The sequence below is a fragment of the Atractosteus spatula genome, chromosome 17 (genome assembly GCF_055471065.1).
Source record: "Atractosteus spatula isolate fAtrSpa1 chromosome 17, fAtrSpa1.hap1, whole genome shotgun sequence".
Classification (NCBI taxonomy): domain Eukaryota; kingdom Metazoa; phylum Chordata; class Actinopteri; order Semionotiformes; family Lepisosteidae; genus Atractosteus; species Atractosteus spatula.
Window position 1 is genome coordinate 18,221,133 of NC_142722.1, and position 245,604 is coordinate 18,466,736.

Below are 245,604 nucleotides of genomic sequence, written 5' to 3' on the forward strand. Positions count from 1 at the left end.
GTCTAATTGCAATGACACTCCCTCATCAATACAGAAATACTACAGCGGGCTGTTTTTTTTTTCTTCCGTAGCTACATGTTATGTTTAGAAAATGACAAATCGCAGTCAGGGCGAGGATTAAACGCTTCTCCACGGGTTTTTTTTGTCTCTCTATGGGAAGCCCCGGCGCTTGGATACTCGTCTCTATAGCCGCCGGCGGCGCTAACTGCGCTCGAAAGACCCGCGGCGGGCGGTGAGGTTTCGGGACTCCGGCTGCATCACATGACGGTGGTTTTTCGGTCGCATCGCTTTTCGTCCACCCAACGTCATGTGAAGGGGGGAGTGTATCTTTTTTCTCTCTCTCTCTCCCGGCTCGTCGGCGGTAGGTCTATGGGGAAAGCAGCCGCTCCCTGCAGCGGGTCCGGCGGCTTCGTCTCCATCCTCACCGCGGTGCCCTGTCTGTCCTGCAAGCCGCAGCCTCCGGCCGAGCGCAGGATGAGCGAGCAGGGCAGGAGCAGCTCGTCTTCGGCGTCCGCTCCGGCCCCAGCGCCGGGGTCCGACACCTACAAGGGGTGGCTGTTTAAATGGACTAACTATTTGAAAGGGTACCAGCGCCGATGGTTCGTCCTCAGCAATGGCCTGCTGTCGTATTACAGGTAAATCGGGCAAGGGGGGGGGTCAGGTTTGTGTTTGCATGTCCAAATGTTTCGGTGACGGCCGTTCAGCCACATCTGCGTTATTGTGGTACCGCGTCTCGCAGAGGTACACGGGAAAGTGCAAAGAAAGTTGCAGGGTGTTGAGCCTCGGGGGGGGGGCACGCAACTTCTGTGGGGGGCTCCTGTTCACACTGGGCACGTTTCGTGCATTTGAAGGCGATGCTGGCCGCCTGTCAGAGCAGGGCCTGTTGCACCCCCGCGGGAGAAAAACGTGGAAGTGTTGACATGGTCCGGTGTTAAATGTGCAGCGTAGCGTCCGGGCGAGCCCACGAAGGGACACGGCTTTTTTGTGTGTGTGTGTGTCGCCTCTCCCAGTCGAGGGTTTCGCAGGGCGAGATTGCGGGTCGTGCTGGTCGCCACATTCAGCCTCTGTCAGGTCGAAACGGGCTGAGCGTGAGTGAACTTCTCGCTGCTGCTGAAAGCAAGATGACAGCGCACTTTGTATAGCTCGCAGCGCCAGCAGTGACAAGCACCAACTTCTGTCAGCCTGCCGCGTCACTGTTGCCCAAACTGGACTGCCAGGGTGGCCGTGGAAACGGTTTTATTTTGTGTGCTCAAGTGCACGAACTCCAGACCCTCCTGTGGTTGCAACGGGAGTAGTGTTGATGTACAGTAAGAGGCGCAGAATCCACCAGACGCCTTGCCTCGGATAGATCCAATAAATTAATCTAAATGCCACTAAAGAGACATGCGTCGCATATGATCCGTGTATCCTGCTGAAACAGCTAAATCCGGGCTGACTCGAGCTGCAATTTAATCTGAGCGTTCAAGTATATTCGAGCTGCTAAATCCTTGAAAGGATTTTGCGCGTCCTGTCGTGCATGCCGTGTCCCTGTGTCAGGAGAGTCCCTTTCATCTGAATGAGGGTTAATAGAGGTTCCACGTTTTTTTTTTTGTCTCGGAATCAAATTGAATTATTGCTTAACACATGTTCTCACAAGTATTTTCTCTATATCCATTGGGTAACTTTCTTTTTGACAGTCCCCTCTCGCTTTCTAAGAGTGTTTACTGCTTACACTTTCAGTCTAAAGCTTCAAGGATCGTAAATCATCATTTTCTTTTCTTGTTCAGAAATGGATTAAGAAGTATAAGGACAACCACTGTTTGGGCACAGCTAGTACTGTATCTAACTAAATGTGTTGGTAGCTCACAGGTTAGTTACAGAGGTCATGTTCAAGTCCAGTTAAAGGGCCTCATAATTCAGGTATCTCAAGGTTTGCAGGACTCGCATTACGGTAATAGGAGCGTCATTTAGTTGAAACATGAGAGGAAACTATATACACTGGAAACAGTAACTGACTAGGAGGCTAGTGGTGTTCAGCTCAGCTCGTTCAGCGACCTGTGTCGTCTGGCTTTTGTTTCAGTCTCTTATAGTGTAGTTGTTGATGTGACTTTCTTCAGGAAAATAAAAGTATGACGACTGCTAAAGTATTTTTTTCTGTCTTGGCTTGACAGCTGGGTAAACATGTTGAGCGTGTACCAGCTGAGGAAATTTAGGTCAAAGTGAGATTTTTGGGATTTTGTAATTCCAGAGGGGGTTGCTACTCTCTTAGAATGGCCGTAAACACTTCTGGTTTTAGGGAATAGGGCATCCTTTTACTTTATGAAGGCCAGTGTTGTAGTATGAACATCTGAGCAAGGAGAGAGAAGAGCAGTCCTGTCACGACCAGTGTTTGTGGTGCCAGTGAGTTTGCACTTGTCCACAATTGTCCTACGGGTAATATGGAAAACCAAGGTCCTGACTCTCTGTGGTCATTAAAAATCCCAGGGTGTTTCTCGAAAAGAGTAGGGGTGTTACCCCGCTGGCCTGGCCAAATTTCCCCCTGGCCTTTATCAATCATGGCCTCCTAATAATCCCCATCTCTGAACTGGCTTCATCACTCTGCTCTCCTCCCCACTGAGAGCTGGTGTGTGGGGAGCGTTCTGGTGCACTCTGGCTGCCATCACATCATCCAGGTGGGGCTGCACACTGGTGGTGGTGGAGGGGATCCCCATTACCTGTAAAGCATTTTGAGTTGAGTGTCCAGAGAAGTGCTATATAAACGTTTAAGGAAGTATTATTTGTTTTGGTGCACACCAGTGACCTAAAGTACTTTGAGTGGAGTGTCCAGAAAAGCACTATATGATTGTAAGGAATACTACTACTACTCCTACTAATTAATTATAGATAAGGAGACCCATACGCTGTATATTAGCCATTTGGGGAAGTTCAGTCTGTTTCTCGTCATAACTTTGTGAACCTCTGGCAGTTGAGGCGGATGGGTGTCAACTGAAGCCACAGCACAGAAACTCTTGCTGGTGTCTTGAATCTTAGTGATCTGAGTTCGGTCCAGGTGGTCTTCACCTGTTGCTGTGATCCAGCCTCTACAGACAGAACATTCCGGAGAAGTGCCTTTTCAGAGCCGGACCGTTTGGAAGCCGAAAGTCGCAGATGAGAAGCAGTTGGAGTCATTGTGTAAGCAGCAGGCAAGGGACATTACCGAGCTCTATTCTTTCCCTGGTCTATTATTAGACTGGCGCTGTGTAAGAAGGTGGCTGCTGTCCTCTGAAGTATGGGTGGCTTGACATCTGAAAGTGAAAGGCCAGGGAGCCTTTCACAGAGCCTGCTGATGGCCGGTGACTGAGGGGGAGCGGTGGTGACAGCTAGCAGCAGGGTCATTGTTTATACTCTGAAGTGCTGTGCTTGTCTCCTCCCGAGTGACGGAGTTGGTAAAGGTGTTCAGGTGAGTGCAGGGTAAGCTTTGTGATCCCAGGTTCAAGCCTGGGTCATGTCACAGGTGGGGAGTGGGATTAACCAGCCAGGCCACTCACAGCGCCCCCTGTGGCCTCCTGGGAGCTTGCAGCCATCCAGTGCTGTTGGTAATAGTCACGCATCACCTCCGGTCAGTGCTGGATCTCAGGCAGGGTGCTGTGCTGCCTGTGGTGTGTTAAAATGTAGACAAGTCTGAGGAGGACAGGAGAAGTCTGCCTGCTGTTCTCTACACATTGTTCCCTGTGTGAGAATGACAGTGTGTCTCCAGCTTTGTAGCTGGTTATCTATTCATTTCCTAACTGCTTCCAGACTCAGGGTCCCAGGGGTTGCTGACTCCCAGAGCTGGTTGCTGACTTCTGTTTCAGTTTCACCGGCCCATCAAAAACAGTTTCTCCAAGAGCTTGTGAGAAGGAATTATTATTTTATAGGCATTTTAATAAATTGCATGGTGCAATAATAAGCACAAGGATTTGCATACAGTAGAGTGTAGTACAGTACAGCAAATTGTGTGTCGATACAGTACTTTCTGTGCCTGCAGTGAAACTGGATGGTGTAGAAGTGCAGAGCAGTGCCGTGCTCACTGGTGCACTTTGTTCATTTCGCTTGTGAAACAGAATGCAGGAGATTAGGAGTGAACAAAAGCAGTCTGAACAGCCTAGCACAGCAGCAGGTGACCTGTTACACAGTGCTGAGGATAATAGCTCTTTAGAGCTTGGCAGTGTGTTAACATCTGAGGTATACAAGCCTGAAACAGCTGGGTTTGTAAAAGTGAGGAGTATTGATAAGCGCTGGGGCAATGGTAATGTTGGCCAGGGAGTCTGGTGGAGGAGGAAAATAAAAGTTGCACATTCAGGCCTGTGCTACACCAATAAACCTCCCTGACGTTTGTTTTCCTACAGTATGTGGAGAGGAGCTATCTTTTCTGAGTACAGTATTACTGGAATCCTGTTCCTCTGCCCGTGACTGCGTGAAGTTTAGTGTAGCAATCGTATAATCAGTCCCAAGGATGCTTTGCCCTGGATGTGAAGGCTTGTGGCAACACAACAGTGTTTTTAAGCAGCCATCTAACAGAAGGTCTTCTGCTAACTTGTGAGCCAGTTGCAGTCCCTGTTTTTAACTGTATGTTTAGGAACTTGTTAAAGATTTGTCTTTTCATTGGTAGCTTGTGTTTTTGTGAGCCCTATAATGATCGCTTACAAGACTCAGGAGAAAAGCACCTGTACAGCAAGTCCCCAAAGAGCCCTGCTCCAGTCCTCAAGGACTGCTGCTCAGCAGGTGTACAGTACAGTGGGTCTCTCTAAATCTGCTGCTACGCTAGAAAAAGGAAATACTTCACCTTCTCTGCAAGTAATAAGCTCAACTGGGTAATAAGAGCTGAGGTGGGAGGAATGCCACAGACCTTCTGTCCCTTCGGGACTGGAGTTGTACTCGACTCCACTCACTGGGACCTGTTAACATTGTTGAAACACACCTGGGCTAGACAGCTCTCCAGCATCATTGCAGAGGTTTAACATGGGAGCAACAATTTATATACACCAGCGATTATTTTTGTCACGATGGTCATGACAAAATTGCTGCTTTAATGCAGGTGATGCATTACCTGCTTAAGAGGTAGGGAAATGGGCTAGTCCAGGTAGAAAAAAGTTCTAATTTTAAGTGAAAACATGACATTGAAGAAACTCTTTATTCCTTTTCTGTAAAAGGAGAATATTTTGTTTGTTGGATAAAAGTTCATGGCTCCTTATTGAACTTGCTGTAAACATGTAATGAAATGATGGATCAGTGGGTCAGATCTCCCAGGTACACGGAAGATGTAAGTGCACCTGGCTTGTTGTGTACTGTATGAGCTTAGTTTCCAAACCCTGACACAGCCACATTTGAGGCTGTGCCAGATGTTGTAATGCCATAAAGATCATAATTTCCCCCCTTATATATTCTTTATATGTTCTTTTTGCTTTTTGTGTAGAGCCAACTGTATGTGAAATGAAGGCTAAGCTCTTTTTTTTTGTGTGTTATTTGATCCACTATTTTAAAGAAAAACCTATATCTTCAAATTATATTTCACATTGTTTTTCCACATCTTAATAACAGATGGAGTACCAGTGCTGATCAGTTAATTTTGCAAATATGGGCTCACATAAATGCCAGAATCTTGCAACTGAACCAATGCAGTTTCTGGGATTTATGTTTTTCCTATGTATTCATTTTACACTCTTTAATGAAATGGCATGGTTGTGAATGTGCTGGGTGTTTTAAACAGTGTTTTGTCTTTACACGCACCAGATCTGTGGACATGTGTTTTATGGACATATGTGCCCAAGGGACAGACAGGTAAAGCTTCATCCTGGCTAACTGTGGACTGGACTCTTTAAGCTTTTGCTCTTGCTAAAATGTTCTGCATTTAATCCCGTAATGGTTGAAGCTTTCACATGGTTTTTACCCTCTTAGGAGTTAGGAAGTATACCAAGCCGTTTCTAACAGTTGTACTATTATTGTGCTGTCATCAGTCATCTGGGATAGCACTTCTAGAATTCATACCATCTATTATGTACCGGAGTTCACTTGATCACTATTTTATTCGCCTAAAATCGAAGATGAGCTGTTAAGAGGGCAGGTAACAAGACTGGTAAACTAATTATGAAAGTTAGTCCCAGAGATGGACTTAATCGCTATGGTCATTTTAGACATGGGCTTTCCAGGGAGAAATGGGAAGTTGGATGTTCACTGTGCAGTCAAAAAGCTTCTATCATTGAGCAAAAGCTTATTGAATGTGAAGTATGTCTTCTGAGGTATTGAGGCTTGTTGTCATAACTCAGCATGGGCACGGATCCCTAATCCCTAGTTTCTGCAAAATCCCCAGGAAATGGATTGGCTTCAGGCACAGAGCTGGCATGGGGGCTGGACTCAGACTACCTTGGCCGATCAGCACTTTGAAAAGCACCATCATTCAACCTCGCGTGTCTAAATTCTATGTGTAAAAATGGTGTGTTTTTGAGAAAGTGGAGGAATTGTGCAAGGATGATTTGTGCACAGTCAGGTACAGTTTGTGGTTGGGTGAAATGTACACACACCCTTCCATACATTCGCATTGTACTCACAGCAGCCCGACGGTAAACCCCAAAGGTGTCACTCGTCGATGTGCTTGAAGTGCATTGTCAAGACCGAGCTGAGTTAATCTGAGGTCTGGGTCTTTGGGAATGCAAGTGCATGCTGTTGAGGGAGGGATCAACCTGCTTTTTGCAGCATTTGGACAGTTCTGGGACCAGAGCCCTCACCTGGAATATCACATCTGCCAGCTCTTGACTCTTAAGGAGACTCTGCTTGCTTGGGACAATGACAGACTGTCAGCAGTGTGAGCGGTGTGGACACACTGTGTAAATAAAAGGAAGATAATTATTCCTTTTATTTGTTAATGACAAAAACTCAGGTTGTCGGTATCCAGAATCCGGCAGTTTTTACCTCTCCTTAGTTTGGAAGCAGCTCTTTCCCCTTGGGGAAGTGATTAAGGTTTAGTTGGGGAGAGATGATCTCTTCTCTACATCCTCCAGCTGTTGGGAATTTCAAGGCGCATGGGAAAACCCGCTGGATTCCAGAGCCAGAGTCTGGAGTTGGGGGGGCTCTGTGATATGTGGGTCCATCCTTCTTAGACTTTGTTTAACCCTTTGAGTGATCCTTGCAGCAGAAGCAGTGCAGGCAGAAGAAAGTTTTAAATCCACTTTTACAATTCCTAAACCCAGTCATTTCCATCCATTTTCGAACTGCTTTGTCCAGTACAGGGTCTCAGGGGACCCATTGCTGTCTTGGTAGAAGGTAGGACTCCACCAGTCAATAACATACAGACACACACACACACACTCACACCAGGGCCAGTTTTCCCAGAAGCCACCTAACCTACCAGCATGTCTTTGGACTGTGGGAGGAAACCGGAGCACCTGGAGGAAACCCACGAGAACACGGCGAGAACATGCAAACTCCCTTCAGACAGCAACCCAGGTCTGGCATTGAACCCAGAACCCCATCACTCCGAGGCAGCTGTGCTAACCACTGCACTACTGTGCTGCCCTACTGGCCAGCTGATGGACTGAAAAGCTGTTAAGTGTTTTTTTTTATATCCCTGATGTGTCTCAAATCTGCATGGGAGTTGAAGAACCTGGTTGCGTTTGGGTTTTCTCCCCTGCCTCGTGTGTCCTGGCAGGGAGTGCGTCTGTCTCCTCTCGGCTGTTCCGCACAGGCAGCTGCCTGTCCCTGGTCCCGTGCCAGAGGGCAGTGTAGCCCCGTGTAGCTTGTCCACAGCCAGCCAGGCCAGCCAGGCCATCGGCCCTCCTTCCCAGCTGGCTGATGCGTCCGTTTGCTCTCTGACCAGGTTTCCAGGCCGATGGAGTATTTCACAGATGATGTGGTGGGTGGCAGGAATAGTGTCTGTGCTGCTCCGCTTGTCCATGATAAAAACAAGGTAATGCTTCTATTAAGTGTCATCGTGCTTTTGAGCCTCTTAGAAAGGCCCTCCTCTCTCACTTTGTGGGAAGCCTTTGTTTTCAAATTATTCCAGACAAATATTTACAAATATTCACTCAATCATTTAGCTTTTCATCCCCCACGATTTCAGGTTTTAACCAGTCCCACTTTCCCCTAAGGACACTGACTTTCTCTGAGACAGGCGCTGTGAGAGCTGCCCACTTCATATTTACGCAGCAGAGAGGACTTCAGCTGCAGCAGCAAACAGACATCTAGCAAGATGCTGTTGAATTCCCAGACCCGTCTTTGGTAGCACATGGCCATTTGAGTTTCTACACTTGCTAAAGCAGCTGGCTAGTTAGTTAGCACATGATGTCTTGGCAAGGTGGAGAGGGTGATTAAATACTGCCATTTTACTTGTAGTGGCTGTCTTTACCATTCTTGTTTCTGATGTCTATTGTATTTGATCCTTGTTTTTCTTGGAGGGTAGATTAAGACTGCAAGATAACCCTTTCCCTATTTAGTTTGTCCAAATTATTCCTGTTATGGGAGCGGCGTGTTCAAAACGGCTTGGGCTTTGTCCAAGAAACAAAGGAATGTGTGAGCGTTTTGTAAGGAGAGACGCTGCCGGTCAGTGTACACCTCTTGGCCTCTTCACAACCGTCCAGCTTCCAGCCTCACCGAAGCTCTGCAGCGCAGCCCAGGGCTGATCAGCAGCCACCTGTGTTTTTCTCCTGCTTTCCTTTGCTTGCTCCGTGAGGTCATTGACCTGACTGAACTGCTGCAGGGAGGTGAAAGCTGGAAGCAGCCTCGTATCCAAATTGTGCCTGTTTGGACGAGAATGTGGCTCAGTGTTGTGTCGACACCCTGAACCTGCAGAACTGGTCAGGTCATTTTATCTGTCATTTGACTGTACTGTTCATTTCTGACTCGTTTTCTATCTGCTTGCACATCTTTTTCATATGCTCCCAGCGGGGAGAGTATATCTGGGAGTGGGCCCAGTAATATTCATCTGTTTGTCATCATGCTGATCTTATTTGAACATGGTAACTTTCATCCTTCATTTAGCTCTTTTCAAATCTGTTAGGGTTATTCGTATTTTTCTTTCATTGTTGCTTGTCTTTGGTGATGAGTTAAAGTACTAATGGAAAGAGTCTTCAGAAGTCATTCCTATGAGGTTTGTGAGGGAAGGGAATTGTAGCTGTGCTGTGATTAAAATCCATTAAGGGTCTGCCTTTGGTGTAGCACTGAAGGGGGTCCCCCTTACAGTTTCCTCCCAATCAGGAGGGACATTTTTCAGGAGAGCTCTGTCATGACAAAAATTATTTTTGCAGAAACTACAGAGAATTGGAAAGATGCGGGCAGGTCAAGTGGGGAATGGAGAGGTCTCACAATCTGTTGTTTTCTTCTTCAAGGCAGATCTTGATGGAGATTGCTGCAGTTAACCAAATGGAATGAAAGGTTGAAATAAATGAGCTGTAATTTGTGATGCCGTGGCTTCTGGGGAAAAGCTTGGAACGTTTCAATCGCTGTTCCTCTAAGTCATGTGGCCCAGTTAATGCACCTGTATAGATCAATGCAGTGTGTTGCCTGGCACTTGAACCCCTCCAGCTCCTCATTAATTCATTCCTCAAGTACCAGATATATCTTTCTGCTTGTGGGCACAATGTGTGTTAAGTCTTGCTTGCATGTACTGTATCAAGCCGGATTTCATGCCGTGAATCTTTGAATTTTCCAAACGTAAGCAGAGCTTCAGATGCAGGGAAGTGTTCCACGTGGCTAATCGGTTACAGTCAGATCCATTTCCCTTTGAATTACCTTTGAATTCCCCCAGCTCATGCCCAGTCTGGTGTCATCTGAAAATATACGAGGCTTGCAATTTTATCCTCCAGGAGAGTGCCCGCGCGCTTGTTATTTTGCGCAGTGGAGCTCTGCACAGTATTGCAGACGTGTCGACAACATTTACCCGAGTAACTCAGTGCTCCGAGACAGATATTTTCAGGGACGTTGATGCTGAAATGTGTGTGTGGGACCCATTCTGTTCTTCTGAAAAGATAGGAGATAAGTGACTTTGATGGTTTCATAATCTCTAATAAAGCAGGTATCTGGTGCAGACGTCTTGTGCTCTTGCAAGTTCCTGATGTGTTTGACTTCGGGGTAGCCACCATGATCAACACATAGCAGTTAACAGAAATGTTTGTCCTTAAAGTGAGAAAATACAAGGCTCCTGATTGTGTTATTGTAAAAAGGCCCTGTCAGTGTTGTTCCCAAAACAGCGATGATCCTTATAAATCATAACAACTGGCTGTTTTTCCTTAATCTGCAGTAGAGCTCATGTTTCCTGTTTGCGTTCTGCACATTTCACAGAAGCATTCTGGGTCTGTATGCCCACACTGCCTTGTTTGTTTGTTCCCTCTGTATGCTGTACAATGAGCTGCTTGTCTTCCCTTCTGTGGTCAACAGTGCCATGTTAATAAATGTGCTGTCCATGGATGCTGCTGCATCTCAGAAATGAAGCCTGCGCTTCAGTTGAGGAATGACTGTTGTTCAAAGTGCTAAGAGAGTTCTGTTTTGGTGGGTTACAGCTGTCCACATCTGGTCTTAGAGGTTGGCATCGGACAGATTTTTTTTGTTATTACAGGTCTTGTTTCTGTTCCTCAAATGTATTGTTAAACCTTAACAAAGAAGCCAGTCTTTTCGGTATCCCCAGTGGGCGATGATCAGAAGAGGACCAGGGCTCTGGCCACTGAAGAAATGCCTGGCCAACGTTTGTTTCTGGTGGTGACCAAGATTTTGGTCAAAACCTCTGGATTCTTGCATTAGCTCTCATGCATGATCTTAGAAATTGCCTGCGATTGAAATGTCCCTTTTTGTTAATGAGTCGTTATTAGTTTGTTCTAATACTATAGGCCACGGATGCTCACATCTGCACTGGCTCATCAGTGTAACAAGCACACCGAGAGCTGCTTCACTGTAAAACGGATCAAATTTTATAGTCGTTGTCAATCAAAAAAGAAAGTGGCTTCAGGCTTTCATCTTGCTGTAAATATCCTTTGACTAAGACTGTTGTAGTGTATTTCCGTTGCGTCTCCGGGAGATCTCACAGGAGAGCTTTGGGTGTTTCCTTACTGGAGCTGTGTGTGCTGTAAGGCGCTGTGCATCGCTGTGCTGGCAGGACCAGGGGAGGTGAGACAGCGTCACACGAGTCAAGCCCTCAGTCCAGTAATCCTGTAATGGCTCCTGATGGGCTCTCCTGCTGATCTCATTAAAACAAGTCTGTTGCCTCTCACTCCATCATCCTGCACTGGATTTCTTCCCATATCTTGTCTGGGAAAATATCTCTCTACCCCTCCCGCTGCTTCCAGATACTCATGGGCATACATTACGCAACTGTATGAAGTTTATCATGTATGTCTTGTAGTCTTAGTCCTCTCTGTCTTTCCTCTCCTCTCTCTGCCAGTAGTTGAAACTGCGCTGTCTGCACTTTAGACATTGCTGAAACAAGCAGCACCCAGGGCAGCCGACAAGGACAGCGAGTTCCCCTGGGAAATTGCAAAATAGCCAACTGACACCTACAGGGGCAGTTTGGAGTATGTCATCTGCTCCTTTCTGTTGTTTTGTTCTCTCTGGAGCTCCTTATTCTGTGTTGTTGCAGCTTTCGGCAGCCGAAACAATTATTGCCAAATAAAAGCTCATAAAACCACCCACAAAATGAGCAAGCCAGAGACTGTTGCCAATTTCACATATTGTGAAAAGGCACAAAATGAATGTGCCTTGAAATATTATTAATAAAATTCCTGTGCCGCACATAAAGAAAATTTGTAAACATTTGTTGCCATGAGAAATATATCTTGAAGGCCATTAGGAAAATTAAGCATCTGTGGAGAGGTTTCTGGGACCAAGGAGGAGGAAATACGAGATTGTGCTTCAGCAGCTGGCCTTTTTGCAGCCCATCGTTCAGAGAATGCAAACAAATGCCAGTGTAAAATCAAATAGTACTTTGACAAGGATCCTGTATAAAACTGGAAATGTTCACTATAAGCTATGTTAAGTAGTGCTGTTCTTGATGTTGTAGTTGAATCCTATACCACAGGGAGGTGTTGGCACATTTACTTTGAACTGGAGTAATTCTATTTCAGTAGTGTGACATAAAAGAGCAGGATTAAAGTTTTTCATATATAGCTGCATTATAATCTCAAGTGTATAATGTCCCATTGTGTGTTCATTTACAGTGCAATGCAAAACATTTTTTTTTGCCTCACAATGTTGCATAATCCTTCTGAAAAGTCCTCTCAAGTTCACACTCAAAAATGAAATGTGAAAATCACTTTCATTATCCCCAGTGTGGTGTGGTGGTGTGGTATGATAGAGGCCCTTTTAGAGGTTATTTAAACTGAGCTGCACTGAGTGTTCGTTTAGTGAAGTGTTGAGCAAGGCAGAGTTTTATTTCTGCATTTTTTTATACTGATTATTCCTCAATGACATTGCAGAATCCAGCTGCTAGTGTTATTTTGTTAGGTTAGGATGATATAAGATGCTTTGTCTTCGTCAGTCCTGTGGGAACACACTGTGCTGGGTAAGGGCATGGCTGTCGCAGGTTGCGGGTCACGTGTTGAGGGTCACGGGTCACGTCTCGAGGGTCGCAGGTCGAGGGTCACGGGTCACATGTTCAGGGTTGGTCATGACGAGGGTCACAGGTCATGACGAGGGTCGCGGGTCATGGGTCGAGGGTCACAGGTCATGTGTCATAGGCGCTCTGCACACATCCATGACTCGTCTCTCTGATCTGTTGGGCAGGACCCAGGCAGAGATGGCCCACACCTGTCGGGGCACAATCAACCTGGCCATGGCGCACATCGACACCGAGGACTCCTGCAACATCGTGCTCAGCAGCGGGGGGCGCACATACCACCTGAAGGCCAGCTCGGAGGTGGAGAGGCAGAGATGGGTCACCGCCCTGGAGCTGGCCAAGGCCAAGGCCATTCGGATGATGCATGACCAGTCAGGTACGGCGCAGGCAATACGTTCTGTTCATCAGCCAACGTTGTCCAGCGGTTTCCTCGCGCCTCACAGGTACGAAGGCAAGTGAGGCTGTGAGTAAAAATCCAGACTGCAGCTGCACTGCGTTCGCGTCTGGAGATCTTTTGGAGGTCTTTAAAACGGGGATCTTAGTATGTGGTGCTTTCACCAGTCCATTAATCGCATGTCTCGGGAGACAATGCTGAGTAGTGTTCCTGGTTTTCTGATGGAATTGAGGTGTTGCTTACAGATTTTTTCACAAATTGTGGCTTGTGGTTGAACTGAACGGTATTGCGGGGATTAGACTTTAGGCCTTGTGTAGATTATCCAGTGCTAATCTGGTTTCATATGGTTCTTATCCAGCAGCAAGTGCTCTGACAGCCTTTCAGTATAAGCACTGGCTTGAAATTGGTGTGTATAAACCAACACTGACTTGTGTGAAGCCAGGACAGGACAGGAGAGCACAGAGAATAGTGCAAGCTCTGGCTGACAGATTTCACGGCTACCCCAGGCCACACTTCACATCCACTTGTCCAGAACCCAAACCCAAACTCCTGTCTGCTATCTGCAGGCCTAATGACATGACCCAGACTCAAACCTCTGACATCTGGGCCATAGTACTCTGGTCCATTGCATTTTGCAGTATTTCATTCCTATGATGAGGTGTGTTGAGCAGTTTTCCCTCTGGGTTCGGAGCTCGAGAAAAATAAGCTTAGCTTGGGAAATGCAGACCAATGAAGTGTCATAACCAGCATCCCAGTTGCTACATCAGCGCATTTATTGTACTATTAATTCTGATGGTTTCATGGAAAAAGGAAAAGCAATCAGTTACTTACAGTAGTAAGCACGGGCAGGAAACTGCTGAATTGATCTTCAAATCTCTCAGTTTAATCTCCCCCGAGATGCCTCCTCAAGGCATGTACAGAAGCAATCCGCTCTTTAGCTTCAGGACGTGCAGAAAACTGGCAGTTTGCTGCCTCATCTGGTGACCAGTGAGGCTGAACAGAGTCACTGTCCCGATAGCACTGCTGGTGGTCTTGGCCATGCACCCACTCTTGGTGGTGGAGAGAAGAGTCCCTGGGATTTATCATGCATTCCTCCGTTTTGGTGTGTAAGGCGAAAAGGCTTTCAGTTAGGCCAGATGGAGAAAACAGATGCCTTATTGTCCCTGTGAGGTGAGCTTGTGCAGAGCTTCCCAGTCTGTCCTGGTCTTCATTGCAGCTTCAGTGCAGGTTAAACACTGTGCTTGAACCTACTCAAAGCTCAGAGATGTTAAGTTATTTAAGAAACACTGTTGTTAAAAGACAACTTCCTATTTGTACAATAGCTAAAACAATTAAAAAGTTTGAATTAAACCCTTTATTAGGGCTACTACAGGATCAGTCTGTTAATGAGGCGCTCGGCACGAACAAGGCCCAGCAGGGTGGTGAATCTCTTGGCTTGTGTGCTCGTGAGCGTCCTTAATGCCAGTTTCTGTCCCGAGAGCCGCCCTGTATCACTGGCCTTTTTATCTTGCTTGACAACTTCTCTTCTCCTCTTGCAACTTATAAGGCTCAAGGATAGGAAAGCTAATTCATTTCAAGAGGACTTGTCACAGTCATATTGTGTCAAATGTGAGTTTTCTCTGTGTCCTGTAAGAGTACAGTCTATCTCTGTATGCTTTAACACCCCGTACTGGGTCTCGCGTTCATTTAGCAATAATCTAATTTTAGACATTTTAATTGTATTTTTTCTTTTGATAGGTTTTTAAAATTTGAATTTCAGACTGTGAAGACCCTGGGGGTAGACTGTCTTGGTTGGTGTTACACTGGTCAATGCCTGACTTGACCTGCGAACTAAAAAACTAGAAATAGAGTCATAGGAATTATTATCTTGTTTTCTCATTGCTTCTTCCTCTCTGGGGCTGCGGGGCAGCAGTGGGCTCAGGACAGGATATACCAGTCCATTGCAGGTCCCACACGGACACAGACACAACAGGGCCCATTTTCCACACGCACACGGGGAGATGCAGTGATGAGCGGGCGGAGAAGCTGGGTGCTTCTGGGTACCACCGCGGCAGGTGGTAAGACTGTACTATTGCGTGACTGGCGAGGGAAGCCTGCACTCTCTGCGTTGATACAGCAAAGGGACAGTGTTTCCTACCAAGGGTACACTCATCGCTGTGTCAAAGCAAACCAGTCTTTATTCCCAAGGTCTCAAAGTCAAACTGTGTTTGGCATCTTGGCTACTTTTGTTTAAATGTTATTGAGTTGTGATGCGTACGGTACTGTGTATATAAAAGCACACTCGTGTTCATGTTGAAAAACACTGCTCGTACTTCTGACAGATTGCCACAAGAGGGCGTATTCTTACCACTGATACCAATTGAACCCTCCAGAGTCGCAGGATTGCAGAAGATACAGCTTGAGCCAGGAATCATTTCCTTCTAAACTAACCCACATTTTTGGAAGCTTTGACAGTCTGGTGCCTTTCTTTGCTTTTAACTAGACTGGCAAAGTAAAAATATAAAATAGTATGATATTTATTATTGAATTAAAAATATAAAAAAACCTTCTTTGGTGAAAACATTTAATTCTTTGTTGACTAAATGTCTGTATTTGTTAAAAAAAAACGTTTTTTGGAAGTAGTTCTCAATTTTCTGCTTTGTGCTTTCCAAATGTGGACACTGTGGTGGACAGTAAGCTGTTAATCCTTGAAGGAGACAGCTGCTGTGCATTTCTGACTGCAGTCACAGGGGTGGCAGCTTGGGCTGGGCTGAGGTGCTCTATGTTACTGAGACCCACAGATGCTGAACCAGTGGTAGGCCAGCCGCGGTCGTTCCTGCTGGTTTCCCTAATGAATTTTCTGCCGCCATCCACATGGGAAGACGTCCGAATTGAAAAGCGCGACGTGTCGAGGTGCTCGTCCTCATTCCCTCGCCCTGCCATGATGCACAGAGAGAGCCTCTGGGACCCACGGATGGACCGCCCTTCCCTTCTCCCACAGGCTCCACGCAGGCCAGGAGAAATGGGTCTTTATACTAACTGGAAATGAAAGGCGATAACGATCCGGGAGATCACAGGCACTGACAAGCATCCTAGCAGAAAGAGCAATCACTCCGACAGCAGTAGGCCCTGCGTGTCTTTTTGTCCAGGTATTGCAGGCGTTTAGCTTTCTAGATGAAGGCAGTAATTAAAGTGAGAAAGTACCGCAGCTCCTGGTGTTTCTGCCAGATGCTGTGTTCAGTGACCTTTACCCACTGATTGCTGTTGCCCTGCAGACTTGCTGATTGTCTGTGAAATAAACAAGCAAGAAACTCTGCTGCTTCTTTTTCCCCCCTCTGTGGAAAATGATTTTTATGTGTGGGGATTATTTCTCTGCTTAAAGTGGAGTGCCCCTGGGCTTTTAAACACTCCTTTCCTTCCCCTCGGTGAGCTGGGAAACTTCAGAGAGAGCACCTTTTCAAGAGCACCAACCGAATCGGAGGTGTTTTCTGTTTGATGTGAAACTGCCGAAAATCACATTAAGTGAGGTCAGATGAAATATGAGATCAATAAGTCATGCAGAGATTCTTAGACAGAAAATGAGTAATATTTGTAGACCACATGAAGCAAATCGATCATCAATCGTTGGAAATATCTGAATCAGGATATTTCCAGGCATCTTGAGTAATTTAGATGGAGAGGGTTACATATAACGGGTCACAAGACAAACAACAGTACTGTCAGTTTATCAACAGAATGCAGGGCTTTATTGCAGCTTTTTTCATAATGTTAAAAGTGTTCAGTTTTTAATAATGTCATTATCTTCCTAAAAATACACCACAGCGTGCAGGTGGAAGACTGAGAAAAGCAGCTTTATTTAGATGAAGAAAGTATACAAAACACAAATTACAAATACTTTTTTATGACAAGTGTCTTAATAAGGGTAACAACACCCTAGGGCAGGAATGAAATGCATTAACTTCTCAAAGTTACTATTTGATAACAGTAACTATGAGAGAGAGGAGAGATCAGCTGGTCTTTCTGTGTCAGTGGTTTCCTTCCGTTTCGTTAGCGTTGATATAGGCACATCTGCCCTTCTGGAGATGAGTTGACAAAAATCGAAGCCTTTTTGCAGAGTTTGTAAATTACCCTGGCAGGCAGACTTGCAGCTTCTCTTTGTTTGTTTGTTTTGATCATGTTGTGGAATTCCATCACGTCGCACACTTTCCTCTGTACGTTCATGAGAAAAGGCCCTCAGCCAGTATACTGTATCCTGTAAAGGAACAATGAAAGGTTTATTGCCTGATGAAAAGAAACGCAACGTTTCGGCTGTGGAGTCTTCTTCAGGTTTCTTTTCTTCTCTTTTCAGTAGGCAATAAACCTTGACTTGTTCTAAGCCCCTGTTGACATTAGACTCACTTTTCTGCCCGTCTGCCAAGGGAAAATGTAGTCGCAGTGCTACCATCTGTGTGGCACCTCTGTCTATCTGATTACACTGGCAGGGCTTGGGGGGATGGAGTTTAGATAAGCTTCCTTTCTGCCCAGATCACGGGTCTGAATCACCGATTCACACTCTACACAAGCTCATCGTCTGAATTCTTAATCTCACAGGCTGCTGTGTGTATCCATGCAGACTGAGTGTCACTGGCTCTGTTTTCATTATATACATTCTCTAGCCTGGAGAGAAAGAGGAAGTGTGGAAGGGAAGTACATTAGTGTACCAATGATTTGCACTGATCTGTTCTCATAAATCACCTTGTTCATAGATCATCTCTCATAAATCCCCAGTTCTTTCATTGCTTTGAACTCTTAGCCTGCTAAACAGTATTCTTTCGTTTATTGCTTTTTGTAAGTAACTTAAGAGACTCTGTCTCTGCTGCTGTGCAGTCCAGCTCAGCACCTAGTGACTCAGCGGAGCTATTGACTATTGACTGACTATTGAAAATTGTGCCTCGCTTTATATGGATCAAATGTGATTAATTGTTTTAACCAGTATATTTTATTTTATTGTTCTTTGTGTGCTGTTCAGCCAGGGGTGCAATGGTTTTTGTGCCATCAGTGATTTTGTAATGTAAACAACCATGAGGGTTGTTGAAGAGTTCACTGTCAGCTCCCCGTCACCTGCCTCCTGGTGTATTTGGTATGTGTTGTGTTTGCCTGCTGGGACCCCAGTACCCCTGTGTACTCCAGGCTAGGCTAACACGAACCTCCTGGAATTGATATTCTAGGGGAAATGAGCATAGCAACAGCCTCTTGCTCCTCCAAACCTTCAGAGCTACGCAGTAATTACTTGAATGTCTTAATTGAAGAAAACACATGTTAGGAGGGCTAGATTCACTCATCTACAACACTATTGTTTTTATTTTATCTATTTCCGAGTGACTTCTCTCTTCCTGTGTCTGCAAGGAGCTGGCAATATTGAAAAGTTGATGTCTTTGTCACAGACACATTTGCAGATGGGAAGGTTTCAGTGCTTCTCTCTCTGAGCCTCGCTGACGGTCCCGGGGGTCACTGATGTGTTAGAATCAGGGAGCCCCTGGCTGTCTTGGGTGGCTAGCAGGGTCACAATGGCATGTCTGCATCGCAGAGCCAGCCCACAGTGTCAGAACAATGTCTCTACTGGCTGATTTGTGATGCTTTCTTTAAATTATAATCACTTCTTAAAGCCTATGGATATATTTTTCTCATAGTTTGAAATGTACGAACTTGGCAAACATCCAGAAGTTTACTAAAAATGACCCAGTTTTAGACTTCTGGTGCTGCGGGACTTAATCACCACACAGACCCAGGGACCTGGGTCTCTGCCGTCCCCAGGACACCCTGCACTGCCTGGACTCCTTACTTGTCCACTACTAGAGTCTCCCCGTCTCCGTTGGGAAGCAGTGCAGCCCAGATTCTCACTGTGACCTCCGAGCTGTGGGACGTTTTCCATTCTTTCCAGGAGGAGAACTTTTCCGGGGAGAATTTGGAATGTTTTCTTCTCCACTGCGCCATCCACTAAATACTGTGCTCTTCTGTAGTTGTCCGTCATCATGGTTTTAGGAACTGCGGAGGTTTGCAGGGGAGGCATGGTGGCGGGTGCTCCGGTTTCCTCCCACAGTCCAGAGACATGCTGGGAGGCTAATTGGCTTCTGGGAAAATGGGCTCTGGTGTGTGAGTGTGTGTCTGTGTGTCTGTCTGCTCTGTGATGGACTGGCGGCCCGTCCAGGGTCCACTGTTTGTGTCCATTGCTTGCCGGCGTCCCCAGCGACCCTGAATGAAGCAGTCGGGGATGGATGGATGAATCCCTTAATAATCTTGTATCTAAAGCTTCCTACTCTTCCCCCGAAAGCCCTGATGCGAGAGAGGCCGAGCCTCGGGCCTAACGCTCGGGCTGCGGTGCAGCATGTGCCGGGCTCTGGCGGGAAGCGAGCAGTGTTGAGGGAAAAGCTTCCTGCTTCCCGTGCCACGCAGGCAGAAGGCGCGGCTGGTTGTCATGGAGAGCGGAGCCTCTGAGGAGAGTGGGGCTGAGGGTGCCGTGTTACCATGGTGACTGCAGGAGATGTATTACACTGGGAAGTACGTGTGGGTCACACTGCGGACTCGAAAAGGTAATCCTGAACACGGATTAAAACAGGCAGGGCGGGCTGTCTTTTGTTTGTAGCTTTCCTTATGTGGGTTTGCAGAGGAATCCAAGATCACATGTTTACTGGAAATTCATCCCACCCAGTGCTATTTTGTGGTCCTGTGGGGAGTGGACTCCGGGCATGCCAGGGCCGTGCCCTCCCTGAAACTGTGGTCAACCCATGTTATTCAGGGAAAATGACCAGAGCCGAGCTTCAAGTCATGCATGCGTAGGCTGCAGTAGGAACAGGTAAAGGTTTATTCCTGACTGAAAGGAGAACAAGACAGACGCAACGTTTCGGCTGTTTCAGGTGTCACACCCTCGGTTATGTAAACAGGATAAGATACAATTCTGTTTTGTACTTTGCATTAGATCCACTCTTTCTGTAATTATTTTAAATACTTTACATCTATGAATGCAGTGTGTTGAGTTGCAGTACCACACTGAAACAGAAGGAGCCTCGTGATCAATCCGGGTTACAGAGAAAACAGCACATGAATACACGCAGCCTTTCTTATCGCTTGGTCCCCACCATAACTCCCTGGGATCATTATTTCCTGACCTCTCTTTCTACTTTAAGTCCTGACTTGCTTTCAAGCAGAAAATGTGCTAATACATTAATTAGTACTTTAATCAATTAGCCAGCCGTGAGGAAACGCGACATATTCCAGTTCTACAGTATAACTGGAATGAAAACTCTGATCTTAATCAGGTCAGGTGATTGTCTTTGTGTGTGTGTGTGTTTTTTCATTTAAAAAATTCAATTTGATAGCCACTGTCATTCATCAACTGTGACTTTTATTTCCAATTTTTGCAGATCGAGCTCCCAGCACATCACCATGTGATGACAGATAAGAGGCAGCCTCTAGTGCTGTCTTCTCTGCTCAGCTCAGCTCTGAAGTTCCCTGCTGGTTACGCTTTTATATGGGCAAACTGCATCATCTGTCACATACATGAGTTTCTCATGGGTTTCCTCTGGGTGCTCTGGTTTCTTCTCACAGTCCAAAGACATGCCAGTGGGTTAACTGGCTTCTGGAAAAACTGGCCCTGGGGTGTGAGTGTGTCTGTCTGTCTGCCCTGCGATGGACTGGCGTCCCGTCCAGGGTGTACCCCGCCGTTTGCCCGTTGCTTGTTGGGATAGACTCCGGCTCCCCCATGACCCTGAATTGGTAGCTGTTAGGAGATGGATGGATATTTTTTTAATCGTTAACCACTTTAATTGTAGAAACTTTGGTAACTTTTGAATGACTGGATGATGTTAGAAATCGGTGTGATAAACGTAGCCAAAATATAAAGAGACATAGACATGCCAGGACCATGGTTACAGAGCTCTTCCTGTCAAGCTCTCAAATCCTTCTTGGAGTCTTGCACTATTCTCGGCTGACTTCGCTGCACTGCACTGTGCTCTGAGCTTTTGACTGAAGCTATGTCTTAAAAACAGATAATCACGTCTGTATCTACAGTATAATGCCATTTGTAGAAGTGGTTAAAAATTGTGTGTGTTATATCATGTTGTCTAGTGTTCACACAGTACAGTAGTACTAGCTTTGTTATTTAGCTTCATTCAAGTAAAACCTGACTGAAACTCCTTCACACGTGCTGGCTAAAATTTAGGTGCTGTTTCATGTCACATGTGAAGCTGTATGATCAGGAGTTCAGTCTGTATCGATTTTCACGTGCTCATTACATAAAAAATGTCTGAGCCCTTACATTGTCAGAATACAGTCTTCTGTGTTCAATTATTTATACACTTGAAAACTAGTTTTGAATGATAGGCTTGAACTCTTTTCTTCCATTTCTGTCCTTTTCAGGGCAAAGTGATTGTAAAAGCATAAGGCATTTGTCATAGACAGCTGAGAGCACTGTGACATTTTAACATTTAAACTAGTCTTAAAAAAACTCAGCTTTTACTTGGGCTGTTGATTCTCTGCAGGATTTCATAAAGACCTGCCTCTGAGCACAACAGGTGAGAATGGAGCATATAATTGCTCAAGTGAGAGTGTTCAGATCTAGAAAAAAATGATTAAGATACCATTGAAAAATACTTTCCCAGTGATTTTTCTTGAAATTACATTTTGGGAGAAGAAACAAAAGTGTCAAATCCAGCTAGGCTCTGAGCACATTGCCTTGAGCCTTTAAAAGTGTCTCTCAGGTCCAACTGGAAACAAGCAACAAATGAGAAGTTACCTTTGTTTAAAATCCACATCACATTGTCTCAGGACTTGCAATGACCACTTATCCAGTTCAGTGGCCCGGAGCTCTTCTCAGCAAGCACTGGCCGACGGATAGTGGACAGGAAGTCAGTTCACCACAGGACACAGACACACACACTCGCACCAGGGCCAACTTTCCTAGGAGCAAATGTACCTACTAGGATTTTGTTTTTGGATTGTTAGAGGAAACTGGAGCACCTGGAGGAAACTCACACACACATGGGGACAACACACAGACTCCACACAGACAGCACCACAGGAATTGAACCCAGAGCCCCAGAGCTGCATAGCTGAAGTGCTGACCACTGTCCGACCCCACAAGTGCAATCCTTTTTTTTGCTTAAGCATTAATATTTAAGATGTTGTAAAATCTACTTTGGCATTAGGATTTATGGGATTTAAAATATTGCTGTTCTAATATTTTGGAGTTGCGTCTCCCATATTTCTATGTGATAAACATTGCTCTTTTAATAGCACCTTACTGATACAGTTGAAAATGTTTTTGTTTAAAGTAGAAATAATGTGTAAATGAAGGGGGTGTAAAATTTAGGCGGTTATACAAATTGCTTTGTTTAAAGCAGGGGCAATTACCTTGTTAACAGATGCTGTCCTGTACACTATTACAAAGGCTTATTAAGCTACAGAGTAATCACAGTTGAATTGGACTGCAATTGCCATTTAATGTTTTAAAATGTGTTTTAAAAATGCATTTTTTCAAATTAGTGGTAGGCAGTTACCAAAAGTAAGTTGTAATTAAAATGGCAATTTTGTAATTTTTAGTACTGTTATGAATCTTTTGCATCATATTACATTCAGACAAATCACAAAAGTATTTAACTTTAAATATGTAAGGTAAAGTGAATATACATGGAGGACAGTCAAAGTATGTTAAGCAGGGTAAAAATGTAGGGGATAAAACACATAATTTATTTTTAGTAATAATAGGCAAGTGATCAATTAAACTACGCACCTTGCTGGTGAAATAGCAACCCATCTTAGACACAAAAATACATATTCAGTGATATAAAACATAGAAAACTAGGCTCCAGTATTGAAAAATATAGTTGTGTACTGTCCTAAAGTTTAAATCCCAAATCAGTCAACTCAGGTTCCTGTTTTTTATTAGTGTTGCACTGTTTTGCTGTTTAGGATCAGTGTTTGTCAGACTGTAGCACTGAATCATGGGACTGATGTGTCCATTGTCACATTGGATCATGGGAATGGTGTCTCAGCTGTAATGCAGTTTGCCGCAGTAATGCCTTGGCCCATAGGGTCCAGTTGCAACTGCATCGTTCTGAACCCCTAGAGCTGGTACTGTCGCTCATCATTAGTCTTGACATGTAGGTGAACTAACAAAACGTGAAACCTGAAAGCATAATGGTGTAATAGAGGTGTGAAGTACTTTGTGTTATCATCACTTTGGTTAAAATCTTCGTATATAGACAGAATATAGACATTTTTTTTTTTTGCTCGTAAAAGAAATGTACTAGGAGACGTGTTTTGGACCTGCTTAAAAAAAAAAGTCAAAATGAACCAGTGCTGTCAGATGATTTTTGTTCTTAAATAGTTTGTCTCGGGCTTTTAGGATTTTTTTCAAACTTCTCCTGTCAGTGTTGATATAGCACGTCTAATTTTTGTAAGTCCCTGAATAACTAAGGTTAGAACATTAGCAGGCTTTCTGTTTCCAGGCGAGTAGCTGTTATCTTATCCCTCTGTGGTCCTAATGTAAGTTTCAAGGCCCTTTTTTCTCTTCATTTCTGTTAATCTTTCAGAGGTTGGAGAGAGTGTTAATGCTCTCTTCCGTAGTACAGTACATAGGCAAAGTAAGCTCTGAGAGCTGTAAGTCCTGTTCTTTTCCGAATAAGATTCTTCTTCAGAATCCTGATTCCTGCTGTTGTCTTTTCTGGGCTGTGACAGACTTTTCACGTGCCCACAGCAAGGTGGTGCTATGTGACTCCTAATAGCTTCTGCTTCTCGCTATATAGTGATTTATCAACAGAGTTCACTGGTTTCTCTCCTGTGGAATTCCGGGAATAGTTTGTGTTACCTGGAATTTCCTGGAACTTGATGTCTTCCCGGTCAGGTACAGTAGGTTCTGTGCAACTTGAACCAGATTTTTCAGCTCCGATCTGTTTCCTTTAAACCTGCAGTGATGAGTCAGAAAGGTTACAGTACAGTGTCTTCAAGCTGGTTGGAGTGAAGTAGGAGTGAAGAAATTATGGGGTAGGGAGCAACGAGGAAGGCCTGGAAACTTGCAAGCTTGGTTTGCAGTCAGCCAGTAATTGCAGACGAAAAAGTTCATGGAGAATCATTCCTAAATGCACACGTGCAGAGTGTGTGGGATCTGCAGAAAGCCCACACTGACACCGCTGAACCCATTAATTACAATAGGCCTGTATTAAATATGCTGTAAAGTGAAGACACTCAGCATGGGTCCGAAAATCAGGCCTTGCAATGTCTTGAAAAAATGCCGCAAATGTGATGGAAAAACAATGGAAACAATTATTAATGGATTAATTTAAAAGCCATAGAGAGGATCTAAGCACCATCACACAGTTCCAAAACCCATTGGTACCGAAATCTGCAGCACAAAGATCCTCTTCTCTGTTCTGCATTCTCACATTCGGTCTCCTTCAGAGGAGCTTGTGCTGGATGAGGAGCAGTAATGTGCCGCAGCAGTGGGGAAGACTGGAAAGCAGGAGCAGGCCAGGGGGAGACCAGACTGTCAACGGGTCACGCACCATGCCATGAAGGTGTGACGGTGAGGACTTTTTTTCTATCGAATTGGTCTGATTCATCAATCATTTCAGAGCGTGATCTTATGAAAAGCAGTGTCTCATCTGAATGAGGGCCCTTTGCCGAAAGGGGAGTGTGCCGGTGTTGCCCAGGGCAGATAATTGCAATGGTGCCTTGCTGCCAGTATTGCTTCTTATGCCTCATGCCTCTTAATTATCTTAGAGAATACTTTTCACTTATTGTTGCCGAAATAGTAGGATCCTAATAAGTAGGATCATGCAGATCCATTTAGTTACAGTGGGCAAAAAAACTAATTTAGATAAGAAGGCATAATTCTAAAAAGAAAATCTCTTTTGGTTGCGCAACATCGATATTCCATGCTTTCACATGCTTGCCATTCTGCCCACTGTACCTCTTTAATTGCTCCTTAGTAGCCAGATTATCTTACCTGTGCCCATACAACCTCCCAAGCTGTTTACCTCCACAATATAGGTGTCAACCCCATTGGATCACTGCCTGCATTCTCTGAGCCTGAGCTCAAGAGAGGCCGTTTTGACCTGAAATAGCAGATCTCTTTCTTTCTAACTCGGCAAGGACATTGTGATGCAGCAGCTATTCATTTGACACAGCCAGCAACTGTGAGCTATTGAACTACAGATAAAAAGCGTTTAGGCTCACTTTTTCTGAATGCACGACTAGGCCAACAGGACAGAGGCATTTTGAGGAACCAACGATAAAACTGCACAATAAAAATGATCTGTTTTTTCTAAAAGACTGTTGTGCTCCTTGATCTTCTTTTATGTTATTTGTTTTGGAATGTGCTTTTTCTTCGTTTAATGTTTAATTTCTGTATATCAAATAAAAAATGAGAGTTTCTAGGAAGATGCAGTAGATTGCCTAGGTACACAGCTCGACTGTACACAATGTACACAAGATGTGCTGTTTGTGAGGAGGAAGTTAGTATTGAGGCACAGATGCGTGCTGCTCCCTCTGCTTCCTCCGGGGCGGTGTCTGTGTGTAAGGCAGGGCGTCGCGGCTCGGCTTTGCTCCAGGTTGCTGTAGGAGCTCTGGACTTCACAGCCTCCAGGAGACGCAGACGCAGACGCAGATGTAGACGTCTGTGTGGGAGGCTTCGGGTGATTGCCCCTGTGACAAGCCTTGTAAGCACGTCCACCGAGTGCCTGAATTGAAGTGAACATTGCAAAGCTTGTTCTCGCATCTGTCCTGCAGCTGTCTTCCTGTGCTGCGACATTTGGATCGCGGATGTGGCGCGCCTGGTAGATCTTTTCGGATACACCTTGTATCACCTGCTGCTGGAAGGCCAGCTGGTCGTTTTATTTATTGCTCTGCTTCCGATGTGGGTGCTTGGCCCGCCCGCGGCTGTGCCTCTGCTCTGGCGCCTGTCCGTGGTGCTGAAATGCCGAGGCCCACTGGGCCGGGCGGAGAGCGGAGGGACTGATTGCCGCTGCCTGCAGTGGCCGAGAGGGATTTGCTTCATCGCGTCTCTTCCCTCTCTCTCTCTCTCATTCGCCATCTCTCGCCCTCCCTCCTCCCTCTCCTTCTCCCTCGCTCTCCCGTTCCCTCCCTCCCTGTCTCTGGAAGCCCTGTGCTGTTTACACTGAAAGCAGTCACAGCTTAGGAAGGCTGAGTCTGTAATCAAGTGACCTTTCTTGGCTTTTCACTAACCGGCTCGGAGAGAACATTCTGGGTTTCCGGACAGTCAGGACTGAGTGAGCACGGAAATCACAGAGGCTGCTGGTGCCAGGCAGGACCTTTCCTCTCCTTTTGTCTGTAAGTAAGAGCCTTTCATTCAACTCTGGAGTGGTCATGCGGGGCAGGGAGGTACTATGCTGTGTCTGGGCAGCTCGGTGTGCTGTGGAGTTCAGGCAGTGTCTGACACTACAGACTGAAGGACCTCAGTACATCTGCCTCCGTCCAAGCAGCCTGGGGTGTCTGGCCCCAGGAGCAGCTGGTGTGTAAGCCCAAGAGTTTCTAAGAGGAGCGCAAGGTAAATGTCAGGCTGTTTTTTTATATGTTCATACCGATACGAGATTCACAAAGGTAGAGGGGTTTTTAGATCTTCAAGCGCAGAATTGAAATTGCATTACGATTTCCAAGCTAAGTAAAAGGTGTCTTTTTATTTGGTTAAAAAACTACTCGGCAGTTAGAATGGGGGCTGTGGGAAATGACTTTTACACGACGGAAAAGCTCTCCTGTGAGGGGCGAGCGTGTTGGTGTGTGTCTGCTTGTGTACTTTTCGTCAAGACACTGTTGCAATTCTCCAGTGACTTATCGCTTGGGAACTTGCAGCGTGTTTGTGTCCGAGGCACTAATTGGTAACAAAAGCTGAATCTAGGAAAGGACCCAAGAGCTGGAAATGAGAAAAACAAATAGCTTGGAGAGAGCCACTGCGTTTCTCAGCTCATTGATTTTGAATAAATATTCTGGGTAATGTGCCTTCCCCCCCTCCCCACGCCCACCCCTTTCCTACCATCACAGTTAGCAGAAGTGGGTTTGGGAATCCAGGCTCTTAATGAGTTTCCTTTGCCGTTGATGAGTAAGCAGCTCTGCCCCTTGCCTTGTTAGCGATGCCAGAGACGAGCTCAGTAACTCCGCTGGAAGAAGACAATGTGCCTAAACTTCATTGGCCACCTCTGTCTCCGGCCTCATCAGAATGCCGTAGCGTTCTCCGGCAGCAGGCAAGGTCAGAGCAGAGCGGGCCGGGACCGCCGCTGTCGGGGGCAGGCGAGAGGCGGCTGCAGCCGAGCGCAGAGGGGGCTTCTTGTCGTTCTGCACGGCTGAAAAGGGGACTCGTTCTCTGCCGATACATCTGCTTGGCTCAGAGGCTTTGCTTTCTAACAGCTGGAGCTGGAATAAAGAGGCCAGTGAAGAAGAGCAGCTGGCAGAGCAGTCTTTAGGAAAGAGTATCATGATGTGGGAGGAGCTGGGGCTGCTGTTCGGGATTCTGCCTGGCATTCCTGTTTCTACCTCAAAAGCAGATCACTGGTTTTGGCCTGGATCTTTACTCACAATGGCATCGCATTTATAGTTTAGATTGTCTTGTGCAGCTGATGATTGAATCATGATTACCCTACGGTGTGTTCAAAGTAAAGCTACTCTAAAATAAAAACTACCATCCTGCAGATTCTGCTGGCTCGCAATCTGTTACTTAATGGCATGTATCCAATTAACCAAGGAGTTGGGTTATGTACAGTAGTTGAAAGCCTGAGTTGGAAATCAGAAGACTGTGCATTGCTAGAGAGAGGGAATTCAAGCCTTTGAGGTTTGAGGAGAGCTGGGTGTTTAAAGAGTGACGGGGAGAGGATGAGAACATGAGTTCTTGATTATGCTAGACTGGTCTAGTTTAGAGATCATGTGTTTTGAATCAGACAACCTTGAACTTGAACAAATACTCTGAACACTTCATTTTGTCGTCTTTGCAAAAAATACTGGTTCGGAGATAAAATTGTTAACTTGTTGGAATTTGAAACTTAGCAGAAGAGTATATGGTGCACATCCATGCAACCTACAATGTATTGAACCTGTTTTATGTGTGGCTGGTATCATTCCTGTGGTAAAAGCTTGCTTCATTCATTAAAAAAGGAGGAATAGATGCTTGGAACTGCACCCCCTAGTGGCAATAATATTTAACCCAATAATATTTTACCAGAATATCTGCTTTGAACAGAAGAACCTGGCAAAACAACTGCCTTGCCTCTGGTGCCCTCACTTCAGTTCCTGGGGTGCTGTCTGTGTGGAGTTTGTATGCTCTCTTTGTCTTCACCAGGGCTTTCTCCATGTACTCCAGTTATCTCCCAGTCCAAAGACATACTGGTAGGTTAATTGGCTTCTGGGAAAGTTGGCCCCAGTGTGAGTGTGTGTGTTTGTGTTCTTGTGTGCTTGCTGGGATAGGCTCCGGCTCCTCCACAGCCCCATACTGGATAAAGCAGATGGAAAATGGGTGGAATCTGATCATCAGTCCACTGGTGCAGAAGTGTTGTTGGAATACTGGACAGTTCTGCTTTGTTTGGGATGTTGCTCACTTTGACAAGACAGATGTTGGGTTTCTTCACCATGGAATGTGAATGGAGAAGCTAGACAGGCAACAAACCTCACATGATGAGCTTTTACTGTAAGTGCGAGTGTTACTCAGGTTGTCTTTCTGTTCTATTCTTTTTGTGTCCTACTGTACATCTCCCAAATGGACAGGTAGTTGTGCATGCAGAAATTGAAGAAGTCAGCATAAAAGGTGCTTGCACTCGCAGCTTGCACTAACGACTGCTATTGACGATACAGAAATGGAGCAGTAATTTATTCTACATCTTAAGTCTAGCATGTTCCCCTGTGCTCCATAGCAGGATAGCTTGTGCCTGCGGCGTGACACGGAGAGAGGTATGTTTCAACTCTTATTTCTAGTCCTTAATGTAGTCTAACTGGTATCTGCATACATTTGAGACTAGGTCATTTTTTTTCAGCTTAACTTTATTTAGTGGTTTTGATATTTTATAGGTTCTTCTTAGAAGTGTTATCTGCTGTAGAGCCTTGTGCAAGTAGGCCTTTCTGCAGGGTACAAACCTTGATTCACAGCTGCAAACCTGTCTTGCCAAACAAATGGATTTCTGCTGATGTGTTACTGAATATTGCACATTATCTCTGTTGCTTTTGATTAGACATGTTGTTTCAAGTGTACGGGATTAATCTGGCATGCTAATGTAATAAATCAAGAACAAGGCAAGGATTGTTCCAGATGTTTCCAAGAACTGTCCCAATTTGTTTTATTTTTTTGTCAGGGCAAGAGCCACAGATTTACAGACAGCAGTGCAGAACACTGGTATCTTATTTGTGTAAAATGAAGGTGTTTTGTGTTATTGACCATTATAGACACATTTTCAGTAAAGGTGTCTGTCTCTGGTTTGAGCCTCATGTGTAGTCGGTAGTATATTAGTAGGTAGTATATTTTTTTGTGTCCTACTAATGTGGGAAAAATAAAGAAAAAAGCCATTAAAGTCAGTGCTTTCCTAAAGCTGTAATTATTATTATAACACAACAGTTGCAGAGGATTTCACTTGTGTAAGTGGTAACGTTACATCACTACAATGGTTGGCAGAAAATAAAAAAAAGTTGGAGAGGGGTTATTACGAATTGTTTTAAATTGTGTATTTGGGCTGGACTGGGACAAGTCAGCTCGTGAAATGAGAACAGCTGCCAGTACCAAGTACCTGCTGTGAGTCTGTGCTCGTCGTCTGAACACTGAATAAGCTGCAGCACCATTTCATCAGCATTCCACTGAGCTCTTCTCTGTGATGACAAGGGGAGTGTTGCTCACAGGAAAGTTTTAATCTCATGTTCCCTGGATTGGGCTGATCTTTCACCATGATACTGCTACTCGCTCTGCACAAATTGGATTGCTGTAAAATCCTGGGCTTGAGGCTTATCTGATAGCCTGTCGTCTGTAGCACTTAGCCTGGGGATTAGTACACAGTCACATTCTGTGTAAAGGATGTTGCCCATTGCCAAAGTCACAGAACGCTTGGGGCTGCACAGAAGGTTTATATGCAGTCCCATTTCATACTGCAAGAGTTATCAGGTCCGTGACTGCATAAATTAAAACTCTGGAAGATTCATTGCGATTGGCTGGTGATGTTAGGACACAGTGAGGGTGAGTCTAAAGCTTATTGAGGATAGGTTTTATGGACTCATTGTTACCCATTCAGGAATAATTTTAACAGCGCTCTTTTTTTAAATTAATCTTGTTGATTGTCATTAGATGGTGCCATTATCAAATCTCTTATAATTAAGTGGTAAAGAATGAATCTGGGCTGAATAAGATGTTTCTGGTATATCTGTTACCCTGTAGGTAATGAGCATTTCTGCAACGAGAAGCAAACATTTTCTGAAACAGCTTCATATACTGTACTGTTCTCATGAGCAATGTTCCTCCAGAAAAGATGTTTCAAAGTGGGGAAGTCAGGTTGGGACGGTTCTGTATCAGTTTGAACCAGAACATCACAGATTGCTGTGCAATTCTGAAATAATTCCCTTATCAAGCTCTTACAGTGCAGATCATTTGCAAGAATGCTATAAAATGCTACTTCTCTGAGCTTGTGTATAGATTACTTTTCATGTTAGAGGGGAGGTCAGAATTCATATTTCAAAGAAAATCCCTTGAGATTTAAGCGATTTGAGCCCCTTCGTATCCGCCCAGAGATGAGGAAAGGTGCCGGCTGCCAACAAGAGTGATGACAGTGTGAGCTAGAGAAGAAGATGCAGAACACTGTATTAATAACAGCACTATCTGAGCCCTTCTTTCCATCCGGACCGAGACGGCAATCCTAGATTACGTGGGAGGGAGGTTTTTGAATCTCTTCTGCGGCTTATTTGCAGGAGCTGTTTCTGAGCAGGTATGAGACAGCAGTCTGTGGCTAGACAGAGTGGAAACATGTCTGGTTAATTAGCAGAGAAGGGGGCTTGTCAGAACACAGTCTCTTCTCTGCTTTAACGACTATCAATGGGGAGGTTTTTTGGTCATCAGATTTAGGGCAGATGCACCTACAGCTCTAGCCATCTGCCTCCACCAAGCAGACAGGGACACTGGTGGGAGTTCGCACCCGTGACCAGTGCTGGGCTCGAAGGACAGGTGAGCTTGTGCGCCTGTCAGCCGCTGGACAGCGTCAGCTAGCGGGAAGGGAAATGTAGGGCGGTGAAAGTGCAGTAACATCTACGATCAAACTGGTCTTTCAGGTAGGCTGGAGTCATCCTTCTGCTCTTGTGAAAGGTCCTGTGAAGTAGTTAGTATTTAAACATGTACAGGACTTAATCCAGGCCTCTTTGTGATTCCTCTCCCGTTTCAGAAGGTCCACGCTGCGCCTGTACAGTCTGTAGCTCATGAAGGAGGAGTGGATAGGCAGAGCTTGCCATAGGGCATAGGGCAATAATGACACCTCATTATTTCACTTTTCTTACAGTCCTGGCACTGTGACATTTTCTAAACAAATTGTGATAATCAAGGAGGCCAAGAACATATTGGGGATCTCCTGTCCTGCAAGAGACGTAATAATAGTAATTTATCAAAGTAGCTTTCTTTTTCATTTAGTTTGAATGAAATTTGTAAAACTAGCAAACTCGGCGATAATGTAGATTTAAACTATACTGAGGCTGGACAGATGAATTTTTCCTGCTAGAAATTCCTGTCAGATCTCCCCACTGCCTCCAGATGACAGGGAAAACCTTGAGCTAATGAACAGCAAATGAGGACATGCCACCTGAGCCGAGGCATCATGGGAAACCGCGAGGCAGACCTGTGGCCCAGAGCCAATAGCGGAGGAGACTGCTTGTTACTGGAGAACATGTGTGCTGATGAGGTTCAATTTCCGTGTGCAGTGTGAGGATGGACAGTTGGCTTTTCCTGATGTCTCTGTACAGTAAATACCCGCCGAAGGTCTGGGGCGCACTGTTAAATACAGGAACAAGGTGTCATTAAAGACTTTGACTTTGGACTTTTTTCCCAGCTGCTCTCGTTTCCCCCCCCCCCCATTTCCCAGAGATATACAGTACAGGCTGGTTTTGACTATCAGATACAGGTTATTTTGTCTCACAATGCTCATGATTTCTTAACAATTGGAATTCCTTCCAGGGGGAACTGCATTCTAACACATTAAACCTCTGTTCTTTATTACCGTGCATCATTTTGGGAATGCTCAACAGCGTGCCGTTACTGTACCTTCCCATTGGATAGAAACTAGATCAGTTTCTTCCCACACCTTTTCTAAAACAAAAATCTCTCTTCCAATAAACTCGGCTTTAAATGACTCTCTCCAAGAGTCTGGTCCGCTTTCCTCCTGCAATATTTTTTCGTTTTATTTTGAATTTTTATTCCCACTAACTGTTCTGCCACTTTGCATTGGCAGGAGTTCATCATTGTTGAAGACGTGGATATGAAACAAATCGCAGTCCTTAGAATTGGTTTAATCAATGTTTCCATTAATGTACCATACTTTTCTTCAAATAGGATTCCCTTCACTGTTAATCACATCATTCGCTTTCTTCCTTGTGGTCATTTTGTAGTGAACAGTTTCAGTGAGTAGGGTTGATGTGGTAGCCAAAGTCTCTCTGAAAGCTTACCAGATCATAGACTTTCATTACAGAGCTGTATTGAGGGGAACTGGATGCTAAGCGTCATGAGTTGTTTCATAAAACTGTTGCATTCATTGTAATTTTTTCCATTTTGGTACACAGGAAATTGTTCTACCATTGAGTTGCTCATTCAGATGTATAAAGAAATGTATGAGAGTTACAGAGTTACTGAGGCTTGCACTACGTCTTAATTGAGCATAAAGAACGCAAATTATCAAAAGTCCTTTTGGTTCTCTCTCGATATCCTCCACGTGTTTTGAAAGTGATTCACCCTCAGCAGTGTGGCGTGTGAGAGAGGTCTAATTGATGCTTTCAGGATGTCAGAATGAATTAACAGTGTTAAGAGTCTGAGCTGGGCATTACTTCAGACTTGGATTCTTCCACAGGACTCTGAGCAATAAATGAAGTGCTAAACGAAGATTGGAAATGTAAGGAAGTTTTTTTTTTTGCTCAAGGGTGTTAGGAGTTATTTAGATTGTCTGTTATCTTGTGGGGATGGGGATTCCCAGCGTGTGGGCTTCAGTTTATATAATTATTCTACAGACTGGTCTGGATTTAACAAGAGCTTGTTTTCATTGATCATGGAGGAGGAGAAACAGAGTCAGAAATCAACTCCTTACCCCTTCAGCCAAAACATAACTCTGAATCGACATACAAAAAAACCCCATCTACAGTACATGTGTTTTGGACGTCCACAGAATACAAATCAAAGTATGTAAGTATGCAAGGTCAATTTGGACTACACAACACCTGTAATTCACATCTCCAGACAACATTTTCTTCAGCTTATTCTTGAGTGATGCTCTCATTGTATTTGTAATTTCTTTTATTGTAAAATATCAATTGTTTTGTATTGGAATGAATACTGCAATTTCACTGTCAGCACTAATATCAGTGAAAGGCTAAGTAACTTTAAGATTAAACAGATTAATCTAGACAAGTTCAGCTACAGTATATTCTTAGTCTTTACTGTTTTTACCACAGATTTGAATAAAATTACACATCTTGGGCTTTTGACATATTTTATCAAACCCATTTTTCTAGGCTAATTCTAGTTGTTATAGGTGAGACTCACTGGCTGTGTGTGTGACTGGAGACCTGTACAGAGGACATTTTCTCAGCCCCTGTAATTCTCACAGTTTTCCATATGTATTCAGCCACACAGTACATTGTATTTGAACAGCTGTCATAGGTTAATATCTTCTGAAAGTACAGAACAAATTATTTCCTTGCGTACAAGGATAAATACTTTTATCTATACATTGGCTATACTTCCTGAGAAAGTCTTGCTTGGTAAAATGGGGAATATGGTATTTTAGCATAAGCCTAGAGAAGCAGTTGCCCCATTTTGTATTGGATAGTCCAGTTATAATTAATTAGCGTTTTCACTTATTAGCCTAAACAATAAACTTAGGAAATACCATACATTCCTTTGGGCAAGCAAGATTAAAACACTGCTTGTTTCAGTACAGACTGACTCTCACAATTGCTTTCATTCTTTTCCTTGTTTTCTTTTTCTTTGTGACTTTTCTGTGCCGATACACGCTGTGCCGATTTGATGGTAGCAGTGTCCTGGAATACGGAAAATCACAAAGGACACACGCTGTAACAGAATTGGCAAGAAGCTAAATCACGAGAGAGGAAGAATGATATGCAATTTTCTAACGAATGTTTCACCTGCATATATCCATTCAGCCTTTTCAGATATGGAACTCTCTGAATTATTAAGGCGGGAAGATCAAAAGAAAGATTTAATTGAAAATATCGTGTTTTGCTATGATATAGAAACTGAACTTCTCCATTCCAGAAAATTCTTGCTACCATTTCATTGTGAATACTAAGGACAACCCTGACAATGTGGTGCCCATGAGATTGTGAGATACTTGACCATTTTCACATCTAAACACTCACTAAACTCTGGTCATTTTAGTTGATGTGTAGCTCTGTGGCTTCTTTTCTAGTTCACATGTACACATATGCAAACGATGATTGCGACTGCTCAATGCCAAATCCCGACAGCTGTTATACTGACGTGCACTTTGGATTATTTGGGTGTTAGTTTCAAGCTCTCAGTACACTCAGACACATTAGGTAATGGACAGAACGAGTGGAAGAATGCATCAATAAAGTCCCTGGCTGCAGCTGCGCACGAAGACTGGCAGAACATCCCACAGCAGTCTGACCAGAGGCTGATCAGGTCTGTGCATCAGTGCTGCCACAGACAGCGTTAATGCTCACAGACGTTATACTAACATTGAAATGTGATCGTTTTAATAGTGTGTCTTGTGTCAGGCAGAATCTGACCTTCATTTTTGTTGACATTTTGTGTGGTTTTGTTTAATGCTGTGTTAAAAAAAAACTTCATATAATCCATCGGATCGGAGTGTTGAATTTCATTTGTTCATCGTTATGCAATTCATCTAATGCTGGCAATACTGGCAGATAGCAGCGAATGAATTATTATCCTTGACTTTACAGAACAGTCATGCAGAATGGCTCCCTAGAGGGTGGTTATACAGAAACAGGGCTGGCTTCCTTTATCCCTGTAGTTGCATTGGGCTAGAAGGATCCTTGTAGTGTCATTTATCATATAATGTGTGTATATATACAGTATATCATATATATGTTTATAATATAATGTGTTTGAGTAATCATAACATCCTCGTGTTAAGCATCAATAAGTATAATAAAGAGCCCATTATTATGTATTAACTCAATAGTCCAGAATAAATTGAGGGAGCAGATGCTTGCATGTGATCGAACAGCAGCCTCAAACAGAAAAGGCTGTCCAGCTCATCAAGGACAAACAGGGCGTCCTCAGATTAAACACGGCTCTGTCATGAGCATAGGACTTGAGCTCTTATATTTCCCTGATGGGGGGCTACTGGGTAAGCAAAGTAATAAAGACAGAGATATGCCAGCAGTGGAAACTCTTAGCTAAATACTGACTAAACCAGAGGCTGTGAGTACTGTACTAAAACAAAATAAATTTGAATGCATTACTGAGTGAACCCTATGGCCTCTATTTCAATAGTATATACTGTAGACATGCCCCAGTTGGCAATATCACCCTGAAACACATTAATAAACACTTAAGGCAGTATGATTATCTAACTGAATGTTGAAGTGGTCAAAACCTGGAAATATGGAGTCCGTTCTGTATAGAGTATCCGGTAGTAATGAAAAAAAAGATTAACTGCTTATAACATCAGAGAAATGTCAGCCTTTTGATTACGACAGTTACTGTACTTTCTGTAATTTAAGTTGTCTCTAAAATAGGAATGAAAAGTTTGGACTATTCCTTTTTATAAGCAGTTAGCTTGATATATGTGAGCCGGTGTAGTACAAATAAGCATCATCCTAATTGTTAATTAGGCTGCAAGAGAAGTTCTGTATCATCAGTAAGTGACTTCAAACAAAACCGAAATTGTAAACAAAAGAATTTAAACACCAGGGACCTCTTCTTGTGTTAAATAACATTTTTATGGGTTTCTCCTGTCTTAATTGGTTTCTGATGGTTTAAAACATGTTTAAAGGGGTGATTATTCAGGATTCCCTTTAAAACAGCATCAGACTCATTAGATATGACACTGCATATGGGCCGGGCAGAGTGTTGCATGCACGTGAGCCCCTACAGTACTGTCTGTGCTATTGGAGTAGACTTTTAGGACAGGTTGTCGTTCAGGGTAAAACGAAAAAAGAGCTGTTGAGTATCAAACCCAGCTTTTCTGGTGCAGCGAATGTGGGCGAATGCAGACCCCCCTGGGTGTAATTGTTGTCATTAGTGGGGTTTTGTTTTAATCCATCTGGCTATTTCTAACTGCAGGAGTATGCCAGTGTCCGTTGCTTTTCTCGTGTGTCTTGAAAGAACTGAAATGTGTTAAATGGTATCTTTTCCGGATGGTCAGCTGACAGAGTGTACCAGAAAATTAGAAACTGAGCAACAGAGAGACCCTTCCACTTGTGACCCCTGACTATGCCAGGAGCTCAGACTGTGTTTAATTTGACTTTTTAAAAGGCCAGACCGGGTGTAGGAAAGCTGATACTGAAGAACTGTACGTCTGGGAGACGTCTGGCACACGGTGGGGCCGTGGTGATCATTGCTAGCTCGCGGTGCTGGGGCCCTGGGGTGCTTTCAGCGTGGAGTGTGTAGGTCCTCGCTGTGGTCGCCAGGGTTTCCTCTGGGTGCTCTGGTCTCCTCCACCAGTACTAAGGCGTACTGGAATAGTCATTGGCTTTTGGGGAGAATCGGTCCTGGTGTGAGTGTGTGTCTGTGGTGGGCTGGCGTCCCGTCCCGTACCCTGCCTGGAATTGGAGGAAGTGATTAGAAAGTGGATGGATTCCGCCTCCGTGTGAACCTTGCAGTCAGGAGTTTGTGATGAACGTGTTGGGCGGCACTTCCATCACCTGCTCCTACACTAGCACATGTACTGGTCCCCTGTGCTGCCTGTGTGCCTGTTTGTGCTGTAAAATGTTGCTTTTGTGCTTCTTTGGTTTCTAAAATGATAGCGATTCCGATACCCCCCCCCAATGTACTATAGTTAAATTAAAGTGAAGACGAAAGACCCAATTTCAGGGGTGCTCCTCCTCCAGAATACAAGACAATAGAAGTACAAACAGCAACTGCTTAGGTAGCGCAGGTGTTTCAGTGTGTTGTCTCGTTTTACTGTCAGGAGGCATGCTACTGTATGGTTCCACTTTTATATTTTTGCTGTGCAGAAAATACTATAACAAAACACTGACGTTGAAAGGGAACTGTTTTGTATTTGCTGATGTTGATGACTAGTAATTGCTTTCTTTGTCTTTCCAAGAGTACAGTAGATCTTCCCCATTTGAAATAATAACTGCCAGTTATCTGTTTCCTGTGAGTGGGCATGTGTGAATTAATCATAATATTAAAACTGCCTTGAATCTCCTAATTAAACCACGGCAGGAGGAATTTATCTTCTTATCCTTTATGTCTTCATACTTAGCAGCTTTGTAGTTTTAAATGGTGAAGGATGGTTTAAACTGCTAACCGCTTAAGAATCATTTACTTAAAAAGGTTAAAATGGGCAAATTAATGCAACTCCTCAGATTAAAAGTCTGCTGCTTTATTGTGGCATTTTGTGGGCAGCTAATACTTAAATGTAGAAAAGTTCTAGTTTACTGTAATATACACTACAGTATATCAGTTCCAGTACTGGCACTGCTGTACAACATTGTAAATGCTCCCACCACACAAATGTAGACTTCAATAATATTTCAACTGAACAAATGTTGGAGGAGAAGGACATCCACATTTTCATTGAAATATGACTTTTCTACAACAATTTTACAGCGGTTTTTTTAGTAAAGCAGGTACTGTCTTTAGGGAAACATGGTTTATTATAGTTTGTATTTGTGTGCGATGCTGTTATGTACAGTATGTGTATCTTGACTGATAGCATCTCCGTCAGAGAATGCACAACTTAAATTACAGTTTCTAACCTTTCAGAGCTTGTAGATCACTGAATCCTGAAAATTAAGTTAAATTACCGTATGTGAAACAATAGCTTATCACAGAGCTGTGACCTTTGTTATGTATGTACTGTACTGTATAATGTCCATGTTACCATCAAGGTGGAAGTACTCAATACTGCTTTGAGGCACACATCGTATGAAACAATCATGTAACTCAAATAACGCAGTAGAGTACAAATTAAAAAGCTGGAGGTTTCGAGGCAGCTTGAGGAGTTGCACAGTAAGTGAAAGGGTGAATACACTCTTCAGAGAATTTTACATCCAGGAGCACAGCCCAGCTGATTCAGTCTGTGTCACTGGACAATGCCAAACCACTCATCAGGGCACTCATTATTGTAGCTATAAATGAGGCAGCAGGGAGTGACGAACTGGGAAGTCCGCTCATTTCTGAGAAAAGAAAACTCTTTCTGAAGAAAAGAATAGCAGAAGGATACGTAGCCTTTGCTTCTGATGACGTTCTCGAAGAAATAGGTGTAGCAGGAGACCAAGAGCCAGGCTGTACCCTTGATGACGCCGACAGCACTGAAAGACTGAAGAGTGCAAGTTGCCTGCTGTGGACAGTGCTGACAGAGATGACCTGCAGACTCCCACTCTGGACTGCTTCACAGAAGTGTGAACATCACTGCAAGCTCAGCCCTGTTTAAAAGGCGCGAGCGATGTGTCAACACGAACAGCCGAGTCTTTTTCATAAGCAGCCTCTTCTGGCTCAGCATTTGCCACCCTGTTTTGTGGTTGTTTTTTGCTGCCTGCGTGCAGCACCCTGTGCTTGTCTGCACTGCGTGTCACCTGCCAGGTGTTCCCCAGTGGGCGAGCAGTCATGCTCCTTCTCTCTACTCTCTACCTGTGCCTGGGTTCGTTTCCAGCCTGCTGGGATCTTTTCCCTGAGCAGTTAAGTATTGACTTGTGTTGTCAAGTATGGTGGGGGGAGGATAGGGGAGGGGGGGAGAGCGGTGCATGCTGGTCCGGCCCTTTCGGATGGCTGCTGCCGAGTCCTCTCTCTCTCTCTCTCTCTCTCTCTCTCTCTCCCTCTTTCCTGCACTGCATTGATAAAAGCATGTGGAGGGAATGGCTAATGCGCGGCGCCGTGCGCCAGCGCGTCCTGTGTGTGTGCGGGAAGGAGAGTCTGTGAGCGCTGCAGCGCTCAGGCCTGACTGCCGAATAAGGACAAGTGCTCCCCAGCTGCCATGCCTAACGTGCAGCCCCCGCCACATCGTGCCTGTCTGCCGTGGGAATGAAGGGTAGGGGCTGCTGGGAGGCAGGAGGTGTGCGGTCCTTCTGCAACTCAGGCTGCCTGAGTAAATTTAAGAAGGGTTAGTGAGCGTCCTGCCTGGGCTTCCCTCTGTGGAGGAAGCCCCACTGTTTATGCCTCTTTTTAACCAGCATCTGTATTTTTGCCTTTTTTTTTCCACGCTGCTGTCTTGCGCTGCTGCATGACCATGCGCCAGGTCCTCCCGCGGTGCGTGCTGCAGCTGCCTGTGTCAGAGCATGCCGAGCGCTGAGTTTCCTTGCAGGCAGTCGCCGTGCGAGCCTCTCACACCTGACTGCGCTCTCCGGCTCTTGCATGTGCCGGCGCTCTGAGTGCCTCCCGTGCATGCATGCCACGGTTTGCAGCGATCTGCCTGCCAGTCCGCAAGCCGGCAGACGGGGAGTCCGGGAGCGCTGCACGCTCTGCCTCTGCTCCAGCGCCCGTTTCAGCCGCACTCACGCTGTCTGCTCTAGTGCAGTCACCCGGGCTTGTGCTGGAGTTTGCAGTCTGCTGCCGATGAGAGTGCATGGCATTTCTCTCACTTGTACTTCTGGCACATGTGCTGTCAGCCTCTTTTGTTGTGTTTTTATTTTGAGATCCTCTGCTGTTGCATTATTTTAGGCAGCACAAGATACTGTACATCTCAGAAACAGGGCATGTAAGCTTTTTTTTTTATTCTTCCTATTCCGCGCCCAGTCTAATTACAATGACAACACTGCTTAATCCTAAATGAAATTCCTAATGCACAGTTTAGATAATGTCAGTGGATGAATAATGATCATCTCTTTATATTTGTGCTGTTACTTGGGCTGGAGCTGTTTGTAGGGGGTGGGTAAGTGGCTGCTGTCTTACTGATAAATATGCTTCATTTAAAGCTGCTGTGAATTTTGCACATCTGGGTTGCATGTTGTACTGTAGATTTTCTGTGCACATTCTCCCTGTGCTTACCCTTGGCCTCCTTAATTCTTGTGATTTTTTTTTGCATTTGAGCCGAATCCTGGTAAGTTTTTGGGCACTCCTGGAGGGCAGAAGGGGGCACATTGTATTTCAGTCTAGGTCATGTCTGACTTTCTTCTAAGTGGGAAGCTGCAGTGAAAACTTATTAGAAGAGCTGTTTTCCTGAGTCTGTCTGTGTCTCTGTCTACAAGTCTGATACATGAAGCGAATCCTTGTGGAGAGCCGATAGGTGACAGTGACCTACTTTTTTGTTTTCATAACCGTATTCCCAGATCCTGATTGCTGTGCACTGTTTTCCTGTGGACAAAACATTTGGATAAATTTATCTGTAGTCATCTCTTATTATAGGCAGCCAGACAAGCACCTCAGACTTTTGTTATTTTGTGATTTTGTGTGATTAGTTTTCTTCTTGTTGTTTTGTGTGCAATTTTCTATCTTTAAACCTGCTTAGGAGATGCACGCAGCTAGTGACTGTGTCTCCCTGTTTTTCACATTCTTTCGATCCTACAGTTATACTTTCTCAAACATTTTCCGATAAGCAGGACTGTGCTGTGCTGGGGCAGCTCGCTTTTTCCAGCACTGTGTACACAGGGGAGCTGTGCAGTGATGTGACTAAAACGTGCAATGACCCTCTATAATCTTGGGCTCAGCCCAAACGGCTTATCAGGCAAGTAGTTTCACTCTCCTGCTGCTGCTGGTCTGGTGTGGAGGTAGTTTTTGCTGTCTGTAGTGAGGATCTTCATGTCTGGAAACTTTTCAGTCCTCAACATTATGGCCCGTTAACCTGTCAGTGCAAGTTCCCAGTATGCCCTGCGTAAAACCAGGTCCACACACAGCTCCATGAACAGGGGTGTCTACAGTCTTAGGACTGTTTCAACACGGTTAGCCAATGTGTTTGAATCCACGGATCGAGGATGGTGTTCCTGAAACAATTTGGGATTTAATTAAGGCTACACTGTACAGTATTTGTAGAACAGTGAGGAAAAGTATATTTTTGAGTGTCAGGGAGAAGGTATGAGATCAATTTCACTGTGATTTTCAGGAGGTTGAACATGAAGTGATGGAAGGTGCAAGCAGACCTCTGAGCCCCACTGTTCTTGGGGGAGAGTGAGGTAGAGAGAGCTGTTTTTGAGAACACGCCACCTGCTATTGAGACGGTAACGGTAAATATAACTATGAGGCGCATCGGGGGCTGATGGACGAATTGGCACTCGGAGGGAGTGGAGTTCTGCGTGTGGGATAGGCTCTGTGTGGAGCTGGCCACTGCCCTGGGCTGACAGAGAGGTCTGCAAGTTCATGGAGGGAGGGAGAGTGAGAGAGCCCTCTAAAGTACTGGATAGAGCTGGAATGGGGCTCAGTAAGTGGAAGACACAAGGACACAGAGTAATATGGGCTCTACTGAGGGACATCACATGTGCTGGATAGACTGCACGTCACTCATCTGTGGAGTCTTTTTTTTTTTTTTCCAAAGCCACCTTGACGTGCAGGGGATTTCTGAAGGCGGCCTTCTTTCGGTTATGACTTTTGATCAGTGCTGCAAGGCTGTGCTTCGTGAACAGACGTTGTGCAGAAAATAAGAATGAAAGCAGTTGTCAGTCGAGTCACAATTAAAGCAGCTAAGGAAAGCATATGCCATGGGACAGCGGTTTGAAGAAAGAATAGGGGAAACACAGTCATGACTGTAGTGCCTTTTACTTGATCTCAGCTAGAAGTCTCCTTCAAAACGCCAGAATCCCAACGCTCATTAAATGCAGCCTCAGAGGGAAGTCTGAGCACTTCGGTTTTTGCTGCAATAACAACAGCATTGTTATTATCCTTATAAAATAAAAGTGGTACCTGTACTTGTGCGGATACATTTTGATTAATCTATTAGATATCTAACTTTTCTTCATTCGTGCAAGCCTTTATCTTCTTTTGCTTTTAAGGTATTTAAAATACGTATACAAGTATTTGTAGTACTGTATTTGATTATACCGAATTACAGTTGTAACCAACAAGGAGGAAGGAATGTATGGAAAAAAAATAATATGTCAACATAGACACCAGGTCTCTTTCATAAATAGCTCCTTCCAGTTTCTTGTTTTCTGTCTGCTGTTTATAGTTTGGGTTTGCTGACTGCATGTAAAACTCTGCACTTCTATATTAAATGTCATCTCCGAGTCCTGAATTGTGTCAAAAGTGTTTTTGAATTTCTTTTGCTGCTCTTATGATTTTTGCAGATCCTCCTATTTTGAACAAATCTGCAAACCTGACTAGTTTACTACCCATTCCACAATCTAGGTCACTGATATAAATTAGGAGCAGCTGTGGTCCTAATACAGACCTCTGTGGTACTCCACTAATTACATCATCCCAATGTGGAACATCAGTTAATAGCTGTCTGAAAACTGGAATATGTTTTTTTTTTAATTGTACACTGTGTAAGGGTTGCTGCTCTAGGCAGCACTTATCACCTCAATTTCCATTACCAAAAGCAAGAGACTACTAGTTTCATTTTATTACACCTGGTTGTAGATAGGTTCCTTGTAAAAAGTTCTTTCTTGAAATACTACTTGTAAAAAATTCATGACAATAAAATTTAAATGGGTGTCTATTTTATTAATGTAAGAAATGCTTCATTTACCACAACTCGATTTTTAAGACTTTCAAGCACGTTGATGTGATTGACAAAACCATTCTGATTGTGAAGTCATGGTGATATACAGTATTGACATGATCATAGTAATAGTAGTGATTGTTATTATTACGTAAATGTTTAGGTGATGCTTTTCTTCAGAGCAATTTTTAATACTGTACAGCTTGTAGCAACTTTACACAAAGTAACTTATCATGGTTATATATCCATTATGGTAATTATCTAAAGACACAATCTGGAAAATCACATATACTGCCACAAGCACAGGAAGATTTCTAATAGTCATTTTATAGTATAACAAACCATTTGGACTATTTAACAGTATAGTTTATTATTTATAATTTAGTGTGTCCCCTAAAGAAAATGTTGTTCTTGTACTTGTCAACTGGCACATAAGGCTCAACATGTTTATTTTACACAGGAACTGTGCTTTATAAGCACTGCATGTCTGATAACATGAATCATAATTGGATTCATATTCAAAATAGCTTATATTCATCCAATATACTGTATTATTAGATGTCATTTCACCTGAATATCTTATTACTGGAAGTCCTGACACTATTCTCATTTACATAATATTGTAATACTGTATCACAGTGATTCTGTCCCAGTAGTTTTGATCACTGTGCTATATGTAGCTCTAATTTCAATAATGTTGTTAAAACTGAGTACACATTTTTGCATTGACTCGACTCCTGGAGGCCAGTGATGTCTGCAGGTTTTTGTTTAAACTGTGCTGTCGATGATATTACTGAGTTAATCATCAGTTTAAGTTTGCAATATTTTGTGATTAATTTCATTAAATGTCTTCTAAAAAATCTAAAAACATATGCTCTGTGTCAGTTGAAAACTTCTGTTGCTTGTTTGCACAACACCAGAAAGTTGATTAGGCAATTCATTAATCATTTTCTAAATCCATGGTGCTTTTTCTGTAGTTTCTGATTATCAGTGATCCTTCAGTTTAGTTCTAATAATGATTCCCATAGCCATACATGTAATAGACTTTAGACGTATTGGTCTGTCATTCCCTGGAGATTCCTGGAGATTTATTAGTCTTGAGGTTTTTAGTACCTGGAACACGTCCTGCTATGTACAGTAATACAGACCTTCGTCATTTTGCTGCCAGAGGCATGAGTTCTTCCTTTGGAAGCACCTGAGTCAAAAACTCATACAGCACATCAGCCATTTCCTCTGCATTGTCTATGTGTTTCCATTTAGTGTTACAGTTAGATTGGACTCAATCCTTGATGATTCTTTCGCTGTTGTAGTACTGAAAGATTTTTATTTTTTTAGCCTCCATCATAATATTCCTTTCAGTTTATCTCTTGGCTTTTCTAATATCCTTATCAGCTTGGGTTGCAATTCATTATGCCCCTGAAACGTAAACCTTCAGTTTTACAATCATGTTCTAAAGAATTTAATTTTTCCCATGCTTTTCTTAATTGAGATGTTGAAACTTTTGGGATTTTCAGTTTTAAGGTTTGTTAACATTGCTTAGCTTCTGGTCTTCTCATTCTGGGATAAATTTGTTCTGTGTTTCCAGCAGAATCTATTAAATTATTGGCTTCCATTTACCACTGGTTCCATATCTATCCTCTCACATTTTACTTCTCTTTAAAGTCTACTTTCTAGACATTGTAAACATTAGTTTTGGACTCAACCAGTACAATTTCAAAATGTACTAAATAAAATACCACACATTAGGCCCGTGTTGGAAATGATGTCTGCATATCGTCAACCATGCTTTAAGGTTAGTTTTCATCATCTGTTAATGGAGGTAAAATTGTTTTCATTATTCATCAGTAAAACTGGGAAAACCTCAGAATAGAATAGAATCGAATCCAGATGGAAAATGCTGCCCCTGTTTTTTACCTTGAGTGATGAATGATTCCTCCAGAAATCCCACTGTAGGTAATCTCGTGTTCGTAAGCTCCAGTAACAGTACTGCTGTCTGGGGAGCTCAGGCAGAAGAGCTCATTCAAGTTGCCAGCTTTCGTATATATTATGAACGCCAACCTAATCATAAATGCTTGGTTTTACAGTCCTTTCTGTGGGAATATGTGTTGGGAGCAGCTAGGGAGTCTGTAAAGTGTTTTACTGTATTTGGGCTCTTGAGATCAAATTAAAATTCAGACTCACATCCTTGTGTTTGACTGTGCAAATGTTTCGCCGAGCACATGAGCGCATTGATCTGTCTGCCCTGCACAGAGATATGATTTGTTTGTTTTTAATATGATTTGAGCAAGTTTGTAAATCTTACCTTTAAATACTTGCTGATGTTCATAATAGTTCCAGGAGCATTCATGCTTTTCTCCTGAAGCATAAAGGAATGGTATTAAAAATGAGTCCTCTTATTCACGATTAATAAGTTTTGGGGAGGTGATGTAAAGTTAAGCTATTGTGGGCAAATGTTGTTATTTTTATATTTGAGCCACAGAGCTAGAAAACAATGCGAATCCCCTTTGCTTTTGGCAGGGCAGCAGTGCGTGTGCTGTCCAAGCTGTGAGGCTGGGCTGAGAAAGTCTGACCTGCAGAACAGCAGCCAGTCATTAGCAGGGCAGCCGAATCAGTGAGCCCACAGACAGAGGGTCAGAACAGCCCCATGAGTTACAGGACAGAGGCATGTAAAGAAAAGATTCTAGTATCTGCTGGTTAAACTTATACGAATCCTGAACTGACTGTATGTCTTCAAGTGCCTGGCCTTCTTTAAAATAGCAGCCTTGACTCAGGGACATACAGTACTGTAACACCAGACTCCTAAAGGAGTAAATGTGGCCCTTTCTGCAAAAGGGTGATATTTATTCCAGAAGAGCAAAAGGAGCATAGGACAAAAAGATCATTCTGTTGGTTGTTTGTCTCAGCACAGCAGGGCAGTTTACTTTGTAACAGTAAATAGCTCTGATTTGTTAAATGCTTCAGTCAGTCTGCAGAAAAGGCTCTCTAATTTTACTCTATTGAATAGACTGATGCGGTGCTCAGTTTAGCTCTACACAGCAGATGTGAAACACCTCAAGGCCAGAACTCCTTTAATTCTTCTCCTACAGCATGGCGTTGCATGGAGTGATTTAATGAACAAGGATGGGTGAAAAGAGAGGGTGCAATTTTTCATTTTTGTACTGTTAGCAAGGTTTTCTCACTAAAAATCAGACCCCATTTTTTTAAAGCAGATTAATTCATTGTACTTCACTAATTAGGACTTTCATAGATTTTGTGAGTGGCAATTAGTGATTCTGTCTTTCCAACACTCAAAATGCAACAGGGTACAGGTATGTCAAATGTGACAAATCTGATGTTTTTCATAATATGCACACATTTAAAATGATCAAAGGAGCTCCTTAATGATATCCCTGGCATGAACTGCTGTCATACAGTCTCAAATGTAGAAGACAGAGTTGCAAGAAATATATTCACACTCCAAAGAGAGCGCAGGATATCTTTGTCTTCCTTGCATTCCTGTTAATGCACTCAAGGTGACCATGCAGCAGCTGAGTGATTGATTTTGGATTTCCAATTATAATTAGTGGTTTGGGGCAGAGTTAGCCAGTCCTGAATAATTAAAGTCCGAGAGGGCAGTGAGAGGGTGACTCAGCCTGTGACAGGGTTGCTTAATAGCATGTAAAAGAGTCTCTGTTCTCCAAAAAGCCTCTTCTTCTCAATAATGCATTTATGCTTTAGGAGGCTAGGGTCAGTCCCGGATGCACCGTTCCTTATGGATTCTTGTAGGCTTTCACTCGTGCTTGTCACAGCGAGCGATGAAGTGGGCTCTTCTTCTCAGACAGTAGTCCGTTAACTTGCAGCCAGACACACTGTGTATAGATAGACCACCGAGCAGTTACAGTAGCTGACGTGTGCCTCCTTATGGAACCCCCCCTCTCTACCCGCACACACACCCAGCTGTCTCTTCTTCCCAGTGGCTGTCTGAAGAACAGTCCACGTGCGTCATTCCGCGTCTAAAAATAACCTGGCCTTCCATTGCACGGGCAGCAGTTTCTATGACAACCGCTTTCATTCAAAGATTCTGTTAACCTGTCTGCTGATGGGGCCACAGCAGACTGAAGGAGAGGTGTAGAGGTACAGTACACGTAGCAGCCAGTGTGCTGCCTGAGCGCCGGCTTTTTTTCATGCAAAGAATAACATAGCATCTTACCTGTCCATTACCTCACTTAAAGGACTCAGAAAGTGTTAAGTTCAGGGAAGGGTAAACAGGTTGAAAATCCCTTTAATACAGGGGAGGAAGATGGATAGCCTCTGTTGGGACATTTTTCAGTGCAACTCTCTGCAGCTGGTAGATAATCCTGCCCGTGATAAAGAAATATATACTTGTGTGGTCGGCAGCCCAAGGACACTAGCTGATCGTGAGCTGAGAGATTTTCCAAAGTGATGCTCTCTTGCTCTGTACAGTACGTGCTGTCATGCAAGAGTTTGCAAATTATGAGGCTGTGTGCATTTATTTTGTCCTAAATGAAGTGTACTTTGTGGTATAATTCAAAAGCCTTATCCTGCTGTTGTTGATTTGCAGTGTACTTTATAGCTCAGTGGTTATCTTGCTTGCTTGTGCATATTGCCTTCCACACTCATACATTTTCCTCTGCGTACCTGTTAAGTGCATTGAACATGACAAATGGAGCTTCAGCAATCATTATCTACAGCTTCGGTCTCCCACAGCCACTTCTTTAAAGGGACTGTGATTTCTAACTTTGCATGTGTCGGTTATGTCTGCATGAATTGTTTGCAGAATTAGTCTTTATTTGTGATACGGACCTGACAGATTTGCTAGATTTCATTTTTGGTCTTTTTAATATCAGGTACAGTAAATCAGTTCTCCCTGCTCTGCACCACTGAATCCATTTAATGGCAAACACCTTCAAAGTTGTCTCTCTGCACAATTCCTGAGAGAAAAAAGGGTAAACCTAAAGAAATGTCACTCTTTGGTATGATTTGCGTGCCCTTCATGCCTGCTCATTGTGTAATCATTGGTGAGTGTGAGCAAACTCTTTGCATAACCATCTTACCTGTTATTGGGCAGGTCTGCTCCTCCGTATGAAGGCGCCCTGTGTGTGTGTGCCCAGCTCTGTTGGTGTGGTGCGCTACTGTGGGGAACCGGTGCATTCTGGGCAGTCTCTGGGGTGGTTTCCAGAAAGATAATGGGTGGTTATGTGGAAATAGCTGTCAATTAGCGCAGGAACCTCTCTGCCTTTTTGGCTGAGGAAGACGGGTGATTGAACACGGTACCAGAGCTAGCAAGGCCAACAAAGAGGCTGTTTAAAAGCAGAAACATCAGTCGGGCCGTGGGAGCCAATTAGATCCAGAATGCTGCATTGGAAGAGCGAAGCAGCGAGTGGCAGGGAAGTGCAGACGTTATTGAACACACCATGCTGGTTGCTGGGACGTCAGTTCATTAATTCTCTTTCCGAAGTCTGGAGGGCTCTCTCCTCTCTAGAGAATTAGGCTTGTTCCCTGCAGCTTCCCAGAGGTTTAGAGGATTTTACGGCTATGAAGGTATTCTCCTGTCCTGGGTTGAAGGGTCTTGCTCAAGAACTCTCCCGTGACACAACAATGAGACCTTGGAGTCCAAACCAGACAAGCCTCAGAGTGTCGGAGTCCTGCCTGCTCTTTCACTGAGGTCAGTGAGATTCCCACGTCCCCAAAACGTGCACGACGGCTAAATTGGGATGAACCACAGGCAGGAATGTGGCAATATTTTGCATCGTTCTCAGGGTAACGATTGGTGTCTGTGACTGTGGGCTTGTTGGGTTTGTGTCTTCTGCTATAAACAGGGAGTGCTGAAGACAAGAAACAATAATGCAATTAATGGGAATCTGTGATTTGTGGTTTTCCAGTGCAATTTCTTGAGTGCATCCAGGGCTCCAGATTTGAAACTGTTTTTTAGCCAAAAGTGATAGTTTTCTGCAGGCAGGAAAAAACAAGAAAGCCTGACAGCTGTGAAAGAATATAAGACTTCCACAACATGGGTTTCTGACCCCTGAGAGTGTAATAGGCCCCAGAAGATCAGTGGCACTAAAGAATTCGCAAGTGTGGTTTGGTATTTTACAGTACAGGACTATCTTTTTTATTTAGAAGAAGGTTAACTGTTCTCAATGTGTTTTTTCATCAACCACCTGTACAGTAGCTTTACTTGAGTCATTTATTTTATTACATCAGTTTTTTCCCAAATGTGTGGTATACTGGTTTCTAGGTAGTCCTTCTAGATATTACAAAGCCCTACTCTGAAGGTCTTCTGTGTTCCCCTGAGAACAGTTTTCCTGCTCTGAATATAGTACATGTGACCCCAACATGCATATACAGTATAGCTTAAGCATTAAATAGTTGGTATGGTTTCACGCCAGTTCACTTCAGGGAGTTCTACACTTGTAAAGGACAATTCAGGACAAAATGTACTTACCCATAAATTTCTCTTTATAACAGGCACCAGAATCTAAACTCCAGGCTAAATAAAAATCAGTATAAAAATGTATTTACAGCTGGGGAAGTAGTTTACTTTATTATTTATGCATATACTGTAAATGTCTAACCTTGGTACCTACCTATTAAGGTTCCATTCAAACCGTAAAATCAATAAGGTCACTGAATGTACTACTTGGTTTAAATAGGCTCAGAGAAATGTTTGTGAATTGTAAGGTGCCTTGATTTGGAAAACTGCAAAGAACTGATGAATTTATCCGAGAGTCTTGTTTCTCATTTGTACAGTAAGTCCTTCATCAGCTATGGAAAATTGGGCAACTGATCTGCATATACTGTATAGTTAATTGACTTATGATAATTTGTACCTACTGTAGCAGGACAGCGACCATGTGAGCTTCCCAATGACACTACAATATCTGTTATTCCTGGAATAAAGGTGGAGCTCAGAATCTTTAAATGAAATACTGCCTGGAATGATCAGGCCGTGAGTCTTATTCAGGTGAAAATATCTCAAATAGTAGCGGAACAGGGCTCGTTTGGCTTAACGTTGACATGCAGTGATGTTAAATTCTCCCACGACCAGAGTCTAGCCTCTTGGCGTAGTGCAGTTCTCCACCCGCACAGAGGAGGCGCTGTGGGACACGCATCTGGGAGTACCCCTGAGAGCTGGTGATGGAATCTCAAGGTACGCATGATGGTTAATTGGTGACAGAGTTGCAGCAGTCTGCAGCTCCCAACTGGCAACTGATGCTCAACAGGTGTGAGCCTGGCCAATACCTGGATGGGAGAACTTCTGGGAAAGCTAAGGTTTCTGCTGGAAGAGGTGTAAGTGGGGCCAGTAGGGAGCACCCACCCCGCATTATGTGTGGGTCCTAATGTCCCAGTATAGTGATGGAGACACTGTACTGTAAAAAAGTCGTCATTCGGATGAGACGCAAAACCAAGGTTCTGACTCTCCATACACTGGTAGTGGTGGAGGGGATCCCCATTACCTGTAAAGGGTTTTGAGAAGAGTTTCCAGAAAAGCTCTTAAGTGTAAGGTGTAAGAATTTGTTTTATTTAGAAGTCTTGACTTTTTTCTGTAATCAGGTTTTGTTCTGCCTTCACCTCTTAGAAATTTACGACTATGGTGATTTTCAAGGCTGTTATCAGCTAGAGCGGATGTGATTACTAGCCACATAAGTGGAGACTTTTCCTTCTGTAAACTCTAAATGAGTTTTCTGTGCCCTTTCTAAAGAACACAATCAGCGTCTTTCTCCTGAGTGCTTTTTTAACACTGCTGCAGATCATACACTGAGTGTTCAAGAAATTAAATGCTGCTAAGGAAGAACTGTAGTGTGATTATTGACTTATGTGTAAAGAGCCTTCGGTGACTTTCTCTCAGTTGTGACCTTTACTGAAACGATCAGTCTGACTGCACGTCTCCTGGTGTGTTTTTTGATTCTCTCAGCTTAGCAACTGTTTTTGCAAGCAGAGTATGGTGAATACCAGACTATTTAAGTTACATTCCCTTCCACTTAATCTGAACCAACAATATGCATAAGAAAAGTTTAGTATTTTTCTGCTGACATCACTGTGTATTTAGGCATCCTTTATTTCATTTTCCTAACAGTTTTGTCCATGGGGAAACAAGTTTGCAGCGGTATTCAGTCCCAGGATGTCTGCACAAGTTAGTGTTCCTGGACTAACTTGAATATGAGATGTGAATTCAGTATCACATACCTGTATGTGGGATACTGCCGTTCAGAATACCAGCAGAGGAATTCAGAATCCCCTGTTAGCATGGCATATCTCTGAGACACAGTATTCCAACTGGAATTCTGTTTGCACACTATCATAGTGTCTGGAAAAGCTATGGGACCTTTTTGTGTTGTGCTATAAGTGTGGAATTACAGTATTTGATAATTCAGATTTTCTCTACCGGTCTATCAGTTTCTGAAATCTTGCTGTTTTCAGTAGAAAGTACACATTTCAGTATTTTATTTGCTTTTAAGGAGTGTTTTGGCTTTAAGGAGTGGCTCAACCAGTACAGGTACTCAATCCCTGTGCAATATGAGCTCTATGGCCTTGACCCCTTCACTTGACTGTGGTGACATTTGTCCATCCCAAAATATAGGCTACAGATTACTAGACCTGGGTCTTCTCAACTGTAAGCAAACTCCTATAACTTGTTGGATACCTGCAAGCTTGCAGTGACATCACTGAGAGACGCACCCCTCCAATCAGCACTAACTCTCCTGTCTGGTGCTGTGGAGCTTGCAGCCTATCAGAAGAGGGTTGGCTCTGACAGTTGGGTACGTCTCTGAGGAGCAAAGTATACAATTCCTTACTGGACTAGTGACCCATGGGAGCTGTAGCTATTGGGCCAGCCTTGGGCGTTTCAAATTGTGTGGGTCATCAATTCTTTCGTGGCAATCTGAGAAAAAAAATAACAAAAAACTAAAACACTTTCTCAGCCATTCTTCCCTGTCGGCTAAGCTCAGATAATGAAAAATGCATGTTGTTTTCTGCTGAGTAATTCTCCTGCTGATCATTTCTTGTTTGTGCTGTGTTCACCAAAATCTATAATTCTTCATTAGGGAAATTACCTATTTGAAAGCAGCAGAGGAGAGTCTTAAATAGTGTTTGCTAAACCATTATTTCGAATTACTCTACTGTAGTAGCTTATTGCTTCAGTTTTCTTTTAACCAGGAATGGACACACATCGTACATACAGCTCTTGCCTGTGGACGTAGAGTATATCTTCCTTTAATAAAAGAGGAAAAGGGACACAATAGATATGTACAGACTTAACATAAAGTAAATGTATGTTTCAGGTCTAAGAAAGTTCACATGTCGACAAGCGTGCATGATTTGGAGTTTAGATTTGTATTTTATCATGCCTGAGATACTGTACTGTGAGACCATCACTCAAAAATCATTTGGTTTTGGGAAAACTAAGGTTTAGAGAAATGTATTGTAGGTATTCTGGTTTTGTAAACTTTTTACAGTTGGCAAACAGCACTTTGTTAGAATTTCTGAGCTGTGACGCCTGTGGAGAGATCAGTTAGTTTAGCCGAGAGGACGGCTGAGCCCCCAGCATAGCTCAGTGTATCAGTGTATCAGCAGCTCCATTTCTGGCCTAGTAAAACTGTAGGGGAGCATGAAATAACATTCTGTCCTCTTTTTCTTTTGTCGTGAGGTGTTTTTCCGTTGACAGACCATCTGCAGAAACAAAAAACCTGGGTTATTATTTTACACATTTGCATACATAATCCAGACAACATCTTGCAATCTCTGTGTCCACCAAAACTGGAGGAGCAGGGCTCAGAAGAGATTTAGGATTATTTTTGGATCTGGTAATGGCCCACACATGCGAGATTTGAAAAAAATAATAAAAAGAATATAAAAATCTCCTCTGGACTCTAGGTTCTGAGGATGCAATCATCATTCTGCTTGGTGCATAACTTGCACTGTGTTACATTGCAGCTGGCTCTTCATCCTGGATGTCTTGCACGGGCTACATGAAGATGTGCAGCAACATCAGAGCCAGATGCCCTGAATTCTGAAGGGCACCCTTGACCAGGTGCTAAGGAAACTTTCACCTTCTATGGCCAGTGTTGCATGGATGGGTCTTGCGGATTTAGGATTTACGCAACCAAACACTTCAGCTTCCAGTCCATTCAGTCTAGTCTTTGGTAGCTTGTGCTCTTTAAGAGTAAGAACAGAAGAAAGGTTTTAAATTGAGAGGAGGCCCATCTAACCCATTTTATTGCTAATTGTCCCAAAGATCTCATTTTGGCTTCAACATCATGGCCGGGCAGCTTGTTGTACAGTATGCTCTCACAACTAATAAAGGCGTATACTGTATTTGAATTGAGTTAATCAAACAACATTGATTTTTCCCAAGGAAGGGAGCTGAAGTTTTTTAATTCCAGTTCTTTGGTATTGACTTTATCAACAATATATACATTTAAGCGCCTGCTCACCTTTACCAGCTCTTATCTCGAGGGTTTTCGTTCGGTTCATCTGGAAGTGGTCCTGTGTTGCAGTACCGCAGAGGGAGGCTCATCGTTGTCATTGCTGGGCGTCCCAGGAGTTTCTGCATTCCGGATTCCGGTGCTATTTCTGTGCCCTCTGTGAGGCTGTGCCTCTGAAATTGCAGTGCGCTGTGCTTGGCCCTCTTGGTCCGTTGCTGCCCGCCCGCAGCGAGATCCGGGATCTCACATGTCCCGTCTCCACGCGGGGCTCTGAGGCAGGGGGCGCAGGGAGAGGCAAGACCCTCGTTCTCGGAAGCCCTGCGCCCCTCCCACCCCTCGTGGCCCGAGCGCTCTTGCACTCCTTTTCGCAGGAGCGAGTGTGATTTATGCCGCAGTGTAATTCAATCGCAGGTCATGAAGATCCCGGAGTCTGCTTCACGGTCTTTTTTTATGCGGGTCTCTGAGCGCAAGCACTCCGTGCTGTCAGACTGCCTGGACCACTGCGGCACTAGAAAGAAACACACTGTAGACCATGGGATTAGAGTTTTCAAACAAGTAAAGTGGCTCATAAATGGAAGCCGAGGGTCACATTTATGGTAAGAGACAATTCTGAGATGGCAGTATGGCAACATGTTTTGTTTTTGTGAGGTTGTGCATCCAGCTGTGGGATTGACAGCTATTTCTGTGGCTTTAAAAAAAAGATGACTGAGTTTCATATCAGCCGGACAAATGTATTGTTTTGTGGCATTATATGTTTTGACAGTCACAAAATTGCAAATTGAAAGATGTTGAACGCTGTTTTAACCTGACCTCTGGCCAAGACTGCATTGTTAGAGATCATTTGAAAGGGATGTTCTGTTGTTGTACAATCTGCAGTGTGAACAATATTCAGAAAACCCGTTAAGAATATTGAATTGTCCTAGGAGAGATAGCAGTAATGTCACCTTATGACACTGACGATTGATGTATTTAATTGCAAACAGAATACAGCATGTGTGCAAGACGCAGAGAATTTCAAATTCAAGCCTCAGCTGTCAGGCTGATTAGAGCCTTTGTTATTTTGCAGTGTTGTGTTAAGGCACAACCACAGCAAGTGAGTTAATGCCAGTGTGCAAAGATTTGTCAGTAAAAGAACAAGTCGCATTTGTGCCCAAGTTTGAATCAGGTATGAAGTTAAAGAGCCGAAGGTTATGGAAAAGTGAAAGTGTGGCCCCTTACATACTGTACTGTATCTATAGCGGAAGTGCTACAATGGACAATTTAATGTTCTGAAAAATTAATGCTGTTTTTGGTGAACAAAGAATTACAAAAAGAGTTATTCTGAAAGTGAATAATAATTTAATAATAATTAAAAATAAGTCATTGTGCTGTGTGAAGAGGTTACAGAGCACCTGTGTGATGTTAATCCTCTTTCCCAGCTTGCTTCCTTCTCAGTTAGGCTTGAGATGCCTTTTCTGACTCCACAACAGCCAGACGGAAGCATTAGAAAAGACCGATACCAATTAAAGCAGAGGCAAAGCTTACATGACGATCTGTCGACGTTCAGCATTTAAGAAGATTGTGCAGAAATAGTAACTGATGGTGTGGGCATTCAGGTTTGCAGAGACCAATATGCATAGCCACAATGTATTCCAATGGCAAAACAACAACAAGAACAATAATGGGTGAGAATAAATATATTTCTAAGAAAGCCACTAAAGACTTGTGTTGAAATGGTGAAGCCTATGTACTATCTGTTGAAAACCGGCAGTAGCAGCTGCCTGTCAAAACCTAGAATTCAGAATAGAAATTGTTTAAGTACAGTAAAAGAGTAACTGGGGTGGCATGGTGCCACAGGAGTTCACGTTGCTGCCTCGCTGTCCTGGGGTTCTGAGTTTAATTCTGGACCTGGTGTGCCATCTGGGTGGAGCTTGTATGTTCTCCTGTCATTTGTGTGTGTCTCCTTCGGATGCGCGGGTCTCCCTACCACAGTCCAGAGACATGCTGGAAGGTCAATTGGCATCTGAGAAAATTGGCCCTGGTGTGAGTGTGTGCCTGTCTGTGTCTCTCTGCCCTGTGATGGACTGATATCCCATCCAGTGTGTATCACGCCTTGCACTCACTGCATGCTGGGATAGGCTCCGGCTCCCCCGCGACCCTGAACTGGACGAAGCAGTAATTATAGAGAACCACGCTTCATCAAGAGGAAGGCAAGGGGTTAACAAGAACACGGGTGTGACAGGTTTCCCTGCTGTTCAGTGATTCCAAAGCGGGTTGTGCTTTGCTTTTCAAGCAAATAACCTTTGATAACCTGTTGTGGAACAATACAGCTTCTCAGAAGACTCCTTTGTGTTAATTGCTAGGAAGTGCACAGAAAAAGGAGAGGGCTGTGAAAGGCCGTTGAGTCACCCTGGAGTACCTCCTCCTGCTGTCTGAGGGGCTCTTCTGAGGCCTCGCTGCGATGACACGTTTGAGCAACCTGCTGTGATTCCCTTATCTACATACACAGGATGCACTGCGGGAGAGGTCGGATTCAGGGAAATGATAGCTGTATAAATGAGTAGGCTTGGTAGTTTTAGTTCCAGGTGTGAACCAAAATTAAATACTAACTGCGTTTTCATTAAGGCAAGAACTCCCAGGCTGAATTTGTTCACCTGGGGTTAACATTGTAAATTGGTAAAGTGTTTTTTTTCTTCCCTTACCTTTTTAAGAATTATATCAGTTAAGAGATATGGCTTGAGGTCTGCCGAACGGAGCAGATGTCTGAGGGGCTGGAGTCTCACTGCTGCTGCATTGTGTCCCTCCATTGAGCTTTCTGCTCACTCCATAGTTTCCTTTGGGCTGTTTGCTCACTTTAACGCTCCCTCCTGTGTGCTGGAATGTCTTGATGGATCAATGCCTGGGAGCAGTGTGCGATAATTAAACTACAGTTTCTGTACAATACAAGTTAATGGAGCCTAAAGAGACCCATCAGAAAACAGACAGGGTTTATTGAGATCTCGGAGTGGAGAAGGACTGTCCTTCCCACTCTTCACAAAAGAAATAGAAAGGCTGTTTACGTCGAAGAGTGGAAAGTGTGTTTGCTGGTTTGAGCCTTTACCGTGCGTCTCGCACAGTGTGCCCGGACAATCATCATTATCCCCTCTCAGCAGTGTTGTGCAGTTTACTCTTCATGTAGATGGGCTTCACTCCACCCTTCGCATCCATTCCAGTCTGAGAGAGATATAAAAACCAACAAAGGATTCATTTCTGTAATTGAAATTCAACTTGGCCTGCTTCTGCGTGATCTTGGGGACTTGTCAGAAGCTCATCCGTACAGTACGCGCTGTATGCAGGGCTGTATCCTTGCTACAAGTCAGTGTGAAAACATTTTCCCTGTCAACTGAGTCACTGCTTCAGGATCTAAAAATAGGCATGGCAGAGTGGGTACCAGACAGTGCTATTAGACACGTCTTGTCATTTACATGAAACCCTGGCGAAGAGCATGTGTCGTGCCGTCACTTCCTTAGAGATGAAATTGAAAGCATGGTGATGTCCTCTCTTTTTCAGCTTTCATTTCAGCACGTCGGTTTTTAATCGTGTTGGTTGCTGTGATTTCCCTATTGTCATCGTCCTCCAGTTGTGTAAGGGCTAATTCCAGAGACCATTCAGTCTTGGGAAGGTGGTTCAAGGAATGCTGTTGATCTGGAGTCTCACAGTCTAGATAATCAGATCTAGATGTCTACAGGTACCATCTACATGGTTTGTGACTTAGTCTTAAAGGAAATTGGCACTGACATTTCTAGACCTCACAGAATGGATGCAGTCCCTGTCTTTTTCACAAATCACTATATATCCATCATTTAAAAACCTTTCTCTAGTAACATAGCATGGCACAGAAATGCGACCCAATGGAGTAAATAATGTAGACCAAACATGGTCCTTCTGAGTTCGATCCATTAGGTCTTATACAGTAGGTCATCCTAAATCATTTATTTCTAAACACACAGTCCTGGACTTGAATCTGATAGGAAATCTGGGAAAACAATTTCGAAAATCGTTCTCCGTCTGTCCATTAATAATCCTCAACCAGCCTGACAGCCTGCTCTGTGCTGGGGTATAGAGTTGGTTGGCTGATCCAGATACACTTACAGTAGTAGTTTCTTCCGAAGGCCTTTTCGCCTGGCATTGACTTTCCAGTTTTCTTTTTTTGTGACTGCCGTGTTTTTACCCTTTTTAAGCACAACTGTAATGTTAAAATCTTACTGTAATGAGAACTGTGAAACACACAACATGTCAGTCCCCATGTTCCTGTAGGCGCAACACTGGGGGGTCCTCATCCACTTTAAAAAGTAGGTCTCAGTTGCATACATTACAGTGACGCAATTTCTGTTTTCCAAGTCCAAAAAAATACAATGCAAGACCTTCACCTCATCCATTCCCCTCCACGTCAGTAGTCCCGGACTGCGAGGCAGCGGTGCTAACCACTGCGCCACCATCTCGTTGTGTCTTAATGAATGCTATCGAAGTGTGTCCCACAAGAGGGAAAGCTGTTGTCAGCCTGGAGTCACATGAGCGTTCGTCTTGTGCACACTCCTTGTCCCTTTTAAGAAGACGTTAGCGTGGAGAATGGAAACCATAAAGGAAACAGAAGATGCTGTCTTCTTACATATGGCTGTATACACAACAAACACAATAAAAAGGACAGGAAGTCAGTACAGTTTACCCAGCGCGGCATTCTGGACTCCAATCCCAGTAAACACAGTCGTACTGAAGTGCTTAAATAAAAGCTCGTCCCTTAAAGGACCAGTTGAGTCAAACGGTTATAAGGACAAGCCAGAAGGGACGCTCCTCCTCCTCAGTCCAGTGGCTGACTGCGCCTTGTCCCCCTCTCTGTTCCAGATGACTCTGGGGACGAGGAGCCGGCCTCCCCGTCAGACAGGAGCGAGATCCACAGCACGCTGAAGACCCTCGCCAGCAAGCTCGACGACCTGAGCACGTGCAACGACCTGATCGCCAAGCATGGGGCAGCGCTGCAGAGGTCGCTGAGCGAGCTCGAGAGCCTCAAGTTGCCGGCGGAGGGCGGGGAGAAGATCAAGTCTGTGAACGAGCGCGCCACTCTCTTCAGGATCACTTCCAATGCTATGATCAATGTGAGTGCACAGCGCCCGCTCCTGTGAACGAGTCCTCTGTATCTGTTCCTGGGATTCTTTAATACTGCTGATACTGACATTTCATGTATTTCAGATCAAGCTGCCACGTGTTCTGTCTTCACAAACACTAACTGTGGAGAATGCACGCACCACATTGTTAGCATAGAGAATTGTTCATCAGCAGTCGTCTGGTTTCTTACTAATTCTTTGTGCACTGCTTGTCCTGTTACAAATGAAATGTATTGAACTTTTGAAAAAAACTGTAACAACTGCAGTCAGCCGTCTTCCCTTAGTTCACCAGCTCATGCCAAATTAATCCTGATTCAATATGTATTGAGCAGCTTTTCATGTACTGTAAGTACAGTACTTTTTGTAGAAGACATTTTCAGGGTTGTGCCCCAGGGGCCTGATGATTAGGTACTCCTGCCAGGATTCTGCATGTGTTTTTCAGCTCCAGTTTGCTGCTGAACCAGTGAAAAGGGGGCAGAGTTAAGAAAGCAAACTCTGCCCTTATTTTGGGGAAAAACAAACCCTCAGACAATCTGAAAAGTAATTGCAAATGAAACCCTAGGAAAAATGGATTTCAGGCTGGTAGGCCAACAAACGTGATACTTTGGAAAGAGGGTGTAGACTTACTGTACTGTACTATAAACACTGCATAGAAATACAGGAAGGATGCAAAGATGCTGATTCATAAGCTGCAGTTGTAGCTCCTTATTTGCAGATGTGGCTGACAGAAGACTTAAAAGGTTCGGCTTGTTCAGCTTGTCTGACCACATCACCCCAGAGTGAAGCTCTGAACACAGCTTCCCTGTTTCAAATTAACTTTGAAGTGACTTCAGTAATGTGCTGTATGAAACCACTGGTGTGACAGGGCCCTCCTGAGTTCAGCATCGTCTCAGTTCATATGTACCAAATAGTTCACTGAGATCTAAAAATAACTTTTTTCTGCTTGTACCCAGATATGACAATTAGCTACTGTACCTGTAGTGGGATTCAGCTTTATGTGCACTTTTTTGTTAGGATGGTTTTGAAATGTACAGTAGCAGTGAATATTCAAAAATATTAGGGGCTCTAAAGAAGACACATGTAGAATAACTACATGGGCATGTGACGAAGCAGGAATTGTCAGGGAATGAAGTTGCTTTAAAATTTGATAAAAATTCTAATTATACAGTAGTTGCATGCCTAGCACTGCATTTCACTCCATAGTGTTGTCTAATTTTAATCTGCGCACTGTGTCATGAAATGGGCCGGCTATATTTAAACCTGTAGCTAAATGACATCCAGCAAATCTAAAATCATTTGATCACTCCTACATCCACACGTTAGCGACAGAAACAGAGACATACTGTGGTTAGTCCCTGCACTGTTCTTTTTAGCTCACAAACCCAAGAATTACAGCACACCCTGTGTTTTTCTGTACAGGGTACTTGTAATGTTAAGTGGCCTTTTCAAAAAGCTTTTTAAATAGAAACTGAGTAATGGTATTTTATACTTGTACAAATGGGACCATGGGCAAGGCCGTCCTGTAGGTAACTGCAGTGGCCTTTGTCAGTAGCATGCTCTGCCCATCAGACCCTGCAGCTCATGCTCTAGCAGCCTCTGGTGTGTAGTGTCCTTGTCCGTGGCGGTGTCTCGCCCATGATCCCTTTTGTATGTGTAGCAAATATTTTTACTCCATACTGCACTTTTCATGATATACTGTACTTCTACATACAGGTCAACGAATTTCATGATTACATATGGCACATGCACCCTGAGAGGTTTAAAAGCATTGGCCCAAGAAATTCTTGTTTGAAATATATATATATATTTTGTTCAGTGCAGATTCTTTGATGAGTTAAAATTGAAATTAGGGTTAGGGTTACACTTCCTCTGAAACAAGGCTTGCAGATGCTGATAATGATATACGAATTGCACAAATTCAGTCTAAAGGCTATATATATGATTATTACCTAAGACACATGCACCCTAAGAGATTTTTAAGGAATTGTTCAATAAATTCCTGCTTGAAGTGTATTTCAGTGTTGTGCGCAGTGCAGCTTCTTGAATAGGTAAATCTGACCCTAACTGGGCACTTTAACCCTAGAATCTGTGCATATTTAACACTAGTTGGTATAACAAACCAAAATGTCAGCAAGAGTTGTACAAATTCAGTCTTGAAATTTTAAATATACTGTACGTCAGCCATTAGAGCGCATGGCTACGTCTGCATGTGTTGCATATCAATAGACCCCACGCTTGAAGCCGAATGTGGTAAATATAAACTAGGCTGAAACATCTGTTATTAAAAAAATAAAACACAGGAAGGTTGGTCTGATCTGTAGAGTCATGGGTCTACTAGTATGTTGTGTGTAGGTGGATTATAGTTTGCACTTTTATGTACTCGTGCTAAGAGTAGTACAGTAGTACATGTCCTGCTGCTGTATGCTGAATGTGACAAAACAAAGACTGAAACAGCAGCTGCAGTTTTAGGACAGTACTCCTGGGCGACAGAACTGCTGCAAACAGCCTTCAAGGCATTTTCACAATGAGTACAGGATTTGTGAGTGCGGGTGGGGTGTGGAGCGAATGTCTCGAGTGATGAGCTTGCCAGGCTTTTTTCTATGACAACAGGAGCTCCGGAGGCCCCGAGTTTTGAAATCTTCGTCCTGTTCTGTGCAGCTCTTCTGTGTGTGAAAAGTAAATTTTGCACTTTGAGGCAATAGTAAGGAGAAACTGCCAGTAAGGCCGATACAAGTCACAAACTGGGTCGTGAAGACAACTCTTCGCCTGTGTGCGTGTGATAAGCTCTGTTCCAGAAAGAATGAGCAGCACCGAATCTCGTTTACACAGGAAGCTGCTGTCTGAAGGGCAGAAACACAATCCTGTTGGGCAGATGTGCTGTGCTTGATGAATGAGGGATACCCGATCTGTCTATCTACGGGACAGAAATAGAAAATCTCTGCATGTCCTGTGGAACAGGACTTACAAATTAGCTCTTAAAAAGGCCAGACTTTCCAAAGCTTATCCATGACTTTCTAATTAACAAGTCCAATTGTGATACAATTAATATATTTCTTCTTTCGATACACTTTTTCTAAACTGATATGATTTAAAGATTCTTTTCTTTTTCCATACTGATATGATTTTTATTTATTGCCATGACAGTTACACTTTACGTAAACAAGACTAACCAACAGCCATTACTCCTTTATTAGCATTTAAGAACACCATTTAACATCTAACCTGATATGTGACAAATGGCACTACAAGCATGTGATCATTCGTATCATTTCACAAAACATGGTTCCAGATGAAAGCGAAGAGCAAAATGCCAGGTAGAGAGAAGTCAGATGAAAATGATGGAAGACACCATCTGGATTTTCAACAGCTGCACCTCAGTAACTGCAGTCCTGAAATGTTTATCTGAAATTTTATTTTGCTCAATGTTTTATATTGTTATTTTGCTTGTTGTTTTATTGTGCAGTGTAGCGTTTATGAAGGAGTTATGATGGTATCTGTTCTTCTAATAAAATCCAGAACCTTCAGTGAACTTCAGCCTGGTTCACACAGAAGTCCTGATACAGAACAACTTTGGAGACACGCTCATAAACTTTTCTAAACTGATGGGTAGTTATACAGTACCAGTCTCCAGCAAAAGCATCTTAACAAAACTAAACCTTTTGTATTTTAGAAGAAGGTGATCATCTATCCAAAGAATAAACAGCCATTTCAGAAGTGGGGAATGTGTTCCTTCAGATGACATAGTTTCACAGCTCTAAACTTTGAGGAAGTGCATGACGTGCAGTATACTGTAACATCTAGAGTGTACAGGTTTCTCAAGAGACAGCAGGGTGCATCCACTCAGTACTGATGGGGTAAGAGAAAAAAGGTTTTGCTTTTCTCTGGGGTCCTCACTAAAGAACAAATTAATTATAACCTGGCTTTATTGTAACTGGCTTCCTGCAGTAAATAAGCCTGTGTACAGCTGCTGACAAACCAGCTGCTGGACAGAGCTGGCTGCTGCTGAGACTTCATCATGATGGTTTTAATAGAGCAGCAGAGCTGACAGGTTGGGAGTTTTGTCCTTGCTCTGTAGCAGACTGAAAACGCACACAGCGCCATTGCAGTGGTTTTTTGGTGATGTGTCGGAAGTTGCTTAAATGTCTTCCTGCTGTTCTTTGCTTGGTTGTTTATACCCATGAAAGCTGGGGAATGTAAATGAGTTGAGATCTCTGTAGGAAGAGAACTGTTGGTCGGTCAGGGCAAAATAAGCTGGTGTGTACGTGTGTCTGGTTTGTTACCACTACATATTAGGGTTGGAAGACAAGGCATTTATTTTGATTATCTGAATATTTTTCTATCAACTGCCGTATCAACTGCAATTTAGTTAAGCTCTTAAGAGCCTTCACGGCTCCTGCGCATGTGTTTCAAACTACAGTACGTGCCGGCAGAGGAGAGGTTTACATCACTTGGCATTAGAGACTTGAACGTAAACCACAAACCGTTATTGCAGCTGAAGCAAGCTGTGAATGAGATGTCCCAGGGTAGAACAGAAGTCAGTTGCTCCCAAATTCCAACCCCTCCTTCCGAAAATAAAAGAGGAAGGATTTCACTTTGGTTCACTCTGTGCAGTTGTTTTAAAAGCAATCTGGATAATATCTAATGCAACTTTATGATTTTTATAAAATGTCTAAAGAGCTGCTGCTTTGATACAGTAGATGACATTTAATTAGCTAGCGGACTTTTACAAATTTGGACAATTTTTGAGAAATACCAGTGTGATAGTTTTATTACTATCTGATTTTGTTGAAGGAAAGTTATTGTCTTCTAACATTTTTAACTCTTTTAAGTAGAATTTAAACATTTTAAATAGATGTATGTCAGTAATATGCTTTACAGCAAACATCTCCCTGATCTAGCTAATAACTGAACAGATCAGAGAGCTTTTTTTGCTTAAGCATATTCAAGACCTGTGAGAAGGGGAGTACACTGTGCACAGTAGCATACTGTAGTATCCTTCACACTTGACCACAACTGTCCAAACCATCTTTTGTCTTTGGTATTTTTAACCACAGGACTTTGGCAAACTACAAAGACAGCCCTGGAATGCACACAAAATGTAAATGACCATGTTACAAAACTAGTACGGACACTAAAAAGAGTGGTAATGAAAAACCTGGAAAAAGCATGATTTATTTTAGGTCTAACATACAGTACATTGATAGCATTTGACTGGATATTGAAGAATCGTGGAGAACTGGAATCAAAGATGAGATCAGACAGACTGTTTGAAGTATACACTAAACCACTTTTTTTTCCTGCTACTACTGCTTTTTTTCTGCCACAGAAAGCTACTGTAAGTTTGCAAAAAAAACTGATTTCATTCCAATATGTGAAGGCCTAAATACAGCTTTACCTGAGTTGCCTCATGTTGTGGGTAAAAGAATTTAGTTCTTTCAGTTTTGTGGTGCAGTACGTTCTTCTGTCTTGGCTGTCCTCCTCTGAAACAGCCTTGAGGCACCTACTGTATGATAATCACGGGGCATGTAGCAAACGTTCAGGTCTTGCAGTTTGACTTCAAAGTTGTGAAACATTGCTATTTCTAAAGAGAACAAGCCTTGTGAAAACTAAGTGCTTCTAATTGTGCTAAAAGGAGAAAGAAAATGGGCATTACCTCTGACTGTCAGCTTTAGCGGTGTCTTGCCAATCTGGTGTCTTTGCAGATAAGAGGATTTTAGCAGTTGGGACCCATCCATTTTCTAACCACTTTATCCAGTACAGGGTCACAGGGGCACCAGAGCCTATCCCAGCAAGCAACGGGGCAAGACGGTGCACACTTTGGACGGACTGCCAGTCCATCACAAACAGAGACACACCCAGTCACCTGGGCCGGTTTCCCCAGAAGCCAGTTAACGGGCCGGTACTGCGTATCTTTGGAGTGTGGGAGGAAGGCCAAGGTGTACAATGCTAACTGCCCCGCCACCACGCCACCCACAGGGTCTTTTCTTTTGTGTCTGGTGCCTGGTTCTATACAGTATCTGTTAGAAGCTTTTGAAAAGGAGATTTTATTTCCCTTTTTTAATCACATCAGGTGTTCAAATCGAGCTGTTGCAGTAGAGAGGCTTCGTGTGAGGAGGAGGTGTTGCAGGGGAGCAGTTTGGCATCACGCCCTGTTCTTAAGCACCAGGCCCAAGCGCTTCCTCGGCCTCCGTCCCGTCGGTCCAGATAGAGGAGTCTCCTCAAGTGGTTGTGTGGTGCACCTGGAGCAGCGCAGGAGCTCATTGTAGCCCAGTCTCAACGCCTGTGGGCAGGGAAACAGCAAAGCAAACCAACCTAACGGAGAGCTGCAGAAGCAGAAGGGATTGCTGCTCTTCTCAGGCTCAACAGCTCAGGCTGACAGATGGCTAACAGTCCGTCCTTGACCTGCCCCCTCCAAGCCATTTCCTTTTTCTCACTACAGGTCTTGTCGTAGTCTAATGAGAATTCAAGCACAGATCCACTAGAGAGACGGGTAGTGAATAGATACCAGACACCAGAAAACGTGTGTGATCTGTACTACCTGGGAAGCAATAATGTATGAACTGGAAGAGTGCCACAAGGCATGACTAAAGGGAGCTTTGCTAACAGCTTAGAAAGCAAGAAGTTAATGACGAAAAGAGGCTTATCAGTGCTCATCGCTGTTCTGGCACCAAGGCATTTTATTACAGTTAGCTCTGTCATGTCTCTGCCTCCACCACTTACGGCATCCACATGACCTGTTCTACGCCTTGATCATTCTCCACCTCCGGAGTCGGGCGTCCTTGCTCTCGTCTCCTGACTGAGAAATCTGTGACAGCTGGTTACACAGCTCTGATCTCCTGATTGAGAAAAAAGCCACCTTACAGCGCACACACACACACACACACACACACACACACACACACAGGCCAGTTCATCCCCACCTGCTGCTCCGCACACGCAGGCTAGCCCCACCTGCAGGGACAGGCATGCTGTCAGCAGCTCTCCCCTTCTCATGGTCTTTGACTCCAGGAGGAGCAGAAGAACGCGCTGCTCGTGCAGGTGCAGATCTCCATTTCTGCACAGGGAGGAGGTTTAAGCAACAAGGAAACAAGGAAAAAGTAATAAAACGCTTGTGAAATTGTAAAGATTGTAAATTTCACAAGGCCTGTGGATTATCTTATTGAGTACTGTTTGTATTTAGCTTTGTATAATCGTATCCATTTCCTTTTTATATTTAAGTTGTAAACTTTCTATTGGATCTAGTGTTGATCTGCTAGTTGAATAATCCTGTTATGAGGAATTAAGGAGTTTCTCTTTTAGAAATTCAGGCATTCTGAATAGTTGACAGTGTGGTCAGCTTTTCTTCAGTGGCAACGAGCACTATCAGGACTTAATAAAGCGATTTGCCGTGTTTTTGTAAAAATCTGTGATTGATAGATTTGAGGCTTTCAAAAAAATGTTAATTCTTGAAACAATTTTAGTTGCTAAACTGCCTTCCCCAACTAGCAAGGATGTTGTGAATAGTGTGCAGTAATAATGGGGAAAAAGTATTCACCTACAGTATATGTCTGCATCATTTTTTTATTTTAAAAAATAACAGTTGTATGTAAACTTGAAGTTGAGATAAAAGAAGTATGAGGTAATATATTTAGATCTCCGATGAGGAGAAAATGTTCAATAGCCTCAGTGTAGGGTTTATATGTGCAAATATATTTCTGTATAAAAAATAAACCATTTCCTCTGAAACAACACCAAATTCATCACTAACTGAAAGGGTATCACCTGTATCTCTAACATGCAATGGATCTCTTTCAGCCATTTTTTTAAAATCATAAATTATAAGTGAGAAATTCAATTCCAGAGATTACTGGGCAACCCATGGAGAACAAAACAATATTTTTGGAAATGTAGACATCAAAAACCTTTTTGTCCACTAGCACTAAAATAGTTTAAAATCTTAAATAACTTCTGAAAATTGATGTGTAGGTTTGTATTCTATTTTCTGTAATAGAATAGGTTTGTTAATTAAGTCATACATTCCCTAATATAATCTTTACCATCTTGTATTACTACACCATCCCCTTATTAGCTGAGCTGGGGCCCTGGGTTCAATTCTGGACCTTCAGGTGCTGTCTGTGTGGAGTTTGCATGTTCTCCCCGTGTTCACGTGGGTTTCCTCCCACAGTCCAAAGACGTGCTGCTAGGTACTGGCTTCTGGGAAGGACAATTGGCCCTGGTGTATGTGCATGAGCTTGTGTCTGTGCCCTGCGAGGGAACGGCATCCAGTTCAGGGCGTATCCTGCCTCCTGCTCGTTGCTTGCCAAATTTGAAGGAGTTAGAAAATGGATGGATGGAGTAACTTCCTCTTTTAGTAACACTGAAGGAAAAAAAATTAAGATTCATTTAAAAAAAACCCAAAAAGCTTGTCCGTGCGGGATGCTGAAATTGTTTGACTCCAGCAGCTTGTTTTGACTCACTCAGTTTAACCGAAAAGAATATTGCAACGCCTGGTTGGTGCATGGCTCTGCCCTCCTCCCACTTGCGACGTCGGACTGTGGCGAGAAGCTCGGTTCTTCACGCATACTCAGCCCGCTGGATGTCAGTCTTCTGGCACTAGAGGTCAAGCAATGACAAGAGCACAATCACAGCAAAGGCCATCCCATCACCTTGGCAGTGCTTCGGCACTTTTTAGATGTACTGACTGCCCTCAGTCTTTCTCGCAGTGCTCCTTCTTGTCTGGGTGTTATTAGTAGCTTTATCATCCATTTATTTTAACACAATTTACTGTAGGAGCTGTCTCCTCGAAGCGTGCTTGAGGGTTTCACTCCGTTCTTATTTCCTCTCATAGCAATAAGCAGCCAAAGCTTGAAAATAAAGTGAGAAGGTGATAGATGTGGTGATATGAAACTTGTAAGAGAGATTGCTGTTCAGTGAAATCCTTGCCACATGTTCTACACATTACCTAATCTTTACAGTATAATATTTATAGTAATAACTAATTTCTACTCGCATTACCTCATTTTCATCTTTAAATTCGTTCCAAAACCAATAACATTTTAAATTAAAGGCGGTGTGGATTTGAAACATGTAAATTTATGTGACATTATCCAGTCAGGAAGGCATTAATACATTTCTTCATGGTTTATATAATCTACAGGAAATGAACTGATGTCAAAAATGACAGGCCTGCATGCATGTAAATTTGTGTTTAAATTTGACATTAGAGGTCATTGAATTGACCTCCGATGGCATAACAAATCAGCTCACTATAAATTGCATTGCATTTAGATTTAAGGACAGAGTTTTTTTTCACTAAAATGCTGGAGGAAACTGAGCTTTGGAAACCTTCTGCTATTCGGTGCACGTTCAAAGTGATCTTAAACTTTCTCTGTCTCATTTTATATATTAACTTCAGATTACGTTTGCTGCAAAAAGCTGGAACTCTTGACAAAAGGCACTTCTGTCAAAACATCGGGTCTTTGTTTCAGTTTTTTTTTATCTTGGAACCTAATTCTACAAAATTGAATATAGCTGACTGATAGATGTGCAAGGTGCAATGTATATTTCTGCCGGTTGCAGAAAATGCAAGGTGATGTTTAGATCTTAGTTCGGGAGAAAAGGTTCGATATACTCTGCACTCCCCTGTGTGGACTGTACGTGTGCACTGGGAGACCTGTGCTTACTGGTGACTTGGTGAAACTGTACAATGTGATCCCATATTGTTTTTTTTTAACTGTAGAAATTGTCTTTTAGTTTCATCTGATGTGCGTGTTTGACATGAAGTTCTGTGTATTCACTATGTGCTGCCCTATCAAAACAGAGAATATCTCTAATAGTGGGTCATTCTCCTCCATCATTGACTGTAACATATCATAGCATTGAAAACACTACAGAAGTTCACAGAAGTGATAAGAGACTGATCAGTGATCTCAAAAGATATGAGGAAGTGTCCCTTAAGTTCAGAAGCTTCTCTCCTTCGCCTACTGTATAATGTTGTTTTCTTTCTTTTCCTACTTGTGAAAATGCAATTAAGACAAAGAGCAATTGGCAACCTGTTCTGTCTAATTTGTTGTTGCCTGGTTGAAATATTTGAAATATTTCTGAAATAATTGTTTTATTTAATGAATTCCCAAACTTCTTGCCATAAAACTAACACTGGGGAGCTACAGTATACGAGGCTGCACTGAAATATCAAGACTGTATAGTATATGCTTTGTTTCTTAACATTGAGGCCCTTGGGGCAAAGTTAGCTGGTCAAGCAATTCTCACTGTCCACTGTAACTTTTTACTAGACACAGGCAGAAGAATTAAAAGGAAAGGAATTGGTGCCTTTCAAAACTTAGAATTGGAATCACTCTTGCCTCCATACGTTTTGCCCATTTCTTCTGATACCTAAATAAACTCTTAAAAGGTGTTCCAGTGGCGCAGTGGTTTGGGCCGTGAGCTTAAATCCTGGGGTGCTATTTGTGTGGAGTTTGTATGATCTCCGGTGTTTGTGTGGGTTCCCTCCAGTTTCCCCCCAGTCTAAAGACAAGCTGGTAGGTTAATTGGCTTCTAGGAAAACTGACCCTAGACTAGGTGTGTGCCTGTTTGTGTCTGACTGCACCGGGAAGGACTGGCGTCCTGTCCAGGGTGTACCCTGCCTTGTGCCTGTGGCTTGATGGGATAGGCTCTGGCTTCTCCGTGACCCTGTACAGGACAAAGCAATTAGAAAATGGATGGATTTGTGTTATCCACTGTCCAGATTCTTGTGAAAGCAAGTTTTCCAGGTCCTTTTACCAGAATAGGAGCCGTCCGGGGTGACGGGTCGCCAGACTGACGTGTTTTCCTGCTGTGCAGGCGTGCCGTGACTTCCTGGACCTAGCCGAGAGCCACAGTCGGAAATGGCAGCGAGCACTGCAGTATGAGCGAGAGCAGAGGATCCGCCTGGAGGAGACCATCGAGCAGCTAGCCAAGCAGCACAACAGCCTGGAGAGAGCCTTCCGGGAGGCGCCTGCGCTCGCCAACCCCCCCACTGCCCCCAACACTGCACAGGGTCAGTCTGTCGCCGTGCGCGCCCGCCTGTGTCTCTGGCACCCCCTGCGGCACGGAGCTCCCAGCTGAAAATACCGGCCCCTTTCTTCCAGCCACAGGAACGCTCCCAGATGACACATAACACCAGCGCCCTCCTGAGTTACAGTAAAAATCACCTGTTTAAACCCAGTCTGAAAACTGGATGAACCAGAGGAGTTTATTGTTTATTACTTCAGGCCAGAGAAGGACAGATACTGTACATGAATATCTTTAACCACAGTTTAAAAGCTCTGAATTGTTACGGGTTTAAGGAATTTAATTTTTTATCTCTTATAGCAATATGCTACATAGTTTAGAACATGAAGAAGAGCCCAGAAGGCCGTGTTGAAAGTTTCGCTCTTTAAGACTCACTTGCTAGGGTGGGAGTTATTTATAAAGGAAAATAATAAAGGAAGCAGAATCCTTAAGACACACAAAAGCATATGAACCGGGCAGTGAACAAAAGAAATCATATCATTTCATGTTCAGGTTAAACCAGCCTTCACAGGTGCTTTTTTTAAAAAAAAAAGAGAGTTTCCTCTGTGAGGGATCTTTTCCGAAGTGAGTGAGAGGGAATCTGTTTGGCCTCAAGCAGGAGCCAGAAGATGCGAGTGAGTGCTCTTCGGTATACAGTACACAGACCCACGCGATGAGACTGGGCCACAGGGTGACAGATACCGCTGCTGCTAATGAGTGGACTGCAGGGCCCTTTCTAGCTACCGCTTCTTGTCACCGTGAGGGAGAACAGGGGTGTGAAGAAACAGGGAGTGAGCACACAGAACCCGTGAGCTCCAGTACAGCGTCATCACCCGCTGTGTGTGTGCGAGGGCTCACGTGTTCTCCTCTCACAGCCAGCCCCCGCCTGCGAGGGGGGCATTATTGAATCAGTCTGGCGGAGTGGCACTCGGCCATGCTGCAGGTGCCACAGGTTACGTGATGTCGGATGAGACTGGGACAAGGGTCTCACACCTCATGGCTCTCCAGAGCATTCAAGACTCTGGTGGCGTAGGGAGTCTGGCATCCGTTCGGGAGCTCCACAGTGCTTGAGAAAACCATTCGAATCCAGGGTCCCCTTGCGCATCTATTCAGGTACCCCTGCCAATCCCCAGTGCTACAACAGAGTTCAGCCCCGGCGGTGAGGAGATAAAAAAGGTCACAAGAGAACTGCAGATAAGATCAAGAAGACACAGACGAGAGGAGATCACCTGGCCTGGCCTGTCTTACTTGTTTTGATTGAACAAAGATTTGACTGATCAGAACAGTGAATTTCTGACAACTCTGGCCATGAATAACAAACATTATGTAAGTTTATGAAGATGAAAATGGTAAACCTTAATAATTGGGGAAGGAGCTGCATTCTTTTCCTCCAGCTGCAGCACTGGGAATCCAGGCGTCGCCATGGCTACAAAAGGCCTGGTACACCACAAATAATAAGCAGGCCAAACAGTTGGCTCAGGGGAGCACAAGATACACAGCTGCTCTTCAGCACACCACTCAGATCCAAAATCTTCCTGAAAGTTTCCTCAGTTCAGTATTAGTTTTTTATTATAAGCAGATAATTTCATACTTTCCTGTGCTTTACAGAATTATACAACAGTTGACAATATTGTACAGCAAACGCAGACCGTATATGCACTGACGAGAAGGAAAAACACAAACGCCCAAGAGGAGAGAAGAATCCTCTGGGAGTCCCAGGCCTCATGGTTAACTGCAAACTAGACTGAAACAAGTTTAGGTTTACGAGGAACTGTAATTACTGTCTACTGCACTTGTCATGTGTAGTTTCAGAGACTCCCGCAAGCAAAACATGCGCAACGATTGGACCAGCAGGAGAAAGGTGATCGTGGTGGGTTTCTCTCGGTGTTTCTGTGCTACCGGTTGCGAGACAGCGGGTGATTTGCTGCCTGTCTCTCTGGTTCCCCTGCAGGGAGTGTGCGGCCTTTGAAAGGGGAGGCCAGTGACGAAGATGAGGAGACGGAGTACTTTGATGCCATGGAGGACGCACCTGCCTTTATCACAGTGACCGCAGACCACAAGCAGCACAGGTGGGTGGGGTGGGAGAGGAGAGACCAGGGTGTTGTGAAGCTGTCATACAGTTCCACCCTGAAGTGGTAGCGGGCTGATAGAAGGAGCTGGCTGAGGTAAAAACCTTGGGTACTGAACCCACTAAAGATTATTTTTAAAAAGGCATTTGTTACCTCTGGTTTTAAGTGCCTTGATGAAGAAGAGGTGCGCACAGTCGCACAGTGGTTAGCATTGCTGTCTCGCAGTGCTGCCTCGCAGTGCCCCGGGCTCAGTTCATTGGGGGAACTGTCTTGCATGGGCGTCCCATCCAGGGGATACCCTGCTTTGTGCCCGTTGCTTGGTGGGATAGACTCCGGCTCCCCTGTGACGCTGAACTGCAAGAAGTGGTTAGAAAATGGATGGAAGGGTGGTAAAGGAGAAATGTTATCGTTCTGAAAGTTCACCTTGGTACGTTTACAAGAGTATTTTGGGATGTTGACTATGTTTTACCATTTTTACCAATCTGTGTTTCTGAGATTCAGCATGCCTTTACTGTGCTTTACATTGGACAATCAACCCATCGACCTGATTGGAGTTACAAACCGCAGTCTGCAGTTATAGGCTTTTAGAGGGAACAGGAGGAGATTGAAATTTGCGTTTTTACACGTAGTTCAGACACTATTTTTCAGTTAGAATGTGTAGCTTCTGTATGATATATTACCGCTCATTGAGTTAACATTTACACAGAAAAATTGAGTATGTGTATTCCCTGCAGAAAGAAATTAATTGCAAAAACTGCGCTGGAAGAAAAACCATGAATATTAATGCAAGACAAAATTGTATCGCTTTTATTCATTTCTAGTGTTTGAATAACACAGCATGTCCTTTTTGATTACTAAAATAGTGGAGAGTAGATGTATTGCATGCGAGCCAAAATGAGAATGAAAAATTAAAAATGTGTAAGCAAAACAAATGCGTTCTTGTCTCTTTACAGTGACTTTTATTTGACTTGCAAAATTATAGTTTTTTTTTTTTTTTTCATTTTCAATGGCCAGTGGTAGTACTAAGAAAAAAAATAGAAATAGCACTTGGCTATTCTGCTTGTGACTGTCACCTGGGGGCATGAAACCATAATGGCCTGAAAACTGATGGTCTTTTCATTAGGATGGATTCCAGTGCTGAACAAAATCAATCCCATAACACCAGTGTGTTCAGGAGAGTGCAGGGACACTGGTTATTTGGTTTGGTGTAGCTTCATTCAATTTTAATGAACCTTCCTATCAGATGAGCAGTTCTGTATATTCATGATGGCTGGGGCTGTCTGAAAAACAGCTGCTTAATTAAACATCGGTGGAATTGCTCCCGTCGTCTGGCTTCGATACTTCCTTATTAAACCAGAAGCAGCAGCCAGCTGAATGAGAACAGAGAGTGGCAAAGTAATACAGGAGCCAAAAGGAGTGAAAGAGGCAACTCCTTCCAATCCTGGCTGTGCTGGTTTGAAGATGGCATCAGAAATCATTTTAAAGGATCTGCATGGCCAATACGTTAAGTATGGGCACGATGTCAGTGTCTTAGAAAACTACAGGCTTCATTTCTCAGCCTCGTGGACAATGGAGAGAACAGTAATGGAAGGCAAAGGCAAAACCTTTTTTGGTTTACTTGCCCAGCCTGTGACACTCGTTGATATAGATGGATGCTGATGGATGTTTTCTTTAGTTATTGCGCCGACTTGCTCTCCTACAGTGCAAAAGGGGAGCGCTCACAGCAGGGATGTGTCCCGCAGACCTGTCTGGCCCCCGGGGGATCAGTGGTGTGGCGGATAGTAGAAACCCATCAGATTCACGTCCACCCAAACCCTGGTGCCACTCAGCCATTCGCACAGCAGTGTGCTGGAGAGTCCTGCTCAGCATCTGTGAAAGACATGGTTAAGGCCTGAGTCCAAAATAGTTCCTAGTGCTTTTTACAATCAGTAGTGCACCAAGGTACAGTCACTACTCTTTACAGAACACATTTTGTAACACCTCATACCTTGGAGAGAATGCAAGGTGGCATAGAAAATGTAGTTCATTAAAGGTCAAGAGTCCTTAGCTTTGTGGTTTTAATGATGAGGTTGTAATAATAAGATGTACGGCCGCTAATAGTGCCTGGCAGTAATATTCTTAAGTCACCCTGCTGTATTACTGGGGTGAAAAGAAAAGTTATTGTTCTGTTTTTTCCTGTTTGCCTCTTTGACTCGCTGGTCTAGCTCGCCTGTCTTGTGGGAACAGTGACGTGTGCGAAAGGCAGAAGGACACAGTGAACGCCACAGCAGAGAGATCAGAGGGCTAGGCGGGAGGTCAGGGGTGTGGGCTGTGTGGCTCACCGGTGGAGCACAGAGACTGGGGTGCATCCATGACCGAAGTGAGGCCAGTTCCAGTTCTAGGTTCCTAGGATCCTAACAGGCGCTCTTGATCATCCAAGCTTGAATCCTGTTGTAATATGGCTGTCTTCCCGGGCATCTTGACCACACATGCTATATCAAAACAGTTATCGGTCAGAGAGTCGGCAACAGGCGATTGAGGTGCGATACACAGTATAATTAAACCCTTGGAACTTTGGCTGTACTTGACATGTCGTAAAACAGTTCTGAACCAAAGTTTTGTTTTGTTTTTATGAATGCTTTTTGAATTTTTGAGCAGCCAGTGACTTTTTAAATAACATTGCACAGATGATTTTTTTGGGCTTCAGGTCCACGTTTAGAACAGTAATACCTCTTCCCTAAATCTGGAATCATCTGTGAAGATGATTACTCATTCCATATTTATTTTTTTGGAAAGCATATCTGTGAATCAGAGCAATGGGAAATGTGCACATGAATCCCAGCCTGCCTTAGCTTCAAGCTCCCTGTCATGTTTGCTGTAAAAACACACTGTGCCGCATCAGGAGAAACTATTCTGGGCACCAGCTGCTGCTATCAACAGGAGGGAGGAAACTGCAGCATACAGGCCCAGTTAGACTGGGCGCTGTCCACTCTCACTTCCCTCGGATGAACGTTCTCTCGTCGCACAGCTAATTGAGGAGACCATTGCATGTGTCCCCTTACCCTCTGCAGTCAATACGCTGCACTGGTGTCCGGCTATGTTGGATCTGATCCTTGCTGCCAGAGACGCAGCTTGTTTAAGGGAATTATGGACATTTGTGCACTATAAATACTCACCCAAACCATATAGTAAATCAACCTTTCCTCGACTGTTCTTTTCAGAATCGTGGGCATAGAAATAGAACGGACTATATGTTTCTCTGTGAGGAAAGATCCACATGGTTCTGCATAGACTGCTTGTAATATAACACCTAACTGTTAGAGTCGTAACAATCTCACCTCTGATTATTGAGTAATCACCTCAAAGCCTGATTGTCTTAGATATCAGCAATTCCTTGTACTGCATACACATGTAAAGCCATGGAAAAAAATGAAAAGAAACATGCAGGAAGTTTCTGATCATTAGTAAACTGAAATGTACAGTAAGTAAAACCCAAAACAAAAAAAGTAAAACAAAGATGTCAGTGCCTGGGTATGTTATGAAGGCCATCACTACCAATGTTTTATAAATTCCTCCTGTGGTGCAGAAGGCTTCACATGGGGCTTAACTAGTCTACTGCTATGAATATGATGGACATCATTCGCTCTGATCCTTCCTCACTTTAATTCCACTTCTCAGCCCTCTGCAAAACTAATCACCAGTAGTGAATATTTTCATTATTCTGCAGTACAGGTCTGTGCTTTATAGGTCAGACTATGGCCAGCCTGGCCCATGAAGCAGGAGTTCAGCTCTGTGTGATCTCTTGCAGACGTTCAGGGAGCAATCTGAGCGGAGCAAGCGGAGGACAGCATAATGACTGGAACCTCGAGGACCAGGTGAGTATCAGAGTGTTTCAGATTTACCCAAGGCTGTCTGAGCTCCCCAACCCTGCGTCAGAGCACAGTGCACCGAGCGAATTCCAAAACAACGGAAATGTGTTTGATAGCAGTGTGATCTATTTTAGGTTTTACAGCTTACAGAAGCAGAAAAGCAAGTGTGTTTCATTTTTTTTTACCTTTATATGTTCAATATATATGTGGGAAGCTCTTCCTGCTTCAAAAGTACTGTGTGTTCTCAGAGGGGTTATGAGAGGGTTCCAGTATATCTAATCGTTTTTTGGCTGGAGTGATCTAATCTTATTTTTTTATTTCTAAACCTTTTTGTTGTGTACCTTTGAAATATTAACAGGAGATGGCAATACAGCAGATGTATTTTTGGCAGGTAATGGAATTGTAGTTGTATTTTTAGCAGTGAAACTGGACAAGCGATGCAGTGAGTCTGAATTTTTGTTTTATGAATTAAATGTGAAAACACATTAAGGGTCTAGAATATCTGGGCAAGTGTGGCTTGAAATGTAATGAAATTTACAGAGCAAAGAAAATTTAAAGGGTGAGGATGTTGCTGGTCACCCCAAATTCTAATTCCCAAGGATAAAAAGAAAAGCACAGGGTTGGTGGGTTTTTAATTGTCTGCTGTTGTGCATAGCAGGATGAGCAGAGCAAAGTAAAAGTCAGTACTTGTTTAAACATCATTTGTGGAGCCAATATCACACATTACATACATGTGCAAACGTAGAGTATAAACACTGTTGGCTAACAATAGGACCCTGAGTTCACTTCGGGGACCAGATCCCTTCCACCAAAAGCCTGAATTTAAAAACCAAAGGAAGAAGATGGGACATGGACGAGCATGAATTTTTAAAATGAGCCTTGAATGCAGTCTGAGAAGCTGTGGCACTCCGATGATGTTCCAGAAGTTGCAGGTGGAGATCATCAGATAGACGCCTGGTATTTGTACCTAGGGCTGTAATTCACTTTCCTCTTCAGGAAGGTTATTTTAATATGGAATGATTACTCCTACACAAGTGCGTCACAAAGCACTGGACTCCTATCACTTGCTCCAACTGCAAGTATCATCTTGCTATTGAGACAGTATCTGCTTTGGCAGTTCTTTGGTGGAGCAATGCAGCCAGGGCATTGAAAGTGAGGATGAGGGAATAGAGTCCAGGGAAAGCTCTGAGACAAAGAAAAAAGGTCAGTGTTATGAAATTCTGCCCATAACAGTTCTCATGAATCATGACTCAGGTTGCAACATGAACATCTGTCTTGTTAATGCTGCAGTGTGGTGGCTGGAACAGGGTGCAGTTGTCGTGATATCTTATCTGCAAACAGAGCCCAGGCCGCAGCTTGTGAAAGAGTGAAGTCAGCGGCATGGGAAGACGACTTTGGGCTGGCAGAGGATGAAATGTTGTGATGGTTTCACTGGAACAAAACAAACATTGGCTAACAAGATAAACAACTTCTCCAGTTTTCCCAACAGCTGGAGCTCGTGGAGAGTGAGAAGAGAGAGAGAGTAGGAGAGTGAGAACTGTAGACAGCCAGTACACCTTCTTCTGAGAGAGAGAGGATAACCAGTACTCCTCCTTCTGAGAGAGAGAGATGAGAATGACTAGTAGAGCCTGGAAAATTGTGACTAACCTCCCCAGATTTCCAGCACAGTATCTGGCCCATGCGAGTAACTGGCCAGTCCACATTCCGGAGCTGTCGGGCCTGGAGAAACATGAAGTAGTGTATGAGAGACAATGAATCGATTCTCCAGGCTTACAGAGTGAGGCTTTTTCTCAAATGTGCCCCAGCCCCCCATCCCTGCTGCATTCCTAGTACAGGATGTACACTGGGACTCTGGACTGGAGTTCAGTTCCGAGAGCCTGATCTGCGCAGTTCAGTCCAGCTGCGGCAGGAGGACTTGCCCGCTCTCCTTCGGTGTCCTGGACGGTGATGTCAACTCAGTGGGACATCAGTGACTCAGCAACCTTTCTTTCCCTCTCCTGCCCAGCTGTTAGCCTGCTGAATTCACTCTGAAGAAGGCCTTCAGGCCGAACGTGTCTCCGGAAAACATCTGTTTTCTTAGCGGACTGTCCCTCTTCAATACCGGTGTGCATGGAAATGGTGATGCTGCAGGTCCCACTTATTGCAAAAGATAAGAGATGGGAATGTGTTGTACTCTCCCTGTAGGATCACACCTTGGTGACTGTGTGCGAGGAGCAGGGAGGGTCGATGTGAGGCATGAATGAGTGAGGTATGAGGCATTCATGTAAAAATAAGTACAACCATTAACGATAAAGTTCTTAAAACTGTGTGGAATGCACTTTTATTCAGTCTTTCATTTCGCACACAGCAGTTCAACCTTCTTTAAAACCATTAAAAGGAATCCTTGGCAAAGAATTGTACAGAGGAAACTGAACGAGTGACACTGGAGAAGGCTTCAGATTCTCTTTTGTCATTGACATGTTTTCTGAGCATTCCTCCTGAGAGTGTTCTCATCAGTCTCAATGTCAGACATCGAATGCTCTCTGCTCACACCAAGAAACTTCTCTTCTTCAGGCATAATTTCAAGTAGTTTTGTCCTTTCTGCCTTTTTCTAAGCATCCGCTTTCCAAATTCTTCAAGGGACGTGGGGAAAAGGGAACGAAATGACTTTGCATCTGGAATTTACTGTTCACTGTAAACACAGTGAGAGGCTTCGCAAAGCAGTTCGACTTTGAATCAGATTTCCTCTGTTAAACTGAACTAAAACGTTTCATTTCCAGGGTCCTCAGGGAAAGCAAAACTCACATCAGGGAGGCCAGGGTGGTAGTGCTGGTTTTCCTAATATTTGGTTATTCTACGTGTGGAAACTGAGGGATTCGAATTTGGATATCCCTCTGTCTCATTTCTGTTTTCTGTACGTACTCTCTGTCCGGTATGAATTTTCGGGGGATTTCTGTCATTGCTTCAGAAATAATTTCCGTCTTTGACAGTGATTCCAGAAGAGTTCTCTTGCTAAAAGATTTCTTAAAGCACATTGCCAGAATGAGTGGTAGGAAACAAACTGCCCTCATACCCTGTTCTTATTCTCGCTGTTCCACACCTGCAACACAAGTACAGTATTGTCCTGGAAAAGTCCCCTCTCCTTCCTTATGTCTAGAGAGGTGGGAACATAGTTCTTCCAAGTCTACAGCCGAGCACCAACCTGGATGATACGTGGCACTTATTCTGTACCAGCAAATTCCAATTCAGAGAGCTTTATTGGCATGAGTGATGCATTACAGTGTTGCCAAAGAAATAACAATTAACAAGCAGTTGCTTTTGTGACAGCTCACTGCTCAGCAGATCAGACGCTAGGACATTGGTCCACTGGGGGCTGATGTGTGCTCGAGCGAATATCCATGGAGAGGAATTTACTAGGGTGCTGGCGTTAGCCCAGTAGCACTTCCGAAAAATGCCACAAGACTGTCAATGATCACAAGTAGGCCAGACCTCAGTTTTCATCTTGTCCAAAGAACAAACCCAGGCCATAGAATAAACAGACTACCTGATGAGAAACCTGAAGAAAGCTACCAGGAAGCCATGATAATTATCTGTTAGGAACTCAAACATGAAATAATGGCATCATTAGCTGATCATAAAAATGTTTCCTTAGTGAAGTTAACAAAAGCATGTGGCTTTAGGTTCTTGGATCGTTAGTTGGGTTTAGGTTTACTGGTCTAGTTGTTTCTCAGGGTAACTCAGAAGTCATTAGCAGCTGAGCAGTGGATCGTTGTCCTTTTGAGAGTGTTTTATAGTTCCTCCTTGGTACAATAGGTATCTCAATCTCAGACATCAGCTTGGATCCAGATCTGCAGAGGAATCCAAGGAGTAAATTGTTATATGTACATACATAAACACTGTTGCCTTCAGAAATAGATTTGTTACCAACTAGTCTGTACTTATTCTTCCTTTTTAAGAATTACTTTGTCCCTTCTTCGGTCTATAAAAAAAATAAATTGTCTGCAGTATTATTGCTTCATACTGTTCATACATATTGGGAGAAACTCTTAAGGAAATGGTTAAGTACCGTTTTCTTGTTAATTTTTCAGTGGTTGTTTCTTTGATCTGTCTGCCTTTTAAAGCCATAATCTGCATCTGTTTATCTGACTCTGTGGCTTAATTAAGCAGTAGACATCTGTTCTCTTTTGCTAGACTGAGCTTTTCTGATGCATGGCTTCAACAAGATTTTTGATTGGTTATCACATTTCCCTTGGTATGCAAGCTATTTGATGACTTTATGATGTGGAGAAATTATGGCTGGTGATAACCTTTATTAATTCTTTCAAAGTGAAGTGCACAGTAGCGTAAAAATAAAATTTGGTAACTGTGTGTGATAAAATACAGTCAAAGACGAGTTAGATGTAGAACATCTTTCTTGTGTCTGTGTTGAAGGAATCTATGTCTTTTAGGAGTTAACTCTTAAGCTCTGGAGAACTGCTTTACTGTTCTGTGCATTCCCAACTGGTTTCTTCAAGGTCTCTCGATTGGAGGTGTAACTCAGGTTTCCTGCACTTGATTCAGCAACATGAAAGGGAGCAGGGCTAATTAGGTGTCTTGGTTAATTGCCCAAGGCTGACCCTACCACCTAACTTTCTAACTTTGTTAACACCTTATATGGAAGCAAATTATTACTGACCAATCATAAAAAATGTTTTTGTATTGAAATTTTGCTCATCTCATCTTCAAGAAAAAAAAGTCTATTGCTGTCCTAAGAGAGGCAAGCTGCTAGCTCCATCTGTCCACCTTTCTTTATTGGAATAAGAACGCTGCAGCGTGGTTTTCCAAAGTCTTGTGGCTTACTGAGAAAAGGGTCTATCAGTAACGAAAAAAGGGTCCAGACATTTAAAAAGAGCTGTATTGTCTCCAAATTAAAAGCTTTGCTTTGAGTTCAGTAAATCACCTCAATAGACTATTGAAGGCATAATAAAATGTTAAATGGAATGAGTTAGAGGGGATTTCAGTGTCTCAGTTTGTTCAAACACTGTTGGGTGCCGTACCAAAATTGAAGTGGAAGGTCACAAACATTTCCTCACAGCAGGAAGTACAGCATGTGTGTATTTTTGAATCGTATTCCAGGTTTTTAGCTTGTCCTCGTGTCTGTCTGCTGCAGGGGTTCGACAGTCAGCACCAGGCCAGCTGCAACGACTCGGCTGGGAGTGAGATCCAGCTGCACAAGAAGAGGCGCTCCCGCATCCCGGACAAGCCCAACTACAGCCTCAACCTGTGGAGCATCATGAAGAACTGCATCGGCAAGGAGCTGTCCAAGATCCCCATGCCTGTGAGCCACCTCTTCTGAACCGTTTGAAAGCACCGCTCTTCCACCCTCCCCTCACCCGCCGCACCCCCGCGGATAGCGCAGGTCTCGCCCCTCGGCCTCGCTCAGGGGAGACCGGGACACAGAGGCGTGCTCCCCACGGCACGCCCACCTGCAGAAGCATTCATCATTTGAGCGAGACGGCCCTTTGAGTCTGTAGGCTCCTGGAGAGTCACGGGGGCCGATCCCCTGCTGGGCGTCTCTCCCAGGCCGGCCGACTGGAGAATCCCAGTCGCAATTGCGCTTGAGCTGGCGAGGCCTGGCCAACAGCACTCAGCCTGCGTGCCATGAACGCCTACACCCCTTGAGCCTCCCCTGTCTTTCTCTTTAGTGTTTAGTCTCGTCTTTGCCTCATCCTTTCTGTTTATTTCAGTTTGAGGACCACAAGGATCCAATATGGTGCCCACTCCCACAAGGGTACAGAGATGCTGTTATTGACAACCCTTAAGCCACTAAAGTCAAGCGTCACATTCCTAATCTTCCTTCACGCATCGTTTGCAACTCCCAATAAGTTGTTTCCATTCAGATAAAAATGAGTATTAATAGACTGACTCAGATCTGCAGTAGGTTACTAGGTTCTGTTCACTCTGATAAAATTCTGAATGTCATTAGGAACAATCTATCTTTATATGAGATAACCTGCAGATTTCTTTTAATGCCTCTTTGCAACAGACAGTTATTTGCATGTTAAAGCAGGGCTGTCTTCTAATGCATTTTGTATAATAAGAAGACTTTTGAAATCCTACAGCTCTGCTGCTGATTAGTTGTGTTCCAGTACGTTTAGTTCTAATTAACTGCAGTCTCCGAGACAATAATGGATTAAGAAAATTAACTATTGCCCATCATCCGTTTCCCATCCCAAGCTTAGAGAATCGTCAGAAGGGAGTGAGTTTCTCTTCTGCCCTGCTATCTTCGTTACTGTTAGCAGAGAAGAAGAAGCCCCGCCCACTGCTTGTAGTGCTCAGCCTGTTTGACCCTGTGATTGGTTAGTCTCAGCCACAGTAAGAGGCACAGCCCAGAGCTGAACCTGAAGTCTCTCGGTCATTGGCTTCCCCAGGCATGCCGAATGAGTCCATTCCTGAGTCCTAGTTCCCTGCAGGTCTTGAAAAAATATAGATAACATTCCAACAGGTATGTTCTGCAGATCCTCAGGTAATTAATTTTGAGTACAGCTATGAACAACTGTTCTCTCAACACAAAAGAATCTAAATATCGGAGACCGTTTGTCTCAGTTATTAGGTCAGCGTACAGTACCGTCTCTCTGCTGAAGGTAAAGCCGCAGTGCTGTTAATCATTTCTTGGTCCCCCAGATGCGGCCAGGCTGGCATTTAATTGCTGCTGTGCCTGGGAGCGATTGTGGCTGATAAGTGTCGAGGAAGTAAAGATCGCTACTTCCACAGCTGGGGCTTTCTGCTGTTCTCTTCGGTTCCCATTAATCTGTGGCTTTTCACCCGGCGCGCTGCCAGGCCCCCCCTCCCGCGCAGACGAGCGAGGGCGAGGGATAGGGATAGGCCTGCAGGCTTAGCCCCTGGGATTACTCCATCGCTCCAGGCAGCTCACCAGTCTTACTGCGCTCCATATGTCCTAGAGCACCCTTTCCTTTCTGATCGGCGCTGTGTGTTGTTAGCATTTGAGGGAATAGAACCTAGCAACCTGTTGCAGATCTGAGTCCGTCCATTAATACTCATTTTTATCTGAGTGGAAACAACGTGTTGGGAGTCGCAAGCAATGTGGGAATTAGGAGTGTGACGCTGAAGAGTAGCCGATAAGAGCACCTCTGTATCTTAGTGGGAATGGGCACTGATGTTTCGTAGTCTCAGGTGTAGGGAATTTGCGAGCTCTGTTTTCATTATTAAGAGATGTTATTTTTATTAATAGGTGTTATTTCATGTTCTTCAGAACTCTACATGTGGAGTTGAAAAAAGCAGCTAAACACTGGGAGTGTTTTTTGCACTTAAATTACACATTAATGATAGAAATATCAATATTTCTGTATTAAAGAAAGACATTCTTCTTCATTTGGAGAAGACACATGCCATTTACTTGTGAAATTGACTTTGTGAAGGTTAAGATTAATTAAGATTAATCCTTCATGTAGCTCAGTTTAATTAGAAGGATAATGGGAACTGCTCTCTGCACTAAAATCAAAGCTCATTTAAATTTGATTCCACAGATACAATGTTGTCGCCATAAAGCTGTTCTAAGTCACTATCCATGAGTGATTTCAGTCTAGAAACTAATTATGTGATGACACCAAGACTCAGACAGCTTTTATAACTAGTGACACCAAATTACATAGATGAATGTAGACCTCATCTGCTTAAAAGCTTGTTTTCCAGAGCTAGAGGCCCTCTGTTTATCTGTCAGTCAGACCCCCTCCTGTGTGCTTCGTAGTGTTTCCGTAGTATCGCTGCACTCATCCGGAGATAAAAACTGCAAACCACAAAGTAAAATAGTTTGGAAATCCTTGGAAAAAATATGAATATATAAAGAATTTATTGCATTGCGCATTAATGATCATGATGTAATTCCAGTCTCCTGTTACCTTGTCAGTGGGCTGTAGAATGACTTTTTGTTCTTATTGCCCCTACATTCTTTATTAACATTGTAGGGCATAAGTGTGTGCTAGAAAGCCACCCAGGCATAAGTGACTGACTTTGCGTATGAAGCAACAGCTTTTGGTAGGAGTAAGTGGATCTTTAGGGTCACTTTATTTGCGTCTGGCTGTCGACTGCTGAAGCAGGGGTAGGATCAGTTTGGTGCCCAATGACTCAACGGTGTCGTGTCGCGATGGCGCAAAGAAACTTACTGTGTCTCTCCTCTCTCCTGACGGTGGGGGGCGTGAGAATTAACACTGGTCCTCAGCCAGCGAGATGAGAGGGATCTGAAACACTGGCGTGTTGTCCCCTTGTCAATTGACATTGCACAGCTTGTGTCAGCCACCACGCTGCTGCTGGAATCACATGACAAAAGCTCTGATGTAACTGATGAGCTTTAGAGGGAATGATTGGGGGAAAGACAGCCCTGCCACAGACGTTGTGTGGACTGCCTTGTAGTCTCTCTGTAGCATTAACCGTAAATCATGAAGGTGTATTTACTGTAAATGCAGTTAAGTATTGCAAGAAGATGTTACCCACGATTTAAGCTCCAAAAATCTCTGTAGGCTAACTACCTCACACACGTTCCAAAGTGATCAGTTGGCAGTGACCACAGCCTTGCACGCTTGTGGAGAACGCGTGCACAGCTGGGGAAGGCTGTGACAGTATGAGCCGCCGCTTGGAGCGAAAGCGCGTGGTGTCGGCCTGCACACTGACTGTGTCCCCACGGCGTCTCCTGCGCAGGTGAACTTCAACGAGCCCCTGTCGATGCTGCAGAGGCTGACGGAGGACCTGGAGTACCATGACCTGCTGGACCGGGCGGCCAAGTGCGAGAGCTCCCTGGAGCAGCTGTGCTACGTGGCGGCCTTCTCCGTGTCCTCCTACTCCACCACCGTCCACCGCACGGCCAAGCCCTTCAACCCGCTGCTGGGAGAGACCTACGAGCTGGACCGGCTGGAGGAGCATGGCTTCCGCTCCCTGTGCGAGCAGGTCAGGCACGATCCCCCGCGCTGGGCGAGCACGGGAAGCACACAGGTGCAGGGCCCGGGAGAGGGCTGTGGCTACAGGCCAGGTGGACATCCTTGCTTGGAACACGTTTCCCAGAATGCTGTGGGGAATGAGTAGCTGGTTTGGCACAAATCAATTCGTCAAATGGTCTCTGGCAGAGTGCAGGATGACCAAACCAGTGTCTCTCCTCTTCCTCTGGTCCCACAGGTGAGCCACCACCCACCGGCTGCTGCCCATCATGTCTACTCGCGGAGGGGCTGGACGCTGTGGCAGGAAATCACCATCGCCAGCAAGTTCAGAGGAAAATACCTCTCCATCATGCCACTGGGTGAGTGCACTGTCCTGGGCCCGGGCACTCCTGCGGCATGCTGGGAAAAGAGTACTGGGCCAGCATTTTTCAGGAATACTGGTAAAAGACTGTAGCAAATGTTCCAGGACTGGAATTGTTCAGGGACTAGAGTATGGATCAGTCTCTTAACTCTAAACATGCGTGAGTAGTGGCTTTGTTTTTTCAATCTTAAACTATTACCCCCAGGTTGCGTGGAACCTGGAAGATGTTAACCTTGTGTGAGAGCCTGTTAGACAGGGAAGGTCCAGTCTGGAATCCCGCTCTTCCAAGCGGTTCATTTTCCCCAGGCTGGACTGTGCCAGCGTGCAGACCGGCGCATTTTTCTTTTTCCTTGTTTTCCCCGCTAGTCTCATACCCGTGTCTCTGCCCCCTTTAGACTGGGCGTCGACTTTTAGGGGTGCTCCCTGCGGCTCCTCCCACTGCCACACTGTTACAGCACACTTGGCTCAAGAATGAAATCCGGAAAATTCTGCTTATAAAATTCCTTTATAAGGAACAGCTACCAGAACCAAACTCTTATGTAGATCCCGGACTGCATCCATAACGCAGCACGTTCATGTTGTTCTTCTGGCTTTACTGCTTTGACTGTGTGACATTTAGAGGATTTTCCGACACAGTGGATTTGTGGTGCTGTTGTTTTTTTAATTACATGCAAGCTTAAGAAGATGTGATGGTAATAAGAGCTTCCTCTCAGACAGCAGCAGTCCAGCGATCCAGCTAACACTGAGACATGACAGCAATGAGTCACCCAACCGCTGTCACACCTCGGTTTTTCTGTTTCTTTTAATCTGGGTGGTTGCTTTGATCTGACTGGCAAGCGGCTGTCTGCCCTTGCATCGGAAATAGCAGCAGTGTCATTGAAGGGCCGAGTGTACAAACGGGCTTGCATTATAAAAATGTAAGCATTTCTCCATGATGTGATTAGCAAACAGTCTGCCCGCTGTCAAGTTCTAAAGTCTGGAAGTTGTGCTCTATGCCGGCTATGACAGTTACTGTATGATCTGTACACACATGCTGGAAAAGCAATAAAATGAGACTGTCAGGCGCAAGGCTTCCTCTTTCCCGTAGGAAGGCATGTAATTCTTTATTAGTCTGGGAAACACTAAATCAATCTTTAGCATCCGCGCTCGAAGTAAACCAAAAAAATCAATAAAAGTGCAGCTTCTTCGGTAATTTCCACAGTTCATTCTCCGTTTTGCTTTTCCTCAAGGGCTGTTGGAGTTGCTCTTAAGAAATCGTTTGACTTCGCGAGAGGTTTTAAGAACACCAGCTGCTGGGAGCAGCCAGGACCTTCTGTCAAAAAAGGCTGCTGTCAAAAAAACTTGCAGGCACATTTGAGTGGGGTGTCTCTCGTCTCCGCTTTTGGAGGCGGAACACAAAGATTCTTCCCTGAAACAAACAAAAAAATCTGTTTGGACAAACGCGTTATCGCTACAAATGTGGTCTGACGCAACGTACTGACAAACTCCAGCCAAGAGAAATGGAAGACAGAAGGATCTACACTCACCTTTCACAAGGGTGACAAGGGCTTTAGATTCATGCTAAATCAGCTGCTCACAACGAAGAGGAGTATGCCAGATCAAGCAGTCTCTTCTTCATATGCTTGTAGGTCATCAAATTAGCAATGTAGAGCTTTTCATGATTGCAAAGGATCTCACAGTGCTTCAGGGTATTAGTCCAGCTAATTCAATAATAAAAGAGTATAACATTGGGTGTGAAGGCATAGCTGAGGAAGAGCTCATTAGTCATTGCTCAGTCTGATAAATAGATTTCATTTTATGCCTCTACTGTATATTTATTTGTTTATTCCACATCTGTAAAATAACAATTGTAATCTTACTGCACTTCCATAAGTCATTGGCCAGACTCATCTTGCTGCCTGGTTCCAACCTACTCTGTGTTACTTGCACACAATTTAGCATTGCTAGATGAATTCTAGTCATGTTTAATCATTTATACTGTAGTACCCCGTATACTCTGATGAGCCTCATTCAGCATTAACATTTAAAAACAATCATGAAGGAAAGTCTTCTTTCAGTGTTTAAGCAGATATACAGTATTGATGAAATACAGATATCTCTTAGAAGAAAGTTCCCCAGAGTTGAGTATAGAGTAGCTCTAGAAGAAAGGGTAGCAGCACACAGTGAAGGTACATAAAGCTGGCTTTGACAGACTGCAGTGCTCAGCTTAGAGCACGCCGCCCTTATAAAACCAGACAAATAGATTGGCGCCAGACCACCAAAAACTTTGAAAAATGAGCAAAAATTTAACTTTGAAGTCCTCTGGGCCCTTCTAGATACACACCCTGGCTGTTTCTGTGAAGCGTTCTGAACTGACAGCAGATACACTGCGTCCCATCCAGCCCCAACACTGCCTCGCGTTCTGCACATAACATCGCCGATCTGAGCCGACTGCAGCCCCCGCGGGGCTCGCGGACGTCATCTGTCTCGGAGCGTTGTTGCCTGGGAGCTGCCGTCAGACCCAGCGACAGTGAGGGAGAAGTATAAAGCTGTGTGGAAATACAAAATACCGCCAGACTCTAACAGCTGCGTGTGCGTACAAAACCGGGATCGTCTTGCGTGTCACAGAGAGACAGAATTAGGCCATCTCTCACTCTCGGTGGGCTTGCCCTGATTTTTTTTTGTTTTTTCCGTTTCTTTTCCCAGGTGCCATCCATTTACAGTTCCACTCCAGCGGGAATCACTACGTGTGGAGGAAAGTCACTTCCACGGTCCACAACATCATAGTGGGGAAGCTGTGGATTGACCAGGTGGGCGTTTCCTGCAGCCCTCTGCTCAGACGGAGGGTGCTTACCCGTCTGCTCCTGTCATTTCAGTTCTTGATGGTTTTGTGGTTCTCTGATGGTCCTCTGCTTGTCATCTTTTCTGCTTAGAAAAACAACATCATGGCTGTTTGACATTCTTAAAAAATACCGATGTGTTTAACAGATCTCGCCTGCTGGGCAGGGTGGGGCTGGGGTAAGGGGACACAAAGATTCAGTTCTGTCACCCAGACAGTCACAAGTCCAGACCAGGCCTCTGTCCTAATTCACACTGATTCTCAGGAAACCCCCCCTCAGCACCTCTGAGGAAGACCCATGATCTGAAATTCCCTGGCCATTGCATGATTTCTTTTGAGAATTTAATCACAATGATAAATACATTCAACGTCATTTTCAGATCAAAAGCCTTTGTGCCGACACATTGACCCAAGTTGCTGTCTTTGCCAAAAACCACAACAGCCACAGCCTTGTCGTTACTGAGCAACGGGGTCACTGAGGCGCTGCACCCCAAATTTGGCCTGCTGGCCCCATACCTTCACAGGTAGCCATCTGAGAGGGTTTCTTTGGCGGGAATAGTTGTTTGCTATGGACAATGGCTATCAAAGAGGAAAGAATAATAGAAATGAGTGCAGTAGAGCAAACAATTCCTGCACCTCTTATTTATGAAGAGTTTTCTGCTTCAGCAGGTTCACACCCATTCCTGCTGAGGTCTTTCAAACACACCAGCCTGGCCAAGCAGTGAATTGTGATGTAGCTCTTTTAGGATGTCAGTTCCCCATGACCAGTGGAAGTGTCTCTCTGCCAAATTTGTCAAATGAGGAATGTAATTCCATCACGAAAAGGGGGTAATAAGCTTTTGTGCCCAATATCCTCCTGTAGAGGACACCCCCGACAAGCAAGATTGCTGTGTCCCAGCGGGCTGATCCTGCTTTCCTCTCTATAAATATGCCCTCTGAGGGGACAGCTAATTCAAGGTTGACCTGATTAGAATGCACTGTCTCTAGGGGCCTCTGCCATTTGTCATTTATAACCATCAGCCGCCACTTGGAGTTCCTACGAGAGTTCAACTAAAATGATCACAAAAGAGGATTTAGAAATAACCTTATAAACACACAGCCTCCCATAGCAAGACCCCACAGGGGTGTCCTGGAGCCTTGGTGCACCGCTGTGTCCCGTTCGTTCTGCTCTGTGGTGCTGGACAGCACGTAGCGCTGTTTGGAAGCATCAGAGTTTTCCACTTGAACATACTGCCTTGAAGTCGTGGCCAGCTCGGCAGTGCAGGGGTTAGCGGTGCTGTCTCTCTGAGTATTCCTCGTGTGGCTCTCTGGGTTGAGCGTGGGTGATGTGCAGGTGGGAGCAGAAAGTGCCACTGCTTGAAATTGAAATTCCAAACTGGTGGTCCCACTGTGGTGGTCCGAGTTTTCTCTGCTTTTTTTTTTACGTAGACATTGCAAACTTTGAGAATGACAGGGCAGTTTTCATTAGTATGGTTAGAAGAGCTTACCTGCCTGAAGTGCCTCATTTGTTTATGATTTATGTTTACGATTCCAGGCTCAGCTGGGGTTTTAATCATTAATTGGTTCCTGATTTATTTACTTTGATAAATGGTTTATACTGTGTGGATGACTATGGAGATACAGACATGACCTCACGCCTGATTTGCTGCCAGAAGATCATATCATTCCAAATACTGTAATTCTATTTTAATACATGATATATGTTAACATGGTGTCTCAAATGTGCCGAAAGCTTTTTTTAACTCTTCCCAACCATGTTGTTCTCTGCTTGGAGACGTCTTTTTGACAGAACGGAGCAGAGCGTACTGAGCTTATGAAGTCACCGACCATGCATGAATGGCAACAAAGATCACATGTGGAGGCACAACGCAATTAAGAACTGAAATGCCAGCGGGGTAAAAAAAACTGAGTAATTAGGTCTCTCTGAACAGTTCTGCCTGAATTAGTGCTGAGGCCCCAAGTCGAATGGCTGCCTGTCAGTGCTTTGTGTCCTCTCTGACTCATCGCCTGTTGCTCCTCTCCGCAGTCGGGTGACATAGACATTGTCAACCACAGGACGAAGGAGACCTGCCAGCTGAAGTTCTCTCCCTACAGCTACTTCTCCAGAGACGTCCCCCGCAAGGTAAGAGGCTCCCTGTGGCAGGAGAGAGCTGCTCTAAGGATTTGCTCTGCAAAACAGACGGTGACACAGACCACAGACCTCCTCGAGACTCTGTTGACAAGCAGACTCACGGTGCAGTTACTGTAGTAGCTGGTGTCTTGTTCTGGTGTTTTTTCTTGTCCTTGCAGGCCAGAAAGAAACAGCAGACAGGGAACAGGGAAGTCATTTTGGAATATAATTAGTTGTTTTTCTTTTTCCCATGTACCTTTGAGTTTGGCTTTCAGTTTGAAAATTGTTATTAGCCAGTGCTATAGATCAGATGGCTCACAGCACTGATTTACAGAAGTCATCTATCTGCCTTGGCTTCTGCACACACGACTCTTTCTAGATTGTGGTGTTTTGTGGTCTTTATTTTTATCTTCACTCAGTTGGGCACTTCAATTAAAGAAACATTTTCCAGGTCTTGGTTTAAAGGTGCATTCCAGTGGCACAGTACTGTACCTTTAAAACAGTTCTAAAGTGTGAAAGGATAAAGGTAAAATTCAGAATAGAATAGAAGCTTCCTTGCAAATGGATTGGTTGGGCTGGTGTCTGATAAATACAATTGGTACTGAAGTTTCTAGCCTAAAAGAGTAGCTGATGTCACTGCAACTTTAAATCTGTCCTGTTTGAGTGAGCTATAACAGTGACCAGTTTCACAATGAATTGCAATAACCCCCTCAGTTGTTACACAACGCCTTGAGAAACTGTTCTCTTTATAACAAAAAAGTCCCTGGCAGACTTGAGGTTTCAATGCATTTGCATGTCCAAACAGCTTTAAGATTGTCTTGACCCCTGACACCTTCGTACTGTGACAATCGATTACCGTCCAGTCAGCTCGGCTCAACGCCCCTGTTCATGATCTTCCCTGCCTCTTCAAAGGTGGCGAAGATCATGAACAGGTGAGTTCAGCTGAGCTGGATGGAGGAAGCGAGTGGCAGATCTCACCTTGATGAGCAGTGGAGAATCGAGCCTAAAACTGGATGATTATTTAGAGCAGGGGCAGGCACTGGCAGTCCTTTAGTTACAGCATTTCGTTTTCTGGCATCCTTTATATCTCAAACTGTAGCGCCTTAATGAAACTACTTAAGATGGCTAAGAAGTTAAATAGTTAATTAGAATTTAAAATCAGTTGTGTTTTACTGGGCCTCAGTTTCATACTAATTGAAAAGTGCCTCTAAGACCTGCAGTTTGGTGTACAGGGCGAACGTCGGGAACAGGCGACCGTAATGGCATGTAGAGCTTCACTTGTTAAAGATGAATAGCGCCCCCTGCTGGAAAAGACTAGCAATGACATTTTTCAATCCAATTTCTACAGACACCTATCCTTTTTACCTGGTTATAGGCTGGGTTCCATGTAAACTGCAACTTATTGAAAACACCTTGGAAAAAAATAAGCTCTGTAAATCTGTTTTTTTCAGTTCATAAATAATGTGGGATAAAAAGGTTCTAGTCCACTCCCGACAGCAAACAGCTGGCTCAGATTTAGAACCGATAACAGTATTTTCCTAGGTCAGGCTCAGCTTAATAAATGTAGTTTAGACTATTATAATTATAATTTTATTGTTGTCCTTGAAATGTGATTTTAATCTCGCGTGACGCGTTGCCCCGTCGTCGCGCAGGAACGGCTCACAGTTCAGAATGGCAGGAGAAGGGGGTGTTCCGGCTGGGGGGCTTTGACGTCCCTCCTCTCTGACCCCCTCCCCGTCTGTCCGCCGCAGGTCACGGGTGTGGCGACGGACAGCGAGGGCAAGGCCCACTACATCCTGTCGGGCACGTGGGATGAGAAGATGGAGTGCTCCAAGATCGTGCAGAGCAGCCGCGGCGCCAGCAGCTCCGAGGGCAAGCAGAAGACGGTGTACCAGACGCTGGCGCCCAAGCTCCTGTGGAAGAAATACCCCCTCCCGTAAGTGGCCCCGCCATTCGCTGACGGTTCGGCGCGGTCCTGTTGCGGGGTCGGCCGGCGGCGCAGACTCGGTCGAGCTCTGGGAAACACGAGCACCGGGCAGAAGCACGGTCAAGCCAGGCCAGCGTCAGATCCGAGAGGACTCTGGCCCGGGGTCATCATTACTCCTGACCTGGCTTGAGTGCTTTTAAACCGACGCCTGCTGTAGGTGACGGGGTCACAAATAACTGTTGTAGGCGAGACCTCGGGAGTAACTGCAGGGGGGGATAGCCACATCAGGGATGGCACCTGGGCTGTAAGTGGACTATGATCCCAAAACGAGTGTCAATGGTGCCTCATCAGCACCCACTCATGGTAGTAATCCAGGGTGACCGTGGTTGTGCCTGGACTATAAAACCCTCTGTAACACTGCTGGAGTCTGGGACGCTGTGGAGGACGAACCTGGTGTGCGTCTTCTCCCAGTGTTCTCCAGAAACAGCCCATCTCAAACCTCGAGTGAGCTGGGGACAGGCGCGGGGAATACCCACTGAAGCAACACATGAGAGGCCTGTCTGAGGCCAGAGAAAGCTGTCGCGCTGGAGCCAGGGACTGTGCGGGCAGGGTCACGTCGGTTTCCCCTCCCGCCACGCTGGCCGCTTCCTGAGCGCGCGTCTCTTCCCCCAGGGAGAACGCGGAGAACATGTACTACTTCTCGGAGCTGGCGCTGACGCTGAACGAGCCGGAGGAGGGCGTGTGCGTGACGGACAGCCGGCTGCGGCCCGACCAGCGCCTGATGGAGGGCGGCCGCTGGGACGAGGCCAACGTGGAGAAGCAGCGGCTGGAGGAGAAGCAGCGGGCGGTGCGGCGCCGCCGGGAGGCCGAGGCGGCCGACGCGCTGGACGGCGGTGAGCAGGGATTGGCTGAACGGGGACCAATCGGCGATCACAACAGTAGTGTGGCGCCTGACATTGCATTGACCCACGGCTCACGTCAAGCCAAGCACAGGGTTTACGTCTTTTAATGCTCCCTGTTCTTTTCGTCTGCATTTCTCCAGTTCTGCGTCCAGAGTAAGGTTAGTCACCACACAGAGAAAACACAGCTTTTCACATAACACTCGTGTGATCTGGTCTGGAGTTTTTTTTTTTACTTAACAGTACAGGCTAGTGTACTTCAGACCTTGATCCCAAGGATCTCAATGGCTTCTCGTTTTCATTGCTCAGGGTCTCCCCTTTCGTTACCTAACAATTCAGTGTTCAGTTCAGCTCTTGCATAGCGTGTTAAGCAGGTGTCTATAAAATCGGTTGTGTTTCCGGTAAGACTACCTTTGTACAGTGAGGGGTATTGAATTGGGCTGCAGCCATGTGTCAGAAATCAGGAACCAGGGAAGGAGATAGGTCCAGGGTTTTATGACCCATAGCACACTGTTATCTAAAGTGCCTTAAAGCACAGTAGTCAGTTTAAAGATGATTAGCTGACTGTGGAGGCACTGTTGTATTCATCATAGTATCTTCAAAAATATCTTCCTGCTCCCGGATCTGTGCAGCGATTCTGTAGAGCTTCACAGCTCCTCCTCACTGATCTGTTGGCCAGTGCTGGAAGCTGCCAGCCAGGCCTCTCCTGCCTGTATGTGTATGGCTTTGTAAACCCAGACTGAGACAGAGACGGTCAAATCACATCTTGTCTTCTTTTTCTACCGGGGCCTGACTTCGTCAGAGTGCGACTACGACTCTGGTGAGTTTTTCCCTCCCAAGCCTCACCACCTCCCATGAGCTCAGCAGTGGCAGTATCCTAGGCCTGTCCCACACGCCCCCTGTTCCTCCCTGTGCTGGCGCGCTAACTGCAGAAGACTGAGGACAGATTCATGTCTGATGGTGACTTACTGTAGATTTCCTCCCTCCTGAGGTGCACTGGAAAACCAGGACTGTTCTCCCTAATGTGTGTGTGTGATAAGCAACCTCCTTGTAAGAATGCTTCTCACTTCCCAGCTCGAGCTGTGGCTGCCTGTCTCTTGTCCGAAACTGTTGTGTCCTGCTGTAGGTAGAAGCACAAAAATGTGTAACATTAATCCGTTCAGTAAAAGGACCAAATGGCTGCACCTCGTTTGTGAGCGTTCTAAAATTTCTTTCTTAAGTTCTTAGTACTCATGTGAGCTGTTGATACACAAGGCTTAAGAGTGAGATGAAATAATAGGTGATTGCATTTTTTTTAAATGCTTTTTAACAAGTGAAATGTTTTTTACACATTGTTTCCAGCTGAAGGAGAAGTTAGTCTTTGCATTCTTTGAGTGAATCAGCATCTCTTTACCTGAGAGATTCACTTACGAGGAAACAACATCTTGTGCAACATCTGGCAAACGTGATCTGAGCCTCCCGGGAGGAAATGTACGTGCTGGTTAGGAAATCTGAGTTGGGCTGACCTCCTGTGTCAACCCACGGCTGGCCAGGTGGAGGAGTGACTGGGGGCTTGGCCACCCAGTGTGGACATCCTTGGTGATCCTGGTGTTCTTGTTCCGCAGGGAGAGAATACGAAGGCTACCAGCCCCTGTGGTTTGAGAAGAAGGTGGACGTCATCACAGGAGAGGCGTCCTACGTGTACAAGGGAGGGTACTGGGAGGCCAAAGAAAAGCAGGACTGGAAGGTGTGCCCTGATATCTTCTGAGCTGTTCAAGGGCCTTGGTGACTGACCTACTGTAGGAGTTTCCACAGCAGTTGAAGAGGGAATGTATCACATGAAATGCATATAGATGGTACATATGTGTATATACTGTACTGTGTGCCTGTACATATTTCTGTATACACACACAGTATAGAGGGTGTTTCAGATGCCATGGTCATTGTTTTGCTTTTATTTTGTCTATAAATTTTCCTCTGTCCGTTCCACGTTGCACTGGAGCAGGATATGCGAAGAGAGCCTCTGTGCTGAGCCAGTGTGCATGGAGAGAGCCCGGCACGTCTCTCCACAGCCTGTTGCCGGCTCACAGACGTCTGAAACACCCTCCGTATGCATCTACGCGCTGAGACAGACCCCAGGCAGGAGAGACTCTAGATGCTCTTCTCGCCACGCTGAGGCGGACAGCTACAGAGCAGAGACCCGGAGAGCCTGCAGCGTGAACCTTCCTGCTGAAAGAGACGAGACCACGCTGCAGGGGCAGTGGTGGCATTTGTCAGCCATTTAAGAAAACAGGGGGAGTGTCAGTCTGTAATGCATGCAGAGTTCAGCATCTTGTACTACAGTAGGTAGCAAACTCTGACTTGTGTGTCTTCCCTCACACAGCAGCTGCCTGGTTATGAGGGACTGTTCTGTCCGTGAACATCTGTAAGTTGTTCCTGTAAAAAGCACTTTAACATACTTACGAACAAATCAGTCTGTGGGCTGTGCACTGAAACATAAAAACCCGACAGGCTCATTTTCTTTCAATATTTTATGGGGTTTTCTGATTTCTTCCAAAAGACCCAGAAGGCAGAGAGCAGTGGCACCTGCCAGATGTTCACAGCTGTGCTTCCACTCCATCAGTCTGTGCAGAGGTTCCTCAGTGCTCCGTGCAGAGAGATGTAAGGTATTTCTGAATGGTCCTCGAGTGGGGCTGAACAGTGTTCGCGTCATCATTTGTGCTCTCACTCACAATCATGGCACACTGCGACCTGCTGTGATGGAACATGGTAGAATCCACCTCTCTTCAGTTTTGAAGGACTGCCCTGTTTTGTTTAGCACTGACTTTTCCCAGTGTGCGAATGACTTCTCTGTGTGTGCCAGCTCATTAGTTAGAGCTTTGAATTTGGCTGAGCTTTAATTTAGGCCCTTCACAGCCTGCAGAGGGCTGTGTTACAATACTGGTATTGCAATTTAAGCCAGGAAACAGGTAGAAAATATAACATAAAGGTTGTATGCAACATCCTTCAAACACATTGAGATAATGCCTCTGGTGAATAGAATTGTTTGGAATTTCCTTATTTTAATAGTTTTTTTTCTGGAAAAAAAGGGAAACCCTGAACCCATTTTAAGTGTCTCAAGTTTCCACTGACTGCAGTTTCAGCTGGCTGTGTTTGTCTGGTGATGCCATGATATTTAAACAGGCAGCTCTCAATAGCACATCTTAGTGATCATTTACTTTGACAGTTTGCTAAACAATTATTTACACCTGGACATAATGAAATTGAATTCAAGCAAACTGTACAGTACACAACTGTGTGCCTTTGAGCCAAAACCATAGTGTTACACCTTAAAAATCTGTTATAGATCTGTCATTTTCATGTTTATAATAAATTTAGATTTTTATCTCTTTTCAACAGGGGATTGCTTCCAATTTCCAATTTTAGCAACTAAGCATCATTTGAAGGGACACATTTAAAGGTTCATGCCTAGTTGTAAGCGTTTCCCTATAATGTTTGGCTGAAAATTAGATCTCAACTTGAAATGTTTCATTAAACGAAAGCTAATGCTATATTGTAGTATCAAATAAACAGGAGTGCATTTTTGCATATGGCTCCAAAGGCAGTGTATTTCAAGCTAAAGCTTCAGACAGTCAAAGAGTCTGATAGTCTTCCCAAGCATCCCTGATGATGATGAGCTAATGAATGCCACTAGTCCAACCAACAGCACGATATTTCTTCAAGGCTCTTGATTAAACTGCTGAAAAATGTTAGGAACCCATCGAAATCCAAATGCTTCCCAACAAAATGGCAGGTGCCTTTATGTCATCTTTCAGTAGATAAGGGCATTTTTAAAGGCACGAAAATTCACCTTCCTGGTTAAAAAAGATGTGAAACAAATGTGAAAAATATAATGATTTTATTGACTCATTCCCTCTTGATTGAACAGACTCCTAGTTCAATATCCATATTCTGTTATCAAGTAGCCCTTGTGTTTACCACTATCCATAGTATTGCTAACACGTGTGGTTGTAATTTCCAATTTCAGATCCAATAATCCTAAAGCTTTAAAGGCAGCGTTTGAGGTCACATTTAATTAGAAATCTAATTAACAATTAGGAAGGCAAAGAAAATAAATTTAAAAGTTTAAAAAGCTATTACAAGCCTATTACCTTATGTTTTGTACCTAGCAATGACATTCAGCGCATAATTTGATAGTATAATACCTTTTAAAGGAGGTGAACCAAAACATATTTGAAATGTATCTGAAGAATTTGGTGTTTGCTGCCTTCTTACAACTTTGAAAACCTGTTTTCCCCAGATTTTCAGTACCGCCTCTGAAGTGTGGCTTGCGGCTTGCACAGTGGCTGCCATTCTTCCTCCTGTTTCCAGAGCTGTACAAACAGTAACGGCTCGTCTAGTTCCGTTCATTTCAGGCAGATCGCTTACATTCAATTGCTGCACAGCTTATGGGGTTCGTGCAGGTAATACAGCAATGCAGACTGCGACCATCATTCAAGTCCATTAATTGCAGGATTCAGACCTGTCTATGACCTACAGCAGTAATATACATGTAAGTCACTGAACACAATGTTCAGTGTGTTTTGCTGAAGAAAAGCAAGGCAGGTGGCATAACTGTTTAGAGGGAATGAGTTAACCAGCAATGCCAAGAGTCTGTGGCTCTGTCAGCGTGCTCCGCGCCGTACATCACACAATCAGCCTAGAATAAGCAGCCTTGACTTCTGTTGTGTGTCACCCAGGCTGTGTAATGAGGCTGGATCGTACTGCTCCAGTGAACAGGTGTTCATTAAAATACCAGCGAAAGCAGAGCCTGGGGCTACCTGATCAGCAGGAGGTGACGCGCTGGGAAAAGAGTTTTAGAGGACAACTACTATTACACAGAGACCTGGTACAGAGAAGACTATCAACGGCAAGCAGTTTGCATATAATAGACAATAAAAAATTATACAAGTGATTCCATTAGTTGGTATGTATTTAGTAAGACTGGTGGTGAATGCCACCTGCATTGCAGAATTACAAGGAAGTAACAGAGTTGGTTTAATATTCCGATAACCGGGGATCTAGGTCTGTATCTCTGGAAGGGTCTCCCTAGTAGGCATGTAGAAAGCTGGCAGGACCAATTTACCTGCCGCCTGGTCTTTGGGAATATTTCTGAAACCAGCAACACCATAAGTGAGTAACAATTACAATAATAGTTATTGTACATAGTTAATTTGTGCGATTCTAGAGGAGAGATTGGAAATCTCATTTTTAAATTGTTTCTAGAAAAAAGAAAAACCAAAAAGATGTTTGTTTGTTCTTCCAAGTTGTAGTGGCACTTTTTTTTTAAAAAAAAGGGAGAACAATCGTCTTTGGCCTCTGTAAAGAATTGCTTTTTGCTTGGTAATAGGTAGACAGTGTAATGAAAGTAGTGTTCACTAGTTCAGAACAAAAAGGCAAAATGTTTGGGAGTAGTGGAACACTAAAACGTTTGGAAAAGCATTCTTTGACTTCCCTTTACCACGGTCCTCGTCTCAGTTATCATGACCTGGAAAGGGAGAAGAACGCACTGGCACCACTAAGCAAGGTCACCCATTTGAAACTGCAGAGCTCAAACATGTCAAACAAACGTTTAACGTCCTCTTGATTTGACTTTCTACTGTCTGTGTCCTCCTGTTTCTTAGTCACTCTCTTCTCTAAGGCTTGGTTCAGAAGCAGTGAGGTTTTTCTCACTGGTTCTCCTTCAAACCACTCTGCTTCCACTCTAAATACTTTTTTGTCTCTGAAACCCCAATCTGAGAGACTTCTCAGAGTTGCCCAGAAGTGTACAAGCTGTGTATTTCAGTGTCAGACTGTTGATGAGAAGCACCAAGTGTAACACTGATGATATTTCCCAATCTGCTGTCCCCTGTCCAGCTCTGAGGAGGTTTTAGGTAGCCACACTTAACCTATACTCATCCTGTGCCATCTGATGTTATCTGACTTGTCTTCTGTGCTCATCTTCATCAGTGCACTTGCCTACCAGTCCAACTCAAGAAAAAGCAGAGGAGGTCTCGAGCAGAGGAGGCTGTAGAAAAAGCTATGCTTGCTGGTATTGTTGGTGGTGTGGAGGATTCCTAGCAGTCACGTAGAATAGATGCCTCCTAAACTCCAAAGCAAAGCTACAGGGAAATGCAGATGGCAAATTGGTCCACCAACTGCTCCCTCAGCCCTTCAGGCTATACGGTTTGAGGTCCATGGACAGAGCATTGTGGGTAATGCTACACTATGGTTGTCTGCTCTCAGGATACTTAATGGCCTTTATTTCCTTTGCCACCTTTCCTGAAATTCTCAGAAGCACTAAAGCACACCATTTGGAAACAAAGAACTTAACATTAATAGACATTAGGTTACGTCACCAAGAACTATACAGTAGTTACGATATACTGTAGATTACATAGCATAGGATCATATTAATTATAATAGAGTACAGAGAATGTCCCACATTCTTAGAATATCGCCAAGCTTCCATCTGTCTGCCAACCAAAAATTAGATTAGATACTCCTGTCATTATTGCTAGATTGTACATAAGTCACAGATATTGTAATCCTATAGTGTAAGCTTTGGAAAGGTGAGGTGGAGTGAGTGAGACAGAATTATTACCTTTTATTAAAAATACTAAAAATGAAAATTATGCAGAAGATGACCATTGAAAAGGCACACGATTAAAATATGAAGTGAAATAAACCCATGCAAAACGTAATGTTTTCTCCTGTTTATTGTGAGTAGCTTTAAAGATGAACCTCAGAGATGTGGCGCATGACAAGCAGGAGGAGGAAGAGTGAATCGAATATCTGGTGATCTGGAGCTTTGAGCACCCTAGAGATCTGTCCTTAGGAGATGTTGCTGTTCTAACATTATAATATTCATATTATAATATTCTATTCTAGCCAGTGTTTTAAATGTGAACATATTTGGAGGTGACAAGCCCATCGTAACACTGTTCCGTTTAGCAATAATGGCGTATGGAAATGGATGACATTGTTAAAACGTAATTCTAATAAAATGTACTTAGCTCTGCTTTGCCGATACCAAAGCATACAGGCGTGTAAAAAGAAATCCACCGATACTTTGTCTTCTCGACAAAAGTCCCGGAGATGGTAAATGTGACAACTAAATTGTTTGTTTTTAAAAAAAAAAAACATCTTATACAGTGGGTTTCTAATTTAGTTTTCTTTTCACAGATGCTTTTATTTTGTGTAACCCTTTTTGTGTTTGTTTTCTCCACCTGCTCTCTGGAGGTTGAGGTAAAATAATGAAGACAGTTGTGCTGTCTGAGTTTTATGCTCTTTCCTCTCTGGCAGCTTCTGCCGTTTGGTTTGAGATTTGTGCTGGGGTGGGGGACTGCACTTGTGGCCTGGTGCTTGATTTAACCCGGCAGTCCTGGGGCTTCTGGGCGGCCAGTGCCCGCCGATACCTTACAAAGGGTGAGGAGGTGCTTGAGACTGTTGCACCTCTCTGTTCCAGTAACCCCAGCGGCTCACATCGAATCTGTCCAGTGGCTTTTTAAGCTTCTACTGGGGTTGTTTTAAATTTGTTTCCTTAATTTATACAAATGTAACTTCTTTAAACAGAAAAAAAAGGATAATAAAAGTTTTTGTTGAACCTTGTCGTTGTGGCCTTGCAGTTATTTTTCCTCTCCCTCTCTTCGTTGGCTGGGGCTCACCTGAGAGGGATTGTACTGCGGAAACTTCTGTGCCTCTGTAGTTTGATGATAAATCACAATACCTTCGGGTATCGATTACGTTTACTCCCCCCAGGCGTGCCGCAGATTGTTTGAATATTTGCCTCCCATTATTCTAGTGCGATCGTCTCCAGCTAAGGCTGTGATGAGGGTAACAGTGTGTGGCACTGAACTGGCTGTCCCACTGTCGTCGTTGACTTCCACAGGATGGCGATCTGGGATGGTTTTGGCCAGGGAAGAAAATGGATGTCGGTCTCATGTTCCTCAAGGCAGCTACACATTGCCTGCAAGGCAGAAGGTTTCTATAAAGTCATGTATTCAATAGAAGATGTTGTTACGGACTTATGAGGCTCATCATCGATCTCTGAACTCCCTCTCATAGGCTCCTTTCAGATGAGCCTGGATCTTGGCTCGCTGAGCCCAAGATTAGATCTCGGACTGCTGGTGACCTCGCTTTTTCTGTTGCTACGCCTTTGTTATGGAATGGAAAACGCCTTTTCTACTTGGGCCTGTTTCTGATGGTCTTACAGTTTGCCCTGTACATTCTTTGTGTTCTTGTTTTATTTTTTTGTAATGTTTATCATTATGTATGGCATCCTTGGGTCTGAGCTGGACAAGGTAAGAAAGTGGGTTTGATACTGTTGGTGAATGAAGCTCTTGTTCCTGCGGTAGTTGAGCCAGAAGTGAAACACTGCTTCCGTGGGACAGAGTGGACAACACCAGGTCTGTGTCTGATGGACGAAACTGCGTGATGGAGGGGGGGGGGGAGGGTGATGCCGATCTGGATTTCCAGTGCTGGAAGGGGGTGTCCTTGCAGGACAGGGGGTGCCCTTTGTGGTGCCACAAACACGTTGGTACTGTGGTGTTCAGCCTGCGTGTTCTCATGAGCCCCAGGCCCCAGTCCGCTCTCTGACCCAGACACAGCTAGACGTTTGGTCAGGGTCCAGTGCTGGGGAGCAAGGCTGGGCATCAGTACTCCTTCCTGGGGTTTTCTAGCTTTGAACAGGTTTTTCACTTGGGAAGAAAGAGCTTCTACCTCATTTAAAGCAGACATCTCAACTCTCATGCTGCACCTGTGAGGCACACGTTTGGACGTTGAGTCTCTGTCACTCACAGGCTCAGTGACTAAAGATCTCGGAAACAATCATCCAGTTTTTGGAATAATACCAGAAGCGCCTGGACTTCAGGCTGTTGGCAATGTGTGTCATTTACAGCAGAGGTTCATTGGACTTGAAGACAAGTCAGTTGAATAGCTCCTCAGGTCAGGGCAGATGGACTGCGTGGCTGTAGGTTTTCTAGGTCTCTTTACAGCAGCAGCACCTGCAGAGCTGGAAGAAGCTGATAAACTGGTCCCTTACGCCAGTGACCATCTGAACGAGGATACAAGCAGACAAACTGGCCCTTCAGGACCCAGGCTGAAGACTGGACAGTCCTGCCTGTGCTTGGTGACTGCATTTAATCAATTCATTCAAGCATATTCATCATTTTTCACTTCGGCTTTGCAGTAGGTCTCTAGAGACAACTTAGTATTTGTTGCACAGCTGATAAGGTCGAACAGGCAGTTCAGGAGGTGGAGGAGAAATCAAAAGACATTAGTCTAAAAGCTGTTGAACTGGTGCTCTGATGTTTACTGTATAATTTAGCTGTAAAAGTTTTTACGTGCCCTGTGTATGTACCAGGAAAAATGCCTCTGCCAGATATTTTGCTTCTCTGGAAGGGAGACACTTGTTCAAAGCAATTACTGAACTATAGAAATGAACTGTAAAGGTTCAGGGTGCTGTAACGAAAAATTTGAAGTAAATATAATGGGAGCGTTTTATATATCAAATAAAAATACAGAGCACCACAGTTCTCGCACAGAGTTGAAAGGTTAAAAATGCAATGTGTTGTATCACATTTTGCTTTAGGTAAAAAGACAAATACAAGAAAAAATAATAATTTAAAAAGGGAAAAACGCGCGAAGAATATGCTAGTACTGTAATGGTAACAAGTTCTACATTGGAATGGAATGTATGCACTGAAAGAGAGCAGATCTTGGGATTTATAGTTGAAAACCTAGGAGATTTACGGTAAAAATTGCAAGCTCTGGCGCTCAGATTCCCGCCTTGCAACCTGCCTTTAGCCCCGCCCTGCTCTGCCGACCAATCCCGAGCGTCCCCGGCTTCCGGAGGCGTTCCCGCCGGCCGAGCGGTTAGGGCCCGCAGCTCTGTTGTTCGATGGTTGCTAGGAGACTTCCTCCGGGGCCTGTCAATCACGTTTTCGTAAACAGAACGTGCTGCAGAGCTCGGGAGTAACGCGAGGCGTGGGAATTGATAGGGACTCAGAACTTCTCCAAAAAGTAAGTCCTTAATATTTTTAGATGTCACCGTGAAGCATAAATGCACGATGTTATGCATTATGGCACTGGATATAAAGTTTGCTGAACTTAACTTTTAAAAAAAAGTTTTTAAAGTGGTCTTGCTAAGTTTTAAAGTAAAGTAATGCATTTTTTTCCGTGTCCATTCGTTACTAACTTGCAAGAGAACGGATTCAAGGATGTTTGCACAACTGTATGTTTTAAAGCCGTATGAGAAGGTATTAAAAGGGAAAATATTTGCAATGTGCGGTACCTGAGAGTTGCTCTCAGTTAACGGCTGCGGTGCTCTGAGATCCGTGAAATTGTACTGGGATCCGTGCGGGCATCGCCTCAGACCTGCCCAAACGTTACTGGCATTCCTGACATAATTGCACTCACAGTATGTGTAAATAAATAAAGAAAACAAGTGATTATTATATTTTAATTCTACTGGAGTTAAGGCGTGTCATTTTAACATCTATAGCTGCTGAAGTCAGGGCTGTCTGCAAGGCCAGCTGTAAAATGAGTGAACTAGTCTGCTGTTAAGTTGGATCACGCAACAGTGACGTTTGTGCCCTAGAATTCGTGCACAAACGTGTGACTTCTCTTAGTAGGGAAAAGCAAACAGGGTGATAATATTCAGTAGTATAAATAGCTTCTTTTTTTTTTACTGAGTTTATGTGTAATTAAGCATCTGGGAGGTGGATTCACTGAGATGCTGATTGAAGCAAAAGCCCGAATGAGAAATAAACTCGTGTGTGGCTCCGGGACTGGACTGAGTTGTCCTGCCGGTCCTGTGCATGCCAGTACTGCAGGCATGGCCACTGTAGATGCAGTCCTGGTTTTCGCTGAGCTGGAAATAACAGCCTACTCCCAGGCTGTACTTTTGTGTTTTATTGCTTCGTGGTGAGCTTAGTAGTGCTAGGAGCAATACCAGCGTGCACTAATTAACGTCCGCTCATCCATTCGCTGTAAAAGCCGCTTCCTGCAGAGCATTTAAGAGCCTGCTCAGGCAGCACTGGGGAACGGCAGACTATCGGACAGGGCTTTCCGGTACGGTTCACCGTCACTGAGCAACGCGAGTCGCCAGACTGGTCTGACTTTGGCAGCCCGTTATCCTGGATCGCTGGTGCAGGTGTCTGGACTCGGGGACCCAGGTGGGCTTTCAGTGCCCAGAGCGGGTGTGTCACTGTGCCAGCGCCACAAGTGAAGGTTTATTGCTTGTACTCAGAGCCAATTTGGGAGTAAAAAAGTATTTATTTATAGTGAATTTGTCATTCTGGGTAAATTTCTCGTTCAAACATTGAAATGGTCCGATACTACTCCCCTTTTTAGTACTTTTAAGATGGAGTCGAAACTATTTAAATTCCATAAGAAATCTGAAAAGCGCTAAAGCGAGATAACATTCGATATATGTAAAATAATATAATTTGGTCACATAATTTACTTCATCATCTCTGGCAGTTAATTGTTTTTTTCCCTCTTATATCTGTTTCTGCTCCTCGAGTTGTAGTTGTAAATGCTTTATACGTTTAATACATTTATCAAATGAAAAAGTGAAGGTTTATTGCACGCTGAATAGAGTAAGCAGTGAGACACATTGTTTCTGCCGCCCGCTGCCGGGACAGCAGCCCCGGCCCGTTGCCGTGGAAACGACGCTGCTCTGCGCTCTGGTCACCCTCCCCCCGTGGGCAGACTCACGCTTCCCGAGTCTCAACGCAGGACAGCAAGAAATAGCAGAACTACCAGCAAAGCTTTTCTTAGCTTTCTGGGAACTACCAGTGAAGTAAACAGGCGCCCTGTGTCAGGCCAGCAGTAGTGATATATTAGTTTCAGCCTGACCTGACACTAGAGGTCCTCCGGGCCTCTATAACATGTGAATAGATTCACGTGTCATGAATTATGTATTAATTAACGGGCTCATAGCTGAAGGACGAGAATCACCTTCTCACACGGGTTTCATTTGGGCCTCTGCTTTTGTATATAAAGGGACTCACGGTGATCATCGGTGTTGGGTTGGTAGTCTAGGTGTTGATGAGACGGTGTGTGGTTCTCTGTCCTGCAGCTGGTCACCTCAGCTGGCGATGGCAGACAGGGAGAGCGAGAGGCCAGATGGGGACCAGGAGGAACAGAACGAGCCCCTCAGCTCTGGTGAGGGAACGGCATGTTTTCCCTTTATTCCGTGCCGAGCTTGAGCCCGATGAGCACAGCGAGCACCAGCCCGGAAAAGCACCGGCATTACGTGCGAACCAACAGCACGATCACGCTCACAGGCCACATGGGCGATGAGCCCCAGTCCAGTGAAAGGGCAAGCAGGGGCTTGTGTTGGGCAGCAGGACAGAGTCCAGCACCTTTCGGGCAGAACAATCCCCAGATCTCAGCCCTGCAGTGGAACAAGTAGAATGTGAAACTGAATCCCGGACACCTTTTTCTCAGCAAAATATTGACATATTGAAAGATATATTTGGTTCCTAATATTTTGGGCATTGAGAGTGTAAAGATCCATCCATCCATTTTCTTCAAATACAGGGTCATGGGGGAGCTGGAGCCTATCCTGACGAGCAACACACACAAGGCAGGCTACAGCCGGGGTGGGACGCCTTTCCATCAAAGGGCACACACTGACACAAAGACACACTCGCACCAGGGCCAGCTTTCCCAGAAACCAATTAACCCACCCGCACGTCTTTGTACTGTGAAGGGAAACTTTGCACAAACACGGGGAGAACATGCAAACTCCGAACGTACAGTGTCACAGGTCCAGGACTGGACCCAGGGCACCAGGGTTGTGAGGCAGCGATGCTCACCACTGCATCACCCGTGTATAAAGATAATGCATATACAGCGTTTCCCTGCCGACAGCTCCCGAACTGTAAAATGCGACCTGAAATATGGAAGTGTGCAGAATTACAGTAAGTGTTGCAGCACAGGGAGGGGAAGCGGTGGCGGCAGTGGTTACTGGTCCAGCAGAGCTTCGCAGTCATGGGTTGTGGGTTCCCAGTGCAGACACCGCTGTTGGCCCCTTGAACAAGAGGCTTTACCCCACTTGTTCCAGTACCCCCAGCGCTGTACATAGGTGCCAGCACTGGTGGGAGTAGCCCTGCGATACACCTGCCCTGCCCAGAGTGGGGGGAGAGAGGGGGCACCCCCAGTCCACTCAACACTGCAGAAATCCTAAGCTCTGCCCTCCCCAGCCGTTATGCTTGAGCCCACGAGTATGGGCTTCACGCCCTTTGACGCGGCACCCGAACGCCATCCTTGCGCCGCGAGAGGGGGGCCGGTGAAAGATGAGACCGACGGCAGCCGTGTGACCTCTTCAGTTCCAGCGTTCTTTCTGCCCCCCCCCCTCCAGAGCTGGACGAAGAGCCCAGCAGCTCGAGCTCGGGCCCCGCGCGGCTTCCCAGAGACCACTGCGACTTCCTGCTGGACGCCATCGACGCCCAGCTCAGCCAGATGCAGGTCAGCACCTCCAGTGACGTCCTGCTGGAATATCGGACCGGAGTGACTCAAGGACAAATGGTTAATGGATAATAGATTCATCTGAGGAACCTTATTCCTTTTGTGTTCCTTTACAAAAATGTATTATTAAATAGAGAATGTCAAGCATTCAGGCTGATGCTGTTGCTGTCCACAGAGTTCCAGCTTCAGGAAGCAGGGCCATGCTGGGACCTCACCTAGTAAAAGCACTGCAGAGACATCCAGAGCAGGTAAACAGTGACAGCAGACAGAACTGGGAAGCAAATGTGTTTCTTTCATAGATTGCTATTAGAATATCCCTTTTAAATATTTTTTTAATCCCTGGGTTTACATATTGTGGGGAAGGCCTTTTCCAAAGGCAGTTTTTGGAGCTGAACTGGAGTCGTATGTATTATTGGAAAATAAAAGCCAGGATACTTTGGACGAGTCCTTCGTAGTGTAATAGTGTCAGTCCTGAATATTCCAGAAGTAACTCACTGGAACTGCTCAAGTCTTTCAGAAAGTGGTGGTTGACATTATTAAGCAGTAGATTGTAAGGCGAATGTGACTTTTACATTTACTTGATAGACACAGTGAACTTTTCAAAATGACTGTTCGGACCTTTCTGTTGCAGCGACTTTCGGCAGAAGTCAGTCTCTGAGCAAGGATACAAGACTGGGCAGTACCATTCAACCTGGCGACGCCCCCCCTCCAGATCCAGACATGGTATACCCCATGTTTCCAGACCCCTCCTCAGGTAGAGATTTATTTTTGTTCAGCAGTAATGCAAACAGTGTACAGCCAAAATATTGGCTGTAAATAAATGAATTGTCTCTCTCAGACCTGACCAAAACATTTCCTAGGTTCCTCTCCAGCTGAGGCCTGCTAGGATTGGTGGAATGGGCAGTCCAATCCCATTTACCTTCATCACAGCCTGAAAGAAAGGGACAGGATGCAAACCTGTCGCACCTCTGTGAAGCAGAGGCTGTGCCCTATTCAGGCATTACCTTCTGTTCGCACTATTGTTCCCAGAGAGAGAACAGGTTTGAAATACAAGGGGGTGTGGAACAACTCCACCAGGAAATGTGCTCTTGCAGAGCGCTCGTCATTCACTGTAGTCCAGTGCTTATTTGAGCCATTAGATGCCACTAGATGAAAGTGACCAGAATTCCTCAAGCGCAGGACCACCATTGGCTGAGGGTCTTGGCCCCTGTTTCCTTGGTTTGCCACACAACAGTGATTGCTGGGATCGGACATCAGAGCGAGCTGCTCTGCTCCTCCAATCAGTGCTGTCTCAGCTGTGTGACCCTGCAGAGCTTATACCATATCAACGACACATGGCCTCCGGCAATGAATGTATTAGAGCAGTAGGTACTCGGGCCTCATCCTACCTGTACAGTAGTGACAGCTGAGTGGATGTAGAAAATTACTGATGAATCTAATTTGTGTGGAAAAAATTCTCGATGTGCTTAATTTGTATAACCATTCAGCTAAACTGAGAGTATTGAACTCGTGCAAACTGAATTAGGCTTTATTTAGCTGTGGCAATTTAACCAGGGCCGGATTTTGGTGTTCGTAGGCACTTTCACTCCAAAATGTGCAAAAAGAGGTGTAAACGCCAATTGCCTTATGTCGATTGACATGATGCACTTTAAACTATTCTAATGCTAAACCATTGATTGATGGAGCGAGTCGAGCAACCATCACTTCGATACTTCTAGTTTCTAGAACAGCGGCTAGATAGCGATTTGGAGCAGCTAGAGTCGATCGCGAGCATGTTGTTTCAGCTCGTTTTTCGTTAGTTACTAGTGTTTCCCATCTTCATAGGCCCTAGGCAGTGTGCCTATAGTGCCTATTGGATAATTAGACACTAAATTTAAATGTTAAAAGATCTTAAAGAATATTATTTAATATACCTAATATGATTGGCCATACAAAATATTAAAGCAGTAAGTGCCATTGTAAAACTGTCTGTGAAATCCATTTTCATCTTTTGACCCTGACATTTGATTAAATCCGTTGTCATTTATTGAGTCTACACTTATCACTTTAACTTAAAAGCAGCCTGTTTGTAATTTCTGTGCTGTGCAGCCTGTCAGGGCTGTGCTGGAAATGAAAATGTAAAGCAGACCTGTGCTATCTGCGACTAACAGGTTACTGGTAAGGGGGAATCGCACAAACAATGAGGCAGCCGTGGTTGAGATTGATTCCAAATTGGAAGTCTTTTTATTATTATTCAGAGCAGGGAATAAATGTTCTTATTCAATTTGCCCGAGCCACCTGGGACCAGAAAAGTAATTTCAAGCTCATTTTGTTTTGTTTCAGAACCATGCCTTTGGTTCAGAGAATCTCCAAACTCACAAGGGTGTTTGTGGGTGTGGGGCTGTCATGCTATTCTGTCAAATATTCTGTGTCTGGAATTCTCCCCCCTGTGAGGGCTGGAGTGCTGCCGGGGTACACTGGGATTGGAAGCAGGCAGAACAGCATGGAGTGTGGGTCAGGCAGCATGACAGCTGGGAGATGGGGAGCATCACGTGCTGCCGGGTTCACGCCCGTAACACCGAGCTGGAACCCACTGGCGACTCTGAGCCGGGCTGGGGTGCAAGGAAGCAAAGCTATGAACACGACATTCATGCAGCTTCGCATGGTACTTTTCAACGCTATGTATCCCGAAGAAGCCAGTGTGTATTGGGTATCCAGGTGTTACCTTTGTCCCAAACCTCTTCACTGCCCATGGTGGCAAGATACACTTGTGTCCTCTTCCACACAGGGTGACCACTATACCAGTAGCCTTAAATGTCTAATAGTGGACACCACAGTGGAAAGGGGTTAATGCAGCTGTTTGTTCTGTTATAGCCATCCCCCAACATCTGGAAGCCCATGATCATCTGTCTGCAGTGAGTCCATACGGTCTTGTGGGCTTCCACTGTGGTTCCAAAGAACAGAGTGTTCCTGTAGATGTGTCTTTGTTGAATTTGATTTAAAGGAAAACTAGGAAAACGATGTCAACAAACGTGACCCTTTTATTTTCTGAAAGTCAGTGAGTTATTTATCAAAAATATGACTGTGTTCTTACAAAGCTAGGGCAGTGTAACACTATTAGAATGTTTTTAGTAAGACACATCGTCCAATGTGTAACTCATTCTGCTGTTCCTACTTCATCGGGAGTGTGAATAAATCCGAAGGGCACAGTAAAGACTTCTGGAGTCAAGGGTTTTGTGTCTCAGCGACCCATTGCTCTGTGCTCTGAATGTAAGGGAGGAATGAAACTTTGTGCACATACAAATACCTTTGGACATCAATACACCAGCAGGACACTATTTTATATTGTGTGCCCCCTGGTGGTCTCCGATGTATATTGATATTCATATAAGTTGATAAAATTTGTGTGTTAACCAAATTTCTTTGGTTCACTGTCTTCTCACTCCCGTCAGCTGATAAGGTTATATTGATTAGCTCCCCTGTATTTCTCTTTGCCCCGACACCTCTGGCAGGACACTGATCATATGCCTTCAGTTACTCACCCTGGGTGCTGTGTGTGATTATGAAATTAGCCTTCTGCCCTTCGCATTGCCAGCACTGTAGTGAATGACTGACTGCACAGTCACAGAACTGCACGGGAACACAATCTCGCTGAATCTCTGCAAGAGAGGGCACGGAGCAGTCACAGCTGCAGGAGGGCATGGCTGTAGGAATGAGCCATGGATTCCCAGGACGGTGGCGCTCTTTTGTCTTCAGCAGGCCTGTGTCCCCCCGCCGGATGAAGTGAGAGGCCTGTTTTGGAGCACACTGACCATCTGACGCCCCCTGTCTTCTCCATCTGATGTTTCCTCTGCAGAGCCCAAAGAGAGGCGCCCAGACTCTGCCGAGGAGGAGAGAGAGGAGAGAGAAACTCGGAGAACGCAGGGAGGGGACTCCAGGAAGGAACAGTACAGGTGGAGGCTCGAGCAGCTCCTAGGAAGCCAAGGAGCAGGAGAGCAAGGGTACGAGAGCGATGTGAATATGGCGGAGAGTGTCTGCACGGAAGACTTTGCTGCGAAATTCCGGGAAGGCATGGTGGATCCCCAGCTCGGCCCAAACGGAGAGCTGGGAAGCGATACAGAGTGCCTCCTTGCTCTGAGGGATCTTCGAGAGGGCCCCACTGAGCACCTGCAGAGTGGCACAGAGGCTGATGATGAACAGATGGTGCTGGGGACACCGAGGGGGCGGGATAACGCCCAGCAGATCACGCGAGACTCTGAACACGACCTCACCTCGGAGGGGCTCATCAAGGAGAGGTGTGGTTTGGGCAGGAGTCGCCGAGACAGTGAGGAATCTCTCGGAGGGCGGATCTCCAGGACGAGTCAGAGTAAGGACAATGGGAAGGACAGGAACTTAAGGATTTCCACCCCTGAGCCAGTATCCATGAGCGAAAATAGGATGTCCGTCATGACTTCACAGAATGGACATGTACATTCTCTTCCTTGTCCTCCGGCAGCACCTGATAAGGAGACAGGTCGAAAAAAGACTGGATTCTCTCCAACACGGATTTCAGAGGATCTATCACTCAGGATGCCGTCAGTGAGCAGCCTTGAAAACCACCTCCCTGCCCAGCCCATTCCTGCTGATGGAAAACCATCCTCTCTTGCTTTAGATTCTCATCTATCTGTTGGTAAAGACAATGAACGACAAGCACCAGGTCCGTCAGCCCTGGGCTCGAATCGTTCCCCAGGAGGGAGACTCATTTCCATCGACCCAGGGGTGTCCACACCTCCTTTTGGGGAACTCAGGGAGACGGTAAAGGGGACCCTGGTGCAAGACCAAAGAAACATGGCGCCTTATCAGGGTTGTGGAGCTCGGAAAGCTCACCAGCGGTCAATCAGGAGATCAGACAGCTGGCCCCCCACATCGGGATCCTCTCCTGGTACTGAAGCTAATGAAGCTTCGGATACTGGCAGATCTATCTTACTTCCTAACACAGCTGCCGACTTGCAGCGCTGGGGTCAGAGAGAGCCAGTGGCCTCCCTTCTTCCTCCAGCAATGTCTGTGTCTTATGGGACGGGTCACATGGGAACTGGGAGTGCAGTAAGCCAAAACGAAGCTGCTGAAGAACAGTATGGTTTGAGTCACACCCCTAACAGCGGTGTGGACAGCACTGTGTCTCCTAGTGGTAAGTTAGAAGAAATTAACGCAGACTATTGATGCACAGCTCAATCCTGAGGGCAGCGAGGCCTTTTGGTTTGAATACTCTTCACCTTACAGAAACAATTGTTTTATCAAATGGATCAATTTAAGCTTATTTTCTAAGTCTTAACCTATTGAGGCCTAAACTGGCATCAGCTGGATGGATTGATTCCTTCAAGGCCAGAGATGTGCACACAATCTTTTTTTGTTTTATGCAATTTTGGAAGCTATCACAGCATTCACCAGGATGTTCTGATCAGAGCAGTGCCGTGATGGGTGTTCCCTGCATGTTAAGTGAGGTTAGCTGGTCTGGCTCTCTTGTATATTTGTTAAATTGATTGGTTTCAGAACAGGGTGATGCAGCTGGGCAAACCTGGTCTTGTACCTTCGTTTCTTATGTCACACAAAATAAGACTCTGACTCTCCGAAAAATCTTCTGACTTTTTTCTATCCCCCTAAAAATATCTCCCCACCTCTCTATGATTCTGATTTGTTCTCTAAAGCTGAAAGTGCATTCTTTTCACAGAAGTATTATTTTAATAGGGAAATCTCAAGTTGCCAACAAAGACTTTATCAGTTTTTTGTTTGTGCATTTCCTTTTAGTTGTTGGATTTCACAACACTTCTCGGAAAACTCTGGGATCTCAATGCAGCCTGCACACTGTTGGGACTGAAGAATACGTGGGCATGTTTCCGACCCTGCCTGTCAAACATGTGGCCGGTATAACATCCTGCATTCCTGACTCTGACTCTCTGAAAAATCTTCTGACTTTTTTTCTATTCCCCTAAAAATATCTCCCCACTGTGATTCTATTCTATGATTCTGATTTGTTACTTCTCTACTGCACCAAAACAAGACTTGTACAGGCGCTCATGTGCTTTATTAAGAAGTGCAGTTGTGACAGATTACTAAGCATTATTGTAGCTAGTTTTCTCAGGTCTTAATTGGTTCAGCAATGAACATTCAGCTGCGACTTATAGAACAGTGCTGTGCCAACAAGTTGTACCCTCAAACATTTTAACATGGGGTACATGTCCAGAAAAACAGCTGGATTGCGTCTTTGAGTGGAATTTGTAGGACCTTGTTCTAAGATTTTAATTAATTATTTTCTGATTTTGAACCAGGTGTTCCTGTGAAGAATTTTGATGAAGTGACCATTGACAGTGACCTGGATTCAGTGAATACAGATCGAGTGCGCAAACACGTTCAAAGCGCGCTCCACAACAGCAAAGGTGAGGCCTGGATTTGATACCACCCTCTCCAGCTCACCTCCACCTGAGCCAGCAGAAAGAATGATTAGGAGAGGGAAAGGTCTGATGCTTCTGTAAGAGGGCTCAGTGACGTCACCCCTGAGCTATTCTACCAAATCCCTACAGGCGTAGAGCTGAGCTCGACTTGTCACGCTTACATAGAGTGGGAAAGATTGCAATTGCAGTTGAATTAAGATGGTGGCACTCACTGTAGGGCGGCATGGTGATAGCTTGGTGGTTAGCTTTGCTGCCTCACAGTGCTGGTGTCCTGGGTTCAGTTTCAGACCTGGGGGGCTGTCTGTGTGGAGTTTGCATGTTCTCCTCGTGTTTACGTAGGTGTTTTGCCTTGTGCTGCAGTTTCCTCCCACAGTCCAAAGACATGCTAGGGGGAAAATTGGTGTGTGGTGCCTGTCTGCCCTACGGTGGAAACCACCTCGGCTCTCTTCACTGCTCAACCACGGAAGGTGCTTGCTTGGAGTGCAGGTTGAACTCTGTGGCCCAGATGTTGCCGGCTCAAGCCTGGGTCACATCACTAGACAACCCTGACCAAGGTGGCTCAAGCTGCAGCACACAAGCAGCTGAGCAGTACCAAGGCAGGCTGGGTCTCGCCAGGTTCCCCTCAGCTTCTGGCTTAGTACAGGACAGACAGGTCTGTCTTTCTCTACAGGTACCCGACCGTCAAAGTCACTGGTCATAGAGGACCTGTACACAGACCAGAGTGACCTAGACGCAGCCAAGCCGGAGACCATCGAGCACACTTTCCACAGCCTCTTCCGCAAAAAGAAGACCCTGAGTCAGGGTGGGTATTCTTATCTTTTCGTGCCTCGTTATGGAAGATGAGTTAGCCCAAGAGAGGTCTGTGCACACACTGTGACTATCCCAATCCCCTGCACTTCACCTTACTGACATGATTGCTCTAGAATAAAAAATAAAATACCTAAAACTTTGTTTTTATTCTCCATAAATTATGTTTATAAAAGTATTTACTTTTCTAAGCATAGATTGCTATTTATCAATTTGAATTCATTTCTGTCTTGGCGTAAGGGTGTTGTACTTGTAGGATTAGTGAATTGCACTATCTATCAGACACAGAACACAGATATCACACAGTGTGCTCATGTTTAGCAAGTTAACACAAAAATTATCATTGGGATGCTGGGTCCTCACAAATTGTCATTTCTGACTCTTTCAGGACTTTGAAAGAAAGCAGATGATTTACATTTTTTCTCTGTGGATATGTTTCAGACCAAATCTAACAATGCTGTGTGGGTCTGTTAGTGCGCGATGTCTCTGTACGCTTCATGTGTGCCGGTGTGATGTGTCTCCTTCACAAGGCGGGCGGAGAGCGAGCAGGAACCGTTCTTGTGCAGGTCGCCCTGGCAGAAGATCACATAATGGCAGGAAGGAAGCTTCTAGGTAGGAGGATCGTGCTTTTTGTTTGATTCAGAATTTAGAGTCACCTCTTATTTCTGTTCTACCCACCCAATCTGGAATAGCCAGTTGTACATTTTGCCAGTCTCTGCACACAGGGGAAGTTGAGAGAGTTCAGACTCTCCCACCTTCGAGTTATTCGTATGTCAGCAGCCCCCTGCTGGAGGCTCAGCGCAGGCTGAGAGGAGCGACCTCACGACCTCGTCACTTGCCTGCGTGTGTGTGTGACCTGTGGACGCTGATTTCCCATCAGAGCCCTGAGCGACTAATCCCACCCGACCTTCCTCGGCGCTTAGCCGGCTGTACGCAGCCCCTCCGGCAATGGGCTTACGCTCGGCTGGTGACACGACCCAGGCTCGACCCAGGCTGTGATCAGAAAGCCCAACCTGCTCCCAAGCGAGTGCCTCTACTGGTTGAGACACTCAGACCATTGAAATCAGGAGTGACACCTAGCCATCCTGTAGCACAGGGTAGTAATTCTGTTTGGCTTAGCAGCCAGTTATTTTAGTTCAGGTGGGGAGCTGCGTCAGCATGCGTGGGCTGCAAAGGAACAAGTAAAGGTTTATTCCCTGCTGAAAAGAGAAGAAAAGAAACACAACGTTTCGGCCGTGAAGCCTCAGTTATTTTGTCTGTTCTGTGAACATTTACTGCCAAATCATAACTTTAAAATTAATTGTGATTCCCTGCCTAAGATTGACTTAAAAATGTTAAGTTTTCTTTGCACCACTCTTAATTTGTAAGATCACTTAACGCATGAGACACATTTGTATGATCAGATGTCTTGATCCTACCATGTTCATTCTTGCATGTGAAAAAAGCAGTTGCTTGCATTGTCGAAGATAAAGGCTGTCTTCCTCTTACAGGGCCAAGCCTATCCTTCTGCTTCAGGTGCATTCAGCAGCATTTGTCCCTGTGGACTGTTGATTTCATTGAACAGCTGATCTATTTTCAGAGCACATATCTGATTTAGTTTCAGAGCACGCAGCCTATTTCATTTCAGAGAATACAACTGATTTCATTTTAAGGTGGCTTACCACAGTTTCACTACAAGAGCTGTTCAATTAAGATACAGGAACATATTCGTTGGGATATTCATTTCACTAGTCTGCTGATTGTATACTAACGTCTTCTGTCGTATATGATCTCTTACTAACTCCCAATACTGTCTCTCCCTAATGCCCAATACTGTCTCTCCATTTACTCCCAGTACTACCTCTCCCTAACTTCCGAACTCCCCGTACTAGCGCTGCAGTTGCTCAGACGTCTTGTGTTGTCAGGTATGCCAGCTCTGATAAGACGCCATCAGAGGAGGAGGAAGAGGGGTGCACACAGGCAGCGCTGGAATGGAGCCCCAGCAGGCCTCTGAGGTGGGATGGAAGCCCCCAGAGAAGAGAGACGAGGGCTAAAGGGCTCGACCTTTCCCACAAGGTGATCACTGAATTTTTACCAGCGTCTCATAAACCTTGGTCATCATTCATCCATTACTAGTGGCTGACTACTAGGCTAATAGGACTAGGACATGTAAGCACTAACCTAGAGCCACGCCTAAAGAAAGAGATTCACAAGATTTCTTTTTGAGTAGTTTGTGCTTGTTCTCTCAAACTGGATGTTTCACATAGTGACGGATTTTTTACATGAGAGAAACTCCCAATCTCATATATGTTTTTTTATTGTTCGAGATGAATACAAGTTCTAGTTAATAAAATGTTGGATGCAAAGGGTTTTTTTAAAAACTTCGTTGCTGGGGTGGCTGTTTTTTCCAGGTGTTCTGGGTCTCTCCCACTTTCCAAAGACACGCTGGCCAGGTTAAGCGATGTCTCTGAACCAACCCCGCTTGCTTGTGTGTGTATGAGCGTCATGTGAACTGGAGCATGTGTGCGTGGTGTGCATTTCAAAATGTATTTAGACTAAATGTAAGGTTTCATTTTAACCTAAGGTGTTTGTATTTTTCTCTTTCACAGCAATAAAAGTCATTGTTAACCAGATGGCAGTGCCCAGTATAGATTGTCATATACAGTATACAAAGACAGTGGATTGGAGCTGTCTGAACTGGTATAGCACCAGAGTCTGTGACGCTGTGCCTCTCTCCTCTCCGCAGTCCTGTCTCTGGCTGGACGAGATGAGCTCAGACAGGCTGGTGTTGGAGGAGTCTCTGTGCAGGCTGCGCAAGGTGAGAGCCCACTGTGTGGGTGTGCTGCCATGATCCAGCCCTCTCAGACAGCACTGGCTGGGGTGAGGAGCACAGCAGGACTGGAGAGGGAGCCATTTGAATCCCCTTTTCTTTTTATTTTGCTTCTTTCTTGTTTCAGTGTTTTTGGTTCATTTTCCCCTAATAAAATGGTGAAGAAAAATAAACTGCAGCAGGTGACCTCTGTACCCAGTTTGCACAGGGCTGCTCAAGGATGGCTCCTGGCTGGCTTCGGGCAGAGTGAACGTGAATCGGGCCACTCTGTGCCATCCTGCGGAAGTGAGCCCACATTATTATTATTGCATGTTGTCATCATTAATCACCTAATCACCTTGCCTAGCAGGACCTTGTGAAGGAAGAGGAGCGTCTGTTGCAGAAGAGAGCCCAGCAGCTGGAGGCTGATCAGTCGCTCTCCGCCCTGTTGCAGCAGAAGAAGGTATAGTACGAGCATACTGTAACTGTCGTCTCAAAAGAATCATTTTTGAGTACTTGTATCAGGTGCCCTAGTAGCCTCAAAGACAAAAGAGGTTCAGTATCTGTTGGACATTCCCTTAAGCCCTGAGATGCATCACGTTGTTCTTCTCTGGACTGATTCCTGATCAGCTTTCGTAGCATGGTGACCAAAATTGTACAATATTCTAAATGAGGCTTAACTAGTGCATTTTACATCTATTGCTGTGGATTGAACACTTTTAACTATGGAGCCTCACATTTTGTTTGCCTTTTTTTTTGCTTCCGCACATTGTCTGGACAATGTAAGCAAAGTGTCAACACAAACACCAAGACTTCTTCATAAATATCCTACATTTTCCCATCAAACATTGTAGGACTTCATAAGCCACTACTGCCAGGAAGGAAGCCGATACCCATGGTTAAGTACTGTACCTGCTTCCTGCATACTGAGAAAATAGTACACTTGATATTAGTACGTTAACACTTTAATATCAGCAATTCATTTAGTGTCTTTACTTTTGAATGTGCATGTTTGTACTCCCACCATGATGAGACTTTGGTGTGCAATATCACATGAGTCTTCCTACTGTGTCCCATTAAGGATGGGTCAGTGGCGGCCTTAGTGCTGAGCGGCTGATGAGTGTGGTTCTCTTGCAGCAAGCTCTGCGGGAGCTGGAGTCTGTGCGGGGGGCTGTTGAGCGCGGTGAGAGAGAGGCGAACGTCCTGGAGGCAAGGCTGAGGGACAGCAGGAGCCAGGTGGATGAAACCAGGTGTGTGGAGTAGACCAAGGGTCTTCACTACCGTCTCCGTGTCTGATAGTGTTGAATGATCCATTTCTAAGCTTTCCATTTTGAGGAATTAATAAAGTTTGACGTTTTTCACTTGGTTTTACATTATAGTTCAATTTAAATGGTTATTTATTTAAGTTGCATCAGCCCCATTTTAATGAAATCTTATCTGTAACCTTGTGCATCATTGATGGCATAAGTCACCCTTCAAAAACCTAAATTGTTAGTTGTTTTGAAATAATTCAAGTACAGTACTGTACATGCAAAGCAAGAAGGCAGTGTACCTGAGTCTATTAATAAACAGTGTAGAGGATAAAATGCTTCAACGCTGTGTACTCAATATATTCTTAACGATATTTATAGATTGAATGTGGAATGCTGTTTGCCAAAAGACAGTCTTGCTTAAAGTTAATACAACAGGTTTAGGAGAAGACTTTAAAAGTAACAGTCCATATCCAGTACAAGGTATTTGTAAAGTTAGATCTCTTCAGACAACCATGTGTGTACACTGCACTGTGGATCACTTAAAGGCAGAACAGCTTTTTGCCACAGTGTACAATGTCCTTCAACACAAACAACATGGACACAGAAGCTGAAACATGAAGCTTAATCTGGTTCCCTTGCCCAGTGTCATCTGTAGTGTGAACCTGTGCCTATGTGTTGACAGGGGGTAGTGTATCTATTTCGGGGAAAAATCCCACGTGTTTTTTGGACGTGTCCAGGAACAACTGGGCGAATGGTAACCCAAGCGTACATAGCTGAGCTCTCGGCTTTCCGAGCCTCCCAACAGGCTATTTTGAGAGCCCAGACGCAGCGCGTGTGCGCGCCGGTGTGCTTCTGTGCCGGCACAGGTCACAGCTGCTGATGCTGGAGTACAAACGGGAGTCCTGCCTGAAGGAAGGGAGGGCTCTGGAGGAGCAGCTGAGCACGCTCAGAGGGCAGTGTTCCCCTCCGCAGAGCCGCCAGGCGGGGGCGCTGCAGGACCGGGTGAGTGCGGTGAGCGGGATGGCAAGTCTGAGTAGAAATAGAAACACTGGCAGCAAGGGATTACAATTGAACAAAACTCTGTTATTAAACCCCTGTATATTTATTGTGTTATATTCTATTTGAAGTACTGTGATTAATGGGTAAAGACCTTCATGTTTGTATGTGCCGTTATTTCTGGGTTCTGTACAATGATTGAAAGGTACACTGGTTTCCCCTGGGGATACAGCACCCGTCTCATCATAATATTAACAGAGTATGAGTTCCATACGAGCGTCCATGATCATAGAGCACCACAGAGTGAGATCTCTCTGAACCATTCATCACTAAACACCCGGAACAAGACAGTTTTGACAATTTCTCAGCAAAACCTTTGCTTAGACGTTCATTAGCTGTGGGCCTGGGCAACGTGACGTGTGTGTAATGAGCTGATTATGGTGTTGTTTAGGGGCCTGTGATCAGCTACTTAAATCATGCTAAGCGAATATCCTCTGCTGTTTTCCCCCTTAAGCAACGTCCTTCTGTTCGAGGGTTGCACAAAGGAGATGAGCACGTTCGAGGCAGTTCCACCTTGAAGGGCAAAGGAATCCATATCCATCACCTGACGTTATTAGATAATTAAGGTTTTGCTGAGCAGGCCTTGGCCTCTGTGTACCTGTCTCGCCTGAGACAGCAGTTCTCACACACACCAGCCCCGGGGTCAGCTGACAGCCCTGACAGCTGCACTGGAATGACAAGGGAAGCATTAACATGTGCTAGTTGGGGTGCAGTGAGGAACCGTGTGAGTGCTGGAGAAAGCCATCAGTGAGGTGGCTGTGAAGGAAGAGGCAGAGGTTAATCCCACACTGAGAAGTACAAATAAAGCTCAGTGTTTCAGCTGTGAAGTCTGCTTGAGGTGGGGGAGAGCCAGGACACCAAGCAGGGGAGTAAGACCACATGCTTGCCCACAGACTGGAGTTGCCTTTTTACTAGAACCTGTACTTTGAACTGAGTTTTTAAATGCAGCAAACAAGCTACAATATTGGCCCACTATCACTGAGGTAATTCTCATTATAAAACCTAAGTGTAAAGTCTTTTTTTGTGCTGGGTATGCAACAGCCTTTCAGTGTACAGCAAAGCTTTCTCACTTCATTCATGAGCTAGTTTCTTCCAGTCCTACTGAAGCTTTCCGGTCCCCGCCTGACGTGAGTGTGGTCATGCCGGGTGAGGGCCGCAGGGGGCTCAGCTGCGCCTCTCCCCGCAGGTGGCCGCCCTCAGCGCGGAGCGGGACGAGCTGAGGGCGCGGCTGAGGCACAGCGAGGGCAGCCTGACCCTGCTGGAGCGCCAGGAGCTGGAGCGGCAGCTGGGCAGCGCCAAGAGCGAGCTGTTTGCCGAGCAGCGCCGGGCCCGGGAGAGGGTGGACGCGCTGCAGGAGGTACGCGGGCTCTGGGGAGGGCTGCTGCTTTCGTATCTCTCCAGGGCCCTGTTTGTCTGGTGAAATCGACAACACCTGCAGTGTACAGAGCATAGACTGGCCATCGCAGACCCACCCAGACCTGGGGACTGTGTGCCAGCAGCAGGAGGAACACAGGGAAAAGATGGCATGTTTGTAGAAGCTGTAGCTGTTATCGGGGTCAAAGATATCTTTTTGGTGATGTGGATTTCTAGCTGACATCAGATGGTCTTTGCACAGCTTGCAGCTCAGTTTAACATATCTTATTCTCTCCATTGCAGGACCCAACGCATTTAATAGGCACTTAGAAACCCTCAGGTGCTCCACTGGATATCTCTGAGCTTGTGTGTGCTTAATCTTGCAGTACTGTAGGGTTGTCTCTTCACCCCCTAATTACAGGACGCCTTGAGACAGGGCTGTTTCTTCATTCTGCCTCATGGCTGCAGACACTAACATGTGACCTAAGGATTGAACTGTTGCTAGATATGAGTGGCACACCTGAAGAAGGCTCCACGGCCAAAATGTTGTGTTTCCTTTCTTTTCTTTTCAGCAGGAATAAACCCGCTACCTGTTCCTTTGTAGCCTACACATGCTGAGGCAGCTCCCTACTTGAACTACTTTTTGTTGTATTGCTTTTAGCAATTTAAGATTTAAGATCTCCAGACTGCAGGTTTCCTATTCCAGTCAAGGGCCGTGTCCTCTCCTGTCATCACAACACTAGACAAGCACAGGCCCAACTGGAGAGACAGGTGTAGTGCCAGCAGGAGACCTGATCTGATTGATTTGCTAGATGACAGTGACCCCTAGTGTCCGGATTGTCACCTGCAGGCACATGCAGTGCAACAGGAAGATATACAGTACTGTACCTGTTCTCCCTCAGCCAGGGCAGCTCAGAAGCCAGGGGCTCTCGTTAGTGTGCATTAGCGCGCCGTCTCCATGGCCTGACCTGAGTAACTGGCCTGTCCTGCTGCTCTTGTCCCCCCCAGAAGCTGGAGGAGTGCCAGACGGAGCTGGAGCAGCGAGCGGATGAAGCCCTGGTTCTGCAGGGCAGGTGCTCCAGGCTGGAGGAGCAGCTCCGGGAGAAGGAGGTGCAGCAGCAGGTTCTTTCCACAGCCCACCGCCCGCAGCCGCCACACACGAGGCGCAGCTTTAACTAATCACACCCATAAGGACTCAGAGCTTGGCGCAGCACAAAACAGCAGCGACCCTTACCCTTAGCAGTGTTTCAGGTAGTCGATATGCAGGACATTTTGGCATTTTTGCTGTGGTGCCATGGATGTACCTCAGCTACATCCAACCACCTGTCCATTTTCTAACCTAGAACATTTAACCCACCAGTATGCCTTTGGTCTGCGGGAGGAAACCCACGCAGACAGCACCCCGGGGTCTGCAAGTGAGCCCAGGGCCCCTCCGCCGCTGTGCAGCTTGTTCCCAAACTCTGGCAGAGTCGTGCTGAAGCATGATGAGGTTTTACCAGGCCTTCACTGAGCCGTTCTCGTTAAAGACAGGAAGAGTCTCTCCCCTGTGCGCAGGCCCTGGCCCAGGAGCAGGGGGAGCGGGTGGCAGCGCTGGAGCGGATCCTGGCGGAGAAGGAGCTGGAGATGCTCCGGCTGCGGGAGGCCCAGGCGGCCCTGCAGGCGGCGGCGGACGGCCTGAGGGAGCAGCACCGCGGAGAGCAGCAGCGGCTGCAGCAGGACGCGGTCCAGCAGAGGGTGAGCCCTGCTGCTGCAGCCGCTGCTCTCTGCGCTCTCCTGAACCAGCACACACAGGCACGCTCACACACAGGCACGCTCACACACAGGCGCGCTCACACTCACACACAGGCACGCTCACACACAGGCGCGCTCACACACAGGCGCGCTCACACTCACACACAGGCGCGCTCACACACAGGCACGCTCACACACAGGCGCGCTCACACACAGGCACGCTCACACACAGGCACGCTCACACTCACACACAGGCGCGCTCACACACACACACAGGCGCGCTCACACACAGGCGCGCTCACACACAGGCACGCTCACACTCACACACAGGCGCGCTCACACTCACACACAGGCGCGCTCACACTCACACACAGGCGCGCTCACACACAGGCGCGCTCACACACAGGCACGCTCACATTCACACACAGGCGCGCTCACACACAGGCACGCTCACACACAGGCACGCTCACACACAGGCACGCTCACACTCACACACAGGCGCGCTCACACACAGGCACGCTCACACACAGGCGCGCTCACACACAGGCACGCTCACACACAGGCACGCTCACACACAGGCACGCTCACACTCACACACAGGCACGCTCACACACAGGCACGCTCACACTCACACACAGGCGCGCTCACACACAGGCACGCTCACACACAGGCACGCTCACACTCACACACAGGCGCGCTCACACACAGGCACGCTCACACACAGGCACGCTCACACTCACACACAGGCACGCTCACACACAGGCGCGCTCACACACAGGCACGCTCACACACAGACGCACTCACACACAGGCACGCTCACACTCACACACAGGCGCGCTCACACACAGGCACGCTCACACACAGGCACGCTCACACACAGGCACGCTCACACTCACACACAGGCGCGCTCACACACAGGCACGCTCACACACAGGCACGCTCACACACAGGCGCACTCACACTCACACACAGGCACGCTCACACACAGGCACGCTCACACACAGACGCACTCACACACAGGCACGCTCACACACAGGCACTCACACTCACACACAGGCACACTCACACACACTCACACTCACACACTCGCACTCATACACAGGCGCACTCACACACAGGCGCACTCACACACAGGCACATGCACACACAGGCACATGCACACTCACACACATGCACGCACACATGCACACTCACACTCAATCAAAAACAGTCCTCTTTTAATCTGCCAGGGGTTATGTGACCAGGTGGCAGCTTTTAATCACGTCAAACTGTGGTTATCGTCTCTAACAACGTTGTATCTGACATCTTTTCCTTGCTTCATTTAGGACCGCGACTTACAGCAGCTGAGGGAGGAGCTCAGTGCGGCGCACTCTCTGGAGATGCAGCAGGTAAAGGCAGAAGAAAGGCTGCAATCAGGAGAAGACCGTTTCTCCCACTCAGTCCTTCTGGTTACCTGTAGCTCTGAGGATCTCACGGGCTCTCATCATGCAGGTTTTGCAGCAGGCAGAGGAGGACAGGCTGGCAGCTTTGAACACACAGGCTCTGTCCTTCACCCAGGACACAGAGCAGCTGCAGCACAGGCTTCAGGTCAGCTCCGCGCGTCTGGGCACCGAAGAGCTGAACCGGGCGCTTGTATCCACAGAATCTAGCGTCACATGAAAATATAGTCCTGTTGTGGATTTTGATAGGTCTGATAGATCTCAGACCTCCTGACTAAGAAATCATGCATTTGTTACATAGGGTTGTTATCCTATTAAAATATTTGAGTGATTAATTTTGTGAGAAAATAAGCTCCGAGAAATTCCTTAGTTGGTTAATGACCCCAATTAATTGGAACGGCCTTAATGTTACCCACCAGCAGGCAGAAGTGCCTTTACAACAGCAGCGTGCACCGATAACAGAGGGCTCCGCAGAGGCTGATGCAGAGGGGACCGTGGGTTATCCTTACTCCCTCTGTGCCGGTGGAGCTGGAGTGAGCAGGCAGGCTCGTTAACAGTCTATCTACAGACTTTCAAGAAAAAAACAAACCGAGCACTCAACCGAAGCCACCGATCCCCCCCACCACCTAGAAGTGGACATTAAGATGCCTCGTATAACATCCAAAAAAGTTTAAAATCGTGACAGCTTAGCTTGTTGGGATGTTTGTCACTTCCATAGACCCTCATGCACCAAATGTAATATCTCCTCAGTTCATCAATAAAAGCAGGGAATAACCAGGTTACATCTACTGGATTGTGTCAGTTGCCTGCCTGGCGTGTCCCATGAGGGCCGGGGACCAGTCCTGTTGAACCTGGAGTCACAATCCACAGGGCAACACTCTGGAGGACCAGCTGACACCAGCTAATCGAGCTTTATTGTCAGCGGTGTTTCAGGGACAGATTTACCAGCCACCATATTACCAGTATGTACTGGTGGGTGGAGTATCAGGAAGGTTGCGAGTCATTGAAATGCATGTGTTGCAAAACAAGGGTCAATGTAGAGAAGCTACGTGCTCCATTCCTTAGCAGCTGTGGTATGTATTGCCTTAACTTTTGGAAAAGCCTGCATTGAGTTGCTTATCTTTGACTCCATTTCACATCCCTTATGCTGCAATGGGTGGTTGTGTTCTGGGGTCAAGCTGGCACAGCATTAGCAAAAGAACGACTGTCTTCTTTTCCAGCTGAAACAAGATGAGATCATGAAGCTGAAGGACGCTCTTCAGCTGCAAGAGGAGTCCATGAAGCAGCTATCGGAGGAACTGAAGGAGGAGGCCAAAGTGATGGTAATCTGTGCATTAGCAAGAAGTGTCCAGTTTGCTCCTTTCCCTGGTCTGGCCTGGTCTTGTCTCATCTCGGGGCAAGTTCAGACAGGCCCACCAACACCAGCACAGCCTCTAAAGGTGCTGCTGTAGGTGGTGTTAAAAAAGGACCCATTCACTCTGGAGCAGTGCCTCTCAGTGGTGACAGGACTCTGCTGTAGGAGGTGCTGTCCTGGGGTTGAGACATTAAAGTGATGTCCTGCCTGGTCTTCCTGTCTTTAAAGACCCTATGGCACTGTTAGTAAGACTAGGGGTGTTAAATTCCACTCCGGTCTAGTGAAGCCAGGACAATCTAACGTTCCCCCTTAATTCAACTGGACAAGCGGTTTCTCACTCCTCCACCCCACCGGTGTGCATGTGATTCATGGGATAAAAAGCTCTAGATAAATGCAGTTCCTAATAAATATTGTTAAATTTTTCATGTGTCTTAATAACCCCCCCGAAAACTGGAAAGGCTGGAAGTAAGGTTTTTACCTAAACTAGGTGAAATTCCTGTGTGTAAATGAACATAGTTGCTGAGTTAGTACAGGCAGCATGAGCAGACTGTTTTATTGAGACAGTCAGTGAGTAGCAGCGTCTGCACACATGACAGGTGTGCAGGAGTAAAGAAGACACCAGCAATCGTGACAAAAACACCCCCAGGCACACACACACCCTCACAAATCTCACTTCAGATATTAATTAGCCAATCATCTCGGTCTTAATGACCTTCCACCACCTTTCCACTTGTGCCCTGTTTCACTTTTCATTCTGAAGACGTCCACTTGGTTGACTTTGAATCCTGTTGTCAGGTCCCCTCGCAATGCTCTCCATTCAGGACTGAAGAGGTTCAGTCCCTGCACCCTGCCAGTGTGGGACATTCCTTTAACCCCGCTAGTTTGTTCTCCTCTGAGCTGGAGAGCAGAACTGCCCAGCGGGCGGTCCAGCTGTAACTCTGACGCCCGGCTCTGTTGTGCCAGGTGGCGGGAGCCGTGGCCCAGCAGCGGGAGGAGTGGGAGGCGCAGAAGGCAGAGGAGCTGCAGAGGCAGCGTGGGATGCTGGAGGACGAGGCCCGGAGGGCTGTGGAGAGCGCGAAGGAGGAGCGGGAGAGAGAGAGGAGGAACGCACTGTCCCTGCAGAACAAAGTGGTGGAGCTGCAGACTGTGAGCACCCTCCCTGCCCAGCCCGAGAGCTCTTTACCCTGACACACCCTCGGCCAGGCCAGCTGCTGTTTTATTTTAAATATAGAGCAAGCAGTGCAACAATGCTGTTGATGCCAGTAGCGCTGTTTAACTGCAGTGCGGTGACCCTGTGTCTCTGTGTGTCAGAGGCTGCGGGAGTGCAGTGCGGTGACCCTGTGTCTCTGTGTGTCAGAGGCTGCGGGAGTGCAGTGGAGTGACCCTGTGTCTCTGTGTGTCAGAGGCTGCAGGAGTGCAGTGGAGTGACCCTGTGTCTCTGTGTGTCAGAGGCTGCGGGAGTGCAGTGGAGTGACCCTGTGTCTCTGTGTGTCAGAGGCTGCGGGAGTGCAGTGCGGTGACCCTGTGTCTCTGTGTGTCAGAGGCTGCGGGAGTGCAGTGGAGTGACCCTGTGTCTCTGTGTGTCAGAGGCTGCGGGAGTGCAGTGGGGTGACCCTGTGTCTCTGTGTGTCAGAGGCTGCGGGAGTGCAGTGGAGTGACCCTGTGTCTCTGTGTGTCAGAGGCTGCGGGAGTGCAGTGCGGTGACCCTGTGTCTCTGTGTGTCAGAGGCTGCGGGAGTGCAGTGGAGTGACCCTGTGTCTCTGTGTGTCAGAGGCTGCAGGAGTGCAGTGGAGTGACCCTGTGTCTCTGTGTGTCAGAGGCTGCGGGAGTGCAGTGGAGTGACCCTGTGTCTCTGTGTGTCAGAGGCTGCGGGAGTGCAGTGGAGTGACCCTGTGTCTCTGTGTGTCAGAGGCTGCAGGAGCTTGAGTGTGAGAAGAGGGTTCAGCAGCGGGAGCAGCAGGCTGCCCTCAGTGCAGTCCGAAGCGCCCTGAGGCAGGAGCAGCAGGAGGAGATCCTGCGCCTCCGGCAGGACATGGAGCAGGTGAGCAGGCCAAGGGGCTCGGGGATCTGTATCCACTGTGAGGCAGCAGGATTTGTATCACATAACGCGCTCCACGAACGAGCACGGAAATCACTTGAAATGTCACCTTCCTCCTCCCCGCTGGCTCAAAGACTCAATCTGTTACATCATTTTAAAACAATCACATTAACCTCATTGAAGTCCAAAGGCCTTGGGTTAAGGATGTTGGATTAAGACTGAGGGTCTGGGCTCAGTTTCGTCTGTACAATGTTCTGTGGGAGTCTGGAACAAGCTTCTGATCCATGTGTGCCAAATTGCCTTGTCTGGTTTCCGAGGAAAAGGTTAATATCATTCCTGAGCCCAGAGCAGTTCATAGGTCTGGAGCTTCTGGTTTAATTGCATTAGAACTCCCCTTGGATATATACTGTGATATATATAGCCTCTTGCAGGGTTTCCTTCATTGCATTTTGGCAATGACTTGTAGAAAAGCAGGAAGCAGATTTTTTCTGGGAGCAGAGAGCCAGGGAAGATCCCTGCGGGACTGCGGCAGCGGTGTGTGACCCCGGCCCTGTTCACAGGAGCGGCAGAGGGAGCTGGAGCAGCTCCGGGCGGCGCTTGACCAGGCCCAGGGGGAGAGCCGGCAGCTGCGGGCTGCCCTCGGTGAGGCGGCGCAGAGGGAGGAGGACGCCCTGGCGCAGGCTGAGCGCCAGCGCAGGAGCTGGGCCCTGGACCTGGGCGCGGAGTGCCAGCGCTTGCAGGAGCTCCTGAGCCGCAGGGGGCCGTCCAGGAGCCCCGCAGACCGGCTGCACAGGTGTGTGAGCGGACCTTTGCAGCTCCCCAGATCCCAGATCAATGCATGAGCGCTCGCCGTGTCGCCACTCACTCGACGATGACATAGAATTCTCAGCACTCCATTGTCGTGGCCTGTGGTCTGTCGGGTTTGAGCTGCGGCCGGTGTCTGACTCTGTGCTGGGTGTTGTGCTCAGTAGCTCCTGCCCCCAGTCGGTTTCCCAGGCGGTTCAGGCTCTCAGCCGGGTCAGCGAGCAGCTCCACAGCCACATCAGCCGACTGCACCAAGACCTGGAAACCCAGCGGCACGCCGTCCAGCACGTCACCAGGGAAAAGGTAGTGCCCATCACCGGAGCAGCTTCTCAGACTCGGGTGCTCTTCCCCCTCTCTGTATAGACTAGCATGTCAGTGTGCAAGTCAGTCACTTCCAGAGGGGAACTGGATATTGTGGGATGAGCAGGCAGGAGATCCTTCCTTTTTATGATGTTGTATTCAAGCCCAGGTTCACAGTGTTTAACATGAAATCACATGATAATGATCAACTTTATTTCATATAGCGTCTTTGAAAGTCGCTGCTCAAAGCACTTTACAATTAGTAAAAACGATAGGAGATAAAAAAAGTTTGTGCAATAAAAAACAAGGGTTTTGAGTGTGGAAGATGCAAAGGGGCAGACACAGACTGGATCTGGATTTGAGTCTGGATCTGAAAGAGCTCAGAGAAGCTATCTCCCTGATATTCCTGGAGGCAGATTTAAAGAACTTTTGGGCGCAGCAAGAGAAGAACCTGTCACCCACAGTCTGTAGACAAACTTTGTGGGATGAACAGAGCCAGATGAATGAAGGCTGTGAAATGTGGAGCAGGAAGATAATAAGTTAGATAGGTATTAAGTGCCAAGCCATGTAGGGCCTTATAGATGAGCATTAATTGAAAACCTGATAGGAAGCCAGTGCAAGGACTCTAGGACAGGAGTGATGTGATTACTTGCACACAACCTGACCAGAATGCTGGCTGTCAAATAATTGGACATACTTAAGTTTGCTTGGGGTTGATTTAGATACTCCGGCAAGTAGGCCGTTGCAGTTCTGGAAAAGATTAACTTTCCAGCTACAGTCAGAGATGATATAGGCGATGGAAAAATTTAAAGGGATTTGGGTTCCTGCAGGTGTTGCCAATGCCCCAATAACTTGGGAGTCATTTTTTTTTGTTTTAAGAGCATCTCAATGACGCCCTCTTGTGGCTCATATCTCCGGTATTACCAGCTAGTTAAAAGCTAAGAGCTCAGATTGCTAGGCTAGATGCTATTTCACTATCAGAGTGGACTTAAATCACAGCTGTGAACTCTTCGTGCTGGGCTGTGAGTGCCCTTTTGGAGTCCACGTGCCAAACGTCTCCTGAGATGTCAGGGAGGTGCATGCTGGTCTTTTGTGCGGCTCGTGTCCTGAGCTGGTGCACGGTGTTGCGTGTGCCGTGTGCTGGGTACAGGCTGTCCGAGCCGCACCGGGCTGCAGAGCTGTACGTGTGACTTGTGTGCACAGGAGCGGGAGCTGAGACAGCAGAGGGAGGAGCTGAGCCTGGAGAAGGAGCGGGCGTTGGACTCCCTGAGGGAGCGGCTGATCCAGGTACTTCCCCCCGTTCACTCAGTGACTCCAGCAAGCACGTAACTGGTGTTCCTCATACTCCCATTTCACATCATGCGCAGTTTCTTTGTAGTATTCACTGTCTCTGCTGTGTGATTGTAACAGGTGGCAGAGTCTGTACAGGTTAGGTGGTCTCTTGGCTCACCAAGAAACAGTGATGCAAGTAGCTTTTTGTAATCTTATCAGTGAGACATGCATCAGTCAGACTAATGCTGAACCTAACAAAGCGGAATACCTGATATCACCAGAGTTGTTCATCTTCTCAAGGTACAAGAAGTATTTACTATTGCTGTAAAGCTCCTGGATATAATTGTGACGCAGGGCTTTAGTGTGGCTGCCTCGCAGCGCTGGGGCCCTGGACTTGGGGTGCTGTCTGCGGGGAGTTTGTATGTTTGCGTGGGTTTCCTCCCACAGTCTGAAGACATGGCAGTAGGTTAGTTAGCTTTTGGGAAAATTGGTCCTGGTGTGCGTGCATTTCTGTGTCTGTCTGCCCTGTGATGGACAGGTGTCCTGTCCAGGGTCCATCCTGCCTTGAGCCCATCACTGAAAGGCAGTGTGTGTAGGACTGTAAATGCTGGGAGCTCTTTCTGCATCACCTGGTGTGCGTGTGTGTGTGTGCACGCGCAGGAACACATCGAGGAGGTCAGCCAGCTGCAGAGGGTTCAGGTGAAGGAGAGCGCGGGCGCGGACAGCCAGGCCCTGCGGCAGCAGCTGCGTGAGAAGAACAATGAGCTGCGGGCCATCCAGAGGAGCATGGGCCAGTGGAAGGAGCAGACCGCCGCCAGGCTGGCCCGCAAGTTCGAGGAGGAACTCTCCTCCGAGCTGGAGAGGTAGCAGCTACCCCCGCCTGCTTTGGCGTCTCCATGAGCTGTGGCGCAGCTCTCTAGACTTTGTCATCTGTGCCTTTTCCCTTTTAAAATTACTTGAGAATTTGTGTAGTTCACTTAAACACTACAGGTCTTTGTTAAGGGTTCAACAGATTGAAGCTCTGGCTGAGGCCTTGCATTTGTTTAGTGGGTACTGTACTTCCAACAGAGATAAAAATTGTGATGTTCATATGCTGTAATTCAATCAAGGACTTCAAACTTAACCATAGATAGAGCTCCATGCAAGGACTAGAGTTTGAATTACCTGAACTAGATTACTGTATGTTTGATTCAACACATTTTAATACCCTCTGGAATTATAAGTCGCTGACCTCAAAGATAGCTTTTAGTTCCTTACTCTTGATGGTACAGTAAAATTATTACTTGGTTTCACATGAATCTCCTCTATTATGACACCAAATTCAGATGTATTACTGGATAAGCACAAGTGCTATAACCCCTACATTATATTGAGCAAGCAGTTAGCTTTGTGCCCTGATGAACAATATATATACAGTATGAACACATCTAGCTGAGTCTTTTACTTGTTGCACATTGCTTCCCACAGATGCAAGACAGAGTTGCTGAAGGAGAGGTAACTGGGTCTTCATCAGAGACAGTTATGTCTGCGTAGCGAACAAGAGCAGTAGATTTAGCTGATAATGCCCAAGGCTTGTGTAGAATTCCAACAGTAGTCCTGTAGTTTTCATGCATTTTCACAAAAATAACTCATTCAGGTTCATCTGAGATTTCAGCCACTCCCATCAACTTTGAGCTTTAACATGTTTCCTGTCAACTTGTTAACCTCTCTTTTCACCCTGTTTAGTCGCTTTCTGTTAGGACTCTGGTCTGGCTTTCTAAAACAAATTCTCTTTGCAGAAGGGGTTCAAGGAACAGATATGACCAGCACAAGAAATTACTGCAGCTGGAGTCCGAAATGAAAAGGCTGTCAACGGTAAATTACTGGATTGATGTACCAGTGAAATGTGCCTGTATAGCCTTGAATATTGACAGAACACTGAGAAGAGAGGCTTGTGCACTGAAAAAAACTTTTAAACAAAATTGTAATTTTAAAAATGAAATCACTTGATCTTATTTGACTGCTATTAACATAACTGTTTTTAATCCAGAGTATTTTGGCTCATTTAAGCATATAATCTGAAAAAAAATGGTTTTCAGATTCACAAAAGCCTTCATGTCCTTAAAATGTCCATTTGCGGTTTTTCACAAAGCACTGTGTATAGAAACACAAGTATGGCTTAAAAGATCAGAATGGGTCTTGAAGAATCTGCCCCTTTTCTGGTGATCTAGAATTACAGCCCTGTCTCTTATTTAGCCAGATAGGTCAGTTGACAATAAATTCTCATTCAGAAACATGGAAATTATTTAGAAAGAAATGCAATTTTGTGTCTTGAGGAATGTGCTGATGCTGGGCACCTGCGGTCCGCCTCCTCCCCCTCCCTCTGTGCCAGCACGTCCGCCGCGCCCGCCCAGCCGGACCTGGGCAGCCTCAAGCTGCTGCGCCACCTCCAGAGCCGGGTGAAGCAGCTGAGAGCGGAGAACAGCCTGCTGCCCGGCCGCGGGCTGGCAGGGTCGGACCTGGAGCCGGTGAGTGCCAGCTGGGCCAGGAGGGGCAGGGAGACCTTTCGGCACCCTGTCTCATCCTGCCGCGAAGCACCTAATCCCAGAGTCCACTTGCAATACTTTCCCCACTTTTACTGTATTTTATTCATTTGTCAGCATTTATTTAAAAATATGATTTTAAAAACCTCTGTGTTTTGAGGTTTCCCGTAATTTTGCCGACACAGAAGACTTTTTCATCAGTCAATGGGATACTTAATGGAAGCATTATTGACTTCTTCGGCTACTACAAATAAAAGTATAAAATCATATAAAATCACGCAAAATGCACCCTGCCCAGAAAAAAGGTCTGAATCCCATAAGGATTTTCACGTTTATCAGATATTTGAATCCTAAAAAGTTATAGAATCAAAGTCCTAATAATAAATCAAGTTAACCTCATTCAACACATGACAGAAAAACAACATTTTCAACACTTATCCTGATGATGCGACATTCAATATCTATTTGTAACAAAGTATGTGAAGTTCAGACTCAGTCACTGGTGACGTCCACCTGAATAACCATTGATCAGCGAGAGCTCAAGGAACTGCATCATCCTGATGATTTAAGATTGGTTTTGAGGACGTTTAGCCCATTCCTCCTTTCAGAACTCCTTCAGCTCTGACACTCTTGAGGGCTGCCTTACATGGACAGTTAGATCCGGAATGGGACTAGGCCATTGTACAAAGCAGTTTTTCTTCTACTGTATTTCTTTTGTTGGTGTGTTTATATGCTTAGGATCATTGTCCTGCTGCAGGACCTATTTTTGTTCTTAAGATGATCTTCTGAGTTGGGAAGGGAAAGAAGATTGACCCTACTGCCCCCTTTTCTTCCCCCTATAGATACAAAACACCCCAGACAGACCACAGCACAGGTTTAACTCTTGAGCTGGTGGAGCACCTCAGACTTGGAAGCTTCACTAAGGTGCATCAGTACGGCACAGGAGCTCCTGCTTACATCAGTCTAGTACCTCTCTCCACCTGCTCAACACAGCAGGAAGCCCCGACCATCTCCCTTACCAGAAAAACTGAAGGACAAAGACAAACTGAGATGAACTGCATGTTCCTGAACTCTAGGTACCTTTCCATCTGTAACTATCTCCTGCTTTGTTTTACATCTGGATTCTATTCCACTCAACAAGTATTGTGTCCGTCAGCATTACACCATTCAAACTGTTTTATGGCATTATACACTGCTGAACAAAAAAACATGCACACAGTTAGGCGTAGATGAGCAAGTTTGCTTAAAGTGTGTTTGTTCACATATCTTTATTAATAATGGCTGGCTGAGTGGAACCCAAGCTGGTCTTTTATCAGGCTTTAAATCAGATTGATCAGAATCTTCAAAAATGTGATCACAACCACAAAAGCTGAACAACACATAGCCAAAACAAAGTGTTGAAGTAACCAATCTGTCATTTTTACTTTTTCTCACCTAATCTTTTTTTGGATGTACCCTACCATTTACTCCTCTCTGTAAACATGCACAAAGCCTCAAGGTGACTATTAGTTTTACCAGATTTATCTGGAAGAACTTTGTTTAAAAAAAAAAACTAACAATTCAGCAGATGAAAGCCACCAAATTGTTTTTGCTTACAGGAAAAGCACCAAATGAAGACAGCATAAAATGTTGACTTTGTCACAGCAGTGTATAAAGTTTGTTTTTTTAGGTGTACAGAATCTTAAGCATTTTTAATGCAAAGTCAAAAACTGTTCAATTAAAAAAAAGTAGATTTTTTTAAAAGCAGTAATAAAATAGAATTATCCACTGTACATACTGTATTTTTATAGTGTGTTCATTATTAAAAAGACATAAAGCTGCTTCCTGGCACTGACTTTATTTAAAAACACCTCCTCAAAGGCAAACTGAACATGCAGAACAGAGGTTTAAAGGCCAGCATACAGACAGCTTTATTTTAAAAACACTGGCATTCAAAAGTAGAACCATATTACTGAAGAAAAATCAATTTTCCAAGCTTCATGCAAGGGATTTGTGCTTCTTCACAGCAGAAATTACACCACCATGGTGACTAACCATCACCATCCCCTCTTCCAATTCCAGTCAGGACCATACAGGTTAGACGGAACACTGAGGGTAGGATTTTCCAGAAACTGTGCTGGTGAGCCTCTGCAGAACAACTTTAAACTCAGGAAAATCAACCTAAGAGCTGTCCCTACTTTAAAAATAATACACCAGTTCTGGCTTACACAAAAACTTAATTCATAACCTTGATGTAAGGTGTTTTTGTTGGGTTTTTTTTTGTTTTGTTCAGGAGTATTTAGTTTTCCAGTTAGCTTCTATATTCAGCAAAAGCGGGTATTTTTTGTTTGGTCCACAAATGAAATGACAGTTAGCTTGGAACATTGTCAACATTTTTAAAGTTGATTTCTTTAAGGAACAGATATACAATAATGTGTACAAATGGAACAAAGTCTATGGGTTCCAATACTTGTTTGTAAATGCTCTTGCTGGATACTGCTGGCAGCATTACTGACATAAAAAAAATCTAAATTTCCACCTAAAAATCAAAGATGTTCTTGTGTCTTAATACTGCTTAAAGCATTTCTTCACTGTACATACTGACAGGGAAAGGCTATACCTTTATATGTATAACCAACCCAAAAAATAAAAACATCCAGTGAAAAACAGACTGAGATTATCATTCTGGTGCTTCAGTCAGCCTCAGGATAAAACAGTAAAACTGTATTAAAATTCCATCAAATGATCGCACAATTCTCCACTACTGATGACTATAAATACTGGATTATTGAACAGACATGGGGAGTAATGACACCTTTCACAGTACTGATGCACATGAAATTCCTTTTACTATCCTCCTACTCCAGAAAATAGCTGCTCACAAAACGTTCTGATGCAGTCACAAACAAGGGGCAGTGCTTTGTGTTCCATAGAAAGCACTCATTAATACAACTGTCGAAACGCAATGCATGTCACTCAGATGTATATAAAAATGGCAAAGGTTGAGTCATTTTGGCCCCACAGAGGATACCAGCCCTTGGAGTGTGTGGAACTGAATTCAAGCCAGCAGGGTACTACTTCATATCTCTTGCCCTTCAAGAATCATCCACCTTTTGTTCACTGAAGGTAATGGATTCCAACTAAAAGGCATTCTGAGAAGGCGTAGAAACAACAGTCTGAGCCCCTACAGTCTACAACTCCATCTCCACATCCTCCTCCATACTGGCCTGTGAGCCTGGGCCGGTGTACAGCATGGAGCAGCTGGGGTGCTGCTGGGCCTGTGTGTCTGTATTCTTCACCGGCAGAGGCTCTTTCGAGCTGCTGGTCGCCAGCTGCTGGACTCTCTGCATTGAGTCTTTCAGTTTCCTAGGCAGCACCTCCGAGGGGGGTCTCCACAGCACCAGCTCCATGCACAAGTGATTCCTACCGGGACGGAACAACGAAGATTTTAAACAACTGAACAGTAAACTAAGCAGACTTGAAGACGTCACCAATATCAAGGACCAGCAGCAGTGAAAAACTGGTATTGATGAAAACCTACAGTACTTAACTGATTCAAGAAGCAAAGCTTTGACCACGCAAGAGTCCAATTTCAGATGAGGTTCAATTAAGTTTGTCTCTAGAAAATACTACCATTTAACACAAAAACACGTCTACATCTTGAGCAGCAGCCTTAGTGCCGTGAGACCATCCAAGAAACAGACTTTAGAGAAGCAAGATTTAGTGTGACATGCTTTTCAATGGACTACTGTACATATGGTATTGTCTAAAACTAAATATTCTGTCATATGTGTTGTTCACTCCTATCACTAAGATACTTAGCCTTCAGACGAGCTCTATCTTGAAAGAAAGGTCCGCTCAGGCAGTGGTCACACTGCCAGTGGCACAGAGCAGGACGGAATGGCCCACAGGAGCAGACAGACTCGACTCACACGGACTCCACCACTTTCTTTGGGATGATGTCCCCGATGCCACGCTGCAGGCCTTCTCGCAGGCTGTCCGATATCACGAGCACCGGCTTCCTGTCCGCAGACTCCGTTTCCAAGTCGTCCTCGTCGTCATCCTCGAGCGTAATCCTGAAAGAAGGAAAACACCAGGAAATGCAGCAGCACGGGCACCGATGTCAGCGACACGAAACACACAATCGTGTGTTTACAACCCCGGAGAGCAAAGCCTTGTGATCGTTCAAAAGCAACAGGCAATACTGTAAACCATGCATTGCCTCACCATAGCCTTAAAAAGAGTGTGAGCCAGTGAGGGCAGGCTAGAGCACATTTTGCTCTGGATTCTTGTCTAGCCCAAACCCCCTGTAGCAGTCTCCCTTCTTCTGATTAGTGTGACACTCCTCAATAGCCACAGTCTCAACAGCCCAGCCAGCGGCTCTGACAATCTTAGTCATCCAGCAGCACACTGACCCTATGTCCTACATCTCACTCAGCGTTGTAAACCGGTCACACTGCCATCGATCCACCGCATCCGCCCCACAGCTCACTGCCGCCACAGACGCCTGCCTCTGACCCGGCGGTGAAGCTTCTGCGAGCCCGCGCCCCCGTACCTGTCCTCAATCTCCCGCAGCCGCCGCACAGCAGCGACCCGGGCCTCCACCTCCATGGAGAAGGCCTCTGGCTCCGGCGCAGCACGCAGGGGAGAGCCCACACCCTGTCCCGGAGCAGCAGGCTGCGGAGGGGCAGCAGCTTGCTGGGCGGTCTGCAGCGGAGGGGCTGCAAGCCGGGGGGCCCAAGCGTTCCCCCCCTGCTGCCAAGGAGCCTGGTAGGAGAGACGAACAGCTTCTTCCGCCAATCTTCGCCTCTTTGGGCTGCTGGCTCTGTAAGCACAGAATTCAAACTGCTATGACTTGCATTTCTGCATCCAGTGCTGCTTTCTCCGACCTCATGTGTACTGGGCTCCGTTTCCGTCCAGAGTGCTCTCTAGGGGGAGTCTGCATGTTCTCTATGCCTGCATACGTTTTCTCCAGATTGGTGGGCTTCCTCCTACTTTCCAAAGACGTGCTGGCTGGGTTAACTGCTGTCTCCAAATGACCAAAGGTACTTGTGTATGTGCCTTGCAAAGAACTGCTGTCCTGCCCAGGGCGTAATTCCACCTCCTGCCTGCCGGGTTATGCTCTAGCACACTGTAAGACCCTTACCTGGAATAGACAGCTTTCTGAATGTGGGTGGACAGATCACAAAGAAATAACTGAACCCATCATACCACATTACTGAAGTATGCAAATACTCACACTTACAACTGCTCTGAAACAAAGTATATTGGACTACCGGTTATGTTGCTGAAACTTGCCCAGTGCATGATTCGTTTCCACTCTGATGTCAACTGCAATGATTTTAAAAATGATGCTGTCCTTTTAATCTTAAGTGGTGACATAAAAGCTAGAGGTTGCTGTGATTAAGGCCAGAACCACCATTTAGGAGTAATTCACTTCATTTAGATACTTACCCATCATCACTCCTTCTCCTGTGCTTTCTTTTGAATCGTCTCTCCCAGCAACTAAATATAAATGAAAAACATGAGTTGTCATATTATTCTCAGTCATCATGAGTTTCAAACAGTTTAAGAAGTTTAAGAAAAGGGGGAGGCAGGAAAATTAATAATTCATTGATTTATGGGAAACTTTCTGAAAAAAACCTGTGCAAATTCTTCACTATCATTAAACAGGATAAAGTTGGAATTTATTGGAAGGTGACTAAGTGTACATTGCGGATTACAAATTATATTCATTTTTAATTAGAAGCCTTCAAATATTAATAGATTATTAACAATTATAATAATTACAGAACTATAAAATGCATATAATGGAGTTTCTCATTAAAGAAAGTCACTAACAGAAAGCATATGGCACCAATATAACCAGTTTTCACTTTCAGAACCAGAAGTGCAGAGTCTCTGGGTTTTTTGCATCATCCAAACTAGGACAGATTTATCTACAGATGCAGCCATTCAAAATGGGTGGGGTATTTCGCGGTATACCCCAGTGGGCGTGTCGCATCAAAACGCAGTATCACGCGGTATATCGTGTCATTTGACGTCATGCCGGAAAGTATCCGGAATCACCTTGTAAAACCGCCAGGAGGAGCCAATAAAGCTTAACCTCTCATGTACAGCATTTGAGCTTTTAAATTTAAACTGTGTATTACAGCATGTTAATCATCAGTCATTAAAAAGTTGGTATATTTTATGAAAGCAAGATTGCTCAGTTGGACAAAAGTACACAACCTACCTTTATCAGAAATATTTATGCATCAAAGCCTTTACCGAAGATATTACTAATAGTATTAATAATGAATGACTTTGGACAAGCTGTAAACTCAAAGTATTGCCCTGGTCCACATTCACCATGCCTTTCACATGCACATAGAAGATATTGATTTAGGAACATGTATACTGTACTGTATACAGTATGTATATGTATATTTAATGTCTTTGCTGTGCCCGTTTAAGTATTGAATATTTGTATGGAATTTTACCATAACGTGTGTGAAATCCATAAACGATATTAGTTTTGGAACATAAACATACAGTATGTAAACTGTATATGGCTGGTCTCGGTACTTTAAAGAAAAAATATACACCAGTATTCCATTTCTCCCTAAACATTTTAAGCATCGCAGTCTTTAACTAACGTGAAATAACGTGTATAAAAAGTGGTAGTTTTAAGCTTTTCTGCGAATACGCTCGATACCGGAGTCAACAAGCATACTTTTAGAATTTGATTAATAGGGAATATAATATGGAATTGCGTATCTAAAGAAATTAAAAACGATATAATTTGGTTTCTGTCAAAGCGCAATGAAACCTATAACTTGATTCTTATGGACGCCCGGTCCCACCAGGGATTAAAGAAAAACAAGGAATTGCGTATCTAAAAGCGCTAAATTGCATTTTGAGTGCGGTTTTTGACTTTTTTTAAATTACAACCCATACATAAGCTGATACTGTTTAGACTTTTTTTAAAACTATTGCAGCAGCACAATGTGCTTTTTCACGAAACCTCCTAGAGTAACGAAATGTCTTGCATTGTACAGCTTTTCAGTGAAATACTGTATATTTATCGCTTACGCCTGACATAAGAGGTGCCCGATAAAAACCAGTTGAACAGCTCTGTTGGAAGTTTCGTGAAAAAGGAGGTTTTGTGAAAAAGCTACAGGAGTGCCAATCGTAATCGTTTTTACTTTTAATTGTTCAATGCAGATGGCTGGTGGCATGTTCCATAAGAGTACGGTAATTAAAAACCATTAATACTTTCGTTGGAGTTTAAATAAAGTTGATGTTTTATCTAGGGGCTGCTCGCTCGCCTGCGTCTGAAGAGCGGCTTCTAAACTGTGAAAACATGTGTCTGTCTTTCCATAGGGGGAAGGGAATCTGATCTGCAAGGCCCTTTGGCTACAAAAGTAAAAAGAAGGCGCTCGCTCTCTCTCTCTCTTTTGATTACATCCAATAATCAAAAATGACACAATAAACATAATAACCATAATAACGACCAACCAACAAAAACAACCATATAAACATAATACCAATCAAAAACATAGATAACAACCACAATACAAAATCAAATATATCAAACCATTAAACTCTCTCAAATTCCTCCAATTATCATAATCCCGCCTCTTATGCAAAACCAAACCCTCCTCCCATCCCAGTTTATCCTCTTTATCATAAACAAAATCCACCTCAATTTTCAACATAAAGCATTACACAAAATCAATACCTCAACACTCCATACTCAACAACGATAATTCACAAACAGCCAGAACATGTAACTCCACATTCCCAAACAGACCTCATTTCCATAGCCCCGCCCCTTATGCAAAACCAACATCCCTCCCCTGTTCTCTCTCTCTGCTGGCGTTTGTAATCGTTTTTATTTTTAAATAAATTTTAGCAAAGTCATGTATTTTAAAAATCTTAAGATTTCTATATTTATGTCTTTATTTAGTGGTTTCATTAGTGGCAAAGGCTAAACTTTCTTGGAAAAATGTCTTTTATGTAAACCATGTTTGCTATTGATTCATTTAGGGCTAGAATATGTTCATTGTCTTCCAATGAAAGTCGGGTTGACATTAGAAGCTTGCCACACCCAGACTGTTACACCAACGCATTAGCATGTTAAAGAGATTTCATTGAGGAGCCTAGCTTTCTTAACTAGTAAGTACTGTACTTACTGGGTTTTGGAGGGGGGGAGGTGTCTTTTGCTGGAAATCTCGCCCCCTTCTACTTTGAAAATACCTGTGAAACCGGTTTAATTCGTCACAGCCAGCACTCCCGCAGAGAGGGGGGTTGTACTTGCAGTGTATCGGTATAGATGGGAAAGCCAGAGCCGACCGCTACGCCGCCCACGTGTTATGCTCTTCGTTAATGTCTAAGGCGGAACACATCATTATATCTCATTTTGTATTTCTATTTTAAAAAAAATCATTTGCCCAGCCTAACACTATTGTTATTATTGTTTTTATCCTGTAAAGCGCTTTGAGGAGCCACCTTTAAAGGCGCCATACACAATAAAATTCATTATTATTATTATTGTTAATTTGCTGGACAGAGAGGTGAACATTATTACACAGAAGACAAAGATAGCGATTTACGTTGCATTGTGCTGCTGTAATACAGTTTTAATTAATTAAAAGTCTAAACAGTATCAGCTTTATTTATGGGTTTTAAATAAAGGCGATTTAAACGCGATTTAAATCAATATAAATGTTTATATTGTAACGCATAGGTGACTATTCATTGTTATTAAAATAACTTAAATTCGATCATGTTGTGATATTTAGAAATATAAATTTGTTTGGTGCGGGGTGCGGAACCAGGGAACTATGTACATGGAAAATGGGCGTTTCCAAGTGCTTGTACAATCGATGGAAATGTTCAAATAAATGTGCAAAAGAAATAAACAAAATAATCATTTATTTCTTTATCATATTGGCTAGCTAATGTCCTCTCTTTGCTAGTTAGTGGCTGTGTTTCTGCGTTGGGTAGCAACGGGTGACTATGTTCTCAGGCGGAAGATGTAAACAGCTTAATTTTCGTGTTAAATAATTTTTTTAAATTAAAATTCATTCTATACAACAATCGCATATTTGGGTACCGTTTCATAAAAATTTCATGCTTAAAATGTTTAGGGAGAAATGGAAGACTGGTGTGTATTTTTTCTTTAAACTACCAAGACCAGCCATACACAGTACAGTTTACGTACATACAGTAATGTTTATGTTCCTAAATTAATATCGTTTATGACCTTCAGATGCGTTATGCTCCTCTTCTTTTTATGCTCAGCTACTAAAATTTCCCTTAAGTGGTAAAATTTCATATAAATATTCAATGCTAAGCAGATTAAAATGTGCACAGTAAAGAGATTAAATGATTAAATCTTTTCACTACCGACCAATGCACCACGAGTGCCCCTGTTGGTCATTTTGGCCAGCCAATCACTTACCGCGGTGCCCTGCGGTGGCTTGTGGGTAGTTTACCGTACCGCGGGTTTGTACCTCGCATTTTGAATGGCTGCATCTGTAGGTTCTGAAGTCGTAAAAGTTCAAGTTTTATTTATTCAGTAAAACCAAATGTTTTCCTGAAGCAACATTATATTCTAATAAATTATACTACAGAAATCATTTTAGTTAACTTTCTAAAAAAATAAACAGCATTTTGGCAAGCACTAGCGACACTATAAAAGTTCAAATGACAAAGTGTTCAGTGCATTTACAAAGCACTGACATAAGAAGGTAGACAACAGGATATAAATGTAAAGTCTAGCTTCACAGAGAAGAGGTTTATATTTAGCATTGTGCACCTGCAGTGCTCTTTTCCCTCTGAACAATGCTATCGGGTCTGTAGCACACAGTCATTCTACTGTGCCTCTAACCCTCTATATTTTTTGGTGTAAACTACTATAATCATGATTCTACGGGCATTTCCAGCTATTGCAATTGAATAAGCTTGACTTAACTTGAAAAGTGGATCCTATAAAGAGAACGTTAGCAGGTTTTGGACACCAAGTTGCTACTCTTAATTAAGTTACAAAGAAAAACAAATGCAGCTCCTTGAATATGTCAGTAAGGTCAACTTAGAATGAATGTCAAAGATTCACCTTCTACAACATGCTGTTGGTACACTTTCAGAGTAGAGTTTACAGAACACACAATACATTAGCTTTTGGAAAGGCACTGGAAACTTCCAGGTGGTGCTCTAGGGCAGGGGCAGCACAGTGGTCAGCACTGCTGCCTCACAGCACCGGGGGCCCTGGGTTCGAGCCCTGACCTGGGGTGCTATCTGTGTGGAGTCTCCATGTTCTCCTCAGGTTCACATGGTTTTCCTCCCCCATTCCACAAACATACTGGTAGGTTAACCAGTGTTTGGGAAAACTGGCCCTGGTGTGAATGCGTGCCTGTCTGAGCCTGTGTCTGCCTGCCTGTGATGGCCTGGTGTCCCATCCGGGCTGTACCCTGCTTGTGCCCCTGTAACCTCTGTAATATCCTAAATTGGATCAGCAGTTATTTAAAGTGATTCATCTGAATCTTAACATTATCCATTACTAGATGAAATCACAGTTAGGCTTGTCCCTTTCCGTCATTTATATTTTAGATATACAGTATATAAAAGACAATAAAGCTGCCCTTTTGGATCTGAAGTAAGAGACAAGATGTAAAAAGGGTTAACTTAAGTCAGTTCTGCCTGAAAATTAGACTTCTAAGCAACAGGGGTTTATGGCAGGAAAGGGGGTTAACTGATAAGGATTCCAGATGCGAGCTAGGAACCCCCTGGGGGCGTAATCTTAAACTGACCATTTCGCCAGGGTCTCTTAACTGGCCAAATACCATGACCCCCCCCTTACCATAACACCGAATGACGTCCGAAGCAGCAAGGAAGGACTATATAACCTAAAAGTTTGTACCGGCACATCGAACAATACTTCGGTTTTGTTGTTTCTTGCGGGAAACAAGACTTCGGCATTATTGTTCCTTGCATGCAATAAACTCATCTGTTTAACTTCATCTCGGGATCCAGAACCTTATTCTTTCTGTTACAACAGATCTGAAGGGTTTCTACTAAAACTGTGGAATAATTAGTATCCGACAAGGTAAGCATGGAGACAGCCGACCTGCTGGCAGCAGCAGGACTTACATGGGGCTCGGTTCTGCACGGTTCGCCACCTCAGAGGTCCTCCTGGCCGCTCCCACGTCACAGTAGTGGAAGTTGGGGATGCAGTACCGGGTCAGCTGGAAGCCCAGCTCGCTGCCCACAGCCCCGGTGCTGTCCATCATAGCCGACCCACTTGGCCGTGCAGGTACAGTAGGCGTCTGTCTCGCCAGCAGTTGGGGGGGAGGGGGGGTGTAAGATCTGCACGATCTCACCGCGGTGTCTCTTTAATCACGCTGCAGAGGTGTTCCGACAGCAACCTGTACAAGGAAAGATCATGGTTAGCAAACACGAAAGGGAACAGAAAGATAGGCCCGACCTGATTATGGATCTCGGTGGAAGCAAGTAGATGCATTAAGTTCTGTATCTGGCCAGAAATACTACGTTTAAAGTAAAATGGGTTCAAGAAACCTACAGAGCACGGCACGGCAAAAACAACCACCCCCACCGCCTCCTGTTATTTAAAACATCGCCTGCAGAGAGATCTGAGCCTGACACAAGGTCTGTGCACCTCGGCCATTTTCTGGCTCCAACATTTATAACTATTTCTTCTTCGGCAAAGTTCTCATTATCCCCGAAACAGTTAAGTGTTATACTACTAAACACTCGATATTACTTGGTTCAAGCACTCTTATATCTTCCAGAAGCTAAATCCTTATTCCTCAACATGACAAAGTGAACTTTCTTTACACTATTATTGAATAAGCTTACCAGTCCCCTCATTTAACAGCAAATACTTTCTCTTAATGGAGGCAATTCCCTTGTTATGCTCTCCAAAACAATCTAATGTATAAAGTTGGACGTGACACATGTGCCCACACTGCTGAGGACTGAAATATCCGCGACAGTATTTCTGCAAGCAGGGGTTCAACAGGCACGCAGCTGCAGAGTTCATTCAGATGCCCAACACACGCATCTGCACTGTCCACGCTTTCTTTCTCCTCGAAGGAAAGAGGGAGGCTGCCGTGTAGTCGTGACTTTCTCCCCCACCTGCGCGATCAGCTGGGACTGTCCTTTCGCAGAAAGCCTGGTTATCGTGCAGACTGCACACTGCGAGCCACGCACATTGTTTTGGTCCTTGTTCCTCAATTTAATCGTTCGTCCCGTCTTACCTCAGTTATTGGGCTTTGGCTAGCTGAACACAGCCGGTTGTGGTCCTGTAGTGTAGTGTACTGTACTGTGTTGTGTTGTGTTGTGCTCTACCGCAGTTTCTCCCTAAGCCACCAACGCGCCGCTTGTTTTGGTAAATTCTGGAAGACGCTGCTTACGGGCCCCGTGACGTCACGCCTTCTCGAACAGTCCGCCGCGGTTGGTGCTGGGATTCGTAGTCATTTCGCCCCCCCCCCCAGATTTCCTGCAAGTGCAAAACCGGTTTCATTGCACACAAAATCAAACATACCGGTTTGTAATTTAAATGTAATTTAATTTAACTATTCTCGCTGTAAACATCCATAATAAAATATATTTTTTTAATCTAGTTGCCATCGTAGTACCGTATTTTCAATACTAAAAAAAATTGTAACAGCCGAAGAAGGCTCCACAGCTGAAACGTTGTTTTCTTTCTTCTCTTTTCAGTAAGGAATAAACCTATTGTTCCTTTGCAGCCTACGCATGCTGACGCAGCTACCCACCTGAACTAATTTATTTTAAGCCTTTAAACTTCCGAAAAATAATAATGATATTAACTTTCTTTTCTCTGTTGCAGGGATTACATACTAAATAATGAGTAAAGTTATAAACTCTTAATTTAAACACATTTGTTCCAGATTATGAAGTTTCATTTCATGCATGCAAACTAGCGCGACGTCAGGAGAGCAGTTTTGAGATACCCTGCAGCTGCAGGAGAGAGATTAATGTTGTGGTATAAAATAAGATTTCATGTTTCATTTAATAAGCTTAGGCTGCACTTACGCCCAATCCGTTGACCCTCAGATTGTTTTTTTAATGTTGTAATGAAGAGCAACTTTATTTACAGTACTGGAACAAATATAGATTAATTCCATGCTGAAAGGAAGAAATAAGAAGTAAAAAGCAATTTTGCAGCTGTGTTGCCGTCTTCAGGTGTGTGTAAAAGGAAGAGAGAGCAGAGAAGAGAGAGTTGAGTGTCTGTGTGGGGGCTTCTTGGGGGGTTGTCAGGTGCCACAGTGCGAAGTCCCTGCTTTGTCTTTCCTCTCTGCGCCTCTGTCCCAGGTGTGGTCACAGCCTGGCTTGGGAGGTGTGTCCTCTGACCGTGTGGTAGCTGACGTGTGTCTGGGCGAACAGTGTGTCGCTCGATCTGTGATGACTGTCCTCGACTGCACTGTTTGCCCCTGTTTTCGCAGTTATTTCACCTTGTTGCTCATTTTAAGATGAAAGAAGAGAAGATGACCTTTCTGCTTCCACTTGTCAAAGAGATGGCTGACTGGCTAACCTATAACCTACAGGTCATATATACATTGGTAGAGCGTTACAATATACATACTCCCTATTTTTTAAAAAAAAGCCATTTTGCTTTAGACTGTTTGAAACACACAAAATCAGATGTTTTTTTTTAAATTATGTAACAAGTTGTGTTAACCTAAAGTCACACTTCTTTGACACACTACAGGTGGTCGCCTGGTAAATAGTGACCACCACATGTGGAGACTGTACCCCACTTTGGAACCTAGCTATTTTAAGGGTGCCTGGGCTCTTCTCCCCACAACAGATCCAGTGTGTCACCCAGAGACACCAGCGTACCCCCAGACCAGCACAAGGCTGCTGACTGTAGTGTAGAGTTGTCTGCAGTTGAATATGGATCCTAACCATGGTATATTTCTCTTGAAGTACCTTCTTCAACTCTTCGGGTCGATTGCAGCGAGCTTGTGAATTTAGTACGGACCCGAGAATTTCACCAGCCAAATTTGTTGCAACTGGTATTTACCGTACCTGTATTACTGGATTATCCCCAAACATGATAGCTGCTTTCAATTCGTTGCCATTGAGCCTGTGGTCACGTTTTAACACGCAAGACCAGCACAGCACGCTGCATGCAACGCCGGCGCTTGACTTTCGTGGGCTTCAGCCATCCCGCTGTGGTGAACTACCAAGTTCCCAAGCTAAGCCTAATATAGTACACAGGGTAGCGGGGCTGACCAGCTCACCTTGAGCTCCTAAAGTGCGCTATTATCACCAACGCCGCTTTGAATATTTTACTTTTAATTTGATTTTAATGTACGGGCTCGGATGACAGTAAGAAGACGGAATTCCCCTTTTAGAGTCCCCTTTCAGCTACGAAAGCATGGAGCGCTCGCCTTGAGAAGACACTGTAAAATAGATGATTTATCCAGCTGTAAAAGGCGCACCGGTTTTGCAATTCTCTTCCCTCACCCGCTGGTCAGGCAACAATCATGTGACCGGCGAGAGCTGGGGACAGAGAGTCCTGTTCTCGGCTGCACCACTCCCGAGAAAACCGAGCTCAGGGGTGAAGCACTGGAGCGATAGGAAGTAAGTGCCAGAGAAAACTCTGCTTCATCAGGGAACAATCAAGACAGCGCATCGGGGTGAAGTGGTGCTTAAGACGCGCCAGATACTAAATTCTTGCGTGTGTTTCTTTTTAAACAGAAGTCCGGGATCTGCCTGGTCAGCAGAAAGTCAAGTAGACAAGTGGTTTGAATCTGAAGTTTGAATCAGTGGTTTGAGATTTTATTGTATTTCTCAAGAATATATTCCGATCGTGACTGGGTTTAATACTGTTTGTTTTTGCTTTACGTGCGTCGTGATCATTGATCAGATTTCTGCTTTGGTCTTAATGACGGGGTCGCAAACTTGTAGGGTCGATAACGTGAGCGGATGTTTTGTTCGTAACGCTTCTCTTCCCCACACCGATAAAATCGTATACTGTGTCACATATCAATATGAATGATGCATTTTTCTCCTTGTGCAGGTTTTCGCAGAAATGCATTTCTCGTTCGTCATCGTGTTCGGCGTATTTGCCTTTGTCCGCGGCAAGCCCTGTGGTAAGACTCCGTGAATATTTTCTGATACGCTGTAGCACAGCACAGGTCATCGTGAAAACACTTAGTTATTTAAATTGTTGACGCATCATGTTAAACGTTTGAAGCATTTAAAAAAAGTGACCTGGAACTAACCGAGAAGAGCCGTGATGTTTTCGTGTATTCCAGCTCTGTACCAGTGTGTTCTCTGTGTGCTGAAAAACAATTGCGCAAGTTTGAGGCTGGAGACCTCTCTCGTGTTTCAAAACAGTGCTTAAAAGACCTGTCCTTGCAGGAGCGCATTTTCCTCCTGCTCTAGCGCTGATGTGCACATTTCTTCTTTCTTATCAGTGACAGTCTGAGGGCTATAAAGCTGTTTTAAACCTTACCTGGGTCACTGTGACACAGTGCAACTGCACTTTGTACATTTTTATCACGGAAGACACTCAGACCAAGTGACCCCCTGGCTGAGCCCTCACTTCACTGAATTGAGTTTTACAGTACTGTAGGTCCCTGCTGCTTTCCGAAAACTGTGACGGCGTCCTTGGATACAGTGTCACATCTCATTTGAAAGCTGCTCTGTGCTCTTGGGTGGGAATTTTGCCCTGATCTGGCAGTGCTGTGAATATTTTTCCTGACTGGGGATTCATGAAACATGACACCATCAAATTGTGTTCCTTGAAGGATAAAGTCCTGCAGTACCTCTAGGCCACACTACAACTATTAAATACTGAAGACCTGAGGAAGAAGCTGATTTCATTGGAATTAATGCTAGATGTTCCTAAAGTTTTTGAAATGGTTTAGGACATTCCTGTGTTTTGGCCCTGTGTAGGCATCTGATGACCTCCAATATTTGTGTATTAGGGAGCTGCGTCAGCATGCGTAGGCTGCAAAGGAACCGGTAAAGGTTTATTCCATGCTGAAAGGAAAAGAAAACAGACACAACTTTGAAACCTTTACCTGGTCCTTTGTGTAAAAGTGTCAGTACAAAGATCACAATAATTCAGTGAGGCAAGTAACACTAGTTCCTGTCAAAGACTTTGATACCTTGCCCTAAAACAAGGAAGAAACTGCAGCAGAATTAATTTTAAGTGATGTCGTGTTAACCTCAGGCCTCATTTCTTTGTGCAGATGTACCCACTGGAAATGAAGAATTGGTCCTGTCCTTGAACAAGAAACTGCTGCGCTCTGCAGAGGAGGAAACCCAGGAGCTCAATCCCAGCGTGCATTTGGGCCTGCGTCTTTCTCGGATGCACAACTTGGCCATGGAGAAGGACTACCTGGCCAAGCTGAAGAAGGAGCTGCATTCCAGTTTCAAAAGGTACAACAGTCCCTTTAAAACCCTCCTGGCCCACACACCAGCTGGGGCCCTGCTGTGCCTTTAAGCAAGGTACTTCACTCAGATTGCTTCAGTACAGTAGAATTTTAAGTCGTGTTGTATAAAAGTATCAGCTTAATTTAGGGTATAATGATGCTCTGCAATTTGCGTACAAAAGTGCTGCTCTGGCTGAGTCTGCAGTGTCATCCACTGTTAGGTATGTTAGGCAGTGTATCTGTATCTGGCCTTGTGTAGTTTGCAGTGTCAAGCTGCCAGGTGAGGCTGGTATCTCCTCTCTCTAATGCTCGGTGTTTTGTTATGTCCGTGTCAAAGCAGATCGCTGTATTGTGGCAGGGCTCTCCATTTTGTGATGCTGGATTATGCTTTTTTTCCCCTTTTGTAGCTCAGTGCCCAGCACTGGTCTGCTGGCTTTGCACGCACTAGCTCTGCGGGCCTCCTGTGAAGACGCTACGAGTCCCTCTGTCCTCAGCACGACCCTTGAACACCTCAGACATCAGCTGCACAGAGAGAAGGAAAACATTCATAGTCAGTCCTGCTTTCTTGTGAATTCACTTTGCTGTCTGACTTTATCATATCGACGGTGATTCTGCAGTTCTGGCTTGGCGTATCAGCCTTTTGCTCTTGCATATTTTATGATGCCAAGCTGCCAAACAAGTGTTTGTGCTTTGTGCTTTTTTCTGTTTAGTGTTTTGTCAGAGTTGTATTGACTTTGTGTCAGGGCTTTGTGAGTCATTGGAGAACGCATATCGTACTGGTTCATTCTCTTTAAAGAAAGGCTTGTCCGTGTGTCTTTCAGACAGCAGAAGGCCCTTGACCAATTACTACCAGTACGGGCTGGGAGTGCTGGCTCTGTGCGTGAATGAGGTGCAGGTCAACCCCCACGTCATCAACAAGCTCATCCAGGCCCAGAGCGACGGGAGCTTCCTGCATGGCGACAGGGTCAGCATCGGTCAGTGCAACGCCGGGTCCTCTGGGGTCCTCTGGGGCAGGGGTGGGGAGAGATGAGAGCTGGGGTGTTCAATCAAAACAGACAAGGGGTGCCTATGTCACCCTCCAAAAGCTCTGCGGTATAGGAGAAGGGGAGCTAGAAATGTTTACCTCATCGAAAGCATGCCTAGCTGTCTGAACCATCCATCCATTTTCTGACCGCTTCATCCAGCTCAAGGTTAAGGGGAGCTGGAGCCTATCCCAGCAGGCAACGGGCACAAGGCAGGGTACACCCTGGGCAGGACACTTGTCCATCGCAGGGCAGACACACCCGAACACACATACTCACACCGGAGCATCCAGCGAAAAACCCACACTATCCACATGGATAGCACCCCAGGTCCAGAATCGAACCCAGGACCCCAGCACAGCCAAACAGCAGTGCTCACCCCTGCACTGCATCTGCCAAAACTAATCTGTGCCAATCAAGCGTCTCAGTGTGATGGTGATGCCACTCGTTCAAGTATGTCACACTTCAGAAATCAAGCAAATCGATGTTTCAGACCGGGAACTCGGATGAACCTTTTGTGTATTGCACTAATCCACATTCAGATTAAGACTTTTTTCAAATTTGAGCTCAGTCGCATGCAGAATTTCACTATCCACTCTCTCCAGGCTAAGCATTACTTTCCCAGTAATTAAAAGTGTATCACTGGAGCTCTGCTGACTCAGCAGGGCCATGGCAGTCTAAGAGAGACACAGTATTACATTTGCTTGCAGTTTCTAAATGCAAAGAATCTGACCAAGGGATAAAAATCGCTTAACCGCTTGACTGCAGGTTAAATAATGAGTAACCCTGGGTTAATAAACAGAACCTGCACTGTGGAGTGTGTTGACAGAATAGAGCTCTAACCCCCCTGCTTGCCACATTACTCACTGACAGTAAAGGACTAGGGAGAGATGTGTGATTGGGTCTGAAAGGACACCGTAAATTATGAACCAACAAAATAATGGCAGCAAAACGGATGTTGAATGCGTCTTGGATGCAGTGTTTAAAAAGGGGGAACTCAATGGCATTTCAAAGTGTATCTCGTCTGCCTGATCCTCGATACTGCCTTTCTGGTGAGATCTGCGCAATGCTTCATACATGAATGAACTGCCACAGCAAAACCCGCCTCTTCAGTGTGAGAAAAGGAGTCCAGCTTTCAGAAGCCTTTCTCTTTGACGAGGAAAAAGGCGACTTTGCAGGGTGCCATAAAATCAGACACCATCTCTTGTTATGAATTGTAATGCAGACAGGTGATTATGGCACGGGGATTTGACTTATCTTCTCACTGTGTCGTGGCTTTAAACCTTCCGCTGTTCCCCGCAGATACGGTGGCTGTGGCGGCGCTGGCCTTCCAGTGCCTGCTGGGCTCCCCCAAGCCCTGCAGCAGCTGTCGCCTGGAGCAGGCTCTCCTGGCAGCGAAGGAGCAGATCCTGAACTCCAGCACGGAGGACGGGCTCCTGGGGAATGCGTTCAGCACGCCTTTGGCTTTGCAGGTGAGGAGAGACGTCCGCTGCGCGCAGGTTCCTGTTTCACTTGGAGGCTCCAGAGAGCCCCCGCGGCTTGCTCTGAGGCTGGATGTAGCGCATGATTTAGGCGGAAAAGGCACGCTTGATTATCGCTGTTGGAACATTGTGAGTAAGGTGCTGCAGTCAGAACTATAGATTCTTTCTGTGTCAGTCCCCCCTCTGCTGTCTTGAAGTATTGTAAGATCTCAGATCTGGGGCAGCAGGACTGGATGAATAAGAGATCCCCAGGGAGAATCGGGTGGATGTACTGTTGGTGGACCAGTAGGTGGCGCTAGTTTCCTTCAGAACAGAAATTCTGTGGTGCCGTATATCCCGGGGATCTTTGGCTCTCCCGGCAGCCTGGAATCCTGGAGCGCGACCGGGCCGGCTCGGTGTTGACTGCCAGGGGCGGCGTGTGTTTCAGGCCCTGCGGGCGATGGGGGCGGGGCCGGCGCTCTGCTCCTCGGCGATGGCGGCCCTGGTGACGGAGATGGGCCGGGGAACGTTCCACAACCCCATGGCTCTTTCCCAGCTGCTGCCCACGCTGCACCACAGAACGTACCTGGACGTCAGGAGCATGGCGTGCCAGGAAGAGGACGGTGAGAGATGGGATGCCGATTTGCACTGGAGATACTCTACACCCAGTTAAAATTGAATAATGCGTTTTGGGATTTTTCACATCCTCTTTTAAATATCTCTTTACACACTGTATGCTGAAATAGGCCTGCTTCCATCCATGCATTTTCTAACCGCTTCTTCTAGTTCAGGGTCACAAGGGAGCTGGGGGCTATCCTGGCAAGCAGTGGGCACATGGTGGGACGCCAGTCTATTACACTCACACCAGCTTTCTAGGAGCCAAGTAACCTACCAGCATGTCTTTGGACTGTGGGAGGAAACCCACACAGACATGGGGAGAACTTACAAACTCCACACATAGCACCCCAGGTCCAGAATTGAGCCCAGGACACCAGCTCTGCAAGGCAGCAATGCTGACCACTGCACCACCATGCCACCGTCCTGCTTCTAGTCGTGTTTATACACAAGTTTCCTGCAGCATGTCTGCCTTTTTTTCCACATTTGTAATTTTAGTTCATGGTGAAACGTTATATACAGTGTATTATTGTTGTCTTTGTAATATCTTAATCACATAGCAGGCTGTAGAAATATTTTCCTTCCTCTTGGTTTTTTTAATAACTGCCCCTGTGGTGTTTTCCTTCAGATATTCATGAGGGAAAAAGTAAAAGGACAGTAGAATACTGAATTATCGCCAGTATGTTAGTTACTGAAGCAAAATCGAAATAATGATGTGAGGGAAAGGTTGCACAGCTGTTGAATAAGCTCACAGTCTCCAAGATGAAATGCAGAAGTGGTGATGGCTTTAGAGATGTCACCACTGAACTGAAAGATGTACTTAAAGGAGCAATGTCTTGGGTTCAGTGGTCAACTTGTGAGTTTGTCATGTCATTTAGAAAAGCATCACGTCTCCTTTTAACTGATAACGCACCTCAAAGCATTTTTTTTAAATAGGGGGAAGTTGCATAATTTCAGTGGATACAAATACCGTAATTACTCGAACACCGAAGTGTTTCCAATGGGCTCGTGTGTGGGATTGACGTGAGAGAGTGTGTATTTCAAGAGTGTGTGGCTCAGTACATGGTGAAGGGTAATTGGTAGGAAAGGACATCTAGGAGGCTTTTTGTGTCTCAAGGAGACAGTGTGTTAAAAGGTCAAAAACCGTTTACAAATGCAAATGTGTATTGCGTTCTCCAAGCCAGAGGAATAATCTTTTTCTCTTTTGTTTCGCTGAGCAGACATCCTAGTTCTGGATCCAAAGCCGCCCCAAGGAGACCCGAGCCCGGAGATGGTGCTGATGTGGCTGACAGTGGAGATCCCCGGAGCCCATTCCAATGTCTACAACATGACCGTGCCCAAGGGCTCCTCACTGCTGTACGCGCTGAAGAAACTCCACAAGGAGAAACCCCAGGAATTCTTGTAAGAAAGAATCTCAGCCCACTGTGAAAACACAACGCAACAGCCAGGACAGGGAGACAGATAGGACAACAAAATGGCTTAACCTTTTAATGCTTGAACTGTTTTCTTTCCTCTTTCAGTCGAGTATTCAGTAGTTAGGTCAAGTATAACAATGAATGGGCTGATGAATTTGAAGTGTATTGAAGTGTATATAAAATATTATGCTTGATGCCAAGTGTTGGCTCGCCTGGCTGAGGAAGTGCTGTCACAACCCCCCTCACTTACGAGGAATGAGCCAGGGAGGCAGCTGCGAGGGTGAAGTTGGGGTGGAGGGAGGGAAGCTAGATGAGAAGTGCGCAGAGCTGTGTGCATTCAGTGTTTACGCATAGGGCTGTAGATGAGCAAGATCAGGATTTGACTTCCTCCTGAATTCTGTTAAACACCATTTGGTTTAAAAATACAAGTATATTTTTAGATTGGTTTGCTTTACATTGGTCATCCTTGTAACAGAGACTTCCAGTAAGGTAAGAGTTGTAACACTGTAGAGTTTTTCCACTTACTACTCAGGCTGCACCAACTAGTTTGTTGCTATTTATGGACAGATGAAGCATCACTGTTAGAAGACAAAAACATATAAAAGCCACTTAGTAGTTTAATTTTCCCTGGCTGCATTTAATCTTTATATGAATCCTGAAATATCTCTGATTACATTTGATATCCAATATTCAGAAAGACTAGTCTTCCATATTTTTAGATGGGGTTTATCTTAAGTTTTTCTTCATATATACTATCTCTGTTTTTATTGTTACCTTCAGCTATAATCTCTAAATAGTGCAAATAATGTAGGAATAATCCGGTCTTGAATTTTCAATGCTATAGTAGCCTTTAGGAAGCTCAAACTAGTCTAAAGTACCTTCCTTCACAGATCTAAGTCCCATTCAGACACCTAGAATCGTGTAGTTTTTGTTAAAAACGTTATTCACAGCATGCAAGGAGGAGATGAGCCACTAAGAACCATGATAGTGTATCATTATATACAGAATGGCAATCTTTTATGAATAATTATAAGTCAAGTAAACAAACTTAAAGAGGCTTCAAAGACTTGTTGAATGCTGTGAGAATCTGCAGGGCTGTTTCAGCTCAGCTGAGTAGTGGATAAAATAGACAGGGTTGTCATGTGCACGTATGACCAGCAGGGGTCATCCAGTTAATAATAACAATACACTGTAGTCATTAGTCATCTAATCGTTAACTGTGCTAGTAGGTCTGGATGTTAAGTGCATTGGGCTCTGTGTTGACCTGAGATCTCTACCTGCAGCTTTAAGACGGAGACCAGCCTGTGGGGCCCATTCCTGAGTGTCATAAATGGGCACAGGGCAAGCCAGGCAGAGAGGGAGTACTGGCAGCTGCTCAAGTCTCCAGACACCCCTCTTGTTGAAGGTACGAATACCATGGAGATGCGATTTCTCCCACTGCTTCACACCCCCCTTGCTACAATCTTTTGCTTGGGATTTTTGCTTGAGATTAGAGCATTTGAACATTTACTGTGTGCATCTCATATTCAAGCACACAGCGTCCTGAAAAGTGCAATGAGAGGATCTGTGCAAACAGGTATCTGTCTTACACATCCTTAATAGTAAAATGTTTTAGCAGCAGGCTGCTGGTTTCAGGTATTTGAAATGTTTGGAAGCACTAGTCCCACATTAACATTTGTGTTCAGTTTTTGAAGTGTTAATGTTTTTGCAAATTCAAAGAAGGAAGTCATTTGCGTTTTATCTCATGGTGCTGATGACTGTGGAACTCTGTTAGTGCGTTCTGTGTTGTAACATCACCATTTCTTTTTATTGCAGGTATCAGGGATTATAAAATTCAAGACGAAGCCCACATCGTCATTAGAAAAACCAGTTGGTAGTTTGGTCTTCCATTTTGTAATTGTGTGATTAGCCCATTCTTAAGCACGCACTTCGCTATTATAATGTGATTTCAATATATCTGATTACTGAAAGGCAATTAACTTGTAATGCATATCACCAACACTGGAAACTGTTTGCTGTATGTTACTTTATTTTCTGAGCAAATAGAGACATATTTTAACAGTTATAATGTTTTTTAAAATAATAATTTTCATGTTTAAAATTGACTGTGATGCACTCATTGCACAGGCCAAAGAACAGGGAATAGTTGGTGGAATGAATAGTTTATTGTTGTTGGTGTAACTGATTTTTATACTGATATATTTTTCACATGATGTATATTATAAATGAAGCTAAAGGAAATGGTGTCACTGAAATTCATTCATCGAGAACTCTAAACAGCACGGCACTGAGGTCTGCGTCCCCAGTGTATTTAAAGTTAATTACATTCCTTACTCATATCAGCGGTTATCAAACACCCTGAAACAGTCTACTGACTCCCGCTGGCCAATATTAGTTGCCTTCTGGTGAGCTGTCTTTCTAATCTAGTGGAGCTAGTACAAGGTGACCCACTTGAAAATAGTGTGTGACATCTCCATGACAAGGAATTGCAAAAAGGACTGTAAACTGTTTCTACAAACTTCTGTGTCGGATTTTAGCTGAGTGGACTTTGCATACCTGTACCTGAAAAGGAATTTCACAGTTGAAGTGCTGCACAGGTAGGGGGAAGAAAGAACTTGAAATTCCCACTCCTTCCACAGTGTTTATATGAGCACTGAGGAAAGCAGGAGCTGTGGATCTCGCTGAAAAGCCCCTTTCAGAAGCTTATAATTTTATTAAGTGCCTGTTATCTGCGACATGTGATTCACATGAAGTTTTAAAACATCCAGAAATTGTTTTTGGATGCTTTCATGGCCTAACTGTCACATGTTGGGAAAAATTGAATTATGGCATTTAGAGTATAAGATCAAATCACTTTATTGGCCATATACAATTTCTTGCATTTCATACAATTTGTCTTTTCGCAGACCCCAGGTTGCTCTCCATGAGACACACAGACAGGGAGAGAAGCTGGGGGTTAGAGCGCAGGGTCAGCCATTTATACGGCGCCCCTGGAGCAGTTGGGGTTAAGGGCCTTGCTCAGGGGCCCATCCGAGTAGGATTCCTCTGCCGGTTACGGGATTTGAAACAGCAACCTTCCTGCCACAGGTGCAGACCCTGAGCCACAGAGCCACTGCTCCGCCCCCACTTGCAGTATATGTAATTCTGCAAGTTTTTAATTGTGACGGTCATTCAGACCAGCAGAAACAGGAGCCTGTTGATGACAGATATCCTTGAAAACACTTTTCCTTCCTAGTAACTACTCTGGCAGTGCAGCACTGTTAGAATATCTGCCGATGTGGAGTGTTATAAGTGAGCTGTGTGGTGGAGCAACAGTGAGCGCTGCTCTCAGACCTGCAGCCCTGGGCTCAATCCCACACCTGGGTTCCTGTCTGCGTGGGGTCTGTAAGTTCTCCCGTGTTCGCCTGGGTCTCCTCCAGGTGCTCAGCTTTCCTCCCACAGTCCAGAGACATACTGGTGGGTTAATTGGCTTCTGGGAAATTTGGCCCTGGTGTGTGTGTGTGTCCTGCAGTGGGCTGGCGTCCTGCCCAGGGTGTACCCTGCCTTCTGCCTGTTGCTTGCTGGGATAGACTCCAGCTCCCCCATGACCCTGTTACTGGATACAGCAGTTAGAAAATGGATGGAAAATTAGGATCAGCTGTGGAAGGGAAACCCTGTTGTTCTCCAGGACTGCAGCTCCTCCTGCCTGTTCTGGATCCAGACAAGTCCCTGGCAGAAGACAAATGGAGATCTCCCTTCAGATGCTATCCCTATCGGAAGGCACAAGTGGATGCTGGTGAAAAGAGTAACTATGACCAAGGACAGAGGCTGTTCTTCATACAAAGGGTTGTGGACACCAGGAACAAGGTTGTTGAATCTGGAGGGCATCGCTGCGGTCCTTCGGGAATCAGTTGGGTCCTTGTGTCAGGAAGCCATGAGCAGCCAGTTGATCTACTGTTAAAGGACCCAGTATCCCCTTCATATTTCTCGCGTTCTTTGTATGATAGAAATCGGGCTGAGGTTATGAGCATTTTCTTTTTCTACCATAACCCCCAATGAAGCTGCTGTTCTCTGAAGGTCAGAGCATTACTGATCCTGTTAATTTTTTTCTCCCGTTTTCCTGTGGCTCACACCGTCGCTCATTAGTGACTCCAGAGCCCCAGAACGGTTATAAAGAGGACATCTCCAGCTCGAGGTGTTTTTGTTATGCGTTCGGTTACTCTGTACCGATTGGGGTGTAATCTGAATGGGATTTTTAAAATGTCGAAATCCATTAAGAAACCCGTATTCCCCGATGTAGAAATAAATTCAGCCCGGGAGATGTAAGCTTGTAGAACATGCAAGAATTGTTCAGGAGCCATTTGGCTCAAGTGCTAATATTATGTGAGAGGCACGGCGTCTTTCCTTAATACGTTGCAGCGAGAGCTCAAAAACTTGTCTTGCGTCAGCGGACCGAGGATTCTGAGAGCACTCTGTTCTCTATATATCCCAGGAACTCACTCTATAGCGTCATCGGTTTCAAAAGTAAACTGGTGGACGCATTCGCGGATATAAATACTGCCAGAGGTGGTCCTTTTAAACGCACCTCAATAAACAGAAAACACGGGCGCCCCCTTTGTCTGAAGTATGAGTTTACGTTGCTCGCAGTAAACCCAGCAACTCACGCCTAAACTGCATGTCCGCGCAACGCGTTTTATTTTATTTTTTTAAAATATATTTTTAAACCTGTGACCACCCTCGGCGCAAGCCGCTGTGCGTGCGTGTGCGAGCACCGGCTGCAGCGACCTGCTTGCCTGGAAAAATCTGTTCTTCGCAGAGGAACGCAGTCGGGTCACATTCTCCGCTCCTCTGAATGGATCGGGCTAAATTCGGCGACTGACGTTTGTCGCATTGGGAAGCCGGCAGAGGGCAAAAGTCACAAGTCGTGGGGACTCTCGCCGGAGGGACAGAGGCGTCCAGAATGCGCCTGGACTCTGACGGAGGTATTTTTTTTCTTTTTGAATACGCGACTGTTCCGGGCTTTTGGTTTTGCAGGCGTGGCGATGTGTCAAAAGCACCAGCCGGCATGAATGCGCTCCGGCGGCCCTGAGGAGTTGACAGCTAAGCCCTGAGCGTGTGTGTGTGTTGGGGGACCGGGGTTACATCTTGTCTTCCCGACAATGTTACAAGCCCGAGCGGAGCGGCCAATACATTGTATTTCCCTGCGTCTGGAAAATAAAGCCTGGGCGGCACCTGGCGAGTGCGAGACTGCGTGGTTAGATTAAAGTGGGTCATTCATTGTTGCGGGAGTGAGATTTTAGTACAGTTGTGGCCTCTACGAGCAAACATAAAACAACGAGAAGCTGGCTGAGACGTCCAAGGAGAGGTACGTATTTTATCGTATGAAACGACGGGGCAGTTCATTTTCCAGCGGCGCAGTTACACACACAGGATTGGATGGGTTTTTATCATCGCATTGTTGTTGTTTTTTTCTCTCCCAATTGTGTTATGCTTAAGGCAGATAACATCGGCTTCGGCAACGAGGTCTCGGCTTCCTTGTTTGCGGTTTCGATGCCGATCGCATTGATCGGAGCTGAAAACGCAGCCCTGCGAGAGGAGCTTCGACATCTTTCCGCGATCACGGGATGCTGCGATGTGTGATTTAGGGAGCTTCTGTAGCCCTGTCTGTGCCGGAAGAGCCGAGCAACAGCCGTGGCGCTTTTTACCGGAACATAACAGAGGTAACAGCCGGCGTTTGTGTCTCGGAGATGGGCTCGGGGGGTTAGGGTTTAAAGCGGGTGTTTTTCCGCCCACCTCCCCGTGGTAGGCTGGCGTGATGCCTTCACCGGCTCGGCCCTCCCCTCCCGGGCGATGCAAGCGCTATAGCATATGTCATCGGTGTCCGGTGACAAACCCCCGGCCTTCCGCACAATAACAACACGTGTTGGGGAAAAGGCGTGGAAAATAACCGTGTTTACGTCTTAGCAACAGACAGTTTGTACCAAAACTAAGGAGGGGAGCCGGGTCAGACACACTGGAAAGAAGAAGTGCTCTTTAGAAACGGTGTTTTCCTCGTTTCGACTAATTTAGTGCGCTGAGGGTGAAAACCTCGACCGCTCGGCGTTGAAAAGACACCCAATGCAGCTGCCCTGAGCTCTGAGCATGTGTCTGCCTTCCAGGGGAGAGGATGAAGCGAGCATGATACCAGCCCATGGCGTCCCCAAGGCTGCCAGGACGCCGGCCCGCAGGCGGCCCGCCGAGATGCTGCACCTGCTGTCCGCGGTCGTGGTGTGGCTTGTGACGGGCACCACCATCTCCAGCCTGAACAAGTGGATCTTCGCCGTGTACAACTTCCGCTACCCGCTGCTGCTGTCGGCCCTGCACATGCTGACGGCCATCGTGGTGGACTACGGGCTGATCAGGCTGCGGCTGGTGGTGCCCCGGAGCGGCGAGAGGGACCTCACGGCCCCCGCCAAGGTCAAGGTCTTCATGCTCAGCCTGACCTTTTGCGCCAGCATCGCCTTCGGCAACGTGGGGCTGAGCTATGTGCAGCTGTCCTTCGCTCAGATGATCTACACCACCACGCCGCTGTTCACGCTGGCCATCTCCACCCTCATCCTGGGCAAGCAGCACCACGTCCTGAAGTACACCGCCATGATGCCCATCTGCCTGGGGGCGTCCTTCAGCATCATGGGGGAGGTGCAGTTCGACCAGATGGGCTGCTTCTTCGTCTTCGCTGCTACAATGTTGAGAGGAGTCAAGTCCATTCAACAAAGTGAGTCACCGCGCCGCAATACACTGCCGTATAGCCCCCGGCAACGGCATGAGGGATTGGCGCGTTATTCTGTATTCTTTTTTTTCCCAGGATTGATTTCAAGTCTTTCGTTTTAACGATCGTTTTAATTCAAGTACACGTGAGCTGGCTACGGCGGCTCTCTTACGTAGTTTCGAGCTTTTGGTTTGAATTGGCATTCCCCGCCTACAGCTCTTATCCATCTGTCAGTTATTTTTTTTCTCGTAACCGGCAATTTAAGTATCGGGTTTCACGCTCTTATTCAGTGATGGCCTGAGTCAGTGCTAGTGCCCTTCTCCTCATATATTCCTAGACACACGGCGATATGTCATATACACAGTCACAGTGATGTGTCTCCGTCCAATTCAGCTCTTAAAAAGTTCTGGTTTTCGGTGATAAACACTATTACAGTACTCTTTTGTTGTTGTTGTTGTTGTTGTTGTTGTTGTTGTTGTTGACTGTGATCACAACAGCACTGATTGTGGCATATTCACCAGCCGTGTGTCCATGTGTAGTAGAATACAGTCAGGATCATGTCTACAGCTTTGTGCACATGCCGTATGGAGCCCGTCTGTAGGAGCTTACAGTTCGCCCTCCTCTCCGGCTCGGCCTGGGGAATCTGGTGTGTGTTCACTACCCAGCCAAAACTGGAGGCCAGCCGCACTGTAGTGTGCATTGTCTTGTGCGACTCACCGTGGAAAAGCTCTTTGCTCTCATCCAATGGTGAGCCAGAATGAGGCTGTTGTTTTTTTTCTTTCTCTCCTACGCGTTTTTCCCTTTTCGCTGAATGACTCATTCAAAGTTTGAACTCACGTCTGTAACGCCTATGCAAAGCATGCGCCCGAGAGACCTGACAGTGGGTTGGCCTGTCCCTGCGTGCAGTGGGGCTGCGTGGATTCGACACTCGTGTACCAGTGAACCCGGTAGCTTCCCTCGAACTCGAAAACCTTTTTTTTTGTGGCCACAGACGTCTGGTCCGGTTTGGTCAGGTCGGGGGTTCCGGTCAGACTTAGAAAGCGGTACTCTCCCTTTTGAAATCTCTTTTAAATGTTTTGGTGGTTTTGACCCCTGAGAAATTACACCTTGGAGCAGCATTACAACAAAATAATCTCGAAGGATTCTCCAAATCTCCAAGGCGTTTGGAGTATAGGCTTCTAAAATGTCCACACTGTTTCGCCAGTACAGTTGTTAATACTTGTATTTTAAACTGCAAACTGTGTTTTAATGTAATTATGTAACTTTTAATTCGACCAAGCCTATTACACACCCCCTTTCCGCTTTCAGATGATGTTCAAAAGATGTTGATAAAGTAATTATCAAAAAAGGCGTTTACTGGACCAAAGTCTTCATTAACGAAAATAACCGCAGACGCACACGTCCTGTAAACAATACCGAGCCCCATTCGAATTGTGTTATAACATCTGGACGCGGTATAGAATACTAGTCTAATCTTAAAAATATAAAAAGAAAGTCAGTGAAGTTTTTATTTATAAGGTCTCAGCAATATAGAGAATAGATGCAATACATTAGAGATCGTGACTAGCAAAACGCACTTAGACTAAACAGCGCGAGTAAAAAGGTCCGATGGCACAATTTATTCTGACATTACACAAGGCTTTATACCGCATTGCAACACCACACATTGTCGCTTATCTGGATTTGTATCAACCTTCAGCTGTTTGCAGCTGTTTACCGCTTCTCATCTCGTCGATGTCAGCTGCCAGTTGTGACATGACGTCTAAGTGAGCGCCTCACTCCGGTTATTAAAGACTCCGAGGGAAAGGGGAAAATGAGTAAGGAAATGACTTTGTACTGTAAGTGGTTTTTGAAATTGGCATGCAGTAGAAAGATAAGATAAAGGCTGCATCAGTTTTTATAATGGCAAAAACAGCCAGCTCGGAGCAGTTTGTCTCAGACGTCTGGCCTTGGGATGTGTGACAGTAAACCAAGCTCCTTACTGCTTGGTTGTTAAACATCCCAGGACACTGTTTGTAAGAGAAGGGGTGTTAACCTGCTGCAGGCGTTCAGCCTTCATCCCTCTTTGAAAGTCACAGCCTGGCATTCCTACATCTCCCATGTACTTCTTTTGAAATGAAACAAAACTGTATACAGTAAGTGCAAGGAATTATTACAGTTTTTATATTTACAAGGCCAGACTGTGTACATCATGAGTGATGCAAAATATCATATTAATATTCTTCACCATATATTGTTTTCTGGTAAACAGTATTTTTTATTGTTAAATATATTGCGCTTGTATTAAATCACAAACCTATCTCTGACGTATCTAAAATTTCAAATATGGTGTTGTTGATTTTATAAGTTGACCCCATTACGAGCAACTAGAAAATATTGTGTTGTCACTCTTGAACTATGCATCATTAGTAAGGGTCTAAAAATCACCTGACACCCCCTTCCCCCAACTGGCTCCTGTCTATAAATACACCTCCTGATGAAACTAGAGGCCTCAGGTTACTGCTCAATTCATAGATTGCGCTTTCTAAAAAGATGACACAGTGATTTTCACGATGGTCTATTCAAGAACACACTCATTCTGTACAGCAAACACAGGACAGTCCAGTACAGCCACATTCCAAGAAAATGAAATGGGTTGTTCAGTTAAGCTATTTAGACAGAATTGTGAGAACACGGAGGCTTGAGATGGTGTTGTTCGTCTGAGTCCATTAAATGGCAACACTATCACTTTTTTCTTGCTGAAAACTAATGCCAGTGCACAGGGTTAATTTTTAATTCCCAAGTGCCACAATACTGTTGTTTTTATGTCTTAATCATCAACTACATAAAATCCGGAAGAGTGTTTAATTGTTAAATGTTGCAGATTTAAGGAATTGAGATCACATGGCATCAGAGTTTGATCATTTGCTAGCTGATAAAGTACTGTTTCCTCCAAAGTAGGACTTAACTTGATATTTTCCCAAGGTATTTTTTTGCATTATGTTTCAAGATATTGACCCTCTTTAGCACTCCAAAAAATGTAAAGAAACAAAAAGTAACGACTTTATATTTCACAAAGAGGCAATCACAGTGGTTAGAAAGAAATGTGAAAGGTATTTATGCTTACTCTGTAAATCCGAATCACTACCATAATACTATTCAGTGCAGAGGTATTTTGTCACCATGAAATTGCTGTGAAAGAACACATGTTCTGTTACAATTAAACTACTTTTCTACAGTCAGATAACTCAGATTAAAAAAATATAAGCTGTGAGGCTTCACCGTTCCCAATTTCTGATGTGGGCAAGCCTGGGGAGATGTGTCTGTCAGAAACTTCTTGTGGGCAACGTTCTGTAAATGAACTCAAGTCTCATTTTATGGAAATATCTAAAAGGAAAAAGAGTTTTAACAAAACACTGTTGGATAGACGTTTTCAGGCTTGCTACAGTGAAAATAACAATGTCGTTTATTTTCACCCGCCTTAAATTACATGTTCTTACACGTCCTTAAATGTTCATTACAGTCTAATGAACTGTAAAGATCAAAACAAGCAATGACACACAGAGAAAGTGAAATTTGAATGTTGTTTTACATTGGGAAGTGCCTGTACCATGCTCTTAGCCTTTTCTTTTTGAGTTACAAAGTACAAAGTCTACAGTGCTTCACAAACACACTTTGGTGATTGAGTTAATCTAGAGTATCTCAAATTTCACAGCTGATGGTATGTAGGAGAGTATTTTCAGTCATTATTCAAATAGATTGTGTAGTGCAGTGGCGCGCATGGCTGCCCTGCGTGCTGTGTGTGTGGAGTTTGTGTGTACCCCATGTGTTTGTGTGGGCTTCCTCCCACAGTCCAAAGACATACTGGTGGGTTAACTGGCTTCTGGGAAAACTGGTCCTTAGTGTGTGCTGTGTGGAAGATAGTTTTGTCTTGAGGTTTAGGCAGCTGCTTTGAAAGAGCAGTATAGAACAGTGTGAGTGAGATAAAACCAGGAAAGTTTCACTTCATATTTCATGCAATCCTGAGCCAGTAAGCGCTGTTTCTATAACATAAAGCCCCAGATCATTTTCTTTATACAGATCCTCTTCTTCCATCCAAAATGTGGACGTTTCCAACCAAATGGAAAGTTATATCCACTACTGTGCACCTTACAGCGTCACCTCAGTTATCAGCTTTTTAAGGAAAGGTGTGATAGTGATGCAAATTACTCAGCAGCACAGGAAAAAATCCTATTTGCCTAATTCCTCCACTAAAATGGTTCTGCCGATACTACAGTAGTATTCCACATGTGTAAAATGAGCTGCATGCCGATTCACAGTTTGTCACAGGGCATACTGACAGACACCCTCACACCAGAGCCAATTTTCCTAGAAGCAAGTTAACCTACCAAGAGGTCTTCTTATTGCAATTAGCACCCCAGCTCCAAAATTGAACCCAGGGCCCCAGTGCTGCAAGACAGCAAAAATAGCTAAATGTGTGACATTGAAATTGTAACTGTAATTGAAACAGAAACCCTCCACTTTCCTAGCTGAGGTAATCATGGGAAAGGGTCCCTCTTCATCCCAATTATATTTTTGTCTTCTTAAAATAAAATCTAACCTTGGCTTTTACAGTATATCACAATGCGTCTGCACCCTTGGTTTAAACAGCAGACACCCATATGGCTGTCATTGTCAGGCCAAGTGTGTTGAACCAGGCTAAGGACCAGACAACTGTGTGTTAAGGTCTCCTACATTTTATGCTTTGGATTGTGATGCAGGTTTAGAGCACTTTAATGCAGAAGGGCGCTGCTTCAGCAGAGGTTGCAGGCTTCCTCAGTGTGGATCTGATGGTCAGGTTTCTCTTTGTGTCTTGAATCAGGCATTCTCCTCCAAGAGGAGAAGATCAACTCGGTCTTCTTGCTCTACCTGATGGCCATCCCCAGTTTCTGCATCCTGGCGGTGGCGGCGCTGGTGCTGGAGAACTGGGCTGCCCTGGAGTCGCCCCTGCGGTACGACAACCACCTGTGGGTCCTCATCCTGCTGAGCTGCCTGGGCTCCGTCCTCTACAACCTCGCCAGCTTCTGCGTCATCACCCTCACCTCCGCCGTCACCCTGCACGTCCTGGGCAACCTCAGCGTGGTGGGCAACCTGCTCCTGTCCCAGATGCTGTTCGGCTGCCAGCTGTCGGCGCTGAGCTGCGTGGGCGTGGTGCTGACGCTGTCGGGCATGGTCATGTACCAGAACACAGACTTCATCGCCGGGTACCTGGCCTCCAGGAAGAGCAGAGCCCAGAGCAGGGAGGGGTCCAAACTGGACTGAGGGCAGGGCAGCTCCCCGGGGATGACTATGAGCCTGGAGGGAGAGCAGGGGATGAGCGGGTGGGAAGGACGTTGTTATTTGTGTTGTCTTCTGAGCCGGCTGTGCTTCGGGATACACTGAACCACCTGGTTATTTATTTACTGCCCTTGTGCCAATATATATATATATAATGAATTATGGTATGAATATTAATTAGCTCTCATCCAATCACAACACTACAGGAGACGGGATTGTCATATGACATCTAATTCCTCCTTTTTACAAGTAGAAAATAAAGTCACAGGCAGCACCCGAGCACAGCTGTTGCACCCTTATACGGCTCACATTTAGCCTGTTCCTGCCCCCGGAAGCAGCCGGAATGGGATTCCGGATCACGGGGGTCGATGTAGGTTGCGGATGTGCCAGTGCCACCCTCCGGCTTGGCCTGTGTGGAAAGGTGACAGTGGCTGAGCAGAGCAGAACTGTGTGGAAACTTAGGGTTTCTCGGAAATGCAGACAGGCACAAAAACCTGGGTTGAAGCAGGTGGAAATGCCCCAGTATCTTGGGGGAAGATCCAGGCAGCTCCTGTGCAGTCTATGGTATTTTTAATACAGGGTCCTGTAATGCACATTTTTATGAAACAATATGTTCCATTTGCTTGCTGCAAACTTTTAGGTTTAGTTTCATTTAGTTTTAATGCTGGTCAGGGCTACTTTTTTGTTTAGAACCAATAAAGCAGCATCTGAACATTTTTGCATTTTCTCCACTGGAGTAATTCAGAGCCCTGTCTCTTCACTGTGCTTATATTGCCTTGTGATCTCTCTAGTGTGAATGAGTGGAGATTGTAGAAACTCCCTTCTCCCCTGTTTAGGAAGCCTCCTACGTTCTCTTCACAACTACATAAACATGCTGAAAATCCGGACCCGCCTCTGGTAGACCCCTCTCTCTGTTGAGACTGGAGTTGCTCTCCAACAGATGCTCAGGATTCATTATTGACATCTGCTGTGTCAGTGTCATGATCTTAAGGTGCATCAATGTTGATATTGGTCCTTTTATCATCATTTTAAAGAAGAAGAAGAGCGTTCAGCTGCATTTATCAAAAACTAAGGGGAAGCCGTTACCATTTCTGTCAGACACCAAGTACAGGAGGTCTAACTGAAAATGAGACTCAGGAGTGCCACAAAGAACCAGAAGTCTAACTAAGTGCTTGTTTGGTGTGCTTTTGCAAATTTGACAAATCATTGTCTGGTTCCAGCCTGTCATTCTTCATACACTCATTGCACAGATCTGTAAAATCAACTGTGTACTGTTGGTAAAACCAATCAATGTCAAGGCTTTATTTATTTGTGGTTGTGTCCGCTGGTAAGAAAAAAGATTGTTAATTTAATAGTTGTCAAGATAAACCTGGTTTAATTCAAGTATAGGGCAATCCAAACTATTCAGCAACATAACCAAGAGTTCTGTTTTACCATTGAAATATTCAGAAACACTGGCTCATTTACAGATTTTTTTACAAAAACCCTTGGTTTTAACCTGCAGTATTATTTTTGGACAAATGGGACAATTTACAGTCATCATATCTGAGGTTGTTCTTTGTATTGGAGAAACACATTTTTTAAAGTTCTGCTTTGTACTTCTGTGGACAGCCAAGCAGCCTTCATAAATGTATGTGTGTAAATACTGTATTAGGATCTTAAAATATTACAGCACAATGCAGGTTTGGCAGCCCTTTAAGAAAAATAAGTTGCACTATTCTACTAACCTAAAGTTCTTGCATTTACAAACCTCAGAAGCTAAGGTCAAGTGGATCTGGCTCATAGTGTTTGTTAAGATGCATCTTTTGAAATGTTTTAAGAAATTACTGATTTCTTCAGAAAACAAGGTAGATTGGTTCCGTTTACAGAACTAGAGTGCTGAACCAGTAAATTTGCAAACAATGTCCTACTACAGGAATGTCCAGAGAACAGTGCTGTGGCATTTACCCAGCAACAAAGACCACATGCCACCCTTTTGTTACAAGAGGGTGTATTTTTCCTGGTGTCACTGTGAGATTACCAGTCCCATTATGGAGCCTAGAGTAATTCTGTCGCCCTGATTAGTTGCCAAATAAACTCTGTTGATAAGTACAGCTTCCACAGAATGAATGCTGCCTTTAAATCTTGATGTAACTGTGTGATTCTTGGTCCTCCTGAGTTTCTCTATTGTGCAAACCTCTGTGATCCACAGTTGTGGTGGAACCCCTCTATAATCCTATAAATTGTATTCACCTCTGAATACACGTGCTCAAGGTCAGACTTGAAGAGATGCAGGTTGTGATAACACCTGTCCTGTCCATGTTAAGCAAATTGCACAGGCAATTAGTTAAAATTGCTGCCTTTTTCAACATTCTTGTATAACTTGAATTGTATGTATATAATGTTAATGTTATTGTCTAAAAGTTGGATGTAAATAAATATTTTATTTATGTACTTTATGATCATGAAAGACTGACTAAATCTACAGGCTAAGAATGTGATGGCTTTGTTTTTTATCAAGGTAGCAAGAAAAGATAGACTGAGAACACAGATTTTGACAAAAGTCAGAATAGAACCAAGGTAATGTGTAGCTGTCTTGAAAAACATACTTTCATCACTTTCCCTGACTGAAAATCATTCAGCAGCAACCTTTCCCACACATTGACAGACTGGCAAACACTAGCTTGTACAGTATTTTCAGGGGTAATTAACAAAGGTACCACATGTGCTTTGGTAGTAACAGTTGTTGTTTGACATCTTGGAAATTGTGTATTTCTGCAGAAACTGTATGTGTGCCTCAAGTTCAAAGTTGAGGTGTGCAGCAAAATGTTTTCTGCATGAATGTCCTACAGTAGGTTAGGTTTTACACTTGCTAATTAGCCCAAGCAGTGTACCAGCATCTGCAGTGACCCCCACTGCTTGAAATACCACCCAGGGAATCTGCAGCTGGGATTTGCCATTGCTGTGCAGTAATGCACATACTGTAGCCATTATTGAAAGCCATTGTCAGTCTTTTCAACTGGACGACGGAAAGCCAAGGGGTTCAGTTTGGGAACCTTCTTTTACCACTAAAATAAACTTGAAGCATCATGAAAAGCATTAAACATATTGCCAGCAGAGAGAGGATGAGGAACAATATTAGGTGCTTGATAATGATTACCACCAAGTCAATAGTGGCCAGCTAAAAACTGCCCCAGACCTTGCTGTTTCTGAACTCAGGGGTTTTAAATGGTTCCAATCTCTCAGACAGAGCAAACTCTAATGAGATGAGGCCTAACATAAGGTCAGTCCTCACTTGATTTCTCTCCTCCCCAAAACCCACTCACAACCTGCACTGGGGCATCACAGAAGTACATTCATGTTTCGTTTTTAAAAAGACTTACAAGAGCAACAAGAAATCTAATACATGCAGCTCAGTTCTGCCAGATACCTCCAGGTTCGGTGGAATTTTTTGCCGACCTACTTTTGCTGCTCTCTTACTGACATCATAACATCAAGTTTCTACTCCGCTCTGTATAGCAGAGTCAGACTTGTTCAGATGCAAACATGCTCCTTCCTGAGGAAAATGGCAGGAGTGCACTAGAGGCTAGACTAGTCTCCAGTCATTTACTAGATAAGGGTTAATGATGACTATGGAGACACAGCACAGTGGCTCAGTGGCTAGCATTGCTTTGCAAGTTGGGGCCCTGGGTTCAGTTCCAGACCTGAGGGGCTGTCTGTGTGGAGTTTGAATGTTCTCCCCTGTTTACTTGAATTTACTCCAGGCGCTCTGGTTTCCCCCCACTGTCCAAAGACATTTGTTAAAGGAGAACTCTGCCATGGACAGGATTCAAACCCCAGCTTCCTGAAGTCATTACTCGTTGTCAACACTAGTGGAGTTATCGCCACTATACTTGTGTGTACTGCGAAGAGGATACCGTTGAAGATGACAAATAAAAAATAATAGTATATAATAAAATATTCATTATAAACTAGCCACAGGCATGTCAGGAGCGACGAATAAAAAGATTTTGAGCCAGGAAATTCTGCCAGGTTATACAAGTCTACCACACGATGGCGCTAAACGACCGGTATGTCACCCCTCCGCATGAAGATCTGAACCGGGGCCCCTCTCCCTTCAGAAAGCGGGGGACCCTGGTGACGGCGTGGTGCTTGTGCAGGTGTCAGGCGAATGGCGTCTCCTTACACTTATAAGTCATGCAGGTCATGGGGATCCCGTCCACCCCCAGTGTGCAGCCCCACCTGGGTGCTGCGCCAGTACTCTCCCTACACACCAGCTCTCAGTGGGGAGGAGAGCAGAGTGATGGAGCCAGTTCAGAGAGGGGGGTTATTAGGAGGCCATGATGGGTAAAGACCAGGGGGAAATTTGGCCAGGACACCAGGGTCGTATCATGACATTATCACATAAATATCTCTTTTCGAGTCTTTTGTAAGATGTTATCATTATACCACACAAGACAAATCCCCATTTTAAATGTACGCAATCTGATTCATTTAAAAGCAACGTAAAAAAAGTTAAATCAACCAATCTTAATCGACGTAAGAACCGCATTTAAATGAAATAGCGTTTAAATGGAAAGCCTTTCTTTATATATATATGTGTGCATCATACCGAGCTAGCCGTGTCGGTCAATAAGCGCCTCGCGCCCCTGCCCACTGGCACGGGCCACAGGGCTCCGCTCGCGAGCCGCCAGCCCCGCGCACCGGATGGCTTGTTTTCCTCGTGCACGCTGGCTCTTTAATTCTTTCCGGCCGGGACAGCGCCGCGCATGCGCCGAGCGGACCTCCGATTTCCCCCATCATGGCGGCGAGGGGCCATGTGCAGGACCCTAACGACAGGAGGCTCAGACCCATTTACGGTAACGATTTGCCGCTGCTGCTAAATAAGAGTCTAGCAGCGAAGCCGGGGTCCGCGGTGGTTCTGCGTGTCCCGGTTCCGGCGCCTCTTGTCGGAGGCAGATCTGTGCGGGCGAAGCGGGACGAGAGCACTTGCGGGCCGCCAGCCGGCGCCTCGGAGTCGGGTAGTAGCTGGCCGGAATGACAGCGCACCTTCCCCCGGCTGTACGTGCGGGGCCGGTCGTGGAGACTTCGTGCATGGTGCTTTCAGCCGGGAGCAAGGGTTGGCCGGTGCGAGGGGATTGCGTGGTTGGGTAGCGCCGTGCTCGCTGTTCACGCCGGGCCAGGCTGACTCGGGGTTCAGCCGTGTGGGACTGAACGAGTTTGCCGGACGTGGTGCAGAGTAAATCCTCTAATGTCATTGACTGTATCGCCGGCTCGCTAGAGGTGGCGTTGTTTTATGAATGGGTTCAAGCCGCTTCCTTTCAGCCTAGTGATCCTGGTGGTGTTTGACCTGACTTCAAGTGATCCATTGTCCTAATCCGGCGCGGAGTGGGGTGCAGAAGTTGTGTTTTCAACACGTTCGTCTTGGGAGCGGCGCTGCCGTGTGAAAGCTGCCGGCTCTGAGCTCGGTTTACCTTTGCGCATCGTTTCTCGTCGTTCGTTGCGAGCGATCTGACTTTGCAAAGGCCTCTGAGGTCACAGGTGCCATCGTGAAGCGCTGTGACGAAAAGTATTCATTTGAATCCGTGTAGTCTTTCCTGATAGCGATCCTAAGCGACGCTGTGGAGATTTGGCGGTGCAGATTTATTACACGTTTAGCAGTCTCCGAAGAGCCCGTGTTCAAACGTGATGAAATGGTGTTTGACGCGGGGCGCGCTGCTGGACAGCAAACACATCGATGAGATGAACGTTTCTCATCTGCCTCTCGAGGTCGGACGTGACCACCATACAAGTCCTCAACCGCTGTTTTGTAGTTAGGTTAGAAACACGAACCACACTTTGAAATACCTCGAAGACTGTCAGCTAGCTTTCCATAGCTGAGACTGAATTCCTGTGGTGCGCAGAACGGTTGGTCTCCTTTGACAGAAACTTTGGTGGCGGTATTTAACAACTGGAAGTGTGATGTCTGATATTGTGGATCGTGTGTAGGAAATGGGACCGCACACCGTCCCGTTTTCTAGTGTGAGATACTGTCACTGAAATAATTTCCAGTTTTTGTGTGGGTCCTTTTTCTTTGACTGGTTAACGTGAGCTGTCAAAGCACAAAAACAGCACTTGTGTCACCAAATCCCACCGTCCACCCCAGTGCAAAATGTGAGGGAAAGAATTAGAGCTCCGCTACGTGTAACGAATGTCTGTTTCTGTGCCTCTGTAAGCTTTCCTGCTTGTGTTGATTCTCTCGGATATATTCCGACCTTCTTCTCAGCTGGGCACGATCAGTGTGTGTGGACACGCCGGGCCAGAAATCTTCAGGAATGTGTTTTCACTCGACGTCGCTTATCGTCGGTGCCGCTGAGCAGCTATCGCACTGATTCCCTCCTCTGGCTCTCTTACTGACCTTCAGTTTTCCTGTTGCAAGCTGGTCAAGTGGGTTTCCTCCGGAATCAGTCACAGATTCCCATTAAAGTTATTTATTCCTGTAATTGTATACATCTATCAAGTCCGTTATTCCTTGAGGTCCCCCCTCCCCGGTCCCGGGGCAGCTCCGCCCCAGTCCGCTAGTCCCACGACCCAGGCCCGGCCCAGTGCCGCTCCGCGCCAGAGTCCCTAGCTGGTTGCAGCCACAGCTGGTGGGGGTTGAGGGATCAGACTGGCACGTTATTGATGGGTTCTCATCAGCAGAAGCTGGGAGGAGGTGTCCCGTCCCGCAGGGTACCTGAGTGCCCCATTGCGTTGTGCTGAAATCCTCTGCTCCCTCACTGAGGATCTGGTTTGTCTTGTCTCGCTGGGCGGCTCAGTGCGGCAGCTCCTGGGGTGCTGTCTGGGTGGAGTTTGTATGTTCTCCCCATGTTCATTTAGGTTTCCACTGGGCGCTCTGGTTTCCTCCCACAGTCCAGAGACATGCTGGTAGATTAATTGGTATTCTGGGAAAATGGACCTATGTATGTGTGTGTTTGTATTGGCCTTGTGTCTGCCCTGTGATAGACTGGCGTCCTGTCCAGGGTGTACCCTGCCTTTAGCCTGTTGCTTGCTGGAATAGGCTCTGGCGACCCTGCGACCCTGTATTGGATGGAGAAAAAGGAGGTAATAAATAAGGGGAAAGAGATTCCTGACATATATCTGCCCACCCTGCTATCCACACATTGAGACTAGACGTGTACCTTTGTCCTGCTTGCGCGGGAGCCCTCGGTCTGGGGAGCATGCTCTGCGGTGTCACGCTGAAGGGCTCCAGCGACGCACAGGTCTCCCGTCCCTCCTTTCAGAAACACACAGGTGTCTTTGTCTTGGCATCCTTGGCAGTTCTTTCTTCTGCGTCTTGAGTTTGTTTTACAGTCCGATCTCACTGGTTTTTTTTGGGGCCCGTCTGGATTTTGGCCAGCGCAGTCTTATTTCAGTCCTGTATCTCCTGCCGATGAGATGGTTTTTCCTGCCGTTGGCTATATGCTGCTTGTGTTGTACATGAGAAGGGAGAAAGCAGGTGTATCATCATTCTAGCCGGTGGCTGAGTAACAAAACACCTGCAGATCTTATCAGACTGACAGTCCGGGACATGTTAGCAAGTGTTTTGACGTAAATTTGTTATTTTGCCAAATAACATCCATTTGAGTTTGTGTTTTTATGTTTTTAAAGGGTTTTTTGGCTGGATATATTTTGGAAGCCTCTAGTTCTGATCCTGCAGTTGTAGAAGTTCCTGGAATTGTCTCCTTTTCTTTTGCTGCAGTGATGGAGAAACCTTACTTTTCTCTCAGGGATGTGAAACCTCCACAGTCCGTGATGAAAGGGGGGGGAAGAAGTCTTATTTTTAATAAACTGCAGCAATTTGTTAGTATGAATTAGCAGGACAGTCGATTCGGCAGAGTCAAAATGAGCAGAGAGATGATGCACGTCGTCAGCCGTGTCTGCGCTGTTAAATCTGGCCTTCAGCTGCTGTTAAGTGACAACAAGGCCTTTGGCTCCGGATTCCCTCGGTCCCCCACAGGGGACGACAAAGACGTTCACGAAGCAGAGGTCGGCCATTATATATTTAGCAGGCATCACTCAGTCGGGAAGGAAGCTGGGAAGGCAGCAGTCGCTGGCAGCTGTGCTGTGTCCAGGCCTGGTGCCTTCACTTGCACATCCGCCTGTCTATTTTCTAGCCATGGTCGAGGGAGACGCACACAGCGCCCCAGGTCTGGATCTGACCCCAGGGCCCCAGCGCTGTGAGGCAGCAGTGCTGACCACATTTGAAACAGTACACCTTTAATACAGGGCTTCTCTAACACCTTGCTCTTATTATAAGGCAGACCCAGTTCAGAGAGTGGACGTTTGCATGGAGCCAAGGAAAGAGCAGAGAGGTGACAATGGGCAAAAAGGAAAAGTTCATTTGATTTAATAAGCTTCAACAGCACTTCAGCACAGACTGTTGACCCTCAGTTTCTCTTTTAATGTTGTACTTAGGAGTAGCTTTGTTTCTAGTGATGGGACAAATAGAGGTGAGTTCCATGCTGAAAGAGCCGAAACAAGCGACACACAATGTTTGTGCTGTGGAGCTGAGTGCAGGTGTGTGCAAGAGGGAGGCAGCGCAGGTTCAGGAGGGGGGGGGGGAATGGAGATGTGGGTAGAGATGGGGGGTAGCTAGGTGGAAACGAGGAGTGAGGTACAGAGGGGGTGCTATAAGGTGATAATTCGGCAGTAACTGAACACTAGGCGTAAAACCCAGAACACACAAACATTATTTGCCGTGTAAATGTAATGAACCTTTTTAAGACAAGAAAGGGCTGAAAGGTATCGCTTACAAGACAACCACCATGTTGAGAACAGATACACCACTGGAAGAATCGGACCCGTCCTGCTTGACAACCAGGTGTCTCACTCCCTTTGCACATCTGAATTTTGGAAACACCCTTCCTTCGAGATTATTCCACAGCATGCGGGCCTGAAGCTGCCACACTTTCAGAGACTGAAAGGATGAGTTGTTGTTTTTTAATTTGTGACCGTTATACGTCGTTTATCATTTGAAGTCTGATGCACCAGATTCCGACATGAGCCGCCCTTACACACTGGTACATAATGCCAGACGTGTTCAGCATGTCCTCCTCTGTTCAGTCCCAGTCCGGTTCAGTGCTGGAAGAAAGCCAGGGGCAACTGAGCACAGTTCCTGCATAGCTGCTGTCTTAAAATCCTCAAAATGTTTTGTTTGTCCACATGGCATGTTCAGTCTCGCTTGTCAGTTCTGTCCACGCCAGGCCTCCTGTGGGTTGGGGGAAATCAGTTTGAAAGAGTGGTGTCGGCTGTACTGGCTTTGCTCCCATCCCGACTGTCACCAGAGAGAGAACACTTTCGTTTACTTTGTACACTGGCATCTGGAATGATGGCTGTTGTGTTTTTTTCAGGGTTATCAGCTCTTTTTGGAATTTCAGATTGTGCTCTATTTAATAAGTGCTCATTTGGAAGTCTGCTTGTGGTCTTTTCAACAGCGAAGAATATGCAGGTGAACAAAATGCTGAAATACTTTGCCATTGCTTGGGTCTCCATTGGGACTCCTTGGACCCCTCGGGTTTGGAGTACGTTCAGATTTCAGATGAAAGCTTTGATGCTTTTGACTGAGGCAGCAGTCGGGGAACCTTGTGTTTTGTCTTGTACGCTGACAAGAAGGCTCATAGAATAAACTGAGGTGAAAATATTTCTTCATCTGTTACTGGAGCATTCCTAGAGATGAACAGTTTAAATCACTATTGTAAGCATAATGCCCATGTTTAACTACTAAGGTGTTTCACGTTGGGGTGTTTTGTTAGGCTGGCTCTAGGACTTGCCCAGAAAGTGGTGTCGTTGCTGACATCATGTGCTTTCCTTTCAGATTACCTGGATAATGGCAATAACAAGATGGCGATCCAGCAGGCCGACAAACTGCTGAAGAAGCACAAGGACCTTCACTGCGCCAAGGTGGGTGAACAGACCTCCGCGCACGTGTGCTCTATAAAGATGGGCATCTATCGTGAAATACCAGCCTTCCATCATTCACGTGTGCTAAAAACATCTGTGATACACATGAGCTAGCTGGCGTATGGAGTTTGAGTTGGCTCCATTTTGTGCTTGAGTTTTGTCACTGCTGTAATATCTGTCTGTGATGTGGCAGAATCCTCTTTCTCGACCTCTCACTCCGGTTGACACCAGCAGCACTGGGCATGGTGGAGCGTTGAGCCATGTGCTGTGCTCTTTCTCCAGCTGTCCCAGGAAAGACTTTCCTGAGGTTTGCCAGGATCAGACAACCGGCCCACAGCTCCAACACGTCCGATGCGTGTCAGAGTAGTAACCGTGTGAATACCCTTCAGATGCGAAAGACATGTGATTCCTGTTTTGATAGTGCAGTGTGATTTGTATCCTATCATTTTTCTGGAGAGGTAAAGAATTTTTGGTTCACTTCCTTCCCAGTGTACAGAGCACAGCTATATTCTGCCCTAAAACTGTAAATCCTCCCAGTTTGACTGCTCTGTGATAAATGTAGGGCTTCTGAACAGATATATGAGAGGTGTTGGAGTTTATGTGATGTACAAGGAAAACTCATGATGTGTTTGTCTTGGTACTGTTTGCACTATCGAGATGTTATCTCTGTTGTATGTTTTCTAATTGTACCTGTCAGATCTTAGAGAGATTATTGTCCAACGAGGCAGTGAGGCGGAGAGCCCTAGATTAACTTGCGGTCTGAACAGAAGGTCATCCTGTGGCAGATGAAGCGAACTGAAACACTTCTTCCTGGACTGGAGAAGATCAGGTGGCTGCTAGGTTCTGGTGTTCAGAGGAGTACGCCAGGGCGTCCCAGGGGACACATAAGAAAAATACATTGAGTAACATTCAGGGTGGCAAACAGACAGTGTCGTCTTGCACATATAATAATAATTATAATAATTATAATTAATAATAATTCCTTATACTTATACAGTGCTTTTCTGGACACTCCACTCAAAGCACTTCACAGGTAACGGGGATCCCCTCCACCCCCACCAGTGTGCAGCCCCCACCTGGATAATGCAGCAGCAGCCATAGTGCACCAGTACACTCCCCACACACCAGCTCTCAGTGGGGAGGAGAGCAGAGTGATGAAGCCAATTCAGAGATGGGGATTATTAGGAGGCCATGATTGGTAAGGGCCAATGGGAAATTTGGCCAGGACGCCGGGGTTACACCCCTACTCTTTTCGTGAAACGACCTGGGATTTTTAATGACCACAGAGAGTCAGGACCTCGGTTTTACGTCTCATCTGAAGGACGGCGCCTTTTTACAGTATAGTGTCCCCATCGCTATACTGGGGCATTAGGACCCACACAGACCACAGAGTGAGCGCCCCCTGCTGGCCCCACTAACACCTCTTCTAGCTACAACCTTTTTTTCTCAGGAGGTCTCCTATACAAGTACTGACTCACACCTGCTGGGCTTCAGTGGGCTGCCAGCTGTGAGCTGCAGGGTGATATGGCTGCTGGCCATACGTCCATGTGGCCCTGTTGAACCTGTTGACTTTGTGGGATTCTATAGGAAACAGCTTGTGTGATGAGATTTCCTGGATCGTTGGGCTGCTGGCAACACAGCGAGGCTGAACAGGTCATCATTCTTCTGCTGAAAAGACACTCATGCCTCTGTGTGCACGGACACTCTCCCCCAGGTCCTGAAGGCAATCGGCTTACAGCGCACTGGCAGGCAGGATGAGGCCTTCACTTTGGCGCAGGAAGTCGCCGTGCTCGAGCCCACCGATGACAACTCCCTGCAAGCGCTGACCATCCTGTACAGAGAGATGCACAGGCGTGAGTGACCCTACTGCACCCGGTCATTGCATCCGTTACTGTAGCTGAACACAGAATGAGCTCATCCTGTGAAGGACTGGCGTCCTGTCCAGGGTGCGGCCCTGTCTTTTGCCCTGTGAAGGACTGGCGTCCTGTCCAGGGTGCGGCCCTGTCTTTTGCCCTGTGAAGGACTGGCGTCCTGTCCAGGGTGTGGCCCTGTCTTTTGCCCTGTGAAGGACTGGCGTCCTGTCCAGGGTGTGGCCCTGTCTTTTGCCCTGTGAAGGACTGGCGTCCTGTCCAGGGTGCAGCCCTGTCTTTTGCCCTGTGAAGGACTGGCGTCCTGTCCAGGGTGCGGCCCTGTCTTTTGCCCTGTGAAGGACTGGCGTCCTGTCCAGGGTGTGGCCCTGTCTTTTGCCCTGTGAAGGACTGGCGTCCTGTCTAGGGTGTCCTCCTGCGTTGTTCCTAGATGATCAGAATTTTCAATTAAAGTTCATTAACATGCATTGAGTTGAAAAAGTAATCAGCAGAGACAGCTAGGAGACCTAGAGGCAGACACACCCATTACCATGATCATTTTAGATCATTTGTGAGTTGATGTATTACAATACACTAGCTATGTTAGGTGATTTAAAAAGGGACATTTTGTAGTTTTATAGAATGGTGACTGTCAGTGGAAGTGGCTGCATCCAGTGGCTGTATACATTATATACACTGGTAAGAAAAAGTTTGTGAATGCTTTCTCCCAAAAATATCAATGAATTGAAGGAGTTGTATCAAGAGGAATGGGCCAGAGTATCTCTAAACCAAAGTGCAGGACGGATCAGCAGCTGCAGGAAACATTGGGTTAAGCTCATTGCTGCTAAAAGAGGTTCTACCAGTTACCAAATCTAAAGGTTCAGATACTTTTTCCAGCATAGACAGTGAATGTTTGAACAATGTGTTCAATATAGACACGAAAAAGTACAGTTGTTTGGGTGTGGTCTGCTTAATCAGATTGCGTTTATCTAATATTATGACTCGGATGAAGATCAGATCACACTTCAGGTGCCACTCGTAGAGGAATAGAGATGATGCCAGAGCGTTCACATGCTCTTTGTCTCACAGCTGTATATTATATACATCTTTCCTCACTGTTGGTGGCATATTTCTTGGTGGAACGTGTCCCAGGATGGCGTTTTCCTCTTGCAGCGGAGCTGGTGACCAAGCTGTACGAGGCCGCGGTGAAGAAGGTGCCCAGCAGCGAGGAGTACCACTCCCACCTGTTCATGGCCTATGCGCGGGTCGGGGAGTACAAGAAGATGCAGCAGGTGAGTTTGCTCTCGTCCCTGCCCAGACCAAGGAGCCACGTGCGTGTCTCCAGTCCTCGTCACATGGATACAGCCGGTCCTATCTGAATACGGTTTCACGGACGAGAAAGAATTGCTTTCGCTCAGAGCTTCTCGACGAAAAGGACGTCACAGTGCTGCGCATGTAGGAAAGGAGCCCCTTCATCCAGCCCTGAAGCACAGCGCCACAGCGCTGCACAGCGATCTGCTGGAGATACAGGAAGTTACATCTCCCTGAGAAGTTAAAGCCCTGCTCTTGTGAACAGGGCCATGGGATCCTTATTCACCAGTTAGTCAGGACATCTCGGACACGGATTTCTGAATGTTCTCCAACACCACAAGGACTCTTAAGGGTGAAGTAAAACATCCTGGAAAGTAACGGGGAACTTGACAATGAAATGGGAGTCACTGACAAACTAAATGAGTATTTCACTCCTGTGTGCATTGAAGAAGAAATCGACAGCAGACAGCTTAGACAGCAGACCTACATCATTATTTATTTGCATAGTCTTACAATAGAAGATGCAGATATTTTTGAGCACTAGAAGCACTCAAAATTTTAAAATAAATTAATATATACCCTGGCCTTGATATTGTTCTATCAGCTGTATCCAGTTGCAAAAGGGGACTTTTTCCATGTGTTTTATGCTCTAATCGTACATCTTATTTTTTCTCAGGCTGGAATGGCACTTTATAAAATTGTTCCCAAAAATCCCTACTACTTCTGGTCTGTGATGAGCTTGGTGATGCAGGTAAGTGTGCAGTTGTCTTGGTTGCAGATTAAAAAAATATAAGGTTTCTCACTTCGGAGATTGTGTAATTCTCAAAGTTAAAGTAAAGTTGTAGATATTTGAAAAAATGACCTCATCGTGTTGGAGCTGACAAACTGGGCTCTAGCAGACTAACAGACTGACCATGGTGTTGGAGCTCACACACTGGGCTCTAGCAGACTAACAGACTGACCATGGTGTTGGAGCTCACACACTGGGCTCTAGCAGACTAACAGACTGACCATGGTGTTGGAGCTCACACACTGGGCTCTAGCAGACTAACAGACTGACCATGGTGTTGGAGCTCACACACTGGGCTCTAGCAGACTAACAGACTGACCATGGTGTTGGAGCTCACACACTGGGCTCTAGAAGACTAACAGACTGACCATGGTGTTGGAGCTCACACACTGGGCTCTAGAAGACTAACAGACTGACCATGGTGTGTGAGCTCACACACTGGGCTCTAGAAGACTAACAGACTGACCATGGTGTTGGAGCTCCCACACTGGGCTCTAGAAGACTAACAGACTGACCATGGTGTGTGAGCTCACACACTGGGCTCTAGAAGACTAACAGACTGACCATGGTGTTGGAGCTCACACACTGGGCTCTAGCAGACTAACAGACTGACCATGGTGTTGGAGCTCACACACTGGGCTCTAGCAGACTAACAGACTGACCATGGTGTTGGAGCTCACACACTGGGCTCTAGCAGACTGTGACCATGGTGTTGGAGCTCACACACTGGGCTCTAGCAGACTGTGACCATGGTGTAGAAACTGACCCCCAACTTTGAAGGTCTTTGAATCACTATCTAACAAACAAGATGGTATTTGTAACTTTTCTCTTAATTGGACTGGAATTTCTTCTAGTTCTCACAACAGGTTGGTTGTTATTGTGTCTTGGCATGAATCTTTTTTTAAATTTCAATTGAAACTGAAGTTAACATAGGAAAAAAAAGATTCAAGTTCCTTAGACACACGGCCAATTGAGCAGCTTGCTTGGAGTGGTGAGTGAGCCCTGTAATCTGCACATCTCCAGCTGGGGCCTGGGCTGTGTCAGCTAGCTGTGACCAGGATTTCCCAAGTGATGACACACAGTGACCCGGAATAGGCAGACTTGTCAGCCAGGCTAAATCCTGGCCTCATGAGCTTTCAGTGTCATTAGTGAATATTCCAGCACTCCTGAAATCTGAACTACTGTGTCTTTTGTAAAACACATCGTTTCAGTGAATCATATTGATTAGTGGATAGTGATTCTGCTTTGTAGAGGAAATGAAGCTGGTTCTCTTCATTTTGTCTCTCCTGGTTTTTATTTAATTAGTTAAGATTTTATTTTAGAAGACTGCACAGATGACATGAAGCAAAGTCTACACAGTTTCCAGGTCATTTTTGTCGCAGGCGGATACTGACAGGGACTCGGTTTTGCGTCTTACCTGCACTCTCGGTTGCTCTGCCAGGCCATCTCAGCGGAGGACGAGAAGCTGTCCAAGACCATGTTCCTGCCGCTGGCGGAGAGGATGGTGGAGAAGATGGTGAAGGAGGAGAAGATAGAGGCCGAGGCTGAGGTGAGTCCCTGCGTTGCGCCTGAGGGAGAAAGAGCGAGTCACACTTCGAAAGACATCGAAGGGCCACCTGAGTTCAGGAGACAGACCTTCACACATCCAGTTCTGTGTAAAAGTGTGCACCTCCTTTAAGATTATCTGAAATCATGCATATTCTACCCAGGGAATGTTATTAGAGCTTCAGGTGGTTCATATTGGTATGTAAAAGAAGTCTGAGTGAACAAGTAACGCCAAACTTTCAAGCTTATTTAATTTATTTAGTAAACTGAGTTATCCAACATCCAGTGTCCCTGTGTGAAGAGGTTAACGCTCCCTTAGATTCAGTGACTTGTTGCAGCACATTGAGCTTCAATACCCACAAACAAATGCTTCCTGTATTTCTCTTGCATCACTGTGTAGGAGTTCTGGCCCTTTTCTCCATGCCAAACTGCTGTAACCCAGTGACATTTGAGGCTTTAGTAGCATGAAGTGCTTGTCTCGGGTCCAGCCACAACATTTCTGTGGGGAGCTGTAGATGATCCAGCCAAGCAGTACTTGGGTACCAGGTTTACACCTGTCTTTCTCGCAGTCCCAGTGTGGGCAGAGAATAGCTTTCACATTGGTTGGGATTGAAAAGACTTTTACTAGCTTCCTGAGAAGATGTTAAGAACATGTTGTGACTGGATTGCCTTATCCAGTGACTTTGACTCCTCATGCAGTGGTACACTTTTAGCCAGTGGTGGGACTGGCTTGAATTGTATGGACTCTGGGGAATAGAATTGATGTCAGTCAGAGATTCTTCACTGCTCCAGTAGGGGGTGCCGATGTTCCTTTTAAGCACTGTGGATCCCTCAAGTTTGCCCTGACAGTGAGCGTGATCGAGGAGGAGTTATGGCAGTAAATCCTCTTAATTGATTAATGTTTGCCAATTGCAGCTGTATTATCTGTGTTCCAGCCGCATAACAGCCAGTGCGGTCAGCTGACTTGCTTTTTTAAAAATCTGAGGACAGGCAGCCTTTCTTTACACAAAGGGTTATGGGAGTATAGAACAAGCTGTCCAGCCATGCTGTTGAAGCCAATACCTACCTTTCTTCTAGAAACAGCTGGATGAAATACTTGGGTTAATAAGCTACTAGCTATCAAACAGGCTAGATGGGCCAGACAGCCTCGTTTCTAACCTTTCTTGTGTTCTTATGCGCAGGTCCAGCTGTACTTCATGATCCTGGAGAGACTGGGCAAGTATGTGGAGGCCCTGGAGGTGGTGAGGGGGCAGCTGGGAGGTGAGGACTGAGCACTGAGCTGGGGGCTGACTTCACAGCCATGTGCTGTGAATCACAGTAGAGCAGGGGGCAGGCCTGTACCTAAAGGGGAGCTGCGGTCCCCGTGTCTCAGACTGGTTCTTAAATCTCGGTAGCAAAATCAATTCGTTTGACAATAATTTACAAATTTTGAATTGAGCACAAAACCGTGAGCTTTGTGCAAGTACTGTAAGTCTCCATGTAGTCTCAAACTTGCATGTGACTTCCCACGAAATGTGACGATATATGGCCCTTCCTGATCACTAGTCTCTGTTAGCGATCCACTGGTTGGATCTGTGCCACAGTGCATGGTGGTAAGAACTCTGCTATCCGGGCGTAACGTCTCCTAATCTAAATCACGTGCAACAGCTTTGTCTACAAGAATAATTTTTAATGTTAGATTCTGCTCTTTACAATATATTTCATTTCCAAATTAAACAAAAAAAAATCAGAACCACTTACCCTGCTGGCTTCCGGGGCCTTGACAAATGCTGGAAATGAGTTGAATTTTTCCATCAAGTTCCTCAATTCATCAACGATGTCGGTGTGAAACGCCATGTTGTAGGGACACTTATAACGGGGGCCCCTGGACTGGCGGCCAGAGTGAAGGCACTGCCGCTGCTTTGAGTTCTGTTCATGGGGGCGGTGGTGGAGCTCTGGCAGTTGAGTTGAGCGTGTCTGCGGCGTTGTAACTCCTGCTCCCGCTGTCTTCCAGAGAAGCTGACGAGCGAGCTGCAGAGCCGAGAGAGCAAGTGCATGTCTCTCTACAGGAAGCTGGATCGCTGGCCGGAGTGCAACGCCCTCTCCCGGAAGCTGCTCCTGAACAAGTGAGCCACACTCGCTGCCCCACGCACATCCGAAAAAGTGTTTTGGCACAGAAGTAGAAGACTCGCATAGTTTCACTTGCAGCGTATAGTAGGGTCCTGACATTCGCGGGGGTTCAGTGCAGAGAGCTGTCTGGAATAGCCAAATTCACAAAGAACTAAGTCCAGCCCTCTACTGTCGCTTAATGTGATGCAGTACGTAGTCTGTGTGGTTGAAAGACATAAAAACCCTACCTTATATGATCATTCAAGTATTAATGCACTGGCTTTAAGTTAATTAAAATAACATTGATCAACTTAACGAAACAACAGTCATTACAAACGTATAGTATTCAGTTAACCCTGAATCCCTCCTCTGTGTTCAGCCTCCATGATGAGCACACCCCATCCCCATGTGGTCAAGATGTTGTAAGAGCACTCTCACAATACAAACACATGCAGATGACGGTAGGGAGAGGCTCGCTCACTAGCTGGGTTCGGACGCTAGTCAGGTGTGCCACTTATTGGAAAGTGTCTTGAAATGAGTGCTGGGAAGTTCTAAGGCACTGTTCACAAACACTCCCCGATACTCCAGTTAGATTGACGGGCTACATCGTGGGAGCTGCTGGGGGATTCCTTTTCTGGAACGTCCTCACATAGAATGTGGCAAATCCGCAGCTTTACACAGCAGGCGTCGTTTTCTGAATTGCAGGTTTTGCAGACAGCCTGCTGGTTTTGGACCCGGATATTTGCCTGTGGAAAAGTAACAGTCCTTTCAGGTGTTATTTTTAGCCTATTTTGCCATAGTGCTGAGTCACGGAAGACTTGTGGAGCATAGTGTGGAGTAGTTCCTCAAAGCTTTGTCATGTCCATTCATGCACATGCTTGCTTACGTTTGTTGCTTTCATTTTAGCAGTGTATGGTACTCTGGTGTGCCATTTAATGTGTCCTGTTTGTGTCCGTATAACCTGTATCGAGGCTTCAGTAGATCACCCATTTAAACACTGCCGATCTGAACAGAAGCGACAATAAGAGCACCTCTGTTGTAGTAACTCCCTCACTGAGGAGTTAATTTGTTTCTAGAGTTCCATCCTTTTGGGAATCAGCCAAGGTTTGAACTCCTGACGCCACACAGCTCGGTCTGTTGGGAACCAGCACCATAACAGCTCCAGCAGTTAGCAGTCTGTTGCTCATCTGTACCGTACCTCCTCGTTTGGGAGAGCCGGTGGTCTTGTAATATTTAACAGCTCGCGCTTCATGTTCTGCTTTTCAGGCAAAAGTCTTGGTCTGCAGTTTTCTCACATCCCACCTCCCTGTCATTTTTTTTTCCATCCTTTTTTTAAGAACATCAACGCAGCTGCCAGAATATTCCTTTGTATTCCGGATATGACGTTAGTTGGCCATTCACTAAAACAGTGCTGGTTCAATGACACCATACCGCTCAGACTGTACCGGGAACAAGCACCTTAACTGGTTTAACAGTTCATACGTCCTGTAGACTTTAGAAAGATGGTCTGGTGCCAGTTGGTCGTTACTGGTGGAACGTGTCTGGCTCTTCGACATCTGTAGCGGTCCTAACTCTTCTCTGTCCTTCCCTGTAACGCGGCGAGTTTGGATCAGTGCACTTGCTCCACATTTCCACCACAGCATGCAAACGTTTCCCCCTAGTCTTATCGCTGGAAGCAGACCGCTGCAACAGCCTGTTGCCCTTCCTCTTTCAGCCCAGACGACTGGCAGTTCTACCTTTCGTTCTTCGATTCTCTCTTCCACGTCATTGACGAGTCCTGGTCGCCGCCTGAAGTGGGAGATCAGTGAGTAGCGTTTCCGAAGATCTTACTGTCTAATGCTGTAAAGTAAAGATACTGGAAAAATCTCCAGAAGCCTTTAAGGGATATTAATTGCACACCATGCAATGCACATGCATTTTGCCTAAAAATGAAAAAGGTGAAAATATTCATATATTTAATATAATGTTTGTGGGTGATATAGCAGAAGGGGCAAGCCTTTTGGTGTAAGTCCCACACTCAAACACTGCAGACAGTGCTGTTGTACCTTGAGGGAGAGCCTGTTTGCCCATTTGGTCTGCCCAGCTCTACAAGTGGGGACTTGTGTTGCTGGGGTCCCTCCCCATCCTTGTTCCCCCACGCCTGCTCGAGATCGCAGAAGCCGCGATCATTCTGGCCTGGTTAGTATTAATCTGCAAGACAGAAACCTAATGTGCTGCGCTGTCTGAAAATCCTACAACTCCTAAACGACATCAGCAGCGGCAAAGCTCAAGTGTTAGAGGCAGTAGAAGGATCAAGCTGATAGCTCGTGCTGCGGGGTATCGCGGTCAGCCCCCTGTAACAGCAAAGCGCGCTGGCCGGCCGATGCGTGTCCTTCAGGAAGGGGGGTTGGGAAAGCCGGGCGCGGGGGCCCTAACGCTGGCTCTCCCGTGCCCCAGCTCGGCGGAGGGGGAGGTGGAGTCGTCGGTGGCGCAGGCGATCCGCTTCGTGGAGGACCGGATCCACGCCGAGGAGGCGCAGGGGGCACGGCAGCGGCGCGGCCCGTTCCTGGCCCGGCTGGAGCTGATCCGCCGGCTGCGGCAGAGGGCCGACCCGGAGGAGACCCAGCTAGGTAGCCGCGTCCTCAGGGAGCAGCATCGCCATCATGCCATCGTTTCACTCCTGCTTTTTCCTTCTCGGCAGTAGGGTTCTGCAGAGTTTTACATAGCTGTGTACAGACAGTGGTTATATATAGCAGTGCCACCTCCATGAAACGGGCCTGGTTATGCCGCAGTTTCAGATATGCCGCCAGTCCTGTCTTGTTCCCCAGTGCAGGTGTGTTTCATTTCTGTGCAGTATAAATGACTCGGCTACGAGGGGGTTTGTTGGGTTAGTAGTGTTTCTGTTGAGTGGTGGCACTTCCTGTAGAAGCAGCAGCTTCCCAGCATCCTTTTCAGCTGACGCAAGGGGCGCACGCAGACGTGGCTCCTGTAACCCCTAGCAGGTGCCTCCTGTGCTCGGAAGGGCTGCAGTCGTGAGCCCCAGCAGAAGCTGATCTGAAGAGCTGACTGAGTTGATAGTTGCGTTTAAAAAGATAGATAGTTTATTCCACAAGTGTGGAATTCCGGAGGGAGGGATATGCCAGAGGATGAAAGGAAAAGAAAATAATTCTTGTCATTTGTGGGGCAGCAAACAAGAAAAAAAAACAGGAATGCAAATCACTGAAATGTAACTAACGCTGTTTACTCATCTAAGAAAGAGGTTCAGGACAATTTCACATTAAACAGGGGTGTTAAACTTGTACCCTGACATCCTACATTTTAATGGTTTTGTAGTGTAGCTCCCTGTCAGCATTTCTCACATCTTTTTAATGACGGCAGCGTCTGACTAATCAAGCTGAGATCAGTATGAGAACACCAGCGTTGTGTTTGGTTGTTGTATTGTTTGCACATGTGCATGTGATGCAAGGCTAGTTTAATGAGCTTAAAAATTTTTAAAAGGCGGTAAAAGAAAGGTTTTGATTTAAAGCTCGCTGACATAGAAATCTCGTTTATGAATTCAGCGAACCCAATGAATGACGTCTCCTCATATAGTAAGGCAAGTTTGTTTTCTCTCTTTAAGGTATTGAGACGAGGTCAGAGTTGTGAGCTCGTTCTTAATTTGAACTGTTTAATGGAGCCTGCGATTTTTCTTCGTTTTGACCGATGAAACATTATCGGTCAACTGAAGCGTCTGCATGACTGAAGCTGCATTGTTGGCTGTCTTTCCCCCCAGGAGATCCTTTGGAGCTCATGTTCCAGTACTTTGTGAAATTTGGAGACAAACCCTGCTGTATCTCGGACCTCAGGATATTTCTGGACCTCTTGATTCCCGCCCAGCATGTACAGGTAGACTGACTCCTAATGGGAGTTCATAGATCGTGAGAACGGACATGCCACCCATTCCTAATATAAGGATATAAGACACATTGTAGTCAAGAGGAGGCCATTGGTCTAATTTTGCACTTTTGGACATGGGAGCTACGATGCAGTAGAATAAATGAATCTGCTCCTTTAATAAAATAGGTTGACACTAAAGTTAACGATCTAAGAATTCTATCAAGCCAAGCCTTAAAGGCCTGTCAGTGTATTATTAAATTTCTTCGCTTGTCAGGATCTGTGATTTTGTCATCTGGTTTGTTGGTTTTTATTCAGAATGTGCTGGAGAGCAGTTGTAATGCAATTTATAATGCAGTGCTTTGTTCAAATACCTTCTCTGTATCTAAATCACTTGGAACATCAGTATGGATCTGTGAGCAGTTCTCGGACATTTCAGTTTTGAACACTGCTTGAAAAGAATGATGCACACACTGTACAACACTCACAGTACACGCGTGGTCACATTCACTGTATCAATAGCACTCTCCTGTTTCACTCGCGTTTTTAGCTCAGTTTTGTAAGAATAAGTGAAGAGGCAGCTGGTCAAAATCAGTCCCTGGAATGCCATAGCCTCAAAACGCCTGCACTTCCACCCTGTTGCTGTTTAGTTGCAGTCCTTGTGTTTCACTCAGATATCAAAATGTTCTTGACTTCTCTCCGGGCTTGTGGAGGCTCTGCGGGAGATCAGGCAGGACTGCATGGTCTGCGCTTGAAAAGTCAGCCCGCTTCTTATTTCCCAGAACCTGTATTCAGCTCCCACCATGGCTCAAGGAGCCAGTCCGTTCTGTTGGAATTATTGTTCTAATTCATTGGATTTTCAGGAGTTGACAGCCAAGGGTTAAGTAAACAACCTTGGCCTGATTGTGGCTAATTCTGAGAAGACTGGTTAAGATGCTAAAACCTCCTTTGTTGGAGGTGTTTCAGACGTAGTTGGGGCCTGGAGTTTGCCTAACTGAGGAAGTTGTTATTGAGCCAAGGCTGGGGCAGTATCCCTTAGAATGGACCCAATCATTGCTGATGGGTTAGTTCCTGCTTGAAACAATCGAATCCCTTGTAGTCCTCTGCCCTTTCCACACGCTGGTCTGTGGGAGACGTTCGTACTCGGGGGCATCTTTAATGACAACAGCCTCCACTCGTTTCAGGATCTGAGGGAGAGTTGCTCCTTTGGTTTTTTCGATCTGTTGTGTTTAAGGGCCCTTCAGGTCTTTATGGTGTCACGCGATACTGCTTTTATACTTGCACCAACCGTCACTTCAGGGGGTCTAATCTCTTCTCCCCTCTCATCTCCCAGTCTCTTCTGTGGGACAGAGACCTGGGCACACAGCATGGCTCGGGCGCGGTACTTTAACTTCCAGTAAAAACAGCAGGCTGGAACAGTAAAAAAAGTACAGATGTACTGCCACCCTCTTTTTTCTTTTGTGTGAGCGCCTGTTGTCTATTTTTAGGTGTTTTTATAGTTTTGTTCTGCAGGATTAAGAAATGCTCAACAAGCAGTGCTGTGCTGATGATGGATTTTGAGGTCTGAGGTTCAACCGAGTCCAGAGTCCTCAGACCGACATTTATGTCCGCTTGCAGCTGGTACCACCACCGCGGAGGTGGCTGAATGAGAGACAGAAGAATACGTCAGCCTTCACGTTTGTGTTTTTTAGTTGAAATACAGCACATGGTAACTCTTTCCCCCTGGTTTCTCCTCCCTTTCCCCAGTTCATAAACAGGCTGATGGAGACGGTCCCTCTCTCGACACCACCAGAGGGCAGTGTGGCGCTGCCTGCAGACATCAAAGCCTTGCAGAGGCACCTCTGTGTGCTCCAGCTGGCCCACTCGCTGGGCCTGCATCACAGCCTGGACATGCAGCACAGGATTGACCTGATCAACGAGCTGAAGACCAGATACCGCCACGGGCTGGAGTTTGGTAAGCTGATGCCTATTTTGGGCAGAAATGCTTCTAATATTATTAGTCGTTATTGGCTTTTCACTAGACAAGAGTTATAATTAACGCCATTAGAGGTCACGGGAGAATGGAGATTCAAAAATATGCTTCCCAATGTGAATCTGGGGGAAAGCTATGAAGCAGTAGTTTGCATAGCATGGAATATGATGCAGAAACATAATGCATTGCAGTTTTTGTTGATCAAGCAGCTTTGTCAAGATAGGTGCTCTCCGGGTCATGTGGTTTGTGACCATCATGTTGTACCTGCGACTGCTTGCATGTGTGGAAGGGCAGGGTGCACAGCAGCACAGAGCTGTTTGGAGTTTCTTTCTGTATGTGTGCGAGGTTTCGGTGCCGCATGGTGTGGTGCACAGTGTTCACAGTGACCTCGTTTGGAGAGACCAGCATCTTTCCAAGTGCCCTGCCCGTACAATAGAGAAGACCGTGTCTGTGACAGAGGAGGAGATAAAAACATTCTAAATCTGAGAGTTATAAGGCAATGCTAGCAGGTTGTGAGAGTTCTGATGCTCACAGGTAGCTGGGGAGGGTGTGATCAAGACTTCCATCGCCAACGTTCTTTCACTTCAGAGCTGGAGGATCCTCCTTTGTTTGTTAGCACAAGCACTGAACACGCCTCTCTTGTCCTTTGGCTCAGGAAAGTCCTGCTTGAAGACAGAGCTGCAGTTCTCTGACATGTACTGTCTGCTGGCCGCCCATGTGTACATCGACCTGTGGAAGGAGACTGGTGAGCTGTCGATTCTCTCCAGAGCAGCAGACTCGCACGGTCAGCTGTCTGCTTAACCTGAGGTGACCCAGCATGTGTCAGGATGTATCCTCTGTGCACAGTCTTATGCATTTACTGCTGAAATTTGATGATAGTGTGATGGAAACAAAAACAGTTTTGTACTTTGAAGTGCATTTTGATTTCGTCATCTTGGAACAAAAAATGTGCCCGATCATCTTCTAAAATACGTCATGGGCTTAAAAGCTGTTCATGTAGGTAGCTGTGTCAGCATGCGTAGGCTGCAAAGGATCAGGTAAAGGTTGAATCCATGCTGAAAAGAGAAAAGACATAATGTTTTGGCTCTGGAGCCTTCTTCTGGTGCAATTGAAGAGGGCTCCACAGTTGAAACGTTGTGTCTTAAAAGCTGTGGTACTTGTACCGATCTAACAGTCCCTTTATTTTGTGAAATGCTAAAACTTTTCAGTATTTTCCTGACTGGAGTAGTGCTTAAGTTTTCCACTAACCAGTTCAGATGAGCTGGAAGTGATGCATTAAAAGCCATCAGTTAAGCGTTATTTGTTAGTTCCAGGATTTTCTGTAACATTCTATTTGTTTTTACTTGAGCAGTAAAGGGGAAATCTTTCACATTTTCACAGAAAGACTGCTCTCTTGGGTTATCTTTAGGCAACTGTCTTCAGTGTGAGGTTTGCGAATCGGGCTCTGTGAGATGTTTATCGAGCTCTCGGACTGTTAGGGCCGACGTGGGCTCTGTCCAGACACAGACCTGGAAGTGTTCAGTGCGTGCAGGAAGCAGGCGTGTGGCCTGAGTGAGGGTTTGTCTCGTGTGTCTCGCTGCAGGGGAAGAATGGCTGCTCTGGAGCTGTCTGGGCCTGCTGGAGGAAGGCCTGGCCCACAGCCCTTCCAACGCCCAGTTTAAGCTGCTGCTCATCCTCCTCTTCTGCCAGCTGGGGGCATTCGAACCCGTGGTCGACCTCTACTCCAGCCTGGACGCCAAGCACATACAGCATGACACCATAGGGTGAGGGCGGGGATGCAGTCTCCACGACCTCCTGCAGCGGAGGAAACTTAAACTGTTTCTTAGCTCGTCTGTGCCACGGCTCCACAGCAGGGGCTCCTTCTTTCTGAGCCGTGGGGGTGCAGGAGAGAGTTCTCCGCAGGGGCTGTGTGGAGTTTGCTGCGCTGACCCCCTCCTCCCTCTTTCTGCTGCAGGTACCTGCTGACCCGCTATGCAGAGTCATTGGGCCAGTTTGCTGCTGCTTCCCAGTCTTGCAATTTCTCACTCAGGTTTTTCCATTCGAACCAGAAAGATGTAAGTGTTTCTCGAACAGCGGCAGGCTGTGTTAATACAAACAAAGCTGCTCACAGAGTCCAGGCTCTAGGAGTCTGCCAGATGCGTTCACCAGTTAGCTGTGAACAGCCAGACAGGCTTGTTTGTAAGCATTCTTGTTGTTGTTGAGTGTATGAGTTCATCTGGAGACACAAAGCATCTGTTGCATCCATTTTTTCTACTTGATTGTATCTCTTTGATTTTGTTTTTTTTTAGACCTCAGAATATATCATTCAAGCTTATAAGTATGGTGCATTTGAGAAAATCCCTGAGTTCATTGCCTTCCGCAACAGACTGAACCGCTCGCTGCATTTCGCTCAAGTTCGCACTGAAAGGATGCTTTTAGACCTTTTCCTCGAAGCAAATATGTAAGTCTTCAGTGTTTTTCGCCTATATTATCACATTTTCCAATTTGCCCTTTCAAATACATTATGAAAAGTAAATATTGCGTTCTAAGAGCTATTATATAGCTTGAGGGTTATTGCCCCTAACCTGCAAAGTTTTTAGGTGTCCTATTGTTTGTACGATGTGGCCCAGACGTTTTGAGGATGTTTTTCTGTCTGTTTGAATTATTGATTTTGTGTCTGGGTGCACAGAATCATTGATGGCTAAGCGGGTTAAGACATTCGATTCTCATTCCTTTCAGCTCTGGCACAGAAAACTTCAAACCAAACTAAACATCAGCCAATGCAATCTTTAGATCCTAAGACCATCCTGCCTCAAAGTCTAAGTATCAGTCTGTTAGGTTACTGTTCTTGTCTAAGCACAGCGTTGTTAGTGTGGGCTCAAGTCCCAGGTGTGTGCGTGACCATTGCTAGGAGTGAGGGACTAGTGTTCCCTCTGGACAGGAGTTTTGTTCTTGCAGTTCATGTTAGGTCATTAGGATTGTGCTGGATTTTAACCTTTTCAACCTGTGAGTCTGCTCTGATCCGCAGATCATCAAGCCTAGAGGAGAATGTCAAGTCCATGGGCCTGTGTCCTGAGGAGGAGGACATTCCCTGGGCTGATATGAGGGACAATCGGGATTTGACAGTTCTGACCAGCTGGGATCCAAAGGACCGGTATGAGTATTCTTTTCCTAAAGTCCGATTCTAAAAACCGCATGTACTGTTCTGTGGGCAGGACCCTGGAGAGATAAGTACCATTCCTGACCTTGGCCACCTGATGTATTGAAGTCTTAAGGAGAGCTTCAGGAGCTTGAGACAAACTCCATTTGTTTCCCTGGCCTGTAAGGTCCCCAGATGTCTGTCCTGTATCCAACAGAACATACAGTTTGGCTCCATGACTGTCACTTCACCTCAAGGCTAGAGATGGGGTTGTGCTGCAACTTTCAAAACCTTTGTGGATTGCATGCCACATCCCGTTCAGTGTGTTTTTAATGATCACGGAGAATGGACAGGCTATCTTGTTAGTGGTGATGGAGTCTTAATAATTTAGGCCAGTGAGTTTATAACATGAATGGAATGAAACTTCACTCCTGCCTCTGGACCAAAGCCTGATTCATAGACCTATTGGAAAACCATCACGTGTACAGTAGCACTGCAGGGAAGAGCTCTGGGCTCACTGTCCCGCTGCCCGGACCCTCATGAGGACAGTGGGCTCAGTGTCCCGCTGCCCAGACCCTCGCCGGGTTCGGTGTCCCGCTGCCCGGACCCTCATGAGGACAGTGGGCTCGGTGTCCCGCTGCCCGGACCCTCATGAGGACAGTGGGCTCGGTGTCCCGCTGCCCGGACCCTCATGAGGACAGTGGGCTCGGTGTCCCGCTGCCCGGACCCTCATGAGGACAGTGGGCTCGGTGTCCCGCTGCCCAGACCCTCATGAGGACAGTGGGCTCGGTGTCCCGCTGCCCAGACCCTCATGAGGACAGTGGGCTCGGTGTCCCGCTGCCCGGACCCTCGCCAGGCTCGCTGTGCTGCAGACCTGGCTCTGAATGGTGTCTTGTCAGGCCAGTGACGGAGTGGGCTGGTGTTGTTTCCCAGGCAGCTGTCTGAGGAGCATCGGCGGCTCTCCCTGGAAGAGGAGGCGCTGTGGCTCCGCATCCGGGCCCTGACCCTGCGCCTGGTGGGCTCCCTCGCCGCCCTCGGCCCCCCCGTCGCGCCCAGGAACTCGGAGAAGATGGCGGAGAACGGGGTGGCCTCCAGGCCGGACACTCTGCGCTCGCTGCTGAAGCAGCTGGAGACGGCGCTGGAGACGGGGAGGGCCTTCACGGAGAGGAACGTCCAGGTACCGCCCGCCGGCTCTCCGACGACGTCTCTCACACGGAACAGGCACAAGCACGCCCCTTGCTGTTTGGGGAGCTGCTGTTGTCTTGGAGCACAGACGGAGCTTTTCAAAGGCAGAAATAATACAGACCTGCCACATATAACACAGGCATCGGGAACGGCTTCACCCTCGTGAACCTTGTTCATTTTCTTCACGGGGCCATGTGTCTTTTTACACACGTTAGGCTGGCATCCATAGGTGCCGTGAAGGTTAATTCCATACACTGCTGCAAAATGTAACAGCTGGAGGGTTAAAACCGTTCACCGTTCTTTAGTCTAACTTCTAGTTTGTGTTTTTTGATAACGAAAGAACGGTGTTTGCCATGGGATCAGCTGCAATGAAAACGTACAGTTTGAAATGTAAGCTGTAGTAAAAGGATCAACATTTTTCTTATAAATCAAAGTTCTAAACCAACATTTTAAAGGAAACTCCTGTCAACAGATGTACATGTGGTTTGTGTTCCATAAACATGAAATTGCTGTTCTTGCTATGGGGATTTACTGTTTGTTAATTCTGTTAAGGTGCAGCATAATGGCCTGAAAAAAACACGTTGCAAATGTTTGGCACTCATCCGTTTGGTCCATTACCCTGTCCTGCAGTTCTGATTCTGTCTGGAGGATGATGAGATCAGGATACTGCTTTAGCAAACAGGAGAAAAGACACAGGGTTGCCCTCTGAAAGAGGTGATCGCGTCGGACAGAATGCTTAGTGCTGTAGGTCGATCCCGCTGCTCAACCGGGACCCCGCTGGCTTGTTCTGAAGTCCCGAGAGACGGCTGCCCTTGCTGAAGCGAGCCCCGCCTGTGTGTGTGTGTGCCCCCCGCAGTACCCGTTCCTGGGGCCTCCCTCCACGCGCCTGTCTCCTGCCCTCGCCAGCGGGAGCTGTCAGTGCCAGGCCAGCGCTTTCCACCTGGTCAGTGACCTCCAGGACCTGGACTCCCACGGCTTGGGTAAAGCTCATCTTCTGTGGCCCGTTCTCGCTGGAAGTCATGTTTGTAGCTCTGGGCTGCTTGGATCATTTTCTGCCCCATGTGAACAGACCGTTTCCTTAGTTGCGATATGTGTGTTTTTTATTCTGATTTGTTTAATCAAAAGAGGTGGCGTGGTGGCGTCAGTATTGCTGCCTCGCGGCGCTGGGGCCCAGGGTTCAGTTCCGGACCTGGGTTGCTGTCTGTGTGGAGCTTGCATGTTTTCCCTGGGGAGCTTCAGTTTCTGCTCATTTGCATTTGTGACTTTCCAAATTAAAGTGCCTACAGTAGAACAAGCGTAACTGGTTGTGAGAGGATGGCCATTAGACTGTGTGTAAGTGTGGCCATAACTGTATTTTAAACGTTTGACCAAAATAATGCATTTCCTAGTGAGAACCCTCCAGAAACAGTGTAGTATGTGCTTCCTGTGGGAGTGGCTGCAGTAATAACAGTGTAGATGTGTCATGTGAATTGATTTTTAAACAAATCAATTCAGTCCTCTTATATCTGGGTGTATAGGGTTAGGAGGGTCTCTAATTACACGTAAGAACAGTCGATTACGTTTTTAAATTTACAGATCAGTACAAATCCATCTCTCTCCTTGTTTCTTTCAGAAGACACAACAGAGGTCCAAACGAGAATAGGGAACAGCTTTAAATCTTTAATAGCACAGCTAAGAGGTAAGGGTGGAAAACTATCTTTGCCGAATCTTCAGACTTGGTTTTTAAGGCTTTTCATCCCACTCATCATGTTTCAGCACCCGTTTCAAATGCATCAGCTGTGATAGTTTTCTTTGTAGGATTTTTTTAGGAAATAAACTACTGCATATGCATTGGCCAACAGATATCATGTGCTGCCTCTCACTTTCTCATTTTTATCACCCATCATTAAGAACTTTTCTCTTCCTTTTCAGAATTAGTTATTTCTTCACAGGCAGGTTTTTTATATAAGATAGTGGTCTGGTCTTCAGTGGGACTAAAGGAGTCTGAGTCTTGCTCATCCTCATTTAAAGTCAAAAGAATTGGAGCCACAGGAGCATTGGTTTGGCACCAACAGCCTCGTTTTTGACAAAAGTGGAAACAAGCCCACAGAGTCCCCAAGTCAGTGTTAAAAGACTCGCATTGCTGCCCTCACTGTCAGTCATCGAGATATTGTTGAATATGCAGTTGGTGAATTACACAGTGAGTTGTGTGAAAGAAGTGGCAATAACTATTAATAATAATTTAATGTAGTTATTAAATGTATTTAGTGGCACTCAATTTATATGAAATAATTAAACCACAGTTTTCGGTGCTGGAGGTTCAAGTTTCTCCGGTAACTAATTAGCTAGCTAAAATTTACAAGGCATTGCAGGCTTTCCCTTCTTCAAGGCCAGACAGATTTGACAAATATTCCAATTTATCAGGACTTTTTGCCACATTTTTGTAAGCACCAGGAACTTAACCTCACTGAACCTTAGCTTTGCAAAAAAAACTTTCTACTTGTTGTACTTAAGCAATGTTTTCTGTGTGAAGTGTAGTTTTTTATCCAAATAGAATTCATGAACGTTTTATAAGTGTTTACATTCAGAATGTTAAGTTGTTCTGTTGTTTTTCTTTTTCAGAGTTATTTAGTAAATGCAAAGGTGATCTACTGGACGTTAAAGACTGTCAGTGTAAAACCAAGCCGATACTTTTAGAAAACTTAGTGTTCTTTGTAGAGGTGAGTTTTCTTGATCACCCTAGATATTAGACTAAAAAGCTTAAAATGCATCTTTGAACATTTTCTTTGGATATTCTCACTTGCTGGTTAAGGGAATTTCAGAACTTGAAGCAATTACGAACGAGAAAAATAAAGCTAAATTTCTTCTGTCAGCAAGACAAATCAAGGAAAGGAATACCGTTCATAATTATTAACTTTTAAATACAGTAATGTGGAGCAGATCATTTGTACAGTATGTAGCCGAATCTTCAGCAGAAATCGTCTAGATCTTTTTTTATTAGAAACACGATGCCCTTTTTTAAACAATCAAGCAGTGCTTAACTTACAGAGCCTTGTAAAAGTATTCAGACCCTTGCTCAGTTTTCATGTTGTGTTGCTGTAAAGTTTTCAGTCATGACACTTTGAAGCAGCGGTATTTATGTACACAACTACTTGACAAATTCAAATCATAAAACAAAAATAAAGAGGTAAATACTGTGAAAGAAAAATGAAAAGGTCATGACTGAATAACAAGGGTTCAAACCCTTGGCTGTAGCAGAGCTTCATTTAATTTAGATGCACAAAATGACCTGAACAAACCACACTTTTAATTGAGTGGCCTCTGTGTGTGCAGGGGCTCACTCACTGGATTTGTTTCGTGATCAAGGCTGTTGCACAGCTGATTTGAAAGTTGTGGTTAACAGCCTTCAGCTCTGATTCGTCCCATTCTGCTTTTCTTCCATCCAAAACCCCGTCAGACCAGGCTGACTTTTTGTAAAAATTGAATGAACAGCTGTAAAAATACAATACTCTGGTTTAAACTGGAGGTTTGCTAGGATATACATGTTGTTTATTCGAGTCTAAGATTGCCATAAGATTTACAATACTGGGCTTGTTAATGATTGGTAGACAATGTGACCTTTATGTAAAAAAAATTAAGGATATTTTTTTGTGGCGCCTGTTTTTTTTCTATTAATCATTAGTAGGTTGGACTGTGTGGTGACTGGGTGTTCTGCACTGTGCCTTTGGAAATTCCTGTCATCACAGTGTTTCTGTGGTCAAGTGCTCCAGGTTTAACACAGCCTGTTTCTGCTCCCCAGACCGTCTGCGTTGTCCTGTGGGTTTCCAGTTACTGTGGTAGTGTTCTGCGACCTCTGAAGGCCAGTTTACAGAAGAAGAAGAAGAAGAAAAAGGAGACCAACACAACCACAGTAAGGTCCTAAGCTGTCTTTGAGGGAGCTGATTGCTCTGAACACCTGTTGTTGATCAGTGGTGTAAGATGTGTGCTTTTGATAACTTTTGCAGCATATACATTACGTCAGCTAGTTCCTTCGGAATGTTGCTTTGGAAAAATCAAGAAACCCCTTTAAATCAAGAGATTTGATGTGGAGAACAGTTCTCCTGCAAGCGAAATCTAAGCTGAGGGATTATTAGTAATGAAGCATGAGAGGCGTAGCTAGCAGGCCTGCGTTTCAGCTGCTCCATCAAAATGAACACTTCCTCCTGAAGCGGCTCCTGTTTCCCCCGCTGTTGTAACGGGCCACGGAGCAACAGCTAGGAAGGCATTCATTGCACAACAAACACTGAAACAGAAAATGTGGCAATCATGCTTCCTTTCTTTAGTAGAAAATGGTGAATTTTAATAGGTAACCACCCAGTTTGGAGTTGCCAGCTGTGCCTTTGTGTCCTGTCTGTACCCACACAGAAGCAGGCAGGACAAGCAGACGGCTCAGTTATTCTTATTCCCCCAGTCAGCTAGTTAGGAATGTAATGGCATCGGTTAACTCTGTGATTACGGAGTTGCCTGTGTCCGTTTCCTGGAGGAGCACGGACTGAAATGTCTGCTGTTTGGAACATTTTTGCTCGCTGACCGCAGGGCTTCACACTAAAATTTGAAAGAAGAAAAAAAAAAGGCAAGACCCCCCCCGGTTTGAGCTGAAGAAAGAGTCAGATAAGTGGGACCCATTTGAAGCTCAAAAGGGCATCTTATTAAACGCCTATATTTATTTATTTTCACACAATAGGATGTAGTGACGTCGTAACCGGTCTCTTTTATTTGATCATTAAGTTCTCTTTTATTTGATCATTTTTGAACACGGTTCACATTCCGGTGTGCAGGGCAAGCTTGGCTTGTAGATGCGGCACTAGGCTTACATACTGGTTTTGTCATCCCCAGCCTGCGGTGTTCAGTGGCTACCAGGAATACACCGCGGCCCTGCAGGCCCTGCTGCCTGAGGCCCTGGATCACGTCAAGGGCCTGGAGGCGTGTGTGATGGCAGTGAAGCTGGAGGGCCTGTCTCTGGAGGAGCACCCACTCTCGGAGGTAGGCCCCACCCGCCACCGCCAGCGTTAAAAGTCGTAAGAGAACCCCTTCTCACAGTTCTATAGTTTGGGGAATGTCCAAAAGGAAGTGAAATGATTTCCTCTTTTGTGCATAATCCATACACTTGCTGGCCAGAATATTAATACCCCCCCCCCCCCACAGAGTAATGCATTTGACCTCTGCAAGGGGAAAGAACAGCTCAGACAGGAAGTGGCCGTGCTTCTGCAGGGCTGTACTGCGTATAGGCGATGATGAGAGGGGCAGAGTGTGGGTTCGACATGAGCAGTTCTAAGGATGTCGTGTAGACCATGATTAACATGGGAACGTAGCCTCTTTTCATGTCAAAGAAAGGAAAATACGGACTGGGGAATTTTGAATAAGTGACTACACGATCAACATGGCTATTTTGAAAGGCTAATGCCTGTTAATCCTACGTCTAAATGCGCCGTAGCTGATGAAGAACAGTGTTGTCCCCATTTCACGTTATATTTAAGATGTTTCTCATTGAGAGTGTATGGATATGACACGATGTTAAGGTTAAATCCAAAAAAGGACAGCACTTCTCTTCATTAAATTAGGTCCTCTTATACAAAGTGTCTTTGAAAACATACAGGAGTAGTGTGGTTTCCATGACTTTTGGTAATCCTGAGACGCTGTTCATTTTTATGTAAGTCTGTAAATTGTCAGTGTAGTGGGCAATAGTGAATAAAGCTGTTAGGAAAATGAATGAGCGGATGGATAGTCAGCTTGGCTAGTGACTAGAACCCTTGAGATGTCTTCGAAAATAGTTTTTACACAATCCTTTAAGAATCTGAGTGTTTAAGGCTCCTAACAGAAGACAAGATGGGGCCCCCTCTTCCTCCGGCCCGTTGCTCGCTGACGCTGCTCGGCACATTCTGCCCCCGCTGGGGCAGTCCTGCTCACAGCCAGCCCTGAACCAGTGGCGTCAGGACTGCACTGCGAAATCTTAAGAGGGATTGGGGGGGGGGTAGGTGTTTTAAATATTCATGTTTCTTTAAAAGAAGTTACGTGTCCTGCTGGAAATGTCACGCGGTAAACACACACAAGCTTCAGATCCCACGCCTCTCTTGCCTGCCCTGCTCCCAGTGCGACTCTGGAAAGTACACAGGATGGGAGTGCAGGACTTTCCATCGCGCCGTGCAGGGGGGTGCGTACCCTATAATTAAGCCTTCGCGAGCAGATCTCACTGGTGACTGTACTCACCTCCACCAGAGAGAACATGTTTTTATTTGAATTTGTTTGGTTAGTGGGGGAAACCCCATGTTTGTTTTACCAGCCCATAGCAGCATGAAGAAACTAATAGCCAAACTGCATACAGAAACCTAGATGTCGCCCGTAGTGTGACTCTGCAGTTCGTTACCGATGGCCTCGGCCTGCAGGGCCGACTGGGGGATTCTTGTCATGTGAGACGAGCAGTGTTTGGAGTCGAGGTGTGGCGTGTCTGCTCGGAAGCTTCAGCAAGGCAGTCAGATCACGGGGGGTCGATGTAGGTCAGGTGTGTTTCTCGTGCGCAGAGAGAGCAGGGAGAGCGAATGACTTCCACGCCTTTTCGGTGCCTTTACTTTTTGAAAAAATACTTTTTGTTTTTTTTTCACATTCAGGGTCTCTTGTTCATGCTTTTTAAAGTGGACATTCACATTTTGTTTCTGTAAAGATATAATTAAAGATTAAAGATATGTAAATGTGTTACTAGAGCTGCTATGAATTTTCAGTAGCTGTAGGACATGGGGTTGTGTCTCTGTGCTTTGTGAACATGGTGAACACGAAATGGACAGAATGTTTCTCAGTTGTAGAGTTTTGAAGTTTGTTCCGTTTCTCAGATGTATAGTTTTGACATTATCAATATAACAACTGTACTGTCGTTATTGACACCTCTGTTACAAGTTTATTTAGTGCTATTGAGTGCATTTCTCTTTGTTAAATTGAAGTTTGTCAGTGATGCTGGTTTTTAAATTACACTCATGCAATTAACTCTTGCATGAACTCTTGCAAATAGTTTTTCTAGTCAATTAACTGATATCCAGATTCCAATAGTTAGGTCTGTGATTTTAAAAACTTTACTTATGTTAAATTATGGACTAAATCAGTTACATTATTATAATTGTGGGAGGTGACATTAAAATCTCAAAACGTCCTAGAAAATGTCATAATCATGCAAATGCAAAAATTTATTTTACTAATGACTGAAAACAGTGACAGTAATGAGTGAATGTAAAATGTAATGACTGAAAACAAGAAGCAGACTAAAGAGTGGGAGGAGTGTAGTCACACATACAAAATGAAAATGCTTTTCACAGAATTACTGCGATTTTAAAAAGCTCATGAGTTTGCACAAGCATCCTTGCTTATACTGGAATAATATGGCTTTTAAACCTTTGCTCTATGTGCACTTCAGAAAAAGCAACATTGTATTATAAAAATACTATTAAAAATACACAAAATTGTATTAAAAAAACACAAGAAGGCTGATGTGTTTGTATCAAGAAGTTCACCTGAAGGATGCTCCACAGCCGAAACGGTGTTTCTGTTCTTTACCTTTCAGCAGAGAATAAACCCTTACCTGCTGCTTTGCAGCCTGCGCATGCTGGCCCCCACTCAAACATCTTGAGCAAGAAATTGATTTGGGAATGTGTTATTAACTGAAATTCAGACTGGGGGGGGAAAGAGGTGCCATCAGTGATGAGAACAACTTGTATGTCAAGGCCAAGACTGCAGTTTTCATGAGAATGGAGAACACACATTTAGATAATGAAACTATAGTTACATGTTTTTTAATATTAGGTGTTGTGAAGTGTCGCATGTTAAAACGTTCGGGCAGTTGGGAGTCAATTCCAACACATTCCCTTTGCCGTGTTCAAACAGCTCCGACCAGTTTGACTTCATTGTCAGTGACGTCGGGCTGTCATACTGTGAGATGGAGATGGAGCACAAGAGTGTCTGTGACCATCATCCTCTCGCATTTCTCCATGGAACTTGAAACTGAAATTGTTTTCAGGAATTGGAGACCTGTGACGAGGCAGGCGTCTCGGTGTCTACAGGGCACGCCAGGCTCGATGATCTCGAGACGCAGCTGGGCTAGCCTGATCGAGTAGCCTGGGTGATTAAAAGCACTATCAGAACTACACAGTTCCTTCAGTTGCATGGTTTTATGTATTAAGTTCCTTTCAATAAATATGATCATCACTTGCACTTTATACATTACATTTTATACAGTGTCTGCAATGAAATTTCATATTTCAAAAAGGACGTCACTGTCCTGGAGAAGGGCAGCAGTATTTATTCCTGGCCTTGCTGGAAGGTCTGACTGGCAGGTTAAAGTTGTAGAATATGCTTATTGTTGAAGAAAGGAACCTTAGATCAGACTTTATTGAAGTAATCCTCATAAGATCACTTTATTGGCCATATACAATTTCTGGCATTAGGAATTTGTCTTTTCGCAGACCCCAGCTTGTTCTCCGTGAGACACACAGACAGGGAGAGAGAAGCTGGGGGTCAGAACGCAGGGTCAGCCATTTATACGGCGCCCCTGGAGCAGGTGGGGTTAAGGGCCTTGCTCGGGGGCCCAACGGAGTAGGATTCCTCTGCCGGCCGAGGGATTTGAACCGGCAGCCTTCCAGCCACAGGCGCAGATCCTGAGCCATAAACACTGACAAAGTCAAATCGGTGTACTTCTTCAAAATCAACAGTGAAACATAAACCAGAATACACGTGGAAACCGAGAGAGAGCTTTTAAAACTAAAAACAGGATGCAGTTTTTTTACAGTTTTTTTGCAGTTTTTAGAGGGTTGTTGAAACCGATATCCTGGCGTCTTTCAAGTAACATCTAAATAACTTTGTCAGAAAAGAAATGACTACAGATTGTTAATAACTCTCAAAAGAGAGATCACTGGTTTGATTGATCACTCGCAGATAAGGAAAATGCAGCACTACTTTGAAATCTTGGTGTGCTCACGTTTTGGTTGTGACCTCAACATGCACAACATCTGATCACCGTCAAGAATGTTTTGTACAAAGTAGTCCTTCAAAAGGCTTTGATGGCACCAAGGTGATAAGGTGGCACATTTTCTTCCAGACCGGTTACTTGGGTGTTGGTGTGCCCTTCTTTGAGGCAGAGGCCTCTTGCATCAACAAGCTGGCTTTGAGTTACAAATTCTGAATTGTCAAGGTTATAATTTTGGTCTGTGGCCTAAGTATAACTTAATTCTGGTAAAGACCTCAAAGTGCACGGTGGAATTAAACAAAAAAAAACCTCTGAAATTCAAAAATAATGTTTTACTCACAGTGAGAACATTTTAAAAATTTCCTTATTGCTTTATGAGAAGAGGGTTTAAATTGAAACTAAGGTAGAAAGGCAGCCCTGTGAAATCACAGAAGTTCCTGTTTTCTGGTCTGCTGTGGCAGATTTGGAGGTTTTCTTCTTCCAGGTAGTTTTACAGATTACAGCCTGGATAAGGGAACCTGCTTTTTAAAGTTGTCTGGCTGGTCTCAGTATACTCCAAGATGAGATCATGTCCGTAAACTGTTTCAGTATTAAAACTCTGTTTACATCCATTTTACATTTGGTTGAGCCTTCTTGCTGGTACTAGAGTAAATTCTAATTTATCAAATTTTTCATTTGCGATTTTTTTTTTACCCTTTGTTCTCCTGGAGTATGCATTTTGGTGTACTCGTACACTTCAAATTGTCAAAAAGATTGCTGGGTTAATTGATGGCAATCGAGTGTTTAATAAAATCTCATTGTTAAATCCCCCAGCCCTGTTCACACAGGAATCTCCCTTGAAATTCGCAATCAGCAGCGTCCACCTGCCACGCTAAGTTGAATTGCTTGCATCGTTGAAGGGGCGAGGGTGTTGAAATGTGGTTTGTCCTGCCAAGTGGCGGGTAGCACAGAGACGCTGTGGTATGACGATGTGACTGTAAGTCTCATTGATCTGCAGTAGGATGCACAATTCTTTTACACTTCTCCAGGCGTCTGTACAAGAGTCCAGGAATAATTCATGTTCCATTATTTTTATGTTTAGCGCATCTAACATCAGATAGTGTCGTATATATCAGGATGAACAGCAAAAAGAAGTGATGTGCATCCTCACGTCACACACCGGACCTTAGCCCCCGCACGCTGTCGGTGTTTTCTCTCCAGGACGAGCGGAAGTTTACGAAGACGGTGATGGAGAAGGTGCAGAGCAGCTACCTGCGCTCCCTGCAGGAGGTGGGCGAGCTCCTGAAGAAGAGAGCTGACTGCCTGAAGAGCCTGAAGATCTGACGGGAGGCGACCCCCCGGCCCCTGCCTGCGGAATCCACAACTTCCTGCCGACGCGCATGAAGGACTTAGAATCTCGAGTGAAGAAAGAAATCAGCGTTTTTAGAATAACTGCTCAGATAAATTATTGTACATAGACCACAGAGAGAGAGGAAAAAAAACTACAACTCCTTAACAGGAAATTCACCTTTTGTTTCCTTTTATATACATACTCATGAGCGTATAGAAACACTTCCTCTGCTATCTTATACCCAGCAACACCCGGGCTGGAAGTCAAATACAGCTAGAAGCTCTAATGTATAGTCCTATATGTAGCGTAACTCTTTAATAAAAGAGAGCAAAGAGCCTGTACGAATTGTGGTGTTTAATTTATTGAGATTCTTTATAGAGACGAGGGAAATCTGTGTTTTTACGGAGCTTGCAGGAATTTACGCTGGGCTGGCCACAGCAGTCATCCTGAAGTTTGCAATGTTTCCAGCACACGACAGAAAAATGGAGGCAGTCTTTCTTTTTGTTTGAAGTTGCATAGTTAAGTAGCAAGCAGCAGGGCATGTGAAATAATTAAGAGCACAAACTAAAACAAAACAGAGTTTAAACAGGCGGTTGTTTTTAACCAGGTGCTGCAACTCTAAGCGATCAGTTCTCCTAGGTAACTCCAGCCCTTCAAACTCCAAGCTTTTCCTATTTTGCTGCTTATGAAGACTTGCATTTCCCACTGACTAGAGCAGCGTCGCGGACACCTGCACAGCAATGTCACCTTTCTTATCTCAAACAGGTTTTAGCAACTAGAATTCTTCATTTTAACGTACAGTAAAAATTAGATGGAAAAAAACTGCAAGCCGTTAAGAAAGCTGTTAACATATTTTGTATGTATATTCACTGGCTTCAGCGAGATACCCTAATCGGAAGATTGAAGTATCGTCTTGCACAGATGTTCTGAGGGAAACTTTTGAGGGGGAAATACCATGTTTGTAATTGTGCATTTTTATTTATATCTCCACTTGTAAAGAAGAGCCTCCTGCATTTTATCATGAAAAGACAAAAGTAAACCTGTTATGACCTAATAGGTTACATTTATTAATGAACAAAACTTAATCTTACAGATGGCACAGTGTGATTGTTTTCTTGTTTCCATGTGTGATCGTCATTGTGGAGTTCTCTCAAAGAAAATGTGAATCTCTTCAGCTCTTGGTAGCTGTTTGCAAACTGAAGTCTGATTTCAGTGGATGTAACTTGTTCGAAACTTGAGGCTGTTTCCAGAGCCAGTGTTTGGGTAAAGCAGTTTTCAAAACATCCTCTGGTCTGATTCAAAGCTTAGGTGGTTTCCTGTGTGCCTGAATCCAGCAGAACCATTGTGAGAAAAGTCACTGTACGGTTCCATAAGCAAATCCCATTTCTCTTCAGAGTATACCAAATAGCCACTTTAAAATGTAGCTCTGCCAGCTGTTGGAATGCAATCATGCTGGTATAGAACAGATCTTTTTAAACCCACTTCTGGTAATGTGCTGGGAAATAGAACTAGCCAACTCTTCTACTGCTGTTCATAAGGACCTCTGCGACTTAAAAAGAACTTCTGGATGTTTTTTCCTTTTTATTGTGTCAGCCCTGCAGTCAGGAATTAAATTCTGCTTTGTTTTAACTTTACAGCTAAGCTAAAGTTTTCTTTTTAATTTGAGACGGGGGTTATTGGGTGAGGGGTTGTATTTAAATTTCTGCATTTATCCCTTCTTAATAACTGAATAAGAATGAAACACTCTCTGGAAATAGATTGCAATAGTCTAGGCAAGCTTTTATGGGCGCTCAGATTTAGAGCAGGTGCGTAATCCAATGGAAATTGTATTTAAAGAAAACAGAATGGTTGACAATCTTTGTAATTTTGTCATCTGGTCTGAATACATTTTGTTAGAAACACTGGAATGTTGAAAAGAGTTTTTTTTTAAATAAAACCCTTTGGAGAAAAAAAACATTTGTGTGACACGTTTTCAATGACATGAGTTATCATATAATTATGTTCATTTTCCATGGCCAGTGCAGTTATTTCTCCTAGAGACATGCTTTTCATCTGCGCAGAGTCATCCGTGCTTTCCCAAGATCCGAGTCCCCGAGTGAACTATGCTGGTTTCATTGTTTCTTCTCTGTCTTAACTGAGGCTGCTGGTTGACTCTGATTAGAATTAGGTTTGTGCTGGAAAGCTGGATTCTTGATTAAGGGGCGTCATGGTGGCGGAGCAGCTGGTACTGTTGCCTCCCAGCTCTTGGACCCTCCCCAGTGCTCATCTGTTACTGGTTAAATGTGTATTGTAAGCTTCTGTTAAGGTACAAAAATTGTTTAAGTTTTCACAACTGAGCTCAGCCCACGTAATGTACTGTATCGCCACACAGCACTGATTGCTCTTGTTCTTATGTCTCTGTTCTCTACCGGTATTTCGGATTACAAAACGAACAAATATTGGTTTTTCGTATTAATGCTATGCTTGTGCTTACTGCTGGTACATTTTTTGGAGGGGTGCTGGTCTCTACACTCCCCGCACTGACCCGAGAGTGAGCGCAGTTCATGATGACCACTGGCACGTACAGTATATATCGTAAGCCTGACCTACAGCCCAGAGCGACCGGTGAGAGACTGAGGAAAGCGTTAGTGTACACGGGGGTGAGAGGAAATTCACCTCTTTCAGGCAAAAACAAATAACTACTGATGTAACACTCTCCAGGATGTAAAGTACATTATGCTTTACTTAGCCAAAAGGCTATTGTTTCTCTTGTCTCCAAGAAAATATCAACCCCAAAAAGCCTGATGCTACATCATTAGCAGCAGCTTCAGTACTTTTTAATAGAAACGAACATCGAACGCACCTCTCGATCACCGTTGTTTCTTACACTCAGTGTGGCAGTAATGTATTCCTCAGTCTCTTCCAAAATAAATCACAGCCTACAGTAGACGCAAATACATAAATTGTGCTAACAACCAGATTAAAAAAAAACATTATGAATGTTTGTCACACTGTGTAAAACATTATGTAATGTTGAAGTATGAAGTTGAATGTAATTTTTGACATGAAAAAATTAGGAAGGTGTACAAGTAGCAGTACTAATAATATGTAGTGTATGCAAAAATGTATTAGCAGCGTTCATGCCTTAGTTCTTCAGTTGTAAACGAGTTCTGCTTTAGAAGGAAGTGGTACAGATCAGTTTCCAGCAAAGCAGAGTTTCTGGTCTCAGTTTTATAGTAGTATACATTTATTTTAACTAGTTTCGTAGTTAGTTCCTTTGGATAGATTTTTTCTGTATGTTGTTATTTTGAAGGGTTTTTCCAATGTGTGATATACAGTGGTGTGAAAAAGTGTTTGCCCCCTTCCTGATTTCTTTTTTTTTTTTGCATGTTTGTCACACTGAAATGTTTCAGATCATCAAACAAATTGAAATATTAGACAAAGATAACACAAGTAAACACAAAATGCAGTTTTTAAATGAAGGTTTTTATTATTAAGGGAAAAAAAAATCCAAACCTACATGGCCCTGTGTGAAAAAGTGATTGCCCCCTAAACCTAATAACTGGTTGGGCCACCCTTAGCAGCAACAACTGCAATCAAGCGTTTGCTATAACTGGCAATGAGTCTTTTACAGCGCTGTGGAGGAATTTTGGCCCACTCATCTTTGCAGAATTGTTGTAATTCAGCCACATTGGAGGGTTTTCGAGCCTTAACCGCTTTTTTAAGGTCATGCCACAACATCTCAATCGGATTCAGGTCAGGACTTTGACTAGGCCACTCCAAAGTCTCCATTTTGTTTTTCTTAAGCCATTCAGAGGTGGACTTGCTGGTGTGTTTTGGATCATTGTCCTGCTGCAGAACCCAAGTGCGCTTCAGCTTGAGGTCACGAACAGATGGCCGGACATTCTCCTTCAGGATTTTTTGGTAGACGGCAGAATTCATGGTTCCATTTACCACAGCAAGTCTTCCAGGTCCTGAAGCAGCAAAACAGCCCCAGACCATCACACTACCACCACCATATTTTACTGTTGGTATGATGTTCCTTTTCTGAAATGCTGTGTTACTTTTACGCCAGATGTAATGGGACGCACACCTTCCAAAAAGTTAAACTTTTGTCTCGTCAGTCCACAGAGTATTTTCCCAAAAGTCTTGGGGATCATCAAGATGTTTTCTGGCAAAGCTGAGACGAGCCTTTATGTTCTTTTTGCTCAGCAGAGGTTTTCGTCTTGGAACTCTGCCATGCAGGCCATTTTTGCCCAGTCTCTTTCTTATGGTGGAGTCATGAACACTGACCTTAACTGAGGCAAGTGAAGCCTGCAGTTCTTTGGATGTTGTTGTGGGGTTTTTTTGTGACCTCTTGGATGAGTCGTCGCTGCGCTCTTGGGGTAATTTTGGTCGGCCGGCCACTCCTGGGAAGGTTCACCACTGTTCCATGTTTTCGCCATTTGTGGATAATGGCTCTCACTGTGGTTCGCTGGAGTCCCAAAGCTTTAGAAATGGCTTTATAACCTTTTCCAGACTGATAAATCTCAATTACTCTGTTTCTCGTTTGTTCCTGAATTTGTTTGGATCACAGCATGATGTCTAGCTTTTGAGGATCTTTTGGTCTACTTCACTTTGTCCTATTTAAGTGATTTCTTGATTGAGAACAGGTGTGGCAGTAATCAGGCCTGGGTGTGGCTAGAGAAATTGAACTCAGCTTTCCAAAGATGCGATAAACCACAGTTGAGTTATGTTTTAACAGGGGGGGCAATCACTTTTTCACACAGGGCCATGTAGGTTTGGATTTTTTTTTTCCCTTAATAATAAAAACCTTCATTTAAAAACTGCATTTTGTGTTTACTTGTGTTATCTTTGTCTAATATTTCAATTTGTTTGATGATCTGAAACATTTCAGTGTGACAAACATGCAAAAAAATAAGAAATCAGGAAGGGGGCAAACACTTTTTCACACCACTGTACATGGTCAGTCTCTCGCCAAAACAAGTGTAGCTCTTTATTCTGTGTTTCATCTGCTCTAAAACTGGTAGAAATTAGTAGTTTTCAAACACTTTTATAAATGGTTTAAGGATATTTTCCTGATTTTACAGCCCAGTATTGCTATACTTTTGTTTCTGAGATATAACATCATGGAAATGGTTTACAAAAATGTCCTAAAGTTCTGGGCGGTCTGTGAGCCATTTAATGATTATTGGTGTTAATCATCTACATGTGTTGTCGCCTCCTTTCTTATGATTTAGGTTTTACTCCACTCATACTTTGACAACTTTGAACTTGTATCCTATTGTTTCTGCCCTTAACAGTGCTGATGATTTCAAGGTAAGCTTAGTTAGTTTAACTTAAAATTAGCAGCCTTTCCGTAACTGAAAAAAATGAAAAACATGAATTAAATTATTCGTTCAGATACAGTAGGACTCCAGCTAGACTTAAAACCGGTCTGACAATGGACTCAAGCAAAGGCCCAGGTTGGGAATGTGCAGTAAATACCAAAGTATCATATATGGTTGTGCATTTAAAATTGAGACAAGGAGGTACATCTTTACACAAAGTGTTGTGGGAGTATGGAACAAGTCATACTGTTGAAGCGGATACCCTAGTTTCTTTAAAAAAACAGCTGGGTGAGATTCTTGGGCCGAAGAACCTGCAATGGCCTCCTTAGATTTGTAACTCCTTAGGTTATGTCTGTTCTTATGTTTTTAAAGTATGAAACTGTTTATGAAAAACGTGAGTATAATAAGTCTTTGAGAAGCTTCTTACAGAGCGCAAGTGGAGACGTTTCAATAGCTTCTGCTTAGTTCACATCCCACAGAACTCAAGGATCTCAACTAATGTCTGAAAGGTGACGCTGAGTGTGACTCAGTGAAAGAACTGGGAACTTGAAGCAGGAACCAGCCATCCTGGTAATGAACCTTTTTGTCTATAATCACCAGACCATTTGTCATGTAATTTATATGTCACGGACAATTTATATTTTTTTATATGTACTCCATCCATCCATTTTCTAACCGCTTCTTCCAATTCACAATCACGGCGGAGCCAGAGCCTGTTCCAGCAAGAAATAAGCACAAGACAGGGCACACCCTGGACAGAACGCCAGTCCATCACGGGGCAGACAGAGATAAACATACTCGCAGTACGTCACTTGTCCCAGAACTACAGCTTATCTGCAAAGGTGAAGTCTTTCAGAGTCCTTTGGGAAAGTGATCCAATCATCGAACTACTTCATCCTGTAGTGGGCTGTGAGGAGCCAGAGCCTATCCAGGCAAACAACGGACAGAAGGCGGGATACACCCCGGGCAGGACGCCAGTCCACTGCAGGTCAGACACAGACACACACTCACGCCAGGGCCAGTTTTCCCTGAACCTGATTAACCTACCTGTTTGTCTTTGGACTGTGGGAGGAAGCCCACATGAACACAGGGAGAACATTTGTAATATTAGCATTTGTAAAAGTAACATCATTATTAACCCTATTGGATTGTGTTTAATTGTAAATGCACCTTTTGTTTTCCATGATGAACTTGTCTGATCACATTAAGCTAACTTGTTTCATGTGGACAATGTAGTGCAGAATACTTTAGTCCTGTAGGCAAGATAAACACAATCACCAAACCATGAATAAATGAAAATGCACAGACAGTGTTATCTAAATTAACATTTTCTGAAAATAAAAATGCTTTTATTTCAAATGATTGAGAAGTGCTGGAAGGAATTTCAGACTGGTGACAAAATTAGATCCAAATGCTATACACAAGTGCATTTTTATTTAAACAAACATCCAGTTAACACATTGTCTTTACAATAACAGCAAAAGACAAAAAGACACAGGCAAGAGTGTCTTAATGTCTTCAAAGTTGTGTCACTTTTATTTCTACTTCGCCATTTCTGGTAAAGTTCTGCTTTTATGTAGGTTCTCTGAAACTACACACTCAATCTAAATTGAGATGTTTCTGTTTGGCCCAAATAATAGCTAAAGCTAACCCATACTTACTAATATTCATAGGAAACTGAATTGTTCAATTGTTCAATTGTTCAATCAGCTAATCATGGCTGCGCCTCGTTACCAGGGAGAAATCTTACAACTACTGGCAGAGCCATGCTGACTGTACAGGGGGTCTGAGAGGACTACAGGAGGATGTCAGGTAAGCACATCGTTTGTGCTTTAAAACCTGATTCTGAAGATCTCATTCTCATCCTCATCCTCAATCACTGTTCTGTGTTTAAGGGACAATTGCCAAGGCACTATTTGCTCCAATTCCTCCCTTTCCAAATGAACAGTTTTTCCAAACCTTTTGATTCTGCTGAGTCAACGAAAAGTGCAAAGGAACCTGCAGTCCATTCAGCCTCCGGAGACACTCCTGATTGTTCAAATACCTCTTGCGACGCAGTACGTGATGCTACCAAGCGAAACACATGGGATGGTCAGTATAATGTTTGTTTTCCAGGGTTACATGGGCAGGATCGCCAGAAGTGTTCTGAGAAAGGTGGCTTTCGGAGGTAGATTGCTGTTTCTCCGGCTGGAGGAAGGTTAATGAATGACAGGGATGCCTAACATCTACTGTGCCTCTGTCCCATAATTCCACCGTGCCAGACTCTGGTCTCCCATGGCAACAACATTAAAAAAAAACTAAACACCCAAGGTTAATTCTAAAAGTGACTTTAGAATTTAAATTAAGATACTAAAATCATTTGCTATTACTTTTAGAAAGATCATTATTATGAGAAAGAATTGCTAGAAAATTAAATAAGGCTGGTTTGGGGATGTCATTTTTCTACAATGATCATAGTTTTCCCTTGTTTTTAGGTGTTTTGTTTTTTCAACCACATTGCAAAGCAGTGAAAGCCTTTTTTTAAGGAAAAGGAGGATACTCGTTCAGGAAAGAAACAAAGGAAATGCCAAACCCAAAGGACTCTCATGGCTTACAAAGGAAATGAAAAATAAACTGCAATCTTCGGCTGGACTAAATAAAATCTAAACCCCACTCTCAGCTATGTCGGGAACCAGTCTTGACTTGGCCTTGTGTCGTGCTGGTTGTGATTATTCAGAACCCCAGAGCATCTAGCTGACCAGGCATTGAAAGCACAGAATATAGCTGTGACTTCTGGTTGGCCACTCATATCTTCAGCCCTGTATCTAAGGGCAGGGCAACACTGAAGTTTAAAACTCACATGCTATTTTCTGACCCAGATATTGGTATTGTTGTCCTGTTCTCCAAACTACACCCTCTTTCATGCAGAAGGTACAGAAACTTTCACTTTGTGGAACTTGCACGTAGCAGGGTACTTTCCTATACTTGGACAAGAGCCAAGAGGCTGATTACATTACTACGCTGCTGCTATTTTTTCTACTGTTGATATCATTTTATAACTTAATGGACATCCCTTCCTCCTTCCCTTTTCTAACCGCCTCATCCAATACAGAGATAGGGATAGAGCCTGTCCCTGTAAGCCGTGGGCAACTATATTGAATAAAGCAATTAGAATGGATGGATGTTTTTTGGGGGGGAGTGTTGTCACTGGAGTCCTGTCTTTACTGAATCATTTGTCCTAGCCAATTAGAACTTCAAAAAATATTTCTTTTTGCACGTAATGTGACTGTACATTGTCCTGCTAGCAGTACAGATGACTCAACAAGACTAGTATCAATACATTGGTACTATAGGTACCTGTGAACCACAGTGTCTCTATAAACAGTGCAAGAAAGCATTAAATATTTTTAGTAAATACCAAAAAAAATGAGAAACAGATAGTATTTTTCTGTTTTGGCTTACACTAGAGAAAGGCCATTACCATTTATCTGTCAAGGAGAGGCAAGAGTCTGAGCTGTGCAAGGCTTTCCCTGCAGGCGGTGTAGCTCTAGTGGAAGGGTGTGGCCTACCGTGTCAAGAGATGTGCTGACACTTCTTTATCTACGACTTCTGACAACCCTAAAGGCTCTCTTTAGAGAACTGTTGTTCATTTGTTTTGGCATTAAGCACCTTTGCAGTTAAGTATATATGTGCTCTGATGTGTCTGCTTCACATGCGTGTTACATTTGCTCTTCTCCTTTTCTCACTGCAGGGCTCTCGGAGTGGTTTCATTAAAGAACACCAGACATTTCTGACCACTGTGAAACGTTCGCTGCTGACACGCAGCTTTTGGGCCAATGGTCAGATAAGCTGCTCCAGGCTGAAGGAGTGCTGTTTTTTGTTAACGGTTTCTGAAGGCTAAATTTCATGAATGCAATCATGTAATTGGGTGCAATAAGTCAAAGGTCTGCTTTATATTTGTATCTTTTTGGCTATTTGGAATGTTGTTTGCTACTCCCCAATTGTCTCATGTCTTATCTATTGAATAGGGTGACACTGTAATTGGGACAGAAGGCTTCAAGACTTCAAGTCTTTTCCTAATCCATTGTAGTCTTAGTGGGTGAACATACATGTCCACAGTGGTATAGCAGGTGACCCCTGTAGGTGTGGAGACTCATTATTAATAAATATTATTTTCATGAAGCTGAAAACTCAGCATGTGATTTGGGCTTAGATGAGTCCCTGGCAAACTGCTAAGGAGACATGACTCATCAAGGGGTTGGCCCAGTTATCTGAAAATTTGCGCCTGTAGCCATTAGGCACTGTAACAGCAGGCTGCTCCCTGCCGTGTCTTTCGAGCTCTTGTTTGGCGGATAAAGCTTTTAGACTTTCCCATCTGCCAAACATTCACATTTGTTTTGAATTATGAGTGGGAGGGGAAACAGATTTAATTCAGACCAGTTTAGTTCCTTGGATTGTGAGCTCAGAAATGTTGGGGAATAGCAGACCCTGAAGCAGAGTTTCCTTCAGCAGTTTAACTCTGGAGTCTCTTGCAAGACACCTGTCCACACCTGACAGGATTTTCTCCATCTGGGTTGGTGTCCATCTGCTGCAAAACATCTGTGTTGACAAAGATGCCTTTTGTGTGCTTTGACAATCCATGTTGCCGCTCAGAAAAGAGGTCTTCTTTGGAATTGTTACAAACATGACAGCTTATAAGCAACCAGTCACTGGCCAGAGACGCCCATCACACCCCCTGACCAGGACACTAGCTGGACATGCAATTCAATCCCACATTCTACTGTACCTCCTTCTTCAAAACCTCAGCCAAGACCAGTCATCCATTCTCTACTGGAATGTCTTCTCTGAACATCTCAGAAACAAACACTGCCATTTCCTCACATTGTCCCTGCTAAGTAGCATTTGCTGCTGATAACGTCTGCCCGTGAGCCCCAATGCATTCGTGAGGATGAAAATGATCTGGTACCTGTTTGAATGGTATTTGTTATCATGGTAGGGAAATTCTTTAGGTCAGGTAGCATTGGATTTGTTTCAAAGTAATTGGTCATTAGATCTGTTTCTGAAAAAAATTATCTACCGTCTTTTTCTGCAGCTGTGCTGTGTGTAATTATCCTCTCCCTGCCAAGCACACTAATTCACCTGACAAGCCTGTCATGACCACAGCCTCTTCACCTGTGCTGCTTGATATGATTTGTCACTTGAATTATAACAGAGCTCTCAGCCGAGCCAACGAAAACTTGCTTTACCAGTGAGCTGCACTGAGTTTATTTTCTGAACTGAGGTTCATTCCCTCATTCTCACCTTTTCTAAAATAATATTAGGCCTCAGTATCACAACCAGATGTGGATGATTTGTAGTGAATCTCTGCCACTGCTTCTAAGATTAAGTATCCCAGCACAAATATGCTTCTGAAATGAGGTAAATTAGGTATTATATACTTCCCATTTGTGTATGCTTGTTTTAAATGTTACCAAACAGAGATGCTACAGTATATGTTATGTTTGCTGTTTAAAAGATACAGTAAGGGCTGGGAGCAACAAAACTCTCTGTCCTCTTGTCCTTAGGTGCTTTTAGATGTCTGGTAGGTGTTATAAAAGGATTCCTCGAGGGCAGATGTAAGGAGTTAGTTCGGCACAACACACCAGTGGTCCACAGGATTACGCACCCCAGTACAGTGCAGTACCTCCGGCCCTGCATGGTTTGATCCACCATCATACTGATGGTCAGCCTTTCTGAAGCAGGACTGTGTTGCAAACTGCCCCCTGATGGGGAAGGGAACTATACTGGTTCCGGCTATCCTGTGGCGTGTACCAGTCTTTACAGGCCAGTCATTCATCTCTTTCCAGAAAGGTTTAACTGCTTTAAGCCAAACAATTAGAAGTATTATTTTTTGGTGCAGCACAGCATAAAAGCAGATCAGCATTTGCTGATGGAGACTGGATTTCAACTGTTAATTTAGGCTCATCGGAGCACGCAGCCTACACGGGACCGTTCCCGTTTTGTCATAAAGCTGCCCTGAGTTTTAACCTTCTGGATAATTGAAAATGAGTGATGCTCACAATGACCTCTCTTCGGGAATCTCATTGTCCACTCCACGTCTGTTTTTTAGGAAAGATATTTTAGCAGCTGTATAAGGAGATCAGAGCAAAAAATAAAGGCGGATGCTTGGTGGAGATCCCGTGTTAACTCTACAGTCTACCCACGGCATAAACTGGAACCCTCCCGGAGATTAAATATGAGAGCGCATATTTATAACCCTCAATCGGCATTGAAGCTGAGTCGAAGATCATTCTGTTAATGGGCATTACAACGGGTTTAACTGCTCCTGCTGTGTGAGGAAGTTTGGAAACACTAGTATTGTACTGAAGAAACGAAACGTGTGAAGTGCTGGTACTCATTCCTGTTTTCCAGACCATTCTGCACTGATCCCCGATATGTAAACTTTCTGCTGTTGATATGTTGCCTTTCCTGTCTCTTGTCAAGAATGTTTGACCCACAATTCAGCTTCTGTTATGGTGAACAGATAACTGGACTAGTGAATTCCTAAATGTTCCAAATGCATATTTAAAAAATACCGCGCTACTTAGTATTCATTAGATCAGTATCACAAAGTGTAAGCATTCGTTTCTTCCAGTTCAGTGTGGGATTTTCAATTCAAAGTATCCTAAAGATCCTGAGAACAGACATTTGGTGCTCTCCTGAAAATTCAGGTTAAGTACTACAGTATCACATGGAAATATTAAACGGTATGAATATTCAACGCTCCTCTGTGCCTGTGGTTACTCAGAAGCGCGACAAATGCGGTCGGGTCTTGTGCGGAAGAAGTCATTTTAAAATCATTAACGCGCTGGTGTTCGAAAATCCATTGAAGTTTCAGGGTGCTGAATATTTTGCCTCGATTTAAAAAAAAATATTTGGAATATTTCAACAGAAGACGTGAGGGCGAGATAGACCATTTTATTGCCTTTTTATATATCTCTGTAGCTTTATATAAAGTTAAAGAAAAACGATCTGCGTGCAGCGCCAGCATGCGGGGCTGCAGAGGGTACTTCCACGCTGGGAAATGGAAAGCAAAGAACAGCAAAGCTGTCTGCCAACTTAATTGTCATGATTCCACTGTTAAAGCCCATCTTGTAATCTGTAGTAGTTCAGGTGGGGAGCTGCGTCAGCATGCGTAGGCTGCAAAGGAAGAAGTAAACGGTTTATTTCCTGCTGAAAAAAGAAGAAAGAAAACACACAGCGTTTCACCCGTGGAGCCTTCTTCAGGTGTGTCCACCACCCGAAGAAGGTGTCACACACCTGAAGAACGCTCCGCGGCCGAAACGTTGTATGTTTTCTTTCTTCTTTTTTCAGCAGGGAATATATCTATTACTTGTATCCTGTAAACTAGACGGACAGATTATTAGTCCCTGCCTTGCGCCCTCGTTGCTGCGAGATAAACTCCGATTCCCCCGCGACCCCTTAATTGGAAACGGGGGTTAGAAAATGGATGGGTATTGTATAAGTTGCTCAGACATGCACAGTCTGTTTTTTTAAGAGTCTGCTAGGGAATTGCAAACGTATACATTTGTTTTTTTTCCACCTCCTGTAGAGAAAGTTCTGGCGGTTTTTTTTCTCCCCAACGTGTCTTAAAATAAAGTAAAACCAGCCCACACCCAATGTCTCCTATAACGTAGAGCTGGCAAAAGGGGATGAATCTTGTGAATCTTGATTTAGCGTGTGGGCGGAGAAAGCCTCACAAGTTTATTTGCTCTTGATGCGCACTGATTGTGTTGCGGGGCGCTGTGGAAATCGTGAGACGCGAGAGTGGGTAAAAGTGGAAACTCCAGCGCTTCGCGTTTCAAAAACTCAGGAGTGACCAGGCGGGCAGCAAACGCGAAGACGCCCGCGGGGAGTGTTCGGAACCGGGGAGAAGTCAATATTTACAGGAGGAACATCAGCCAGGAAAGAAGACTCATCGGGAACAATAGGATACTTTTTTTATTATAGAAGACTTACTTTCCTCGTTCCTCTGTTTTCGTCCGCTTAGGAGCGCAAGGCAACGCAACGTGAAACGATGCAAAAACACATCTTCCCGAACGAGGGGCAGTACATCGATATTGTCAATTTGACAGCACTGAGTCACGACTGGACTGGGGTGAGTGATCTATTTTCTGAGAAAAAAAACATACGAGTGGGTATGAAACATATGGATTTCAGTTCAAAGTCAATAATATTTATTCAATTCCTTGTTGTTTTGCTAGAAAACACAATGATGTATTTTAAATATAGACGGAGACCAGAAATCGAAGTATTAAAAAGCACAACATGCCCTAAATATTTATTTTAATGCTGCCGAGTAGATTTAGGTAATACGTTTTCTGACGCTCTGCAGTAGTGTGCGATATTTCTACAATTCATTTGGTTATCACTGATTACGCCTTGAGAGAGACCTCAAATCAAACAAAAGATGGATATAACAAGCCAGCTCTCGATGGTGGAGCGATAGTGAGGAGCTGACTTTCAATAAATGCTGGATGTTCAAGAAATCCCTCAGGGTATAATTCGGGAAACTGCTGCAGATTGAATTTGCGCTTATCTTTCGCACGCAGGTTGCAACCGTAGCAGCACCTGGGAATAAGCCTTTAACCTTCGATACTTCACTTTTACGATATGGTTTTGAAGTAGCCAAAATTCAGAAATAACCGAAATTTAGTTGCTAGTTTGACATGCAGAGCTGGCTTTATTAATCATACAGTAAATGCTATATGCACGTTGCTTCATAAATTTGTAAGGTACCCCTAACGTAAAACCTATTTGTTTTTTTCGATCTGGTACTTTCATTTATTATTTCCTTCATTCCTGACTACCCGTAAAGTGCTCTAAAAGCTTAAACCATCAATTCAAGATTATTTTCCGTTAATTCATGCAAATTAACAAGTCGAAAACACAATACCCTACCCAGGGTTTGGGATTTCAGAATAACTGCCTATGAGAATAACTGGATTGGGACTCTCCAGGACCTCTGATCTACTGTATATAAACAATTATATGTGTCATGTTATAGGCTAGGGCTTAGCGAAGGCTTATTGTTAACCTAAGATTGTATCATGACTTATTTCTGCACATAGGGAAATTCTTACCTGCTATTCAAAGATAAAAAAAATACTTTGATATTTCAGTAAATTTTACTTCTCACTTCTCCAATCATGTCTACAAAGGGAGGCTATAACTGGAAAGTAATGTGTTAATTGAGTATTCTCCTTGAATTACACCAGTGGGATAGGAAGAGCTGAGTAAGATCTGAAGAACCCATTGGCCTTGTTTATTCTAATCTAAATTATTTAGTCTACATTATCATAGCAGACTCTAGCAAGTGTAATTAATCTTACCGTGTTAGATCTGAACCAAGAACTTGTACGCATCTCGTTTCTCTTCAAAGCAGTCTTTTCTTTTCATTTGTAAGGTGTACGATGCTGTACGATGGATCCAACTGGTCATGGCCATTCTGAGGTAAGTTAAGAATGAAATTTAAAAGTAAATTTGCAATTACCATATTTTTATTTCATATATCCATTATTTTATCTGTGGCTCCATCATCCTGTTTAGATTAAAGCTTTCGTCTAGTAGCTTTCAGCTATAACGAATCGTAGAATTTCTTGCCCAAGACTTCAGACCTGCAATTTTTAGTTGTTAACAAGTTCTATATGGTTAAGATTTCTGTTACTATTAGTGTGGGTGTTTTTTTATTCTTGAACATGTGGGCAAGTTACCCTTTCTGTTTTGTTGATTTGCAGCATTGTGGGTTCGGGCTCTATCATAGCTTATGCTGCACTGCAGAATTTAATCCGGACACCTGAGGTATGTGAAAGGCAATCTTTATATTCTTACAGTACGTGTCAAAGTCTCATCCCCCGTCTTCCTTCACAACAGATTCTCTAGCACGCCTCTGTTCAGCCTGACTGAGTTTTTCTGCAGGCCTGGCGTGATTCGGCACAGGTAGTAGTTAGATCGACGCTCAGGAATTCACACTCGGCAAACATTCCTTAGGAGCTAACCGCTTGTTAAAAGCTTGTTGTTTGTCACGCTCTCTTTAAAACTGCACATGCTTTCACAGCTGGAAATGGTTCAGAACCTTTTAGACATGACTTTATATGTTAGCAGGTTGCTATTCATTTGTCACATTGTAGCAAAAGTGTCATTGTCACATTGAGTGTCATTCATTATATTTACAAGATAGAATTTGTCTGCATAGAGATGAAGCTTTAAATTCCCCCCATCCTGAGATAAGTGACATTACATTACGTCTTGGGCCCGGAGATCACAGTAGCTTCTTTCAAGGACCAGCTGGATGAGAGGCTGGAGCCAGTTTGGCACGTGTGGGCCCAATGGCCTTCGCTTGTTTGCGATCAAATGTTCAGTATCGTTTGAGCTGGAAAGGGGATGCTGATTAATTCCCAGTGCTGGAGCTCCTTTATACAGCTGGGTGGGAAGGGAGAAATTGGAGAAAAATGCCCAAGACAGGGTTACAACAGCTTTGGCCTCTGAGCGCTGCAGCACAGTTACTCTTGATGAAATAGCAGTAACAGTCTCATGGCCTCCTGCAGGTGCGGCCTTTGTTCTACCTGAGTGTGACAGACCTGCTGCTGGGTGTGAGCTGGCTCGTCGGGGCTGTGCTGTACAGGGAGCCCGTCAGCAGCCAGAACGCCGTCTGCTACAACCTGCAGTCTGTCGGCCAGGTGAGTCGCCCTTCGCTCTCCTGCGCCCGGGGCTCCCAGTCCTGGTCCTGGGAACCCGCACCCCTGCAGGCTGCCGTTGCAGCTCAGCCGCCCTTAATTATGCAAACGTTGGAATCTTTGCAAGACTTTTGCCTCTTCTAAGGTTGGCGATTGAAATTGCTTAAGAAGTGTAGTAGTTAAAAGCAACCTCTGACACGTTTAAGAACTGAAAACAATAAAAGAGTTTAAGTTAAACATTATTAAGGGTTGTTATATTGATAAAGCTGCTCCATGTTACAGAACAGTGTATGTGACCTGAGCTTTTTTAAATGCCGATTAAGGCTTTTGGATGGTTTCCTCGGTAACGCTGCGTGGCTCAAATGAGTTAAAGGCTTTGAAGGCCCTAGAACCAGCAGGGCCCATAGTTGAGTCACTGGCTTTTCCCAGTGGGGAAGGGAGCTGGGAGCCCCTTTTGAGTGCCCATGTGAAGACTGGATCTTGTGCCTTTCTCCCTGCTGACCCGAGCCAGTTATGGGGCTGCACACTCATGCCACTAACACTGAGAGGCGCCCTTGTTGACGTCAGCGTCGGAGTTTTCTCTCCCTCTGTAAAAATCAGTTATCAGCTGCCTTAAAAATGAATTCCTGAGGAATAACTGCACCCGAGAATGAGATGCATTGGAGGATGTTTATTGAGTAAACATGGTTGATGCATGTGAGAAGGGACTTGTGTATCATATACAGAAATGACATTGGGAATAATTATGATTTAGAACAACTGGGGAGAAAGACGTGGTTGTCATCCCTCTCAAACCTCAGTTAAGTACTTCAGTTAATTAGGTTCCTTCTCCCTGATTTTTCTTCTGCTTCATTCTGCATGCCTGACACCATCACCTGACACCATATCACACCATCTGCCACCCCTGTTGCATCTGAGCTTGTTGCCATTCTGCCTAGCTGTGATGAACTCTCTTTTTGACTTGGCTTTCAGGGAGTTAGGGACTAAGTAAGGTGTGCTTATGTGAGTACTGAATAGCAAGTAGTTCTAAGATGAGAATTTACTACAGGATTTTTGCAGTTTTATGTGTTTTTTCTATTGTTTCCTGCAGTGTGCTTTGCTACACTAGACCACACATAAACTATATGTACTGTAGCACACATTTTGTAGAAACATGTGTCCTGGCATTCCTGTGATTCTGCACAGTGAAGGCATGTAAAAACCACAGTAAACTGTTGGGGAACTGTGAGGTAAAAACACAGTATAGGTGCACAAATTTCACACTGTTAGCATTTTTAAAGGAGCTTTCAGTGGGCTTTACAGTCATTGGACTTCAATGTTCACGTACTACAGCTAAACCATGTAACCATCGTGTAAACGCGAAGATAAAGATGTATACTCCCATCTTTCCTGCACAGTTGTGGATTTCATGGAAACAAACAACAACATCCGCAATCTGAATGATCTCTGAGTTGTTTACCAGTTCCTACTTATAAACACTCTGGTGGTTTTGTCTCTGAGGTCACCTGATATTGTACACCGTAATTAAAAAAAAAAACAAATACCCGCAGAGGCCTTTGTTACCATGAGACTCGTGAAGCGTGCCAGAGTCATGAGATGGCTTTTAAACACATCCCACAGTGAACGTTGGATTTTATAGAATGTTGAATGCATTTGCGTTAGCAGACATCTGTATCTAATTTCTCCCAAAGCACAGCCAGATTCTGTGGGTGGGTGGGTGTTTTACTTCTAGAATTTCAGAGGAAGCTGCAGTATAATGCAGTAAGTAAAATGTTTATAAAGAGAAAGGGCTGTTCAACCCATCAGAGCTGGGTATTATCTTGCGCACACATTGATCATATTGAAAGATTCCATAATATTGGCCCTGACTGTATAGTTTGATAGCTTATTCCATCTGTTCACATTTGACTAAGAAAGTGTGTTATCGTTCTCCAAGGTTACAGTTCCATCAGAATGGTCTCATTTCTCATGCCCTGGATTATGGAATTATAAGTCTGTTTTTAATTTCTCTGGAATTTCAGTAAGGAATACATTTTTTTTGAGGGAAGGTCTGCTCTCTTCCTGATGTGATCCAACCATTGCTCTGCTCAGGGTCAGAAAAGCCTCCCTCAGCTTTAATTTTGGGCTCATTGCATTGTACCTGAAGACTCAGATAGTCGCCAGCGAGGGAGGCGAGAACACCCCAGGGCTCCCCTTCCTAAAACCTCTCCATCCTTTTTTCTGCCCAATTCAATAGCATCTTTGTTCATTAACAAAAAACTCTCCCGAAAATACATCCGCCCTCAGACCAATCAGAGTCAGGATCACGCTTTCTCTAAACATACAGCAGGTATAGTTATTCTTCACCCTTTTGATGGGTCAATATGAGTCAGGTTTAAAACGTGTCAGAAACAATCATGCTGGAAGGATAAATATTTGATTCACAGTCAAGAATTTGGGAACGGCCTCGAGTTACATAATCCTGTATTAAGAATACACACAGCATGGAAGCAGATGTGTACCCACATTTCCCTGACGTGTTGCTGTGTTGGTGTTGGCGCAGGCAGTCTTACATCTTATTTTCTGGTAAATCCTGCTTTATCAATACCTGCTTCTGCCACCAGAGCAACATTTTTTATAATAATTTTCTTTATTAAGTATAATGAAAGTATATTATGTATGATAATGAATAAGCAAAAAGTCCAAAGGTCAAAAATGTTGTTTAGCTAAAGGTTTCATTTTAGAAGTGTGAAGACGGATTCTCGTGTGCTTGTCCATTACAACACCACATGCCTTCTGCTGGGAATTTTCTTTAATATTGGAATGTGGCTGAACCAGAATGTTTGCTGTTTTACTATTTGATGACAATCAGATTTGACATTTACTTTCAGAACTGCAGGTTTTTGTTTCATAAATAAAAGCCTTCACTTGGAGACAACAAAACAGAATTGTTGTCCCTTGCAATATTTCTTATTTCTTAATTAATTTCAATTTACCTGATTGAAAAAATAATTTCTTGGAAGAAATAATCCTGCCTCTTGCATTAATCATTTTCCCAATAAGGAAAGTCTCTTTTTTAATTAACAATCTGTTTTATCAGATTACACAAGAACAAAATCCAATCCTGAATATTAAACTAGAGGTTATCATTTAGTATGTTAAAACAGAGAAAACATTTTGCATTTAATAATATACATTTAATATACTGTATGTATTGTAGTTCAGGTGGGTAGCTGCGTCAGCATGCGTAGGCTGCAAAGGAACAAGTAATAGGTTTATTCCATGCTGAAAAAAAAGAAAGAAAACACAACGTTTCGGCCGTGGAGCCTTCTTAAGGTGTGAGGTCACCTTCTTCAGGTGTGAAGAAGGCTCCACGGCCGAAACGTTGTGTTTTCTTTCTCCTTTTTTTTCAGCAGGGAATAAACCTATTACTTGTATGTATTGTATACCAAAACCTGGTAGGGTTCAATCTGCTGAGTCAAATGAGTCTTTTTTTCTCTGTCTCTGCTTTGTGTAAATCAGGTCAGGCATTATTAGATAGTACTTTCATTTTCATGTTGAATGTAACACAATAGGTGAAGCTCAGTTGAACTAACTCGTCTACTGGCAGGAGAAGGCTTCTGCCTGCCACTCTCACTCCTGTCTGCGATCAGAGCTACTTTCTCAGGAAATGCTCTTTCACAGCGTCTCTCTTTAGAGGAATATTGTAAAGAAACACTGACAATATGTTTCCACAGAGTTTTCTTGCTTACATTGTAAAAGCTCTGCCGGAGTAACATGGCTTTCTGAAAGCACCCAAAAAATCAGTAATGCATGTACATCTCTATATTAAAATATATTCAATATATTCAAAAATCAAATTCTTATGCCAATTCCACATCATCAGGAATGGAACCTATCTATAGGTATAATGTCCAGGTTTCCTGTATTTCATAGCAAGCAATAAATCTTTGTAAGAGCAAAATGGTTTGATTTAATCTACATGTTAAAAAGGACTATTAACTATGTTATATTTATGCCCAGTGCGGCATGGTGTTGCTGTGGTCAGTACTGGGGCTCTGGGCTCAGTTCCAGAGCTGGGGTGCTGTCTGTGTGGAGTTTGTGTGTTCTCAGCATGTTCCTATGTTTCCTCTGGATTCTCCAGTTTCTTTGCACAGTCCAGAAGTAGAATTCCAGCAGGTTAATTGGATTCTGGGAAAACTGGCCCTGGTGTGAGGGTGTGTGTTAGAGAGTCTGTCCTGTGATGGACTGGCGTCCTGTCCAGGATGTATCCTGCCTTGCTCCCATTATTTGCTGGGATAAGTCCTGGCTCCTCCACATCACTGATTGGAAAGAAGCAGTAAGAAAATTGGTGGATGGATTGTTCCCCTTGGTTATGATATTGGCTTCAGTAAACTGTCTTGTAAACACTCTTCAACTAAAACATAAGAAGAAAACTATGAGCAATTTCACTTAAGTGGCTTTAAATCATTTGAATCATCGAAGCTATCAGCCTTCGACGTGTCTCTCCGGAGCCCTGTGTGCTTGTGCGGAAAGCCCGTCAGTTCACGGGCCCAGACTGCACGCTGGCGCCGGTGTTTGGAGAAGTCCTGTCTCCACTCAGACCCCACTGAGGAAGCAAAGTCTGGGCACGACAGAGCCTTGTTAACCCCCCACAGGGCCCAGCAACAAACCAAACACTGTCAACCAGCTCCAGATAAAACACACCAGCTGCTGCCGATTCCTGCCAGCTTCTCCGCATGGCTGGGCAGCGTGTGCTCTTCCCAGGGGCTGTCGCTCCACCATCTGCGCTGTAGAAGCTCGAATCGGGAGCCGCATCAGTAGCGTAGGCTGCAAAGCAACAAGTATCAGCTGTAGAGCCATCTTCCAAAGTGTGTACTGTCTTCATTCAGTACTTCTACCACTTAAAATGAAGAAGCCCCAGTCTAGAGATCTTCACGTTATTATTTGAGGTATTGTGTGTATTAAATGCGATGAGAATTGTGGGTCTTTCTGGTTTCTCACAGGACCTCATGAGGTGCTGTTTTGACTGTATTGCGAATTTTCCTTCTCAAAGAGCTGTTGTTCTTCTTTCAGCCTGCACTGAACAGATGTGAGCAGTTTAAACTTGACTCACCTTCCCAGCCTGTCATCTGTATCACGAGATGGTCATTTTAGCTTCGTTTTTTGTAGTAGAAACTGCGCCTACCTACTGTGACAGCTGCTTGTTTCTCTCTCAGTAAAGTACTTGTGCATTTCAGATTTTGAAAGCCTTTGGTCTGTAGACTGCCGGCTGATTGATTCTGAGATCTGAAGTACTGTGAATATTAAAGCAGCAGGCCTCAGAGACTGGGAAGTAGCAGCCTCTCAATACCTCAGTACAGAAGTATTGTACAGTCCTTGAAAGTGTTCAGTAGTATTGCATGTATATTGTAATTGTTTGCAGTTGTTATAATAAGGAAGTCATAGTGTACTCATGAAGGTTCTTGTTCCATTTTGGTGAGGACGAGGTAGGAACAGCATGTGACAAAGTAATGATTATCTAAGGACATGGTACCAGTGCTGTTTATCCAGCATGTAAATGAAGCAATTACTCAGGCAGGGCAGTCGTTTTTACTGTCTGAGCTCAAGAGGTGCCACCAGTAGCTAAAATTAGCCAGAGTCAACAAAGGCTAGGCCACCTTGTTGAATGGAATCTTTCCTTATCAAGAGGCACCTGGGAATAGTTTTCGTAAGACTTGTTTGAATTGAGGTAGAGTACCAACAGCAGTGGCAAAGTGCGAATGATGAATGTGAATTTTCACAGTGTGTTCTGACCAATTCGGAAAGCAGGTGACTGGGATGTGTCCATTGTGAGGTTCGTCTTGCCGACTTCACGTGTTAAAAAATCAAATCGGTTAGCGTCCCACTCTGGGAATGGAATCTCCAAATTTTCCAGTCTCTCTAGTGACAGATCCTTAAGAACTGCAATCAGACCCAGTCCATACAGGAGATGGTCGGATAAATCAAGAGTTCTCTGATCCCTGCACTAGTCCCAAACCTCTTTTTATCTCTCACCGCTAACGAGCGGAAGATCTGTGCTGAATGATCTCGGACTGGCCGCCCTCAGTTCTCTGAGAGTCACAATGAGGTGATTCAGTGAAAGCACGTCTCCTCACGTCATCTGCCAGTTCAGTGTGTGCCATAGCACGTGCATGAACCTCATAGACCCTTCCATCACACTCATTAACGTCTCCAGGCTGTGGACCAGCTCCCAGTGTTAAGATGTCTATTGTGCAGCAGCCCGGGCTTCTCATATTATTTGTGTTGTATATTAGAGAGAAAAGGCCAGCTTGTGCCCATGAGTTTGCAGTGGTTTAAGAAAAAAAGCCAGAGAAAGATCTTCTAAGAATTGGTCATGAAATGTTAGAGGGGTGAACTGTGGAAATTGTCCGATTTAGCGTGAGAGTACCTGCATAGAGGTAGCTCCTGTGACAGATTTATCCTCAGGGACAGATCTCCAGATAAGCGGGTATTTTGTTAAGAAAACAGCGATGACAGCAGTTCTCACAGTGGCACTGAATGCAGATGTCTGACATCTTTGGACCCTGAGACTTGTGACCAGCGGGGGAATCCCAGTAACATTTCCCCGTTTGCTATCTGATGTCCAACGTCGCCGAAGGCAATTCCAGGCGCTCAGCTGCTCCTGGGGGTGGATGAGGGTGGGGGAATGGGATTCTGCTGCTGCCCTCACTGAGGGTTGTTAGTTCACTGTCCTCCAGGGGAACCTCTGAGCAGCAAGTGCGCAGCAAGATGGACACGGGGCTGAGAGAGTCTAAACTCCAGAGAGAGGATCAGTATGGATGTCCTCTTGGACGTGAAAGTTCAAACAGAAGTAGTGAATGCAGTGAGCTTCAGTGGCAGCTGTGTTTTTTTTATTCCACTATCTAATTGGAATATAAAGCAATTTAAGGAGAAATGTGACGATCTCACCAGTAAGCTAATGATTTTCTAGGGGCTGATGAGCACAGCGATGCAGCCATCCAGGCCATGAGCAGATCAATGCAAACACTGTGACCTGCAGCACTCCTGCCCCCCCACATTGAGCACCCCCTGGTGGACAGAGTGTGTTACTGCTGGAGAGAATCAAGCACCACAGTGAATCAGAATGAAGTCCTATTGTTTTCCCTTTTCCTCCAGATATTCTACGTCTCTTCGTTTTTCTATACTGTCAACTACACCTGGGTGCTGTACACCGGACTCCTGGAGAAGTACCACAGAAATATGAATGCCTTCTCACCTCTGGTGAGTTTATTCCAACAGCCTGGCCTTTTTCTCTTATCTGTTAGAAGTTATCTCTCTACAGTTAAATAACTCCTCTCCAAAATGAAAATGGCAGCATAAAACACTAACCTATTCCCTGGTCTGCAAAATGTTCCCAATTTAACGTAAAATTTAATGAACAGCAGTGATATCTGTGGTATGATCTAACTGCATCCACAGTTAAGTCTTAACGAAAGGCTCAGTTAACATTACAGTTCAATGCAAAGACATGAAGTGGTATCAGATGTCATCCCAACAGGCTTTCTTATACAAGCATTTCTCTTTTTCAAAACAATGCTGAATGATCTAGTGAACGGCTAGTATCGCACTGTATTAGTAAGATTTTTGGGGGGGCATTTCCTTGTTAACTAATGATGTTTGATTTCTCGCTGCTTTTCAGTATTCGGATAAAGCCTACAGGATCAGCAGGATAGCCACAGTGTTATCAAGGTAAAAAGATTTATAAACACATCTCCCGACTGGCTCAACCGGTACAGACACTTGAGCGGTGTGCAGAGTTGAGACATCACGAGATCGAGGCTCCCTCAGATCAGCTCTCTCTCTCCTCAGATGGGTGCCACACCCCCTGTATGTCTCTGTCAATCTGGTAGAGTGTCATCGGATGAATGCAGCAGCTCGGAGGAGCCTGTCTGTGCTTCCTCATTTCCTGCACCCAGTCAGTACAGAGGGCATCGCTGCGACCCAAGACATGAAGACACTGATTCCTAATTGGAAATTAGATAAAAAATGGCACATCTAAAATACAAATTTATGCCCAGCTTCTTGTGTCTGCATGGACTAAAGCTTCCCCAAAAGGAAAAAGGACAGAGCTTTTATGTGTTTCATCGCCCTGTCTTTCTTCCCTGCTGTGATGCTCCCTGGGCTGTCCTCTCTAGACTCTCTGTCCTGCCACATGCAGGTTAGACGGGACCCATTCTGAACGAGCTCTTCACTCAACTAGAGCGGCCAGTCTTACTGAAACAAAACTATACACAGTGTACATAGTCGGCATATAATCCCCACTGTGATTTTAAAATGAAAGATTTTGGTGATCATTTTTTCATTTTCATCTTAAAAATAAATGTGTGTAAACCTAAGACCCTTAAGCATATCTCTCGGATTTAGGAAGTTACGCCTACAAAAGGAGACTCCCTGTACATAAAGCAACATTTTTATTACCTCATTTATTAAGTGGGGTCATAACAATCGTTTAACATGTTCCCCACCTCTTCGAGTTTACTGGATGCTTGTTTCCCCGGTCGAAGGTGTTCTAGTGGATTACATCATTAAGGTCCTGGGTTCTAGTGATACAAGCCGCTGAGGTCACTGTGAGGAAGTGAGCTGGTGGCAGCTGCTGTGCTGACAGGGGTCTCCTCCTCTTCCCGCAGTGTGGCTCCACTGCTGCTCATGGCCCCAGTGTTCGGGGTGGGGAATGCCTGTGAGTGCTACCGGAACGTCAGCCAGCCGTACAAGTAGGTCTCCTTTCTTCTCCCCACTGTGTCGCTCATGTCTGTGACAAGTGAGAGGCTTTGGTCCCTTTGCTGCTCCGCTTGAAACTTTTTCCTGAAACACCGTGTTCTGCCCAACTGCATGGCACCGTGAGGAGATGAGTCCTTCAAGCAAGAAGCCCAGAAAACATTATAATTTGCACAAGGTAGAAAAATTAATATCTAGTTAAGGCACTAGAACAGGAAATCTACACATGAGGGGAGTTCGGTTGGTCCATCTAGCTAGTTTAGTTGGTAGTATTGCTAGTAGTTAATTAGCCTTAAAATCTCATCCAGCCCCTATTTGAAAGAAGCCAGGATATCAATACCACAGCTGGGCTGCTTGTCCCAGACCCCCACAACTCTTCTTGTATAGTCCTCCCGCACTCAGCTAGAACAAAAGACTGGCCCCGGTGGCAGAGTGAAGCCCCTGCAGACAGGGTCCCACATGTAGAGGTGATCGTTTCCTTTCAGTTTCAGTTTGTAAAAAGACACAAATTGTCATTGTTGTCACACCGGTTATAGGAGGAATTTGGAATGAGGAATCGCGTTGAAAGCTCGAACACACAGTAACGATTGTTATCACTTGCACGCAGCGCTGTTGTCTTTCCGTTGCCATCAGAATTGGTGCCAGTTGATATTTCGCAGGCGGGTGTGAACAGCAGCCCGTTGGGGATGTTGGGTAAGGGGAGACGATCCAGAGTCCTCAGAAAGAAGAGCGCAGGGCTTCGGCTCCCCTCTCACTGCCTGTGCTGCGTCCCCTGCAGGTGCCTCCTGATGCACACGGGGGAGCCGGAGCCGGCGTCGGGCTCCCGCGAAGCCAGCGCCCCGGTCTGCCACGTCATGCACTACTACAGCATCGGCGTCTTCCTGCTCGCCTTCCTGCTCGCCCTCACAGGCATCGTGGTGAGAGCCGGCGCTGGGGGGGGCCTGGGTCACCAACGGACCCCTGGGGGGGGGGTTGCTTTCTGCCGTCAGCGTACCCAGAAAGGAATACAGAGATGGGAGGGCGGAAGGCTCCCGAGCCAGCCGGAAGAACCGTACGGAGTTAAACCTGGCAATGCAGATCCCCATCCGAGCTGATGTGCCGCCAGCAGAAACTGGCGTCTAGATCCTTGATTAAGCTTCAGCAGCCTTTGGGCTCGGAGCTCTCAGCACTACTCTCCACTGCTGCTTGTCGTGTCCAAACACTGGCCTTCTAATATAAAGCAGGACCTGGGCAGCCAGAGCCCTCCAGGCCTCCTGGGGCACTGAACCCCTCAATAACCGAGGACGTGCAAGCAGCTCAGAATGAAAGGAGAAAGAGAGGAGCCTGAGGCTCTGAAGTAAGGCACGTTTCTTACGTTAGGCCTTTTAACTTGTTACCTATCCCACTATTTCAAATGTGACGCTAAAAAATAGAATTTTCAAGTGGCGGCCGCTAAGAGCAGAGTTGTGGCGTGTTGTACCACTAATCAGATTAGACAATGCAAGGAACCAGACCAGGTATTTAACAGGAGGGAGACCTGGGGAGGTGATGGAAGTCTGTTTTTTTATTCCTCAAGACTGCGTCACTTTTGCTTATCGATTTATTAAGAGGGTTCCCTGTTTACCCTGTCGGTCTACAAGTTAAAATGGGACGATTCATAGCTGTGTTTTTTCTGCGTTATGCCCCACTTTACAACAGAGGAATGTCTCTGATTTCCAAAGCACCGGGGAATGTCCTTCCACACAACACTTGCAGTTGTTCTTCCTCTTTCGTAACTACAGCAGCCAGACACGTCAACACCATCTCTCACAATAGCTTCGCGGGCTTTCCAGCATGCTGGCAATCTCCTGACTTTCTCTTTCACACACTATCGCCTTTCTTCAGCTATGATAACAGCAAAACAGACACAAGATCACAAAGTGCATTTTACAAAATCTGACATTGCATTGTACCAAAGCTTCATTGGCCTAGACAGAACTACAGAACAGTATCTCTGCAGCTGGGTCTTGAACTACAAACACCTTTTATGAATGTGTTTTTGTAAAATCACTTGCTAAGACTGCTTTCTCAACTGAAATACCTCCGACAGGTTCTGCAGCTCTTTCACGTCATCCGCATAGTTCCTTGGCTGCAAACATCTGCTTTGGCCTCAATCAATGAACATTTAGTTTCATAGGCCAAAACAAAAGCTTGTTTTTCATTTTATAAAAAGCTAATTCATCTTTTTACTAAAAGAATGACCCAACCCTGGTAACAGCTGATAACCTTTGGTTTGCAAAGTTCTTTTTTTATTTGTTTCTAGTTTTAAGGCATGTGCTTTAATTGTATGTCACTGAGGGAATAACATCACTGAACTACAGTATAAACTAGTATGTTTTCTTTAATCAGAAAGGTTTACTGGAAAAAAGAGATTTCAAGAGATTTAAAATTTAACAGGATGATGACTGATTAATTCCGTACTTTAGTCCCATCTTTTAACTTGTTTTTAAACTGTTATGCTTGAATTGTTGTATATTCAAGCAGTCTAGATGGGAGACCTCTTATACAATACCCCGTGTCTTCAGTCAGATTGTGTTCTGGGTGAATAGATTTCTGATTCCCAAATTCTTTTTAGTACATATTAACTAAGGATTTAATGTATAATTTACAATTTAGTCTGGATTGAAATGAGAAAGGATTTTCACTGTTCTACGCAAAACTGTGCAGTCTACTGTATTTCTGTAAAAAAGCAAGCATTCTAGAATTCATGGGTGCGTTTTAAATAGAACGAAGTCCATGGCTGCTTATGTGTGGATTGTTATATCAGAGCCACTGTTGGTGCCATTACAAATCTAGCCATTAGCTCTTCCATGTCAGATATGATGTCCTGCTTGAGCTGGTGCAGAAGAGTTTCCGTTTGCAGTATGACAATTGCCGATTCTGAACTCGGAAGCTCTGATGGGTCAGATCAGTTAGGGCCTGACTAGAGTAGAGAGCTGTACTTCATGCTTTTTCCTTTATGTGGAATTTGTGTCACGAGTTGACAGGAGAGCCAGTGTACTGTGTTGACAGGCCCACACAATGAATCTAATGAAGCTAACAGAGTGTCCTAATGAACTCCACACCATAACAAGCCCTGGCTGTGCTGTTTTGGAGGGGGTGAGAGCAAGCTGTTTCCCTACTGCTCCTCTGCTGGCATGCTGTTTTAATGGCAGTGGAACACACTGGGCACAGGTTTGTGGTGCGTGTGAAAAATATTTATTCAAACAGCCTGGCTCCTGTGCACCCATCCTCGGCTTCCCTCTGTCCAGGACATCCTTTGACGTCGGTTTTAGATCAGTTGGCATCATCCTGTGTTGTGGCCGATGAGCTCACCACATTCCAGACAGTGTCCCCACTTGAACCCGTCCACTCACAACAAAACAGTGGAGTGGAGCCCCAGGCCTGTCGCTCAGCAGTCCCCTCTGTCTGACCTAGCACCTCAGGCACTTAGCTTACGATCTTCTGCTTAAGCAGCAAAATAAGTCATATTGTTTTGCTACCTGAAGGATTTTCGCGACGGACACAGTGAAGAAACAAAGGCAGCTGTCCATCAATCAGTTCAAGTAGGTAGCTGCATCAGCATCATGCATAGGCGGTGAAGTCCATCAATTAGCCAATCGCAAGAGTCGGGCGGGGTCATAGGTCAGCCCAGGCAGTTGCCAAGGAGACTGATCCATGAAATGCGCGTCCACAACTACTCGGGCTCCAGCTGTCAGGAGATTGTCTGAGCTAAAGCTGTAGCGAGACAATTAATGTTTTTGTTTTGTCTGATCACTCCAGGACCTGTCTGCTTTTTTCTGCCACCAAAGGAATAAATTGTGTCGTTTGAATATTGAAACTAATTGAAAATTTGATAAGGACTGACAGGAGAATTTTGAGCCCTGCAGTCTTCCAAAGCTAAAAGTCTGTCTTTGCAACCTCTTCAAGGCAGAAATTCTTCACTCAACTACAGCAGTAAAGATAGTTCTTTTGTTATGTTTCGCTTTATTAATTAAATTTTTATGTTCCTGACATTTTACTGCAATATTTGGTGATGCAGTTTTGTCACAATAAGAATTTATAACATGTTCATGACTAAAGATATATTATGACATTGACTGTATTTTTGAGTGTTTTGTATTGGGTTTTGCATTACTCAGATGTTTAATTACTGAAGCAATTATCTTCCCAAGTTACTGTGGACACCTGTTATAATGTATCCCTTTATGCCAGGATTGCGAAGCTTTGCATGAAACTGGATCAAAGTCAGAAACATCTGTGGTACAATCTGTAAGAATTCAGCTTGCTCTAAATTCAAAGCAGCTGGGAGATGAAAGATACACCAGCATCAAAATTTCCAGTTTAAAAGACTGACGTGCTTTGAATTAAAAAGGACTGAACACAAGATGTCCAGAAATATGTTATTATGAGGTCAATTACCTGGCCTCTTTCAGGAAAAGGCTGGATGAGATATCGAGGTCACGCAGCTGCTATCAGACTGGCCCGAAGGGACTCCTGTTGTTTTATTACCTTTCTCATACTCTCCATTTTCGGCACTGTCTTGCCAACATCATCAGTTTCTCAAGTCAGAGTGAAAATACAGCCTCACTGCTACAGTTATCGAAATCACGTTTTTCCTATCCAATATCCCAAAAATCCAAATGCTGTCGATTTCAAATCGGTCTGGAATCGGCCCCGTCTCACTGTGGGCGTCCTCTCTCAGGTCCTGATGGTGAAGGCCCGGTCGCTCTACAAGCGCTTCGTGAACTCCAGCGGCTTCCTAGGGGACCAGCAGTGGGCCAATATCAGCGTCCTGGAGCGACGGGTGGTCCTGTACCCAGCGGCCTTCTTCCTGTGCTGGGGGCCAGGTCAGTGCAGGATGGTGCACCCTTCCTCCGAGAGACCGTCTTCGCCGCACGCATGGCACACACCGCCGGAGCAGTATTTTTATTGTTCTCGGCAGTTTTCCGTTGATTTGTGGGAACTCCTTTTTTTTCTCATTAAGCAACTGCAGTTTTTCCTGTTAGCTGCCAGAGGGTGGCGCCAGCGATGCTGCTTTTCACCCAAGTGTGAGAGCCTTAGTGGGAAACTGAACACCCTGTGATGAAAGTATTGCAGCTTTAATTATGCAGTCTTTGTCAATTTACAGACTTCTTCATTCCTAAACCACAACACATGCATAATGAGCTCCACCACAGACCCCCTGTCACTGTCCCAGTGCCAACCAGGGGACATGTGGCTTGAGAAACCAAAGCATTGGTGTCTACAGAGATCCTGCCATAGCAGTGAAAGAAGCAGATCCCTACTGGTGTCATTCATTGTTCTGAATTTCTTGCGGCAGTGATCCAGACATCAGCCTTTGGGTTATTGCTTGATAACAATGATTAGTCATTTAGCAATTACTTTTATCCAAAGCACATTACAGAGACTAGGTCATGAACTATAACATCACAGACACTACAGTGACGTACAGTTGGACCTGTTTCCGTTAATATTAATTTGTGGGCTACAGCTAGTCAGGCATTTGCGTATTTAATTAGGATTCACCCAGAATTTTATGATGTGTTGAGCATGTATATTTTTAGTCGTTGCTAAAGGATAGAAATACTCAAGAAATTAAATTCATTTTCTTCCTTTGTTTAAGAAAGCAGAGCCAAATAATGGGGAATTTTGGCTGATAACATGTTTACTCTCAATGTAGAAACTGCTTGAAGGAAGATTTGCTGCAATTTAATCTTAATAGGTTTTGAGGTGGGACACTGGAGGTAATTTGATTGACGTGTTGTGACTCATAAACGGTAGGTGCAAGATGAATCAGCTATAATGATGAAATAATGAGGGACTGCAGGGGGTTTCCTCTTACTAAGCAGCTTTGCGTTGCTGTTTGCCTCATCCTTCCCACTGTTTTCTGCCTTCAGCTGTTCTCCTTGCCATACTGAAGCTGTTTAACCCCAGTGGACGGCCGGAGCTGTTCGTTACACTCTACATCTTACAGGTAACGCACCTATTCCCCCAGAGCAGTGGCACAGAGCACAGACTTGACTCGTACAACTTCATCAATTTCAATCCGTTTCTCATAAAAGGGATAGAACAGTATATTGGCAGGGAATCTAGGTCAACAAAACCACAAGGTTGTAGATTCTTGGAATAAAAATGAAATCTCATGATCTGACATGTTAGAGGAGCATTGCAGAAATGACTTCACCTCACAACAAAATCTATTGTTTTTTTTTTGTGGGCTTGCAAATTATTTCCAGCTGTGAGACTGTGAAAGGGGACTTTTTTATCAGAATTTCTAGATTTTTAAGCTAAAGGAGGAAATACTCACCCTGTGCATTTCAAACTCCGCACTACCTGGGAGACTGGCAAACATCAGGGGTCATTAGGGGCCGTCAGGGGCCCAGGCAGAGCTGGATCAGGAAGGCTCCGGAGAGGGCCACTCGTGTGAGTGAGGGCCGAGCCGCTGTTCCCCTGCTGGGGGCAGCAGCACGCAGCAGACAGGGAAGTCAGTATTTGCAGTTTCAGTACCCAGACGAGGGGCTCCATCCCTGCTCTTAACGGGCTACAGCTTTTGTTTCTGGTTTTTCTTTCCCACCAGCTTCTCATTGGCTTAATTGAGCAATAATTGGCTGGGATAGTAAAACATATTTTAACCTTCACCCTCTGCCTGAAGACACAGCTGTAAGCGTGAAGAACTGGGGCTCACTAGGGAAGATGTGCAGAAATAGCTAACGTAGCGTGAGGGAGTATGAAGGAGAACTGACAAGCAGATAAGGTACGAGCAGCTCAGCAAGACAGGCAGAGCTTGTATTTCCCAGATGTTTAGCAGCTCCTCGGCGCCCCCTCCTGAGCTCTCGGCCCTCTCCCCTGCGCAGGCGCTCACCTCGGCCTCTCAGGGGCTGCTCAACTGCTTCGTGTACGGCTGGACGCAGCGGCTGTTCCGGTTCATGAAGAAGAGTACCAGTCGCGACGCGGACACGCAGACGCCCCTGCTGAGAGCCCAGAAGAAGAGCTACGCTGCCTTGGTCTCCACTGCCACAGGCACCTCCAGCTAGGCGGCTGCCCCGGGTGCTGATGGGATACCTGGGCCGTGGCCACAGAGACCGTCTGGACACGCGAAGGGACTCTCAGGGCCACACCAGGGGGGGTTCCGGGCCCCCGGGCGAGGAGGTCAAAGGGATGGCCTGCGATAAGCTGCAAATCAGCTGCCATTGACTCTAACAGAATGTCTGTTTCCTCAAGACTTTTACGTTCCCGAGTTAAAAAAGGGAAAAGACCAGTTGACTGGGAAAGAGAAGTCAGTTGTTCCTGTGTGAAGAGGAGATGGTCTGCAGTTTGCTTGAAGGTTATTTTAATTTTGAGAACAGAAGGCCCACCTAGCCCATTTGGCAGTTAGTAAAAAACACTGATCCGAGAATCTCATCCAGCTGTTTCCCGGAGGTATCGGCTTCAGTGACACGGCCGGTAGCTGTGCACTCTCACCAGACCTTGCTTGGTCATTCTAGGACGACTGGCTCAAAATGAGATTTCTGGTTTTGCGAAGATTTTGTTTCACGGGTTGGGAGCGGACAAATTACAGTAAATGTGACGCACTCTTTGTGGGCGTTGCAGTATACTCAGAGAAACTGGGAAGAAATTAAGAACATCTGTTTTCTCAAGTTGTTTATCAGAGACTCATGCCATGCCATTTGGTTCCGGATTTGAAATTTCCATTTTGATCCAGGTCAAACTAAACCCGGAAAACTTGCATTCCATGAAAAAACGCAATCTTGCACATGGATGGGCTGCAGAAACCATATATTTCTTCAGTTCCAGTGACTCCTGTCTGGTTCCATAATGAGGCTTACAGGTCAGAGCTGAGTTTAATGTAACCAAGGGGAAATACATTTATTAATTGATCAAGCACAACAATGATTTATTTGTACTTAACAAATTAGTAAATATGTAGATGTGAAAATCTGTCTGAGAAAACGGACACAGCAGTCCTGTGAAGAAAATAGGGCATTTAAACCCCTTCCACAGTCCTATCATAGCAGGGACTGTGTTCAGCTAATGGACATTGAGAATTAATGACCTGATTTTTCCTGAATCCTGCCAGTGACTGCTTCCCCAAGATGAGTTTTGCAAAAAGTGCTTTACACAATAAATGTGAATAATATTTCACTTCTAAGGATTAGATGGACTTGATGAAAACTTAATGATTTGCTTTTTTACAGACATTCCTGTGTAGTTTTTGTAAGTGTACAGGCTCGCTACTAGTTTCTAGACATTTTCTGTATAGATTCTACACAGTACTCATTTCAGAAATAAGCACAGTGTATAATATACGTCATTTTCCATGGAAATATGATTAATTTGAATTTTCTGTTATAAAGCTTTACATTTAGCAAAAATGAACAATTGGACCTTGTTTTGGGTACCAGTCTATTGATTGTAATTAAATAGTCTTTGCTGAAGCATGCCATCCTTTAAAGGTTTTTATAACGATTTCTCTTTTCTATAGCCATGTGGAGGAACACACTAATATAGCTTGCATGTATTTTCCTTTTATGCATAATTCTGGACATCATATCAGAAGAGGTCAAAATCTCGACCTTCTCCATTGCCGTGATTTAAACCGTTTAGCACTTATTTTCATCATAAAACGTTAATAGCTGCCAGCCAGCTGACAAATGGACAATAAACGCCTGAAGAACTTCCTCTCTGATCCATGTTCTAAACTGGGCGTCTCTGCCTTTTTAAAGACAACAAGCCAAGGCCATCTTGGCATACTAGATGAGACACTTTACTGTATAGTTATTGATTTGAAACCTTACTGTCCTCTTCCCCGATGTGTCTCTTTGCTGAATACAGTTTGCGTCTCATATGTAATATATAATACATACATCAGGAAATTAAATAATTAGTTCTACAGCTTTTTTTTGCATAATGAGTGACTGCATGTGCATTTAATGCATCTTTGTTCTCAGATGATACAGAAAACATCATAATAACATTTCATGAATGTCTCTGCATATTTAAATAGTTCTGTTCAATACTGAAATTAATCTCCTTTTCATCAGCATGACTGATACAAAGAGCTACACTCTGCTTTGTAGAAAACATTGCTAGCATACATCTTACAGTTTGTGTTTTTATAAAAAATGTAAATATACATTTCATTATGTATTAAGTTATTTGTAGGTGACATGGTGTCTGTAAAAATAAATAAATGTGGTAAATGTTGTACTGTACAGCACTGATATAATCATGAGATATTTGTTTCTTCTTCTTTTGCACTTCAGGTGTAAACGCAGTCTGCACAAGCTGTAGATAAATAGAATATGTGCGTGTGTATCCAGTTATTACCTTCAATGAGGGGACAACATCTGAGAAAATGTCCCTACAAAGACAGTAACTGCTGAACAACACAAAGAGGAGACATTTGCTCTCCAGTCCAGAATTCCAGCAATCTTCCCATCAGCCTTTCCGCCTCGTGCGTGACTGAAGAGGAATGCAAGCCGAGAGGCGTGCGCCGTGCAGTCTCGCAGGCACACATGGCATTGTGTAATTATCAGACCCAGGGCCTGGACAGTTCAGTGTGAAGCCTAAGGTCAGCCCGGGCAGTTGTTGCTTCTTACAGCTCTGCCACACTGTGATGGGCAGCCCCAGTGTCTGGTTTCTTACGATGCTCTGTGAAGCTGCCCCCCTGCAAACAGCACAGTTTGTGATACCCACTGCATTCTTTAATGCTGCGTTTGTGTCACTGCACTAAGTAGTGTTGGTGCTGCTCCCAAGATAAAGTGCCTTCTTTTTTCTGGTTCCGTACTGAGGCTTACAGGTCAGAGCTGAGTTTAATGTAACCAAGGGGAAAAAACACCTCAGCATTAATTAAGCAACCAAGCTCAAACAATGATTTATTTATATTAAACATATACAGATGTAAAAATCTCTCTGAGAAAACTTACACAGCAGTTCTGTGGAGAAAATTGGGCAACTAAACCCCTTCCACAGTCCTTTCATAGCAGGGACTGTGTTCAGCTAATGGACATAGAGAATTAATGACCTGAGTTTTCTGAGATGCAACATCACTCAGCCCCCATACAACAGCACAGAAGAAACAAACCTGGTGGGAGGTTTTCAGACCCTGAGTTGAAACCACAGTCTACGTTGCCACTTGTAGTGCCCAGTGCACAAAAAAACACTGCAAGCAGCACTAAAAAAGTGGGGTTAACAGATGGTATGATCAGGATACCTGAACAAATGATGCTGACGTGAAGTGATTAAAAACAAAATTCCTTTAGGACTTTAACATGCTGCACCCAGGAGGTCATTCGCTAGAGCTCGGGAGAACCAAGACCAGCCCAGCCCAAGCCAAGACATGAGGGCAAAGGGTGATGATGTCACTATTATAGACTCTCAGACAGTGTGGAGAGCAGCACTGTATCTTAGCTCAAACAAAATGGACCAATTCTACCCCCCCCCCCCCCCCCCCCCTTTAATGTTAATAAGAAGGAAATTCAACGCTATTTAAACTTCTTATCTCAATGTGGTCAGATTTGTAATTCTCTCTGGTTGAGTTTGTTCTGAGTTTTTTTTTTATTCACTTTTCTTATTTGGTATTTTTCTTTATTTGCATTATTTGATGTTCAGCCGGTATTTTTTAGCATATTTATTTTTAGATTTTATATAATATCAAGTTTTCTTGCATTTTTTCTTGAGGAAAAGGCACCACAGAATATAAAGAACATAAAGTTTAACTGGATTTCTTAGATTGTTTTTGCTGCAGACTTTCAGAAGTCTTTACTGTTTTTACTGTAGTAAGGTATGCATAGAAAAACCAGCTTCCCACAGAAAGCACAGGTTTCAGAAGCGTCAGCACCTTGCCGGTAAGGCGATTCAAAGTAGATCTAAATTGAGATTAGTAGTGGGGGAAGAAAATACACTAGTGCCATCTACCGGTAACAAGTGGGAAAGCGCTACCCTTTTAAAAGCACTGAACAAGTGTATTCTGTATCTCGGTTCAGTTTATTTGTCATATGCGCAAGTGCAATGAAATGCTTATTTGTACGTATGCTCCAATAGAAAGACATGAAGGAATCAACCAAAACAACAAGTCAATCAATCAATCAACCAACAACACGTCCCAGCAAAACGTAAGGAGAATGCAAGAAGTTGCGCATTATAAACAAAATTAAGTCATTTTAAACTTCCAGCTAAATGAACAGGGCCAATCAAACCTTTAACCAAAAAACAATGTAACATATTTGAACAAATAAAAAACGGAACTTCAAAAAGTCAATCTACCTTTGATCTGCAGATGTCAAAGTCAGGGTTGTAACATGCGAACATGGGTTGGAAGTAACAAATATAACAATAACAAATATGTTAGCGTTTCGTCCCAAATTTGTGTTGCTTTGGTTTGTTACTGCAGAGTTTATAGCAAAACCTCAATGTTTAGTTTTTGTAACTTAATTATATATGTAATTCAATACGGATCTCTGAGGCTTTAGAGTCACTCTGCTGCCTTGCAGTGACAGGTACCTTGGTTTGTAGAGGCAGCAGGAGAGCCTCTTGGTGCGGACCTTGTGTCCCTGAATGAAGATTCTCATTCTGGGGTCGATGTAGAGCACAGCAGCATAGGCTCTGAACGACCTCCTCTCTGGTTTCCTGTGGACATGGACAACTTGCATTGAAATAACTCAGTAGATGTTTCTGCCCCACAGCTCAACCCACCCCCTGCCGTAGCCAAGGCCATAACAGTCTAGTCTAGCTGGCACAGGTTGTGTCTGGGGCGACACAGCGACGAGCGCTGCTGCGTTCCATCCCAGGGCTCCTCTATCTGAGCGACGTATATATGTTCTCTGTGTGTCTGTGTGGGTTTCCTCTGCACGCTTCAATTTCCTCCCACTGTCCAAAAACATGCTGGTGGGTTAAGCGGCTTCTGGGAAAACCGGCCCTGGTGTGAGTGTGTGTCTGTGTGTGTCCTGCGATGGACTGGCGTCCCGACCAGGGCGTAAGCTGCTTTGCGCCCACCAGGATAGGCTCCGGCTATCCTCTGACTGGAAGAAGCGGAGATAAAATAGATGAACGGATCGTTGTACGAAAATAAAAAGACTGGAGTACGAAGACTCAATTCTCTTCTCAAAAACAGTGGCACAACACAGCAGGAAAAGTGTGCCGTCCTTCTCCCCTGCTTTGTATTTCAGCAGAATTTGATCTGAAAGTGGAATCTCTGTTCTGGAGTGAAAAACGTCAACCTGTCTGTGTGTAAATGATTATAATGCAAACTCTTCTATTCTAATGCTGTCAGGTCTCTTCACAGGAGAGAGAGAGACCCTAAAAAAACACAAGCAAAGTCCCTTCAAGTTCTTTTCATTTCACTATTTCACCTGTTCTGTATGAACTGTGGATCAGAGTCACCCCCCACCCAAACAGGCACTCACACTCCCTCTGGGGGGGTCCCCGACATCAGGATCTCCCGCGAGTCCGTCTCCACGTCCAGCTCTGGCTCCCGGGTGTCCATCAGCTTCAGGTTGTAGATGATGACCAGAGTCCCTGGACAGACGGCAAACACACCAGCCAGCAGTGAGACCGTGCGAAACCCAGCTCCCGGCAAGAAGCTGCTTAACAACAGGTCAACAGATGGCCACTAGCAGATAATCTCAATGGATCCTGGGGTCCTCCGTGTCCACGTGCAAAGGTATGGAGCCACAGATCCTTACCACTGTCCCCTTCAATCTTGCCAAACTGCTCCATGAGCTGTGCTTCTGTCTTAAACGGAGAGTACTTGTAGATGAGCTCCGTCTCGATGGCAAACTTCTCAGGGTTGTCTGTGACTGGCTGCTTGGTTTTGTTATCCCATGTAGGCAGGGGCACGATCACCTGAGGTAAAACACGTGTTTCTTTTTAAACTGTTGCATATTTTACCCTCTTAACTTACAAATGCACAAAGCACAGTAAAACGCCTCTCAGAAAGCTAAAGCTTAGGTCTCACAACACCTTTATATGTTCAGTGAAGCACCTGGCCAGGATTCAGATGATGATCTGTCTGCTTTTAGCACTGAAACAGGGAAATGCTCTGCTTAACACCCTGATTCACTGTCGCACTCACCTCATCTATGCCCTCTTCCTCGTGAAAGGTTCGCGACAAGAACAAGCAGGTCAGTTTGTCCTCTTTCTTGGTGAAAAGGATGAAATCCTTCCCGATTCGCATGGAGCCTCTGGAACACAGACAAGGCGCCCTTTCTCAGAATCAAGCTCACCTCACGTCTGAAAAATCACCATCGCAAAACTTTCCTCACTTCCCCCTTCATACTGCCTAATTCAGATTAATTTAGGACTTCAGGACAGCTTTACTGCTGCAACCCCACCCCGTCCTGGAACAGATAAGCACAGCACCAGCGCTCAGACACTTGTGCATCGCGGAGCTATCTGCATTCCTCATGCCTGGATTCTGGAATGCTAGCAGCGGGGCTTCTAAGCTGGAGCACAGATATCAAGAGGGAAACAGCTGCGTCAGCTAAACACATCAGCTGTACCACTGCAGTCGCTTCGCCTGCTGTTCCCAAACATTCTGGGTCATGCTGCACATCTCGTTTTCAAACAAAGAAACGCTGTTCTGACTTTGCTTCACAGATGCGTTTGGGCTTTTTGGAATGCAGAATGCAAATAGCAGACACTTGCAATGAACTGACAAAACACAACATTGCAACCGAAAACGAATGCGGCAAACCTCACAAGAGAAATGAGCATGTGGCATGTGGCATGTTTCCACCTATCCCCCCCTTTTCTAACCGATCTATCCAGTACAGGGTCAGAGAGGAGCCGGAGTCTTTCCCAGCAAGCAGCGGGTGCAAGACAAGGCACACCCTGGACAGGTCGCCAGTCCATCACAGGACACTCACACACACTCATGCCAAGCGACAATTCTCCCAGAATCCAATGAATCCACCAGCATGTCTTTGGACTGTGGGAGGAAAATGGAGCACCCAGAGGAAACCCACGTGCTATGAGGCATCAATACTAAAAACTGCGTCACTGGGATACCCATGACATATTTGAATATGGAACAAGTAAAGGTTTATTTGCTGATGCAGCTACTTAGTTGAACATATTTGTATATGTGCAGATTTTCATGCAATTAACATCCATTACGAATGCTGACAGGTAACTGTTTTACACACAAACAGAGGATTAAATCCACAGCAAGGCTTGTACTCACTGGGGTCCATTCCAGTCCCATCGTCAAGGAAACACAGCATGAACCCACCACGCAGCTCCGGCTTCTTCTCTGGAGAGGAGAGGACAGAAAGTGGGCCAGAGAGATAACACCGCCCTGCTCTACAGAGACAGACACTCCTGACAGCATGAGGAGCTTACGGATGAGGCTTACCCACTTTTGACATACACGTACACGTACCGAAAATGACCTACGATTCTGGCCTTTTATGTGAACTTGCTTGTTTTAGCCAGTTCAGCTACTCAGAAGGTGAGCACCTAGCAATTTAAAATACGTTACCCACTTTCGAAAACTCGTAAGATAGATACATTAAGACTTGCAAATTAAATATTTTCATAAAAAATTATGAACCCTCTGCCTCATTTGGAAACGCGGATGAATCTATCCAAACGTGATTAACTGGAGCAATATATACAGAACAAAAGTCAACAGGTGACTTCAAAGTCAGTTTAAAATAAAACATAGAAGCACCCCACAATCAGGCCAGAACAATAAAAAGATTGGCAAGAGCAAAATTGGGTTTAAAATCCATTGAGAGTGAGAGTGAGAGTTTTAATTTGCTAAGGTATGCACAGCAAAAACATAAACCTACCAAATTGCTAAGGTTCAAGACTGTGAGCCGCTGAGCTTTATATTTCTAAATTAACCTGATGAAATGAGGCATGAAGAAGATGGTGACAGCAACAGGCGATTCCACATTACAAACAGATGGAGGCTTATGTCCTGACAACATACTTTCCATTTATTAGTCAGAACCCTTCCTACTGCTTGCTAAGATAAGTGGCCACAAACTTAAAAGAGGCATAGAAGAAACTATTTTGGAAATATTTTCGACAAAAAATCTGCAAATACGGTTTTCGCACTCAGGGCTCCTGTACTTCTGCAGCTGTTCCCTTTGCTGAGAGCTCTTTCATGAACACATCACATTACTCTGCTCTTTCTGCAAGCAGCGGCGGTCCTCATAATAACTACAGCACAGCTAGCGCCTGAGGAAACATTTAAACACCAATCTAACCTTATCTTCCTTATCTAACTCTTCTTGGGCTCTATAAAATGTTATTGCAATACTCTCCTCACTGTAGGAAGTGACAGTCAGAATTAGGAACATTTTTTGGCTTTTGTTTTGGCATTGGAGATGTATTCAGAGCTTTAGGCAATCTCTACATGGAGCTGCACAAGACATAATACAAGTGAACACTATTTTTTTGCCATTTATAGATCTCCTGATCTCCTTTACTCAGATAAAGTCCGACTATTAATGGCTGTTTCTTAGACACTTAGATATTTTCTTCCTCCTACAGTCCAAAAATAAGCAGGTAGGTTAACTGGCTTCTGGGAAAATTGTCCCTGGTGTGCGTATGTGTGCGTGTCTGTCCTACAATGGACTGTTATCCTGTCCAGGGTGTACCCTGTCCTGCGCCCTTTGCTGGCTGGGATCGACTCCGGCTCCCCTGTGACCCTGAATTGGAATTGAAGTGGAACAGAAAATGGGCGGATGGTGTTTTATGTGTGTCATTGCTAATCCCATGTAACACGTATGTCATTATGATTATGTCTATCTACTGTATCTCTCTGTCTGTTGATATATATGAAACACTACTGTCACTTTTCCACAGTACGTGGTGACAGAAGCAAGCTAACTTTGAGCAGTGACACTTTAGGCTGTGTTGTGTTTTAAAAAAGGGCAAAAAATTCATACTGCTCTTAAATCAACCATAAACATGAAAGTTGACCCTGGAACAAGATGTATATATGGACGTTTTGCAGGTTCAAGTTAGCTGTACCTGGACCAATCCTACCAATCCTATAAGAATTAAAAAATCAGCAGAGAGGTGGGCTGGTTTAGCATGTGGTTAACTTGTAAGAATAACTAAAAGAGACAGCGAGATGAGCATAATGTAGAGCATAATGGGTTATAGATTGGATAATGTGCCTCACTTATTGATGTTGTACTGTAATAAAAAAACACAAAGTCAAGTCTGTCCTAAATAACTGAATTCCAGAGAACAGCATGGCCACATTTATTCACATCTCTAAGTATTGCTTTAAATCAAATTCAGCAAAGACACATCTCCAGGAACATTCTGTTCTTTGGAACCGCAGTGGAAGCCCACGAGACTGTATAGACGCCTCTGAAGGCTTCCTGCTTCCCTGGGGTACAAAAGGAGGTAAGACGCAAAAACATTCAGCAGCTGCAGCCTCATGATGGTTAAAGCCAGAGAGCTCTTCACTGCAGACAGATGATCATGGGCTTCCAGATGTTGGGGGATGGCTATAACAGAATCCGCAAACAGCTGCATTAACCCCTTTCCACTGTGGTGTCCACTATTAGACATTTAAGGCTACTGGTATAGTGGTCACCCTGTGTGGAAGAGGACACAAGTGTATCTTGCCACCATGGGCTGTGAAGAGGTTTGGGACAAAGGTAACACCTGGATACCCAATACACACTGGCTTCTTCAGGATACATAGTGTCGAAAACTACCGTGTGAAGCTGCCAGCATGAATGTAGTATTCACAGCTGGGCTGGAAGAAAGAAGTGAATGACAAAAAGACCATTTGAATGACGATTGAAACAAATGTCTCGTGGTCAGATGAAATGAAACTTGAGCTTTTTGGCTCATCTGCGTTATGTCTGGTGTAAAACTAGACGAAGCTGGTGTAAGAGAAAACACTCTTGACCACTCTTATGTTCTGGGAGTCCTGGAGCCCTAGACAAGACAGGGGAAATGGACTCCAACACAGACCTGGACATACTGGCCTGACACCTGGCTCTTCTGCCAGGAGTACTCTTGTGTGGCCAAAACTGGAGATTCCAGCATGACAGCGATCCAGAGCTCACATCCAGATTGAAAAAGAAAGGTTAATCACACACAGAACAGACACTGTCGCCTGCCCATCCCGATCCCCAGAGCTCAATCCAGCTGAAGCTCTGTGATTCCGATTCAGGATGGCAGCTCAGTGAGGGAAACCAAAGGGTCTGAAGAGGTGTGAGCAAGTCTGCATGAAGGACTGGTCATACGGTGGTCCTGTGAAGTGCCAGGACCTCAGAGCTCACTGTAGGAGGTCTCATCACTAGAATTCCTGCCAGATGAATACTAACAACAAGGGGGTGAAGAAATGTAACCTTTGTCTTTTGAAACTTAAATTATTAATAGCAAATATGAACGTGCTGTGTGCAATGCTGTTACAATTACTGTGTAACTCTTGAGAAATTTGTAATGCAAGAAGCATGATCCAATCTGTAAATCTTTCTGTTATTTGGTGATACAGTATTATCCGATCCCCTGATGGGATGAGAGCTTATCTGAACAATAAGTCGAAATAAATCTGGATCATTTCAAAGGCACTCTATGTATGTGACTACAGCACAAAATCCCACAACATTGTGACTTTCAATTCATTCTTATTCCTATAATTATAGCCTAAAATCGAATTGAATTTAGTCACAGCAAATCACAATGCCAGCACTGCTCTAAGACAAGAAGAGTTGCAAATGAATTTGGTAGAGGGATGTGAATTTCAGCTCCCGTGTTCTCTCAGTGACCTCGTCCTTTGATATGGCTTCCTCAGCCTGTGGTCTAGTGTGCCACACATGGGGGAGTCAGACAGGTTCCTTTGAGGATCTCAGGAAGAAGGCTGGGGAGGGGTGCGAGTGTGCGAGAGGGTTACCTGCCACTGTCCCCTCGCAGCTGTCGCCCCTACTGGGACACAAAAGCACCACCCAAGTGAAAAAACGACCGGCTCACAGGTGGCTCTGCTCTGGCCCGTCTCCCAGCAGACCGAGCAGAGGGGACAGCTCCCCTAGAAAGGACACCTGAAAACACAGACTAACATATCTCACCCAGTCTTTCATCTTGGGACATGCTCCAACCTGTTGTCCCTGTCAGTCCTAGCAGAGAGACACACTGAGGGTATGCAGCTACAACTTGTATTTGCTTACTCTCTGCATAGAACTCCGTAGAGCACAAATGTATTTGATTTGTGTCTCCATACATCAGGCTTAAATACCTTCCAGAATTTATCCATCTTAAGTATATAAATGAGCTTAATTTGACTTTTTTTGAACAGGTGTAATAGCTTTAACCAGAGATCCCACAGATTCTGCTGATCCACCTGGGAATTCAACTTCAGTCACATTTGTTTTTTACAGTGTCACCTGTCTGTAAGTCCGTTCCTGTGACCATTGGTGAGAAAATTCCATCCTGCCAGGGTTCTGTGCGTAGTTTGAAGAAATGTCTTACAACACCCAACGCCCACACCCCCCCGAGAACCCCCACACACCGCCCAACGCCCACAGCCCCCAAAACCCCCACACACCGCCCAACGCCCACACACCCCCCAGAACCCCCACACACCGCCCAACGCCCACACACCCCCAGAACCCCCACACACCGCCCAACGCCCATAGCCCCCAGAACCCCCACACACCGCCCAACGCCCACACACCCCCCAGAACCCCCACACACCGCCCAACGCCCACACACCCCCCAGAACCCCCACACACCGCCCAACGCCCACACCCCACAGCCCCCAGAACCCTCACACACCGCCCAACGCCCACAGCACCCAGAACCCCCACACACCGCCCAACGCTCACACCCCACAGCCCCCAGAACCCCCACACACCGCCCAATGCCCACAGCACCCAGAACCCCCACACACCGCCCAACGCCCACAGCCCCCAGAACCCCCACACACCGCCCAACGCCCACAGCACCCAGAACCCCCACACACCGCCCAACGCCCATAGCCCCAAGAACCCCCACACACCGCCCAACGCCCACAAACCCCACAGCCCTCAAAACCCCCACACACCCCCCAAAACCCCGACACACCGCCAAACGCCCACAGCCCCCAGAACCCTCACACAC

General features: G+C 44.9%; 7 protein-coding genes across 11 annotated transcripts; 6 read left to right on the forward strand and 1 right to left on the reverse strand.

The window, feature by feature from the left end:
* The first annotated feature begins 364 nt into the window (after positions 1–364).
* Positions 365–99,966, forward strand: osbp2b (oxysterol binding protein 2b). Of its 3 annotated transcripts, XM_088935617.1 has the most exons (14): positions 365–635; positions 12,700–12,908; positions 58,156–58,406; positions 69,234–69,429; positions 71,374–71,491; positions 75,279–75,345; positions 80,468–80,635; positions 84,013–84,258; positions 84,484–84,604; positions 87,292–87,395; positions 89,451–89,546; positions 91,286–91,470; positions 92,134–92,354; positions 93,965–99,966. In XM_088935617.1, exons 1-14 carry the CDS (start codon positions 370–372, stop codon positions 94,105–94,107), a joined length of 2,391 nt encoding a protein of 796 aa, XP_088791743.1. In that variant the 5' UTR covers positions 365–369; the 3' UTR covers positions 94,108–99,966. The 3 variants fall into 3 exon arrangements, with proteins under 3 accessions (XP_088791743.1, XP_088791745.1, XP_088791744.1); XM_088935619.1 differs by lacking the exons at positions 365–635; positions 12,700–12,908 and adding an exon at positions 53,756–53,891; XM_088935618.1 differs by lacking the exons at positions 365–635; positions 12,700–12,908 and adding an exon at positions 54,872–54,959.
* Positions 99,967–104,461: 4,495 nt separating this feature from the next.
* On the forward strand, positions 104,462–132,221 carry LOC148819284 (uncharacterized). The gene is made up of 30 exons (XM_088936015.1): positions 104,462–104,528; positions 105,730–105,836; positions 106,012–106,084; positions 106,468–106,590; positions 109,672–110,982; positions 111,600–111,716; positions 112,121–112,228; positions 112,914–113,045; positions 113,581–113,662; positions 114,955–115,105; positions 115,776–115,847; positions 116,206–116,301; positions 116,976–117,088; positions 117,958–118,093; positions 119,334–119,504; positions 120,509–120,622; positions 121,055–121,234; positions 122,557–122,619; positions 122,723–122,818; positions 123,891–123,992; positions 124,988–125,170; positions 125,934–126,065; positions 126,623–126,855; positions 127,034–127,169; positions 128,370–128,453; positions 129,099–129,301; positions 129,906–129,932; positions 130,217–130,292; positions 130,754–130,945; positions 131,803–132,221. The coding sequence occupies exons 1-30, from the start codon at positions 104,462–104,464 to the stop codon at positions 131,845–131,847; spliced, it is 4,725 nt and encodes a 1,574-aa protein (XP_088792141.1). The 3' UTR covers positions 131,848–132,221.
* A 560-nt stretch (positions 132,222–132,781) lies between these two features.
* Positions 132,782–143,379, reverse strand: ccdc117 (coiled-coil domain containing 117). The gene is made up of 6 exons (XM_088936016.1): positions 143,203–143,379; positions 142,076–142,350; positions 136,394–136,444; positions 135,495–135,764; positions 134,872–135,015; positions 132,782–134,362 (listed from the first exon to the last, which is right to left on the reverse strand). Exons 2-6 carry the CDS (start codon positions 142,213–142,215, stop codon positions 134,131–134,133), a joined length of 837 nt encoding a protein of 278 aa, XP_088792142.1. The 5' UTR covers positions 142,216–142,350; positions 143,203–143,379; the 3' UTR covers positions 132,782–134,130.
* A 2,084-nt stretch (positions 143,380–145,463) lies between these two features.
* tcn2 (transcobalamin II) lies at positions 145,464–154,110 on the forward strand. Of its 2 annotated transcripts, none has more exons than XM_088936017.1 (10): positions 145,464–145,555; positions 145,995–146,067; positions 147,175–147,364; positions 147,765–147,907; positions 148,179–148,331; positions 149,682–149,851; positions 150,288–150,462; positions 151,675–151,855; positions 153,153–153,274; positions 153,685–154,110. In XM_088936017.1, exons 2-10 carry the CDS (start codon positions 146,007–146,009, stop codon positions 153,744–153,746), a joined length of 1,257 nt encoding a protein of 418 aa, XP_088792143.1. In that variant the 5' UTR covers positions 145,464–145,555; positions 145,995–146,006; the 3' UTR covers positions 153,747–154,110. The 2 variants fall into 2 exon arrangements, with proteins under 2 accessions (XP_088792143.1, XP_088792144.1); XM_088936018.1 differs by having other exon boundaries at positions 145,555–145,611.
* Positions 154,111–156,566: 2,456 nt separating this feature from the next.
* slc35e4 (solute carrier family 35 member E4) lies at positions 156,567–166,325 on the forward strand. 2 transcript variants are annotated; one of them, XM_088936088.1, is made up of 4 exons: positions 156,567–156,830; positions 157,345–157,568; positions 158,007–158,602; positions 163,437–166,325. In XM_088936088.1, the coding sequence occupies exons 3-4, from the start codon at positions 158,026–158,028 to the stop codon at positions 163,874–163,876; spliced, it is 1,017 nt and encodes a 338-aa protein (XP_088792214.1). In that variant the 5' UTR covers positions 156,567–156,830; positions 157,345–157,568; positions 158,007–158,025; the 3' UTR covers positions 163,877–166,325. The 2 variants fall into 2 exon arrangements, with proteins under 2 accessions (XP_088792214.1, XP_088792213.1); XM_088936087.1 differs by lacking the exons at positions 156,567–156,830; positions 157,345–157,568 and having other exon boundaries at positions 157,783–158,602.
* A 2,294-nt stretch (positions 166,326–168,619) lies between these two features.
* On the forward strand, positions 168,620–203,745 carry naa25 (N-alpha-acetyltransferase 25, NatB auxiliary subunit). The gene is made up of 24 exons (XM_088936019.1): positions 168,620–168,729; positions 173,706–173,791; positions 175,506–175,644; positions 176,812–176,930; positions 177,626–177,700; positions 179,181–179,288; positions 180,466–180,544; positions 181,278–181,389; positions 183,087–183,176; positions 183,809–183,981; positions 185,124–185,236; positions 186,971–187,178; positions 187,852–187,941; positions 188,779–188,959; positions 189,151–189,250; positions 189,485–189,636; positions 190,204–190,329; positions 191,248–191,491; positions 192,356–192,479; positions 193,112–193,177; positions 194,101–194,198; positions 195,278–195,388; positions 196,354–196,500; positions 201,662–203,745. Exons 1-24 carry the CDS (start codon positions 168,672–168,674, stop codon positions 201,782–201,784), a joined length of 2,922 nt encoding a protein of 973 aa, XP_088792145.1. The 5' UTR covers positions 168,620–168,671; the 3' UTR covers positions 201,785–203,745.
* Positions 203,746–214,816: 11,071 nt separating this feature from the next.
* Positions 214,817–235,759, forward strand: tmem116 (transmembrane protein 116). Its single transcript, XM_088936020.1, has 11 exons — positions 214,817–215,216; positions 216,525–216,571; positions 216,856–216,919; positions 217,666–217,797; positions 224,932–225,036; positions 225,455–225,504; positions 226,443–226,526; positions 227,309–227,447; positions 231,233–231,377; positions 232,428–232,504; positions 233,385–235,759. Exons 1-11 carry the CDS (start codon positions 215,136–215,138, stop codon positions 233,562–233,564), a joined length of 1,104 nt encoding a protein of 367 aa, XP_088792146.1. The 5' UTR covers positions 214,817–215,135; the 3' UTR covers positions 233,565–235,759.
* The last annotated feature ends 9,845 nt before the right edge of the window (positions 235,760–245,604 follow it).

Bases quoted from the DNA above. Each gene is read 5' to 3' on its own strand.
- osbp2b (XM_088935617.1), top strand. From the start codon at position 370: ATGGGGAAAGCAGCCGCTCCCTGCAGCGGGTCCGGCGGCTTCGTCTCC. The intron at 69,430-71,373 runs GTCAGTCTGTCG...GTTCCCCTGCAG, and splicing joins TGCCCCCAACACTGCACAGG to GGAGTGTGCGGCCTTTGAAA. The intron at 91,471-92,133 runs GTAAGTGGCCCC...CTCTTCCCCCAG, and splicing joins TGGAAGAAATACCCCCTCCC to GGAGAACGCGGAGAACATGT.
- LOC148819284 (XM_088936015.1), top strand. From the start codon at position 104,462: ATGGCAGACAGGGAGAGCGAGAGGCCAGATGGGGACCAGGAGGAACAG. The intron at 110,983-111,599 runs GTAAGTTAGAAG...ATTTCCTTTTAG, and splicing joins CAGCACTGTGTCTCCTAGTG to TTGTTGGATTTCACAACACT. The intron at 117,089-117,957 runs GTGTGTGGAGTA...GTGCCGGCACAG, and splicing joins AGCCAGGTGGATGAAACCAG to GTCACAGCTGCTGATGCTGG.
- ccdc117 (XM_088936016.1), bottom strand. From the start codon at position 142,215: ATGATGGACAGCACCGGGGCTGTGGGCAGCGAGCTGGGCTTCCAGCTG. The intron at 136,445-142,075 runs GTAAGTCCTGCT...ATTTATATTTAG, and splicing joins CGTGCAGAACCGAGCCCCAT to TTGCTGGGAGAGACGATTCA. The intron at 135,765-136,393 runs GTAAGTATCTAA...CTGTGCTTACAG, and splicing joins AGGAGAAGGAGTGATGATGG to AGCCAGCAGCCCAAAGAGGC.
- tcn2 (XM_088936017.1), top strand. From the start codon at position 146,007: ATGCATTTCTCGTTCGTCATCGTGTTCGGCGTATTTGCCTTTGTCCGC. The intron at 147,365-147,764 runs GTACAACAGTCC...CCCCTTTTGTAG, and splicing joins CTGCATTCCAGTTTCAAAAG to CTCAGTGCCCAGCACTGGTC. The intron at 153,275-153,684 runs GTACGAATACCA...TTTTTATTGCAG, and splicing joins AGACACCCCTCTTGTTGAAG to GTATCAGGGATTATAAAATT.
- slc35e4 (XM_088936087.1), top strand. From the start codon at position 157,990: ATGTGTCTGCCTTCCAGGGGAGAGGATGAAGCGAGCATGATACCAGCC. The intron at 158,603-163,436 runs GTGAGTCACCGC...GTCTTGAATCAG, and splicing joins AGTCAAGTCCATTCAACAAA to GCATTCTCCTCCAAGAGGAG.
- naa25 (XM_088936019.1), top strand. From the start codon at position 168,672: ATGGCGGCGAGGGGCCATGTGCAGGACCCTAACGACAGGAGGCTCAGA. The intron at 183,982-185,123 runs GTAGCCGCGTCC...CTTTCCCCCCAG, and splicing joins CCCGGAGGAGACCCAGCTAG to GAGATCCTTTGGAGCTCATG. The intron at 194,199-195,277 runs GTGAGTTTTCTT...TCTGCTCCCCAG, and splicing joins ACTTAGTGTTCTTTGTAGAG to ACCGTCTGCGTTGTCCTGTG.
- tmem116 (XM_088936020.1), top strand. From the start codon at position 215,136: ATGCAAAAACACATCTTCCCGAACGAGGGGCAGTACATCGATATTGTC. The intron at 216,920-217,665 runs GTATGTGAAAGG...GGCCTCCTGCAG, and splicing joins ATTTAATCCGGACACCTGAG to GTGCGGCCTTTGTTCTACCT. The intron at 227,448-231,232 runs GTGAGAGCCGGC...GTCCTCTCTCAG, and splicing joins TCGCCCTCACAGGCATCGTG to GTCCTGATGGTGAAGGCCCG.